This window comes from Eretmochelys imbricata, chromosome 7 (genome assembly GCF_965152235.1).
Source record: "Eretmochelys imbricata isolate rEreImb1 chromosome 7, rEreImb1.hap1, whole genome shotgun sequence".
Lineage (NCBI taxonomy): Eukaryota > Metazoa > Chordata > Testudines > Cheloniidae > Eretmochelys > Eretmochelys imbricata.
In genome coordinates, this window is record NC_135578.1 from 81,315,188 (window position 1) to 81,524,200 (window position 209,013).

The window sequence follows — 209,013 nt, forward strand, 5'->3', positions numbered from 1 at the left end:
GTTCAGAACTGATGCATGCACGTGCTGTTTTGCTGTGGTTGATCATATTTAAACGCCATCACATATTTAAATGCCATCACAGCAATGCCACTGAATCCTTAAAAAAAAAATAAAAAAAAATCAAGGGTTTGGAATAATATCTGTGTCTGAATGAAGACACCATGTTGTAAAGCCAATCTTTTACTTCAAATGACTCATCTATAAAAATTCACCTTTGTCCATCCTGTAGTAGATATTAAAGCTAAAATGTTCAAAAATGGGCTCTGATTTGGAGTTGTCTCCATTTCATGGTGACCAATTTGAAGCACCTCATCTTAACGTGTTTGAACTTGGCCACGCAAAAAAATGAGGCACTTAAAAAAAAAGGGGGCCCTTTTGAAAACTTTGGCTCTCCTATTTGTGGGGCTTTCATCAGATCCTACAGGCTTTCACAATTTTATATAACTTTCAAATAACCCTTTCCAGTCTGTTCATATCAGCAGGAGGGAACAGTCTCTGCTACAACCATTCAATCAGTGTTCTCTTTCAGACTTCTCTAATATACAAAGATATTTTCATTATTTTTACTTTCCAAAATCTTATGAAACATACACATTTTCTGACTGTTGTACAAAAAATGTTTAGGGAATAAAATAAAAACTTAGAACAATTATATTTTGTTTCTTATTTTTCTTTACAAACCTGAGAATGAGTTAAAGGCCAGCTCCTACAAAAAGCACTTCAGAACTCTGACTTGCAAGCTGCCCTGTCTTGAAGATGTCTCGGTTGTTAATTGAACTAATTCAATTTTTACCTGCTCTGGTGTCAACCTTAATTTTCATTCAGTTTCAATTTTGTATCCCTGGGAAGCTTCTCTCTGGTTCTGGCATGTTTCCCTGTCACTCACTGATGAACACTGAGACAAAGAAATTGTTTAGTTTCCCAGCAATATCTGCCTCATCTGTTGCTAAGCTTCCCTCACTATCCCTCATGGAGCACATGGTCTCCGTCTCAGTGACCTCTTGCTGTGTGGAGATTTGCAAAATCTGGTATTGCTTTTATTTGCAACTTCTAAAATTATCTTTTTAATTTTAGTCTTGACTTTATGTATGTTTTTCGGTTTATGCTCACCTACACGACAAAGAACTGTAACAAAGGATTTTCATGAGCACATTAAGTAAATCAGTTAAATTGCTTATTTTATGCACTATTGGTTCTCTCTATCGTCGTACATTCTTTTCTGTAGTTTAGCTTCTCCTATAGTAGTAACCATATTGATTTATGTCTCTTACTCTCTTTCAACTTTGTTTCCTTCCTATATGTCATTTCTGAGCTGTGCTCTTGCAGCAGTGCAGGTCAAGAAAGTTATGGAAGCAAAAGTGGATTTAAGCCACATATGTATCTTTTGAATTCTTGGCCTACCCAGGGACTTATTTTAAGTTATGGTGGCTTTGAATGGCCTTCTGTGGATGCTCTCATGACCCAGAATATACAGACACACCCACTCCCTGACCAACATGCTTCAGCTGACCATAGTCATTCCATCAGCACATCCCTGTGCCAGGGACTGTATAAAGCAAGCAGCATAGGCCTGTTCCACTAGTCCTATGCCATCCTGGGAATCAGAGTTATTCCCCAGAAGCCCCCTCAACAACTATGTGGTCCCTCTGTACGAGGTGAATGAACATAAAGGAGCCACAGTGGAGCCCAAAATGGGGACCACTGCATTTCTGCCCGCTTCCTCCTCAGAGTGTCTTCCATTTAATTCAATTATCAGTTAATTAAACCCACCATTTAATTTGATCAAACCTCGGAAATTAAATCCTTTGTATTAAAAATAATATAAACTACACACTTTATTTATTTTGATTAATTTTGGTCACTTTCGGCAGGTAGTACCAGACAATTCCACCATTCAAAGTAGTTGCTTTAAAAGTAAATTGACATTTAATTAACAAAGGCCAATGGTGGCCCAGGGAAAACCCATAAATGATGTCTAAAACAAAACATTGCAGCATTCAGACACTGTTATTGATGTTTTAAAGACACAATGCAACCTGTGATGTGCACTCTGAAGATCAAATGGATAAAATCAACCATTTAATTTTAATCAAGCTTACTGGAATGCAATGTATTCATTTCAAGAGGAAGTAGGGTGATGAGGTAGCAGGTGTGAAAAATCAGGACATGGCGAGGGGGCAATATCGGGACTGTCCTGATAATATTGGGACATCTGGTCACCCTATGAGGAAGACACACATTTTTTGTATTCCTTGCGGCACACCTTTGGGTTTTTCCTATTTTCCTTCTGTATCCTTTCCATTTGTTTCAATTCCTAAAACTCTGTTCAAATATATTTTGCTAATATTTGCTTTACCAAGGTTTAAACACATCTATGGTTCCCTTTCTGAGGGCTCACGCACACTTGTTCTAATTTCAATCCTAATAAAGGCCTCAGTCCTACAATGTGCTGAGGTCATTCAGCACCTCGACGACTGGGCACAAGGTTATGAGCACTGTTTCCAAAATGGCTATCCACTTTTACAGTTAACAAGACTTCTTCGCTATTTAAAGTGAACAAGGACACAGACTGTAAACAATTTGTTTTGGGGCAGTGCACATGAGAGAGAGAAGCCAGGCAGAATGTGGGCTAGAAAGAGTGCCTACTGAATTTGGCCTAAAGATCAATTTCCATTTTTTGCTGACCAAAAATCTGTAATGTATTAAACAATTCTTGGTGGTTAATTAGCATCGCCAAGTCAACAACATAATATTTCATGGAAAATAAGGTTTGTTGTTCAGAAAATATGTGCTCTTATTCTTGCCCTTCTCAGCAGCCTGGTTTGTTTCACATATGGTTGGTTGCATGTTTAATTAGTGACTTTCTGTAAGTGTCTGCAATTAGCACAGTGATGATTAATAAAATAACCCCTTTAAAGCTCCATTTAGCCAGCAGAACTGCACAATCAGGTATAATTAATTCATCATTAATAAATCATGGCTGATTAACTAATCTGTTGATTACAAACACATTACTGCACAGCGTCCCACCTGAGCTCTGGTGATTTTTCTACACTAAACAGAAATGGAGACTAAGAAGAAATAAACTACAAAAAATCTGCATTAAACAGCAAGTATATTGGTTTGGTCAGGAAGATTTAGATAGGAGACATATTAAAAAGTTACTGGGCTTTGTTGATTATTAGTCCCCTTGGGGAAGAAAACCGTACTATCTATTTGTTAAATCTGGACAGGTGAACAATAACTGCTTCTTTAATGCAGCTACATTCTTATGGAGTTTTTCTAACAGTATTTCATAGTTAGATTATGAGCCACATCCACTCCTGAGTAAGCCTGCCTAAAGTGGGGAGCATAACAGACAAGGCAAGGTATAACTACTGCTCCACCAGGGGGCCTTGAGCCAGCAGTGCACCCCAAAAGTGGACAAGTCCATTCCAGCAATAAGCAGGGCCAGCCTGGCTGTGAAACATGCTCTTTCAGCGTTGTCCCAGGGCTAGTTTTATTACCGTCCACTGGTTTGGGGTTCCAGTATTGATAATCCCAAATGTTCAAAATCATAAATCAGGCCCTAAAGAGTCATGAGATTGACTTAAGAATGACGAGATTTATTTTTTTAATTGGAGGTTCTTTATGTTTGTCTTCTGGCTTTTGAGCCTTTAGGGCACACTCTGTTCTCATTTTCAAGATTTTCTCTGCAAGCATGTGGACCAGAAATTTACTTTTTTAACCATAAAATGAGACTCTCTCATAATCACTTGTCTCCAACAGCTCTAGAGCTTTAAGTAAAACATCAGATATTGAGAGTCTTGTGATAAAATCAAAAGTGGAGTTTACCCTCCAACACAGCTAATCCGTATGAATTATAATCCGTGCAAATTGCTCTCATATGACCACCCATGTGACTTGGGACTGATGCCTTTGAATTACACCAGGTTTACCACAAGCTAAAGAGAAAAGGAAGGACTTAAAGCAAGGTTTAGAAAAAAATAAGTAACTTGTAAAAAGGAGGAGAGAGTTCTAGATAAATAGAGCAGCACAACTGATGAGCTGAAAGGAGACCAAGAATGGGTCAAAATAAAAACCCAGGTGAGTAATCTACATGAGGTAAGACAGAGTGTGGTCCATGGAGGACACTGCAGGGTGAACTTTTTAGCCAGTCTCTAAAACATTCAGTAAAAATAATTATAGTGTAGGCAAGAGTGTTTCTCGCAGGTATCAGCCAGATTTATCCAACATATCATTTTGCTAATCATTTTTTTAAGTCTTTCTCTAAAACTTTACTCAATTTTCAAATCAAGACTTAACATTATGGGCCTCTACAATACATTTTTGTAAAGCATAGTTCATAAAAAGAACCAAAAAATATTTAAATATCCATTTACAGATTTCAGATGCTAATAAGTTATTTAATGTTACAGGTATAATTTGCAGGTTACAGGTGTGGAATAGAAGGGGATAAAAGAAGAACAACTGTCACAGTTGAGAGAAAATGACTGAGCAAGGGGAGAAGAATTTGCTTATTTTATTAGAGACAGAGTTTTAAAAGACATCCAAGGCTTTTAAGATGGGATTTGAAAAAAAAAATTAAAAGATGGCATAAACTGGGAGCAGGAACAAAAAAAGGCTGTTCCTGGACAGTGCAAAAGAATGATCTACACCTGTGAAGAGGCAAGGAATGAGGACAAAGACATCTGCAGTTGGAGAAACACAGGGAATGAACTGCTCAGTTCAGAGAGAGAGAGTGAGGTGAAGAGAAAAAGTCTACACAGGATCTTGAAAACAGGGATTTCTGAAATAGACAGGAGAAAAGTGAGAGTTTCTTAAGATGGTGGTGATTTACCGTTTAAGACTAAGAGATAATTACACACAATTTGAACAAACTGAAGCTTGGAATGATGGAGCCATTAGTGCCGATTCTCTTCAGAATGTCAAATTTGCTATTAATACAATAACTATCTGACCACCACCATCAACCCTTCCATCATTCCGTAGTGAAATCTTCTCTTCTCCTCCACAGGGAGAAGACTAAAAAGCTAAAATGAAAACAAGAGTCCACAAATTAATATCTATATTTCCAATTTTCCATTATTTTAAAAATAAACTTAGTGTTCTTGAAAGGATCTGAAAACTACAGAACAGGTGCAACACCAGTACAAATATCGCCTCACCAATGAGCCTTACATGTGGAAAGACAGATCAAGTTCTGTTCCAGTTTAGCCCCTTTCTACTGAGACTGACAACAAGACAGCCAGTTAGTACAAATTATGAATAGTGGGTTTTGTGATGTAGCCGGTGAACAACAGAACTGAGACCACTAATTCTGAGGTTTTCAGGCCAAATGACAGATAAAACTAATTCCTAATGTCTTATCTAAGTAGGCCGCAACTTTATTAAGTAAAATATCTGGGATCTATGCACCAACAACTCATCCAGTGCAGATCTTCTCTCCTTTGTAATCTGGTAGAGGGCTGCCATCAACCTTCCACTCTGTTAACCTGGTCCCAGCACCATTACTGAGACCCTGTAGCCGTGCCTCAGTGGATTGGTCACAAATGAGGATGCCAAATTCAGGATGAACTACTGAGGAATAGCATATACACCCCAAGACTGGTGGCTAATCCCCCATAGGATATACCAAACCAGCAACAAAAGTAAACTTCTGTTTCACCACACTGGCTAACAAGAAGTCATAAAGGCAGTTTCCTTGGGCATTCCAGTCCTTGTATTACCACCGAAAACACTGGATTTAAAGGTGAGTGGTTCTTTACAACCAGTCTATCAAATAAACAGTTCTTCTGATCCCAAAGGACCAAACCACACACCCAGGTTAATACATAACTTAGATCTTACCCAAAAAATCATGCGGTTAGTATCTAAAATCTAAAGGTTTATTTATAAAAAGAAAGAAAGGAAGGTGAGAGTTAAAATTGGTTAAAGGAATCAAATACATAAATTGAAAAGTTCTTGGTTCAGGCTTGTAGCAGTGATGGGATAAACTGCTGGCTTAAATCATGTCTCTGGCTGCTTCCAAATCATTGGAAGGACCTCAGTTCATTGGTTAGAATGCTCCCATTAATATAAGTTTATAGTCCAGAGGCTGGAGCAGGATAGAAGTAAAATGGAAGAGTTTCCAGGGCCTTTTATAGTTTCTGCCATGTGGAGGGAATCCCATTGTTCTTACTGTGGAAAATTACAGCAACAAGATGGAGTTTGGAGTCACATGGGCAAATCACATGTCCATGCATTTAGCCTTGTCACAGCAGGAAATTCTATTGAGTGTAGACAGGTGTCTCCCATGGTCCATTGTCAGTTAAATGTTCTTTTGATGGGCCACTCAATGTAAATAGTCTCTCCAAGATGTGCTGGCTAATTACCTTGTGGGTGTTACCTGGATTTCAAATATTTGTTCCTGGGGTATAGAGCCAATACTTATAAACTTCAAATACAAAAATGATACATACATACCTATAGCATAATCAGAACCAGCAAATCATAACCTTTTCATAGACACCTCACTTGACAACCTTTGTATAAGATTTGCTGCAAATATATAACAGTGGTTGCAACAATTATCTATATGATCATATTTTAATCAGATAACATCACAGATCCCACCACCCTCTCCTTATATGAAGGGTAAGAAGACGGGGAAGAGGGATTGTCTCCACTTTCTACCAGACATTAGGAGCCCCAGCCTTATTCCCTACCTTCTTTGGGAGTTGCCTTCTCCTAAGCTACTTCCAATTCTAGTTTATCGGGGAACTGAACTGTCTATTGAATGATTATTCGCACTGTATACCTGCCAAGATTCCACAACATGGATTTTTACAATTTAACCTATTCACTGAGTCCCTAAGCTGCTGATAGAAAAAGGTGAAAAAAGCCCCCACAATGGTCAGGCTAATTCCTTCCTGCCTCCGAAAGGACACCTAGTATAATATCTACAGCCAAGTCCAAAAACCCTTGACAGACAGCCAGGAGGCGCAAGCTCCAGAGACAAAAGTTGCTGACACTCTCAGCAGAAAGCTCAGATCTAGGCACTCACAGTTCAAACACCACAGCAAACACTGAGTGCTATACTGGGACACGAGGAAGGAGGTGGTTTCTTTCAGATATATATAAACAACACAAGGAATGCATTTCAATACATTTATTAAATATACTATTAAGCTAAAATAACGGACAGGAGACACTAAACAGTGGGCAAACATACACAACGCAGAGTATGTAGCTGCATATTGTATCATAATTTGGACTATAATAAGGATAAGTTACTGAATAGATTAATAGCTGCACTACGTTACTAATCATAGAATATCAGGGTTGGAAGGGACCTCAGGAGGTCATCTAGTCCAATCCCCTGCTCAAAGCAGGACCAATCCCCAATTTTTGCACCAGATCTCTAAATTGCCCCCTCAAGGATTGAACTCACAACCCTGGGTTTAGCAGGCCAATGCTCAAACCACTGAGCTATCCCTCCCCACATTAAAATGATGAAAAAGATTCTGTGCAAATGAAACACCCATGGGTACCTGCCTCCCTTTACAATAATGGCTGGACCCCTCCCACTCAGAGAGCCATAGACACCCTCCCCCAACTGGGCACTCCACACAGCACAGGCAGAACATGGCCAGTTGCTCCCTACCTGAGGCACAGGGGCAGTGTGCCCCTGCTGGCTGGGGCTCCCACCAGAAGCCTCCTCGCTGCTTGGCCTCCTCCTGCAGATCATGCGCTGGCTGTTCAGCTCCAGGATCTGGGTGGTGATGCCCTTGACGTGCAGCAGGTCATCCAGTGAGTTGAAGCCCTTCAGCTCCTCTCTCTTGCGCACGATGACACGGCTGGGACTACTTTCATGAGTAAGACAAATAGGATGGGTCTTTTACTGTGATGGCTTGTATGCTGCTTAAATATCCATTTTTCAAAAGTGGATAATTTTGCAAGAGAATAGCTCTTCTTACCATGCATTTCTTTTCTCCTCAGCTGTTGTGACCAGTAGCTATGGGCAAACCCTTTTAAAAAAAAAATACACTATAACACTGCATTAAAGGCACCAATCACAGTTTAAAATATACACAAATAGTAAACATAAAAGATCTAGGCTTATTGTGTTTAGAGTCAAAGCATTTAAGAGTCTAGGGAGGAGTTAAACTAACACGGTTATTAGTTACAGCTTAATTATTATTAATAACAACAGTAAGATTTTTGGATCTAACCTAAGTCCTTTCTCAGGAAAAACTCCCTTTGGTTTCAACGGGAGCTTTGCCTAAGTAAGAACCTTCCAGATTAGCTACCACAGTAGTAATAAATAATATTTAAAAACCTTTGACCAAAGGTTTTAAAATAAATAAAACAAATAAAATATATCATAACAACAGAACAAAATATTAGATAGCCAAACAAACAAAATGATGTTGTTCAAGAGGAGTCATACACTATGATTAAGAAAAACATTTTTTGGAAATAGGCTTTTAGATGCGTTTTAAAAAGGACAAGCTGGACTGATGTGGATATCCAGTGGGGGAGAGAGGGTTTAATATCCTCAGAGCTGCAAAAACTTAACTGACTGCAAACCTTGGGCATGATGGCACTAAGGGTATGTCTACACTGCAATCAGAGGCGTGACTGCAGCATGTGAACACATACCCAAGGTAGCTTTGATATAGCTAGCTCAAACAACAATTGCAGTGAAGCTTCGGCAGCAAGGGCAGCAACATTGGCTAGCTGCTCAAGTACGAACCCAGGATCCTAGGTGGGCTCATACGCTCATGCTACTGCAGTGTCACTACAGTTCTGGTGGGTCACTGGATCATTACTGGCTCAGTGGGAAGAATACTACCTAGTAAGTCACTAAAACTATTTTCTACACCTCCTGGGTTTTACTGGGGATGTCATCAATTCAAGTACTGACCAAACTTGATCCTGTTCAGTTTGTAAGATCCAACAAGATCACAGCCCAACGTCATACAACTGTGGAATATAGGAGCGAAGGGTTTTTTTTTTATTTCCACGTGTTTTTCAAAGACAAGAATAAAAAAAGACCACTATGTGAGGGGAAGGTGGGTAAATCAACAAAGTTTATATGTTACTACAAGAACAGCATCACAGAAAGTGCACAGAGATAGACAAGGAATCATAGAACATAGAAGATTAGGTTTGGAAGAGACCTCAGGAGGTCATCTAGTCCAACCCCCTGCTCAAAGCAGGACCAACACCAACTAAATCATCCCAGCCAGGGCTTTGTCAAGCCGAGGCTTAAAAACCTCTAAGGATGGAGATTCCACCACCTCCTTAGGTAACGCATTCCAGTGCTTCACCACCCTCCTACTGAAATAGTGTTTCCTAATATCCAACCTAGACCTCCCCCACTGCAACTTGAGACCATAGCTCCTTGTTCTGGAGCTTCGTGTCAGGAGAATAGTGAATGTTTTGAATATTCTTATCATCTACGGCTTCCTGGTGAACAAACTGTTACATAAAACAAAAAGATTAGTTAAGGGTCATTACATTATATGATTTTTTTCTACCATTTTACTAAAGGTGAATTCACCTGCTAGCAGTGGACTTAGGCAAGGCCTTCATGCAACTCCAGCGTACATAAATGCAATGAAGGTGTAGGCAAAAGGCAGCTGCATTGAGGCCCTCAGCATCCAGATAGATGGAAGAACATAGGGGGTTATGCTACATGTCAGCATCGTACATGCCAGCATGGAAGGGAGCACTGGAATGTAACAAGATAAAGGATAATATCTGTTCTTACATGGATACAATGGATAGAAAGGTGACACAGAAAGGCTACTATTTCAGGAAGTAGAGCCGGAGTAGAAATCACAGAGGAACTGCTGCACAGAAAAGTCTACCACCAGATTGGAGGACAAAGTTTCTTGAACTCCTGAACTCAGATTTGTGCAGGAGAATTTCACCTTTAACATGTTACAATATTTATAGCCATTACAAAAGTGATTTGATATGTAGACTGAAATATTACCTTTACTAACTCGTCCGCTTCCTGAAACTCCTAGATTAAAAAAATTGTAAGCAATATATACATTTTTCTTGAAAGCAATTTATAAATATAATTTTGTCTGACTTGTGGGTAGGTTGAGTATGGGGTAAGTCCAAAACAATATTATCTTCTGCCTGTCTGGCCTTAATTTCCTACTCAGAGTTACAAAAGTGGGAGATGTATTCATGTTTTCTAGAGAAGGAACATTGCAACATTTTGTTGCATTTAATTCATTATCAAAAGCAAGAAGCTGAAGCAATAAGAAGAGAATCTGTGGATTATGTAAGTCACTTACTGGCATATTCAAATAGGTAGAGTTATTACATTTTCAGCAGAATATCTAAACTAGAGTTGTACTTTAAAAGATCTTGGGTCAAGTCAGACAGTGCTTCTTCAAGCAAAACTCACATGTTGCTAAAGTTAATGGGTATACCAGATATCAGTCAATGGGGCCCCAACCTGTGTAGGGATTTCCTCTTGGCCTAAGAGGGGAAATAACTGGAGAAACTCTCTCCCTTCAGTAGCTGCCCCAGTCCAGTTTCGCATGTTTGGCTCCCTTCACTAATGAGAGTAATGGGGGAGGTTATGGGTATCTGAATATGGACTTCAAGATTTGGTCCTATTTATAACAGACAGACAATAATTTAAGGTGCAGTTGTAGCCGGCTCAGTCCCAGGATATTAGAGAGATATGGTAGTGCTTTTATTGGACCAACTTCTGTTGGTGAGAGAGACAAGCTTTCGAACTACACAGAGCTCTACTTCAGGTCCACAAAAGGTACTCTTAGCAGCACAGCTAATGGAAGGTGGAACGCACTGTTTAGCATAAGTAATTAGCACATATTCTAAGGAACCATTCAAGGCAGCTGGTGGCTACCTGGTGGCTGAACTTTGTGACTTTGTCCTCATCCACAACTATTTCACCTTTGGGGACAATTTACACCTTCAAGTCAGTGGTACTGCTATGGGTACCTGCATGGCCCCACAGTATGCCCACATTTTTATGGCCGACTTAGAACGATGTTTCTTTAGCTCTTGTCCCCTAAAATCCCTACTCTACTTGTGCTACACTGATGACATCTTCAACATCTGAAAGAAAGAGATGTTTTCCCCATGGGAAAGAGGCCCTTGAGGAATTCCACCAGGATTTCAACAATTTCCACCCCACCATCAACCTCAGCCTGGACCAGTCCACACAAGAGATCCACTTCCTTGACACTAAAGTGCAAATAAGTGATGGTCACATAAACACCACCATATACCGGAAACCTACTGACCGCTATACTTACCTACATGCCTCCAGCTTTCATCACATAATCCATTGTCTACAACAGTGGCTCCCAAACTGGTTCTGCCATACTAGCCGCCGCTTCCAGCAGCTCCCATTGGCCTGGAGCAGTGAACCGCGACCACTGGGAGCCGCGATCGGCCGAAACTGCGGACGCGGCAGGTAAACAAACAGGCCCGGCCTGCCGGGGGCTTTTCCTGCGCAAGTGGCGGAACAACTGTATTTGCTCCCATCCCTCAGACAGAGGCAAACACCTACAGGATCTCTAACAAGCGTTCTTAAAACTACAATACCCACCTGCTGAAGTGAAGAAACAGATTGACAGAGCCAGAAGAGTACCCAGAAGTCACCTACTACAGGACAGGCCCAACAAAGAAAGTAACAGAACACCACTAGTCATCACCTTCAGCCCCCAACTAAAACCTCTCCAGTGCATCATCAAGAATCTACAACCTATCCTAAAGGACGATCCCTCACTCTCACAGATCTTGGGAGATAGGACAGTCCTCACTTACAGACAGCCCCCCACCTGAAGCAAATACTCACCAGCAACTACACACCATACAACAAAAACACTAACCCAGGAACCAATGCCTGCAACAAACCCCGTTGCCAACTCTGTCCACATATCTGTTCAAGGGACACCATCATAGGACCTAACCACATCAGCCGCACCATCAGGGGCTCATTCACCTGCACTTCTACCAATGTGATATATGGCATCATGTGCCAGCAATGCCCCTCTGCCACATACATTGGCCAAACCGGACAGTCTCTAAGCAAAAGAATACATGGATACAAATCAAGTCAAGAATTATAACATTCAAAAACCAGTCAGAAAACACTTCAATCTCCCTGGACACTCAATAACAGACTTAAAAGTGGCATTTCTTCAACAAAAGAAATCTTCAAAAACAGACTCCAACGAGAAACTGCAGAACTGGAATTAATTTGCAAACTGGACACCATCAAATTAGGCCTGAATAAAGAATGGGAGTGGATGGGTCACTACAAAAAATAATTTCCTCCTACTGTTACTCACACCTTCTTGTCAACCGTTTGAAATGGGCCACCCTGATTACATTAGTCTCATTACCACTACAAAAGTGATTTTTCCTCCCTTGGCATTCTACTGTTGAGACTAGCTCACTTCCACTTTAATTGAATTGTCTCGTTAGCACTGACACCACCCCCCCCCACACACACGGTAAGGCAACTCCCTTTTCATGTACTCTGTATACTGCCTACTATATTTTCCAGTCCATGCATCTGATAAGTGGGTTTTAGCCCATGAAAGCTTATGCCCAAAGAAATGTGTTAGTCTCTAAGGTGCCACAAATACTCCTTGTTGTTTTTGCATTCAAAACTGTGTGGTTGAGAGCAGGGTGAGATGGAGTTTAGCTATGTCAGGACTGTAGACAGACAGTCATCCAAGTCTTTTATTTAATAAAAGCAAAAAACAAACAAACCTACTTAAGTGAGACTGATGATGGATGATCCCAGGAAGCAAACTAAAGCAGAGCAGAATTGGAACCCAGCTACAAGTCATCCCTGCTGTGGTAATATTTTGTTCCTGCAGATGGAACTGTGTGGTTGAGAGCAGGGTGAGATGGAGTTTAGCTATGACAGGACTGTAGACAGACAAGCAGGTCATTATGCAGGAAGCCTGTTTGGATGGTGCCCTTAGTAGAAAAATACCACCATAGGGCTCATATTGGGAAAGACAGTTACACTATGTCCCTTCCTCCCCCAAACAGCAATACTGTATCCCCACAAACAGTGGTAATATCTTCTCCCAAGTACCTTTGTGCTCCAAGTTTTTCTTAACTGCCAGCAAAGAGAAGTGGGATGTAGCATGCCACTCCATATGTGAGCACAGAAGGGTCCCAAAATACTGCAGAATACAGTAAAGTTACTATAATTTATTTATTTTTGAGGGGGAGGCCTTATTACTATAGAATACTGTACTATTCTTGTATCAGTTGTGACAGGGTTGGGCCAGATGGCTACAGGAGAGTAATAGAAGGCAGATATATTAGCCCCAGGTTAAGTAGGTCCCTTTTCCCTGGATAAGGTAACAGGGAAGGTTCCAGAACAACCAGGAACCTTCTGGAGACAATTAAGATAAACAGGCTGATTAGAACACCTGCAGCCAATCAAGAAGCTGCTAGAATCAATTAAGGCAGGTTAATCAGGGCACCTGGGTTTAAAAAGGAGCTCACTTCAGTTTGTGGTGTGCGTGTAGAAGCTGGGAGCAAGAGGCACTAGAAGCTCAGAGTGAGAACGCGGACTGTTGGAGGACTGAGGCGTATAAGCATTATCAAACACCAGGAGGAAGGTCCTATGGTGATAATAAAGAAGATGTTGGGAGGAGGCCATGGGGAAGCAGCCCAGGGAATTGTAGCTGTCACACAGCTGTCCCAGAAGGCACTCTAGACAGCTGCATTCCACAGGCCCTAGGCTGGAACCCGGAGTAGAGGGCAGGCCTGAGTTTCCCCCAAACCTCCCAACTCCTGGTCAGACACAGGAGTTCACCTGGACTATAGGTTCAGAAAAAAAAAGTCAAGCTGAGGGCTGCCTGAAGCTCAAAGGCAAGCAAATCTGCCAATACGCACAAGACCCACCAAGGTAGAGGAAGAACTTTGTCACACAGTGCTCCACGAATGGGATTGACTACAGCTGTTCCTCCTCCAAAAACACATCCTGTTGTCCAAGAACCCTCATGGGTGGGCTCCATGTTTCTGGAGGTAGACGTGGTCTACATAAAGTTCAGATCTGTGGTATACTATTGACCCTCCGCCCAACACACACAGCGTACTGTCTTGCTCTCAGCTGCAACCCCAGTGCCTGTAAACCATCTTCAGGACCTATCACCATTCTTCAGACCATTTAATTGTGATCCACTCTTGGTAATGTCATCAGAGTCACCAACTGAGGCTCTGACCCACTATCTATTAAAGTAAATTTAATTATATAATATTAACTTGTATTTATCATACATTTAAAGGATATGCAAAATCTAAATCTGGAGGGCTTCTGATTTTTGGTTTTAACCGATAAACACAGATTTAAAAAACCTGATACAATTTGTGTTAAACAATAAGTGCTGGAAAAACACACTAAAAATAGTTACTTGTATCTAAGGGCTTGTCTATACGGAGCAATGTTGTCGTCTACAGTGGTGTGATTTCTGAAGTGTACTGAAGCACTGTGCATTAATTGGTCCACCCTGCTTAAAGATTCCCCAATGCACTTTAACATAGTGCTGTTTGAAAAAGAACCACATTAAAGCGCACCAGGGAACATTACAAAGTGATTACTCATTACAGTATATACAAAGAGAAACCAGTAGAAAAAACAAACTTCAATTTGTGAACATCTACATAAAACTCAAAAATGCCTAAAAATAATTCCTCACAAATGAAATTAATAAACAGATAAAAACAGAAGTCCTAAATATATAAAATACACTTAATGAATCTACTTTGACACTTGATGGCAGTATTATAACCCACTTAGTACTAGGATATATGTGGATATGAGATAATGGGATATAATACAATCAGACATTGCAGTTCAACTGGAGGCAAACAGTCATGATCTACTGAACAACCATGTTCTATTCCTAGATCTGTCACTGACTCACATTGAGCCTTGTGCAAGTAATAACTTCTCTATGCGTCTGTTTCTCTACTTGTGTAATAAGAATAATTACACTTTCCTCCTACCTATCAGGATGAAGATTTATTAATCTTTGCACAATGCCTTAAGGATATGTGTTTGCTATATATTTTATATACTATGTATAAAGTGCTAAATATTACGTTACCTAGGTTGCTAGTTAGTATATTGTCTTTATGTAATTCACCTAAAACACAACAGATCAACAAAGAGTGAATTCAACTTCTTTAAAAATCTATGTACAGGACACTTTTTCCTCTTTCAAATATATGACACCGTCACATCTCCAAGATTTTTGCTTTATTGTCTTACAGGCTCATAAATTTGAACCCTTAAAATATGGAGAAAGAAATTCTCCTTGTTATGCGGCAAGTAATTTTGTTAGGAAAACATAGATTTACTTTTGGTAAACTCATCTGTAGAGTGCAGTTTCCAAGAGGTTCATTTCTGTTGCAATTTTTTGGTGTGAATCTTCATGCAATTCTTAAAATTGAAACAATGAAAAAAATTCAATAGGAGGCCAGCAAATACAGCATCAGACTTTTCAGTAATTTAACTAAACCATCTCATTTTCTGTTATAATAAAGATAAAGTGATTTGTCTATTTACTAGAAAAGATGCTATTATTATGCTTTATATATTTTTTCTTTTGCACAATGAGTGATAAATAGCTGTCTGTCTCATTATCTTACCTATCTATTGATTAAGGAGGAGAAAATGGGATCATTCAAAAATGTACCACCCTAAAACTCAATCCCATTCATGAATGCAAGCCTTTCTGAAGGCTGGGATTATAGTTCAGACAGGCTCTATTCAAATATCATGTGTAATTCCTAGGGCACCTTTTACTGGAGGCAACCACCGAAATGGAAGAAATCTGAAAAGAGTGACACCTGGTACCAATCAGAGAGACTGCCAGACCTGCCCGACCTTTCAACAGGCTGCTCTAACTTTCACTGGGGGTCCAAGCCAGTGCAAATTGACCCCAGGATATGGGAGTTGTAAAGGTAGTTTAAAGCCACATTCACGCATTTCCAGTGTCGGTCCCACAGTGTTACAAGGGTCACACCTTGACCAGACTGGAGGATCTGGTCTTTAAAGTACTGGGACTTCAGTAAATCAGTGAATCTTCCAAAACTCACTCATTGTTACTGCTGATGGATTGAAGTTTGCCAATCTGCTAACTCCAATTATCTTCCTCGATTACTTGCAGCCAGTGATCCCAAATTACAAACGTAAAATAATGATTGCTTAATAACATATCGTTCTTGAACAACTGATCCTCCGTAACTTACAACATGCTAACTTTTTATAGTAACTTAGCTCTTTATTTCTCCAGAGGAACAGTTCTGAATCTTAACCCTTATAAATACAATGAAACAAAATGAAGGTCTGCTAAAAATATCAGGGGGGTTTTAATCAGAGTTTATCAGTAATGTTTTGAAACACTGCCATCTTGTGGCAGTTTTGAAACATAACATGATCTACTTTCCCATTTTTGTGTAAGTGATCAACACTTTTTGAAATACATCAGCTGATGTAAGGATTGAAAATAACCATTAAGTATTGCCAACTCTCAGGAGTTCTCACAATATTTGGTGGTTTTTTTAAAGCCCCATATCTTGCAGTCAGATAATTACAAGAAAATCTATGCTTTCATTTTTTAAAGTAAATTTCTAGACCTCATTGTAGAGATCTTGAAAATGTGAACCTAACAGCACCCAAAGCAGAAGGCAAATAAAAATAAACTTTTTTAAAACTAAAAACCTCAAGATTTTTAGCCAATCATTTTGGGAAGCTTGACTCATAATTTTTTAACAGGTAGGACTGGCAATCCTAATGGTGTCCAGAGACACTGCAGGTTCCACAACAGGTTTTTCCTGAATAGGTAGATTAAATCGTGGCCAGAGCCAGTGATAGGCATTATAGGCACATGCCTAGAATTTCAGGGTTTAGTTTCTAGCCATCGTGATTACAAAGAAAAGATTGGGAATGTGATTTGAATGTTACAGATTCAGCAACATCTAAGCCTACAGACATGGTTCGGGGTGGGGGGGGGGGAGGAACAATCACATGCACCTCAATGGGATTTTAAATTACAATACCCACTGCTCCAGGGGGCCCCAGCAGAGGACTGTGTGACAGGAGCGAAAAGAGTGCTGTAAGCATAACACATCCACATAAGTAGCTACACCACGCCTACTGAGCTAAATACTGAGGAGACCTGTACTGCCATTCCTGATGTTCCTATGAGGAGTGACAGCGCTGCTATTCCTGAAGGAGTTACAAACTGGCCCCCTGCCACTACTCCTGGCTCTCTGTGAGGGGAAGGGAACCTCTTTCCACCACCACTCCAAATGGGAGTTGGGGCATGCTTCAAGCTTATTTAATCCAGTCCTGGGTTAAGTAGGGATGGTTCTAGGATTTCTTTTGGAAGGGGAGAGGGAGTGTAAGGATTTCCTTCTGTTCTCTTGAAACTGCATCAATGTTGATGAGTATGGCTATGTTTTAAAATGTTTAATGTAAGAAAGACAGTTTAGATAAATTAGACTAGACAGAGGCAATGTGAGCATCCACGGACAGCTCTACCAATATTCCTCAAACATTATCTTGTGAAACCACCTCTTGTAATGAAAGGGTAGTGAATTCTGCATCCCAGTTTAATACTTTGCCTCTCTGGTGAGACTGACAGAGTGCCAGTTGGTACCAAGTTTTTAGTGATATGGACAATTCCACTGGGAATTGGACTGAATCTACCACAATCATCAAGTAGCACAAATTTTTATTCTCTACTAAAGTGAGCTAAAGTTGAACCAACCACACAGAGGTGAAAGGCTCTTTATCTCATTAACAATTCCCCAAGCTTTCTATTCCTCCTGTTCTTCCCTGTTGGAAAAAAAATCATCCCACTTCATTAAAAAGAAAACACAAGTTTCGGAAATTGTAGGAATTACTCTGGTCTTTATTCCCCAGGTCATTTTGACTCCCTGCTCAGTTTCCTTTCAGCATACAATCAAGAGCCATTCTATTGCAACTGCTTGCCAGACCAGATTTCAATAAATTTGTTTTCCTGCTCTGTTGCTCTAATGCTTTTCAAAAATTCAAATAATCTGGAACAAAATTAGTTTATTCCTAAAACACATATCAACCTCAAAAAATGTGCTTCTTAAAAAAAATTTAAACATTTTTCTTTTGAAAAAAAAGAATTTAGCATTCATAATAGTTGATGTTAACAACACTGATTTGAAGCTCTCTCTACCAGCAGAATATCAGATACTAAAGTCTTATACAAGTAAAAAATGAACGGAAGTGGAGTCTGTGTAAGGTCAGGCCCAGTTTAAGTATAGCACAGGTAATAACATTTTAATTGCTTTTAAAATTTTTTTTTTTTTTTAAAGCTTACATCTTCAAGGAGACAAACTGCTGTAAGATTTCCACAAAATGATTGACATATAAACACATCGACTGTGAAGAAAGAAATCTGCATTCTTCCCATCTTTACAAAGTTGCTTTTAAAAGTTCTGTCAAAGAGCAGACTAAACTAACCTTTCTCCAAGCACTAGCACAAATCTCAAAGTTAATGTTTCAGTAGGTGTGCAGAAAGACTTGATAATTTGTATGGTAGTAAGTCTCTCATGACACCCCTACACCTAAGACATACTTTTAGCCCAATTTCATGAGGCACCAAGCTTTTTGTGCTTCCAGAATACCAGGCCCAGTTTTAACTATTTAAAATTTGTTTTTAATCTTTCCATTTATATTTTTTTATATAGTTGTATAGCCACTGATATTACTGGGTCCTTAATATAATCTAGCCCAGAGGAGGGCACCGGTTAGGGGAGGCTGTGCCTCCCCAAACAGCCAGGCATGCCCTGGCCCCCGCCCCCTATCCAACCCCCACACTTCTCACCCCCTGATAGCCTCCCCGGGACCCCTGCCTCATCCAACTCCCCCTGTTCCCCGACAGCCCCCCGCAGACCCCTGCCCTATCCACACACACACCCTGCTCCCCGTCCCCTGACTGCCCCTGGACCCCCCGCCCCTAACTGCCCCCCACCGCCCCATCCAACCCCCCCTCCTTCCTGACTGCCCCCCTGGGAGTGGTTTTCCCAGGGATTGAAATTAGCGGGGGGTGTTTGAATTTCGGGGGGGGGGGGGAGGGAGTCAGGGCCGATGAAGGGTCAGACTGTGAGGTGAAGGTAGGCTGTACGGCACCATAGTAAAAACTGAAAAATGTTTCATGACCAATTTTATTAGATTTAAACTCATGTTTTAAAATCATCACACAAATTAAAAGTTGGCTACTCAAGCCTTCTATGAAGCACTAAGTCTACATCTTCCTTGGCTTTTTGTTATAATTTTGCACAACTCTGTTAAGGAACTTCTTGAATACAATGCGTTCATCTTTGGTGGCTTCTCGTGTGTCCGGTACTTCCATTCCTTCAATTGATATGCTCATTAGTTCATTCACATGATCAGGCAGAAAAGGCAACTTCTTTCAGAATACAAAGTTCTATTTAATGATGAAAAAGAATGCTCAACTGTAGCAGTTGTGACTGGGAGTAGCAAGAGATGAATTCCTACTTCTTTCATCCCAGGAAACATAGCACAAAGATCGGGTCGAACCACTAGCAATGATAAAAAAAGAAGTTGAAGTCAAATCTTCATTCATTCATCATATGATATTCCGCTCTGTGTTCAAAGTCTCTATTTTGTCCTGATCACATAGCAGCCCCATTGCTGGTCATGCCTCACTCCACTCAACTTAATAGGACAGGCATCTGTAAAAGCTACGTAGAGGTTGAGTAGAATCCAGAAGTTGCTGTTGTAGATTTTTAAGAATCAAATCTGTGTACTTTTTCAGTTGTCTTAACAAAACACTTCTTTCCCTCTTCACTTAAGGATTCAATATAAATGCCTTCATTAGTCAACTTCTGGACTGAAGTCTTTGCTTCTTCCAGTACTTTTTCAATGAATAGCTCTCTGATTGATCCAAATGTAGCTTCTATTGCTGGACAAAGATCTACTACTGTTGTAATAGATTCCTGGATGGCATTGTTTAAAATGACCCAAGTGGTTTCAACAGTAGACTTACAAGAGAGAGAATGGCAATAGTCTTCTCTGAACGTAGTAGCAAAAATAATCCACCAGCCTCACTACTTAGATCCATCCCATCTTGGTAGATACTTTCCAAAGTCAGTAATAACAGCTAGAGTAATTTTAAGACAACAGCCAAGGACTGCTCATGAGAAAGCCAGAGGGTTTTCCCGGGTTGGACGGATAGGATCTTCTATATTTTCCAAGATATTCAGTCTTTTTGAACTCTTGCTGAAAAAATATAATGAAGACATTAAATTTATAGCTTTTTTCATGTCTTTTGAAGATTCTGCAGCTCATACTAGTGCTAGTTGCAGTAGATGGCCTTTGCAGTGTGTATAGGAGAGATTAGGGTTACACTTTTCTCTGAGCAAAGCTTGTATTCCACCATGTCTTCCAGAGAAGTTTGCAGCTCCATCAAATGCACAAGCAGCCATCTGTTTGGGGTCCAATTGACAAGCATTTAACTCTAAGATGTGGGTTGTCAGAGATGCAGCCGATGTGTCTTCTATAACTTGAACATCTAGAAATGCATCTACTGGCCTATCACTGACATCAAGATAACGTACACAATGACTTAATACTTGATGCCCATTTGCATCGGTGCATTCATCAGCCATGTATGCAATTTTTTTGAATGTGGTGAGAGAGTTTTTCACTTTTTCAACTGTTGAGTCTTTCACCATTGCACCGCATACTTGTAGTCAGTTAGTTAAGTTTCTTGCAGAAAGATAGTGAGCATTTGCTGGTCTTGTTTGGAACTAGTGTTCAATTACAGGATGAACAAGTGACAATGCACTTAACATTGGCCTCCAGTTTGTAGTGTGTGGTATCTCTTGCTTAAATAGAAAGTAGAATGCCACAGCCATGTTTGTTCGCATGAACTGTGTTGTGTCTCCAGCATTCTTAACAGCCTCATTAAGTACTTCTAAAATTGGCTTTGAAAGTGGGCTTATAAGGCTTTCTGAACGTTGATGCAGTCCAGAGGCCTGGTGTTTTGCTACCTTTTCATGTAGTTTGTCAGCATTGGCTTTGCTAATCAGTCTGACAAACCAAGCTCCTCCACTTTTACCAATTATAGCATTGGAAAGCTTTCCTTCTTCCTAAGGCTTTTTTTCTTTTCTTTTTTTTTTTTGTACAAGAGGTGCACCAGTAGCCATCTTTTGTAACTTCAATAAATGGGAACACTTTGACCAACAAACATCGGGAACTGCCTTTACGTTTTGGAGACACAGTTTCTTCAGTAGGTAGCTGTATTTGTGCTTCGGGCTGGTCAGATATAGATACACCACTTGAACCTTCAGATGACATGTTGATATATTCTTGGTTCTTCGTGTGTTCTTCACCTTAGTTAGTTTTTGAGGCCTTTGAGTGGAAAAATTGTTGTATTGTTTTTTGTCTTTTCATTTTCACTTTCACCTGCAACATATAAAAGAGATATGAATAAATTAAATGTTTTGTTAGGATAATGCAAATTTAACATGAGGATAATGCAAAATACACCAAAACACATAACAGGTCTAGATTTCTAAAAAAAAAAAAAAAATAATAATTTTTTTTAAAAATGTATTTAATTTAAATTGACTTTTGAAAAGTAAGCCATCATGGGATAAGAGGAAAGTCCTCTCATGGATCAGTAACTGGTTAAAAGATAGGAAACAAATTACCAGTTTTCAGAATAGAGAGAGATAAATAGTGGTATCCCTGAGGGGTCGGTACTGGGACCATTACTGTTCAACATATTCATAAATGATCTAGAAAAATGGGTAAACAGTGAGGTGGCAAAATTTGCAGATGATGCAAAACTATTCAAGATAGTCTGCTTTGGACTTAACTAAGAGTTACACAGGGATTTCACAAAACTGGGTGACTGGGCAACAAAATGGCAGATGAAATTCAATGTTGATAAATGCAAAGTAATGCACGTTGGAAAACAATCTCAACTATATATACAAAATGATGGGGTCTAAATTAGCTGTTAACACTCAAGAAAGAGAGGTTGGAGTCATTGTAGATGGTTCTCTGAAAATATCCACTCAATGTACAGCAGCAGTCAACAAAGCAAACAGACTGTTGGGAATCATTATGAAAGGATTAGATAATAAGACAGAAAATATCATTTTGCCTCTATATAAATCCATGGTACATGCACACCTTGAATACTGTGTGCAGATCTGGTCACCCCATCCCAAAAAAAGATATATATGAATTGGAAGAGGTACAGAGATGGGCAACTAAAATGATTAGGGGTATGAAACAGAAGGAGAGATTAAAATGAGTGGGAATTTTCATCTTAGAAAAAAAGAGACAACGAAGGGGGGATATGATAGAGGTCTATAAAATCTTGACTGGTGTGAAGAAAGTGAATAAGGAAATGTTTTTTAATCCTTCACATAACACAAGAACTAACAGTCACCCAATGAAATTAATAGGTAGCAGGTTTTAAAAAAAACAAAAGGAAGTACTTCTCCACACAACATAAAGTCAACCCGTGGAACTCTTTACCAGGGGATGCCATGAAGACCAAAATTATAACAGGATTAAAAAAAAGAACTAGATCCGTTCCTGGAGAATAGGTTCATCAATGGCTACTAGCCAGGACGGGGAGGGATGCAACACCATGCTCTGAATGTCCCTAGTCTGTTTGCCAGAAGCTGGGAATGGGTGACAGGGGATGGATCACTTGATGATTACCTGTTCCGTTCATTCTCTCTGAAGCACCTGGCCTTGACCACTGTCAGAAGACAGGATACTGGGCTATATGGACCATTGGTCTGACCCAGTATGACCATTCTTATATAAAAATTAATTATAATAATGTTTAGTACAGATACTCCCCAACATAATGACCTCTCAAGTTAGCAATGATGTGAGATAACAACCTTGGAAAATAATGCATTTTAAAAATCTTGGCCTACTAGGCAACATATGTATATAAGTTTCCATCCCCGGTCACAAATCTAGCATTCTGGAGCAAAGTCACTAAAATATAGTCTAACAAACGTTTATTTAACGTCCCCTCACTTTTCCCTCCATCGCACCCCACTCACCGGTGTTGTCCTTGGTCAGTGGAGACTCAGAGTTGGGGGACAAGAAGGCACCTTGCTCGTTCCTCCAGCTGCTCACTGTTTGCTCTGTCCAGTTGTTCGTTGTACTACCATTCACTCCACTGCTCTCTTGCAAAGGGCCCTGCACAGTGGCCCTTCTGCTACAACCGTGACCTCTGCAAGTTCATCTCTTGAGGTTCTACTGGCTCTCAGTGATTTCAGCTGAGATCTCAATGGGGGAACCTCTCTGCTAATACAGGCTGGGCCGTCTCTTCCACAGAAACACTGTCCCATAGCAGGTCTAAGCACTTAGCCTGATTATCAGTGATTTCAGCTGTAGTCGTCACTTAACAGAACAAAAGACTCTCTATGGAGTCTAATCAGCTCTGTCTTTAAACAGTGGAGAGGGGCAGGTCAAATCATACTTGTGACTCAGACAGACCATCAAGCAAAACACCTGTCCCCGCCCTCTCTCTTGATGCCCTCAATCAACGCAGGCTAAGTACAGTTCTACTGCCCTTTACTCATACAATAAGAACAACAACATTTCATTACCCCCCTCCCCCGCATTCAAATGATTTGTAACCCAACCTTAGCCAAAATCTATCACGTGGGCAACACAGCTCTGTTTGCTAGATACCTAGGTAGATTAGGTATAAATGTAAATACAGTCTGGTCCTGAAGCCTTTCCCCCCAGCTCATCACTAGCTGTCAGGGAGAGCTTATTTAGACTTTGCTTACAAATCATAATTTGAAATTATTAGGTTGGCCAACATCACCGAAATGAATGTACTGATATTGTCATAAAAATCAACAGCTGTATAAGTAAGCTAGTCTATGTTCATACTTTTCAAATCTATTATACTTTTTCAGATACATTTATTTTATGCTATACTTTTAAAGTGTGTATTAATGTTTCAATTTCAATTCAAATTTCCAGTCACTAAATTGGCATGTAACTAGTTCACAAAACTGGGGTGTGGGGAAATTCAGGGGGGTGTAGGTGTGAAAGTAGAATGAATTATATTGAAATTATAATTCATTAAAGAAATGCTACTTGAAGGGTTTGTTGAAATATAATTGTCAGAAAGAGAAACATTAAGGAGTGTGAGACAATGGGTCCTCAAACTAATTAACTTAGAGCTCCTACTGAGCTAGGAGATTGGTAAACGTTAGTATGCAAATAAGATATGTATGTATATTTGTCAGTTTCTGCTTCCTTTTGTCTCTTATGTTAAATTGGCTTTGGCTTATTTGTATAAATAAGTTAGCTTGAGCCTCAGAGAGGGGCTCACATATCTGGGTGCATCGGCAAAGCGCTTTGTTAATAAACAGAGTGGTCTGACAAATTATGTGAGTCCTGAATCTGACTTTGACATAGGGAAATCACTGCCCAGGACCCCTGCCCCATCCAACCACCCCTTCTCCCTAACCGCCCCCCCCACTGGGACCCCTGCCCCATCCACACCACCTGCTCCCTGTCCCCTGACTGCCTGCTACCGCCCTGACCAACCTTTCCTCTCCTTCCTGACTGCCCCCCCCGGGACCTCTGCCCCCATTCAATCCCTGTTCCCCACCCTCTGACTGCCCTGACCACCCCTAATGGTGGAATCTCCATCCTTAAAGGTTTTTAAGGCCCAACTTGACAAAGCCCTGGCTGTGATGATTTAGTTCAGGGGTGGCCAACCCATGGCTCCGGATCCAACCTTCAGAGGTTAATATGCAGCTCTTGGCATAGGTGCTGACTCCGGGGCTGGAGCTACAAATGCTAAGTTTCCAATGTGCTGTGGGGTGCTCACTGCTCAATCCCCTACTCTGCCCCAGGCCCTGCCCCCACTCCACCCCTTTTCCGATGGTCCCTGCTCCTTCCCTGGAGCCTACAATTCCCTCATGCCTCCCACCCTCAGAGCTTACTGCGCACAAGAAACAGCTGATCGCGGGAGGCATGGGGAAAGAGTGGGAGACGCTGATTGGTGGGCCTGCCGGCAGGTGCTAGGCACTGGATGGGGGAGCTGCTGACATATTACTGTGGCTCTTTGGCAATGTATATTGCTAAATTCTGGCTCCTACTCAGGCTCAGGTTGACCACCCCTGATTTAGTTGGGGATTGGTCCTGCTTTGAGCAGGGGGTTGGACTAGATCACCTCCTGAGGCCTCTTCCAACCCTGATCTTCTATGATTCTATGACTTTTATTGAGTTGCTCCAGACCTGACAGGGGAGAATACAGTTTTAGGACTATGTTAAAGTGAAGGAAAGAGAAAAGAATTACAGCTTTGGCTTGACTAGGCTCTCTGGTGGAGTATAAGCCTGGCCACTGCTCTCAGCCTACTCCTTAATAATAAAAAGAAAAGGAGTCCGTGTGGCACCTTAGAGACTAACCAATTTATTTGAGCATGAGCTTTCGTGAGCTACAGCTCACTTCATCAGATGCATACCGTGGAAACTGCAGCAGACTTTATATATACACAGAGAATATGAAACAATACCTCCTCCCACCCCACTGTCCTGCTGGTAATAGCTTATCTAAAGTAATCGTCAGGTTAGGCCATTTCCAGCACAAATCCAGGTTTTCTCACCCTCCACCCCCCCACACAAATTCACTCTCCTGCTGGTGATAGCCCATCCAAAGTGACCACTCTTTACACAATGTGCATGATAATGAAGTTAGGCCATTTCCTGCACAAATCCAGGTTCTCTCACTCCCTCACCCCCCTCCAAAAACCCACCCCCATACACACACAGACTCACTCTCCTGCTGGTAATAGCTCATGGTGAGGGAGTGAGAGAACCTGGATTTGTGCAGGAAATGGCCTAACTTGATTATCATGCACATTGTGTAAAGAGTTGTCACTTTGGATGGGCTATCACCAGCAGGAGAGTGAATTTGTGTGGGGGGGTGGAGGGTGAGAAAACCTGGATTTGTGCTGGAAATGGCCTAACCTGACGATTACTTTAGATAAGCTATTACCAGCAGGACAGTGGGGTGGGAGGAGGTATTGTTTCATATTCTCTGTGTGTATATAAAGTCTGCTGCAGTTTCCACGGTATGCATCTGATGAAGTGAGCTGTAGCTCACGAAAGCTCATGCTCAAATAAATTGGTTAGTCTCTAAGGTGCCACACGGACTCCTTTTCTTTTTGCGAATACAGACTAACACGGCTGTTACTCTGAAACCTCCTTAATAATGCTACTGAAGCAGAGCATGTGAGTGGTTGAGGGTGATGTTTGTGGCCAGCTGGAAAAGCCCCAAGCTGCACTACAATTACAAAGGTCTCAAGACTTTCTGTCTCCCCACCCGCCCACAAGGCAAACGGCTAGAAAACGCGCTCCCCTTCTTTATCCTGAATGTGCACGGACATGACCATCGATCGTCCCCAAGGCAAACACCCCAAACCACCCCCGTTCTCCTGCGCGCGCAGTGTATGCCGTGGCTACAATAACCACTGCGCATAGCCGGGCTCGCCTCCCCCCGGGCAGAGGTCACTTGAACGACAGATCGCGGACTGCGAGGTGGGGAGCCAGCCCGTGAACGGGTAGGCAGCAGGCGGAGGGGGAAAGGTGCTGGCCTGCGCGGTGGGAAGGGGGGGCGGTCACGGCGTCCCAGGTGAGAGGGAAGCTGCCGCCTGTGGGGCGGGAACACGGGATTTCGCGCCCCAGGGCGGAGCTGTCTAGTTCCGTTACAAAGGCACAATAGACCTCCCTACCGCTACCCTCTACCCAACAACTACGCATGCGCCTCCGCCGCCACCCTTTCCCTCTGTTCTGGAATCTAGCGGGATGTCTAAGCAGCACCTTGGCGTTGCCTGTGCGCTATTAAGGACACATGCTATTGGTATTATAACGAATACCTTACGCATGCGCGCTTACGCCCACTGTTTTGTAACGCATGCGCCCTTGCACCTACTAGGCACTCGGGAGTTATTGTCGAGCGGTATCTTTTATTCGTGCATGCGCTTTTCTTCATCTTGACTTAGGTGCGCATGCGCCGTTCCCAGTACCTTGGACGTAAGCAGAGCTGGGGTTCTGTGCGCAGCGTGGCTATCGCGATACTTGTGTGCCCGCGACGCCATCCTACCTGCTTGTTTCTGCCTTCGCTGCGTAGTTTGCCGAGCAAGCAACGCGCCCGCCGGTGAGAAGAGAGGAGGCGGAGGTTTCTTCGCCCTCCCGACCCCCACCATAGAGCCTACCGTCGCTGCACATCGAGGAGAGTGTGAGGATCTCCCGGTGAGTACGGGGAGAAGGGCCCGAGCTCGCCGCAGCCCAGCCCGCCCGGTGTGCCCGGAGGAGGTGGCTGCCGCAGTTCGGGCCCTGGGGGCGGACAGACATCTCCGCCCCCGAGCAGGGGGGCGGGTAGGGGTGTTGAGGGCGCTGAAGGCCGCGAGAACCCTCTCGGTAGGGGACGTGCGGCGGCGACTCTTCGCGGGGCCTAGCTCGGGCGCGGCCGCCATTTTGAGTGGTGGCGTTGAACGCGGCAGTGGCTGCGGGAGCCCGGTTGCACGGCGGAGCAGCCTTTGAGCGGGTGTGGATGGAGGCTGCGAGGTCCCTGGGGAGATGGGAGTAGGCGCCTGAGGGATCCCCTGTGGGGGGGGGATAGGAGTTCGGGAGGTGGGGGTGGCTAAGGAGCTGCGGTAAATGGCGCCTGAGAGCGGGCGGGAGAGGCGCGCACTTGGCGGTAGTTAGTATTGCGGCCTGGCTGAGCGGCAGCGGCGACCACAAAGGCGGGCGGCAACGGCGAGAGACGTTTCGGCCTTGCTGATGAAGAGGCGGGGCCGCGGTGTAACGCGTGCGGGCTCTCGCCATTGTCATCCCCGTGCCCAGCCTCGCGGCCTATTGTGAGACCCCCATGGGATTAGTGCGATCCGAGGCGCGGATTGACTGAGTCTCCCGCTCTGTGGAGGGATCTGCCTCATGCACAGTGGATTAGTCGTCCCCCTTCCCCGGGTTCCTGCAGCTTGCTCCCCAAAGACTTCCTCTGTCGGGATAATATTTTCTGCCTCACAAGGGTGTTGTGGGAATTAATCCATTAACAGATACACTGCGCTTGGAAGACAAAATTGATTTATGTAAGTGCTAATATTAGTAGTTATAGTATAATAGTAATAAAAAAATCGTGTCTTTTGTTGGCACAGTAGCATATATTTGCTTTAAAACTAAATATCGTGTTTTGATGCTTAATTCATACAAAAGTCTCTCTAGTTTATAAACAGATGTTTTTGATGCGTTCTGGTAGTAACAGTAATAATCTCGTTTGTCAAATTTGAATCATTATCTTGGTCAAATTTGAATCATAGAATAATATTAATGAGATGAAAAAAGTGCCATAACCGGGGACCCAAGTTACAACTCAGCTTTAACTTGTATTCTTGTTCCATAGCTACCCCTGACTCTCAGATAGTCCTTGTTTTCTATATTCCTTTTTAATTGTCTCTTCAGTTTTTTAACGTAAAGCATTCTGATCTTTAGTAAAGTTATTCTCATATCTTCAAAAAGGCCCATACAGCAGGCCAAGTTAAAAATGGGACATTATTCTTAATTTGTCAAGAGTTAAGGGGTATTTTTTTGTAGAATCTCAAACCACCGCCCCCTACAAGTGAAGATGTGAGTGCATGTGAGAGACACTGTCAGACTGTAGAGGGATTGTGTACTGAGTTTTGTCTGCTTTGTTCAACTAAATCTGAGGCAGTACAGTACTCTGTGTCATATTTGATACCCTTCTGGATGTATCTTGCATATTATAGTACAATTCCAGAACGTAACATTAATGGAGTGTATGATGCATCATATTAGCTTGTAACTGAGGTAAAATTAAATGTGTATGGAGTAGGGTTTTGGGAGGGAGGGGGTAGCAGTACCTTATGATTCTAAAACACTGACTTTTTCTCCTTTGTTTTTTGTAGTGTGTTGATTTAAGTAGCAAGATGGACTGGACTGGGAAACACAATGGTCCAAATGATACATCTAGTGATGGAACAGTACGACTTCGTGGACTGCCTTTTGGTTGTAGCAAAGAGGAGATTGTTCAGTTCTTTCAAGGTATCTCTAGTATAGTCAAAATACAGTGACTTTGTTTTTACGTTTCTCTCACATCAGTGTTTCACATAGTTTAACTTTTAATACCCACTTTTTTGGGTGGGAGGGGGAGTCTTTGTTTTAAACTTAGATTGTTTTTCCAAACTGTGAATTATGCTCTTCTAATTAAAGTACAAATAAATTTAGATTCAGTAAAGACTAGAATATGTCTAACTTTTAGTCAGGGTAGTAAATGTATCATGCATATTGAAATAACTTACTCTGTTTGTTAGAATTTGGAGCACAGTTAAAATATTTGACTGGTAGTTATGATATCTTCATATAATGTGGGCGGACTTATTCCTGTATAGCATAAACAAAAACACTACTAGAACAAATATGGCTAAACCATTAATTTTTAATGAAAAATCATTGGCTTGTCTTGTTGGGTGACGGGGGAAAACTAAGCTATTTTTTTGTTGTTTAGATTTGCTTTAAGTATTTGCTACAGTTGGGAATGTTTCAGCCTTTAACACTGTTCCCCTTGATGGGGTTATTTGTCCTTGGGTTAAAGGGTTGGAAATCGTGCCAAATGGGATAACATTGACGCTGGACTACCAGGGGAGAAGCACAGGGGAGGCCTTCGTGCAGTTTGCTTCAAAGGAGATAGCAGAAAATGCTCTGGGGAAACACAAGGAAAGAATAGGGCACAGGTGGGGATGGAGAGTTTGGGATGGTGTTAAATCTTTTTTTTGGGGGTTGTGGGTCAGTAATGCTTTTTTGGGGGGTGGGGACCATAATATTTTAACTGGCTATTTTAAAGAATTTATAATTATGATCCTAAGTTTAACTTGGAAAATACAATAGATTTGGGGGGTGGGGGAAGATAGTAATACTATGTAGTTTGCTAAAATCAGAATTTTGTCTTTTTGTATAGGGTATTCTATGATAAATCTATAGTCAGCCATTTTTCAGCTGTATTATTTCATATTGGGGGAACAAGTTTCAGAGACTTTTGAATTTAATTTTTACAGTTAGAATTTTCAAGTAGTAAATTTTACCAATGTAAAGTTTTCTTTTGATACACTTAAGAATCTTAAGGCTTTAGGTGAAACTTAAGTTGTATGGTATCTCTAGTCACTTTTTTTATTGGATTTTGCATTTAGTTATAGAAATGACTGTACAAAATTATTTAAATATCTGTTGTAACTTTCAAAGAGCTTATGCATGTATTCTTATTTGTGCCTTGAAAATCCTCTCTTACTTAGGTACATTGAAATCTTCAAAAGTAGTAAGAGTGAAATCAGAGGATTCTATGACCCACCAAGAAGAATGATGGGACAACAACGACCTGGACCATATGATAGACCATTAGGAGGAAGAGGGGGTTATTATGGAGCTGGGCGTGGAAGTATGTATGACAGAATGCGTCGAGGAGGTGGTGGATATGACGGTGGTATGTGTATCTAATGAGCAAAGGTTCTGTTGTCAGTTTCTTCATGTTTCTGACATTTTAGTCAAGAAATAGAGAAATGGCAGTAATTTCAGTACCTACTAGGTTTGGAGAGTCTTTTTGAAATCTGGATTGTTATCTATGGTGTCATTACCAAATGGGACTTGTTGAAAATGGTGACATGTGTTTATAAAGGTAAAGGAATGGTATGAGAACACATCAGGAAATTATTATTTTTAATTGATGCAGGAAATTTTTCATTTACACTTGATGCTGAGAAATCCTACTATCATCAGTACATAACAGAAGTTACCAAAAGGTTGCAAAAATGTTGTTCATATATTTATAGTTTTGTAATTATAGCACATTCACACACTTTTTTTCTTAAATTGTACAGGATATGGTGGCTTTGATGATTATGGTGGCTATAATAACTATGGCTATGGAAATGATGGCTATGATGACAGAATGAGAGATGGGAGAGGTAAAATCAAGAATTAAAAATTTTATACATAATGTGCTCTTCTAAAGGGTATTCTCAAAGAACAGATATTGGTCTTCATATGAGAAGTAACCACCAGATTGTCAATTAAAGTAAAAATATCTGGCATGTATGAGTGTTGGGGTTAAAATGTTTTTGTTACCAAGGTTTGGGTTATGGGTGTACTTTGTCCCAGTCAAGAGTGGCAGTTACATGATGTGTATACTTTGAAAATAGCAACCAATGGTAGTAATTGAGTCTTTCCAGCCTTTCATGAGGTACTCAAGTGTACTGTTTTACAGGTATGGGAGGACATGGCTATGGTGGAGCTGGAGATGCAAGTTCAGGTTTCCATGGTGGTCATTTTGTTCATATGAGAGGATTGCCTTTTCGAGCTACAGAAAATGATATTGCTAATGTAAGTATGATAAGAAAATTTCTCCTACTGTTGTGCTGTAGCTTTTCATGTTGCTGTCTCTCCAAGACATAGCTATTCTTCATGGTTCTCCATGTTTTTGTTCTAAGAGTTAACAATTAATCCCGTTGACTCTATTGTAGCTTCTCTTGCAGCGGAAACAATTGCTTGTATCTGCAGCAACACAACACTAAACTCACAATTTAAGGTTGGGCTTTTCAGAGGTATTGGAGATAAGCACCCATCACTCACTTTTAGTGAAAGTTGGGTGCCTAACTCCCTTAAATGCTTTTTAAATTCCCATCCTAACATACACAGTTGTTCTTTTGACTAGAAGTCTGAGAAAATTACCAGGTTTATGGCTTAGCCCTGTGTTTCCAGTCCCATTGGTTGAGATTTAGTTGTAGAAAGTGTTCTTGGTATGAGAGCTGATTTAAATATAACTTTTCAAAATTATTAGAATGTTACTAGCACACTGTGAAACAGCAGAAATAATTAAAACTGAACAGTTCTTAAAAATTGGGGGGGGGCTTTGTGATATTTCTGATGTCAGATTTCCAAACCAGCAGGTGGGTAGTTACTAAACTTTTTTGGACATAAATGAAAACTATTTAGGTTCTACTTCAGCTTAAGTGGTGCCACTCTCTGATTACCCTCTGGCTTTTCTCCATACTAGACTTGTTATCCAACAGCAGTTATCTCTCAAATAGATGGAGCTAATAGCTTCAAGCCTTTCAAAAGGTGGGATTTCAAGCCTGTATTTAGATGATGCAAAGCAGTTTTTTTCTAGCAGGTGATGTTAGCTTGTCAAATTTGGAAATAATTGCAGTTCTAAGGCTAGAGGCAGCCATCATCTATAAGATGATCTCTTGCATAACTGCCCTAGAGTAATTCCTGTATCAAGCCCAATAACTTGTGGTTTGAAATACAAAATATTTTTTCAAAAGATATGCAAGCTTGATTTAAAGACTCCAAGTGACTGATCATTACATCCATTGTTAAATTGTTCCAATCCTGATTTGGGGGGGAAAAACATGTCTCAAAAATTTCAAAATGAAAACATAATTTCAGCTTCCTGTCATTGGATCTTTTTATGGTAAAGAACTTGACTACAAAGCTTTGGTGCAGAGCACACTTATGTAGGACTGGTAGTTTGCTTGATGTGTGATCCTAAAATTATTACTGAACCCATGGACTAGTGGTTTTGCTGAGGTGGGAGTGCCACTGGTCCAAAACACCTTTCATTACTTATTCGGTACTTTGGCTTTCATGTGGCAGAGGCAACAACCATGATTCGGCTTACCGTATTTCTCAATTTCCCAGGTACGCACCTTACCCAGGTATCTCGTTATGCCCCAGTTCTGCAAACACATGCTTAAGTGTTTGCAGGTTAGGAGCTTTAACAGTACACTACCATTTTAACAAGTTATCTATGTGCTACTTAAAAGCTTTCGATTCTGAAAGCATTTACCTAATTGAAGCTTTTGTTTTCTCTCAAATGTTGTTCTCCTGTGGATGGAATGCCATTGTCTTATCAGACCTACTCAGACTGACCATGTTGCTCTTTAGGTTTATATTCTCTGTAAGCAGCAGATAAAGAGGTCACAATTCTACCAATTCACACGTTCAAGTACCCTTTAGCTTATTAAATTTGATTCAGCTACTGTTCTACAATATTTAACTTCAAAGTATTGTTATACTAGTTATACCAGTTGTGGGAAATGTCAAGTGCAAAGGACAAGATCCATGAGTCCAGAGTTCTATTTTTGGCTCTATTGGCTTGTTTTGTTTCCTTTTACAAATCACTTACCTTTCTGTATCTAGTCTACCTGTTTGACAAATGGGATAATACTTAAGAATTTACCTGTAAAACAGCTAAATTTTGTAAAGTGAGATCCTTGGATAAATCTTACTATTATAAGATGGGGTAGTATTCATAGAGAATATAGTCATGTCTAGAAAGAGAATTAATCTGTTCATACTCTAGGAATAAGAAACATTGGACTGACTGAGCAAATTAGAACCAAAAATATTGGGTAATTCCAAACATTTTCTTTTTAAATTGTCACTTATCATGATGAGCTCTTTAAAATCGTAATTTAAATGTTGGTTCTAAAGCTGTTTAATACAATGCTTGAATATTTTGATATTTGTGAATGAACATTGTTAATTTGTAAATCTTTTAGTTTTTTTCACCACTGAATCCTATAAGAGTTCACATTGATATTGGGGCAGATGGAAGAGCAACAGGAGAAGCAGATGTGGAGTTTGTAACACATGAAGATGCAGTGGCTGCCATGTCTAAGGATAAAAATAACATGCGTAAGTATTACCAATGTGAACTTGAACCATTCAGTGACCAGCCCTAATTAGATTCCTAGGTCTTTTGTGCATCTACTAGATGAGAGCTGTCAATGGGTGTCGTAAAAACTTAAGATGAAACTGACAGCATGCTCTCAGCTCACTTCTTTCTTCCGCCTGCCTTCTGCTTTCTCTATGAAATACATATTTTATTGGCAGTAGGAAGGAGAAGCAGTTCTTAAGGTGCTATGAACGTGAATAGAGCCAACTAGCCTGAGGAATAGTGGAAGTAGAGAGTGGCGGCAGGCTCTTGCCTTTAGACACTCCACATCTGCAGATCCTGAAACTTCCTTTAAATATCTGAGCTTGCACCTACGCTGCATTGCGGTGTGGCTTGATTTTCCTGTTTATTTTTTTAATGGCTTGATTTCATCTTAATAGCTTGTGGAAAAATAACATTGAAAGTCTGAAACCTGTTTACCCACAGAGCATGTGCAACATATGCTGCCCTGTCTGTATATCTCAGCTCTGGCATGGGATGACCACATGCAGAGTAAGAGGTTTCATTGTCCATTTAAGTCATTGTCTTTTTGAGACTACCAATAAGGGTGCAAATTGTGACAGTAGTCATAATGAATATGGACAGTTATCTATTAGGAACTAATCTAACACCGACTCTCTGACCTAAAATACTGAGTAGGTTTTTTTTTTATTATTAAAGAACATCGATATATTGAACTGTTTCTGAATTCAACTGCTGGAGGAGGCTCTGGAATGGGAGGCTATGGCAGAGATGGAATGGGTATGTATGGCTTCAAATTTTAGTTCATTAGCAAATAGAAACTTGATCTCATTATAACATTGCATGTTTTACCTTCCAGATCAAGGAGGTTATGGTTCTGTTGGCAGAATGGGAATGGGTAGCAATTACAGCGGAGGATATGGTACTCCTGATGGCTTGGGTGGATATGGTAAGTAGTGGTTTTGTTTTTAATTACGTGAATTAGCTACAAGAGTTCTACTGTTAATTTGAAAGTTTTTGTGCAGTTTTAAAGTGAGAACTTGAAATTTTAGAATTGAAACATTTTTAAAACTTGAATTTTTTTAAATTTTTTTTTTTTTTTTTTTTTTTTTTTTTACCACCAGAGGTAATGTCTTTATTATAGACCACCTTTGCTCCCACTGGTAAATGAATCAAATTTTTCTGGCAGCTGTGGCAATTGTTTTCATACAGAAAGAAATATTGGGGAAAAGGAACATTTTCAGCTGCTTTTCAATGTAATTTAACAGTTTAAAAACAAGGGGTCCATATCCTCTGACTAAGCAGGTCTCAGTGGATCAAATGGAGAACTACTTCTGAAACTGATAACTGTTTAATCACTTACTTTGTAGGTCGTGGCAGTGGAAATAGTGGTGGATACTATGGGCAAGGCAGTATGGGTGGAGGTGGATGGCGTGGAATGTATTGAAGAGTGACCTGGCTTCTACAAAATACCCTGGAAGAAACAGTATCTGGTCTACTAGACTTTCTTACAAAATTTAATTTCTTTTGTATTTTAAGAACTTTATAATGACTGAAGGAATGTGTTTTCACAATATTATTTGGTAAGCAACAGATTGTGATGGGAAAATCTGTTTTCTGTAGGTTTTATTTGTTGCATACTCTGACTTTAAATAAATTTTTATATTCAAACCACTGATGTTGATACTTTTTATACTAGCTACTCCTAAGGATGTATTGCATATTCAAGAATGCATTTGGTTTAAGATGTACTATTGGTTTATTAAAGGTGGTTGTACTGTAACTTCTCTGAACACTGATTCAGTTCTCTGTAAACATGGTATAATTGAATCTTAGATTAAAGAGACACTTGTTAAAAGGAATAAGATAGAAAAGTAGATTAGTTTGGTTTTGGTTACAACTTATTCTAAATTGACTTTCCAGTATATACTACAAAAAAAATCCCACAACAAAATATTAAGTTATAGGTATGGAGGCTAAAAGTTTCAAATTTGGCTTCCTTGTTTTTCATGTCAAAAGCACTATCTTCAAATGCACAACTGCATAGGTTGGTTGGTGTCTGATCTGTATGGCCATAAGAATGGGCAACTCAACTCCTCATTTTGCTGATCCTTGCACTAATATCTAGCAAGTTTCACATTTCCTGATAAATCTTCATGTCTGTATACTTACAAACCAATTTGTCTTGTTAGTTAAATTACCTTCAAACATTACTAAAGTTTCCTTTTCCATATGGACAGGACACCCAAATAATGGGGCAGAGTACTATTACGTTAAATTATGTCTGATTTTAATATATTTCATACCCAAAACATGTCAGAATATTAAAAGGCATTAAGTCAAATTGCATATGGGTCTCATTTTCCTGAGTCTGTTCAGAAAAGAAAATACACGTAGTTTTGCTGCTGACTAGCAGGTAATAGCCTACATCTATTCAAAATTTGGCAGTTTCTTTTCCACTGAAGAAACCATTCATCATTTTAGGGAGTTATTTGGCATCCAAATACCCCTTCAAATGAAAGCAAACATATAAGACCAATACTTGTCAAAGTACTTTCACACAACTCAACCACAGCTTGATAATGTTTTTGTGCATTTGTGACATGTAAGATGTTTGGAACCATATTGTTTGAAGACACTAACATACATGATGTATAATGAAGAAAAAGGTATTTCATAATTCTCAGCCACCATGCTCTTCCAAATTTTAACTGCTTGTCCTTAAATGCCTCCCTCTAATTTGTCAAATGTGCTCTTGGTTATTGAAAGTTTGTCACCTGTTTTTGCTAGTAATGTGTTTGTAATAAATGTGTTATTGTGGGAGACAATAGAATGGAGTTTATTTTGCTAGGAAGTGTGTGTGTGTCAAATTAGCTTAAGAGGTCTACAAAACAGCTGAGAGAATTAAAATGGCAGTTTCTTGTTCAGTGGAGCTACACCTGCAATAGTATTAACCTTTTCCCCTCCTCCCCTCAAGTTTTTCTTTATCATAGAGCAGGCCCTATGATATGAAAAACCACAGCTCAATCTGTCTCTCTTAGCTATGAAGGGACAGCAGACTGCTTGAGTCACAACCCATCTGAGACTTGTGCGCTAGACGTTTTGAGGGTATGGTGGGGTCAAACCTTAAGTGCTGAGTGGTTGCAACCAAAGTGGTCTGGGTGACGAAAAGGTATGCTAGTTAGATACTGGAAAAAGGGAAACGTGCTTTGTTTGATCCTGAATATTCTAGACTAGCAGTTCTCAAACTGGGTCGTAACCCCATTTTAATGGGGTCGCCAAGGCTGGTTTAGACTTGCTGGGGCCCGGGGCCAGAACTGAAGCCTGAGCCCCACTGCTAGGGGCTGAAGTTCAAGCCTGAGGGCTTCAGCCCTGGGCAGCAAGGCTCAGGCCCCCTGCCTGGAACGGAAGCCCTTTGGCTTTGGCCTCCTTGGCCAGGGCAGTGGGGTTGAGGCTCCTCTCCCCCCCCCCCCCCCCCCCCGGGTGGTGGGGCTTGGGCAGGCTAAGTCTTCAGTCTGCACTCCTGGGGCTGGGTAATCATTTTTGTTGCCAGAAGGGGGGTCATAGTGCAATGTAGTTTGAGAACCCCTGTTTTAGACTGAAGTGAACTTCATTTGTTGACACAATGCCTTACTCATACTTAAAGTAGTAGTAGCATAGTACTGAACTAAACTGCACCACTCCATTAGATGGGCTTTCTGGTATCTTTTTATTGAGGGGGAGAGGCATTTAGGATAAAGCTAAGTAAGCTTTCCTCAATCATAAGTAGAAAAGTTAGATGTGTCTAGTTCTGGGTTTGGATAAATTAAGGCCCTCTGTAATCATATGGGAATCGTGAAAATATTCCCCCCAACTATCCCAATTTAATATTTGTTCCTCAAAACTGATTAAATTTACTAGTAAAATTCCTTCAGTGCAAATTCAGTACCTTACCCTTTAGTCATGAATGTGATTTTAAAAAAAACCTTGATTTACACAGGGCCCTAGCTATAACTATTGAACATGCAGTGACAGAGACCTGTTGAAAATTAGGTGCTTACATGTAAAATAGCTGAAATTGTGCATCTCCTTGCCTCATTCCTAACTTCTGCTTTTGAAACATGGTGGATAGCTCTTACAGAAATCTACTTAAAGAGCTTTTTCATACAACTTGTTGCACTGTGACCTAACTTAGTTAAAAGTTAGTGCTGAGGTTACCAACTGCCAAAGGTAAGTGCATTCTGTTACATTGTGGTAGCAAATGGTGTCTTGTGATGGAATGGAGTGAGATCAACTCATTGCCATCTACCTGGCCTATTTTCAGTCAGTGGGTCGCTACCATCTGATACTGAACTAGAACTGCTTATTTGAAGTTTAATTATCTGAAAATATATTTATTTGTACTCACTTTAATAACTTAAGACAAGGTGGGTGAGCTAGTATTTTTTTTTATTGGGCCATTATCTGTTGGTGACAGACAAGCTTTCAGGCCACACACACAGCTCTTCCTCAGGTCTGGGAAATGACTTACAAGCCTTTATAGTAGCAACACTTTCACATTATGCTGATAGCTTCAATGTTAAATATGAAATAACTACATACTGGAGGCTGATGTGAAGTAATCAGATTTCTCTCAGAAGTAGACCTGGCCACTGTTGTAGATTTGGTGGAGGTCCTTTACGTTCCTCAGATGAGGAAGCAGAGCCAACTGCTGACACAGGAAAGCTGGCCATTAAAGTGCTCCTAATTGGCTTCTTTCCTGGGGATTTTTCCCCATGCTTTTACAATATCCTTTCTAAAAGGGATAAGTGGGGGTAGACAGCTTAACATACAAGCTTGGCATTGAACTGTTGAAATAGTACCAACTCTTATGCATAGTTAAAAGATGGCCAAACCTGACGAGTTAGGGGGGGAAAGACTGATGCAAAACAGCACCTCATGTTCTTATTGCAGCTTTATAGTTATGTTTCTCCCAGGCCTACAGGAACAAGGAAGTTTAGAAGAGCTGGAGTGGACTCAGGGAGTGGCTATGTTCCCCTTTTTAATCCGGAAGCGTACTGTGAGGGGAAGTCCGTACCTGTGATTACAGTCCCATCATCAGGTGTGCACTCCCAAGATCAGATGCTCTGTCCCTCTAAGGCAGGGGTCTCACACTCAGTTTACCTTAGGGCCAGTGCCAGTCCTCAAATCCTCCTAGTGGTCCAATGATGTCACTCATGCTGCCCAGAACCTGCCCCCCCCAAAACTCTGGGAGGGAGTTTGAGTGAGGGAGGGGGTCTGAGGTGCAGGCTCTGGGAAGGAGTTTGGGAGGGGGTGCAGGGGTATGGGGAGCAGGTGCAGGGGTGTGGTGCCCCCAGGCACTGCCCCCGCAGCATCCCATTGGCCATAGGGGCACAGCCCTACCCCACAGCACAGGGAGGGGCCAGCAGCCACAGCTCAGCTCTGCTGCACTGGCAGGGGAGCACCTGGGGGCAGCAGGTGGGTCCAAAAGAACCAGCCCCAAAACAGATGGAGCCCTGCAGGCCACATTGGGGAAGTTTGTGGGCTGTGAGTTTGAGACTCCTGCTCTAAGGGATTGCAAATAGAAAAGCTATACCACCTCTTCCATGATGTTAAGCCTCACAGCAGAAGCTAATCTATGAAGTTAGTAAACCAGGTAAGATCAAATAGAAAGGCTGATCGCTGGCAAGTAACCTGATTGCACACAAGTACAGATGGCTATAAACATGGACAGCAGCTCTCCAGCCTTAGCTAGTTTTAGTTGGTAGTAAAATGTTTAGTAAAAGGGAGAAGGAAAAAGTTATTCTATAACTTTTTGGTCAAAAGCCCCTAGCCGTGGGGTTACACAGAGGCAAAAATATCTTGCAGAACCAGTTACTTTACAAGGTAAGTAATTGCTCTTTATTCAAAGCCAGCTGGAAAAGAGCATCACAAAAATGTAGGGCTGGAAGGGAATCTCAAGAAGTCATCAAGTGCAGCCCCCTGCCCTCAAGTAGGACCAAATAAGCCTATTAAGTTGGATTTCTAATGTTGGAGATGGTGTTATCCACATGCTGTTTTAGCATAGTCCAAAATCAGGGCAGGATGGGTTCAGCAACAAAGAGGGCAGTGGTTAAGAAAAGAGTGTCTTTACACCTGGGTATAGTGGTTGGGTTATCCACAAATACAAAGTTTGTTTTTAAAGTCAGAAGATACACATAGTGCATAATCAGCAATAACCCAAATTGAGGTGAATGAATTTAAGATTACGGTTTAGATATCTAGCATCTATGCATTTCAGTAATAACTCATGGAAAAAAAAGTTATACAGAGTTGGTGGTGGAAAGCAAAATATATCAATGAGTGAAGATTGTCCCTCAGTAATTGAGAATTTAGCATAGGTTGTCCATTTAGAGAAAAAGACAGTCCATGAGGAAAGTATTTGTTACTTTCCTGATTGCTTCTCATCAGCACTTCAGCTCTCCCTCCTGGTATTGCCGCTGTCTGGTGATGTGTTTTATGTAGATGTCCCTTGACCACTTGATGGTGTCCGAACCCATGAGTTGCCACATCAGCTGAGCATAGTGTTGACGGACCACATTCTCTCAGCACTGGCTCGTTCCTAGGGTCCCATGTGCCCAGGGCTCTGATGATCAGCACATGAATTTGGAGGTCGTAGGCCCTAGCTCTCATAGTGTCAGCTAAAGGAGTGTATTTCTCCAGCTTTCAAGATCTGATGTCATGGAAAGCTGGGGTACTACTAAACCAGTGCAAATACATACTAGGCCAGATCCTGCTCACTTTATTCACACAGTCCCACTGCTGGGTAGTACATCAGGAATAAAGTGAGCAGCATTTAGCCCATTTTGTGAGGCAATATTAAGACAAAGTATTTTAATAGTGGAAACTGTCAAGTGTTCAAAACACATAAATAATAGTTTAGGTGCAGTTTGGTTACATCACATTTTATTTTTTCAAACAAATTACATGTTTACAAACATTTGCATTATTTTAATTTACAAAAATCTCAATTTTTAAAAAAAAATCTTTACAAAAGCACTTACAATTAAATTCTTGGTATCATCAGTAGAACATTAATTGCATGACTACTCTCAAAGGCTACAGCTAAGCATTTTATGTGCAAGAATGATTTATGAAGCTGAGTTAAAAAATGGAATTGTTTCAAAACCATCTTGGCTCCTATAATAGGAGCAATCCAAATCTGTGGATAAAGGAAATAATTGGGCTGATAACTATTCGGGTTTTCCATTGGCCAGTGCAGATTTGGGAGAAATAAGGACAAAATTAGAACTAGAATAAACTCCTGGGTCAAATGGAAAGAGATAGGAAGTTACCAGTAAACTTAAAAGAGAAGTCTATACAATAGTGGTTCATTGTTTTAATGTATGACACTTGAGTGTTGAGCAACAGCTCTGTTCCACATAAATGCAAATCTGAGATGGATGAGTGGTGTAAGCAAGAAAGACCTGGTGAGGAATGTGTTGTTAGAGACATGTTCACAGTAACACTGATAGATTTAAAAAAATGAGGGCATGCAGGCTCAGATGGCTTGGCCATGTACAATGCAGTCCTCACAACTATGTGAGTCCAACAGATCAAGGGAAAAAGAGAGGCTGACCCAAGAAGTGGTGGGAGGTCATAAAAGAAGACATGCGAGCATGTGGTGTGATAAAGGAGATGACACTGAACTGAGCCCTTTGGAGAGAGAGGACTTGGAGAATAGACCCTATTTGATAGGATTAACACAAGAGACGTGCAGATTTAGGAGTAAATTCTGCAGTTGGAGCCCAATCCCATAATGAATTTAGTGTGCAATGCTTATTGGAGGATTGAGGCATTCATGTGGAAGAAGGAAGTTTTATTCTGGCAGAGTGGGTTTTCTTTTTCAAACAGTGGACAAAAGTTTGGACTGTTAGTAGTCCCAGTAGTAATGGGGTACGGAGCATTGTTCAGGTGAGGTGTATGCTAAATGCAATTTATAGAGATCATTTGGCACCTTGGAGACTAAAATTTATTTGAGCATAAGCTTTCGTGAGCTACTGCTCACTTCATCGGATGCATTTAGTGGAAAATACAGTGGGGAGATTTATATACATAGAGAACACGAAACAATGGGTGTTATCATACACACTGTAAGGAGAGTGATCACTTAAGGTAAGCTATTACGGGGGGCGGGGGGGACGACACGACACGGGACGTGTAGGACGACCTTTTGTAGTGATAATCAAGGTGGGCCATTTCCAGCAGTTGATAAAAACGTCTGATGAACGGGGGGGGGTGGGAAATAAACACGGGGAAATAAAAAAAACTTCAAAAACAGACTCCAAGGAGAGACTGCTGAATTGGAATTAATTTGCAAACTGGATACAATTAACTTAGGCTTGAATAGAGACTGGGAGTGGATGGGTCATTACACAAAGTAAAACTATTTCCCCATGTTTATTCCCCCCCCCACCCCCCACTGTTCCTCAGATGTTCTTGTTAACTGCTGGAAATGGCCCACCTTGATTATCACTACAAAAGTCCTCTCCTCCCCCCGCTTTGCTGGTAATACCTCACCTTAAGTGATCACTCTCCTTACAGTGTGTATGGTAACACCCATTGTTTCATGTTCTCTGTGTATATAAATCTCCCCACTGTATTTTCTACTGAATGCATCCGATGAAGTGAGCTGTAGCTCACGAAAGCTTATGCTCAAATAAATTTATTAGTCTCTAAGGTGCCACAAGTCCTCCTTTTCTTTTTGCAAATACAGACTAACATGGCTGCTACTCTGAAACTTATAGAGATGTTATCACATGTAATAATTGCTGGGTGTATTGTTATCTAACTGACATCAAACACTACAGGAATAGGTACACGTGTTCTAGCAGCAGACACAGTTGCCATGCAATATCCATTTTTAAAAGGGGCAGGATTTATCACGTCATGTCATACTGACTCAAACCCTCTCACTCACAAAGCCCAGGTTCTGCAGGTTTGCAAGGTGATAGGAAGGGAGAATCTTCCCCTTTCACCAAGGAGCAGAACAGCTTTGTGGCCCCATGTAGTTCATGACTTTGCCATACAATTACACATCTTTAATAAATATTCTAACACTTACAGTTGCGAAGAACTTGAAAATGCAGCACAAGTGTAACTGATGTAGTGATATCTGCCTGCTTTTGCACAGCCTGAAACAACTTTGAGATGTGAACTTTCCTATTCATTTACATGGCTCTGAAACCTAGAGATGACAAATATTTCACACTGTTGACATTTAAATTGCTGATCACTGAGAAGAAACATTTGCAAATGTTCTTTGAACAATCTCAGACAGTCTCCCACACCCACCCAGGTGCTAAAAGGCCCAAGTGTTTCTTAAGTAGCTGGCAAAATCTCCAGCTTTGCTCTGGACAACATCTACAATACAGTTATGTGGTCAGTGCAAAAATATTTTGGCATATCAATAACTCAAAGTGAAGGGAAACTTAAGAAATAATTTTAAAATAAACAGGCTACTGGTTATACTGTTCATTTTCATATTTAAATAAAAACCTCAATTTTTTACTTTTAAGACACCTACCACAAAATTTCCTCTACCACAACAAAGTGTCACTGAATACAGGAATTTTTCTACAGAATTTAGCTTACTGCAGAGCACAAATAGCTTTTGCTAGAACCGCCTGCAGGCTGCTGTAAGCACAGTAATTGTTGCATCTCTCTTTACTGGGACCTAGCCAATAGTTCAGTGCAGTCGCAATCACTTGCCTCAACACCACACTGTCGGACTTCCTCTCATTCCTAACCCTCATTGATTCTTCTCCCCCTCCACGTGCAGTGGAGCCACTTAGAGTGCTCTATACACCCACAGGTGCAGAATCTGCACCTAAACAAGTCCATTTTGTCTCTTTGGTACTGTACATCACTGAGACATGAAGAGTTTATCTGTGCATGTGGCATCCAAAGTGTTTGCAGTTAGGATTGATGTAAACAACCCATTAAGGCATTAACAGAAGTTCATAACTCTCCTGGGGGAGGTTTCAGTAGGAGTTCATATCAGGTACTAGAGCCAGATTCTCAGCTATGCCTAATAGATGACAGACAAAGCTAAGGAGCGGTGTCAGCAAGAACTATTAAGAGCTCCCTGATCCCAGTGCTAGATCTGTGTTTGATGTAGTATACCCTTCACCTTGGTGTAGGTGAGAGCAAAGCCCATGGGCTGTTCAGGCAGCCAGTGAATGACAGAGTTAAGGTGCTTTGGTCACACTCCCTAGGTTGAGGACTGTCATATAGCTCATTATACTGGCTGTATGTTTTTTTTGACCCTTGGCATTGGTAGACTGATGCAAAAGGCTATAACGTGCTGGAGAATTTGGCCTATTGACTGTAAAGACTCTCTTTGTAACAAAGAGAGACCAATTTTTTAAAAGAAATATTCTGATGAATATCAATAAATCCACAGTTTAGGGCTGCTCCTCTTAATACCAAAACAATACTCCTCTAAGAATTTCCACTGTACAAATACTTTACTATCAGTGCAAATGTACTAATCCAAACCTGGACAATGCAGTACATTTTTCTGTCTAGAAATGGGTCTTGTAAATTTAAAAATGTTGACACAGTTCAGATCTCACCTCTTTATTTTGCTCCCAGAATGGACTCTGTTTTCACAGAACTCAAGATATCCACTCTACCTTAAGTAAGATCAGAGCAGAAACTTCTCTATTAGATTCAAAGAAGTTTCTAATGATCAAATTTGAAGTTCTGAAAAATCAAGGGAAGGGTCTTAGTGCTCAGCCACAAAGCATAGAAAAAAGCATTAAGGTCCCATGGTTAAGCACTCAAACAAATATCAGGATATGACAAAGTTAAGGGTTCACATTCAACCCTAATTCTCCCCTTTGTTTGTATGCATTGACACAGACTAATTACATACCATTTTTACGGAGCTACTTGTCTAAGTAGAACTGCAGCGTAAGGAGTCTTGTGCACGTAGTCCAGGTCAGCTTGCCTAAACAAAACACTGGTCAAACCCCTCAGGGGGAACAGAAGCCCTCTCTTCTGCACCCTATTAACACTGCAGCTACACAAAGCTCTGGGCTGGTGAAGTTCTTAAGCTCCTCAGGAGCACAGCATCTCATCAGCCAGAGCCTTCCCCCAATGGAGAATGCCTAAGTCTAAAGGAAGGGGTTAGTGATTTTTCAAACACTCATTTGGTCAAATCAAACCCATTTTGCTCCAGAACAATCTTGTGCACAGCTTCAGTGATGACTATTTCCTTTCCATATTTCACCTTTCTCACCTGAAAAAACCTTGCAATTTTTCTTCTAAATTGAAAAAATATTTCCCCACCTCCACTATCCTCATAGTGAAAACAGGCCAAACTGTTTCTGCTCAAAAAGTTTCCATAACAAAATTCATTTTAAGCAGATATCAAGTCTGGAAAATTTTAATGCAAAAGGTGAGTATGGAAAAGTTACAACCAGTGAAAACAGGGAGTTAGAACAGATGTTTTGCAACCTAATTATAGTCGTCACTGCCAGATGGCAGCTAAAACAACAGTTGATCAACCTATTAACACAAGGCACATCCTACTTAGTATTAGGCTATGTCTACACTACTGCAGTAAGTCGTCTAGGTTACGCTATTCCAGCTACGTGAATAACGTAGCTAGAGTCGACGTTGCCTAGGTCGACTTACTGCAGTGTCTACACCGCATGTGTCGACAGGAGATGCACTCCCGTCGACTTATCTTACTCCTCTTGTTCCCGGTGGAGTACCAGAGTCGACCAGAGAGCACTCTGCCGTTGATTTAGCAGGTCTCCACTAGATGAACTAAATAGCCCCCTGGTGCATCGATCACAGCACCGTCAATCCCACAGTAGTGTAGACATAGACTTACAACTCTATTCTCTCTCATTTATTTAGATAGGCTTCTTTTAAACAAGTAGTAATACTGGGTTTTAAAACCTTTAATATAAAAGAGTTATAGCTTCATAATTCAGTTGCTCCTTCATTTAATATTTTTAAACTAAATGGAATCACTCCTGGAGGTTGATTGGCTAAAACATTTTCCTAACTCACTATTGAAATTTGCAGTTAGACCAGGATTAGTGTATATTTAATTGAAATATTTAGCTTTTAAAGCATTTTATCTTGATGTACACATATTCTGCAGTTGGTAGCAAGAACAGAAGGATGTTTATGCACTAACTCAATATTAAGCCTCTAAATAAAGTATTATAATGTAAACTAGGGGATGAAATGTTAAAAAGCAGATTGAATACTGCTAAAAAAAATTGGATTTTTCCTTTTTTCGCCACTGAATAATTAAAAGTAAATAAAACAAACATTCTTATATTCTGTAAACATTATGAAAAGAAAAAATTTAGTGTAGTGCCTCAGTTGGAATATGACCTAAAAAAAGCACAAAACATATTTAATTTACATTTATGGAATCATTTCCGTCTAAAGATGGTTTTTCAATGTAATTAACATATTCCCACTTATCTCAGAAATCTGAAGATCAAAAGTATTAAAAAACAGGCACTAAAATGAAACAGTGTTTTGAGTGTGAAGCAGTGATTTTTCTCTAAAGTAATATGGTAAATACATAACATACAGTTATGAGTTATCTAAATTTAAAGTTTTATCCTCAGATATGCATGTGGAACTTCTGTTGACATCAATGGAAGTTGTTTGCATATATCTGAGAGTAATTTCGGCTATTATAAGAGTGTATTTTCTCCTAAAATAACAGACCAGTTTTTAAAAAATAAGTAGATAACTAAAAATAAGGGAAATGTTAACTGTGTAAATACTTATGCTTAATTAAACAAGATTGATTTAATATATTTTACAAAATTGCTTAATTTGTAATGTATTATTTTGAATTACCCTGCACATCTATTCGAATTCCCACGGTCTGTGTTTGGGTAGAAAAGGAAATAGGTTCCTGTCAAACTTTTGTTCAATGTCCTTTAAATACCATTACATGAACTCTGTTGAAGAAAAACTTGAATATGAAATACTCTCTCCATTAAAACTATATAAAACCTTTAATTCCTTTGCTGCCTGTTGGGTGTAACAAACAGAATCAAATATTAAAGGCTGGGATCTGTAAAGGAGCGCCAGGGTGCTAGACACCTGTTTCTCATTAAGTTTCAATGGGAGCTGGATACCTAACTCCCTTAGGCCACATCTACACAACAAACCAGAGCAGTCAGTGTTGAGGATTATGGGACAGCTGCTGGAGGACTGTTCAAGTTGACATGGGCAACGCAGCATCTTCACTCATGATGCATCGACCATGGCTCAACGCTGCTTGGGAAGGTAGTGTTACTATGTCAGCATAACAGGCCGCTTACATCAGTAGAAGACTAAGCATCGACACATGCACAACTAGGAAAACACAAGGTGGCTTACATCAACCTAACTGTAGTGTAGACCAGGCCTTAGTATATTTTGAAAATCCAAATCTACACTGCTTACTTGTATTCCAGGAATATACATGTTAATACTTTACATTATATCTTTTTATGTACTATGTTAAATAGCAACAGTTCATAAATATTTTGGAGAGGAATCTTATGGCATGTTAGAAGAGCATCTCTGTATAAGAAACGCATGGCAGGAATCACAGACCCGTACAGGCTTTGGCGAGGATGGTAAAGGCAGTTCATTGTCAGAACAGGCGTTGCAGAAAATTTCACCACAGTTTCTACAATGATGCTAAATAAAGATGGAGAAACAAAAGGATATTTTAAATTGCACACAAAGTTTGTTATACATTTGATAATCAGCTGTTATAATAAATATGGAAACAGAACTCTTTGAAATTAAACTTTTAAGTTCTAGGTAAGAAGTGTGATGGCTGTTTTTTAAAGATGACAGGACAACACATGAAAAGCCCCAATCTGTAATGCTTTTCTAGACAAGCTACCAATCTATGAACCTCCTATTTCTGACCTAAGTAAAGTATAACTGAAATTACCAAAATCAAATGAAAATGCACTATAAATAATGTTACCACTAACTGGGGCTTGATTTTGCTTTTCAAGACCTATGCATGCAGCATCATGTACGCTGTAAAATAACATGCTAAAAATGTCTTGAATTACATTTGTAGAAGTCAATATGGGTTTGATTTGACAATGAAATGATCTGTCCAGAATCTCTAGTAGCTAAAGGGATTAAAATAAAAAATTAAAATTGGTTGAGATAATTTAATTTCAGAAGCAGTTAAAGCACATGCACAAATACAACCTTCTACAAGCTGTTTTAAAACTCAGGATATTAATTCATATTTTCTTAGTCTCTTGTATAAATATGCATTGCAAACACTTTTTAAATACAATATCATCAACTGTAATAATTTACTTGAGACAGTAACAGATCTCAGTGCACTTCAAAAGTTACTTAAGGGTCTGATCCTACAAGGTGCACTGTATGGACAAACCCCTGAGGTCATGAGTGGGGCTCTGTGCAGGCATAGGGGTCTGCCCACATGGAGCACCTTGTGGAATCAGGGCCCATGTGTGTATGTACACAACAAACACAGATGGAGAAGTTCAAATATAAGCATTTTAGGAAATGTCCCTAAAATAACTGTATTAATTCATGTGTGAGAGTCTCTGCTGTACCTCTAAGAGTAATAAATTGAATGTTCTTTATATATGACATTTAAAGATTGGGAATTGATCTAGATCTCTACCCAATCTTACCTTTCTTTTGGAAAGAGAAAATTCCTTTTCACATAACTTGCAGTGTGTAGCTTCTTTGTCTTTCAGCCAAACCTGTCCCTGGAGGGGAGGGGAGGAGAGGAAAAGTTTTTTCAGAGAACACAAAATATTTGTGACACATCCAACCTTTGGGGCTCTTGGGGACAGGAGTGCTCAACAGAAGCACTATTCTTTGTTTATATTACAGTAACATCTGGAGTTGTACCATCATTGTGCCAACTGAGATCAGTGTTCCAGTGCGTGAGGCACTGTATAAACAGATGAGAGACATAAGAGATGGATCCTGCCCCAAAAGAACTTGCATAGGCTGTGACAGTCTGTACCCAATGTTACCCTTTTTACAAAACTACGATAAATTTTGTACAAAATATGCCTTGTGAGGTATCATTTAAAAACTCAATCTGCTGATCATTATTGTAAAATATGTGTGGTAACGTTGTATGTAAAGTTGTAAGAGTTTACTGTGTAACATTGTTCTGACATGTTCCAAGGTTAGAAAAGCTGGTGATGACACAGATACCCCAACCAGGTATCAGCATAATCAAATGGATTATCATAAACTATCACCTAGTTAAGTGGCCATTCTTCAGCATGAAGAAGGGTGTAAGCAAGAACTTTACATATCGACAGCAGGGGTCAACTGTGGTTCCTGTATAAACAGACTGTCACCTAAACCCCAGCTGGAAATAATCCTCAAGGAGGGGAGAATGATATAAGAACAGAGGACACACACAACACAAATTATCTCTCCCCTCATCTCTACTCATGACATCAACAATGTTTGAAAAACAAAGGAAGAATCATTGAATGGGGGGAGGTCCTGGCTGAAGCAATCCAGCCAGATTGCTGTAAGCATATGGTGAGAAAACCCTTTTTGCTTTTAAAACACACTTAACTTGTTAAGTTCGGTATTAGTTTGCATTTTACCTTTTCTTTTTTGTAACCAGTTCTGACTTTTATGCCTCATTACTTGCAATAACTTAAAATCTATCTTTCTGTAGTTAATAAACTTGTTTTATCTAAACCAGTGTGTGTTTGTATTGAAGTGTTGGGAACCTCCACTTGAGATAATAGCACTGACCTTATATGAGCTTGCATTGTCCAGTAGAGAGCTGGGAAATACAAGACGCACGTTTCTGGGGGAAGGTCTGGGACTGGGAAGTTGGTGGTGTTGCCCTGTATGTAATTCATGAGTGAGTGGCCAAAGTATTTGTATAATTCAACTGGGAGCAATTTTACATGTTAGAGGGTGTGAGAGAGCAGGACCACGAGTGGTTGCTGTTACAGCGAAGCATTGTAAAAGGCACCCCAACTTGGAAATTTGAGGGAACCCAGCTGTTCAACAGTCCGGATTGTACGCAGGGTAATGTCACACAGGCTAAATAAACAAGAGGAATAAAGAGTGGAAGGAGGAGGACAGGTTACTCACCTTGTGCAGTAACTGGAGTTCTTTGAGATGTGTGTCCCTGTGGGTGATCCACTTTAGGTGCGTATGCACCCATGCCTTCGATCAGAGATGTTTGATAGCAGTGCCTATGTGGCCCACACATGCACCATACACATCCTCATGCCCCATACTGAAGCTATGTAGGGCTGCGCAGGTGAACTGCCCTCAGTTCCTTCTCTACTGCAAAACCCACAGAGGCAACTCTGAAGCAAAGGGGAGTGCACACACAGGGGGACACATCTCAAAGAACTCTAGTTATTGCACACAGTGAATAACCTCTGCTCCTTCTTTGAGTAGCATCCCTGTTGGTGCATCGCTTTAGATGACTCCCTAGCAGTAACCCTTTAAGGAGGTGGGAGTTTCAGAACAGAGTCCACCACTGAAGAAATAATTGTGTTACCTACTGACACATCTGATCTTGCAGCATGAATTAGGGCACAGTGGTCAGAAAATGTGTGCACCAAGGACATTGTTGCAGTCCTGCAAATTTTAGCAACAGGAATATCTTTGAGTATGGCTACAGTTGTAGATTGTGATCTAGTAGAGTGTACAATCACTCTTAGGGGAAGTGTATTTTGAGTAAAATCATAACAGGCAATAATACATTCAGAGATCCATTTAAAAAATCCCTGAGTGGAAACAGGCACTTCCTTAGATCAATCTGAAACAAAAACAAAAGGAATCTAAGGGGTCTTCCTGACTGGCCTAGACCTGTTCAAAGAAAAGGCTTACACCCTCAAAGTCCAGTGTTGAAAGACAGACTACTTTGTAAGCTGATGCAACTTCAGAAAAAAACCTGGAGGGTGAGTAGCTTGGTTGATATGAAACCCAGAGGACACCTTATATAAGAACTTTGGATGAGGTTGTATAGATACATTCTCCTTGGAAAAGACAGTAAAAGAAGGATCTGCCATTAGAATCCCCATCTCCCCAACGTCTGAGCAGAGGTAATGGCCACCAAGAAGGCAGTCTTCAAAGAGAGATGTAGCAGCAAGCACAAAGGGTTGTTTCATGAGGCAGTTAAGAACCAGGTTGAGATCCCACAAGCGGCATAGGGGCTCTAATCTGAGAAAAAAATTGATAAGCCCTTTTAGGAATCTTGTTGTGGTCAGATGAGTGAATAATGAGAAACCTACCACATGTAAAGCTGTCACTGCCACTGAATGAAGCTTGATAAAAAAAATTCAGGCCTTTCCATGAGTTGTAACTCCAGGATTGAAGAAAGAGGAGTGGGTCGGAGGAAAATGGTGCCAGTTACACCACAGATAGTATCTTCTCCATTTCTGAAGGACAGTGTGTCTAGTAGATTCCTTTCTGCTATTTAATGGTATCTTTGTTTTCCAATGGACATGTGATCTCTTGTTCTGAAAACTACTGAGGAACCAAGCTTGCAGTTGAGGGATGTTCAGATTAGGGCGAAGCATCTGACCTGGATCCTGAGACAACCATCAAGATATGATCAGGAGCTGCCACAGAGGGCAAGAGATGAGTTTGATGAGGTAGGGGAATCAAACTTGGCTTGGCCAAGTTTGTGCAGCAGAATGACTTTGGCTTGGTCCTGACTTGATAAGGTCTTGATAAGGATCTTGATAAGGATCCTTAAGAGCAATGGAGTTGGATACGCATAAAAAAGATCTTTGGTCCATGTAACAAGGAAAGAGTCCCCTTGAGATTGGGGACTGAAACCTCCTCTGGAATAGAATTCCTTGCTCTTTGTTTTGGCTGCTGTGGTAAAAAAGTCAACCTCTGGAAATCCCCAAGCTAGGAATATTTTGCTGAGGACTCCAGAGTCCAACTCCCCTTCAAAATTTAGGGCGAAACATCTGCTCAGTTCGTCCACCATGGTATTTTGTATCCTCAGGAGGTAAGAAGTCAAGATGACTATCCAACTGGTGATGCACCAGTTCCAAAGCTTTATCGCTTTGGCACAGAGTGAGGGGGAAAATGCTCTGACTTGATGATTGATACAGTTCATGCATGCTATGCTGTCTGTCAAGATCTCTTGATGGACTTGTTTCTGAGCAGGGAAAAAATCGGAGGTAAGCATTTCTGATCACCCTTAATTCAAGCAGGTGGATGTGCAAGTGCTGTTCCTTTTGTGGCCATTTGCCTTGGACTGCGTGAGGACCCAAATGTGCTCCCCATCCCAAGAGGGAAGCATCCAATGTTAATATAACTGTAAGGTGTTTCTGACTGAACAGGATTTCTGCACAAACTTTGGAAGGATTCAGCCACCAGGTGAGTGACTGTAGGATCTATGTAGGTACAGATACCTGCTTCTTCAAACCATGTTTGCGGGGTACAGAAACAGTCCTGAGCTATCCCTGGAGACACTGAAGATATAACCTAGCGTTTTATGTCACAAAATGCAAGCCACCAGGTGTCCCAGCAGTTGCACACATGTCCTTACTGGAACTTGAGAGCTGAGCTGCACTCTTTGTATAAGATTCCTTAGAGCAAGAAACCAGGTGAGAGGGAGATAAGATCTGCACATTATTAAATCTGGAAGTTCTCTTATGAAGAGAAATTACTGAGAAAATTAATTTCTCGAAATTTATCTGCAGGCCTAGACTTCAGAATACTGAAATTGTTGTTTGCACTGCTGACCATATCTCTGGATACGACTAACCTTTGAGGAGCCAGTTGCTGAGGTAGAATAACAGTTCTTCCTAGACAAGAGAGGTAGGCATCTACAACTGCCATAATTTTTGAGAATTCCCTAGAGGCTGAAGACAGACCGAAGGGTAGGAGTTGGTATTGGTAACAATTATGACTGAAAGTGAATTGTAGAACTCTTTTGTGGGAAAGATGAATTATTACATGGAAGTATGCACCTCTGAAGTCGAGGGTCGCAAACCAGTCCCAATTCCAGGGAGGGAATTACATCTGCTAGGGACACCATCTTGAATTTTAAGTGTCTGACATCCTTGTCCAGTTGTCTGAGATCCATTTTTCTTGGGTATCAAAAAGTATCTTGAATAGAACCCTTTTCCCTTGTGAGACTGGTTCTATGTCTCCTAGATTTAGAAGTGATGACATTTCCTGTGTAAGAATTAATCATAATGGGTTAAGTGGTTGAAGGGGCAGGGTGGAGGTAAATTGGATTGTAGAACCCAAAGTAATCGCCTCCAATACCCATTTGTCCAATGTTATAGCCTCCCAGGCTTGACGAAATATAGAGAGACGGTGTCCAAATTGAGGAAGGGGCGTATGTGTAATGCAGATGATAAAATCTGGTCATTGGGTGGTCTGGACTCTAGACTAAACCATCAAAAATGATGTTTGGACAATGCCAAAGGCTCAGCTGATGCAGTCAAGGTAGTTACAAGGCCTTTTCTTTGAAAACCTATACCTCTTAGCTGTTGGTTCCAGTGTTCTGCGGGAGATAGAAAACTGAACAGGGTGGGATCTTTGAGACATGCTACATTCTCTCTTATCAGCAGATGCATATACTCCTAAATACCTAAGCGTTGTCCTAGAGTCTTTTAGGGTGTGAAGTGAGTTGTCTGTGGAATCTATGAAAAGCTTCTGGCCACTGAAAAGTAAATCCTTCATGGTTGATTGTACCTCCTGTGGAAACCCAGACAACTGAACCCAGGAAGTTAGCCTTGTCACAATGGCGATGGAAACAGACCCGGCTGCAGTGTCAGCCACATCTATGAAGCCTGCAGTGAGGTCTTTTACAAAAGCCTGATCCTCCTTTATTATGGCACAGAACTGTCCTCAATGTTCCTGTAGTAAATGGTCAATAAAATCCTTAAACTTCGCATTGTCCAGGTAGTCATATTTTGACATCAGCACCTGGTGATGAGCTATCCTTAACTGAAGTGTTGCTGATGAATAGCTCTTACAAACAAATAGACATATCTGGTATCAAATATTATAAGGAGTGGCCTTTTGGGTACACCATCTGCCCCTTTCATTGACTACATCCATGACCAGAGAGTTTGGTGCTGGGTGAAAGAATAAAAAACTGGGATGTAGTATTTTTTTTTTTTATCATTTAAAGTCTATAATTAATTTCCCTGTCTTTACAGGATATTCCCTTAAAGGACAAGCAGATTTTACACTTGCTAGGAATATGCGAGTTTCCCAAACTATGAATGCAGTAGGAGTGCCCATGACTAACAAGGACTGCTTCTCTATGCGAGAGGCACATTTTAAAGCCCAAGTAGCCCAGATTCCCAAAAGAAGAAAATAAGTTACTCAAACCCCTCATTGGGGGGAAAAGAAAAGAAAAAAGGGGACAAACAGTCCAACTGTAAGGTACTGAACCTACTCTACTAACTTTACCGCTAAATACTAATAAAGGAGGCAAACAAGCGCTAAGCAAACAGGCATACGCTAAACTCTGTTTCAGGCCAATGTTGGCTGAGAAGGAACTGAGGGGGGTTCACCTGCACAGCTTTGTATAGCCTCAGCATGGGGCATGAGGATGTGTAGGGGCATGCGCGGGTCGAATGGGCATTGCTGCCACAAATCTCCAAAGGTGCAGGGATGCATGCACATCTGAAGTGGAGCTCCCGCAGGGACACTACTCAGAAACCGAAAGAGACATACAAAGGGACAGAGTGATTCACCCAATGTCCCACAGCTAGCCAGTAAGAGAACATAAGTTCTCAGAGACCAAATCCAATGCCCCATCCACTGGACCATGGTGCCTCTCAGATGGCAACAATCTAATGCTTCAGACTGGGGAAACGGATAGCAGCATTGTGAACTGTTAAGTTCTTTTTGGCCAAACCAACAATCAATAAATCACAACTTTGCCTGAGGTGTAGATGAGTGCACATAAGAAATTATTTCAAACAACAGTTACGTGAAAATAATTTTATCATTAATTTGATACAATATATTTGAACTGTAGTAGGGCTTAGGAGCCCCACGTCATGGACCAACACCCCATTGTGCTAAGCACTGTAAAAACAAGTAACAAGAAGATGGTCTCTGCCCCAAAGAGCTTCATAAGCATTCAGGATAGCACCCAACATCCAGAAACTAAAGAGCTCCAAGGACATTTCACCAGGCTCTCTTATACAAATTTATATTCAGTAATAATTCAGTTCCTTAGGACTAAATAACCAAGCTGGAATTTAACTTCACCAAGGAGATATTCGCTTATTTCATATAATAATATAGTTTTTTTAAACTAAAAGATTAAGGTATTTTGATAGCAAATTCAAAACAAAAACCAAGGTCCCATCACAACATTCCAAACAAAATTAAGTAGGTCCAAAGCAGTCAAACTGTTCCATTAAGTGCTTCAGAGAATGCCTACTTATCTCATCCTGGAGCATGAGACCAGAAAAATGAAAATCTATCCTAAATGCTTACCTTTGGAGAAAATCTTCTCTCATGTTTAAAAATTTCCAAGAAAATAACTGAAAGAAAAAGCCTCCCTCCTTTTCCCTCCAAATCTTACTAACCTGTAATGCTTTGTTTGCTTCTTTTATATCTTCTATTTTAAGCTTTGATCTAAACATAGAAGATTATACATAGTTTAGACATTTATTGAGAGTATTTAGTTACCACATATGGTTAAAATACTTTAGAAGTTACAATTCTTTTAAAAGTCAAAGGCAAATTATTATGAACTTCTGGCTGACATATTGTTAAAAATATTTATATGAACAGTAGCACCTAGAGGCCCCAATTCATGGTATGCTCAGTGCTGTACAAACACAAAGGAAGACATAATCTCTTCTCCAAAGAGTTCGCAATCCTATGAATGGTGGCATATGTTTAGAGCTTGTATAGACTTGGGAAATTTATGCCAGTGTAACTAAATCCTTAATGCTGACACACTGCATTGGTGCAAAATGGGATCTGAAACTCACTAGGTTAAATTTCACTAGTGCAAGCAATTTTATTCCATTGCAGAGCATCTACCCTGGGTCCAACTACACCAGTGCAAAACAAAGCAGTATAAACAGGGCTTTAAGCTATAAGCTACATGATACTACTCTTTTAGACACAGGATGTAAAACCCGGCATTAGTCATGGCATAACTATTTACAAGAGAAAAATAGCCTTAAAGAGGAGAAAGCATTCCTCAAAAATACCAAGGAGGAAAGCGTTAAAGGACACTGAACTGTGTTCAGAGCCCACTGCTGATAAATGGTCTAATGACATGAACGGTCTTTGGAGTTGCATTTTATACCCTGGAATCCTAGCACGTATGCAGAGGCTTGAACATGCGCATGCATCTAATGATCACTACTTGCTAAAAGCTTCTGAGCTCGTATGCCAGGGATGTGCATTGCCTAAGAGTAGGGAATGGGATCCATGTGGACAATCATCTCAAATTATAATGAATCTTCCTGTTGTGGAACCCACAGTTATTGATTCCTAACAGAATTAGTCTTTAGTGAAATGGAGTTCACACAAATGCTCAAACTTTATCCAACAACGTCTTGAATGCATTTATTAAGAGACAGGAAGATCTTCATAAGATAAGTCTGAGGAATCTGTTAGATTGCCCAAAACATTTTTAATTAGGACTGATTTTTCTGAGATGAACATAATTAAGTCCATTATATGATTGCTAGAGGCTACCCACCACCCTAATGTGAAGGTAACTCTGTTCAAGATGCAGACCCAGGCCATTTGTACACAGCTTTCTTTTCTGAAAAATTGTCAGATAATTTCCTCCTACTGAACTAAATAAATTTCATTTGAAGCCAGTAATCCTCCCTAATTTCCATGGTCTCAATTTACATGGTAGTTGCACAGTTATTTTCAGTAGCTTTATCTTGAATTTTACATTGCAAAAATCATCAAGAAAAATAAGTTACTCGCTAAGCTTGCAGGCCAGTTCTTGGAGAGCTTCTTCTTGGTCATGACATATCTTTTTCAACTGCCTATTTTTGTCCTGTAGTTTAAGGAATTCCTTTAAAAAAAATAAAAGGTGGCGTTTTTTAAAGTAAGAAGAAATAACATAGTACACACTTATTACTTAGAAAGTTACTCGTGTTAGAACTTTACATGTTAACCAATATTGTATGTCAAGTCAGAAGGTTATAGGAAGGGGCAATAGTCACTAATAATATTTGGGTAATATCAAAAGGATAAATAGCAACCCCATAAACAAAGTTGTGTGATGGTTGAGGGAGGGAAGATTTGTCCACATAATTACCACCAGTGGTTTTGCCTGTGTTCCACATCCAGTAATGTTATGTGATTTCCACTTCCTCCTGTACTATTCAAACTTTTCTGCTGTAGGTTCCGGAATCAAAGCCCAGTGAAGTCAATGGAAAGACTGCTACTGATTTTGATGGGCTTTGGATCAGGCACTGAGAAATACTAAGGGAAACCCCATTCTTGTACTATTTCCCTAAAAGGAAAGGTAGGATTGGTGGGATTAAGGCAGACCCAAAAAAGGTTAAGAATATGTATGTGGATAAATGCGCTTTACCCTTTTAAATGTGTTTCACGTTCTCCTAAGAAATTAATCTCTGGCATAGTCCTAGCAGATCTGCAGGAGCATGAAGCACTGAGACTCTCATAGCCTAGTATCATCCCCAGTATGCCACTGCCCCAGCATCCTTCCTTGGACACAATTCTTGTGCCTATTAGTCACTAAAAATATTGCGTGGGTATCTGAGAAATAAGTTTAGCAGGTGGAAAGGTATAACAAACATATGCTTAGAAAGGATATTCTGCTGCTATTTAATCTACATTTACTTTATATTTAAATTTTATGCTCACTTAACCTCAGAGCCTTGAGGTTCTTACAAGACTGTGGCAGACAAACAGTTGGCTTTCAAACCCTGCTGCTGAAAAAGTATTCATGCATCTATGAGTACAATTCATCTAACATTCACTTTTTTCCTATCTTTCTGGCATCTTCACCTTCCCATTTTCCTTGCAACAGCAGAGATTGCAAACACCTCAAGTAGCTGGAGGTCCTTTTTTTGCCCTCTTTAGGTGGTTGTGATCTTAACTGTTTCAGGAAAAACATATTACTTGGAATGTATGAGTCAGGGATTCTTTTTCTGATAAGAAGTAATGGGTTCACATTTTTCTTTCTACTATATACAGATGGGTATTTCATCTTACAATGTAATTATGTCAGATGACAGTTTTCTAAAGGAACACTCACACCCTATTTAAAAAAATAACTGCTATGATTCTCTGGTTTTGAAACAGCTAAGAGGCGATGACTAATTAATACAATATCTATAGAATAATTATTTTCTGTAGATCAGTTACAAGTGGTAATTTGAAACAAGACAATTAAAATTGGCTTCTTTACTATAGATCTTGAAAACTTTCTAAATCTGCAATATTTTGGACAATATTTCTCTCTCTTTTCATAGTCAGTTTTTTAAAAATTAAGCATGTCTGCTCTTCCTTTTGATTTATTCTTCCTTTTAAAACCAGACCTCATCCTAAAATGCAAATCAAGACTTAATTCCTCTTCAAAAACCAGCAATGCTATATTTTGAATATACAACAACTAAGCACTGTGATGCAAAAATTAACATGGGATGGGACAAGAGCAGCTATATAAATGAGCATTCAATGTGCTGTCTCAGCAGGAAAGGGGACATTGCATGGGGAAGATATGAAGCTGCATATACACCTGTTGAATTCAGCAAATAGCCTATCTAGAGAATATGGCTAACATTAAATATTATATCCAATAGTAGATGTGCAGAAAGAGAGAGAAATAAAATCACCTGAAAATATTTAAAGATACTTAAAAATTAAAGATACTAAAACTAGTTTAAAGACAGATCTTGATAAATTTATGAACGGGATCCTATGGACAGGGTTGCCTGTGATAGCAGGGGACTGGATTTGATTACTTGAGTCCCTTCTAATTGTATGCCCTGTCAAAAAGTTACGTAGTCTGGGTACTAATACAGAGGCAATGGCATATCTAGAAGAGGAAAGGGACGCTCATATATTATGACGACAGTATAAAACCCTGAAAAAAATACACAGGAGAGCTCTCACTCCTTTCCTTCAGGTTTCAGAGTAGCAGCCGTGTTAGTCTGTATTCGCAAAAAGAAAGGAGTACTTGTGGCACCTTAGAGACTAACCAATTTATTTGAGCATAAGCTTTTGTGAGCTACAGCTCACTTCATCGGATGCATAAAGTGGAAAATGCAGTGAGGATGTTTTATACACACAGACCATGACAAAATGGGTGTTTATCACTTCAAAAGGTTTTCTCTCCCCCCACCCCACTCTCCTGCTGGTAATACATAAAAGAATAAATGGACACAAATCAGATGTCAAGAATTATAACATTCATAAACCAGTCGGAGAACACTTCAATCTCTCTGGTCACGTGATTACAGACATGAAAGTTGCGATATTACAACAGAAAAACTTCAAAACCAGACTCCAGCGAGAGACTGCTGAATTGGAACTCATTTGCGAACTGGATACAATTAACTTAGGCTTGAATAGAGACTGGGAGTGGTTAAGTCATTATGCAAGGTAACCTATTTCCCCTTGTTTTTTCCTCCCCCTCTCCCTCTCACTGTTCCTCAGATGTTCTTGTTAAACCCTGGATTTGTGCTAGAAATGGCCCACCTTGATTATCATACACATTGTAAGGAGAGTGATCACTTTAGATAAGCTATTACCAGCAGGAGAGTGGGGTGGGGGGAGAGAAAACCTTTCGAAGTGATAAACACCCATTTTTTCATGGTCTGTGTGTATAAAACATCCTCATTGCATTTTCCATTTTATGCATCCGATGAAGTGAGCTGTAGCTCACAAAAGCTTATGCTCAAATAAATTGGTTAGTCTCTAAGGTGCCACAAGTCCTCCTTTTCCTTTCCTTCAATGGCTCTCAGCATAAACCAAGAAGTCCGAGATAAGACATGACACAAAGGAAGAGTAGAGGAAAGTAGACTAACAAAGAGAGCAGAGAATCACTGATGGACTTATCCTCTAGACACGGTGATACTAAGAGACAGAGAGAGAGATGATACAAGCAGACAAGATTTAACAATACAAGCATTTTTAGATCTGCCTCTAGAACAAAGTTTTCACCTACATTAAATGAAAGTCAGTGTAACTTCAGACCTTCATATGTTTTATATCCACTTACTTCTGAGCTGGTTTCCTTTGGTTCCTTGACTGCCTAATAAAATTTTCTTTTAAGATTTCTCTCCCTTTTTCTTTAACCGTTATTTACATTAATTGGTTCCTCAGGACGAGAAATATCAACTGCTGATATCTGGTGAGGGGCAGAGGGGCAAAGTATACCGGACACTGGGCGCTCAAGTCCAAGACATAGGTCAGAAAACTGGTCATCCTCAAAAATTTCTCCCAAGGTGCTAGCTAGCTGCAGTCAGTAAGGGATCTGGGAAAAATCTGATACCACGCCTGACAGGACATAACCCTTTTTTTTTTTTTTAATGAAGATTCAGAATCTAATTAAAATTCTTATTTAAAGATTTGTAAACACCCATTCACTTTAGTATCTGAGCTCTTCACACACAAAAAAAGCCCAAACACTGAACTGCACAAAAAGGGACCATAAAAATCCCAGCACTTCTTACTACCTGAAAACGTCTACCAACAAATTGCTGCCTCATTGTCAAACAGACAAGAACAATTAGCCAAAGGCCCACTCCAAGTGTGCCTTACCTCTTGCTAATGATACCACCAATCACAGGCTATGACAGGCCATCTGAGAGGGCTACACCAACAGAAAAGGGTACACAGCTCTGATACCAGTCCTGGAGAGTTCAGCAGCAATATGCATGAACACATGTCAATTTGTTGATAAGTGCCTCAATGGGCAAAATTCAGGATCAAATTCTCTTAAATTAGACACTAATGTCCTCACATTTATTAACTGGGTTTTACTAGTTAAGCTAGCTGCTCTAAATAGAAAATATGCTTTACATTACTTGCTCCTGAAAAACTAAAGAAACTGAAACAAATAATTTAAATCTATAGTTTATGTCTCTAGAATATATTTTAGTTCTATTGGCTCGAGTAATAAAATCCTGAAAAACCATAACATCTATGGGTGGATTTTTTCCAACTACTTGAAAACAACAGTAGGTTCCTGAAATCCTATCACACTGAGTGTGTCAAATAGGTATACAATAAATACTCATTCCATTCAGGAATATCCTTCTGTGAATATACTGCTGTAACTCTTTTTAGTGTTTTATTTGGGAGTCTGCTAATACACAAAAATGAAATCCCTGCTCTCCTGTCTCAGATCATACATTATCCCCCTGACTGTTCACTAATCTATTGCTTCCTCTATTTTTGACTGTGTAATTTCCTTCAGCCTGGAATATTTTGTTTTAAACTTAAAATGACATTTTGAATCCATGCAGTTTTTTGTATATTTATCCATGGTACAGTCCGTTAATTTCTATATATTCAGGTAAAGTTTAAGGTTAGTGAGACACTTCTCAAGAACTCTCTCTTACCCATAGTAGTTTGTTAGTTAGACCTATTCTCTATTATCAGTGCCTCCCAGCATTGGACTCTGGGCAGACTCCATTTTCCACATGGTTTTTAGCCTCCTGAATTTCTCTCAAAAGAATTTACTCTAACTTGAATCCCAGCAGTGATTTCTGATTATTTTGTTCTGCTTGTGGTTGATCATTCTGTCTAAGTAACTCCTCTGGAAAAGAAACGGAATCTAGGTGTGCCAGAAGGATTTCAGGAACTCCTAACAGATCCTCTAACATCAGCCTTTCCAGTACCAAACTGTGAACATTGGGAGTCTGGCTGGGACACAAAAAATACCTATTTCTATTAAAATCTCAGATCTAATTCTAACAGCAACAGTAGCAACTCACAAATTAATTTAATTTCAGTTTGATGCTAAATGACTGACACTCCACACACTTGCTTCTTTTCAATCACTTCCAAGGTAAAGAAATGTAAAGATACTATAGAAATTAGTGATACGAGATTTTTAAGTAGCAAGATAGACAGGGCTTGATGGATTAGAACATTAACCCTCACTGGCCCATCACAAGATTATAGTGAAATATCCTTCAGTATGATTCAGAAAGGAGAATGTGGATTTCACTATTCCTTATGGAAAACACAGAATCCTGAACTTAAGACTACAGGGGTGAGAGAGGACGGATTTAAAAAAAAAAATTAAAAATATATTTGTATTTTTAAGCCTAAACATTTGTTCTATTAAGGATTTCAGATCTGGGAGAGTTAACATTTATATTTTAAAAGCCTGGCAAGTTCACTTTTAAATTACTGCTAAAGTGAAATTGAAAAGTTTTCCTCCAGCATTTTACTTTTTTAAGACAAATTATTTGTTGGGTCTCTACTCTCAGATGAGATAAAGTTTCTTTTTCCTTTTGCAGATCATCTTCCAAGGTTTGTCTCCATTCCTTTTCTATCTTCAAATCTGTTTCCAGTTGAACACTAGAATTTCAAACAAAAGACCATCATGGTGCATTTCGGTATAATCTTTTTAAAAAAATAAACCCTTTTCTATTTTCTAGTTTCACTATCAGTCCAGCCCAACAAACAACAGTAGTTTACTATTTCAATTTGTTTACAAGTTCATTATTTTTATTTTAAATTTATCTGCAATTTCCTAAGAAGATTTTGTATACAAGTGTAATAAGTTATAAGAAAATAGAGGGCTTCCATTGAGAGAGGCTGTGAGGGTGTCAAACAATTCTGAAGAACTGGCTTTTGCAATGATTTAAATTTGCTGTCCTAGTAACTATTCTTTGGCAACTGAAACATAAATATTAGAGACCTTTCCTGTTTGTCTTAAGCTTTTCCTGTCATATAGTTTTTTTATAATACAGATCTCCTATGTGAGAGAAGATGAGTGGTTACGTGAATTTCTAGTGCTCATAAAAGGTGTTGTAGTAGTAAGACTTTAAATTGAAAGCCTCTATTTTTTATTTCAGAGTGGAGATGAAAGGGACAGAATTAAGAATATATAACTTCTAAGGGATCTTGAATACAGTGTAAAGTATTTTGAGCTGCTGGATATTATTGAAATTCCTATACAACAGATGATATAAAGGAGGCTCTGCTTTATATGAATCACAGCTACTGGATTACAATTAAAGGAACTGGGGCCAATCTGTCGGTGGATCCACTGTTGCAATTCTGTCATCAATTTAAATGGACAAAGAATGATTCTTATAACCGCATAGAAAACACAAACTAATGGCAGATGAGAGTAAACTCCTGGAGTGAAATCCTACTACCTAATGAAGGAGGAAAGATCTGACTGTAGTTATGAAAGTTTTTCAAGAGGAACTCATGTCCGTATTGATTTTATAACAGGATAGCTAAGTCATTTTTTAAAGGAAAAACTTACTTTTTGGGACACTACCTCAGCATCTTGTTTGTTGGAAAAGATCAGAAGTGAACATGACCTTGAGCTTTCAGAATTGCGGAATTCTAAGGTTGAGGTTTGAACTGCTCTTTTGCCAAAATCTGTGAAGATGACTGGTGGTAAAGTGAACATTTGTCATGATGGTTGAACAAGTATTGATACTTAAATTAGTAAGAGAGGCAATGTGGTCTGAACACAAGATTGGAAACTTTGAACTCCCAAGTACTAATCCTTGCTGTAATCTTAGGTCATTCACTCTCTCTCTCTCTCTCTCTCTCTCTCTCACTAAAATAGGGGGGAAATACCACCCAACCTCACATGGATATTTCAGGGATGTTCATAAAGTGCACTGAAAGCACAGTCTAAGTGCTAATTACTGCTATTCCTGACTGTTTCATCAGTACTCGTAGCTGCATTGATTCTCTGAGCCAAATACCTGTCTATGGAATTCCACAGGTGTAAAAGCAGAATGTGGCTTTTATTTCTTGATTTAATATTTCAGTTTTTAGCAGACTCAAGGATTTCATGAGTGCCTTTCAGCTACGAACACTTTGAAGGATTCTGGCTTCTTTTTCAAGCCTGAATAGTTTAATTGTTCTATGCAGTTTCTGTAAATTTATGCTGTTTAAATTATGCAAGATTTACAATAATAAAATGTGGATTAATCTAGTTTATTATAAATTTAAAATTTTTGTTCCTGTTAACAACTTTTTCCCTAGTGAATTAAAACTATCTTCAGCCAAAAAACATACCTGTTCTTCCCCCTCTTCTGGCTGGACAGCTATTTAAAAAAAAATCAATTGTAGCTTGATTTACTTGGAATGACAGATTTTCTTCCACCCTGCCCTTGCCTAATATACGCCTTCCTAGACGCATCTTTATCCAATTAAAAATCATCAGTAATGTGCTGCCTATATTATGTAATGTATCTTACATTTTTAGTTAATAGAATGTTTTAAAGTAAACATAAAAGAAATAAAGATTTTAAGTGCCTTATACGTTTTCCAAAAGGGAAGTATACTTACAGCTGCTTCCCCTTTCGGGAGATTTCTTTCTGCAGGTTTTCAGATTTACTCATACATTCTTGTTTGAATTTCTTGTCCTCATTCTCAGCTTCCATTTGAGACTTCTCCGCTTGCTGCAATCTGGTGTAATTCAAATCAACTTTGGGTAAAACTGAGGCTAGAACTAGGGTGTAAAGGGTGAAGAAGACAAATAAAAGAAAAATGGGGAAATAGAAACATTTCTAAATAAAAACAAAGATTGGGGGAAACTCACAAACTCAAACAAGAGAGCCACACAATGCCTAGAAATCTAGTTTCTGGTTTTCTCAACACAAAGAAAAGCAGATTAAGTCTTCCAATTTGTTTTTATTTTACGTTCACCATTAATAGATGCCATTAAAGCATAACCATACAGATTTTATAATTCATCTATATCACTTACTGCTCTAACTTTGAGCGTACATACATGTGTTATTGTGGGAGGAATTTTTACAAGAACTGTAGAAGTACAGTAACTACTTTGTCTATACTAATCAATCAATAAGACAGTGTGTGTTGTGCTGGAATGGCTTGAAGCAATTCAGACATGAGCCTGAATACAGAACACTGGAATCAGATAGCAAGAACACAGCTGTAGTAAGACAGCAGAACACACCCTGGAGCGTCTCACTACACTTACAGAATAACCACTAATAAAAAACATTATTAAATATATTTAAATAATGTGTATTAAAAATCATGGTTAAAAATAGCTCCATATGATAAACAAAACAAATAAAACTGAATAAATAACAGAAGTCAGGCTTTCATTTAAGCTCTTTTCTTTTGATTTTCAAGGGATTTTGCATTCCTGTTTTGAATAGCCCTCTCCCCTCACTTATACCTCACCAATGCATCAAGATTTATCTCTGTTTGACCCTCTCTCCGCCCAAAAAAGATGTGGCTTAAATTTAATTGAAATCAAATATTAAAATCAAAATCAAAAATCAAAAATTGTATGTTACTCCATATTCAACTGTCTTACTGGGATATACAAGGGAGATTAGAGTAGCCAGTAAAACATCATTCAGAGCCTCATCCCAGTTGAGGTGTCTCATTTTACAATTGCCTCTTTTGTCCCTTCTCAGACCTGCTCTACACCTAAAACTTAGGTTGACCTAGCTACATTGCACTGAGGGGTGTGAAAAAAAATCACACCCCCAAAAGACATTGTTAAACCAACCTACGCCCCAGTCTAGACACCACTAGGTCAACAGAAGAAGAACACCGCCTCTCACGGAGGTGGATTAATTACAGTGATGGAAAACCCCTTCTGTAGCTGTAGCAAGTGTCTACACTATGGCACTGTTGCAGCACCATAGCTGTGCTGCTGTAGCATCTGTAGTGTACACAAGCCCGCAAAATGTTGAGAGAAAACCGAGTGGTTCTTCTCTCAAGGCTTGGCTTGAATCATCACTTCCCAGTCAGCTGAATGTAGAGTAACACACAACTCCCAGTTTATCACTGTTAAATGTAAAATTAAATTAAAGCTTTCTTACTGGCCCTGTCTACACTACAACCACAATCATGTTAGGGAGCCTGGCTACTAATGTTTTATAATGTAATATGCATCTACACTGGCCATGTTTGGGAAACTGCCTACCATTGCTGTGCTACCAGTCAACTAATGAGAGGGCTCATGCAGACAGTGCACCAGCATTACTAGACATCTCAGCAGAATTAGATATCATGTTAATAAAAGCTCTAGTTCCCCACCTACGCTCATGCTACCAACGGTGAAGCTGCACAGGTGGGGCAGTTACCAAAAACTGCCAGTTCAGAAATGACAACACACTGGACTTGAACCATGTTATTTTAAAGCATCTGAATTTAGCCCAGGTAGGAAAAACTGTTAGGGTCTACTCTACACTACAATATGTTATAATGAAGTTCCTTGATGTGTTTGTAATTGTAATACAAATAGGGCCAAAGAGGATGGATAGGAGAAGGGAGAATATTGGTGCACAGCAAGGCTAATTCTTGCTGCTACGCCAGAAGGCAGAGAAGGGTGAAAGACTAAATGAAACAGGAAAACTAAACACACCACTAAGACCCTCTCTGAACTACAGCTGAAACTGCATTAGCACAATTTCCAAGACTAATATGGACAAGGACTTTTTTTTCTGAGAACCGGGCTAGCATCTATAGAATCTTTATCTACACTAGCAGCTTGCAAATTCTATAGCTGTAATTCAAATCCAGTGCAGCTCCACCAGGGTAGCAACTCAGATAAGAGCAGATCCTCAGCTTACAATTTATATACCATCTGAGGATCTACCCGTAAATGTCTGAGTCCTGCCTATGCTACACTTTCTACCAGTGCTACCCCTGGGGGAATTACAGCTACGAAGATTTCTACGTAGATAAGACCTTCCTGCTTTATAGTCTTTAGTTCTAGTCATATCTTGATTGTATCCATGATACAGTAGCTCTGTAAAAACATCTTACATTCTGCTCTATGCTAGCAGACTGAACTGTATTTTAACTGTGTATAAGAGAGTCCTACAAATACAGAAGTTATTTGGGTTTTGTTTTTGTAAAGTACAGACAGAACCTATGGCACATTTTTATAAGCTGTTTTAGCCAGTTCTCAGGAAAAATACTTCTGTCTACGCTACTCAAGAAAGTGATGCTATCAGCAACCACATTAAAAGACTTGACAGCATGTTTTCTGGTATAGAGAAGCCCTGAAAGTGCAACAACAATAAAAATGTGGGTTTTTTATTAACTGAAAGGGAGGTTCTTTATTTATTTAAGTGCTATAAATAAGGGGTGAGGGAAAACCCTATAACTGGAGGTAAGTGTCAGGGCAATGAGAAATCAAAAATGTAAAGGCAGCTAACATTTTTAAATAAACTTTGTATTTAACATTAAAAAAAGTAAAATGATTAAATAGCATTAGAAAATTCTAGTTTCTGATTGGTCAATAATATTACAGTGATTTTTTTATTCTTTGGGAGGGGAGGAGAGGAGAGGAGAGAAAGGGGTGGAGAGGATTTTATTTCTGAAAACAAAGTCGTTCCAAGCTGTAACATTGTGTCAAAATCACTAGTACTTACTGACCAATTATAATACAGGATTTCCCAATACCATTTAAGATAATAACCATATTTTTTTTAAACCAACTCATACAAATTTTATTCTATCAATAGCCAAGTAGCTTTCAAAATGATATATCTTTGACAAGTTTGTATTGGTGCTGTGCTTCATTGCTGGCACATTTCACAAATGACATTGCAATAGTCCTAGTTTGAGTTAACAGATCTTTGTCACTTCACGTATGTAATGGACAAAATCAAAGACAGATAAAGGTAGTAAAGTTCAAAATGTAAAAATTGGGATAAAGGAAAAAAAGAAAGAAAAAAGAGGAAAAAGGATGTCAATAAAAGAATATTCATGTCACTAAATCTTTTAATATATAATTATGTTTTTAATAAGTAGCTTTAAAAGAAAACAATGGTAAGACACGTCAACACCAACATGACAGGGCTATGGATATGTTACATTTTACAATTAAAAATATTAACGATGCATATAGTCTATTCCATTTAAATAACCGATGCACACAAGTCACATCTTTATATTATGTAACAAATATATAGTAATCACAATATAAACTTACACACTGATATTATATCATTTCATTTTACTAATTCGTGATGTAATACTTATGTGTACATCTTTACACTAAGGGAGTTTCCAAAGCAATTAATGTAAGCTTTGGAATCTTGGCCAGCCAGGGTCCTGATTCAAAACACTTAGCACAGGCTTAACTTTAAGCACGTGAGCAGTCTTGCTTAAAGTTAACCGTGTGCTTTGGTGGATCAAAGCCTTATTGAATAGCATTAAAATATAACACAGAGATAATAATGAATCAGAATTCTGAAGTGGCCATCACTGAGCCCGGTAGCTGAAAGAACAAACTTGGATGCAGGCACAGAATGTCAGCTCCAGTGAATGGTGAAAGAGAATTAAGATAAAAAGGCTTGGTTTATGGCTGTATTTTTCCACTCTTATAGTACATAAGAGCGGCCATACTGGGTCTGACCAAAGGTCCATTTAGTCCAGTATCCTGTCTTCCAAAAGCGGCCAATGCCAGCTGCCCCAAAGGGAATGAACAGAACAGGGAATCATCAAGTGAACCATCCCAGCTTTTGGCAAACAGAGGCTAGGGACACCATCCCTGTCCGTCCTGGCTAATAGCCATTGATGGACCTATCCTCCATGAACTTATCTAGTTCTTTTTTGAACCCTGTTATAGTCTTGGCCTTCACAACATCAAAAAATAAATCTACCTGTTTGAAGATCAATGGTAAAACACCAGTTGCAGATGATACTTCTTTAAAACTTCCTACTGAGAGTTACGTTTCAGTGGTAGCTATGTGGGAACGCAGTAAGGGAGGAGGAATGAATGTGGAAAAATAAGTAAAATAGAGATGGATGCTGTACCTTTGTTCCAATTGTTTCATAGTTGCAGTAATTTGATTGGTCTTATCCTCTAGTCGACTAACTATTTCATTCTTTTCTTTCATGGCATCGTCAGAAACCTATATTAAACAGATTAATACTGAAGCAGGTTTTATATTAAACTGTATTTTTGATGCTTTTGTTCATTCTCTTAAGGAAAATATTTGTAATATGGCTTTGTAATTTGTTTGCGTATGTTTTTTAAACATTCCCATCTAAAAAAAAATAAAGCAACATTCAAGAAAAACATCTAATCTAATCTATAGAATTTCAATTTTCATTTTATTGGCATTTTACAAGTGTACACTCTATTTAATAATATATATTTTTCAGTTTATTTCTTTTAAATATCTTTTTATGTGTGTCTACTAAAATTCAGTGCTAATTTTTTTTAAATAGCTCATTATATCCATAGCAACAACACCTATAAGCATTAGTTTTAGTTCATGCTGCGGTCTTCTTGGGCCCAATCCTGCAAGGTGGTAGGCACCGATAAGGCCTTAGGTCTGTACCAGAACAACAGCTAAAATTACTTACTATAGTTGAGTACTTTAAATATTCTAACCTTATTTTAACCTTACTTTAACCAGCCTCTGACAACTGTGAACATCCATGCTTCAAGGTCTAAATATAGGTACAGTATTGTCATTAAATCCAGTTAATATCACCACACAAAAGTTTCAAAACACAGATTAAAACAGAAAAACTACAGATCTGACAGACATGCTGCATAAACACCAACAATAATACTGAAGAGCCTATACTGTCTCAGTTTATTTTACTAAAGACAAATCTTTATTCCTGTTCTGCTTTCTACACAAAACATTTAGACGTGGACAGCAGCATCTTGGTCCACACATCTACTCTTTGCATCGTATAATGTCATTTCTCTGTGCACTTTTTCAAGTGGCCATGACTAACTTCTATTCCTGCCTTTGACAACTTGTTCCACACATGTTAAAATTATCACAAAGTACTTTCTCTTGAATTTCCTTGGTGTTTGATCATTTCTTACCTGCAGTTTATCCTAGTTGATCTTCACAGTTATAACTCTCAAAGCCCATTTAACCACTTCACTATCCTCCTTTACTTTTTATAATTCCTTCACTGTTCTTTCCAATATGATCCCCCAAATGGAGCACAAAACTTCAGGTATATCATTCTCCCTATGTACAGTACCATGATGATCACCTGTGCTTCAGTCCTCTATACATCGCAACGATACTTTAAAATGATTTCCATAAAACCTGTGTTATGTGAATGCAGTTAACTTATATAGTTGGATCTATTTATTCTGAAAGAGGAAGAGAGTAGAAGCAGAAAGCTGAGCTAAAAAAGCAGCGACAATGAGCAAAACTAAGAAAACAAGAGTTTAACATATGGATGAAAGACTATCAGCTTTCTGAAGCAAATACTCTTCTATTGCTATACTGTTTCAAATGTCATGAGCAGCATGCACTATTTCAAAAGTCACACACATCTTACATTTATACTTCAAAGAGGTTTCAACAATTTAAGAATGATCTCTTTTACCTGCAGCTTTTGGTACATTTCTATGTTAATTGCTTTAACTTCATCTAGCTGTTGTCGAAGGCCTATGAGGGTGTCTTGTTTCTCATGAATGTCTTTCTCCAACAACTTCATTGCAAGTTCTATCTCATGTTTCATACTGACTTGGACCATTAGCTCATTCTCTATGTCCTACAATTTGCACAAAAACAATTATACTCTGTTAGGGTTGCCAAGTAATTGCACAAACCCAAACACCCTTGTCCCACCTCCTGCCCTGTGGCCCCGCCCCTTCTCCAAGGTCCCACCCCCCCGCTCACTCCATCCTCCTTCCATCTCTCCCATCCTCACTCACTTTCACCAGGCTGGGGTAGGGGGTTCAGGTGTGGGAGGGGATGCGGGTTCTGGGCTGGGGCCGATGGGTTCAGAGTGCGGGAGGCAGCTCAGGGGAGGGGTTGGGGTGCAGGAGGGGGTGTGGACTCCAGCTGGACAGCACTTACCTCCGGCGTCTCCTGGAAGCGGCGGCATGTCCCTGCGGCCTCTAGGCGCAGGCAGGGGCAGCCAGGCAGCTCTGCCCCTGCCTTCAGACACCGCCCCCACAGCTCCCATTGGCTGCTGTTCATGACCAAAGATCCCTCGGCCGTCCTTGCCTGCGCCTAGGGGCCGCAGGGACATGCTGCCACTTCCAGGAGCTGCGCCAAGCCAGGGCCGGTAAGGAGCCTGCCTTAGCCCTGCTGTGCTGCCCCCGCCAACCAGACTTTTGGCCTATTAAAATCTCCCGGATTGTTTTCAGTAGCAACCGGGAGATTGAGGCTGATTCCTGGAGACTCCTGGCAAATCCGGGCAGGTTGGCAACCCTATACTCTGTCAACACCGATTTTGTAAATAGCTATGCAACGTTTTATCTAGTATTTCTGATGCAAAATTGAGATATGGCACTGCAGGTCCTGCAGTGCTGGATCTTTCACCTTCACAAATCTCTACCTTCTGTGAAACTTGGCAAAACAGATATTGTAAATATGATGTAAACACTGCACTCAGTCATGCATTTGATGACTTGTGTTCATTTGTTTGTACCTTAATAAAAGCCACCTCATTTTATGAAATATCATTAGCCTAATTTCTTATAAGTGAAATAATATTTTAAGAATAAGAGAGTCAATTTTCTATTTACAATATTAAAAGGTCAAAAAAATAAGTATTTCTACTTTTGGAAAAAACATTTAATGCATGTATTTAGGAAACCTATTCAAAATACTGATGTAGCTAAATATTTGAAATTAACATAGCTGCTAAAATCCAACACATTATTCATACAAAAATCAGTGTTCTTCCTAACTATGCTTAGAGACACGACTGTTAAAGAAATACTAATATAATGGCTCCAAGTTTTCAAAAACTTGAAACAACATTTTCATGAGGTTAGAGAAACAGTGTGGTAGATTACTAGCAGCACACATCCCCTGGAAAAAAATGTAAAGCTAGAAATAGTAAAGGAATGTATTAAAGAGACAGTAAATGTTAATCTTGTCAAGGTTTACATAGCACATTTTAAATACACTCACTTGTCGTAATTGTGATTCTTCTCGAAGTTGTCTGCGTGCTTCATTGTACATTTCATCCAGACCCTGTCTGGAGTGTCTGTATGTTTGAAGCTCTGCCTCAACATCCACTTTGGTTACCTATGCAGAAATTACAGATGTATCTGGTTTTCATTACAAATATAACAATTGTTATAATTAAATGTAACAAATTTGTGGAGAGAAAAGTTGCTTAAATTCACAATGGACTACGTAAGCACAATACACCCACTAAACCAATAGGATCCAAGATTGTCTACATTATGGATTAATCACTTTTAAATTGAGAATTACATTTTAGCTTAAAAATGTAAACCTTGCAAAATGAAATGAACTTCTTGCAGACGTGTGATTCAGCAAGTTACTTATGCACATGCCTAATCTTTAAGCATGTGAGTAACCCCATTAACCGGAAGGAGACAACTCACATGCTGAAAATTAGGCATGTGCTTAAATATGTTGCTGAATTAAGGCCTGGAAGAGTAATTTTTGGTACACTATTTCACCGGGTCGCTGAGTAACTCCAGAGGCATTTAATTCACCCAGTTATTTAAATATCACTGATATTGGGTTCTCCAGGTTATCCAGAAATATTTTTCAATAACTGAATCTAAAATTATTCATAATGACTGTTCAGAGTAGTATAGGATGTACAATATCCCAGTCCAACACACAAATTATTTTCTGACAAGGTTTACAGCAAAATATTACATTAACCACTGCAAACAGAAAGTTGTATAATCTCAAAGATCATTGCAAAATGTAAGAAAAAAACCTCAAAATTTGTTTAGAATAATAATCTAGATTGATTCCTACAATATTTAGATAAGCTTTATCATAAGTCATAAATGTAACAAATCACACAGGCCTATTCCTCACATAAAATTGTTTTATGGCAGTCCAACTATTTGCTGAGATACAGTTGCCAACATAAAACATTCAAATGACAAGAAGCCAGGTAACATTTAATTATATTGAATTCACATACCTCTAGGTGATGCTGTGTTTTCATTAAAATCAGTGTGTTTTCACTTCTTAACTGATGATTTTCTTCCTGAAGTTTAATTATATTGTTTTTTGCTATTGCTAACTAAAAGAGAAAAAAGAGAGAAAGTGTATGACTATTTTTGCGAACACTAAAAAACAAAACAAAATTATTCTAATGTATACATAGCTAACATTACTGCATACGTTAGTCTCAGTGTGCTGAATAAGATATCTATTTTGTGCGCGTGCACAACTACCATTTATAGTAGGAGTTACATACTGAGGTGAGAATAAATCTAAATTAGGACCATCTTTTTTATTCTACATCTCTTGTACAGAGGAATAGCTTTTCAGTGATACTCTATTCTAGCTACAGCATACATACTCCCTTTTTTCCCCTTGTTAAAGTTCTTATATATACACTTCAATTTAAATGGATATATTTTCTGTTTTAAAGCATTTTCTCAACATGAATCTCCAGGTATACTGTATGCAGCACTATGTAGCATCTTACAGAAGCAAATTTCCTGGGTAAGGAAGGATAAATCTGGGACACTGAGGACTAGGAAAGTCCTACAGTGTGACAGAATAAAGAAAGGCCTCAGCAGAGTATTTCAGGGCCCTTTAACTTAATCCTGGGAGTTAGGCAGAAGGCTTGTCAGAAGGCGTAGACTATGGTGAGAGAAGAGGATTTGTAAGGGATTGTGCGAAACATGGGGCGGGGTGAGGGGCAGTATACATGCTGTTCATTGTCTGGATTTGTTCACATCCAGAATAAACTAACAGCCCCCTCAACTGCTAAATGTAGAAATATCATTTTTCCCCCCATTTCTCTTTCAGGGCAGGTAAAAAATAAGGGGAAAAACTGATTTCCTCCTCCTAATCCCAAATATGTTGTTATCTACTTCAAGTATTAAGACATTGGAAAGTACAGGATGTTTTTAAAAAAACCCAACAATCCAAACAACCTGGCACAGAGAGGCAGACAAACCTATACCTGCATATTGTGAATGAGCTTTTAGAAAGAGCCCTTTGGCTTGAGGTGAGACAATTATACATTGTCCGCTCAACTAGATCTAGTTAGCCTGTGGATTGGCAGTCTGAAGGAATGCCTTGACTCAGTGGTCTCCACAAAATGGAACTGACAGCAACTCCCAGCACATTTAAGATAGGGTTCTTCTGTACACTCTTAAACCCTGCTGTGAAATTGCAATGTTTTACAGCATTTTGCTAATCCAATAGTCAACTGGGATAAAGCTGAACACAGGTCCCAGCAACCTTTCTGTTATTTCTTCAGACTGAGTCAAATGTAGCTGAATATATTAGGCAGTGTTTCAACACAGTTAATTAGACTGTACTTGTAGAGGGAGGAAAAAAGGAAACATGTTCACCACTGGTTAAAAAAATAGTATTACACATTACTAAGAAACAATACCTCTTCAATTAGTTTAGTGTTTGACTTCTCTAATGAATCAACTCTTGCATGAAGGCTGCTGACTGTGCTACTGAAAGTAATAAAGAAATCAATATTCAGTGTTACACCAAAACTCATACAAACAAACACAAAAAGTTTTATACCAAGCACTAAGTTTATTGGCAACAGCCAACAGAACTGCAGTTGGAAATTATTTCTAAAAATGTTACAGATTATCTTCCTTTAATGAATATTTATGTGACACACACTCCTCCCTGCAACTTCAGTCGCTGTTGACAACACCGTCATTATCCCTGCCACCCAAGCCCATGATTTGGGTGTCATCTTTGACTCCTGCTCCCTCATCCTTCGCAACCACACAGCGTCCAAATTTTGTTGCTTTGTTCTCAATAAGTTTTCCAAAGCTCTGTTTTTACTTTTTTTCCCATACAATTAAAACTCTTGTCCAGATTCTCAGCACTTCCCCATCTTAACTACTGCATACTGCTCCTCCCTGGACTCCGTTCGCCCTTAAGGTCCATTCAAAACACAGCTACTAAAATCATTTTCCTTCTCCATCATTCTATTCATTTCATTTCCCCTTTGAAATCCCTCCTCTAACCCTCCTTTTCCCACCACATTATTTTCAAGCTTTTTCGTTCTTATCTTTAAGACCCTTCGCAGTTGTGTGCCTTCCTACTTATCTGCTCATCTCTTACATAGCTTCTCCCTCCCACCAAGCCTCCTTCACTGTCTGACTGCCAATTTCTCGCACAAGCATCTTCCATGCTGACTTTTATGCATTGAACAATTCCAAACGTAGTCTGTAAAGACATGTGCTCTTTCCTCCAAACCTACTTTTACTATGATGCCTATAGAAGGCTCCCGACTGATAATCAATGGCTAGATGGAGGGGATTAATGTGATTGATTGTTATTTATGTGTGCGTGGGAACAGCTAGTTTGTGGGGTGTTCAGTACAGAAAGGGACATGTGCATGTATGTATACTTTTTTATCTAGCTATCCATCCACTTGATCTTATTGCAGCAATTCTACTCACTCCCCCTCCTCCACTTTCATTTGTTACATCCCATTTGTTGTCTCATACCTCCTATTAGAGAATTCATCGGTGTCTCTATAGTGTTTAGTAGACTGGGGCCCCAATATTAATTGGGGCATCTTGTTGGGGAGGCAAACAGATGGCTGAGAAGGAATTTTCCCTTACTGCCAGATTGGTCTAGGCGAGGTGGGTTTTTCACCTTCTCCACAGCAAGCTGGGGATCTACTGGGGTAATAAAGGGGGGTTAGGCCTTAAAGTTGCAACTCGTTCTGGAACCTTGTGGTAGATGTCGGGAATGGATATGGATCTGATAAAAAATGGATGGGTAAAGGATTTAAAGGAGGCATGCTTTAAAGGTGAGTGGGACAGGGGGGGAATGGGGCTCCTACAACTCGCATGGTAGAGAGTCAAATCCCCCCTTCTTTACAGCCCCCTTAACACTCATCTAGAGGGGGCAGTGGCAGGGTCCCAGCAGTGGGATGGCAAAGAGGGAGGGATGGCGATAGCCCCCGAGTATAAGGAAATGATCATGGAATTACCTGCACTGTATAATTGTATCTGCAGGGTAGTCCCAGATATTTTAAGAATAAAGTTAAAGCCTAATTAAACCCAAATCCTGTGTCTCCTGTCGTTCCGGCATAGCTGGACAATGAAAGTCCTAAGCTTTACATAGCAACACTCTGCTGGGGGATTTCAGCAGTGGAAGAATGGTATTTCCCAAAATCAAAACAGAGGCTCGTCTCAAGTCCCAGTAGGTTCTGCTCTTAAAAGTAAAGATTTAATAAAAGTAGTTATTGATAGTACATTATATGTGATATGGATATTTCACATCAAATGTTGATGAAAATAAAATATAATCTGAAATTCTTTTACCCTCCTTTGATTTTGTATGGTAAAATGCTAAAGCTGCTACCAGCAGAAATGATCCTTAATCCCTTTTTTTCCACTTATCAAAAAAATATTACTTTCCATCATATTCCGTACTTTAGCCTCTGCTGTACCTAATACTGGAAACCTGAACTCGTCAATCATGTGGGAATCAGTTCCTGAGAAAGTTGCTCTCTCTGTTTTACCACATGCTTCATTCACTACTTAAATTCCATCTACTTTTCCTAAAAAGAGGCAGCATATTCACAGGCCTTCAAATCAGGTTCTGTCCAAATATCAATTTTATGTGCATTAAAAAAAGCTATCACCTTGGTACTAAGTACCACTTACACTGGCTACTTGTTGGGAAACTCTCTTTCTAGATCTCCAGTGTACACAGTTATGGTCAGGGTCCATCAAACCATTCATAGAATCATAGGAGTGGAAGGGACCTCGAGAGGTCATCTAGTCCAGTCCCCTGGACTCATGGCAGGACTAAGTATTACCTAGACCATTCCTGACAGGTGTTTGTCTAACCTCCTCTTAAAAAATCTCCAATGACGGAGATTACAGAACATCCCTAGGCAATTTATTCCAGTGCTTAACCACTCTGACAGTTAAGACGTTTTTTTCTAATGTCCAACCTAAACCTCCCTAGCAGCAATTTAAGCCCATTGCTTCTTGTCCTATCCTCAGACTTTAAGAACAACAATTTTTCTTCCTCCTCCTTGTAACAACCTTTTACATACTTGAAAACTGTTATCATGTCCCCTCTCAGTCTTCTCTTTTCCAGACTAAACAAACCCAATTTTTTCAATCTTCCCTCATAGGTCATGTTTTCTAGACCTTTAATCATTTTTGTTGCTCTTCTTCTATTCAGACTTGATCCTCAACATTACAGCCACAACCACAGTGCCATGGAGTTTGGTGTGAGAAATAGCTTATGGCAGAGGTTCTCAAACTGTCGTCTGCAAGCTCCATTCAGGTGGTCCATGGATAGTTCCCTCTAAGGTGTGGGCCTGGGCAGTGCCTGGAGAGACCCCCCCCGCTCCTTTCCAGCCCCAGTTCGGGGGCTGCCGCAGCGAGGGAGAGAGGGCACATCCATCGAATTAGAAAGGTAAGACTATTGATATTAAAATATGAGTGGTGTGCTTTTATTTGTAGAACAAAAAACAATTCTTATTAAGGTTTTTTTATATAACGCTTTTATCCAAAGTGCTTTACAATAGTTAGCTAACGGTACAAACAACATTTGGAAAGATCATTAAGTGGTCCGCCGAGACCCTCAGCAATTTTCAAGTGGTCCGCGAAAAAAAAAATTAGAGAACCACTGGTTAATGGAATCCTTGAGGAATCATAATTTGCTCATGTTGCTAGGGTGGAATGTTGATGTGGTCACACATCGTATGCTGTAAGGCCAAAGATCTTCTGGAGAGGCACAGTCGACAAACTGACATTTGACTCCTCTCCTCCAGTCTCCCCAGGAGAGAATATATGTCTGGCAATTCCTCTCCATCCTCAGACTAAGTAGAAAGAATTTTCAATCTTTTCCCCTGAACTTTACTCCTGCCAAGGTTATGATATAGGAGCAGAGGGAGAAAGATGTGTTTTAACCTGGAGGAAGTCTGGACTGACACACATACCCCAAGAAATACTTACTTTAGTTGTCTGTTCAGTTCCTCTACATAATTCTTTTGATCCAAAATTGCAGCAATCTGGACATTTCTAAAGAGAGAAGGCAATTAATTTTTAGCAAGCGATTTGTCTATACATTCTAAAACAAAGATCCATCTTCTATAAGCATATGAAAATATACATATTAAAAATTCTATGAAAATACATGGAAGTGGCTTAATTTTATTACAAAAAAACAAAACAATCTCTACAATCATATCATGTAGTAATAAGTACCATGTGACAAAAACTGATACTGCATTATTGCAAATAAATGTAAATTTATATTTAAAATTTGTGAGCAAGTGTAAACTTAAAGAAAATAGCCCATTTTAAAATCAACTAATTGGTTGAAGGAACATGGTCCAGTGGATTAGACACAAAACTATTATGCACAAAATTGCAGAAAACTGCATTTTAGAAATCTAAACAAATAAAATAAATATACTAAATATTAAAGATGTTCAACAAATAATTTAACTTCATATGTAAAATCCAAGGTGTTTTGACAGAACATACCTTTCTTTACTCCCAATATCATCTTCATTCTTTAAATACATAGAGAAATCAATCACACCAACCTAGAATGAATAATGGTGGAATAAAAAAATGTGTCGTTATTCATGCCTTTATACGTATTTAACTACCAAAACCTCGTGGTTAGTCCAACTTCTCTAAGAGTGATCCAGCCTTGACACACTTTCTTGGAGTATGCAAATATGAATGTTAACATTTTTTGCAGTTGATCTTTATTTTAAGAAATTATTTGAAAAACAAAAAAGTCTTAAATTTTCTGTTTTAACAGATACAATCAGTTTAGGATCATATAAGCTTAGGAGCATAATGAAAACATGCAATAAATCCTTTTTGGTTCTTGGAGAAACAAGCTTATTATATTTGAGTGGGTTCATCCAAGGAGTAGTAGGAAAAAAATTATTTTTATCTCTTTATTGGAACTCTGTTAAATAAATGGCAATCCTACTCATTCTAAGTAAATAGATTTTAACACTTCTTCCACTACACTTTTGTTCTCCCTTTATTCAGTTCCACAGTATTTCTTGCCAAACTGCATGACTGTCCATCCTCATTGATTCCCATAACCACAATTCCAACCTGCTTATACACAACCTTTACCTTCCTTTAAGACCCCATCATATCCTGCTCCCAATCAGCACAAGATTCTGCCAAGTTTTTCAAAAAGAAAACATACAAGATCTATGGCTTCCCTTCCACTCTTTCCCCACCTCTTTGCACAACTTTTCCTCCTCCAACACTGTCACAAATGCCTAGCTTTCTGTCGATAACTCTTCAAACCTGTCCTGTTGGATACTATCCGATCCTGACTACTGACCTCCCTTACCTTCACTCTCATGCTCTCTGACTGCCTGTTTACAGCACAATGCATGGATGATCTGATCTTCACCATCCTTGCAAAACAAACAACTTTTGTCCCACTTGCCTAACTACTGCTTCATCTCCCTTATTCCCTTCACCTCAAAAGGCTGGGTTATTCATCTTGTAGTAAAACTAGAGTTCTTCGAGATATGTTGTCCCTATATGTAGCGCACATCAGGTTGAGCATGCGCTCCACACACCCAGGACCACAGACTTCTCCCTTGAAGTGTCCATCTGGTCTGTACATGTGCCCTCACTCTCCTCATGCTCTGCACCGAGGGAATAAAGAGGGCTTCCAGGCCACAGTCATCTTAATTCCTTTTCTACCACCAGTTCCCAGTAAGAGACCAGGTAGCAGGGAAGGAGGGCAGGTGGTGCACTATACATAGGTATAACACATCTCAAAGAACTCAAGTTACTACAAGGTAACCCATTCTTCTGTCCCTGTGTAGTGCACTTCAGGTGATTCACAAGCAGTGCCTGAAGTCCTGTAATACAACAAACTACAGAACTACCCTGCCCAAAAGAAACATCAGAGGCGGCTGCTTGCATCAGCAGCTAATGTCTAGCAAAAGAGCGTACAGAACTCAAAAGTTGCTTCTCTCCAGATGGGTGTAAGAGGGATGTCGCTCTCAGGGAAGCTACCAGTGTTGCCTCAGCTCTCACTGAATGTGCTCTCACAGTGCCTTCAGGGGGCTTACTGTTCATCTCATAGTAGAGTAGGATGAATCCCAAGATCCATTTTGACAGCCCCTGGGAGGAAATGGTCCCTTCTCCTTTCCTTCATTCCACAAATTATACGAAGAGCCTAGGAGACACTCAAAATGATTTTGTCCTTTGCAGGTAAAAGGCAAGAGTCCTACACACATCCAGGGAGTGCCATGCCACTTCTCTGTTAGAGAAAGGCTTAGGCTAGAATACCGGTAAACGGAAGCTTTGATTAATGCCTTCTGGGTGAACTTTGGATGCAGTGTCGTGGATACCATATTCTTAATTGTACTGAGAGGTCCTGCCATGAGCACCCCTAACTCCAACTCTTCTGGCCAATGTGATAGTGACCAAAAACACTACCTTCATAGAGATATGTATCAGAGAGCAAGATGCTAGAGGCTTCAACAGTGATTTAGTGAGTGATTTAGTGATTTAGTTGATAAAACAAAGTTCATGTCCCAGTTTAGCCACCAAAGGGAAGGTTCTAGTCATACCCTTCAAGAAGTGGGAAAAGACTAGGTGCGGGGGGAAAAAGAATATTTGATGACTGGTGAATTAAATGCATTGATGGCTGCCAAGGTAGCCCAATGGAACTAATAGACCGCCCCGTGGATTTTAAGGGTAGAAGGTAGTATATCATGTCCAGAATCTGTGCTCATAAAGAGGAAATTCCTCATTGGTCACACCAAAACATAAATCTTTTCCACTTGCTTCATAATGTAGCCAATAGAGATAGCTTAGCCTTTTATTTAGCAGCAATGCAAGGAACCTACAGGCTTGCATACTGTAAGACATTGGCTTAAACAGGTTAGCATAAGTGAAGCAGGCCTACGACCCTTAGCATAGATAACATGGCCTAGATTTTGGGGAACTGGTAATAGTTTGCTTACAAGGAGAGTTGGTACATAATGTTACCAGGCAAACACAGGAATACTGAACTGATATTAGGCTTGGTTATTTTTGAATAAAATCATTGGCAGATGTTTATCCACAATAGTTGATGTATATGGTAACGAGCTAAAAGGCATTATTATGGTAACCTACAGGATAAAGGCATCCCAATATTATTAGGTGAGGAAGTTAGATATGGATATGGGAGGCTGGGTATCCAAATGAATATTCATGATAGACCCCAGACCCCGTAATAGGCAACACTACCATGTAACGGGGGCTAGCTTTCCATCATTTACCCTTCACTCTTCACCGTTATTATCACCGACCTTTGGGCATTAGGGGTCTGGACCATCGGACTCATTTGGCATGCCAGGGACAGAGCTGGTTCTTTGTCTATAACCACCAGATCCCCAAAGAAGGGTAAGTATACGAGCATATGCAAGGAATGATACCAAAGATATCTCTAATGCTATAATACTGCTATTTGTTTATGTGGTTTGGAGCTTTCTTGTCTTTACTGATTGTGTTAATAAAAGTGGCTAAGGCTTTGCTTTGCCTTCAGTGTGTCTTTGCCATATACTCTGGGGTTCCCCACAAGATATTGAACTTCTTAGTTTTAATTCTGTTGTTTCTGATTCTGGGATAGAACCCTTTTACCCCCAGTTCATTAAATTATTATCAATTGGCAACCAATGCAATTATTAATTTTTAAAGAATCAGGCACAATAACAATTCCTGGTAGAGTCCTTTCTACTTCTGCTCAGGATGGTCTGGACATAAACTGAGTATGCATTTTCTATTTCTGACATCCATCCAAATACCATGCCCTCAGAGAAGCGTAACTGGGTTGGGGAGGTAAGTCCTTACCTTGTGTTATTCATAGATTCTAAGGTCAGAAGGGACCATTGTGATCATCCAGTCTGACCTTCTGTCTAGCACAGGCCATTGAACTTCCCAAAATAATTCCTACAGCATCTCTTTTAGAAATCTTGATTTAAAAATTGTCAGTGCTGGAGAATCCACCACAACCCTTGGTAAATTGTTCCACTGGTTAATTACTCTCACTGCTAAAAATGTATTCCTTATTTCCCACCTGAATTCACCTAGCTTCAACTTCCAGCCATTGGACTGTGTTATACCTTGCTCTGCTAGACTGAAGTGCTCCTTATTAACTATTTGTTCCGCACATATATATTTACAAACTATAAGTAAGTCACAATTTTCTCTTTGTTAAGCTAAACAGACAGCGCTCCTTGGATCTGTCACTATAAGGTATGTTTTTCTAATCCTTTAACGATTCTTGTGACTGTTCTCTGAACCCTCTCCCATGTATTAACACCCTTCTTGAATTGTGGGCACCACAACTGGATACAATATTCCAGCAGTGGTTGCACCAGTTCCAAATTCAGAGGTAAAATAACAACATCTCTACTCCTACTTGAGATTCCCCTATTTATGCATCCCAGGATCACAGTAGCTCTTTCAGCCACAGCATCACACTGGGAGCTTGTGTTCAGCTGATTATTCACCACCACCCTCAAACCTTTTTCAGGGTCACTGCTTCCCAGGATAAAGTCCCCCATCCTATAAGTATAGCCTACATTCTCTTCTCAGATGTATACATTTACATGTAGCCATATTAAAACACACGGCTTACTCAAGCCCAGTTTACCAAGCGATCTAGACTGCTCTGAATCAGTGACTTGTCCTCTTCAATACTTAACACTCCCAATTTTTGGGTCATCTGAAAACTTTATCAGTGGTGATTTTATGTTTTCTTCCAGGCACTGATAAAGATGTTAAATAGCGCAGGGCCAAAAACCAAACCATGCGGAACCCCACTGGAAACAGACCCACTCAATGACAATTCTCTATTTACAATTACATTTTGAGACCTATCAGTTAGCTTGTTTTAATCCATTCAATGTATGCCATGTTAATTTTATATCATTCTAATTTTTTAATCAAAATGAGGCTGTTCTAGATTTGATTTTGACAAATAGGGAGGAACTGATTGAGAATCTGAAAGTGGAAGGCAGCTTGGGTTAAAGTGATTGTAGCAGGGCCCCCTTTGCTCTGCTTCTGCTGCATTCACAAATCACTCGGACCCTAGGACTTAGCAATCACCGGTGCAGCTTATTTACAGCATGCACTCCCACCACCTTCTCACCACATACAGCTTGGGTTTTCAGCCTTAAGGACTTCTCAGCTTCTGTACCCAGGAGGGAAGAGCCACAGCTCTCCTTCCACTCTTTGGCTTCCCCCTTACTTACTTCTTCTGGGCCTATATGTAGTCCCAGACTAATTAGACTGGCAACTCTTTACCATTCACTAATCAGGTGCAGGTTTCCCTAGCCAGCTCCAATTTACCTCCCTAAATGAAACTCAAAGAAGAGTCCTACAAAAAGCGGAAATTAGGTCAAATTACAAAGGATGAATATAAACAAATAACAAAAGTATGTAGGGACAAAATTAGAAAGGCCAAGGCACAAACGAGAGTAAACTAACTACATACATAAAGGGCCACAAGAAAACATTCTACAAATACATCAGAAGCAAGAGGAAGACCAAGGACAGGCTTGGCCCATTACTCAAATGATAAGGGGGGAGGGGAAGAGTACCAGAAAATGTGGAAATGGCAGAAGTGCTAAATGACTTTTTTGTTGCAGTTTTCACCAAAAAGGTTAGTGGCGATTGGACATCTAACATAGTGAATGCCAGTGAAAATGAGGTAGGATCAGAGGCCAAAATAAGGAAAGAACAAATTAAAAATTACTTGGACAAGTTAGATGTCTTCAAATCACCAGGGCCTGATGAAATACAAATTAGAATACTCAAGGAGCTGACTGAGGAGATATCTGAACCATTAGCAATTATCTCTGAAAAGTCATGAAAGACAGGAGAGATTCCAGAGGACTGGAAAAGGGCAAATATCGTGTCCACGTATAAAAAGAGGAATAAAGACAACCTGGCGAATTACAGACCAGTCAGCTTAACTTCTGTACCTGGAAGATAATGGAGCACATAATTAAGCAATCAATTTGCAGACCCCTAGAAGATAATATGATAAGTAACAATCAGCATGGATTTGTCAAGAACAAATTGTGTCAAACCAACCCAATAGCTTTCTCTGGTAACAAGACTTGAGGATGGGGAGAAGCGGTAGATGTGGTAGAATAGATCTTGACTTCAGTAAGTCTTTTAATGCTGTTTTGCATGACCATCTCATAAACAAACTAGGAAAAATACAACCTAGATGGAGCTACTATAAGGTGGGTGCATAACTGTCTGGAACACCATTCCCAGAGAGTAGTTATCAGTGGTTCACAGTCCAGCTGGAGGGGCATATCAAGTGGGGTCCCACAGGGATAGGTTCTGGGTCCAGTTCTGTTCAATATCTTCATCAATGATTTAGATAATGGCTAATACATCCCAGAATGTTTGCTTCTTTTTTGCCACAGTATTACACTGTTGAGTCATATTTAGCTTGTTTTGATCCACTATAATCTCCAGATCCCTTTCTACAGTACTCCTTCCTAGGTAGTCATTTCCCATTTTGTATGCATACAACTGATTATTCTTTCTTAAGTGGAGTATTTTGCATTTATCCTTATTGAATTTCATCCTATTTACTTCAGACCATTTCTCCAGTTTGTCCAGATCATTTTTAATTTTAATCCCATCCTCCAAAGCACTTGCAAACTCTCCCAGCTTGGTATCCTCAGCAAACTTTATAAGCATACTCTCTCTGCCATTATCTAAATCATTAATTACAGATGCATAAACACCCAGCAAATGAAGCGTGGCTCAAGAGTCTTTCAGCAAGTGGAGAGACTCACCAGTTTTCACACTGAACAGTTTTTACCACTCAAACAGATGGTCTTCTGCCATACTTTCAACCTCCTACTGGACTCCCGAGGAGGAAAGCCACAACAAGTGAGTGTCTCATTAATACCACAGCAGTCACCATGGACCTTGTCACCGCATCTGCCACATCTAAGGCTGGAGGGCCAATCTCATCATCAGCTTTCCCTCACCAGTCAAAGCCTCGAATTCATTTTGAATGTCCTTAACGGCAAAGCCAACTAGTTTGCCATAGATGGTAAAATCATACTTGGCCATCAACGCTCAGCAGTTTGAGACTTGAAAGACCAAGGAATACACTTTTTTCCCAATGAGATCAAGTCTCTTCACTTCTTTCTCATGTGGCCCTACCAAATTTACAGCCATGAAAAATGCATCGCGGACCGTGAAATCTGGTTTCCCCCATGAAATCTGGTCTTTTGTGTGCTTTTATCCTATATTATACCAATTTTTTGGGAGAGAGACCACAGTTTCTCAAATTGGAGTCCTGACCCAAAAGGGAGTTGCAGGGGGTGAGGAGTCACAAGGTTATTGGGGGAGGGGGGGTCTCCACAGTATTGCCACCCTTACTTTTGCGCTGCCTTCAGAACTGGATGGCTGGAGAGTGGTGGCTGACGGCCAGGCGCCCAGCTCTGAAGGCAGCACCCCGCCAGCAGCAGCACAGACATAAGGGTGGCAATACCATCCCATATGCCACCCTTACTTTCTTCATTGCTGCCTTCAGAGCAGGGCAGCCGGAGAGTGGTGGCTTCTGACGGAGGGCCCAGTTCTGCAGGCAGCAGCACAGAAGTAAGAGTGGCAATATCATACCATGCCATCCTTATTGCTGCGCTGCTCCTGATGGCAGCTCTGCCTTCAGAGCTGGGCTCCTGGCCAGCAGCCACCACTCTCTGGCCACCCATCTCTGAAAGCAGCGCAGAAGTAAGGGTAGCAATACCACAACGTACACACACACACCCCAACTCCTTTTTGGGTCAGGATCCCTCGAATTACAACACCATGAAATTTCAAAATGAAATAGCTGAATTAATGAAATTTACTATTTTTAAAATCCTATGACTGTGAAACTGACCAAAATGGACCATGAATTTGGAAGGGCCCTAAGTATTGGTTACAACTTACAGATACTGCACCTGGAAGGGATGTGGGTTTCTCCCTGGCAGTACAGAGAGGTGTCATGGTAATCTGTAACCAGGAGGGCTTGTGGCATTTGATGCAGCTTTTAAATCTGGGGATTCTTGTCATACTCTCCTGAAACCATAGGAAGACCAAGGCTGGAGGAAGGGAGGGAGGGAGGGAACGTCTGTGTCAGTTACAGAGATCGCTTCCAACCCAGGGGAGAAATCGCGAACTATGGAAATATTTTTTTGTATAGTTAGGGAACCAAACCCCTAAAAACTAACTAATTATAAGAAACTTTTTAAAACTATTTGGAGAGAACCTGAAGAAACCAGCACAAATACCATACCTCCATTTTAAAGCACAAACAGTAAGAAGAAACTAAAACGGTAGTGGTCTGACTGCCCTATTTATCTCCTTGGTGCGAAGCACAAGGAATGCGAGGGCATATGCGCAGACCAGTGGACATTGCTAGGGAAGAAACGTCTCTGGTCTGGATGCAAGGAGCACATGCACAATCTGAAGTGCACCACAAATAGGGACAATCCGAAAAAAAAGAAATAATTGAACAGGCAATTTACAATTGTTCCCTTGAGTTCCTCTCCCTTGACTCCATCCTTAATTCCCTCCACCAAGACTTCTTCCCTCCTCTCTTCACCAAGGTCTCTAGCAACCTCTTCATGGCCATATCTCAGGGCCCCTAGTCCACCTTCATCCTCTGATCTCTCTGCTACTTTTGAAACTGAGAATAAATGATTTCTTGAAATCTTGCCCTCCTCTGGCGTTCACAACACTGTTCTCTCTTAGGGTATGTCTACACTATGAAATTAGGTTGAATTTATAGAAGTCGATTTTTTAGAAAGCGATTTTATACAATCGATTGTGTGTGTCCCCACTAAGCGCATTAAGTCGGCAGAGTGCGTCCACAGTACCGAGGCTAGCATCAACTTTAGGAGCATTGCACTGTGGGTAGCTATCCCACAGTTCTCGCAGTCTCCGCTGCCCATTGGAATTCTGGGTTAAGCTCCCAATGCCTGGTGGGGAAAAAACATTGCCACAGGTGGTTTTGGGTACATGTCATCAGTCGCCCCTCCCTCCATGAAAGCAAGGGCAGAGAATTGCTTCGCGCATTTTTTCCATGCAGGCGCCATACTGCTTTCAGCAGACAGTGCAGTAAGACTGCTAACCGTCGTCATCGAATGACCACTTCCGCTGCCACTCTGCTCTCCTGATACTATGAATCAACCTCACAGGTCCTCTATATGACCGTCATCATCCACCACTTCCGGTGCCACTCTGCTCTCCTGATGGTCTCGCAGGGCCGCTTCTGCTGCAACTCAGCTCGGCTGCTCTTGTCTCGTCATAACACGGCAAGTGTGCAGCCTGCTCAGCTGTTGGGTCCTGGCAGCAGGTCTGCAAAACTGGTCATCCAACCACCGCTTCCCCTGCAACTCTGCTCTCCTGCAGATGCCATACCATGGCAAGCATGGAGCCCGCTCAGATCACCGCAGCAGTTACGAGCATTGTAAACACCTTGCACATTATCATGCAGTATATGCAGAACCAGAACCTGCAAAAGCGGGCGAGGAGGTGATGGCAGTGCGGTGACGGCAGTGCGGTGACGACAGTGATGAGGACATGGACACAGACGTCTCTCAAAGCATGGGCCTCGGCAATTTGGTCCTCCTGGTGCCAATGGGGCAGGCTCCATATGCCATGGAATGCCAATTTTGGGCTTGGGGAAACAAGCACAGACTGGCGCATAGTGTTGCAGGTCTGGGATGGAACTTTGTGATTTGCTTTCCCCTCCGCAAGAATACCAAGATGAGAACAGCCCTCACAGTTCACAAACGAGTGACAATAGCCCTCTGGAAGCTTGCAATGCCAAACAGCTACTAGTCAGTCAGGAATCAATTTGGAGTGGGCAAATCTACTGTGATCCAAGTAGCCAACACAAGCTCTGAGCTGCTACTATCAAGGGTAGTGACTTTGGGAAATGTGCAAGTCATAGTGGATGCCTTTGCTACAATGGGATTCCCTAACTGTAGTGGGGCTATAGACGGAACGCATATCCCTATCTTGGCACCGGAGCACCAAGGCAGCCAGTACATAAGCCGCAAGGGATAATTTTCAGTGGCGCTGCAAGCACTGGTAGGTCACAAGGAACTTTTCACCAACATCAATGTGGGATGGCCGGGAAAGGTACATGATGCTCACATCTTAAGGAACTCTGGCCTGTATGAACAGCTGAAGCAAGGGACTTACTTTCCAGACCAGAAAATAACCGTTGGGGATGTTGAAATGCCTACAGTTATCTGTGGGGACCCAGTCTACCCCTTAATGCCATGGCTCATGAAGCCATACACAGGCAGCCTGGACAGTAGTCAGGAGCTGTTCAACTATAGGGTGAGCAAGTGCAGAATGGTGGCAGAATGTACATTTGGACATTTAAAAGCACGCTGGCGCAGTTCACTGACTTGGTTAGACCTCAGTGAAACCAATATTCCCATTGTTATTACTGCTTGCTGTGTGCTACACAATATCTGTGAAAGTAAGGGGGAGACATTTATGGCAGGGTGGGAAGTTGAGGCAAATCGCCTGGCTGCTGATTGCGCGCAGCCAGACACCAGGGCGGTTAGAAGAGCACAGCAGGGCGCACTGCGCATCAGAGAAGCTTTGAAAACCAGTTTCATGGCTAACCAGGCTACGGTGTGACAGTTCTATTTGTTTCTCCTTGATGAAAACCTGCCCCCTTGGTTCACTCTACTTCCCTGTAAGCCAACCAACCTCCCCTCCCACCTTCGATCACCGCTTGCAGAGGCAATAAAGTCATTTTTTCAAATTCATGCATTCTTTATTAATTCGTCACACTAATAGAGGGATAACTGTCAAGGTAGCCCGGGAGGGGTGAGGGAGGAGGAAAGCACTGAGTGGGGTGGGGGAGGAGGAGAGGAGGGAAGGACAAGGCCACACTGCACTTCAAAACTTATTGAATGCCAGCCTTCTGTTGCTTGGGCAGTCCTCTGGGTGGAGTGGTTGGGTGCCCGGAGCCCCAGAGTTCTTGGGCGTCTGGGTGAGGAGGCTATGGAACTTGAGGAGGAGGGCAGCTGGTTACACAGGGGCTGCAGTGGCGGTCTCTGCCTTTCCTGCACCTCAAGCATACACTGGAGCATATCAGTTTGATCCTCCAGTAGCCTCAGCATTGCATCCTGCCTCCTTTCATCATGCTGCCGCCACCTTTCCTCTTGATCCCGGCACCTCTCCTGTTGCTCCTGCCACCTGTCCTCACGTTCATTTTTTGCTTTCCTGGACTCTGCCATTGTCTGCCTCCACGCATTCTGCTGGGCTCTTTCAGTTTGGGTGGACTGCATGAGCTCAAAGAACATTTCATCGCAAGTGCGTTTTTTTCGCCCTCTTATCTCCTGTAGCCTCTGGGAAGGAGATGCTAGTCACAGCATTGAAACATTTGCAGCTGCAGGAGGAAAAAAGGGAGATTAAAATTGAAAAAGACACATTGGCCATTTAAAAAGAGGAGCTGATGTTTTCAGGTTAACTAACCCCCCCACCCATCCAATTCTCTGGGACGATCGCTTCACCCCTCCCCGCACTGCGTGGCTAACAGCAGGGATGATTTCTTTTCAGCCACAGGCAAACAGTCCAGCAGGAACGGCCACCTCTGAATGTCCCCTTAATTAAATTCCCCTATTTCAACCAGGTGACCATGAATGATATCACTCTCCTGAGGATAACACAGAGAGATAAAGAACGGATGTTGCTTGAATGCCAGCAAACACCGGGACCACACACTGCCATGCTTTCTTATGCAATGATTCCAGACTATGTGCAACTGGTCTGCCACGGTAATGTGTCCTATCACGGAGAACACAATAAGGCTGCCCACCCCAGAAACCTTTTGCAAAGGCTTTGGGAGTACCTCCAGGACAGCTTCATTGAGATGTCCCTGGAGGATTTCCACTCCATCCCCAGACATGTTAACAGACTTTTCCAGTAGCTGTACTGGCCGCGAATGCATCCCAAGTCTTCAGGGAAAATTAATCATTAAACACTCTTGCTTTTAAACCGTGTATTATATCTACAAAGGTACACTCACCAGAGGTGCCTTCTCTGCCTTCAAGGTCCGGGAGCCCAGGTTGGGAGGGTGCTGTCTCCAGGATGATAAACAGTTCCTGGCTGTCGAGGAGAACGGTTTCTCCGCTTGCCTAGTGTGCGCTATTTTCAGCCTCCCCCTCCTCATCATCTTCCTCGTCCCCAAAATCCTCATCCCTGTTACGTGAGACACCCTTGCAGGAGTCCACATACAGGTGTGGGGTAGTTGTAGGGGCACCCCCTAGAATTGCATGCAGCTCATCATAGAAGTGGCATGTCTGGGGCTCTGACCCACAGCAGGCGTTTGCCTCTTGGGTTTTTTGGTAGGCTTGCCTGAGCTCCTTAAGTGTCACGCGGCACTGCTGCAGGTCCCTGTGATAGCCTCTGTCCTTCATGCCCTTGGAGATTTTTTCAAATGTTTTGGCATTTCATCTTTTGGAACGGAGTTCTGATAGCACGGATTTGTCTCCCCTGCGATCAGATCCAGTACCTCCCATTCGGTCCATGCTGGAGCTCTTTTGCGATTCTGGGACTCCATGGTCACCTGTGCTGATGAGATCTGCACGGTCACCTGTGCTGATCAGCTGGCCATGCTGGCCAAACAAGAAATGAAATTCAAAAGTTCACGGGGCTTTTCCTGTCTACCTGGCCAGTGCATCTGAGTTGAGAGTGCTGTCCAGAGCGGTCATAATGGAGCACTGTGGGATAGTTCCCAGAGGCTAATACCGTCAAATTGCGTCCACACTAAGCCAAATTCAACCCAGCGATGTCGATTTCAGCGCTAATCCCCTCGTCGGAGAGGGGATTACGGAAATACATTTTAAGAGCCCATTAAGTTGACAAAAATGGCTTCATTGTGTGGATGGGTGCAGGGTTAAATTGATCTAACGGTGCTAAATTCAACCTAAACTCATAGTGTAGATCAGGACTCAGTTCTCCTCATGCTCTTTTAATTGCTCCTTCAATGTTTCTTTTGACATGTCCCCCCTCTTCCTGTCTACTCACACTTTTCACGGACTCTGTCCTTTGTTGCACCCCACCACACACACTTCTCTCTCACATAGTTTCAGTCTTTACCCTCTTGACTGACATATCTATCTTTTCATTCTGGATTTGTCTCCCATGATCCAGACTCTTGTCTAAGACTGCCTCCCAGATGTCTTGCTGTCAGCTTAAACTTCACTTGGTCAAAACTGAATTCTCTATCTTCCACCATCTCGACACACTTCTATTTTTCATCACTGCTGATATCACTATCATCCTCCCTACTCCTCTTCTTTTCCCCATATCCAGGTTGTGCCCAAATCCAGGTTTTGTCCATACAGCTAAAACTCTTGTTCATGCCCTCATTTTTCATAACTTCACTACTCCAACTACTTGCTTAATGTGGCCTGACATCCATACCACCCTATTCCAATCTATACCAAAAATAAATGCTGAGATCATCTTCCCTTGCCTATTATTCTGACCATATTAAGTCCTCTTCCCACTAGCTATTTCTTTTCCTTTTTCCTATTTGCTTTTACATCAGTAGAGACCTGCGCAGATACAAAACTTGTATCTGCATCCAATCCGTGATCTGCAAAAATGGTCTGCAGATATAAAGCAGATATCCACAGATTTGCAGGGCTCTACACACCAAGTTCAAGCTTCTTGTATTAATTTTCCGAGGCCCTTCGTAACTGTCACTCTCTGCTTATCCTATCTTGCCTCTGACAGCATCACCTCCAGCCTTCTTCACCGTCAATGATGCCCTATTTGTCAGCTTCTCCTACATCAACCTTTACACACAGAATGCCCCTCAAACTCATTTGTACAGCCACTATCTTCTCCTTCAAAACACTCTTTAAGACTCATTTCTACCGTCTCCTATAAAAATTAGCAAACTAACCAAGACTGGGTAGAGAAGTATTTGGGGATACCCGATTTTATGTAATTTTTTAAAATGTAGAAAATATACATGCATTTCTTTATTGGCAGCTGTATGTTGCTTGTAATCTTAGATTATAATTTTTCAAGGCACAGACTATGTCTTCCAATAAGTGCCTAGCACACTGCAGGCAGTACAATAATACAAGTAAACAACAGCAACAACTGTAGACAACTTACCCCTATGATTCAATAGTGAACTGATATTTAGTAAGAGGCAGTTCTACTTAACTATGGCATTTTGGAATTCAGGAATTATCACTAAAAGTGTTTAAGTTCAAATAATTTTGTAAAGAAAATTCATTGTCATGGATGAACAGATTGGATGGATGAACATATTTATAAGCAACTATGCATCTGCCTCTATAAAAGCACTGGCCATTTTCTTGAAAAGTTCCTTTCAGAAGAAGTTTATAATTCACTTACTTGTGAATCCAAGTCTTCTCCCTTTACACACAGGTTAGCATCTATCACATTTAACCCAACCAAGAGCCCAACAATAACTGCTCCTTCTTCTTCCATCATCAGTGCATGATATTCATAAAATTCACTGTAAAGTAATAAAACATCTTGTATCAGAATAATTATTTATTTCCTACAACATTTTAACATATTGAGATTTAGTAAGTCACTGGTAAATGGGGTGTGTGTATCTGAGTTGTTCCTGTAACTTTAGTCTTACTCTGATGTTCTTAAAGATTAATCAGATCTGTACATACTGTGACTTCATCACTGATCTTTAACTAAGAGGAAAGCAGTGACACTAGAAAATCCAGGAAAAGTGGTAATTATGGGAAATCGCGCCACATGTTTTGTAAAAATATTAAAGAAAATCTTGCCATATTTGTGAAATGTTCTGGAGATTCTTCTAATATAGCATATTTGATTTTTTTTTTTAAGAGAATTGGGTTTGAAATCAAAGGAGTAAGAAATCAGGCAAGAGATTGGCTGGAGGAGGAAAAAGGCAGGAAGAATTTCCTAAAGCTGTAGTAGTCTTTAAAGAAATGTATGCTCTGCTAACAAAGTTACATGCCCAACAGACACAGTGTCAAAAATCTTACCTCCTCTTCCCACCTCTCTGAATTTATTTTTGTTAAAAACAAAGTTTTGTGATGTCTGAAACAGAAACACTGTTAACCCTTTAGTTTTAAATATTTTTGGATGTTTACTACATTTTCAAATATATTAATTTCAATTACAACACAGAATACAAAGTGTACAGTGCTTACTTTATATTTATTTTTATTACAAATATTTGAACTGTAAAAAAAAACATTGTATTTTTCAGTTCACCTCATACTGAAAATTGTATTGTACTGTAGTGCAATCTCTATCATGAAAACTGAACTTACAAACGTAGAATTATGTACAAAAAACCCTACATTCAAACATAAAACAATGTAAAACTTTAGAGCCTACAAGTCCACTCAGTCCTACTTCTTGGTCAGCCAGTCACTCAGACAAACAAGGTTGGTTACAATTTGCAGGAGATAATGCTGCCTGCTTCTTATTTACAATGTCACCTGAAAGTGAGAACAGGCGTTCGCATGACACTGTTGTAGCTGGCATTGCAAGATATTTACGTGCCAGATGCGCTGAAGATTCATATGTCCCTTTATGCTTCAACCACCATTCCAGAGGACATGCTGACGATGGGTTCTGCTTGATAAGGAGTGCGGACTGGTGCATGTTCATTCTCATCATCTGAGTCAGATGCCACCTGCAGAAAGTTGATTTTCTTTTCTGGTGGTTTGGGTTCTGTAGATTCTGCATCAGAGTGTTGTTTTTTTAAGACTTCTGAAAGTATGCTCCACACCTCGTGCCTCTCAGATTTTGGAAGGCACTTCAGATTCTTAAACCTTGGGTCGAATGCTGTAGCTATTTTTAGAAACCTCACATTGGTAACTTTTTTGCGTTTTGTTAAATCATCTGTGCAAGTGTTCTTAAAACAAACACGTGCTGGGTCATGAGACCGCTATAACATGAAATATATGGCAGAATGCGGGTAAAACAGAGTAGGAGACATACAATTCTCCCCCCAAGGAAAACAGTCACAAATTTAATTGGCGCATTTTTTTTTAACAAGCATCATCAGCATGCAAGCATGTCCTCTGGAATGGTGGCCAAAGCATGGAAGGGACATACGAACGTTTAGCATATCTGACATGTAAATACCTTGCCACGCTGGCTACAAAAGTGCCATGCAAACGCCTGTTCTCACTTTCAGGTGACACTGTAAATAAGAAGCAGGCAGCAGTATTTCCCATCAATGTAAACAAACTTGTTTGTCTTAGCAATTGGCAGAATAAGAAGTAAGACTGAGTGGACTTGTAGGCTCTAAAGTTTTACACTGTTTTGTTTTTGAGTGGAGTTATGTAAACAAAAAAAATATATGCATTTGTAAGTTACACTTTCACGATAAAGAGATTGCACTACAGTATTTTTATGAGATGAACTGAAAAACACTATTTCTTTTATCATTTTTATAGCGCATATATTTGTAATCAAAAATAATAATATAAAGTGAGCACTGTGCACTTTGTATTCTGTGTTGTACTTTAAATCAATATTGAAAATGTAGAAAAAAAATCCCAAAATATTTAATAAATGTCAATCGGTATTCTATTGTTATAAGTGCGATTAATTGCAATTAATTTTTTTGAGCTAATCATATGGGTTAACTGGAATTAATTGACAGCCCTAAGGATAACTAATTTTTTCCCATGGGGGCGAAGGGGGGAGAAGAGACCCTTACAGGCTGAATCGTGCCTGGAGCTTATAATGGAAATTCATATATATTTCAACTGCAGTTTCACAAACAAGAAGTTATAATGTAATTAAATTTTATGATATGGTAAAGTGCCAAATATAACACTAGACTTGATTTCCTAAACAAATTTTGTTAAAAACTTAAAAAGATAAAATTTCAGCAAAATCACTAACCTAAGGAGATCTCTTTGAATGATTAAACAGCGTAGATAATCAGCCATTTTTTTTTGCATTAATGCCAATCGTAACCAAGCCCGGGCACGGCCCAATGGTGTTCTGAAAAGAAGAAAAATTAGTGAGGATAGAGCTGCACATCAATTAGTCTTATTGCCTTCATGAATCAGTTTGTTAATACACAAATTCAGATTTTAAAGGTATTTTAAGTTATTATTTGAATAACACTCAATTGGTCAATTAAAAGACAATTATCTATTTTTCTAAAGCAAAAAAACAAAAACAAACACACACACACACTCTCTCTCATTGGCTAGTATAACATGCTGATTTGCAACCAATTATAAGCTTTATATTACTTTTGGTACTTTTAAGCTAAGAAGGAGAATATACTATATTTACATATAAATATTACCATACATTTACTCATTCTTAATATTTACATTCTTATGTTAGAAAATGCTGAAGTACATTTCTTATTTACGAGATGATAATCTTTTACCCAGGATTTGTGTCAAGTTGCATTTGGATGAAAACTGGAATTCAATTAAAAATGTACAAAACAAGCATTTTACATTTTTATTAGTTAAATAAATCTACCTTCAATGTTCCAGAATACACAAGAAAAAAAAAAGTCTACCTAAACATGTTTCATTTAAAACTAATGGATTTATTAAATAAAGGGATCAATAACTCAAGCCATGTATGTCATTACAGATTTTTCATAGGATTAGTGGTATTAGTGGCATGGGTGGGAAGGTATATGTGAGGTGATCCATCCAGGGTAGCAGCAGGGTGTTGTCCTTCAAGCTGTGGCCCAGAGCTGCCCTAGAGCAGTACAGAGATAGTTTCTTGTTCTCCTGAGAGCCAAAGAGATCCCAAGACAGTGTTCCTCATTGGGTGAACATCTCATTCAGAACAGAATCACGGAACTCCCATTCATGATCTGTGGGAAAATGTCTGATGAGACTGGCTGCTGGGGAGTTCTGTGCACCTGGTGGGTATACTGTGAACAGGGTTATATGGTTTCTGATACACCAATTCCAAAAACAACTGCATGAGTGGACCAATGGACACTGCCAACTAAAAAAAAAAAAAAAAAATCTACAGATTCTGGCACATATACCCACGTGCAGAAGAACTATCACTTGAAGAAGCAGCATATCTTGCCTCAAGAAAAGCCTGCTTTTCACCTTTTCTGATGACCAGTCCCTAGACACAAACTTTAAGAATGTAATTTACAGTGTACATACATAAGTCCTTCCACACTATCTATGCATACATGTCACAATATTGACAACAAATGTGACACTGGCTTTCATTTGAGTCCTCACATGACACACTTTGGTGAACTGGAACATATAGGTCAGATCCACAAGATCCCTATAACCTCTCTACATCCCCTTGCCAGCTGGCATTAAGAGGTTCTTGGGTCACTCCACGTCCTTTAAGTTTTCACAATTACTAGATCTCATCTTCTCCCAACTTGTTTATCTCCCCATGGATTGGAAGACAAAAAACAAGCTTTCCTGCTTTTTCAACTCCCAGTCCGTTTCTCAATTTTGAATAAGCTTGTCCAAATGAGAAAAAAAAAAGTCTGCACCTGCTAACTAAAACCGCAAGTAATTAAGGCAAAAGCTTTTCTACATAACAAGCTGAAAGTACTTACATTTAGAAACATGTAAATACCAGCATTCACTCCATTGTAAAGACTGAAAATAATACAGATACTTAATGAAGTACACAACTTTGTGATATATTCAAAAAGCTTAAGTTAACCTCAAAAGTTAAATATGTTTTCCTCCTGATTCTGTATATACTTAAAAATGTACCAATCCTTTTTAACTCATTACAACCTGAGGAGGGCTCATTGACATAGCTTTTTATAATTTACCTTAGTAGACTACAGTAATTTTAGGCCTTAACATAGGTTGTCATAATAAATTTAATTTTCAACATTTTTTCCAAAATACAAATGTATTTAATTTAAATAAAAAATCCAATTTAAAACAAAAAAATATATTATTGATTTTATCCATCTTGTAACTAGAAATCATAGAATCATAGAATATCAGGATTGGAAGGGACTTCAGGAGATCATCTAGTCCAACTCCCTGCTCAAAGCAGGACCAATCCCCATTTTTTGCCCCAGATCCCTAAATGGCCCCCTCAAGGATTGAACTCACAACCCTGGGTTTAGCAGGCCAATGCTCAAACCACTGAGCTATCCCTCGCCCCATAATGTTTTCATGAATTTATTTTTGAAAATATTTGAAGTAAAACAGTTTTTGTTTGGATGCCAACATTTTCCAGCAGTGTTTGCAACCCAAACAGTGCAGTACTATGCTACCGCATGAGAATCAGAGAGTGAAAACAACCACTCTATTTTAATTGTCCAAGCAAAGCACTGTGTAGAAAGTAAAAACAACATAAAGGGTAAAATATAATTTTTTTTTTATTGGTTAAGGTACTAATACCAACACAGGGAAGAAAAATAAATGATTCTTAATCTGACAGTGTCCTTTTAAAAATGTTTACAATAAAAGTTCAAAAAAATTATTTTTTTTAGAAAAAGTTTGGAGAATATCTTGTAAACAGGCCCATCAAGAGAAATTTGGAGCCCAGGTACATCAAGTTTGCTGGGGACCCACCCCCTTCCATTTCACTCAGTTACAGAAGTTTGGGGGGCCCCAAAGTTTAGGGCCTCAGTACAATTGTCAACCTTTGTCCCCAATATTTTCAGCCCTGCTTTCAAATACTCACAAAGTCAGGAGGGTTTAAGAGAGAAGCATGTGGACGTCCACTACCAAACTGTGCAGGAATCCTATAAAGTTTGCACAGCTCTATCTTTAGACCTTATCTTTTTTCAAGATAATTTTACTAACATAAATTTTAATTTTATTATTTTAATTTTATAAATTTTTATAAATTTTAATAACATAAATTTTAAACATAAAGCAACATAATTTTAATAACATAAACACTGAACAAAACGCAAAGAGGATGAATATATAACTGACTGGGAAACTCTGTTAGAAGCTATATATTTCCTAGCATATTAAGCAAACTAAATTTTATCACTGAGAATCACTGCAATGGTCTAATGACTCTGCTGTTTGCCACAATATGAGGATTAGAGTTACATCCTCCAGCTGATGCCATGGGAACATCATGTACTTGAAATAAGGCTAGCGGTAAACAAGTAAACTTGACGATTCCAAAAGACACCAGCACACCAAAAAGAATAAAACATTTACAAGACTGCCTCAATCACCTTATTTTTTCCCCAATAATTAGATACCAGCAACACTGGCTGATAACAAAGACATTATATTTGATGCTGAAAATAGAGAAGATTTCATTTAATGTCTGATCAAGCTAAGAATGGGAAGGCAGGCGGATTACTCTTCGCTAGTTAACCGGTAAGACAGTCTTTGTTATATTATTTTTATGCAACATTTGGAAAATTAGTACAACTGAGACATAAGGGTATCACCTTTGTGGGGAGCATGGGCTGTTATAGCAGAGATAAAGAAGGGACAAGACAGAACTGGGGAGGGGAGCAAATCAAATCAGTATCTTAGATGTCTGTATACTAATGTGAGAAGTATGGGAAATAAGCAGGGGAAAACTTTAAATGCTAATAAATAAACACAACTATGACATAGTTGGCATCACAAAGACATGGTAGGATAATACGCATGACTGGAATATTGGTATAGAAGGGTATTGCTCAGGAAGGACAGGCAGGAAAAAGGGGAGGAGATGTTAACTTATATATTAAAAATGTATACACTTGGACTGAAGTTGAGATGGAAATAGAAGACAGACCTGTTGAAAGTCTCTGGGTAAGGATAAAAGGGGTAAAAAACAAGGGTGGTGTCCTGGTAGGGGTCTACTGCAGACCACCTAACCAGGAAGAAGAGGTGGATGAGGCTTTTTTTAAACAACTTTAACAAAACTTTAAAAAAATCATCCAAAGCACAGGACTTGGTGGTGATGGGGGACTTCAACTACTCAGATGTCTCTGGGGAAAATAACACAGCAGCGCACAGATCATCCAATAAGTTCTTGGAATGTATTAGAGACAATTTTTTATTTCAGAAGGTAGAGAAAGCTACTAGGGGAGAGACTATTCTACATTTGATTTTAACAAATAGGTAGGAACTGGTTGGGAATTTGAAAGCGAAAGGCAGCTTGGGTGAAAGTGATCATGAAATGATAGAGTTCATGATTCTAAGGAATGGTGGAAGGGAGAACAGCAAAATAAAGACAGTGGATTCCAGGAAGGCAGACTTTAACAAACTCAAGGAGTTGGCAGGTACGATCCCATGGGAAGCAAGTCTAAGGGAAAAAACAATTGGCAGTTTTTCAAAGAGACATTATTAAGGGCACAAGAGCAAACTATCCCACTGTGTAGGAAAGATAAGAAGTATGGCAAGAGAACACCCTGCTTTAACCAGGAGATCTTCAATTTCCAAAAAAAAAAAAAAAAAAAAAGAGTCCTACAAAAAGTGGAAACTAAGTCAAATTACAAAAAGAATGAATATAAACAAACAACACAAGTATGTAGGGACAAAATTAGAAAGGCCAAGGCACAAAACGAGATCAAACTAACTAGAGACATTAGGGTAACAAGAACACATTCTACAAGTACATTAGAAGCAAGAGGAAGACCAAGGACAGATCCATTACTTCAATAATCCATTACTTCGGGGGGGGGGGGGGAGGAATAATAATAGAAAATGTGGAAATGGCAGAGGTGCTTAATGACTTCTTTGATTCACTTTTCACGTTTAACATAGTGAATGCCAGTGAAAATGAGATAGGATCAGAAGAGGCTAAAATAGGGAAAGAACAAGTTAAAAATTACTTAGACAAATTGGATGTCTTCAAGTCACCATGGCCTGATGAAATACATCCTAGACTACTCAAGGAGCTGACTGAGGAGATATCTGAGCAATCAGCGATTATCTTTGAAAAGTCATGGAAGACAGGAGAGACTCCAAAAGACTAGAAAAGGGCAAATATAGTGCCAATCTATAAAAAGGAAAATAAGGACAACCCAGGGAATTACAGACCAGTCAATTTTACTTTTCTATCCAGAAAGATAATGGAGCAAATAATTAAGCAATCAATTTGCAAACATCTAGAAGATAATAAGGTGATAAGTAACAGTCAGCATGGATTTGTCAAGAACAAATCATGTCAAACCAACCTGATAGCTTTCTTTGACAGGGTAACAAGCTTTGTGGATGGGGGGGAAGTATTAGATGTGGTTCTGTTCAATATCTTCATCAACGATTTAGATAATAGCATAGAGAGTACACAGATAAAGTTTGTGGCTGATACCAAGCTGGGATGGGTTGCAAGTGCTTTGGAGGATAAGATTAAAATTCAAAATTATCTGGACAAACTGGAGAAATGGTCTGAAATAAATAGGATGAAACTCAAGAAGGACAAATGCAAAGTACTCCATTTAGGAAGGAACAATCAGTTGCACACATACAAAATGGGAAATGACTGCCTAGGAAGGAATACAGCAGAAAGGGATCTGGCTGTCATAGTGGACCAGAAGCGAAATATGAGTCAACAGTATAATGCTGTTACAAAAAAAGCAAACATAATTCTGGGATGTATTAGCCAGAGTATTGTAAGCAAGACACAGGAAGTAATTCTTCCGCTCTACTCTGCACTGATTGGGCCTCAACTGGAATATTGTGTCCAGTTCTGGACGCCAGATTTGAGGAAGAATGTGGACAAATTGGAGTGTCCAGAGAAGAGCAACAAAAATTACTAAAGGTCTAGAAAACATGACCTATGAGGAAAGATTGAAAAAAAACTGGGTTTGTTTAGTCTGGAAAAGAGAAGACTGAGGGGGGACATGATAACAGTTTTCAAGTACATAAAAGGTTGTTACAAGGAAGAGGGAGAAAAATTGTTTTTCTTAACCTCTGAGGATAGGACAAGAAACAATGGGCTTAAATTGCAGCAAGAAAGAGTTAGGTTTTTCCTAATGTCCAACCTAAACGTCAAGGTGGTTAAGCACTGGAATAAATTGCCTAGGGAGGTTGTGGAATCTCCATTACTGGAGATTTTTAAGAGCAGGTTAGACAAACACCTGTCTGGAATGATAATACTTAGTCCTACCATGAGTGCAGGAGACTGGACTAGATGACCTCTCAAGGTCCCTTCCAGTGCTTTTCTTCTATGATTCTACCAATACAATAAAAGGCATTTCATTTTTAAAGTATTTAGCTTCTTCAATGTGAGAAAGGTTCTTCTTCTAAATTCTCTCAACACAGTATCTTAAAATCCAAGTACTACTTTTGCCACAATATGTTTTGCTCTTTAAGGGTCTGAGCTCTTCCACTGACTCTAATGGGCACTGGATCAGGCCCCAAACCTTTATTGCAGCAAATGTTATGTTTTACCAACATTACTCACTTGAGGCCAGGTAAATCTCTGACGCTAGCTGCTATCTCCTCAGCTTCTGGGTACAACTTCTCCACAAGTTCCAGTGGGCCCCAGATTGTTTTATTGTAACTCAGAAAAGATTTTCTTACTAAGAAAAGGAAAACATGATTTCGTTGACAAATTAAGTTACTTAGCTTACTCTCTCACATACAGTTTACAACAGCATATCTGGGTTAGAAATTGTATACATACATTCTTTTAAAATACTGTACTGTGAATATAGGTATTTATATGACAAACTTTAATTAACCTTTAAAAATAAGTCACAGTGGTTTGGGAATTTCTGAAAAGAATCTTATAAAGTAGCAATTCTGTTTCATGTTTCAAACAGATCTGCTGAAGCATAACCATGCCAATGTAAGAGTAACAGTGACATGAAATCAAGATATAAGTAACATGCATTTGATCCTGGTAACTGATAAAGCATATATAGTCACTTAGGGGTATCTTAGAAAGAAGAAAAAAGTGTAAGTGTGTAAAAAAATGTTTGTTATGGTTATCAATATTTCATAAGATGGCCATACTGGGTCAACCAAAGGTCCATCTAGCCCAGTATCCTATCTTTTGACAGTGGCCAAAGTCAGGTGCTCCAGAAGGAATGAACAGAAGAGGTAATCATCAAGTGATCCATTCCCTGTCGCTCATTCCCAGCTTCTGGCAAACAGAGGCTAGGGACACCATCCCTGCCCATCCTGGCTAATAGCCACTGATGGAACTATCCTCCATGAATTTATCTAGTTCTTTTTTGAACCCTGTTATAGTCTTGGCCTTCACAACATCCTCTGGCAAGGAGTTCCACAGGTTGACTGTGCGCTGTATGAAGAAATACTTCCTTTTGTTTGTTTTAAACCTGCTGTCTATTAATTTCATTTGGTGACCCCTAGTTCTTGTGTTACGAGAAGGAGTAAAAACATTTCCTTATTCGCTTTCTCAACACCAGTCATTATTTTATAGACTTCTATCATACCTCCCATGAGTCATCTCTCTTCCAAGCTGAAAAGTCCCAGTCTTATTAACCTCTCCTCATATGGCAGCCGTTCTATACCCCTAATCATTTCTGTTGCCCTTTTCTGAACCTTTTCCAATTCCAATATATCTTTTTTGAGATGGGGCAACCACAACTGCATGCAGTATTCAAGATGTGGACATAACATGGATTTATATAGAGGCAATATGATATTTTCTGTCTTATTGTCTATCCCTTTCTTAATGATTCCCAACATTCTGTTTGCTTTTTTGACTGCTGCTGCACATTGAGTGGATGTTTTCAGAGAACTATCCAAGACTCCAAGATCTCTTTTTTGAGTGGTAACAGCTTCAGACTTCTTATAGAGTGCTGTACAAATTCAAACTGCTGTACAAAGAGGATAATGCATCACATTCTAGAAACAAAATTTCAAAATGGTTTGGGACAGGAAAAACATGAATAAAGTGATTACTGCACCTTTAAGACCATGTTTAAGGCAGTGCTCCATAACGACAAAGAACTGTTGCAAAGGTGGATAGTCAGAATCCAGAGTACGGCCAAAGCTCAAAGCTGATTCAATCAATCCTTTGATACTCAATTTAGCCATGTTCAGCAAATTTGCTCTTTCTACAGCTGTTGGGTCTTTTACAGCTAAAACAATCGAAAAATAAGCATATTTCAATTAGGAAAGCAAAAGAAATTCACTAAATGCTTTCCTGTTCAAAGCACTTTGATCCCAATCTGTATTTAATCAAAGGAATAAAATCCATTAACTGCTGTATAGTCACAGTGCTATAAAACAGCATTCACTCCAAAACAAACATGCTTACACAAACATAAGATGTGTAATATGTAAATACATATGAAGTAGGCTCTTATTGCCTTCCATTCTTCCATGCACTATATGGGATGTCATAATTTGAGGCACACTTATTGTCTCAATTCATTTCAGTACTGGTCAGGACCAGAAGGGCAACCTAGCTTGGCTTGTAAGACAAAGTGAAAGCAGCACTGACAATGAATATGGAAAAAGCAATGGAAAAAAAATCAGCTGGTTAACAGGGCTCAGAGACTCTCTTCTATGATACCAAAGCTGCAGTCACATAAGTACAAGACATGTGTTTCATTAATATAGTATATCCAGAAACATTATTTGAATCCAAGTTATATATCCAGCATAGAAACAGATGTCAGTTTTCTCCTTTACATATAAACGGTTTGTATTGTGGCCCTGATTCCACAAAGACTTAGGCCTGCATTTAACTTTACACACTGTAAAGTCCCTCTGACTACATTCTATGAGTAGAACATGGTTAAGCACATGCATAAGCATTTGTAAGATCCAGACATAGTTCCTCACCCACTAGCATAATACTGTAGTTTTGATTTACAGTTCTACACAGGGAAGTTTAAAGTGGACACACAAAACCAAGTTTCTTTTCTGTATTTTTTTTAAAACTCATTAAAACATTTCTACCTATAATACATAAAACTTTCCAAAACAATCTAAATTGGGGCCTCAAACTAGTTGGCCACTTTAAGAGGATGCATTATATGTTTCTGATAAAATGGGAAATGACTAAAGGAATATGTTATGAGGGTTATATAATTATTATACGGCCATGATACTTAATCCAGTACTGTCAAATCTCATAATTTTATCAGGAGCCTCATTCTATTTGTTTCTCTTAAAATCACAATTGCTGGAATCAAAGAGATCACATGAGAATCTCAGTTTTCTTGCTTTCTTTTAAGTTTCCAGCCCTTACTGTTTTAAATAAAAGTTTGAAAAGGGAGAGAGAGCTGGGGGGAATCCTCTCTCCCTGCTATAGCCCTGGGGCAGCCTGCACCCCAAACCCTCATCCCCAGCCCCACCCCAGAGCCCACACCTCCAGCCGGAGCCCTCACCCCCCAAACCTCTGCCCCAGCCCTGAGCTCCCTCCCATACTCCAAACCCCTCGGCCCCATCAATTTTGTTATGTGCACCAATATGGAGGTGATGTGTATGGTGATGTATCACACATCACCTCCATATTGGTGCACATAACAAAATTCATTCCGCACATCCATGGAAAAAATTAGTGTGAACATCATTCCAAAGTGCGCCCATTGTGAGTTCAGGCACTTCGTAACTGGACTAAGATGGGCCGTTCAGTTGAACCCTTTTATGATTTAAGTATTTTTTTTAATTGAACCGTTTCGCTATAAATCCGGAAGACAACCTGCACATGCCCACACTTTAACACAATCACTCCACTTCACTTTACAAGGAGTGGCACCATGCCCAAGATACGCAAAGGCACCCCAAACAATTCATGTTTATTTTTCTTTCCCAAAAAAGAACCAGTTCCCTCCCGGTGCAGACACAAGGGCTAAGGCTCTCCCATTGCTCCGCCCTCCCTAGTCCCCACAAAGCACCTGGGGGGCTGCTCCCCGGGAGGCGGCCGCCACCCCCGCGGCCAGACAGCACCTCGCCCAGCAGCCGGCCGCTAGCGGCTGTCTGACCCGGGGGGGGGCAGGCGCCCGCTCCGCATCCCACACGCCGGCGACAAGCATCGTTCTCGGGGGCTCAGCTCCTTTGTCACCGCGCTGCCCGGTGTTGCTCGGACCCGTTACCCGCAGGGAGCCACGGCCTGGAGCCTGCTTACCGCCCGGCCGCCCCGCCTCCCCCGGGAGCAGGCGGCCCCCGCACACCGCCCGCCTCGGGCGCGCAGAGGCGGCCGGAGCCACCCCAAGTTCTGCCGCGAGGCGGCCGGGCCACGCACCGACCAGCCGCCACCGCCGCCTCGGGCTGCCGCTCCGCGCCCGTTGGGAAGCGCCGCCTCACCCCGTTACCTCCCCACCGGGAACCGACAGCTGCCCCCGGGGAGCCCGAGCGGGGCCTGCCACCGCCCCGACTCGCTGCCCCCCGCCAGCGGGGAACAGAGGCACCCTCACCCATGGCCACAGAGCAGCCGCCAGCTGGTCGCGGGCGGGCTGGGCTCCCCTGCACGGCTCCTGCTCCAGCCCTTCGCAGGCTCCTTCCCCTCCACTCCCCGGTCACAAGCCGCACTGCGCCCCCGGCGGCAGGAGGACCTGCCCCTCTCTGCCCACCCTAGAGCGCAACCAGCAAGGAGTGGCTGCTACTCCCCCGTGCTCCAGCCACACACAATAGCCGCTGACGCCGCAAAATTGGGGTCTAGAGCCAGCCTTGCCCCACACCTGAGGAACAGGCGGCAACTTATGGGGCGAAGTCTCACCCTGCTCTTTCATAAGTAGCCCAAACTACACAGGGCTCAGCTACCACCAGCGTCCTACACAGGCTTGCAGCAATAGCTCCAGAGGAGGCTCACAACCATAACAGAGAAAACGTTAGCCTCTTTCACTCCTGAGTGCACGCATTCAAGTACCATTTCTGACCTAATGCGTGATTTCCTTTTGTATTGACAAATGGGCGTATTTTGCGTTGCGCAGTCCATCGCATTGGTGTAGCTTTAGATTGTAAACCCTTCAGGAAAGGGATTCTGTCTTCTATAATTGTACAAGCACCCAGCCTTTGGGCCCTACCATAGTATAAATGTTTATAATACAGTGTTCCCTCTTTAGGTAAATTTTGTTTATGCATCAATAAGCCTATTCTCCCATGCCCCTTGTCAAAAGTAATCGAAGAAGAGAAGTCCAAGACTGAGTTTGCTGCAGCTTCTAGGTTCTTGGGATAAATACAAAAGGTGCCCTCCACCTACAGCATAAATTAAGTGAAAAGGAGTACTTGTGGCACCTTAGAGACTAACCAATTTATTTAAGCATAAGCTTCTGTGAGCTACAGCTCACTTCGTCGGATGCATTCAGTGGAAAATACAGTGGGGAGATTAATATACACAGAGAACATGAAACAAAGAGTGTTACTATACACACTGTAAGGAGAGCAATCAGGTAAGATGAGCTATTACCAGGAGGAGGGAGGGGATGGGGACAGGATGACCTTTTGTAGTGATAATCAAGGTGGGTCATTTCCAGTAGTTGACAAGAACATCTGAGAAACAGTGGTGGGGGTGGGGAATAAACCTGTGGAAATAGTTTTACTTTGTGTAACGACCCATCCACTCTCAGTCTTTAGTCAAGCCTAATGTAATGGTGTCCAGTTTGCAAATTAATTCCAATTCAGCAGTCTCTCCTTGGACTCTGATTTTGAAGTTTTTTTGTTGAAGAATTGCCACTTTTAGGTCTGTAATCGAGTGCCCAAAGAGATTGAAGTGTTCTCCAACTGGCTTTTGAATGTTCTAGTTCTTGACGTCCAATTTGTGTCCATTTATTCTTTTACGTAGAGACTGTCCAGTTTGGCCAATGAACATGGCAGAGGGGCATTGCTGGCACATTATCACACTGGTAGATGTGCAGGTGAACGAGCCTCTGATAGTGTGGCTGATGTGATTAGGCCCTCTGATAGTGGCCCCTGAATAGATATGTGGACACAGTTGGCAACGGGCTTTGTTGCAAGGATAGGTTCCTGAGTTAGTAGTTCTGTTGTGTGGTTGCTGGTATTTGCTTCAGGTTGGGGGGCTGTCTTTAAAGCAAGGACAGGCTTGTTGCCCAAGATCTGTGAGAGTGATGGGTCATCTTTCAAAATAGGTTGTAGATCGCTGATGATGTGTTGGAGAGATTTTAGTCAGGGGCTGTGATTGATGCACATATTTCTGCTACAGGTGCTGCATGTAAAAGAAAATAGCCATGCCTTCCACAAGGGACCCTTTGGGAGCTGGGGTTGTTATGGCTATTGGGGGGAAAAAAAAGGGCAAGGCTCTTGCACTGAAGCACTGACAGATATGCTGCAGCTCAAACATCCTGCTTCAATATGGTAAAAAAAAATCTGACATTTATCCCCATTTTATAAAGTACATGTAACAAAATCCTTGCTCCCGCAGACTAATTAGCTTAGCATTACCCTTGGAAGGTAGAGAATAGGAAAAGGAAGTAGAGGCACGGTTACAGTTCATCAGCTGCTCAGCTATGATCAGCAACTAGGATAGAGTATCAAGGGGCAAAGGTGTCTTATAAAGAGAAGTTAAGGAAAGGGCTGATCAGGTTTTATGAGGGAGTTTTGCCCACATATATAGGAACATGCAAAAGCCTTCAGAGAATGTAAGGCACAAACTGATTAACAAGCAAGAACAGTTAGAAATGTTGGTAAAGCGAAGACATGATCAGGCTCATGAAAGGTTAGTAGATAAGCTAGATGAGGGAGTAAATAACGAAGGGGTTGAAATGTAAAAAGTTTGTATTCAGGAGTGCACTACCCTAGCACTTACAAACCCTACTCACACACCAGGATCCCACTTTTCTAGGCACACTAAAACGAGATGAAAGTAGTACTAACTATAATATAGGAACCAAGAAATTGATACAGGTAAGTGAGTACAAGGACACAATGAGACAATATTGGTTAGCATGACGGAGTACTGGTACACGGAGATCATGGTCTAACTGTGCCTACAAAAAACTGACCATTACAGAAAAGGAATTTTAGAAAGGTGGGTCACAAGAGGAGAATGAGGTAACATTACAGCTGGGTACAGTAAGCTGTAAGGGCACCATAGGAGAAAGCACAAAGGTATTTGTTTGAAAATTTAACAAGTGAATGATAGAAACTGCCATCATGACAGAGAGGAACTGGAAGTTGACACGTGGATAATGAATGAAACAGGATGATAGGGTGGGGAATTGCAATGGAAGGCATTGAAAGTGAAGACAAGCAACATGTTTGTTACAACAGGGGAGGAGGAACCACTAGAAAATCAAAGAGAGGAATGATATGCTCAGAGCAACTGGTAAGAATCATCTGTAAAGCTGTATTCTGAATGGATATGATTGGGTAAGATTACATTTTTCAAGGGCAGAGAAAAAGATGTTACCGTAATCAAGATGAGAGCTTGGCCAAGAGTTGTCCAAGTGGATGGATAGAAAGGTCATATCTTAGCGATATTATGCAGAAAGAATAGGCAAGATTTAGACAGCCTGCAATTGAGGACTTAAAGAGGTCCATAAAGATGACACCCAGCTAACAGGCCTGACTGAAGAGCACAAAATAGTGATGCTATCTACATTGATTGAGAAAGGAGGTAGCAAAGAGGGCCTAGAGGGGGCAGGGAGAGATTAAGTGCTGTTTCAGCAATGTTGAACTTGAACTGACAGCAAGACATTCACAAGATTCTAGAAAGGCTGAGAAGACGACATGTCTGGAGGAAAACCGAAGAGCGGGGGCAGGTGAGAGAAAGTAGTAGAGGTGCTCAGAGAGGGGGTTGACATGATCGGAGCATTGAACCAAGATTTTAGCAAGAGCATTCGGAATAGAATTGGGAAAAACAAGGGTATAATATTCAAGGCCAGCAAAGAGGTACCCGACGCAGTCAAGACATGAAATGATGAGGATTGAAATTTCGTCTCTGTGGATAGAAAGAAAAAGCTGGAATTTAGATTTTAGGTAAGTATTAATAGGCTATTTCTAAATCTTGCTGAACACACAGATCCAGCCAGAGGGCCAAGTTAAAAAAATTACTCATTTAAAAATATTAAATGAGTAGGAGGATAGCAGTGATGTCCACAGTGGCAGACAGAGAGGGCTTGGGGAGGAAAGATCAAGAGCTGAGCTTCACCCACACTGAGCTTAAGGTGACTGGAAATTCGTGAAGAGATATCAGGAAGTGATTATAAAGTACAGATGAGAAGCAACAGAAAACTGCCTATAGGCCAGCAGTGATACAGTCATGCTGAATGAAATAGTTAGCACTAGCCTTTATTTGTATGTGTTAGCCTAAAATAAGTTTGGGATCAAACAACTTTTGTGTTTATTCTTATGAACTGTAGTGTTTAAGAAAGTGAGAAAACCCATTTATAAATGGTTCTCTAAAAATGTTTGCTTTTCTACAGCCTTTATCCATTCTGTCATTTGTTCTTATATAAATTTACAAGACCTGAAAATTTGTATATATTAGAAAGCTGTACCTTAAAGTATACCTTCTGTCCTATAAATTTTGTTTGTTTCAGATATTTAGGAGCAAGTTGGTCATTAGGTTTGACATCTTCTCATGATTACTTAGAGGTATTGGCATTTCCATGAATAAATTATGGCTAGCCACTTGCCTGAGTCAGAGGGGTGAGCTAATTAGTCACCAGCAGGCATAGTACAGAGGACATTAGTGCTTTACTTCAAAATAGGGATTAGACAGAATCTGACTATGGACACTGAGTATCCAAAGACCTTCTTAAAGGCCTCCTGGGTGTTTGTCAGATCCATGCACCAAGATCCAACCCTGCACAGTTGGAAACATTACTAAAAAGAACCCTAAATTAATGTAGGTAGAAAAGAGATAATGGAAAACTAAAGTAGCTTTTTGTTAGTCTAATCCAAACAGCCACAAAACTACAAACTTCATCTCACACACACTCCCAAGTTTAACTTCCTGCAGCCAGATCCCCATGAAAGAGCAGAGGCGAGGAATGGAAGAAGCAGTTCAAGGAAGAAGTGAGAGTTTTAAAATGGTCCTTTCACCGGATATTCAGCTCCACTTTAGTCAGCTGACAGCTTTTTCACTAAGATCTCACTTTTACGAAGACTAAATTAAGACCTGTTTAACAGTCCTGGTTTAGGCTATATATCTGGTATCTGATGTTGGAGATTCCTGCATTTCTGTACCAATGGATATTACTCTAGGATCAGGGCCTTAGTTTCTACATCAGAAAGTGAGCTGAATTTAGCACACTTTAGCTGTGTATCCTTACACACTGATGCCACCCAAAACTGGATATTAAGATTTTTTAAAAATTATATCTTAAATTGTCATTCTAGCACCAAGACACTCCTGTATTATTAGGTTCTAAATGAATCCCGTATTTTCCTTTGTCAGTATATTTTCTCCATTTCTATCTATTCCAGCTCAGTGCAGTTTTATCTGTAGGTATTTCTTAGTTTCAGCTAAACTCCACTCCCTGAAGAGGGCACATTTTAACTACTGGGGGAAGAGGGAGATGGCAGACTTACTCTTTTGCCTGATTTTCATGTAGTGTAAGTGAGATTTTACGAAATTTTCATTTAAGTTAATCAAAATCAGTATTATGTTATCAATAATAGGGTCAGATCCTCTGTTGGTATAAATCAGTGTATGTCAACATATACGAGCTGAGGACTTGGCTTATAATATTAAATATCTCAAACTTCAGAACACTTATAAGCAATTACTGACAAGTCAAAACTAAAGGAAAAATTCTGTGGAAAGAGATACCAGATTGCTCCAGCAAGCTTACTGAAGTATTGAAAGATTTTATATATTTTACGTGTTTTAAAACTTTCCCACCTTTAAATAGTTGTTTGTTGCCTATCATAGGCGGCAGGTTGCTAAGGCTCAAAGGGGCTCAGCCATACCTCCTCTATTTTCTGAGCCTGCCCACCGGCAACCCAGCTTGACCGATAAAGGCTGGTTTCCAGCATCTCCAGGGCCAAGAAGGGAATAAGGTAGGTATTGCAGGGGAGGAGGAACCACCTGTGTGCGGACAGACACATCAAGTGACACAGTGGTGCACTTCTCTGAATCCGTGAGCAGCGAGACCCAACAGGCCAGAATGGGTAGCCAAGCCAAACCTGCTCAACAGGAGCTGCCTCTGCAGAGTGAATGGCGGTGGGCTCAGCCCCTTCAAAGGATATTTTCACCAGCTGCCTACTTTGCTATTGAAAAAACAGTAACATACATGAGAAGTTCAGTTACACAGTAAGTCATTGTGTCTTTAAGCATTTCAACTGAAAATACTGATATTTTGTTTGATTCAAGCAGTGCCATAACTAGCCCAATAGTAACAATTGAGCAAATTTTTATTACATTACAAATATTACAAAAATTAGTGAATTTTAAAACCAAAAATGCCCTTACCTAATGTATAAAGTTATGAACAACCCTTAGGACACAACTTTGACATTAAAGGAAAGAAATGTGAAAAAATACAACGAACAGCATTTGTGTCTTTTTGTAGAGTCAAAAGTTAAAATCTACAAATTAATGTTGAGTTAATAGCATAAACTAAAGTGTTAGGCATGAGGTAGTTCTATTTGAGCTCTCTTATACTGTGTCAAGTAAAGGGAAATTTGCATCATTTAAGGAAACAACCTGGCATGTAAGTTTATTAACATTAAGTTGCAATTCTGTCTCCAACCCAACAACTCCCAAAGGAAAGCCAATACTACATAAAAAATCCTGGCTCCATTGAAGTCCAAGAGTCTTGGCATTGACTTCAAGGTTGGCCAGGATTTCACCCGATGAAAGTTTTTTTTTTTTTAAAAAAAAAACTTTAATTCTTAAAGGTGAATATGTATATCATATTTCTCAAAACTTATCCAAAAGCTAGTGGAGGACAGAGATACGTTATCAAGTTGTGTCAGTGTGAGAAGTCTGGAATTCAATTATGTATGTTCTTACATGTAGGACAGACTTTAAAGAGAAAGCAACAGAACGGGCATTGGAAATAGAAAGGGAACTCATTTTCTAACAGACACAAAAACACAGTCTTAAAGTTTTACATAGAAATTCCCTTCTTTCTTGCAAAAAACTACATTTTAAAATCTGCAAAACCAGAATGATCCCAAATTTCTTGTCACTCAAAGCAGTGTATTATTTGTACCGAGTGGCCAATAAGAAATTTCTTATCACCCACAAGAAATATATATATCCAAAGGAAAATGGAATATGAGAGTGGCTATCTAGTACCTCTAAAAGTGCAGACTTTTGTGTTACTGATATGGTAGTGTCACACTGGTATTAAAATTACCTGTTTTCTTTAAAATAATTTGTGCAATATGGTGAAAAGAAACTTTTACAGTTTGAGAAACCAGACTGAAATCAAATCCATTCAGGCTACATGGTGCACTCAGCACCCATAGTCTACTAAACCATTATTTGCATTCAGCAGCACATATAGAAAATGAACAAGATGACTTTTCCCCCCTCAAATTCTTCATCTTTACAATCATAGGAGGTTACACGGATAGACTCGTTCATGTGCCCCTGATGGAAGATTGAAAATGTAATAAAAGTTAAGGAAAATAAACTTCAAATACTTGGATAATATTTTGTTCTTGCAAAAGAGTTTCTAAGCGTAAGGGTCTGTCTTGTGTCAAAAGTAGTTTTGGGGCATATCACAATGCCATCTTCCAACCTTTCCACTTCACATGCTCTTTCAGAAGTTATAGGTTTCTCTAATTACTCTGAGAAGGGATGAAGTCTAACTAAAAGACTCAATTAACAAGAGAGATTATGCACATAAAGATAGCATTTTTGCAGTTCTAGGCACCTTATTAATTATTACACTATCAATACAATTCATTTTAAATACATGTCCTCTTCTTCCACAAGTTTGAGAAAATAAGAAGTTTACACGCTAACCACATCTAGCAGACTATAAAATGCATCGGTAGAAAAACAGGGTTAAATAGGAGGCTTGTTTTGATGTAGCTTTAGTTTAAAATTTTAAACAGCGTAGCCTCAGTGTTTCCCAAACAGTATGTCTGGATCACAGGAAGGTTCTAGATGGGGTGCCATGTCCAGGGGCACATTAGCCCATCACTGAGCCTAGGCAAACACACTTCTCCCAGCCTCGTATGCAGAGGGTTGATAAGTGAATTCTCCCTGCACTCACCCTGCAGCAGCAGCTTCTATCCCATGAGGCTAGGCCCAGCTCTCCACTCTGAGTTTTGCAACCTGGTGCATAGGGTCACATCACCAGTCTCTCAGATTTGGCCCAGCCAAATTTTAGAGCACCTCACCAGGTTCTAATGCAAGGCAGTTAGAGTGCTTTGCAAGTCACACCCCTTTAGAGACCCTTGCCACATTGTGTAAACAAACCTTTAATTGAAGCTGATTTGCAAATTGTGGAAGAGAATTACAAAGTTTGGACTCACTTATTAGCTGGACCCAAAGCATACCCCTTTAATAGGTTTAGTTGGTAATTTTTTCCACTGTACTACAGGTTGACTATATAGTACAGGCCACAATTTGCGCATCTTGAAGAGTCTGAAACATTCACCCCAAATCTTGCTACAGCTCAGTTACAGATACAACTCCTGCCACTCGACACACAAGACCCAACATTCAAGGAAATGGCATTTGAGTAGCCTCCTTTGGCTGCTGGTGTTGATCACAAATCATGAGAGAAAACAGAATATGTATCATGGCAGCAATAGCCAATGGGGAAGACCATACTGAAAAACAGGACTTGTAATTCAATAGACTGTTACAACTTTTCAAGATGAAGAAACAACATCTTCAAGGTGTTCCTTGTTCTTTTTGAGATGCTGCCTATTCAACTGCTAAATTACTGAATAAATGGGCTAGCTCAGGGGTTCTTAAACTGGGTGTCGGGACTTCTCAGGGGGTCGCGAGCTTATTACATGGGGCTCATGAGCTGCCAGCCTCCATCTCAAACCCTGCTTTGCAGGGAGCCATAATGGTGTTAAATATACAAAAAAAAGGTTTTTTTAATTTATAGGGGGGGGCGGGTGGTCACACTTAGAGGCTTGCTGTGTGAAAGGGGTCACCAGTACAAAAGTTTGAAAACCACTGAGCTAGCTGCAAACATGGAATTCTACAGCACTGAGATAGGGACCACTGCACAAAAGTATTTTACTTAAATTGTTTCATAGTTTAAAGTTCAAAGAGGACTTTCACCATAACATCCACTACTAAATGGAAAGCTGTTGGCAAAAATGTAAGTTACAAATATGGGCAAATATTAAGTTGGTCTATTCTAAGAATAATGTATATTTACTGTAAATATACAAATTGAAAATGCAGTTCTCATGCTACAGAGCTTAAGCGCCCCAGTCTAGCAGCACTTTTTCCTTCCCTTGAAAGCACTCTCTGTAGTATATATGCTTCTCAGCATATAATTCCAGCCTGTTTCAATAAAAAAAAAGTGTGCAGTTTCAACTGTTGTAATTTATCACATTTTAAAATATTAAAACTAAGAAGAACATATTTATCCAACACCAGTAGTAAGAGTATCAGGATATACAGAAGTGCACAGGAAAAGGATATCATGGCTTCAGAGTTTAAATGGCAGAGTAACTTCTCTAAAGGAGGATAGAGGCACAGTGATGAAACACAACCCAGCATGATTAATTTGTGCTTCGCTCTTGTAATAGCAACGTTAAGACGCCTCCAGTCCATCAGAAGTGTTCCAAGCTGTTGAAATGAATATAATTATTTTCTCTCTTAAATTCCTACTTTTTAAAAGAATGAAAAAAGTGTAGAAGTACAACCCATCTTCAAATTTTTAAATCTCAAGGAATTTGCATATATTTCTTAAAAAGGAACACATGTCAAATCTGGTTCCAAATTATGTTTCTATAAAATGCATTAAAAAATTTAGTCAACATAAATTATCCAATTATTTTAATTCTAATATGACATTCTTAACCACTCTTAAGTTTTTCCAACCCAAACTTTAACACAATGTGCTAGTGGAGGAGAAAAAAAATGAAAAGTGGTTAGAAACACTATATACAAAAGTGAAACCCATTAATCCATTTTCATTGTCCACGTGTAAGAAACAAAGCCAAACAGTATGAATGAACTAAATTTGAATTTAAAATATTTCATTTTAAAACAAGCATCGTATCAAAGTGTTGAGCAAATTGTTGACACTATACAAATAATTAAAAATAGCATTTTAACAAAAATGTCCTTAATACGTCTGATTACTTTGTAAATGCCAACTAGCCACTCAATTTTCCCAATGTATGTGCAATTGTTATAGATGTAATTATGACTAAAATACATTCATGCATGTTCAGTAAAAAGTATTAATGTCTTATTTTAAGGATTTCCATTATGGCAGTCAAAATTTGTGAAATGTCTTTGAATAATTTAGTCAAATATGATCCACTCACATTTCCGTCATTATTATTCCTAACAAAAGATACTATTATGATACTTTTGTCTCTTCCTTGGTATTTGTCCACAGTATTTACTTCCACTGTATCGATACATGAGTTTGTCATCAAGTCAGTGATTATCTTTAACTGATGTCTGTATGGAGATATGATACCAATATCTGAAGCTTTACAGCCAGCCTTAACAGAAAGAAAAAGCAAAATAGTGATTTGAAAACATGACAGTGTGGTTAGTTTGGGGTATGTTCTACACCAGGAGTGGGCAAACTTTTTTGCCCTAGGGCCACATTGAGGTTGCGAAACGGTATGGAGGGCCGGGTTGCAAAGGCTGTGCCTCCCCAAACAGCCTGGCCCCCGCCCCCTCCCCACCTCCTAACTGCCCCCCTCACCCATCTAACCTCCCCTGCTCCCTGTCCCCTGATTGCCCCAACCCCTATCCACACCCCTGACAGGCCCCCTGGAACCCCCAAACCATCCAACCCCCCCCTTGTTCCCTGACCGCCCCCTCCTGGGACCCCCATCCCTAACTGCCTCCCCAGGACCCCACCCCCTATCCAACCCCCTCTGCTCCCTGTCCCCCTGTCCCCGAACCCCCCCGCCACCCCAGGACCCCATCCCCTATCCAACCCCCTCTGCTCCCTGTCTCCTGACCGCCCTGCCTCGAACCTCCACCCCATCCAACCACTCCCTGTCTCCTGACTGCCTCCCGGGACCTCTTGCCCCTTATCCAACCCCCTCCCCCTTACAAGGCCACTCAGAGCGGCAGGACAGGCTTATTGGAAAGCCTGGGAGGTGGGTGGGTGCTACCCGCACAGCAGCATCACTGCAGGGGAGGGGAAACAGCAGGGGAAGGGCTGGGGGCTAGCCTCCCCAGCCGGGAGCTCAGCAGTCGGGTACGACAGTCCCGCAGGCCGGATTTGACCCGCAGGCCACAGTTTGCCCACTTCTGTTCTACACCCAAGAGACCCTCTAGGAACTCCCAATGCTACAGAATATGACTAATCATTTATCAAAAAGAAGTCTAAGCAGTTATTAGTTAAAATCAGGCCCCAAGCTTTGGCCTTCCCTGGCACTTTAGGAGGGAGAGGTCCTCAAAGTCCTCATTTTTCTCTCTCTCTCTCTCTCTCTACTTCATACTTGAAAAAAATCCCATGTAGCTGATTGTCCTTCAGAAGGCTGAACATAGCTCTCACCAGAGTATGTCAGTCAATGCCACTCCAAGTTCGCTCTAGAAGTCCCTGAAGAGGAAGAAGCATTTCCCCATTCCTTCAAGGACCAAACATGCTGCCTCAAATGCACTCTAGGCCCAGCCAGGCTGGGGGCAGAAGACAAAATGAGATCCTGAATTCTAACCCATGCATCAGACTGCCATTCAACCAGCCTTCAGTTTACTCTTGAGGTTCCAGTTCATTCCTGAACATGCAGGTTTGCATTCTGCAGTGGTTTTATACCATTGTTAAAAGTACAATTATTTTGCCCTCCCTCCAGACATCATATTAAAAGAAAGATACCTTAATAAAGAAGGAGGTGAGGAAGAGTACTAGTTTGGCTTCTGTCATGTTACTTACACCACCTTTTTCTGCCTGTTCTGGTGCTGGAACCTGTATAAAAAAGTCAAATGACTATTCTATGCAACAAGTTATTTTTTTCACTAGTTCAGTGAAATTGTATTACACTTGCTCATGTAAAACTGCTTATATTCAAATCTCACATTTCATCCTAAAAATCACAAAGCAATTTACCCAGGTGGCTCTATCCCTGTTTTACAACAGGGAAACTGAAGCACAAAGTGGCTTGTCCAAATGTCACAGAAAATGAAAATTCTGTCTTATCTGACTTTTCTTTCTAGGAACTTCCATGTTAATCTTTACAGTGGGGATTCTGTCTCCCTGGTAACTGGAGGCAGACCATTTTTGTTTCTAAACTGAACCTGGTCTTAGGATCACCCCTCAGGAAGAACTCTCCAGAATAATTGTATTTTTCAGCTTTAGAAATAAAATTTGTAAGTACTCTTCAACTGAAGCCACTTGCAACACAGTTTTGACAATGAAAAGTTTCTTATTTATTTCCTTTCTTCTAGCAATATCTCACACAATTCTGTGATACCTGGGCTGTACCCTTACTCTCTACAGTTTTGGAAATTGTTCAGCCCATGCTGGTCATGCCCCCCTTCTCCAGCTGCCGCCCAAAAGAGTCATTCCAAAGCTGTGTAGAAATTCTTAGCACATAATCAACAATAACCTTAATGCCAAGCAGTGAACTATCTACAGTAGGCTACCTGGTTCACAAACTAGACAAAATAAATGTTGCCTCTTGGCTATAGAAGTCATATTAGCAACGGCAAAATTGGAAGAGATGCTGCTAGCAAAAAGATAATTAGGTAAGGAATTTTATTTCATAGCCAAGCATCTCCCACAATTTTGTGATGCTTGGAAAGTAAGTAGTAAGGGAGAGACAAAGAAACAGACAAATATAGAAGTCTCCCCTTGAAAGTAAAATGGCAAGTTATGTTTGGATCACTACATACAGCACCTTCCTGCCAAAGAAGGCCTCTGAAGAGGCTAGAAAGTCCATCTTATAGTGTTTGATAAAGGTGTTGATAAAACACCATGTTGCTGTCCTGCAAGTTTCCTCAGTTGAGGCACATATCATTCTGCTCAAGATGTTGCTAGAGATCCCAAAAGAATTAAAACCCACCTCTTCAAGAACAGGTTTACCTGGTGCCTTTTGTGTCACTACAATGCATAACAATTTAATCCATCTGGCCAGGAATAGTTTGGATGCCTGAAGGCCTTGGAACTCCAGGTGAAAGAACATGAACAAGGAGCCTGATCTTCTCAATGATTCAGTGCACCTGAGGGTAGATCTTTGGTGTTCTAAGTATATCTAGATTATACCACACCTTTTCTGTTTTGGACAAAAATGATGAGAAGCTCATTTCCTGGGACATCTAGAATTAAAAGAGGAATTCACCTTTGGTAAGAAAAATTCTGGAGTCCTTACAACCACCTTGTTATCATGGGGGACACAGTATGGTTCCTGAGCTGCCAAATCCAAGACACATCTAGCAGACATGCTAGCAACCAAGAAGCAAGGTTTCTTAAACTAGAAAGGCCAAACAGTTCAAATGGATAGGTGGTTAGGGATTTTAGCACCAGTGGTAAAATCCCACCTAGGTAGCTTGGTCTGTCTGCAGGTGTAGCCAGTTTGGCTACTCTGAGAAATCTTGCAGCCTGCAAACTTTCAGCTGAGGAGCCCAAGGACACAGTGTGTTAAGACTCTGCTTAAATCTGACAACTAACATTCTCCAGTGTTGGGCAACAGTCCCTTGCCCATACTGTTCTGAAGGAAATCTAGAATAGGTGAAATTCCAGGGTCCTTGGGATTTCTGTCTGCTTGGCACCATGAGCTAAACCATGCCCAGATGGAGGAGTAGCCCTTTAGCAAGGAAGTCCACGTGGAAGCCAGTACAGTCCTGCTTCATCTTGGAGGATAAACAGCGTGCACTTAATGCTTTCCTCTCAATAGCTCCGTTGTCACTTGGAGGCAACTTGTATTTGAATAGAGACTAGAACCTTGGTGAAGGATTTGTGGACTCACTGGTTGATACTGCAGGGTTAGGTTCCAATGCCAAGTCTCCAAATCTGAAAACTATTACCTGCTTGGCAAGTGTGGCGGTAGAACGATCAACTTTGCTTCCTTTCATTTTATCTTCTCAATCACCCTTTCTGCAAGCAGAAGTTGTGGGAACGCATAAAGAAAGCGCTTCAGCCACTTGTGTGAAAGAGCATCTGTACCTACTAATCTATAAATTGTTTCTCTTGCAAAATACTGTGTCAAGCTTTCTGTTCCTGGTGAACAGATCCACAGATGGGAGGCCAAGTGTCTGTAAGATCATGTGCAAGACTTCTGGATTTGTTTGGAGTGGCCATCTGCTATCCAAGTGCATAAAAACGGACCGGGTTGCTGATCTGGATGCCATGTCCCTGGCTGAGAACCTCATTGTGTTCTCTGAGCCATCTGCAACTAGCACTTACCAAGGACAGTCTCTTAAGGATAGTCCTGAAGTCAGGATGATCCTGGTCATCCAGGGCCTTTAGGTAGTTTAGTCAGGCTACTGCAGCTCTTGCTAAACAGAAAGCATCCATGGATGCTAAGAACAGCTGAGAAAACCAAAAACTCCTAAGGGTAGTCTCTACCTTTGGTATTTCTGATCAATACTGTAAAAAATGCTAAGTGCATGTTTTGCTTGTATGCTTTCCCTTATCAAGATGTTCCCATTAATCCCTGATTACATCTTCAAAAGGAAGGGTGCATGGGAATTTGCTTTCTGAGGTGGGGATTTCCCTGGCAGGTATTCACTCTTTGAATTCTCATCTGGTTGGAGCTGTACAGCAGATGCCATTTTCCTGCACACAGTAGCAAATTCAGCTTGGAGAAAAAACCTTGGCTGTTTTTTCTCCTTGTTCTGCTCAAAGCCTGAATCAGAAAATTCTCCCTTAATAGAGGAGGAGGAGTGCCAGAGGATGAAATTTAGATTTTTTTTTTTCCTTTTTATGCTTCCTTTGTTTTTGGCTCTTTTTGCCTGTTCTGCTGGGTTTCCTGCATTGTTGTGGCTGGGGTAAGGTCTCTTGCGGCCCTTTTTATCAAGAGCCTGGAATCCTCTAGATGTATCTCTGTGTCCTCCCTTTTGGGTCTCTAGTCCCTTTGCATGGGGGATGGGGTCTGTTCATAGGAATCCCCAGATCCGTCTTGGGAGGAGCTGTGGACCCCCTTCAGGATCTTGGGCTAAGGAAAGAGACTTCAAGGATTCTAAAAGGGCTTTTCCTTCTGGGTCTTTTGCAGAATTTACCCCCAAGAGCTAGGCAGACAGCACCAACCTTGTCCTTAGATTCTCTCCCCAAAATGCTCAGAAGCTCCTGATCAGGCTTTTCTGCATTGAAGTTGCAGCTCCTCCGGGTCAAATGGCTACAAATAGGAGTGGAATAATTTGCTCTCCGAAGAGACTGTAAATGCTGTCTCAATATAGAGGTCTGCTTTTATTTAGCCTTATGTTTCTAGGACAGCTCTCCTATTGCCTGAGGGGCAGCAGGTTGTGTCAGAAGGAAGGTGCTTTGCAGGCAGATCCAGGTAGCTGAGGCCACCATGCTGCCAATTACCTGATCCAGGAAAGGAGAAGTTTACTACTCCTGAAAACATACTAAGAATCAAAGTTAGCAAAGGAATTGGTCAGCAGCAAAGCAAACCACTGCTAACAGCTGCCACAGAAACAGGAGTTCTGGAGGCACGGACAACACAGGCTACACTGTGATGCTGAACTATCTCCAGAACTGTAGAAGGTAGGGTAACAGCCCAGATTTCACAGAATTGTGGGAGACACTAGGCTGCATAAATGAAATTTAGGAATTTCCTGGAGGAAAACCTTCTTTCTTTCAAACTACTTGAGAAGCAAGCAACAGTCAGGAAAAAACAACCCTGGGTAGAAAGCAGTAAACTACCACTGGGGGGAGGATTCAATATACTCATGTACAATTAAAAAGGAACTCAACCATCTTAGCATGGAGACTGACCACATGCCATCTTGAAGCAGAGTTCCAGCAGCCTTCAGAAATGGCATAGAAGAGGGAAGGAGAGGTGCTGTACCTTCACACTCTCCTCAGAAAGCCAAACAAAAAATATTCTTTAACAGTTAATAAAATCCTTAAAGCCAATGAAGAAATTGAGATACAATTAGTTAAATCTTTCTGGCAGGCAGCCAGCCAGAGAAGGGGACATGGACAAGATCCTGTGAAAGTGCTACGAAGGGAGATCTGGAGTCTGCTGTCTGTGCTGCTTGGAGGCTGGAAATTCTGGAGAGTTCTTTGAGGGGTAGTCGACCAAGCCCTGGCTCAGAGGAAAGATCTGTACTTCCTTCAATTGCCATGGAGACTGGCAAAGCCATTGTAGAGTGATATGGAAGGGACTAAAATCATTTCTAGAGATGAGAAACTCTAAAGTCCTCAACTCCCAATAACCTGCTCTAACCACTACACCCTCCTGCCTCCGTTACAGGGCTTAGGCTATACCTACATTGCACTTTCGTCAGTAAAACTTTTGTCAGTTGGGGTGTGGGGAAAACAAAAACAAAACAAAACCACACACCACACGCTGACCGACAAAAGTTTTACCAATGAAAAGTGCTGGTGTCAACAATGCTTTGTCGGGCTGGGGAGAGCTCTCCAACCAACAAAGCTACCACCCTTCATTGGGGGTCATTTTATTTTGCAGTGTAGACATAGCCTTAGGCAGTGTGGCATAATGGATAGAGCACAAAGTTCTCTGCCCACAACACTCATCCTCGTCGTCCCACAACCACTGAAGTGCTCCATTCCAGCTGCCTTCCTTCCCTGGAGATCATTCCATCTCCAGTCCCCCTGAATGATCATCACACATTCCAAAAGTAATTCACTCCGTCCTGCAAGTTAGCTTCCAGCCCAGGGTCAGGTACAGAACAGCAAGGCAGATTATGTAGAGGGTACAATCCAAAGAGAAAGATTTTGTGAAGAATTTCCTAAAACCAGAGTGTCACAATCTGCCTTGCTGCTGGAAACATTCATCCTCCTGCACTAAGCAACTCATATCTGCCCCATGGAAAACCTTCAGAAACAATTTGCTAAGGGTTAGAAAGGGATACTATTTGGTTACACATTCACAACTTCCAGTAATGTCACTGATGTTGCATTCTTGTAACAAAGTGCAGGATTTAGCTCAATATTAATGAAGTTAGTACAGTTCAAGAAACAAAAACACAAAGATTTTTCATAATGTTAAAGATGCTGGATGCTAAACATTTCGAGATAGCCTATGATCAGACTTCTGAACTGACTTTTTGCCTGTATACCATGAAGTGTGGTGCTTATAGCAGTAGCTGTACAGTGTAAGCAAACAACAAGGATGAGAATGTCTTTTGGCTACATTTCAGTTAATGCAGCACTTGAAGTTCGGAACACTTTGCATACAGTTGGAAGAGCCCTTTTCAAGACTACATACCATTGCCTATACTCTAAGTTATACAAGGTTGATAAGGAAAAGCCATAAGAATTTTAACTTTAAACAATTTAACTATATTGCAAATATGGGCTACAAACATCAAAATAAAAATAACAGTATTTTGAAGGCAGGATAGCATGACGATAAAGGGAAGTATGCAAGCAAAGTTTACCTTCTCTGTGTTAAGAAAACACACAGGATTGTTTGGCTCAAATGTTTCTTTCAACCATGTTTCTGAAGAATCTGCAAATAATTCCAGCTCCAACTTCAAGTTTTTTAAGTTTGGCAGGATAACAGTGGCTTTTGACACTTTCTCCGAGCCACATTCCAGTTTGCCTTCATACACCAACTTGTTACTTAATGACATAATTTTACTATGGAGTTTAAAAACAAAAAGCAGTTTCATGTCTTATAGATTTTTTTTTAATGTAAATTTCAATCACTAGTAACTGACATAAATAGTTGTAAATACCTATTCATTCTGTACTGCACAGTTAACTGGACAACAGCATTCTTGTTTTGTTCCAGTCTCTTAAACAAACTTTCACTCATGCCAAGATCTCTGTTACAAAATCAGATGTGCAAGTCAGTGCCTTGAAAGTCCACTTGTTGTCCTAACACCACACACATTTTATGTTTTTCCAGTAGCATTTTATCTTACCTTGCTTCTGTGTGGTGTACAAGTGGAGGTAGCTGTTGATGGTCCCCTACCAGCACAAACCTATGTGAATAGAAGAGTGGCCCCAGGCAGATTGGCTGGCTTATTTGAGAAGCCTCATCCACTATGCAGAAGTCAAACAGTTTCCGAGCAAAAATTGGATGGTTTACTCCCATGCACGTTGTTGCAACTACTGGCTGAAAATTTGGACATATCTTACAGATAAAAAGGCATTTTCTTCCCCGTTCCCATTTCATATTTTAAATACAATTTCTACATTAATAAGTCTGTGACCTCTAATCAAATAAAGCTACATTTTTTTTTTTAAAAAGTAAAATATAATCCAAAAACTTTATATTCCAGAACTAAAGCAGCATATTGTAGAGACTAGCATACAGTTCATGATTCATTCCTGCCAAGTGTTTAGGATGCTATTTTTAAAGTTAAATTTAATTAACAAATATGGAGCTTAGACTATACCTAGTGCTGGACTGACTGCCCTGGAGACTGGTGTCTGTGACAGAGATCACTTGGTGTTAACTGGCAGGAGGTACAGGGGTGCATAGGTTGTACAGGGATCCCCCGAGTCAGATATCTGCATAATAGTTGACCAAAAGGTGGCATCGGAGATCTTTTGTTGAGCAAGTTGGTGGTCACAATCATTGACAAAATATATGTATGGCTAATATTTAAGAAGTTTGATATCTATCCTGAAAACAATGCTCTTAAAGTTGTAGAGCTAAGGCAGGTCACCAGGCAATGACTACCTCAGAGATATTCCCTTCAGGCAGAAGGCAAAAGACATCTATCTCACTGTCTGGCCACTTGACTATTATATACCTACAGTACACTGTATGCCTATTTGCATATTGAGAAAGAGGCGCATTGAGATATTGTGAATTTTACAAGAGGAAATCTACAGGAAGAAAAACAGTAATGGGGCATCCTGCTTATGAATCAAGACAAAAGATTGATCCTGTATAAGTTGGAGTGCAACCCAAGACACTGAATCTTTCATCTATGAGGCAAACTTATAGCAGGATTGTCTCATGAAACAAGGGTCACAGCCAGCTGGCTATGTAACGCTGCAAGGATTTTGGGTGAGCGATAGTCTCATGTCTAGTAGAGTATCTTGTTAATCAAGTCTAGGCTCAGAATGTATGTTATTTTTTGTATGTAACCATTTGTTTCCAAAATTTCTGCTTCGTATTACTTTAATTGCTATGCTTTGTGAAATAAACAGATTTATTTACCATTAAATCAAACGTAAGTGCTGTTAGTTAAGCAGAGCAATAATCTGAGGTAGAACTGGTAAATTGGGGTGTACTGTTTCTTTGGAATATGCTGCAAGTGTCCAATGGACCAGGGGCCGAACATTCTAAGGACACACTCGGAGGGCTTGATAGTGGGGCCTCAAGGGGAGTGTTTCTGTTGCCAGTGGCTTGGGGGGAAGGGAGTGCTGATCCATGGCAGGCACAAACAAGACTTCTTCACACTAAGGGCAGGTGGTAGCAAAGTGCATCAACTCTGGGTACCTCCAGGAAGTGTCAGTATCCCTGTTCTCTAGATTATATACAGACATGGTGATGGCAGTGCAATCTTCCTCACCCCAACTCACGTGCCTTAACTGAATGCTGACTGAAGTGATCAAAGATAAAAACGTAAGCCACTTCCCATATCAATTCAGTCCTCTGCTTCCTTGCGGAGCCTACCAACAAGACAACTAATGGAGTTTTTTGTGATGTAAACACTTCCTGTAAGCTCTCTGGGGCAATGACAGTCCTAGTGGTACGTAAGTGTATATATATTTATTGTATTAGTCTAACACAATGGGGTCGCAGTCAAAGATCTTCAGGCACTACTATTCTACAAATAGGACATCAAATAGAAGCAAACCATGACTAACCAGCTCATTTCATTTCACACGAGCAAGAGAAATGCCCCCCTTTTCACACACACTCCCCAAAAAAAACCCCACTCAGATGGTAACCTGATTCACAATAGACAATGGCCAAACTTGAATTAGTGACAGAAATTGAGGATCTCATTTCTGATCACTGAGCCACGCAGACACTTCTGAGGTAAGTTTGGTCTCTGTACAGCATTTGTACATTTAAAGGGTACAAATTATATTTGTATACACTCATTTATATTACCCTGAATATGTTGCAGGACTACTGAACATTATTCTTCTTACTTGATTGTTATAGAGTTCCTCCAAATGAGTTATAGATTTAATTGATTTGGATCTGCAAATTTCTTCCTCTGTAAACTTCCGTATGTCTGGATGAACCTTCTGAGCTCGCCCCAAGCGCAAAAATCCTACTTTAAACCTGGCTAACTTCAGCAGGATGTTGTCAACAGCAGTGTGTGTAAAACTTGTCAGCAGAACGCTGAAGCCACAGGCATAAAGAATTCTTACCTAAAATAGGAGTAGTAGCAAGGAGAGAAAAAAGAAAAAACCCAGATATTATCATGAACATAGGAATCAGTAATTCCTTTCTAAAAAGGATAAATTAGTCTACATTTTTCTAAATTGGTGTTGGACCTAGGAAGCCAAAAAGTCAGATGAGGGGACAAAGATTCCCAAGCAGGTCCTTGTCTACACTGGAATTTTACCCATCAGCGTAAACTCTCTGTCTCTAACCAGTGCAGCACAATTTGTACGGGATAAGCTTCACCAGTGTAAATCAGGCCAACATTAGGAGTTTGCACTAATACAGGTACGCCAGCACTTAATATCCCAGTGCAGACAAACCTTGGGTCCCACACCAGAACTACTGCTAATGAAGTGCTTGTTTCCAAACCTCAGATCTGCTTCAAAATTGGAAGATTTTATTGTAGTCTGGTGCCAAAGTATTTTAACACCATTAAAACATTGTAAAGTGATCAATGTCATCACCCACCTCCAGGGGTAATGAAAAAAACCACATACACACACCCCCACGCCCCACTGGACCTGAAGGATACATTTTGTCATTCTACTAATGCTAATGTTCTTTATCATAAAGCTGGCTCCATATTTATTTCAATGTAAATGACACAGACAGCAGTCCTGTATAAACCTTAATTGTGAAGAGGACACCTCATATACAGCTTATTTGATGTTTGCCCTCCAAGCTTTTAAATTAACAATTTACTTCTAACATTAGGTCACATTATGGTCTTACTAGAGCACATATTGTAGTAGTTTTTCCTGTTCCAGGCATACCCACAATGAGCGTGTAATCTTTTGAAAGTAGCACTTGTTTCATTGCCTGTTTCTGAGGCTTATTCAGACCTTTAATTAGAAAAAGAAAAAAAGTTAAATACTTGTAGTTAATCCTATATGCAACCTGAACTAGATAAAAATTTTCAGATAAAAATATTTCTAGATAAAAAGATGCAGGCCAGAGCATCTTGCTATTTAAGTGAGACATTAGAACAGGGTTCACTTTCCCAGTAGAGAACAGATGCAAGCTCCCCAGCCTAAGTTAAAACTCAGGCTTTGCCTACACTGGAACTTGATCAGCAAAACTTTTGTTGTTCAGGGGCGTTAAACAAAAAAACAAACCCCCAAATGACAAAAGTTTTACCAACGAAAAGTGCCAGTGTGAACAGCGCTTTGTCAGCAGGAGCGCTCTCCTGCTGTCGCTCATCCGGGGAAAGGGGAGTGGGGGGGTCCAAGTTGTTTGTTTTTTTTTCCCCAGCAAGAGAGCTTTCTCCTTCTACAAACAGCTACACTGCACACCTTTTAGCGGCACAGCTGTAGTGGCACAGCCCTGTCTCTAAAAGCACGGTAGTGTAGACAAAGCCTCAGTTGAAAGAGATAAGCAGGAAGAAATGTTTAAACTAATAGGTACATGTTACAAGTGCACTTTCTACTAGAAGTCATGATCTTCAACCTTGATCAGTGTGTTTTGCAGTCTTAGAGTCACTTTTTACTCATTACTACTTCTGAATTCTCAAGTACACACAGCTCTTCTTCCTTCTGTTCCCCCTACCCCTTTTGCCGTCAGCCAGGAGGCTGTACCCATTCCTATCTGATGCAGACCTTACACAACAATTTTTTTAGCCTCTAGACTAGATTACTACAAGGTACTGCATCTAGGGCAACGCCTGAAAAACACCTGGACACTACAGATAATGGAGGGAGGGGAGCGCGGGCGGACAGACTGCTATAAGTACATAACACTACCTCAGTGTTTCACAGTGGCTACATAATTTGCTTCCAGTGCTGGTTACGATCTAGAACAGGGGCGGGCAAACTTTTTGGCCTGAAGGCCACATTGGGTTTCCAAGACATGTGGAGGGCTGGTTAAGGGAGGCTGTGTCTCCCCAAACAGCCAGGCATGGCCTGGCCCCCACCTCCTATCTGATACCGCCCCTCCCCACCCCCTGATGGCCCCCCCCCAGAACTCCTACTCCATCCACCACCCCCTGCTCCCTGACTACCCCCCCGGGATTCCTACCCCATCCACCACCCCCTGCTCCCTGTCCTCTGACCACCCCCACCCCAACTTCCCTCCCGCCACCCCATCCAACCCCCCCCTCCCCCCCCCATTCCTGACCAGCCCCCTGGGAACCCTGTCCCATCCAACCACCGCTTCTCCCTGTCCCGACTGCCCCCACCCCCGGACCCCTGCCTCATCCAACCCTCCTGTTCCCCACCCTCTGACCGCCCCGACCCCTATCCACCCTCCCGCCCCCTGACCACCACCCCCAACTCCCCTGCCCCCTTACCATGCTGCCTGGAGCGCCGGTGGCTGACGGCACTACAGTCACGCTGCCCAGAGCACCGGGTCAGGCCACGGCTCTGCAACTGCATTGCCCGGCCGCCCAGTGCATTGCGCCAGCAGTGCGCTGAGGCTGTGGGGGCGGGGAGACACTGGGGTAGGTGCCGGGGGCTAGCCTCCTGGGCCAGGAGCTCAGGGGCTGGGCAGGAGGGTCCTGCGGGCCAGACGTGACCCACGAGCCATAGTTTGCCCACCTCTGCGCTAGAAAGCCTGAGATGATTCTCTCTCTCTCTCTGCCGCCCCCTATAGAAATTAGAATCTACAGGGTCATTTTTAAAAAGAAAAGGAGTACTTGTGGCACCTTAGAGACTAATCAATTTATTTAAGCATAAGCTTTCGTGAGCTACAGTGAACTGTACAGTGAAGGTGCCACAAGTACTTCTTTTCTTTTTGTGAATACAGACTAACACGGCTGCTACTCTGAAGGGTCATTTTTGTTGTTTGTTCTCACAGTTAACACCCTTTTACCAACCCATAGAATGTTTTAGTGAAAGGTAAATCTCTCTTGAACCTGCTCCCTCCAATAGTCAGTAAGAGGAAGAAACTAAAGAGCTTAAATGCACAAGAAATGCATACCTTTTTACTGGTTTAGGACTAATTTAATAGTAGAAATAAGGGCAAGTTGGAGTTGCTCAGATCTGAACCTTAAAGTGGAAAGGCTCACATTTTATTGATGTAAGGTGCCAGGTGCTTTGCAATTGAGGTGTATATTTCTAAACAGATTAATTATATCAGTCAATGCATATAAGAATTCCCACAAAAAATAAAGAATAATTTAAGCTGCTATGAGTTAAATATAATTTGTACCCTTTAAAATGTTTGCAACAGTTTCCTTTGCTTCAGGAGGAAGAACAGAGCTCAAGTGCTGGATGAACTGTGGTTTGTGGAAGTCAATTATTAAGTTACGAAGCTTTTCACTAGGGAGAAAAAAAGGAATTAGACCACATTACGATCAGTGAGAACATTTATACAATCACTAAACAAGATCTGAAAACAATTCAATTCTACAAACCTGGCAGAAGAATTCTCCATCAGCTTAGAAAGATTTCTTAAGGGGGCATCAATACCAGAAATTCCTTCTTCATGATCTAACCTAAATATAGTGTCCTTAGGGAGTTTAGATAAGTTCCTGAAAGACATAATAAGAATAATAAGCAGGAATACAATTGCCTTTGCTTCCACATCTGCTTATTAACATCCTACAGCATTGTTGTTAGTAACATTGCCTGATGTATGCAGGCAGCCTGAAACAATAGCTCCAAGAAGGAATAAAACTACCCCTGTTCATGTCAGCAAGGTGAGAACTCTGAAGCCTGATCATTTAAATCAGCAGTAGTACCCATTTCACTGGTGATGAAAGCATTCAAGCAAGGGTGCTGGAACTAGGAGTACTGGAGGTGTGGCAGCACCTTCTGGCTTGAAGTGGTTTCCATCATATATAGAGTCTATAGTTTCGTTCAATGGCTTTCAGCATTCCCACTATAAAAATTATTCCAACACCACTGCATTCAAGGAAGAAAGGATGATAATAATATAAAGATCCACAGAGTCTATGAATAGCATTTCATTTTGCTGTCATAAATAGACGGAGCTTGGAAACATGCTGTAATATTTTGCTTATTAGCTAACAGCCTAGGTAATTGGTGGACAACTCCCTGGGAAAAACACAACGCACACATGTTCTCAGGCCTAGCCCAAGTTTTGCAATTTGAATTTAGTATGGGGCTTTTGTTTTTTTATGATGGTGGACATTAACAAAGTGTGCTTAATTTTATATTGTAAAAAAAGCGCACACACACTTCCTTTCGAACAGCCATATTTTTCTGTTTGTATTACCTGTCCAATAAACAGGAAATACTTGTCACGTTGACCTCTTTAACATAGCCAGCAGACAAGCCAAGTAATGTCTTCTCTCCACTCACAACAACTCTATCTCCTACCAACAGGTTTGTTCCAGGCATGGTACCATTTTTACGCTGGAAATAATGTAGATATTGTCCATCAGAAACTTCCTGCACATGTTCAACTCTGATCACATTTCCAATGCAGTCTCCAGCCTTTTCTCTATGAACACATTAAAAGTAAAAGTGTAAGCTGCCTTGAGTAATTTTCTAGAAGTAGCTTTCTATCAGTTTAAGATTTAATAGTAATTCATTTTAGGTCTTAGAGTAGTTTTTTTTCCACTATATTGGCTGTCTTTTTCTTCCCAAGATAAATGTACTAGCTACATTCCAAAGCCCTGATCAATTCAAGACTGGATATCTTTCTAAAATATATATTCTATCACAACCATAAGTTATGGGATCGAAGCAGGAATTAATTGGTGAAATTCTATGGTGTGTGTTATGCAGGTCAGTCTAGATGATAATGGTCTCTTCTAGCCTTAAAAAGAAATCTATGAATACTATACATTTCTATCCTACCCTATCAGATGTTGTTTCCCAAAAGGGAATGCGATAAAACTGGAAGCAAGCATATGTGGGCTTCAAAACAAAAGTACATTGCTTGTTTTGTGAAACTCCCAGATAAGTGGTCTACAGATTCTCAACACAGTGGAGATTACTCAAGATAAGTCAAAGTATTAAATTCTGAAACATAAAAGGTTGAATTGCACTATAATGTAAGTTTGGCTTTTAGCGCTTCAGTAGTACAACGTAAATCTTACTGCCCATGCTTCACTGAAACAATCTCTTACTGCATTTCACCAATAAAGTTATGCATGGCTCCTAGTGAGATTTTAATAGGAAATGATGCACTACCATGAACCCTCAGTCCACTTTCAGCCACCTATGGAGCAGCCTGTACTAGCAATATGGCACAGAACAGAATACAGCCTGTCAAGAGCCTTGATTCAGAGAGGCAGCGCAAGGCGCTGGGATGGCAGACAACATCCAGCTGCACACATAAGGGAGGTGAGGCTAGTAAAAGTATTGTGATCTTATTTTATAAGAATGAAGATAAGGCACAATTTATCATCATCTTCCAGGGTCCTTTTATGGTTCCCCTCCTTCCCCCAAGAAGGTACCTAACCGGTTGGTGATACCATACCACCAGATGTACTAGCCCAATGCTTTTGATAGACACCCCCACACACACGAACTAGCACTTCCTGCTATCTCAAGTAACTGTATAATCAGAATATTTACCCAAGGATTGAAAGAAAGATCTTGTCTCTTGCAGGAGACACAATGAGTTACAAGAAACCAAGCAGGTAAGAGCTGTCCACAGACAATGCCCTCACTTCCATCTTACCTTTCTGAAGCAGGCATCAGCCATATATTTTTACGTCCTTTTTTGCCCTCTCCACACTGTGACTCCAAGGTTAACATCAGATACCACAGGCTGAAATACTGTAAGTGAGACAGTTTCAGATGCTGGGTCTCTTTTTCAATAATGGGTACCACAGCAAGAGGAATAAGGACATTGTCCATCTGTTGCTCTACAGCTCTAAAAATAGACACAAGCATCAAGTTAAAAAAAGGAAAAGTCATCTTCTTTTAAGACTACATATGCTTACTAAATTCCATAAGGTAAAATACAAAAGCTAAATGAAAATATCTATTTGAACAAATCAAACCTAGGGGAAAAGCATCCTATTCCAAATCTTTACATGTGAGCATGAAATTCCAAATACAGAACCTGTTCCTACACCCCTTATTTACATTAGTACTTTCATATTAGTGACTGGATGTCCCCGGTAATAATTTGGAGTGTCCACCGATGAAAAGTTGACTTTTTTTTTGTTTTTTTTCCAAATAATTCAAGCATAATATTCTCTGTCCTCTACATAAAGAACGCTATCTCTATTTACAAAATGAGCCACGGCTGTGTAAAGATTCTGAAGACTATATTTATCAATATAGCATCATTTTGTCTTATGAATGCGAAATCCCCTTATCTTATTTAATGTACATATATAATTACATAGCATACATAATGGACTCACCCCAACAACTGTTTCAAGTGCAATACCTGTAGACTTTTTGGTATAGTGTCATGTATGAAAACAACACTTCTGAAAGGAAACAATTTTTAACCTAACTAAAAACTTCAGGCAGCTTTAAGATGGTCTTTATTGGAGGATACTACAAGACGGACTTTAAAAAGGAAAATATCACAGGGGCACAGGTGATTTAAATTTAGAAAACAGTATGTAGGCAAGTGGGCCCAGATCTCCCCACCATATAATTTTAGGCATACAATTTTGGCCACTATGTTTAGGGGTACTCTCTTACACCCAACACTTATAAATAATGTAAATAATCTGAATTTTTTAAATATGATATACAAATGAATTACTGTATTATAATTAATAAAAGTTAATTTATTGAAAACCCATTTAATATCTTTGAGACTGCCTTTAATTGTATTCTTTTATCATGATAAAACAAAAATATAAAGTTCAATATCGTTGGACCGGCAAAAGAAAAATCAAAGTTTGTTATTAAAAATTCAACTTTTAAAACTAAGTGCAGAAAAATTTCAGAAGTTGGATGCACTAAACAGTAACTAAGGGTCTGTCTATGTGGTAAATTTTTCGAGCATAGCTCTAGCAGAATAATTATATCAGTATAGTTATGGCAGCATAACTCTCTGTGTGGATGCCATTCTGGTGTAATTATTCCTCTTATAGCTATGATAGTCAATTCCCTGTGTAGGCAAGCCTTAAGAGAATCACAAATTTAGACCCCAACCCTGCAAAGGTTTGGGTATATGACTTCAGTGGGACTACTCACAGAGTGTAAAGATAAATAGTTGGGTAAGCCTCTGTAGGAACAGGTTCTTAAATTGTCAAGGCTGGGGAGGAATCAATGGAACAATGCTTATCTTTGGAGAAAGTCATTGCATACCAAGGGCAAGTGTTAATCAACACTGTGAAATCACCACAGAAAATCCAAAACCATTTAGTTTTTTTTTTTTAAAAAAAAACAAATTAAGTGTTTACTATCCAAAGTCTGAAAGTTTCTTTTACCTGCTATAAAGAAAGCAGTTGTGCATTTGTGAGCAATATTTACAGGCCCGACTATCATCAATTACAGGAGGCAAAGAGGCAAGTTGTGTTTGCTTATTTCCCAGGGCAGATTTACACATACTGTGGAATAAGTAAGAGGCCAGTTGATTTCTTAGCTTTAGTAATTCTGTAAAGGAAAAAAAGAAAAGAAATGTGAACTAGTCTTTCAGAGTTAGAAACAGGAAAAAAAGTGAATATTTATTAATTGATTTGGGGCTCCAAGCAATGGGCACGTACACAGCACAAACAGTATTCATCATAAAGATATTTTTGGTGTTGTGTACATTTTTTTATATCCAAAATTATTCCAGGAAGATTAAGCATTCTTGTCAAAACAAAGAACTTATCTCAACACTGTTTACTAGTTCCTGGAAGTGGTACATCAACCAGTATAAATATTTTCAAGAGAGAACAATGTAGTAACTGTTAATGTGGAAAAAACCTCTTAGAATTTACGATAGTTAAGCACTGTTTCTGGGAAAAACCACCTCTCCTATCCATTCGATTGCCAGACACAGGATACATATTGCCAGTTTTAAGGTAAAGAAGAAATCCAGCTTCAGGATCCGCTCTTCGTTCTTGGTTCAACAAGGTGTACAGAATAACCTGAAGACATTTAAAAAATGTATTAAAGTGTATTTTGATATTTACCTAAATTGCATAAGTCATGTGAATATGTTAAGGTTGTACAGATAAGCAGCTTTATCATTGCCAACAAGATTACAAAGAATAAATGCTTGTAATCTAATTGATGTTTTTCCATTAAAGATTTCTTCCATAAGAAAAATCTCTAAAAAAGTTGAAATTTGAGAATTGCTTATTTAGTTGGTGATGCAGGAAGTAAATACCCATAACTCAGTCACCTCTACAATATTATACCTCCCCATCTCTGGACCCTGAAGAGGCCTCTCTGAGGTATTAGCTACGGAGGAATGAATAGTTACCCATCCAGCCCTGCAGAAATCTCTTGAAAGATAACACAATTTCAAGCTAATATTCTCTCTTCCCTAGAGCCTTTGTGGGAGGTTTTGCAGGTCAAAGATACAATCTCCACACAACGATCCTGGTTTCTTCCCTTGGGGCTACTCATTGAGATTACCTCCTCGCTCCCTTATGGAAATCTGAACCTTTGCTTGAAGGTGGTAGTTTGTAAACACTTCCACATTCCTCAATTCCTCATTCATAAATACAGGTTTGAGATCATGATAAGCCATCCATAATACCTAATTATATTACATATAAACTGGTTCAGCCATCATTTATTAGATGAAGTGCAAACAAGTATATGACAATTGTGTATGCTGAACATTTAAACATTTCTACCTGACTTCTGTGTTCTATGGAGTTAGATTCCTTGCCAGTTTTAAGCTCCAATGGCATTATCTTATATTGCGTTCCAGACTTGCGATGTATTTTCACACCAACTGTAACATCAATCTTGCCCTTTAATCCAAACCTGGGAGACCAGATATTCTCTTCAATATCCAGGAACTCTGCAACTTCAATATTACAAGATAAATCTTCTATTTTTCCATCACTTGGTCTACAAGGAAAGCAAAACAAAACAAATAACTTTATCACCTGAAGAGTTACAAGACTACTTTAGAAACAGATATAAGCTGCTGCATTTCTCTAAACAGGTACCCATGAGAATTCCAAAGATTTAGATCTTCACAGGGAACTTCTATTAGTGTGCATGCACTGCAGTGGCAAAAAGATCTATGTGTGTAATATTAGCCATTAATTTAAGATAGTTAGAGTGTTACGGCCCACTCAAGCAAACTTTCTATATATGGATCAGGCCTCAACTCAAAAGGCTACCTTAAACTGTACACTGATATGGTAATTTCTCAGTCTGAAGAAGTTATATTTTTAAAAATTATATTTAAATGTTTGTTACAGATGTGCAAAAACTTAATTGAAAGTGTCATGAATTCCTTCTGAAGAACATGCCTTATTTGATCTTCAAAATATTTAACCTTTTTAAAAGTTACCTTGAAGTTAATACTATTTAAAAAGCACTTTTATTCCTCAACCGTGCCAATTTAACTATGAAGGAAATAGAGGACCAGGTGACTGGCCTTTACATCCATGGGAGCAGGCAGCTAAATGGCAGAGAAGCATGGACAGGAAGAAAACTTTGCAATGAGCAAGTATGATGAAAGCCAGATTTTTAATCTTAACTATATATATTTTTATAGCTTAGTCAATTGATTAAATAAGCTAGTTCTTCCAGTGCCAAAATTTCTACTCTGTGAATTGACCAACACTGACTACTGTGACTAGAATCTTTTTAAGAACAAAAGGTGTTATTTCTACAAGATCCATTCTCCATCACCATGGACACCTGTAATATTGTTTCCCAATCAATGCAGCTGCAGCTAAACAAGTAGCTCACTGTAGACCAAGTCATTCTTTGCTTAACAAGGCCAACTTTCTAGGCAGCAAGGCCATGAGTCAGCTCCGCATCGATAAATGCAGAAAGGAATAAAAGGTTTTTGCTTTAAAATTCAGATGAACAAATTAATGAGACAAAGTAAAGTAATTTCACTAGTGACATCTTTGCTAGGTAACAATAAAACAGGTTTTTAATGTGCAAGTAATGGTTTCTTACAGTTTTATCTGCATTTTGTTGTGGTTAGCTTGACTAGGTTTGTGCATGAAGTCTTCTGCCCATTTAGAAATTGATGGAAGATATTCTTCTATCTCTTGCATGATTTCTTCTTGTTTCAGATTTAAGTAGTACCTGTACAAGTGAACCCATACTCGTTAAGTACTACATAGAAAATAAGGAATAATATAGGGTGAAGGAGAATAGACTCAAAACTGAATATGCAATCTAGTTTACTGGGGCCTCCATCCTTCAAAGACTTACACAAGTGTTTAAACTTTCTGCATTGTGGGATTGCTCACTATGTGACGTTAAGAGTGTGCAACAATGGAGCATCTGAGACAATTAGTTATAAACCGCTATAAAAAGAAAAATTACTTAAGTCTCTGCTGAAAGATTTACACACAAATATTTGTGCACTCTGAAGTAGTTTACTAAATATTAGCCTCAGTTAAAAACAAAAGAAAAGGCTTCAAAGGGGACTATGAACATTTATGTGAACACAGGCACAGGATACTCCCCTATAATGTTAGGCAGCACCAACTAAGGACTAGATTAGTTGTATTCTGTATTATCAGGTCTAGATTTCAAACCTGACAGCCATCATCCTTAAGTTTATTTATGCATTAGAATTACTTAAATTGAATTACATGGTCTCAATTTTAATTCAAGCTCAGAGCAATAGGAGTGGCATTTTAGTTTATTTTAAAGAGATGACAAATTTAGACACTAAAAGAACTGAAGGAAAATACAAAAAAAATTAACAATCAAGAAACCTGCCACAATAGCTGCCAACAGAGCAAGTAGAAAACAAAAAATACCTTCAGATAAAATGAAATATTGCTGCTATGGTTAACTCGCATGGGAGAATAAGGCCCCAATCTGAGAATTGGGACAAATATATTTCTTATCAGTTCAGTACATTTGAACTTCTAACTGTCCATGGACAAGTGACCATTAAAATTTTTCCTGCAGCCTGTGATTTACAAAGTACTTTCTGCACAACTCAAGTTCATAATTAGGGCTATGTTTTAGTCACAGGTATTTTTAAGAAAAGTCATGGATAGGTCATGGGCAGTAAATAAAAATTCACAGGCCTGTAACCTGTGTGAAAGTAGAATGAATTATATTGAAATTATAATTCATTAAAGAAATGCTGCTTGAAGAGTTGTTGAAATATAGTTGTCAGGAAGAGAAACATTAAGGAGTGTGAGACAATGGGTCCTCAAACTAATTAACTTAGAGCTCCTACTGAGCTAGGAGATTAGTAAATGTTAGTATGCAAATAAGATATGTATGTATATTTGTCAGTTTCTGCTTCCTTTTGTCTCCTATGTTAAATTGGCTTTGGCTTCTGTATAAATAAGTTAAATTGAGCTTTTGCAGGGGGCTCATTTATATCTGGGTGCATTGGCAAAGCGCTTTGCTAATAAACAGAGTGGTCTGACAAATTATGTGAGTCCTGAATCTGACTTTGACACCTGTCCATGACTTTTACTAAATACCCTGACTAAAACTGGGGGAAAGGGGGTTTGGTGGGTGCCACACATGCTGGGGAGGAGCCACAGGTGCTGGGGGCGCAGGTGGTCGGGGGGTGCTGCAGGTGCTAGGGGGGTTGGTGGGGCTGGGGCAGGCTCTTTACCCAGCTCCAAGGAAGCAGCGGCCCCAGCTCTCTAGAGCTCCATGTGCTGCCTCCACTCCACCCCAAACCCCAGTTCTGCAGCTCCCATTGGCTCGGAACCGCAGGGCGGCGCGCAGAGACCGCTCAAGCAGCAGCTGGTGCGACTGACCCGGGGGACTGCCCAAGCTGCTCAGGCAGCTCCTGGGCCCGACGCACAGGGCTGCTGCAGAAGTCACAGAAAGTCACAGAATCCATGACTTCCATGACCTCTGTAACAAACACAGAGCCTTATTCATAATTGACGGACTTTGTAGCAAAGTTAATCAAAGTCTTGAGATTAGCATCATCACAAATCTGATGGCCTTCAGATCAAAATGTAGAGTCTTCTGTCGCTTTTGGCCACAAATACAAAATGGGAGTTTGGGAATTGAAGAGACAGATTTCTGTAACTGTTAGTGTTTCTAGTTAGAATCTAAGATTAGTGGTATAAAATAATTATATTAGTACTCTAAAAAAATTAGAGACCTCACTGCTTTGTCAGGTGAGAATTTTCTAGGGATCAGCACAGTATTTTTTTTAATTATTTGTGTCACGTTTAGCACAGATTTGCAAAACTTGTGACAATCTAATAGCCCAGGCCAAAAAAATCCACTTGCCCACCCTGCCAAAAGAATAATTTTCCTCACCTCTCCCGTGAGTGGCTATGGTTTTGTACATCTTATTCAGTTGCTGAATTCAATTTAAATGAAATATTTTACTCTCAGACCAGGAAGTGTCTTTATAAAAGCCATGAATACTTTCTACAAACACAAAGATTATTTTGGTGGAATATTCTTGAATTAATAATCCTGCTTCTGAATATCCTGCACTTTAAAAGAGTTACTGCACCACAGACACTTCACCTGGAAGACAGAATTATTATCTTCTTCCATCCTTCAAATCTAGACACAGATATCTGCAATGTCACTTACATTTCTTTTAGATACTTTGGTCCATGGACAATTCTGAAGGCAAGTTCTTGTAGTTTTTCTTGTGCAAAGTTATTTGTTACTCCTTGCTGGAAAGTTTCATGAAGGATTGTACCAATCAGCATCTGCCGCGAACTGGACTCACAACTCTACAAGGGGAAAATAAATAAAAAAAATCACAACAAGCACACCGCTCCCCCACGCAGGAAGCAGCGGGCTCATTCCAGCACCACGCTCATTCCAGCATGCATCGAATGCTGCTGCCAGCAGTAGGGACCAGCCTCTCCTCAGTCCACTGGAATGGGACCTTGAATTCTCCCCACCTCTCTGCATTCAAATCAGGCTGCTTCCTCACCCATGCTGCCTAGGAGGCAATAGGGAGAGAACAGGAAGATTCTCCCTGCTTTTAGTTCCCGCGCCTGGATCCAACCCTGGCTTGCAGCAGCCCAAAGCTGCAATTACAGGTAAAGTCCTGCTCAGCCCTATACTCAGTACACAAGGAATTTTCCAGTGAACTTGGTTGCAAAGCTCCACAAAGTCTCCGATAACATGCAAACTAAGATTTTTTCCAAAGGCTTATAACTTGGCCAAATTTCAGTAGATTTTCACATGGATGGCAAAAGGCACAACCCAGACAAATGCCACTATCTGCCAATTTTCATGTCCCTGCTCCAAAGCATGGACTTTTTTTTAGTGATTTGTCACCAGTTTTAGGATGTTTTATATTCCATGGTTTCCGTACTCACCCTGAACTTTTCACTCAGTACTGCTTTTCTCATACATCGAATACTATTTGATACTGTAGTGCCAGAAAGCAGCAAATCTGGGTACAGAATTAGATATCCAGAGTCCCTATTTATTATCCAGGTACCAGAATGACAATCTCCTTCTAAGTGAATGATGTCTCCTGGAACTACTGGAACAGAATACCTATAAAGTAATTACAAATTGCAATAACCATTTGCAAGACATAAGGATATATTAGAAATGAAGTTCATATTCCAAAATCAGAGTAAACCATCCAATTTTTCAAAAAGTCAGCCTGGAAAAAACACTGAAAACAAATTAAATAAAAAGCAATTTACACTAGTAAAACAAGCATGATTTTCACTGACTGTTACAGAAACAGTATCTTTTAATATTTGAGAGAAAGCGTATTTCAAAAAAAAAAAAAATTGCACAAATTTCTGTTACAGACAACACACATGTACTCAAATAATTCAAACCCCACCAAAAGCAGTCTCACAAACTAATCCAGTATGTTTTGCACTCAGATCTTGTACATGATCATGGACTTTGTACAGAACTGACTTTCTACTCATTTACAGTAACGTCAAATAGAATTCTGCAAGATTTTTATCAGTTCTATATAGCCTCATTTGTAAGCAGAATCTAAGATAAATTTTTAAGAAGAACTGCAGTAGTGACTTCAGAATAGAACAGAATCAGGAAGACATTCTACCAGATTGTCCAATATAATACAACAACTGAGAACAATTACTTGCCAGTGCCCCTTATAAAAGCAATCACACTCTGAAAGTGTCCCATCCCAACCAAGACTTTAATTCTCTACCACAAGTTATCCTCTTCTTGAAAGCCTGTCTTTAACTTATTTTAAGTGATTGCTTTTTGGCATTGCCCTATCTTCATATAACTGAAGTTTGCCAACTTTAGCATCTGGAGTAGAGTTCCCAAAAACTGAGCCCATGAAATCCAGGGGATAGGGATTCTGCATTAAACTAGTTCCGCTGTATTTTCCCCTAAACAGCTCCTCTCAAATTTAGTGATCTGAAATGAAACTCACTTTATGACACCGTTATTCTTACTGAGACAGTATATCTTGAGAAACGTGCAACCTACATTCTTTACAGAATCAGTGTTCCTGGAGGCCATGTCATCAGTTCAATTAGCACAAACTGCTGCAATTAGCACATAAAACTGCACATTTACAGTTTCACCATTTTGCATATTTGTTAGAGTATTAAGCCATGACAAAATGATGTGAAGACTAGAAGACAATATAATTGACATTTGATACCAGCTGCTCTCAAGATTAATAAAAGACACTAACATGTTGATACCATATTAAGTCATATATTGAGTTGATATTATATAATTGTATTAAGATAATATATTCTGAATTTTGTTTTCATCTTTAAGATAGTAAAAAACTAGGGCTGTCGATTAATCGCTGTTAAGTCACGTGATTAACAAAAAATTGCTGTTAATCGCCATTTTAATTGCGCTATTAAATAGAATACCGATTGAAATTGATTAAATATTTTTGGAAGTTTTTGTACATTTTCAAGTATATTCATTTCAATCACAATACTGAATACAAAGTGTACAGTGCTCACTTTACGGTGAAAATATTTGTAATAAAAACATAAAAATGGTAAAATAGTATTTTGTAATTCACCTTATACTGCACTGTAGTGCAATCTCTTTATCATGAAAGATGAACTTACAAATTTAGAATTATGTACAAAAAATAACTGCATTCAAAAATAAAACAATGTAAAACTTTAGCGCCTACAAGTCCACACAGTCCTACTTCTTGTTCAGCCAATTGCTCAGACAAACAAGTTTGTTTACATTTGCAGGAGATAATACTGCCTGCTTCTTGCTTACAATGTCATCTGAAAGTGAGAACATGTGTTCGCATGGCACTGTTGTAGCTGGCGTCGCAAGATATTTTCGTGCCAGATGCGCTAAAGATTCACAGGTTCTGTTCGATAACCATCCAAAGCAGTATGGACCAACGCATGTTTATTTTCATCATCGGAGTCAGATGTCACCAGCAGGTTAATTTTCTTCTTTGGTGGTTCAGGTTCCGTAGTTTCCGCTTCGGAGCGTGGCTCTTTTAAGATTTCTGTAAGTATGTGCCACACCTCATCCCTCAAATTTTGGAAGGCACTTCAGAGTCTTAATCCTTGGGTTGAATACTCTACCTATTTTTAGAAATCTCACACTGGTACCCGCTTTGTGTTTTGTCAAATCTGCAGTGACAGCGTTCTTAAAATGACCAACATGTGCTGGGTCCGAGACTCCTATAACATGAAATATTGGCAAAAGACAGGTAAAACAGAGCAGGAGACATACAATTCTCCCCCAAGGAATTAACGCATTATATTTTTAACGAGTGTCATCAGCATGGAAGCAAGTCCTCTGGATTGGTGGCCGAAGCATGAAGGGGTATATGCATATTTAGCATATCTGGCATGTAAATACTTTGAAATGCCGGCTACAAAAGTGGCACGCGAAAGCCCATTCTCACTTTCAGATGACATTGTAAGCAAGAAGCGGGCAGCATTATCTCCTACAAATGTAAACAAACTTGTTTGTCTGAGCAATTGGCTGAACAAGAAGTAGGACTGCGAAGGCACTAAAGTTTTACATTTATTTTTCAATGCAGTTATTTTTTGTACATAATTTTACATTTCTAAGTTCATCTTTCATGATAAAGAGATTGCACTACAGTATTCATAGAATATCAGGGTTGGAAGGGACCTCAGGAGGTCATCTAGTCCAATCCCCAGCTCAAAGCAGGACCAATCCCCAGCCAGGGCTTTGTCAAGCCTGACCTTCAAAACTTCTAAAGAAGGGGATTCCACCACCTCCCTAGGTACGCATTCCAGTGTTTCACCACCCTCCTAGTGAAAAAGTTTTTTCTAATATCCACCCTAAACCTCCCCCACTGCAACTTGAGACCATTACTCCTTGTTCTGTCATCAGCTACCACTGACAACAGTCTAGATCCATCCTCTTTGGAACCCCCTTTCAGGTAGTTGAAAGCAGCTATCAAATCCTCCCTCATTCTTCTCTTCCGCAGACTATACAATCCCAGTTCCCTCAGCCTCTCCTCATAAGTCATGTGTTCCAGACCCCTAATCATTTTTGTTGCCCTTCGCTGGACTCTCTCCAATTTATCCACATCCTTCTTGTAGTGTGGGGCCCAAAACCGGACACAGTACTCCAGATGAGGCCTCACCGATGTTGAATAGAGGGGAACAATCATATCCCTCAATCTGCTAACAATGCCCCTACTTATACACCCCATAATGCCATTAGCCTTCTTGGCAACAAGGGCACACTGTTGACTAATATCCAGTTTCTCGTCCACTAGGTCCTTTTCTGCAGGACAGCTGCCTAGCCATTCGGTCCCTAGCCTGTAGCGGTGCATGGGATTCTTCCGTCCTAAGTGCAAGACTCTGCACTTGTCCTTGTTGAACCTCATCAGATTTCTTTTGGCCCAATCCTCCAATTTGTCTAGGGCCCTCTGTATCCTCTCCCTACCCTCCAGCATATCTACCTTTCCTCCCAGTTTAGTGTCATCTGCAAACTTGCTGAGGGTATAGTCCACACCATCCTCCAGATCATTAATGAAGATATTGAACAAAACCGGCCCGAGGACCGAACCTTGGGGCACTCCGCTTGATACCAGCTGCCAACTAGACATGGAGCCATTGATCACTACCCGTTGAGCCCGATAATCTAGCCAGCTTTCTACCCACCTTATCGTCCATTCATCCAGCCCATACTTCTTTGACTTGCTGACAAGAACACTGTGGGAGACAGTGTCAAAAGCTTTGCTAAAGACAGGGAAGAACACGTTCACTGCTTTCCCCTCATCCACAGAGCCAGTTATCTCATCATAGAAGGCAATTAGATTCGTCAGGCATGACTTGCCCTTGGTGAATCCATGCTGACTCTTCCCTCTCCTCTAAGTGCATCAGAATTGATTCCTTGAGGACCTGCTCCATGATTCTTCCAGGGACTGAGGTGAGGCTGACTGGCCTGTAGTTCCCTGGATCCTCCTCTTTCCCTTTTTAAAGATGGGCACTACATTAGCCTTTTTCCAGTTGTCTGGGACCTCCCCCGATCGCCATGGGTTTTCAAAGATAATGGCCAATGGCTCTGCAATCACATCCGCCAACTCCTTTGGCACTCTCGGATGCAGCGCATCCAGCCCCATGGACTTGTGCTCGTCCAGCTTTTCTAAATAGTCCCAAACCACTTCTTTCTCCACGGAGGGCTGGTCACCTCCTCCCCATGCTGTGCTGCCCCATGCAGTAGTCTGGGAGCTGACCTTGTTCGTGAAGACAGAGGCAAACAAAGCATTGAGTATATTAGCTTTTTCCACATCCTCTGTCACTAGGTTGCCTCCCTCATTCAGTAAGGGGCCCACACGTTCCTTGACTTTCTTCTTGTTGCTAACATACCTGAAAAAACCCTTCTTGTTACTCTTAACATCTCTTGCTAGCTGCAACTCCAGATATGATTTGGCCTTCCTGATTTCACTCCTGCATGCCTGAGCAATATTTTTATACTCTTCCCTGGTCATTTGTTCAATCTTCCACTTCTTCTAAGCTTCTTTTTTGTGTTTAAGATCAGCAAGAATTTCACTGTTAAGCCAAGCTGTCACCTGCCATATTTACTGTTCTTTCTACATATCAGGATGATTTGTTCCTGTAACCTCAATAAGGATTCTTTAAAATACAGCCAGCTCGCCTGGACTCCTTTTCCCCTCATGTTATTCTCCCAGGGGATCCTGCCAATCAGATCCCTGAGGTTGTCAAAGTCTGCTTTTCTGAAGTCCAGGGTCGTATTCTGCTGTTCTCCTTTCTTCCGTGTGTCAGATCCTGAACTCGACCATCTTATCGTCACTGCCTCCCAGGTTCCCCTCCACTTTTGCTTCCCCTGCTAATTCTTCCCAGTTTGTGAGCAGGAGGTCAAGAAGAGCTCTGCCCCTAGTTGGTTCCTCCAGCACTTGCACCAGGAAATTGTCCCCTACACTTTCCAAAAACTTCTTGGATTCTCTGTGAACTGCTGTATTGCTCTCCCAGCAGATAACAGGGTGATTGAAGTCTCCCATGAGAACCAGGGCGTGCGAGCAAGAAACGTCCATTTTTGCTGGAAGAAAGCCACGTCTACCTCATCCCCCTGGTCTGGTGGTCTATATCAGACTCCCACCATGACATCACCCTTGTTGCTCAAACCTCTAAACTTAATCCAGAGACTCTCACGTTTTTCTGCAGTTTCATACCGGAGCTTGAGCAGTCATACTGCTCTCTTACATACAATGCAACTCCCCCACCTTTTCTGCCCTGCCTGTCCTTCCTGAACAGTTTATATCCATCCATGACAGTACTCCAGTCAGCTGAGTTATCCCACCAAGTCTCTGATATTCCAAATCACATCATATTGTATTGTATGAGGTGAACTGAAAAATACTATTTCTTTTGCTGTTTTACAGTGCAGAAAATTGTAATAAAAATAAATATAAAATTAGCACTATACACTTTGTATTCTGTGCTGTAACTGAAATATATTTGAAAAATGTAGAAAACATCCAAAAATATTTAAATAAATGGTATTCTATTATTGTATAATCGTGCAATTAATTTTTTGATCACTTGACAGCCCTATAAAAACCCCACCCAGAAGAGAGCATGCAGAGAACTTAGTTCATAATAGAACACCATATCCCCTCACAGAAAATATTTATGTTTACATATCAGTTACCAGTCATTCCTTAGAATACACAGTTCTGTATCTTCAAGTGATTGAGAAGCCGTAATTGTTAGGTGTTTCTCAGGATCATCGTCATTTTTCTGTACTACATTGATTCTTAAGATACGGTATCTGTTGTTCAAACCTTTGCTGAGTGTTGTGTCACTTAAGTCAACTGCTCTCTTCTGAAAACTTAAGAAACAGTTACATTAATGCAACCAAATACACAGTGGTGTTTGGAGGTCACAGCCACTCCATATTTAAGTCTGAAGCAAGCTTCCTAACGTAAAACAAGTTTTCATTCCTCTGCCATGTGTCATCCCAAGGTAGAGTTTTTCCGGGAAATCTGGTTGAAAATAGCGAAGGAGCTCTGGAGCCTACATCAACAATGAACTGCTCTAGAACAGCAGTTCTCAAACTATGGGTTGTGTACAGTCACAAACCCATTTTAATGGGGTCACCAGGGCTGGTTTAGACTCGCCAGGCTGGGCCTGGACCTGAAGCCAGAGCCTGAGGGCTTCAGCATTAGGCAGCGGCAGGGCTCACTTTACAAGCCCTCTACCTGAAGCTAAAGCCCTTGGGCTTCAGCTTTGGACCCCCCCCCCCACTCAGAGCAGTTCAGGCTTTGCCCCCTCCTGCCCCCCCAGGTGGTTGGCTCCAACTTTGGTCCCCCCCTCCTGGGTCATGTAGTAATTTTTGTCCTCAGAAAGGGGGTCACAGTGCAATGAAGTTTGAGAACCGCTGGTCTAGAAACTCCAAATTCAATTTGTTCCAAGGACGTTGTTGTTTTGTTTGAAAGAGACGCCTTCCCACCCACCCCAAAGACAGACCGGGGAGCTCTGCCCTGTGGCTCGCAGCCACCCTTCTCCTCAGTACAGAGACGCAGCCTGGAAGCTGGTTCCGGGACACAATGCGCCCGAGTTCCTACCAGAGAACTGCCTGTTGGCCACCAGCCACAGTGAAACACCTCGGGCTACAATCGCCGCTGCTTTCCGAGCCGTTCCCCGGGCTCGGACTGACAGCCCCCGGCGCGGGGCCGGCCCCCCGGGGCAGAGGAACTGGGCACAGGGCGCCGGGATCCCCCGAAGCGAGGGGCCGGCAAGGGGGGCTCGGGCCCCGCAGCGAGAGTGCGGAGCGGGCCGGGGAGGCTGAGAAGGCGGCTGGCCCTGAGCCCCGTTCCTACTTCGAACAACGCGCGCTGTGGCGGATCCCTCCCCCGGGCGGTACCTCTCCGCCGGGGCCAGCGCCTCACAGGCGCTTTTCTCCATCAGCTCCGCCAGCACCCGCTGCTCTTCCCGCCCCAGCTCCATGACGATGGTGGAAGCCGAGAGACCCGATACCGGGCGGAGAGGGCGGTGACGGAGGCGCTACCGCCTAGGAATTAAAGTCCCGCCAGCCTGGAAGAGTCGCGCAGGTTCTGTAACGCCGCGCTCAGCTCAGGGGCGGGACAGAAGTACCTGCCCGCGTGGTGCAGGCTGGTGGGGGGACGGCGGGCGCGAGCGGCGCTCAGCCAATGGAAGGCCGGCCAGCGCAGCGAGCGGCTCGCGCAGGGCACGTTGGGGGGAGGGGGCGTCGCTGCCAGGTAGCAGGCTGTGGCTCTTTGTCCCGAGTGCGTCGGACGGGGGGGGGGGGGGAGGGTACAGTGTTATTCCCGGGCCGGCCTGCCGGGCTTCCGTAGAACGAGCAGCCGCCCGGCGAACGTTTTTGAAAGTGCCATGTGACTTTCAAGGGCCACTGCGCCGTGCCGGAGACAATCCAGACCGGCATTACAGCGCATCTGCTCTGTCCCCGCCCAGCCTCACGCTGCTGCCGCCAGCTCGTCTGAAGTGCGGCTGGGCTCGTGGCACTGTCACCGCTCCTTGCTGCTGGTGTTACAGAGGAGAGCAGTTTGAATGGGTGGAGTTGATAACAGGCTGGGGGGTGTGGTTTGTTTTTCAGGTTATTTGTGCATAGTCCGCCCACAGCAAAAGGGGAGAGAAAAATACATTTGAAAAGCAGACACAGAACAGCGGGGTGAAGCCATAAAATATGTCAGGGACTCAGTGTAGTATCTCAAACTACATTCAAATACTTTTTTTTTAACTGACTAGATTTCATATTGTTTAGGGAAGCTCTAGAAAACTCTGCCTACGAAATAAAAGCATGTCTTACAAACACCAAACCTGTAAGAAAGGACTTCAGACATAAAAATGGCCATACTGGGTCAGACCCGTGGTCCATCTAGCCCAGTAGCCTGTTTTCTCATAGTGGCCAATGCCAGGTGCTTCAGAGGGAATGAATAGAACAGATAATCAAGTGATCCATTCCATCGCCCATTCCCAGTCTCTGGCAAACGGGTTAGGAACACTTCAGAGCATGGTTTTGCATCCCTGCCCATCCTGGCTAATAGCCATTGATGGACCTATCCTCCATGAACTTAGCTAGTTCTTTTTTTAACCCTGTTATAGTCTTGGCCTTCACAAAATCTTGTGGCAAAGGGTTTCACAGGTTGAGTGTGCCTTGTGTGAAGAAATACTTCATTTTGTTTATTTTATATCTGCTGCCTGTTAATTCCATTTGGTGACCCCTAGTTCTTCTGTTATGTGAAGGCGTAAATAACACTTCCTTATTTACTTTCTCCACACGTGTCATGATTTTATAGACGTCTATCATATTCCCCCTTAGTCGTCTCTTTTCCAAGCTGAAAAGTCCCAGTCTTATTAATCTCTCCTCATATGGAAGCCGTTCTATACCCCTAACCATTTTTGTTGCCCTTTTATGTACCTTTTCCAATTCCAATATATATTTTTTGAAATGGAGAGACCAGATCAGCACACAGTATTCAAGATGTGGGCGTACCATGGATTTATATAGAGGCAATATATTTCCTGTCTTATCTATCCCTTTCCTAATGATTCCCAAAATTGTTAGTTTTTTTGCCTCCCACTTCATAATCTTCTTCCCAGCATAAGTAGTTAAGAAAAGTCCCCTTCTAGGCTAAGGATCTCTCTAGCTGTCCTTGCTTCGAAACCTTGAGTGTTGATTTCAGGGAAGCAGTCTCAAACATCTTACACTGCATGATAATGGAAAGTGTCCCCTTTATTTCTGTGGCAAATGAGGGAGAAAAGGAAATTTTTTTATGAACATCATGTGTACCTCAGTTCATATGCTTGATACCCTGCCTGGTTACAAGGAGTCAAATCAAAGAAGGCTGTAAGAGGAGAAACAGCAGCAAAGATAAGGTACCGTATTGTCAGAGAAAGTATCAGAGATACCCAAGGAAACAATGGGGAAACTATTAACTGGGGAATACTCACCTGCCTAGCTCCAGCTGGGCTAGCCAGGTTTATTCTCACCAGGTCCAAATCCAAGAGCCTATTAAACCAAGTCCCCAGCCCAGGAAGGAAGGAGGCCTTAAGTAGATTGCAGCAGGTGGAGATCAGTCTCTGAGGGAAAAAGAGCATGTTAGAGGGGCTGTCTGTCACTCCAGGACAAGCGATGTCTGAGCAGAGTGCAATTTACCCAACACTTCCAAGGGCAAAATAGCGTGGGCAAGAACCAGCCTTTCCTTGTTTTATCCATTTTCCCTGTTTGCTATGTACCTGTAGGTGAATAAACAATATGTTTGTTTTGATAAAATTGTGTTATGTCACTTTAGTCAGCCACTGGTCACATACTACCAGAAAGAAATTTTCTTGCTAGTGTTAAGTACAATTGGGCCTGTCATGGTTACACGGTTGGGAAACAGGGGGGCTGCAACCCAGAGATCAGTCCAAAAGTGGTTGGATCGCAGTATTACACTCCTGAGAGAGGTAAAGAGAGCCAAGCCTGTCACCTGAAGGGTGCACTCAGAAGGACTAAATGGGCTCTAAAGTACAACTCATCCTGCAACAGTGATCATTTCCGTCTGGCAGAATCTAACAATGACCTAACAATCTATGTCCCATTATCCCCCTGCCTTTTTCTACCTTTTACTTTCTCTAATGTAATACATGGCAGATGGTTGCAAATAGAACATTGGACTTATTTTCAAAACAGATTGAAAAAAGTTAAGCTGTGTGAGCTCCTTTAAGTTACACACGATAGCTGCCTCAAGCCCCACAGAAAAGAGATATGGACAACTGCTGTTGGATTAATTTTAATTCACTATTTTGAAAAGAGTGAATAACTTAAGTATCAAATATCAATGGAAAAATCTACTGTTGTATGTTTGTATGTTTCTTATTGTACAATATGAGAACTGGTTATTATGGCATGGGATAGGCTATATTTTTACATATTTTTAGTGTGTGCATGGTTTACTTGGTATTGTGATTTAAGCTCTGTTTGACAAACATGGAGTAGGGATACTCTGACCAAAAAAATAAAATAAAAAAATCCAAGATTTATATGCAAACCGAATGCATACTGGAAGCATGAATTAGTCTGATCTGTACATGAAATATGGCTATGACTTTGATAAAAAGCTATATGAAAACAATACTAAACCCAGAGCACCCAAGTATTCATCATAAATTTAAAGAAAAGTGTGAAACGGAGTTTGCTGTTAAAAAAAATAACACCCTACAAAATAGGGCAATCGATTAATCGTAGTTAACTCACGTGATTAATTTTTTTGAGTTAATTGTGATTAATCGCACAGTTAAACAATAAAATACCAATTAAAATGTATTAAATATTTTTGGATGTTTTTCTACATTTTCAAATATATTGATTTCAATTACAACACAATATACAAAGTGTACAGTGCTCACTTTATATTATTTTTTATTACAAATATTTGCACTGTAAAAATGATCAAATAGTATTTTTTAATTCATCTCATACAAGTACTGTGGTGCAGTCTCTATCGTGAAAGTGCAACTTACAAATGTAGATTGTTTTTGTTACATAACTTCCCTCAAAAACAAAACAATATAAAACTTTAGAGCCTACAAGCCCACTCAGTCCTACTTCTTGTTCATCCAATTGCTAAGACAAACAAGTTTACTTACTTTTATGGATGATAATGCCGCCTGCTTCTTATTTACAATGTCACTAGAAAATGAGAACAAGCATTCGCATGGCACTTTTGTAGCTGGCATTGCAAAGTATTTAACATGCCAGACAGGCTAAGCATTCATATGGCCCTTCATGCCATTCCACAGTACATGCTTCCATGCTGATGATGTTCGTTTAAAAATGAGTTAATTAAATTTGTGTCTGAACTCCTTGGGGGAGAACTGTATCTCTCTTGCTCTGTTTTACCTGCATTGTGCCACATATTTAATGTTACAGCAGTCTCGGATGATGACCCACTACACATTGTTCGTTTTAAGAGCATTTTGACTGCAGATTTGACAAAACACATAGAAGGTACCAATGTGAGATTTCTAAAGATAGCCACAGCACTAGACCCAAGGTTTAAAAATTGAAAATGTAGAAAACAACCAACAGTATTTAAATAAATGGTATATTAACAGTGTGCTTAATCGTGATTAATTTTTTAATCACACGATTAATCACGATTATTTTTTTTAATCTCCTGAAAGCCCTACTAGAAAATCAAACTTTCCACCACATCTTCCTTTACTGAGCATGTAAAGAGAAAAATATGAGAAACATGGAAGCAAGTGGCTGATTGACTAAGGTAGTGATGAGACCTTGGCTGGAGCCAACTGATCTGCTCTTGGACTCTCTTTGTCTGAGACTGAAGCCCAGACCACAGAGTGATACAGGGGTTGAGGAGAGGAAGGAAGACAAAGAACAGGAATTTAGGGAAAAGAGGGACTCAACTCTCCTAAAGAAAAATAGAAATATCTTTTCAGGGCAGGGGATGATGGGGAATGGACTCAATTCTCTTTCAAGCTTAAGTTTGTGTAATTTTCCTCCTCCTGCTCTTGCTCTCTCACTGGTTTAGCGTTCATGACTGACTCCTTATTTTAGCTGCATAAGGGAGACTAACCTATTCAGAAAAAGGGGGTAAAGAGTTGAAAGAGATAAACCCAGGCACTTAGAAGAGAAATTCAAATCTCCCCCAACCTATCCTCTAGGGCATGAAACAATACATTTCCTTAAAAAATTGGGATTATTGGGTTAGCAAGACAAACCAGTTTTTGAATACATTTTGTTTTAAACTATAAATACACTTTAAAAGTGTATTTTTATTCTGAAAAGTGAAACCAAAAATGGCACCATCTTACTAGGTAGATCTGTTCTTTATATTCATTCAGAGTCAGAGCTGCTTGTTTTAGTAACAGTTTTTACCGCTTTTTACACCTGTTAATCCTGCATAGCCAAGACAGCTAAATTAGATGTAAAAAAGCAGCAGGTGCAAAACCAGAGATGAGTATCAAGGCATCTCTTCACAGGAGCCAAGCAGCATTCCTTCCCTTCCTCTAGTGAAAGGGCTGGAATTGAACCAATCTGAATGCACCACTGGGATCTGTAATTTTGCTAACCTTTAACAACAAACTGAGTGAGATGCAGTAAAGGGATGGGGGAAGTGGTGTGTTAAAGTCCAGTGGACTTTCACACTGGAAGGTGAGGAAACTGAGGCAAAGGACTACTGCCATACTGTGGGGTGGGTGTTTTAATTATTTAAATACTTTTAAGTCAATGTTGCTGTGCTGTGTTCCCTCTGCCCTTAATAAATGTTTTCTTTGTTTTATACACAGACTTCGTGCTTGCCAGTGGGAAAGTACTGCTTATTAAAGGCACCATGAGGAAGTATTTAGTTTTCCCAGATTTCTGGGTGCGGGCTCAGGTCAGTTTTGTTTTGTAATTTTAAAAGGAAACCCTAGACACTGAACATGGCCCTTGTTGCTGCTGACAATACCAGCCAGTAAGGTTATATTTTTGTGTTGGATTCTATTCCATCTTGTGCAGCAAAACGATTGTTTAAATTCTAATCATACCTGTGCAAACCCACAGAAGACAATGGGACTTCACATGTTTTATTAAACACAGAATTTAGTCTACAAAACCTTTATTACTGCAATGATACTAAAATGGAAAAAGAACTAAGCTTGAATCCTAGAGCCCCACTGACAGAGCTTGCAAGACAAAAACAAAATCAACAAAACAGAATCTCACAATGCTGTTTTTACAGAGTTGTTCTTCAGACTACAACTGCAATTTAAGTCTACACATATGCTTAGTGATTTGCAGGGTGGATAAAAATCAATTATTTTTTTTTTAAATCAAAAACTGATTTTATTTAAATCTGATTTTTTTTTATAAAATGCTTTTTGAGGAAAAAACTTACCTAGTTTTAATTAGGATAAATTATAGCTCAAAGACATCTCATCATGGAACAGGGATTATAAATTCTAATTCTGTAGTGTGAGACAATATATTCATGTAATGTTTAAGAAAAGTTTTGTAAATGAGTTCTAATTGTTCATGGATTAGGGACCCAATCGTATGGGGTTCCACAGGCTTCTGTATAGATTATTTAGGTTAATCTTTCTATCTACCCAATGGGACGCAGTGCTCAGTCTAGAAGATACAATCAGAGATGCTTAGTTTTGCAGTTCTTAAATTATGGATTTGTGTCTCCAGAAGTAACATGCTTGTTAACAGCAAAAATGTTTTTAAATAAATAAATATATAGAGGTGAGAAATAACAGACCTCAACTCTATTGCCCATCTGCAAATTTGTGTGCACAGAGTCAATCCCTTACCTCTCTCTAAAAGTGCAAAGTTTCAAAATGTTCAATGAATAGAAGATTTTTGGGGGCAGAATAGATCTGGACAAGGAGAAGAAGTCTGGAGATAAATGTGAGAAGCGAGGGACATATGCTTGTTTTGTTAAAATATTATATGTTTGCTGTTGAAGAAAAAAATCCAGAATACTTAACGTTGTTGTTTTAGTTAAATAAAACCATTTAAATGTTTGTCTGGTGATGTTCTCCTCCTAATACAGCATGGCAAGAAAATCCTCCAGATATTAATGATTAACCTGTTGAATTGGAGATATTTATGAAATCATTGGGAAGTGAACTATCTGCTTCAATTACCTTTGGTAAATGAAATAACTAAACAATCATTCATTTTCTGATATAGCTGTAAAACTCATCTGAAAAGTTTTCAAAATAAATCACTGTTTAAAAATATATAGTGTGTACCTTCTAAAAACAAAACCTACATCTATCTCTAAGTTGTGAAGAATATGTATTAAGGTTATAACAACCAACAAGAATGCACTTTTATGTACAAAACCATGATGAAATCGAGTCTTCCTGAGGAGTGATTTAAATCAATTTAAATCCTGGTGATTTGTAATCTTGAAGAGTTGCTTCTAACACAATTAATTCTCCTTTAAATAAAACTAAAAGTCAGACCAAAATCTTAATTGTAGTCTCTTTTAATCAAGCATGACAACTTTGTTTATGTTTATTTACAAGGGGCAATATAGTATAATTCCAGAAACATGCATTTCTATTGTCTGCAATATTTACAAATCATATAAAGATATTTTATTGTTATTCAAGGTTTTTTAATAAAATAAATTCAAATACATCTCATTCTTTGCCAATAACACTGGTAAATATCAAAGAAATATATATTTTAAAAAAATGAAAAAAATTCCAACCACAAAAGTTATTCTTGATGTATAAACTCAAATTCTAGGTTGTGGCCTTGTTGTCAAAAATAAGTGATATTGATTATGAAATCACTATTTTAGTTAATATATCCATTACCAGGACATCACTCAAAATATTTACAAATCAATAAATAAACTTGCATTACTTAACAGTAAATGACTGAAAGAATAGTTATTCTAGTTTTACAGTTTCTTCAGCTAAGAAGAAGTTCTTTAAATTGAAATTGTACCAGTGTAAATCATGTATGAGCAGATCTGTTAAGTTATTTCCTAGCTCAAGAAGAGCAGCAACTGTAGCAGAAAAAAAAAATCAGAGTAATAGTATACTGTATACTATACTGCACAGCCAGAATAGCACACATCCCCATTGTATATATTCATACTATTACTGTCCACTGTTGTAAACAAACTCCAGTACAGCCTTTATTTTCCCCTTCCCCAAAAGGTATGCACATGGTCCAGGTAGGTAAATGCTGCAGCATACACAGTCTTGTCTCTACTTTCTCCTCCGTCACTACACAAAGACAAATATGTTTTTCGGGGCTAATGTGACAAGGTGTAGAGTGACCTCAACTTCCAAAAAATTGACTTGAAGGCATTCAACACCTTACAAAATGGTATGCAATATCTTGCAGGATTGGGCCCAGAGACCTCCGTTTTACATTTGTTATTGTAATGTAGGAATTTTCATTTATCAGATCCTATTTTAAGTTAATAGCATACTTAGTAATAGCATTGTTTTTAAAAGATAACAAGCAAAGTTACTGACTTCCAAATCATAAGATTCTGTTTTTAAATTAATCTCATTATTAGTATTTATTGAAACAGTTGAAGAGTTTCATATTTCTTGAAATGTTTATCCATCAGAAGATACTGAACATTACTTTATTTAATTGTACACAAACAATTCATATGCAATAAAATAAAGCAACCCTTAAATTGTGGGCTACCAAGTTCTACTTTTACAAAATCTCACAAGCAAGTGAAAATTAGGTTCATTTTATTCAAGTTAATTTATTTAGTAAAGAAAATTAGACATTTAACTTCTGGGTTAACAAGCAATACAATGATAAATAATATTAAAGTCCTGGAATGACATCATAAAGCTAAACAGCAAACAGTTTGAAACCCGTATCAAAATCTGGTTCCTTTCATTGTAACTGTGATGGTTGTAAATTATATAATTTATTTGTATTAACCAAATGGAGCCTACAGGTACAAGTGCAAAGAGTTGGTTATAGCTAGTTAATGTCCATGTTAGGCAATTTCCTGTTCTGACTCCAAAGGGTTCTATTACTCCATGCTTTTTTTTTTTTTTTGGCAAATAAAATTAAGTACTAAAATTCCAACAGTTCACAGTGACAGATTAAATTTCCCATTTCAAGTAATTTACTCACAAACATAACATGAAGACTGATAACTGTAGTTTTTCAGTGAAGTTTAAGGAAAAAAATTTAGTTGAGGTGCAACAACTGTCTCATAAACTCATATGTGGTAAAAGCCACAGCCTGGGAAGGTATACAACGAATATAATTCAGAGATAAACCGCGGTATAATCCTCTTCGTATTCCATGGTGTCTATATACATACTTCAGTGTCTGCACCATTGTACTGAAAAGATAAAAAGAATCCAAGCCCTTATGCAATACATAGATTTATTTAATATTGAAAATCATTTTCTTAAATACAAGGCATTTCATGTTACTTTTTGATTTTATGGGATAGCTAATGAAAGTCATGTGACCACTCGAGCTATCTGACCTCCTCAAAGGTTTCTCTGTTATCCTCTCAGTGCCACTCTGAGGTATGTACGTGTTAACCTATTTTACAAATGAGGAACTTTAAGGCAGAGAAAAATTAAAGGCTTGTCTACATTGGTGCATCTCAAAGCGCACTACAGAACTTTGTGCATGCTAACAAGGTCCACATGGCCAGTTAATGCATGGCAAGCGAGTGTGTTGCAGATTTTCGCCTAGCTTCCTGCATGCTAACTCTCCATGCAAACAAGCCCTAACTGTTGTCACACAGGAAATCTGTAACAGAGACTTGATTAGAACGCAGATCTCAGCCTCAGTCCAGTGCCTTAGTGTGTGTTTGTGGTGTGCTTGCTGCTTGACTGAAATATACCCTGTGGTCTGTTTGTTTGGGGACCTATATGCTGAGCCTAGCGGCCTGCTAAGCAAGGCTGAGAGCTTCTTAACAAGGCTTTTATCCCTAAGCGCTTTAGCATCCATCGACAGTTAACCAGGGGCCAGGGCTACTCAGAAAGACAAGGGCTTTAAAAAACCTGCCCGTAAGAGACTAGAGGAGCTAGTGAACAGGAGTGGCTAAAAGGGGAGTTTTGCGAGGGAGTTTAGAGTGGGAATATGAGGGGGGGCTAGATACATTTAACATTCCTTAAACTTAAAGCCAAAAATACCCCGATAAAAACAAAACATCAACAAAGGAACAAGCTGCAAGAGTAAAAAGAGAATGCAGGCAGAAGTCCAGCAACAGAGTCGGGGCTATCCAGTTTATTGCACCCAATGCAGCATGTATGATTACCTGCCTTAGGGGCAGGTGGCATATGTATGCATTCGATGCAAGGAGCTCTTGGCCCTCAGAGACTGTGTACGGGCTTTGGAGACCAGTGGCTGAACTGAAAGAGCTAAGGGGGAGAGAGAGGTACATAGATGAGACTTTCCGGGACAGAGTAGAACAGTCCCACCCTGGGTCTGACAGCCTCTGTGCTGTTGAGGAGGATGAAAGTCTCAGGGAAGAGAACATCCAACTGAAGCAAAGGGAAACAATCCCATAGCTGGGACCCCCCTTCCAGATGATGTCATTGTACCCTCTCACAGTGAGGCAACCTCTCTGGGGGTTGGGGGGGCGGGGCAATGACTCCAGTTATGGGGAAAAGCCAGGTAATAATTATGGGGGATTCAATCATTAAAAACACAGATAGCTCGGTTTGCAATGACCAGGAGAACCTACTAGAATTCTTTGGGGGTCAATAAGCATGTGGACAAGGGGAATCCGGTGGATCTGGTGTACTTGTATTTCCAGAAAGCCTTTGACAAGGTCCCTCACCAAAGGCTCTTAAGCAAAGTAAACTGTTATAAAATAAGAGGGAAGGTCCTCTCATGGATTGGTAACTGGTTAAAAGGGTAGGAATAAATGGTCAGTTTTCAGAATGGAGAGAGGTAAATAGTGGTGTCCCCAGGGATCTGTACTGGGACCAGACCTATTCAACATATTCATAAATAATCTGGAAAAAGGGGTAAAAAGTGAGGTGGCAAAATTTGCAGACTATACAAAACTACTCATGATAGTTAAGTCCCAAGCAGACTGCAAAGAGCTACAAAAGGATCTCTCAGAACTGGGTGACTAGGCAACAAACTTGCAGATGAAATTCAATGTTGATAAATGCAAAGTAATGCACATCGGAAAACATAATCCCAACTACACATATAAAATGATGGGGTCTAAAGTAGCTGTTACCACCCAAGAAAGAGATCTTAGAGTCACTGTGGATAATTCTCTGAAAACATCCACTCAATGTGCAGTTGCAGTCCAAATAGCGAACAGAATATTGGGAATCATTAAGAAAGGGATAGATAAGACAGAAAACATCACATTGCTTCTATATAAATCCACGGTATGTCCACATCTTGAATACTGCGTGCAAATCTAGTGGCCCCATCTCAAAAAAGATATACTGGAATTGGAAAAGGTTCAGAAAAGGGCAACAAAAATGATTAGGAGTATGAAACGGCTTCCATGAGGAGAGATTAATAGGACTGGGACTTTTCAGCTTGGAAAAGAGATGACTAAGAGGGGATATGATAGAGGTCTATAAAATCATGACTGGTGTGAAGAAAGTAAATAAGGAAGTGTTATGTACTTCTTCTCATAACACACGAACTAGGGGTCACCAAATGAAATGAATAGGCAGCAGGTTTAAAACGAACAAAAGGAAGTATTTTTTCCACACAACCTACAGTCAACCTGTGGAACTCCTTGCCAGTGGATGTTGTGAAAGCCAAGACTATAAAAGGGTTCAAAAAAGAACTAGATAAATTCATGGATCGTAGTTATGGTTATTAGCCCGGATGGGTAGCAATGGTGTCCCTAGCCTCTGTTTGCCAGAAGCTGGGAATGGGCGACAGGGAATGGATCACTTGATGATTACCTGTTCTGTTCATTCCTTCTGGGGCACCTGGCATTGGCCACTGTCAGAAGACAAGATACTGATCTAGATGGACATTTTGTCTGACCTAGTATGGCCGTTCTTATGCTAACCATAAGACTACCCCCTTTTCTTTAAGGCTAAAGATTTGGAACACATTCTGTATTTCAGACTCTGCACTAAGATGAATTTCCAAACATTATCTCTGAAAAGAGTACTAGCTGCACAATTTTTATAAATAGCCTGTTTTAACTGATAAGTGAAGTAGTATATGCATTAGATCTGCAGATAACTGTTTTTCCTCTTTCTGAACTTACAGAAGAGAAGAAACTAGTAACCATCAACAAATAGATGCTAAAATATAGCGACCAAAAAAGGTAAATATTGTCAGAGATCTGAAAGATGGCTCAGCATTCACGGGCTACCAAATAAATTATTCCCTGAACACATCCCCCATAATCCTCCAAACTTGAGGACTTTTACTTTCTCTATTTCCCCATGCTCAAATACCAACATAATGACCATTGTCCATCCATCCTTGGAGCTAGAGATATGGATTCCTCCAAAATACCAACTTAATAGGGATACTGAGTGGAAGACCTAGTGTCTTTATAATGGTTAGTTCCTGCAAGCCCAAGAAGCAAGAGATCACCAAAACCAGTAATCAGACCTATATTACATATATATATATATATAAAAACAAACTGTAATGAGCTAAAAAGATTGATGTTTATATAACTGAATAGAAAAATAATGGATTTCAACTTCCATTTGCCCCATGCAAATTAATACCAGCTCTTGGTAAAAGTGTGAATTTAATCGGATTTGAACAATGTCTTATTATGGAGTTTTCACTTAGTGTTACCAAAGTGCACTATGCAAGAGCCTGAGATATTTGATCTTAGACTGTCTACACAGCAACATAAGCCTAGGGTTCATGAAACTCAAGTTAGCTGACCTGTGTCAGAGAACCCTGGACTTAAGCATCTTCACTGCATTTTAACCCTAGGTTAAGAATTTTCTGACCTGACCAATGCTCAAACCTAGGGTTCTGGCGTCCATACTGCAATTGCACAGACTTGAGTCAAAGTAAACATATCCCAAAATGCCAAGTGCCCCTCTCCCCTCAATGTCAACACTCTAACCCTAGAACATAGTGCACTGTGGGAAATCTTTACTGCTTCCCATTTCCTGACTGTGGAGGTGCTATTGATGTGACTCAGGAGCCCATAAGGGGCACACAAATACATAAACTGCATAATTAGCTCCTTTGGTGGCTGTTTCAGTAGAAAGAATGCAGTTTGAGACAGCTTTATACTAAACTACGATCCAATCTGAAAACTGTGCTCTCCACCTTTAGGCTGATTCACACTGGCAGGAAAAGGTTCTGAGAATAACTAGAACATCAGTCTCTAGTGTTGTCAAACTACTGAAATAAAACTTTGCAATTCTTAATTTTTAGAATAGAATGGTCAATGAAGAGTATTTTTGTTTGCTTTTTTTTTGTTTTGTTTTTTTGTCCAGTTTTGATGTTTGACATAAAATGTAGGTTTCAGAGGAAAAAAACACGCACGCTCACCCCAGCCTGGGGGCTGCTGGCTGCAGAACAGTGAAGTGCATCCCCAGGCCTTGGGGTGCAATCTGCTGCAGCACCCCTGGGGGATCCCTTATCATTTTATAGGGCCAAATACTGAAGTCCTGGTTTCAGTCCTTGCCCAGATACAAGTCTTATTTCCTTCAACAGGAATACCCACATGAATAAGAAGCAGGATTTGATCCTATGTAGTATCTTTATAAGGTTGGAACCATCTCTGATAAGTTTCAGAGTAACAGCCGTGTTAGTCTGTATTCGCAAAAAGAAAAGGAGTACTTGTGGCACCTTAGAGACTAACCAATTTATTTGAGCATGAGCTTTCGTGAGCTACAGCTCACTTCATCGGATGCATACCGTGGAAACTGCAGCAGACTTTATATACACACAGAGAATATGAAAAAATACCTCCTCCCACCCCACTGTCCTGCTGGTAATAGCTTATCTAAAGTGATCATCAAGTTGGGCCATTTCCAGCACAAATCCAGGTTTTCTCACCCTCCACCCCCCCACACAAATTCACTCTCCTGCTGGTGATAGTCCATCCAAAGTGACAACTCTCTACACAGTGTGCATGATAATCAAGTTGGGCCATTTCCTGCACAGATCCAGGTTCTCTCACCCCCTCACCCCCCTCCCAAAAACCACACACACAAACTCACTATCCTGCTGGTAATAGCTCATCCAAAGTGACCACTCTCCCTACAATGTGCATGATAATCAAGGTGGGCCATTTCCAGCACAAATCCAGGTTTTCTCACCCCCCCACCCCCATACACACACAAACTCACTCTCCTGCTGGTAATAGCTCATCCAAACTGACCACTCTCCACGTTTAAATCCAAGTTAAACCAGAACATCTGGTGGGGGCGGGGGGTAGGAAAAAACAAGGGGAAATAGGCTACCTTGCATAATGACTTAGCCACTCCCAGTCTCTATTTAAGCCTAAATTAATAGTATCCAATTTGCAAATGAATTCCAATTCAGCAGTTTCTCGCTGGAGTCTGGATGTGAAGTGTTTTTGTTTTAAGATAGCGACCTTCATGTCTGTGATTGCGTGACCAGAGAGCTGAAATTGTGGAAAAGCAGCATCACTTGCCCCATAACCATGCACATTGTAGGGAGAGTGGTCACTTTGGATGAGCTATTACCAGCAGGATAGTGAGTTTGTGTGTGTGGTTTTTGGGAGAGGGGTGAGAGAACCTGGATCTGTGCAGGAAATGGCCCAACTTGATTATCATGCACACTGTGTAGAGAGTTGTCACTTTAGATGGGCTATCACCAGCAGGAGAGTGAATTTGTGTGGGGGGGTGGAGGGTGAGAAAACCTGGATTTGTGCTGGAAATGGCCCAACTTGATGATCACTTTAGATAAGCTATTACCAGCAGGACAGTGGGGTGGGAGGAGGTATTTTTTCATATTCTCTGTGTGTATATAAAGTCTGCTGCAGTTTCCACAGTATGCATCCGATGAAGTGAGCTGTAGCTCACGAAAGCTCATGCTCAAATAAATTGGTTAGTCTCTAAGGTGCCACAAGTACTCCTTTTCTTTTTGCATCTCTGATAACTCACTCTCCTAGGCCAAAGAAAATCTTGCATTTCTCTAAATAGTATTCTTTACTTTACTTTTTGCCGTCCAACTGTCTTACTTCTTATAACTTGGCCAAAGTGTTTGGTGGCAGGGAGAGGGTTGATTCAAATGTATTAAATAAAAATTTAGCATGGATATAAAAGCTGGTGGTGGTGTTGTTTTTTCTTTAATACAGTATCAAAGCCTCAATGACTCCACTGGGAATGGAAAAGTTCATAGAATCATAGAATAACAGAGTTGGAAGGCCTCTGGAGGCCATCTAGTCCAACCCCCTGCCCAGAGCAGGACCAATCCCAACTAAATCATCCCAGCCAGGGCTTTGTCAAGCCTGACCTTCAAAACTTCTAAGGAAGGGGATTCCACCACCTCCCTAGGTAACGCATTCCAGTGTTTCACCACCCTCCTAGTGAAAAAGTTTTTCCTAATATCCACCCTAAATCTCCCCCACTGCAACTTGAGACCATTACTCCTTGTCCTGTCATCTGCTATCACTGAGAATAGTCTAGATCCATCCTCTTTGGATCCACCTTTCAGGTAGTTAAAAGCAGCTATCAAATCCCCCCTCATTCTTCTCTTCCGTAGACTAAACAATCCCAGTTCCCTCAGCCTCTCCTCATAAGTCATGTGTTCCAGACCCCTTATCATTTTTGTTGCCCTTCGCTGGACTCTCTCCAATTTCTCCACATCCTTCTTGTAGTGTGAGGCCCCAAACTGGACACAGTACTCCAGATGAGGCCTCACCAATGTCGAATACAGAGGAACGATCATGTCTCTCGATCTGCTGGCTATGCCCCTACTTATACACCCCAAAATGCCATTGGCCTTCTTGGCAACAAGGGCACACTGTTGACTCATATCCAGCTTCTCGTCCACTGTCACCCCTAGGTCCTTCTCTGCAGAACTGCTGCCTAGCCATTCGGTCTCTAGTCTGTAGCTGTGCATTGGATTCTTCCATCCTAAGTGCAGGACTCTGCACTTGTCCTTGTTGAACCTCATCAGATTTCTTTTGTCCCAATCCTCCAATTTGTCTAGGTCCCTCTGTATCCTATCCCTACCCTCCAGCATATCGACCACTGCTCCCAGTTTAGTGTCATCCGCAAACTTGCTGAGGGTGCAATCCACACCATCCTCCAGATCATTTATGAAGATATTGAACAGAACCGGCCCCAGAACCGACCCTTGGGGCACTCCGATAGATACCGGCTGCCAACTAGACATGGAGCCATTGACCACTATCCATTGAGCCCAACAATCTAGCCAACTTTCTACCCACCTTGTAGTACATCCATCCAGCCCATACTTCTTTAACTTGCTGACAAGAATACTGTGGGAGACCGTGTCAAAAGCTTTGCTAAAGTCGAGGAATAACACGTCCACTGCTTTCCCTTCATCCACAGAACCAGTTATCTCATCATAGAAGGCAATTATATTAGTCAGGCATGACTTTCCCTTGGTGAATCCATGCTGACTGCTCCTGATCACTTTCCTCTCATCTAAGTGCTTCAGAATTGATTCCTTGAGGACATGCTCCATGATTTTTCTGGGGACTGAGGTGAGGCGGACTGGCCTGTAGTTCCCAGGATCCTCCTTCTTCCCTTTTTTAAAGATTGGCACTACATTAGCCTTTTCCCAGTCTCCCGGGACTTCCCCCGATCGCCATGAGTTTTCAAAGATAATGGCCAGTTATATAACTGAATCACTCGCCCCACTTCCTAGTCCTCCTCCTTTCTGCTTCACAAGTGCCAAAAATCCCAGCTCTGTGTGGACTATGGCAACTATATTTTAAACCTGAAAATTAATCCATCTCAGAGCAGAATTAGCTGCCAATGAAGCATCAGAATGCCAACTGGATGTTGCTACACACCTGGCACAATGCCATCATGTTTTTAATTCCTTTTTCTCATTTCAGATGTATTCCTTTTTTCCTTCAGTCAAGGGCAATATGTCCTGAGGATCCCTTATCACTGTCCCTCATGCACCTGGAGAGGCAGGGATAAGGGATTCTTGGGAGGCTGCCGTGAAGTTTTGGGGCTGACTCCCACTGGCTACCTTTACAGAGCACGTTGCCCATGTGCCATTGAACATGTAACAGCAGGGAGAGCGGGGGAGCCCAAGAGCAAGGGCCAGAGTGTGGAGCAGGGACCAAGTGGCTGCCTTGAAGGGAGGCAGAGAGGCAAAGCTCTTGGCTCAGCATGGCTGGGGGAGGAACGACCCCCAACATGCTGGTGGCCCGTAGCCACCTCCTGCCTGGTGGCTTTGCTCCCTGCTCCAGGAAAGCTCTACACAGCAGCGAGGAAGAGCCGGAACCATGGCAGCGAAAGCAGCAGGAACAGAAAGCATACTCCCAGGTAGTAATGGTGCTTCCGGCCACCGTGCTGACTACATGCAGCACTGTGCTCTCTAGGATGCATCCGGAGGACTTCTGGGACTTGAGTCAAGTCAGGGCCTCATGCACACATGAAAGCAATAGAGTCTAGGTCACAGTTTAACATGGTTAAACAAGGTTAGCACATTTGCAGTGTGAATGCAAGGGGGGGTTTGGCTTGAGCCCAGGCTCAGCCCCAGGCCTAAACTGCTGTGTAGATATACTCTCAGTGTCTACAACTGTACTGTCAATCAGTACTGTGGTTACAAGAAAGTGATAGTAAACAAGAAAAAAATAATCATTCACATTGGGGCCAGATCCTACACCATTCAAGACAACAGAAGTTGGTGACACAACCATCCCCTGCACTCCTGCCTTGAGGACCTCTTGAGGTCCCTTCTAGTCCTACGATTCTATGTCTATGGCTACACTACCGCGGTAAGTTGACCTATGCTACGCATCTCCAGCTACGTGAATAATGTAGCTGGAGTCGACGTACCTTAGCTCGAGTTACCGCAGGGGTTAACGGGAGAAAAATCTCCCGTCAACTGACCTTACTCTTCTCGTAGGGGGCAGAGTACAGGGGTCGACTGGAGAGCGATCTTTAGTAGACCCGCTAAATCAACCACCAGTGGATCGATCTCAGAGCATCGATCCAGGCTGTAGTGTAGACCTGCCCCGAGATTCAACAGAATCAGGATTGGGCCCTTGGAGCTTATTTATGCCAAGTGAAGCTGTAGTAAATTGAAGCCTAACACAAAAGAACTTCAACAATAAAGATCTCATATTCGCAGAATTCATTTCTGTGATTTTTAAAAGAGATCACAATAAAGAAAAAAACAGTTTCCCTCTCAGTTAAGAGCACAGAAACCTATTACCCTCTCCACTAGTGGAAAATATGAAGGAATCTATAGCACAGTTAATCATGTATCAGTTTTAAACAAAGAGGTTTACTTATACATTTAGGAATTCACTTACTACAGTTGAAAAGGATGGTATAATAAAATGCTTACAGGCACTTGTCAGCATCTGGAAGAGCTGATCCTAACTGCATTCGCCTACGAGTTACATCAAGTGGATATCTAAAGAAGAGAGTTGTTTGTTTGTTTGTTAAAAAAGAAAGCATTTTAACTACTTGAACGGCAAAAATATGAATACAGTGTTTGTGTGTATATATATACACACATGAATATAAATAAAGGAAGTTCCCTGTGAAACTTCCAAGTTCCTTTTACAGTGAGTCAAGGATCAAACTCAGTGCCCAACACAGCTGAAAGTTCTCCAAAAACCGAGATTTCCGCCAGCACAATTAAAAACAGTGAATCAGAATCTTAATATATTCCATTAGGGAGAAGTAAAGAAGATACATGAAGATCAGACAGAGCATAAACCAGTTTGTGTAAAACAGAATTTAGGGAGGAGACAGAAATGCATGTGTGACATTTGTAATTAACTAGTTTAGAAAAAAATAAATGCCAAAAAAATAAATCCAATCAATTCACCTGTTTCTGGGCCATGGAGAAAATCTGACAAAGGCAGAGAGTAGAGAAGGAGGGAGAAATAAAAATAAACTATGCCAAATATAGTAACTTAAATATATATTTGTAGCTATGATTTTGTTTTAAAATGAACTGATGTAAAACAACTCCAACTCTAGGTAAGATTCTAATTTACCTTGGTGGAAATTTGTCAGAATAAAGACAGCAGGATTTGGTCTGATACATATACTTTTAAAGATCTTCAAAATTAAAACACATTCAGAAAGTGAAGCACCATGAAGTAAGTGCACTCTAGTTTCTGACCTATCAGGTAAAAAAAGGCTTAACTCTGAAATATTACATTTAAGAAAAATTCTTAATCCAAGATAGCATATAATTTCTTCAATAAGTGCAGCTAAAAACCCCAAAACAAACAAACCCATATCCCACCAAAACTTACGATATTGTCTGTGCTATTGCTCCAGCCAAGCCACCACACAGCAAGCTTACATGTGTTTTCAAAACTAAGACTTCAGGATTATCTAAGGAAGGCCTTCCAAGCAGGCTAGGTGCTTGGGCAAGTCCAATGCTCTTTAAGGTACTAAAGGTAAAAAATGAAAAACCTGAAAGAGAAAAATGTAATTTTATGTAGACTTTAGGAAACCACAAGTTTCTTACTGATACACATAGAGTCTTTGTAACATAAGAGAGTAATCACACACTGAATTATTTAATTCCTGATTCTTTACGAGGTTTTTATTAAATATTGTGAAAGAGAGAAAAGTTACATACATTACATAAATCAATACAAATATTACATATTTATCCAATGTGACAGGGTCGAGCCAGATGGCTACAGGAGAGTAACAGAAGGCAGATATATTAGCCCAGGCTAAGTAGGTCCCTTTTCCCTCGGTAAGGTAACAGGGAAGATTTTTTTTTTTTTTGGAAACAGAAAAGAAGTTTATTGGTAACACTTACAAGAATTACCAAAGGAAACAAAACAACTATGCAACAAAACAACACAAACAGAAGGTATAACACAGCAGCCTTCAGGAGGGAGAAGTGTTCAGGCTAGCGTGGGCCCAGAGCGGGGGGGCTTCCTCGACACTCGTGGTTTTCCACCCTCCTGAGTTACCTGGTGGCCTAGAGCGGGGGGCTTCCTCGACACTCATGGTCTTCCACCCCCTCGAGTTACCTAGTGCCGCGCCCAGTGTCACCGATCCTCCCTCTCCTGAGAGTGCCCGGCAAGATGGGCACAGCTGCGGGGTGGGCGGTTTAGGGGTGGGGGGGTAGACACCCATGTATTATTGGACCCCTCCTAGATGACGGTAATGATGGTATCCACAGCGGCAACGGCTGGGGCTGGCGTCTCTCGCTCTTCCCCTCAATCAAAGGGTCAGACAGAGGGAACCGGACGGGGTCACCGAGCAGAGAACCGCTCCTCGAAGGCGTCAAGGGAGTCGGTGGACGCTGCCCAGAGGAACTCCGCCCGGATACGTGAATGTACTGAGGACCGGAAAAAAGCCCTACAATCACAGGACGTTTCATGGGCCAACCTCCTCTCTCTGGTTTTATAAATGGCTGTTCTAGCCAAGGCTAGGAGGAGGTTGACCAGGAGATCCCACAATTTTGTGGGGCCACGGATGGGAAGTGTATAGATAAAAAGGTGAGGGGAGAAATGAAGCCAAAAGTGCAATAGAATATTTGTGAGGAGCCGGAAAAGGGGCTGCAATCTGGCACACTCTAAATATACGTGCGCCAGGGTTTCCCTCACATTACAAAAAGGGCAAGTATCCGGGATGGGGTAAACCGTGTCAGAAACACGCCCGTGCTCACAGCTCCATGAAGGAGCCGCCAACTGATGTCCCCGACGGGCCTCGAGACCAAGGTGGAATACAGGCTGGCCCATCGAGGTTGCTCACCCTCCAAAGGTGGCAGGAGGTCCCGTCACTTTGTATCGGGGCGGGACACCAGGGTGTGGGCGTGAAGGGTGTGAAGCGTGAGTGTGTATAAATATTTCCGTGGTGCAATTTGAAAACTGACCGGCTGCAGTTCATGCAGCCAGCTTGCAGTGAAAGGGTGAGGGGTTTGTTGGGATCGGCAGGGTAGGGGCCCAATGGAAAGGTCCGGCGGGCTTGGGGTAGAAGATGGGCGGGGTGCGCCCTCGCGCAAGGCTCGGTTGACATAAGCCCGAGCAGCGGGGGTCAAGGCGGCCTTCACCTCCCGAAGTACGCACCGGGGGGTACGAGGGCTGGAGAGCCCCACGTGCCGAGCGAGCGTCAGGGGATCCAGCCAGTCTCTCCGGTCGTAGTCCAGGAGGTCTCCGACCCTCGTGACTTCCGCCAGGACCAACCTCTGGCGCACCGGGCGGGACTCCGCCACCTGCACACGGAGTTGGGGATTGTGCAGCAGGGGCTCCATGAGGAGATCTGCTCCCACGGTGGCCGCCACGGACCTGGTCGTTAGAAACAGTTTCCAGGTCCGGAGGAGGTCCTGGTAGAAGACCGGCAGCCTGGAGAGGTCTCGCGGAAAACCTCTCGGACAAAGATAAAAGAGCTGCCGGTCGTAACGGAGCCCTTGGAAGCGGTGCAGGAAGGCGTGCGCCAGTATGCTCCATGCCGAACTACTTGCACTATAAAAGAGCCTCTGCAGGGCCTGGAGGCGGAAAACACGGACCTGAGTGTACAGACACTTCAGGCCCTGCCCTCCTTCCTTCAGGGGTAAATGAAGAACTCCAACAGGGGCCCAGTGCATTCCTGACCAGAAGAACACTAGGATCAATCTCCGGAGGTGGGTCAGGAAACCCGGGGCTGGGGCCAGGGTGTTGAGCCGGTACCAGAGCGTGGACAGGACTAGTTGGTTAAGCACCAGTGCTCTCCCTCGGAGGGAGAGACATCGGAGTAGCCTCGTCCATTTCCGGATCCGCTCTATCACCCCACCCTCTAAATTTTCCAGTTCTCCGGCGGGGAAGGGTGCGTGGCGGAAAGGTAAATGCCAAGATAGAGCAGTAGACCCGCACTCCACCGGATGGTCTGAAGCGCGGGTGGGAGGGAGCTTACCTGCCGCCAGTCCCCCACCGCCAAGCCAGAGCTCTTGACCCAGTTGACTCAGGCGGAGGAGGCTGCCGAATAGATGGCCTGGCATGCCTCCACTTGCGCCAAGTCGCCCAGGTCCTGGACCACGAGGAGTACGTCATCGGCATAAGCCGACAGGACCAGCCGCAGCTCCGGCTCCCGCAGCACCAACCCTGTCATCCTCCTGCGGAGGAGACAGAGGAAAGGCTCGATCGCCAGAGCGTACAACTGGCCCGAGAGGAGGCAACCCTGCCGCACTCCTCGCCCGAAGCTGACCGGTTCAGTCAGGGTCCAGTTGAGCCTAACCAAACACTCCGCGGAGGCATACAGCACCCGGAGAAAACTCACAAACTGAGGTCTGAATCCAAACGCCTGCAGCGTGCTCAGGAGGTACCCATGGTCTACTCTATCGAACGCCTTCTCCTGATCAAGAGACAGGAGGGCGAACGACAGACCATCTCTCCGCCTGAGTTCCAAAAGGTCTCGGACTAGAAATAGGTTGTCAAAAATGCTGCGACCCGGGACAGTATAGGTCTGGTCTGGGTGGACCACGTCCGCCATCACGGACCCTAGCCACAGCGAGATTGCTTTCGCTATGATTTTGTAATCCGTGCTAAGGAGTGAGACGGGACACCAGTTTCGTAAATCGCGGAGGTCCCCCTTCTTCGGCAGCAAGGCGAGCACCGCTCGCCTGCACGACAGAGGGAGGACCCCGCTCTGCAAGGACTCAGCCCAAACAGTGACTAGGTCTGGGCCGAGGATGTCCCAGAACGCGCGGTAAAACTCCACGGTCAGCCCGTCCATGCCCAGAGATTTATTGGTGGGCATGCGACGGAGGGCTTCCGAGAACTCGGCCAGGGTGAGAGGCAGCTCTAGTCAGTCTCGGTCACCCACGCTGACCGTAGGGAGTTCCTCCCAGAGCACCCCGCAAGCGCCAGGATTGGTCGGATCTGGGGAAAGGCTTGTGTAGAAGTCACGGGCCCTCCCACACATCTCCTCCGGATCCGTGAGGGGGGTGCCGTCTTCCGCAAGAAGGCAGGGGACGTGTTTCTTGGCCCCCCTCGTTTTCTCTAGGGCTTAGAAAAAGCGGGAGCCGCGGTCCATCTCCCGAAGGAGGCGGATGCGGGACCGAACGAAGGCACCTCAGGCCCGGTGGTCCTCGAGGGCCTGGAGCTCCTCCCGCTTCTCCCAGCACGCTCCGCAGAGGGACGGGTCCTTGGGGTTGGCAGCCAGGCGCCTCTCCATCTCTAAGACCTCCCGTTCCAACTGCTCTATTGCCGCATTTCGCCGTCGGCTGGTGCCCCGAGTGTAGTCACGGCAGAAGAGCTTGGCGGGCACCTTCCCGAGATCCCACCATCGCCGCACCAAGGAAAGGCACGCCACTGCTCTCGCCAGGCCAGCCAAAACTCCTGGAAGGACGTCACGAAGCTCTTGTCCTCCAACAGGCTGTTGTTAAAGTGCCAATAGGCCGGCCCCGGTCTCTCTGCACGGAGGGAGACCGTTATGGTGACTAAATGATGGTCGGAGAATGGGGCCGGCCGAATGGCGGAGGAGTGGGCCTGTGAAAGATGGAAATGGGATAAGTAAATACGGTCCAACCGAGAATGGTGTGACCGATGGGCCTCCACCCAGACAAAAGTGAACGTGGAAGTGTCATCTGGGTGATGGTCACGCCAGACGTCCGCTAGGGAGTGATGTTCAACTATCCCTCAGAGAATATTCGCAGCAGCCGGGCTCGGCTCGGCCCCTGAACGGTCCCGTTCCTCGAGGGTGGTGTTAAAGTCCCCTCCCAGGACCAGGCCCTCCTGCGAATCTAGGGTGCCGAGAAAGTCGGACACCCACTGATGGAATTGTGGCCGCCTTGAGCTCATTTGCGGGGCATAGATGTTAACAAGATTGACCACGAGCCCCTCCATACGGACTTGAAGGTGCAGCAGGTGGCCCGGCACGGCCTCAGTGACCCCTAGCACCTCGGGCCGTAGTTTGGGGGAGAACAGGGTCGCCACTCCAGCTTGTCAAGTCGTGAAGTGGCTAAAATATACCCCGTCTCCCCATTCCAGCCGCCACCTGTCCTCGGCGGTCAGGTCCGTATGGGTCTCCTGCAGGAAAACTACAGAGTACCCCCCTTCCCGAAGGTAAGAGAGCACCTGGGACCTGTGGAGAGCCATCCTACAGCCCCTGGTATTCAGGGTCGCAATAAGAAGAGGCGTCATGCGGAGGGCTGGGGGGGGGGGGGGGTTCTTGTTGGTGGGGGTGTTCAGGGCCCCCGGCGGGTTGCGCAGCAACCCGTGACCCATCCCGTGGATGAGTAGATCGTTTCAGAAGCCGCGGCACCGCGCCTTCCTTGCCCCCTGCCCTCCTGTATAAGGGCCCTTGTGGCCTGGAGGATTTGGTCAAAGTCCCCCCATAGCTGAAGAGCCAGCTGTACCCTATTGCGGGCGCCATGGGTGTGTTCTAGGAACTTCCATAGTGCATGCCGCAGCTCATGGGGGGGTGGGGTTACAATTTCTGGGGTATTCCCTGGTGGGGCTCTTAATACAGCCTTGTGGTCCGCTAAGGCGGGCAGACAGGGTGCGGACCACCGACAGAGCGTCTGACAGGCTGGGGTTATTAAATTCATTTCATGCCTTGGGGTGGAGGGGGATGGGAGGGAAAAAATTGCAACTCCTAATGGGTCACGACTAGAAAGTGCAAAGACTGCTCCCTGGGGGAATCTGCGAAAGGCGGGAAGGAAATAACCCCAGGGGCGGCATTAGCATTGCAGGAGGAGGGGACTTGGGCAGGGACGGGGTGGGGGCAGGGGCAAGGCTCTGGGGTTCAGGAGGCAAGCAGCTAAAGGAAAGTGCTTCCTGAGCAGAGTCAAGGGTTAAGGAGGGGGCTCCCAGTAATGCTAGGCGCTGGCTCCGTGGTGGTCTTGGCGGCCATGGCATCAGGTGGTGGACCACCTTCTGCAGGGTGCTCGCCCGGGAAGGCAATTAGGGGGAGGGAGCATGGGGAAAGGGGGGCTGGGGTAAGGTTGCCCAGCTCGAGGCCAGCCGGCAGTAGATCATCCTCTCCCTGGGTGACCGGGGTCAAATCTAGGGCCTCAATCTCCGCATACACGGAGGAGAGGCCAGCTCCTGCTACCCCGGGAGCCTCTCCTCTAGGGCCCGCCTCAACCGTCGCCTCGGGGTCTGCGGGGGGTTCGGGTGGTATGCAGGCAGAAGAGGCGTCCTCAGGAGTCTCGGAGGGGAGTGTCTCCCGTGGAGGGGGGATTCTGCCCTCCAATGCCAGTCCGTCTTCCCCTCCCAACACCAGCGGATGGATCTCACTCGTGGCCGTAGCGGGAGGCTCAATATCGGTGCCTCCTTTCCTCGTCTTCTGGGGGGCTTCCGCGCCGGATGGATGCAGCGGAGCTCGAGCCTTCCGCTTGCCTCGCTTCCCCTGGACTAGGGTCCAGCCCTCCATAGCGTCGTCTGGGGGTTGGTTAGCAGGGGTCTTGTCGGGGGGCGGAGGCGATGGTTCAGGGGTTCGGGCAGGTAGCGGTGAGGCAGCATGGGGGCTTGCCATACCCTCCTCCATAGGCTCTGCTGGATTGGTAATAGCAAGGGTGGAACTCCCTTGCTCGCCCGGGTGTTGTAGGGAAGGTATCTCTTGGGCCCGGACGGGAGCAGCGATGGGTCGAGTAGGAGGAGGGTTGGTTTCAGGTGCCGGGCAGCCAGGGGCATCGGCAGCGACGGGGCCGATGTCCTGCCGGGTCTCGGGTGCCCCTCCCCCCCGGGCCAAAGGGCAGTCTCTGCGGACATGCCCCACTGAGTGGCAGAGGTAGCACCGGGCCTCTCCGGTGGAGTAAAAGACCCGATAGCGGGCTCCCTGGTAGGGGACTAGGAAAGACCCCTCGAGCGCCTCTCCATCACACGCCCCCGCCGGTGGTAGAAGCTGCACTTGCCAGCAGAACGAAAGGACGTGACGGAGGGGGGGTCCTTGCAGCCCAACGGGAGAGGGCTGATGACAGAGAAGTTTCCCCAGTGTGGAGAGAGCGGGTAACAGGGCAACATTGGGTAAGAAGGGAGGAACGGAGGTGAGGACGAGGCGAACGCCCAGATCTTCTAGCGGCTCTAGGGGGACAAACACTCCCCCCACCGCCAGGCCCCTCTCCACCGCCTCCTGGACGGCAGCCTCCGAAGCTAAGAAAAAAACGACCTTCCCATACACCTTGGAGGCCGCCACAATAGCCGTGGGTCCTACCACCTTCGCCAACGCCTGCACGCATGTCTCCACGTGGGGTGAGCCGGGCAGCAGGAGGCAACGGACACCGTGCCTCCTGGTCAAGGTGGGGAAAGGGCCCTGGCCGCTGGTGATGGTAGCGGAGGTGGGGGGGGGGGGACGAGATGACGAGGCGGCAGGCAGGGGGGAGCCCGTCACCACCCGGGCATACATCCTGGGGGCCGGGGGAGGGACAATTGCAGAGCTGGTGGAGGGAAAGGCAGGGAGGGGTGCCACGGTCGATGACGAGGCCACAGCGGTGGGGACAGCCCCTGCCATGGAGGGCCTAGCGGTTTTAGCGGGGCCCTTTCCTTTCTTCCCACCCTGGCCCTTCCGGCCAGCTGGGGGAGGGGGGGGGTTCCTAGAATCTGGGGGGCGGTGGGCACAGCAGCAGCAGTAATCACCCCGGTGCCTCCTGCTGCCGGTGCCCCAGCAGGGGGGGGATGGCAAGTATCTTAACAATAGTGGGGGGGGGGGAATCTTGGGGGTCGGGCAGGGGGGGAGGTGGGGGAGGGACAACTGATTTTGTTAGAGGGGCCTTGCCCCTCTCATTCCCCGCCATTGTGAGCAGGGAGAGACGGGGAGACACCAGAAGGAGGAGGAGGGAGGGGGAAGCAGAGTAACTGCTCCTCCCTGCTGGGCTGCAGGCGGGGGGGTGGGGGAATGCCAAAGGGGTTGGACTGGGAGGTGGGGGGGGGAAACAGATCGGGGTCCGATAATAGGGGCAAGCTGTGGGATAAGCAATCCGGGGGGGGGGGGGGTGGTGCAGATCCACGCACGTTTGTCCAAAGAGTCTCGGTTGGTCGGCAGTTATGTCCGGTCCGAAAGGTAAAGTTCAAAGCAAACAGCTGGATCCGAAGGTAGATGGCAGGTTGCCAGCAGGGACGGACGGCGGAGGGGGGCCGTAACAGTTGTAGTGATGGTGGGGGGGTGGGCACCGATGGATCAGGGGGGGCTCCGCGCCACACCCCCTGTGCCGCCACAAACGCAAGTAAACCACAGTCAAACTCCCCCCCACGAGAGTATAATTCAGAAGATTACTCAGTCTTACGGCCCCCTTCACGATGATTTGTAGCTTCCCTGGGTTATTTCTCCTGTCTTCTGAAATCTTCTTCTCCAGCTGTTTTGGCTGTGTTCCAAGGCTTCCGGCATGCTGAGAATGTTGTAAAGATAAGAAGTAAAATCCGACCTGCCAGCAAAACGGCTGGGTCTGGGGGTTTCCACTCCCCCCTCCAGATAGCAAAATCGGCAATCTTCCCCCCCCTCCTCCGGGAGGCTCAGCTGACGCAAATAGCTGCTCCCAAAAGCAGGCGTGGGGGGGGGGGGGGGCTGCTGGCGGCAAGCTGGAGGCCGACCAGCACGTAAACGGCAAGAAGAAAAAAATAACAAAAAATCAAACCAAAACAAAAAGCGTCTGGCCCGGTCGGAGGGGGGAACTAAGGCAGGTTCAAAAAGTAAGAAAAATCCAGGCCAGGGGGCTTTAGAAAAGAATAGAAAGCAGACAGCTGAGGAGCAAGCAAAGGACATTCTGTTTCCCAACAGGGAAGGTGTCAGAACAATCACTAACCTTCTGGAGGCAATTAAGACAGGCTGATTAGAACACCTGCAGCCAATCAAGAAGCTGCTAGAATCAATTAAGGCAGGCTAATCAGGGCACCTGGGTTTTAAAAAGGAGCTCACATCAGTTGATGTGTGTGTGTGAGGAGTTGGTGTGTGTGTGAGGAGCCGGGAGCAAGAGGCACTCGGAGCTGAGAGTGAGAACGCAGATTGTTGGAGGACTGAGGTGTACAAGAATTATCAGACACCAGGAGAAAGGTCCTATGGTGAGGATAAAGAAGGTGTTGGGAGGAGGCCATGGGGAAGTAGCCCAGGGAGTTGTAGCTGTCGCATAGCTGTTCCAGGAGGCACTCTAGACAGCTGCATTCCACAGGGCCCTGGGCTGAAACCTGAAGTAGAGGGTGGGCCCGGTTTCCCCCCAAATCCTCCCAACTCCTGGTCAGACACAGGAGGAGTCAACCTGGACTGTGAATTCAGAAGAACGGCCAAGCTGAGGGCTGCCGTAAGCTCCAGAGCGAGCAAATCCGCCAATAAGCGCGAGACCCACCAAGGTAGAGCAGGAACTTTGTCACATCAATAGCAATCTTAAGTGTGGTCTAGGATTCAGCTTGTTGTAATTTGCCAAGTGTTGAGAAGGCACTTTGGAAAAAAGTGTGCCTTAGGCATTAATTTTAAGAATTGGTTTTTGTACTACACATGCAATGGAAGCGTACATACAATAATACTTTGCGCATCTGTCTTGTAACTTCTAACCAAGGATCTTAAAACACTTTGAAAAAAGTGATTTTTAATTTAACATGTTATAGTTACAAGTAACACCTAAGATTAGTATAATTGAAAGAAATTAGAAAAAAATCTCATATCTTTTCAGTTTATTTACTTCATTCGAGAGCATTTTCCATAGTCAGTTTCATTGTTTCCCCTTTATAGTCAGTCTATTTCCCTTAGTTTGTGTGGGCCTTTCACACAGCAACTACAGCCAGATTGGCCAGGTTTAGGAACAGGTCCTGCACCTTTTTCCATCGGAGAAGCTTTAGGGGTGGGGAGCGAGAGGAGAACTCAGTCACTGACCCCTCACATCTCAGAAAGGTCACTTAGGGATTTTCACCAGTGGTATAAGTTACAGCAGCTATTCTAACTTGCACTGATCAACATCATAAGCTGATCTACCATCAGATCAGGAAGCTACAAATGACTCCCTGCAGTTTGCCCTTTCCATTCTGTCCAAGCAGAAATTTAGCCCTTCAGTTTAACAGAAGCAAATACAAATTTTGCAAATACAACTGTGAGACACATATACAATGCTAGCAACAACATTTTTAACTTACCTGCATAAGGAGCCATTCCTACAACTGTTGGCATCAGTCCTCTGTAAAATCCAATGTAACCTCCTTCCTTTTGAAGGAAAAATAAAAATACAAACAATTCATGGCAAACAGAAGTAGAAATAGTTAGATTATTATGGAACTGATTGTACTGACAAGTCATTTGTATGACAGTGCTAGCCACGCAATGAGGTATTAATATTAACCTCATCTTCCTCTTCCTCAGCGGCTGAGAGGAGGGACTATAAATTGGCTGCTTAGGAGACAGAGAGGAGAAAATGCTTAGGAGAAGGCAGGTCTACCTACACCCAGAATCACAAAGTAGGGAGATGATTTCCAATACACACAATTAAGTATGTTACTTTCCAACCCCTGTTATAAATATTATTCTCAGAGGCAAAAACCTCAGGAGTATATACCACTGTTATTTCCAATTTGTTGTCCTCTGCCATTTCCACCAGCTTGAGCCACCCTCCACCAGCATGAGTAAAAGGGGAGCATCCAGACCCTCTTGTAAAACGAGAGTGTGCTACACACACAGTCAAAGCCAAATTCACATTTGTTTCCCTCAGGTCATTAAATAGTGGTGCACAGCATTAAAAAAATACAACCACCGCATTTTTCTTTAACAAGTATGGAAGGAGAAAATGAAATACCTTTGAATAAATGGTCTTGAATGCATGAATAATTCCTGTGTACTTGTGCTCCCCTTTCACTTGGAATGCCAGACGTGCTCTAACCATATCAAGAGGGTAAGTACAAATGACTGCTGTTATACCTATTTAAAAAAAAGACCACCACCACATACCTTAATTGTTCTTAGATAGTTTTAAGCAACAAAAGATCCTTTCAAGGCAAATAATTAACATAAGAATGTATACTCAACAACAACTTTTAAAAAGTCAAATTTAAAAGTCTACCTTTAATCAAAGGCTAAGAGAACTAAACTCAGCCATGCATTGAGTATCACATTTGTATCCATCAGCATTAATAGGAGCTATGCAACTAAACCTCAATCCTGCAATGACTTATGTTACTAACTGGACTCATATGAATAACCCCATTGGAGTCAGTGGGACTACTCACTTGCATGTGTAGTGAGTAAATCTTTGTAGGATCAGGGACAAAGGACCTAATCCTGACATATTTAAATATTCAAACATTAAATGAGAGAACACCACAGACTTATACATTTAATTTCCAAAAAGTGATGTTAGCAAAAAGTCTAACAATACAATTACTGTATATTTGTAAGTGTATATTTAAATGGTATCTGAACACACTGAAGTTATTCTAAATGAAAACTTAAAATAAGGCTAACAATAATAGTTTTGATTTATGTTGATATTTAATTGGGTTTTTTAATCATTCTATTTACTCTTAGCTGAATGACAATAAATTAGTTAATGCCACATTGTTTACAGAGCCAGATTCTGTGGTCCTTAATTATGCATGCCGCACTTAATTGTGGAAGTAGCCCATTTGAAGTCAGTGTTGTGTGATTAAATGCTACGTCCATGATTAAGGGTTGTAAATCTGACCAAGTGTTATTGCAGCACCACTGACATGCCCTGTAGTTAACTTTATATCATCACTTCCATTATAAAACTCTATAGCTGTATTTTTCTTTGGTTAGACTTCATAAGATGATATTTACTTGGACAACAGAAATCTGAAGATCTACCATCATGCTGCTCCAAATTTGCATAGAGGCTTAGATGTTGCCATTTTAGGGGCAGTTCACAAACAGAACATAGATTAAAACAATGACAGTCCTCACTAACACCATCATTTGAATAATTAGTCTCTCTCTACCACTAGGCTATGAGGTAGATAGTAACCCATGAATTGTTTACAAGCAACATGGAGGGAAAACTAAAATCACTTACAAATATCTGAAATTGCTGTAGTTGCCCCCTCCTACCACCCTTCCCCATTTTACAGTTATAACCCAGGAAGCAAAGAAGATTCAATTAAGGTAAGAGTATGTAATATAATTTTAATATTCTCTCCACCACCCACCTACACACAATCAAAAAATTTTTAGAGTATAAAAGAAAAAAAAAAAATGTAAGGGACAAAGATGGTAGTAAAGTGGGAGAAGAGGAAGATAAAACAAACAATTACAAGGTATGAAATTCTTTCTTGTTACAAAAAGAAAAGGAGTACTTGTGGCACCTTAGAGACTAACCAATTTATTTGAGCATAAGCTTTCGTGAGCTACAGCTCACTTCATCGGATGCTATAGCTCACGAAAGCTTATGCTCAAATAAACTGGTTAGTCTCTAAAGGTGCCACAAGTACTCCTTTTCTTTTTGCGAATACAGACTAACAAGGCTGTTACTCTGAAACCTGTCTTGTTACACTTCTCTTCTACTCCATCCTACAACTACTGTCTAGTATACAGGGCAGACAGAGCAACCAGCATCCAAAAAAGAGGTAGGCTCATCATACTGCAGTTTTTAAACTCAGACACAAACCTGCAGAACAGAACCTTGTTAGAAAGCAAAATGAGACTATCCTGACACATTGCAGACATCAAGGGACCATGTTTCAGCCCCCTCAGACTAAGCAGAGAGAAGTCTAATGGAGTATCCTCAACTTGTTCTGGAAAGGAGTAAGGGCAGCAAGCCAAATATTTTGCCATAATGGATGTGAAGGTTCTCATGGAGGCTTGAAAACAAGATGAGCGCATACTAATTAGGTGTTCTAAATTCCTTAGTCCAGACCTAACAAAATTCAAGGACACATTTGCCATCCAGTGAGTAAAACTTCTTTTTTCAAAGTAGGATTCAGTTACAACAAAAACCACTGTGAGATAAGTGAAATACCTGCAGTCTTATTCAGGGTCTCAGAGGAACTATAAAATCCAGGCAATCTTGGAATCTCCTCTTCAGACCATTAAAAATATATATATTTAAATCTTTATTTTCAGTTGGGAAAGGTAGAAAGCACATTCAGATATATTATTGGCAGAGTCAGAGTTATTACAATAAGTATTTAATTTTACAGAAGGCCTCTGCTTAGCATCTTAGGAGAATAGGTGTTGATCTTGAGATTAAAATGCTCAAAGAAAGGGCATTTTCTTGTTGCAACTTAGTGCCCAAGTTTTATGAAATCTTCAGATTACAAAGGACAGTGGTTAAGCTTCCACTCCCCAACCCATGAAGGAACTGAACCATCAGAAGCAAAACTTGGGTGTTCATCTCTGGTGCCATCACAGTGACAAAATCAGTAATTATTTGCTTTCAGGGGAAAAAAAACAAACACAAATTCAAATGGTTTTCTGCAGGAACCACTCACTCCTGTTAAAATCAACATTTAAATTGACTTGCCATAGCAGATAGATAAGTCCTGAAGAAGGGATATGTTGAAGAGGGGGAGCACACTTCTACACAGTGGCAGAAGATTGGCTTCCTCTTGGAACTGTATACTTGTAGTGATATCATGATTATACAGGCACCATCATCTTTCTATACATTACCAGAACAAGGTGACTTCTCCAGAGAAGTTTCTTCAAATTGTAGTAAGCCAAATGAGACTTTCCAATTGAGCTTGGAAAGAACCCACAGACTAGCTCTCCATCCCAGAAAGCTAACATTGGTCATTATGCAATCTAAGGGTATGTCTACACTACAAAATTAGGTTGATTTTACAGAAGTCCATTTTTAGAAATCAATTTTATACAGTCAATTGCGTATGTCCCCACTAAGTACATTAAGTTGGTGGAGTGCATCCTCATGACCATGGCTAGCATAGACTTACAGAGCAGTACACTGTGGGTAGCTATCCCACAGTCTCCGCTGCCCACTGGAATTCTGGGTTAAGCACCCAATGCCTGATGGGGCAAAAATATTGTTGCGGGTGGTTTCGGGTACATGTCATCAGTTGCCCCTCCCTCCGTGAAAGCAATGGCAGACAATCGTTTCGCGCCCTTTTTCCTGGGTCACCCATGCAGCCGCTATACTACGTCAAGCATGAAGCCCACTCAGCTCACCATCACCACTGCTGTTGTGATCATTGTAAACCTTGCGCATTATCCTGGACTATATGCGGAACCAGGTTAAGAGACGCCAGCACGAGGAGGATATTGATCAGGACAGAGACACAGACATTCCTGAAAGCACGGGCTGTGGCAATTGGGACATCATGGCAGCAGTGGGGCTGGTTGACAAAATGGAATGCTAATTCTGGGCCAGACAAACAAGCACAGATTGCTAGGACTGCATAGTGTTGCAGGTATGGGATGATTCACAGTGGCTGCGAAACTTTCACGTGCGTAAGACCACTTTCCTGGAACTCTGTGAGTTGCTTTCCCCCACCCTGAAGCGCAGGAATAGCCAGATGAGAGCTGCTCTGACAGTTGTGAAGCGAGTGGCGATAGCCCTGTGGAACGCCTTGCAACGCCCGACTGCTACCCGTCAGTCAGGAATCAATTTGGAGTGGGCAAGTTTACTGTGATTCAAGTAGCCAATGCAATGCAATCATTGACATTCTGTTATCAAGGGTAGTGACTCTGGGAAACATGCAGGTCATAGTGGATGGCTTTGCTGCAATAGGGTTCCCTAACTGTGGTGGGGCGATAGGCGGAACTCATATTCCCATCTTGGCACCGGACCACCTTGCCAACCAGTACATAAACTGCAAGGGGTACTTCTCAATGGTGCTGCAAGCACTGGTGGATCACAAGGGACGTTTCACTGACATCAGTGTGGGATGGCCAGGAAAGGTGCAGGACACCCGCATATTTAGGAACTCCAGGCTGTTCGCACAGCTGCAAGAAGGGACTTACTTCCTAGACCAGAAAATTACCATTGGGGATGTTGAAATGCCAATAGTTACCCTTGGGGACCCAGCTTACCCCTTGCTCCCATGGCTCATGAAGCCTTTTGCAGGCAGCCTGGACATTAGCAAGGAGCAGTTCAACTATACGCTGAGCAAGTGCAGAACAGTGGTAGAATGTGCCTTTGAACGTTTAAAAGCTCACTGGCGCTGTTTGCTGACTAGGTCAGACCTCAGGGCAACCAACATTCCCATTGTTATTGCTGCTTGCTGTGTGCTCCATAATATCTGTGAGAGTAAGGGGGAGATGTTTATGGCGGGGTGGGAAGTTGAGGCAAATCGCCTGGCGTCCGATTTTGAGCAGCCAGACACCACCGCGATTAGAAGAGCACAGCTAGGCACACTGTGCATTAGAGAGGCTTTGAAAACCAGTTTCGTGACTGGCCAGGCTACAGTGTGACAGTTGTGTGTGTTTCTCCTTGATGCAAACCCGCCCCTTTGTTGATTTTAATTCCCTGTAAGGGAATTACCCTCCCCTCCCCTCTTCAAAATAAAGTAACTATATTTTTGAAAGCGTGCTTTTTTTTTTTTTTTAATTAATAAAGAAAGAGATAAGGGACAAGGTAGCCCGAAAGCGGTGGGAGGGAAAGCAAGCAATGGGTTGGGTTTCACATTTAAAAGGAGGGGCTGCAATTTTCGGGTGGATGTGCAGCACACACCTCCCCCAAAGCCTTCGCGTGGCTACTCTCCGGGATGATTCCCTTCTCCTTCTTCTTCTCCCCCTCCCACCCGCCGCGTGACTATTCTCCAGGATGATCCCTTCTCCCCTCCCCCGCACCATGTGACTATTCTCTGGGATGATCCCTTTTAGCCAAGTGCAAACAGCCCAGCATGAACATGGTTCTTTTACTGTTCCCTTACAAAAATTCCCCTATTTCAACCAGGAGACATTGAATGATATCACTCTACTGAGGCTAACACAGAAAGATATAGACCAAATGTTGCTTTAATGGGACCAAAACTCAGGACCATTTGCTGCCATGCTTTGTGCTGCAATGATTCTAGAATACTTGCTATTGGCTTAGCGTGGTAAAGTGTCTTACCATGGAGGACAAAATAAGGCAGCCCTCCCCAGAAACCCTCTGCAAAGGCTTTCAGAGTACCTCCAGGAGAGCTTCATGGAGATGTCCCTGGAGGATTCCCGCTCCATCCCCAGACATGTGAACAGACTTGTCCAGTAGCTGTACTGGCCGTGAATTGATCCCAATTCTTCAGGGCAAATCAAACATTAAACACTATTGCTTTTAAACCCTGTACTGTAGTTACAAATGTGCACTCACCGGAGGTGCCTTCTCCGGCTTCAGGGTCGGGGATCCTGCCTTGGGAGGGTATTGGCTCCAGGGTGATGAAAAGATCCTGGCTGCCAGGGAGAACAATTCACCGTTTGCCTGCTGCACATTCTCCTCCTCTTCATCATCCACAAAATCCTCCTCCCTGTTGCGTGAAACTCCCCCCTTGCAGGTGTCCACGGATAGTGGTGGGATAGTGGTAGGGTCCCCCCTAGAATGCCATGCAGCTGATCATAGAAAAGGCATGTATGGGTCCCTGATCTGGAGAGACCATTTGCCTCCTTTGTCTTTTGGTAGGCTTGCCTGAGCTCCTTAACTTTCACGCGGCACTGCTGTGTGTCCCTGTTGTAGCCTCTCTCCAACATGCCCTGTGAGATTTTGGCATATATATTTGCATTTCTTCGTTTTGATCGGAGTTCGGCCTGCACAGGTGCTTCTCCCCGTATAGCAATCAGATCCAGTGTCTCCCTTTCGATCCATGCTGGAGCTCGTTTGCGATTCTGGGGGGACTGTATGCTCACCTGTGCTGCTGAGTTCGCCACGCTGACCAAACAGGAAATTAAATTCAAACGTTCCCAGAGCTTTTCCTGTATACCTGGCTAGTGCATCGGAGTTCAAAGTGCTGTCCAGAGCGGTCACAATGGAATACTCTGGGATAGCTCCCGGAGGCCAATACCGTTGATTTGCATCCGCACTACCCCAAATTCGACCCAGCAAGGTTGATTTTAGCGCTTCTCCCCTTGTCGGGGAAGAGTACAGAAGTCAATTTTAAGAGCCCTTTAGGTAGACTGAACGGGGTTGGTTGTGTGGACGCAGTCATTTTTAAGTAGACCTAACGCGGCTAAGTTCGACCTAACCCCATAGTGTAGACCAGAGCTAAGCTTCTTAAGTCAGAGAACCAAAGGTTCTTGCCCCCTGGATTATCCTCCCAATAACCAATAACACACTTGCTGCAGAAGAGTAAGATACATTTCAGACAGTGTGCAGTGTTTTTCTGACAAAACAGCAGGCATCTGCATGATGAGTGTCTCTGGGGTAGTGTCACCCAAGGTTCAATTGATGTAAATTGCAAAGTCCCAACTGACCTGCACAACCAAAGCAAGCCCCAACAGACTACAGTCCATCTGGCAACATCTGGACTTTCCCTAATGGAGTGTCTAACACTATTTCAAGGTGGAGTAACTAGAGTCCTATCCAGATGAGATTTCACAGTTCACAAAAAAGCAGTTATATTTGAGGAAATGGACTATCTAATCCCTGCCCTGATCAGGTAGTATTCCAAGTAAAGCTGGATGCATATTCCTCAGACAAAGACTGGCCAACAGAACCTCCAGGAGTTTGTTGCACACAACAAGTGGCCAAACCTAAATCCAAATAGCATCTGAATCTGGAAAACTCTGAATGGAGGAGTGCAAAAAACTGCATGTGAAAAGGCCTTAACAAGACCCATATTTTACATGTTTTTGATTAAGTCCTCTAGCCTCAAAGTTTGATGAAGGGAGTACACTCTGAAAAGTCCTAATGACTCAACAAATCCAGTGTGGGCCACAATCTCCATGTTTTCTTTGGAACCAATGGTAACTAGTGGGAGAAAGACACTTATCCCTGTTCCTCTAGGCCAGCAATTCTCAACCAGGGGATCAGGGCCTCCTGGGGGGCTGCAAGCAGGTTTCAGGGATCTGCCAAAGTAAACCAGAGAACAAGGCCATGTTAGATTCGCTGGGGCCCAAGGCTGAAAGCCAAAGCCTGAGCAACTTAGCTTCTCAGGGCCCCCTGTCAGGGTGGGGCCCTGGGTAATCGCTCTGCTTGCTACCCCCTAACACTGGCCCTAGCTTTTAATCTACTGGATATGCAGAAACACAGTTGTGGCACAGCTAGGCTGTGGCATTTTTGCAGCATGCTGGGATGGGGCTCAGAAAGAAAAAGGTTTAAAACCCATCCTGTAGGCAGAAATACAGCAGGGGGTATCAATATTTATTTTTTGATTTAGAATTTCCACATTGATTTAGAATAGCGACTACTTCTTCTGCAAGATTCAAGGGCCAAACTGTGACAATGAATGCAAAAGGCAAAAGACCCAGCATAAATTGTAGAGTTTAATCTCATCTCTACTGCCTAAATATTAGACAGTAGAGATGTCGGAGCTCAGCTCACATCACACAATTTGACAGCTGATCAAATTATCTAGAATTATCTGGTGCTGGGCTAACATCTTTTCCACAGCTTCTTCTTTTACGTGATGGGATTAGAAATAATAAGATATTTCCTGGATAAGAGGCAGGAACTGAGATTTACAGACAGAGCACAGCATTGGCCTGCAAGAATACAACAATTTGTTCCCTCTTTGCTGAAAGAAACCACTTCTTCAAAAAGATCATAAAGCCATGAAACACAACAGGGATTACTTCAAACTCTCTGTTTTGTTTCCCCAATGGTGTCTGGATCTGGGAGCTGTTATTGAGATCAGCTGTACAAGCATTCACCTCCAGTTCTCTTCAGGATTTCCTACCATTATTTCACCTTCTTACTCTTCCTTCTTTGTCAAATGGAAGTTTAAAGACGAAAAAAAGAAAGCATCTCTCTAGAGCAAAGAGAGAAAGGCTGAAGGAGAATTGTGCCTATTAAATGTATGTATTGCATATACACCAGCCTTGATTAAAAATCATTTTTTCCTTCTTCCTTGGAAGTGGAAAACTACTATTCTCTATTGTTCCATCATTCTATAGGGAGACAAACGGCAGAATCCTCTTTTTTTAAAAAATACATACATTGAAAAAATTCTTTTGGATGCCTCAAATACAGGACTTCTAATGACAAGTTTAACTTGAAGACCAAAGGGAGTCCTGTCTGGCTATATTGTCAGCGAATGTTCAAAAGGAACCTGAACTACAGAAATAGCACAAGGTACAGTCTTACACTAGTGTAGGGGAATGGACTAAGTTACCCAGGCTGAATGTATTTTTAAACCATGAATGGAACGCCATGACTACAGCACAAGGAATTCTTTTTCCACTGCAGCAACAGCACATATGAGAAAATAGATGAAGTCTAGCAGACCTGTCAGGTAGGTCAAGGAGCTTCCCTAGCTCAGGAAAGTTACAGGAAATTCTACAGTTCCTAGACCCAGGGCCACCCTTACCTATACCCAAACTACGCAGCGGCGTGGGGCACCAAATTGCCCCAAATTTCCTGGTGCCCTACGCAGCTGTGTGCTGCTCCAGCGGTCAGCCTGATCCCTTGGCCGGGTGAGGCGGCCAGAAAAGCTGCCCCCACCCTTGCTCCCCTTACCTCTTCCCCAAAGCCCCCACCCCTGCTCCACCCCATCCCCACTCCCACTCCACCCCTTCCCCTGAGCTATGTCCCAGGGAACTCCAGCAGGGGTCGGGCGTGCCCTGCACTCACTAGGAGGCAGGAAGTGGAGCAACCCAGCCCCAGCCCACTCTGCTCCGCCGGCTCCCAGCCATGCCGCCGGTGAGTGCTGGGGTGCGATTCCCCTCTGCGTCCCAAGGCTGGAAGCCCGGGAGGCAGAGCAGAGCAGGCTGGGGCCAGGTCACTCCACTTCCCACCGCCCCATGAGTGTGGGGTCTGGCCCGCCCTGCAATCACTGGGCAGCAGGAACTGGAACGACCCAGACCCAACCCACTCCACCCCCCAGCACGAGCCGACGGAGCGGTTTCCCACCTGCCCCCCCAAGCCTACTTTTGCCCCCCACAGACCTTGGGCACAGCCCCCCCTGCAGAGGGCTGCAGACACCCCCTCCCCGCCCCCCGGGGGGCTGCGTAGGGCACCAAAATGTCTAGGGACGGTCCTGCCTAGACCTGTAAAATATAATTAAATTGCTTACATCTCAAGGAGTTAGCTGAATGATTCCTTTTGTATTGTACCTTCATCCTAGTATGATAACAAAGATAAGGATGTTGTAGTTAATACTGAAATGGTACTTTCATTCTAAACCTTTATTTTCAGTCACTTTCTGTAAATTAGCTGATGGGCTAAAGTTCCTTATACTTACTCTTATACCACATGAATAATTCTGAAAACAACTGTACTGAAGCACAAGAAACATGTGTTTCTCTCTACTTTTGATGAACAGCCAAAACTAGTTTATCAAAAGTAGGGGGAAACACATGTTTCTTGTGCTTCAGTATAGTTGTTTTTACATTTGGAGAACTCAAATGGCTTTGTTTTCAAAATCCTTACTTTTAGAGAGTTTGTTTTGTTTTTTAATCTTTAAACAATTCTCTAATATCTACCATTTTTTCTTTCCTCTCAGCCAATTCTCTTTCCTTAAAGGAAATGATAAAGCAATTATCTGTTAATTAAGTGTTATGGTTGAAATTTGAATCACAAAAGAGTCAGGAAATTCAGAGTTAAAGTCTCCACAGTAACTTTAACCAGGCCTCCTTGAATATATACATTACAATGGTTTTTTTCATTGCAGTCACTCATACTTCCCCCATCCCCACTACTTTTCTCCTGATTGCAGAGGGATACCTTTGACCTGCGTACATTAGGAAATATGTTTGTTTCCCACCATTGCTAACAGTGATTCAGTTCCATTTACATTAGCAATGTTGTGAAGAACCCTGGCTAGACAGGACTACCACATCTCCAGTGTTTAAAAACACAACTTAACAGAAGCAGCTGTGAAACATACAGCTGCATCAAAAGGGAGAAGAGGCGCAGGCAGAATCACCCTCTTCTGTGACACAGTTCTGAGTCCAAGGATGCTAGAGAAAACCCCTTCTCCAAAGGTACCATGGCACGTGAAGTGCTATGCTTCCCCAAGAGCCAACTAGAGACTCAAGCCTTCAGGACTAAATGGGTTGCACCTGGCACTGTTGGACACTAATGTTATCAGATTCTTTGCTCAGTTTTTTCTCTCCTCTGTGGGAGTAAATGGCCATTTACTCCAACTCCCTTCCAGACCTTCATTCACAGTCTCTTCACTTCAGCCTTACTCCACTGCCTTCCATGATCACATCCTTCGTCTTTCCCTTCTCCTACAACACTTTCCCACCTTCGCTCCAATCCTTACCCCTTCCTTTCCCTCTGCATGTGTGTTATGTTCCTTCCCACTCCTCATTTAGTCTATTACAGTGGTTCTCAACCTTTCCAGACAACCGTACCCCTTTCAGGAGTCTGATTTGTCTTGCGTGCCCCCAACTTTTACCTCACTTAAACTACTTGCTTACAAAATCAGACATAAAAATACAAGTGTCACAGCACACTATTACTGAAAAAAATTATTACTTTCTCATTTTGCTTGTATGAAATTTTGCACTGTACTGACTTTGCTAGTGCTTTTTATAAAACTAGCCAAATATCTAGACGAGTTAATGTACCTACCCCCTGGAAGACTTCTGCATATTGCCAGTTGAGAATCACTGATCTATCTGATCTACTGAGATTTTAGGCTGTTTGTGGCAGGGACTGTCTCTTATGCTAGTATTTGTACAATACTTAGCACAATAGTTGGTTGGTCTCAAGGTGCTACTGTAATACAAATAAAAGAGTTAATGTAGTCTAACCAAGTCTTGACCACGTCTTGCCAAATGGATTTTGTTAGCTTTTAGGATTTTATGGATTGTTTCTTTTCATTCTCTCTTCTTTTGTTTGGTTGTTTGTTCAATATGAGGGGCAAGGGGGGAGGGATCTTTATTTCATGAGGTTCTTTTCTGCTTAATTGAAGGCAATAGTGTCAGTAGTCCACTGTTAGTCAATTTTTTTAAAAACAAAAGCTACCTATTTAATACCATTTAATGACTATGTGGAAAATGCCAATCAATGTTAAGTCCTCTTCATATAAAGGTAGTAATAAGAATTAGTTTTTACCTCCCCACTGTGTTCCTTAGCTGTTTTGGGTTGAGTGGGAAAATAAAAATGCATGCCTCATATTTTACACTCACAGCTTGCTAACTGTTATTTCTTCTAATACCATAATAATTGTTAGAACTCAGATTTAAAAAAAAAAAAGAAGACTGTAGAAGACTGCTCAGAAGAGTTCCATGACAATATTCCAAAGCATCCTATAAGGCCAGGGATCATACGAAGGTCCAAAGAATCCACCCATTTCAGAGTCATAGAGTTTAAGACCAGAAGGGACCACCACATCATCTACTCTGATCTCCTGCACATCACAGGCCTCTAAACTGCACCCAGTTTCTCCAATATTGAGCCCATAACCTGGTTTAGATTGAAGTATTACAGCCCTCAAGAAACAAACTATACTGTGACACAGACAGAGGATAGGAGGGGCCAAGGTGCACAGTGCCCATGGTCCCTGCAATGGCAGAGCAATGATCTAGCAAACAACCTGCACGCCATGCTACAGAGGAAGGGGGGGGAAAAAAACCCACCAAGTTGCCAGTCAATCTGACCTGAAGGAAAATTCCTTTCGGACTTCCTAAACCCTGACCATTAGCACATGAGCAAGACTCACCAGCCAGGCATCTAAAACAAAGGATTCTTTATACCATCTCAGAGCACCAGCCCCACCATGTCCCACCTCCAGCTATTGCCATCTTTGATGCTTTACAGGAAAGGGAAAAAACAAAAACTAACAAATTGGGAGGACAAAATTTTCATCTGACCCTTCCAAGTGAAGCTGAAATCCTGAGGTATGTGATTTAAGAACATTAGAGATAGGATCAGAAGGGACACTCCCTGACCCACTAAGCCCAGCCTCTCACCCCCATCTCAGCACACAACCCCATCATACAAAATCCTACTCAAATTTATCTAGCTCTATCTTAAAATTAATTAGGTGTCTGTCCCCACTAATATTATTAGGAGGCTGTTCCAGAACCTTACAGCTCTAGTAGTTAGAAACCTTCTTCTAATTTCCAGCCTAAGTTTATCTGTTGCCAGTTTAAACTCATTTGTTCTTGTGCCAACATTTTTCTTTAACTTAAATAGTTCTCCCTCTTAGGTTTATGCCCCCTGATGTCTTTACAGAGAACAATCATATTCCTTCTCAGCCTTCTTTTTGCTAGACTAACTAAGCCAAGCTCTTTTAGTCTCCTCTTGTAAGATAGGATCTCCATTTCATGTTGGTTTCCAACATCTTTCTACACCCATACTAGAACTAGAATCTGTTACCCAATCTGGGAAGCCAATTCTGCACTTATTAAAAAATCCTGTTTCTCACTATTTTTCCTTTATATGACTCTCAGCTTGGAAATGATAAACAGTTGTTTTCACTTTCATGCTCTGAGTACCGTTTATTTGATTAAAAACAGATGCTTGCAGTTTAATTATAAAAATATTTGGGGACGCGTTTTTAATAGTCTTGGGTTTTTAAATATATGGTTTTAACAAGATTTAACACAAACAAAATTTAAGTTGCTATATTCTTTAAAGTTTTATTTTCATTAAACACAATTTTTCCAAAGGAAATATTCATCCTATCAAGTCTTTTGGTAGACCTCTTGTTGTATACAGACTTACAGTGGCATTTTATTTCAAGAAACACTACTTAAGCCCCTAAATCAATATTTACCTTTGAAAATAGGTGGTGTTTGAAAGTGAAAATAAAGCTGTACCTGCCATGGATCCAGCCATTAAGTTGTGCACATGCCCAGAAATCCCAAGCTTCTTCTTTATTAGCTACAAAGTATAAAAGTTTTACAAAAGTAATAAGTCACATGATATATGATAAAGAAGCATATCAGAGAGTTTACTGTAAATATATTAACTGTTTCAAGGTGTGTATTAGCAACTGACATTACAAATGAAAAACAGAATGCTGAATTTCTGTTAAGTGGTAGCACTTCTCAGTAATCTTTTTACATTCCTCATTTGTTATCTATACCACTGTACTGAAAATATTTTTATAATCAGCAAATGTAGATTGATAAGACTGACAAAAATGGGACTTTTTCCAGTAGAGGTGAGACACAATACAAGTATAAAAATTATATACAAAGAATGCAGACTGGGCCTTCTATTCACCCTCATAACACAGAGCAAAGGGACTTTCAGTGAAGTTGAAAAGGAACACATTTAAAATTGAGAAATGGAAATAGTTCTCCCACACACCACAAACTTAGCCTGTGAAATTCACTGTCATAACAGTTCATTGAAGCCAAATGCTTAGCAAGATTCAAAAAAGGGTTGGAAATTTATATAGGCAAAAACATCCTATGTTATATTAATACTGGTTAAAAGAAACAATAAGAGTCTTGGAAGGGATATAAAATCCTCATGTGTTTGGGCATAAGCCAAGTAACTGATGAGGGTTAAAAAGAAACTTCCCTCAGAGGCAGATTACTTCATATCTCCCTAACACAGGGTTTCTTGCACCTTCCTCTGAAACATCTGTTAATATGCACTGACAGAGACAGAATACTAAACTAGATGGACTACAGGTATAGTCTAGTATTGTATGACAGTTATATTCCTAATAAGAAATTCACTGTTACTCAGATCTGTGTCCTGCACCAAGTGGAATTTTCAGATTCTGAGACTAAGTTTAGGGTCTACCTCAAGTCTACACTCCATTTTCAAATCAGTATAAATCAGTGGGAATTTATCTGAGTAAGAATTTAACAAAAAAGGAGGAAAGACCTCATGATTTGGGCTCTGGTGTCTCTGGGATTCCTAAGCCCTTTTGCTATGAACTATGGCATGTATTCTTGTATATAGCACAACATAAAATACAAAGATTTTTAAAATGTTTTGGACTCAGAAGATTGGACTCTCAAAATTCTCCTGAACTACTCACAGCTACCAGAGAGAGCTAAAATATGCAGTTCCAATGGAAAAAAAAATATTTAAACATCTGAAACTGGCTACAGGTAGTTCCTCCCCTTTCCCCCAAAATATCTGCCATCTGGAATTTGCTCCTTTGAGAAGGAAGCCCTCACAGCCACGTTCAGGGGCCAACACAACTCACACTGAAATCAACTGGAGTCCTTCCACTGGCTTCAATGGAAGTTGGATCTGACCCTTGAAGTTTTACATTCCAATAGTAAAGGCATAATTTTGACTGAGTATAAGCAATGCTCAAGTAGACACTTATATCAATATCTAAGCTCCAATATTATAGGAGCAGTAAATGCACTACACTAGAAGAGAATTAACAGATCCTGAAATACTGCATTTTATCCTGCAAAGCCAATTTTTTTCTTGTGATGACGGTGCAGGTCAAATATAGACTTCACCAACCCTGACAGACTGTCTTTCAAATTTAAATGAACAATTTGATTTAAAAAGTAATAAACCTTCCTATACAGTATTAAAAAGAACAAAGAGATGTTACATTGAGCCGCTACATTCTTTACAATCAAAGGGGCCACTTTTTTAGCACGATGGCCAGTAGCAGGTTCAAGAGTGCTTTATCTTCAAAAGCATTTCAGTTTGTTCATAGTGAGACTAACAGTAAACTAAAATTTTGAACTGCTTTTCTTACAGCAAAAGTGGAAATATTCTCACTTTTGCCCCCACTTTTTTAAATGAATAGAGTAATACATAATTAGGCCCATGTGAAAAAAGAGGGAGCTAGTTAATGACACGCTTTTAATGTTATTTTATCATTTTAAAACTATATTCACTCTAGCCATAAAAGGAAACAAAATAAATCAAACTACCTTTTTATACTGGTCAAATGCCATAAACTGAATTGCACCATATGGAAATATTCTAATCATCATTGCCCCGTTTCCTTTATACAACCCAAGGTAACCCTCCTTTTTTGGGACAGCACACAATGTAGAAAACACTCCTGTCATCAATACAAAAAAAGATATTTAACAGAGTTACAATGAAAAAAATATTTCAGCAAGTATTACTGACAATAGGGCAGTAAGCATATAACTAAGGCCAGATCATGTTGTTCTTATGTAAGTGTGGAGAGCAGAAAACTAGCTTTCACTGCCCAATTGTGGTCAAAGGAAGGGAGATTTGGGCCTATTTCCACCAGCCTTCTCATCACCCAGGTTCTACGGAAACTCCTTATGAATCTATGCATTTGATGACCTATGAATTGGGGAAATGTGACCTAGCAGGAGGGAGATCTATTCCATGTGATGTGATATCCCCTCAGAGAAATACTGTAAAACTGGACTTTAACAGTACAGAAGTTAAAAAGGACATCAATAACTTTAAATCTAGTCAATTACAAAGTGACTAATTTACTACACCTGCCTCTGAGTCCGTCAGTATTTACAGTTTTACAATCATTTTCCTATTTTTAAAAATGTATTTTTCTCCATCACTGCTGTGTAAAACACAAACAGGGAATAAACAACTGCCTATAAAGGTGAAATAGGAAAATAAACTACGCACAGACTTTACTGCAACATCACCACCATGGTATGTAAGCACCTAACACACATTGATGTATTATCCCAGAGGGGTACTGTGAAAATTAAGCATTATCATCCCCATTTTAAGGATGGGGAACTGAATTACAGAGAGATCATTTGCCCAAGATCATATGGGAAATCTGTGGCAGAGCCAGGAACTAAACCAAGCACTCCCAAGTCACAGTGAAGGGCCTTAACTACAAACCCTCCTCTCTAGACTATACACAGTTGCTATCAAATGCAAGAATTAAACAAATTTTAAAAACCAGAAATATTTTCTCATATCTCTTTCAGTTAATTGTAAACATTATTTGCAATATGTAAACATTTTTCATATTCAGATGTAATTTTTAATACTGACTGACAAATATTTACTCATTGAACTGAAGTTTCTTATCTTTGTTCTCTGCCCAAAAGTGATCTTTTAAAATTCTGATTAGTTATCCAAACAAAAAGGATGGCATTTTTCACACATCAAGAGAATTGTTCTTCACATTCACAAGGTTTAGTTTTAGAATTTCATACTTGCTACAACTTCAGTGAGAACAAATATTTTTGACAGGGTTAGAATTTCCCTCCTCCCCCTCAAAAAATAACCATTTATTGAAAACTTCTTTTATTTTAAAAGATACATGTCATGTGGTCCATGTATCTTTAACTCCACACATTAAGACACGGTATAAATATTTAACATGGGTTTTGGCTAACTGAACCTATGTAACATATTCTTCTCTATATCTATTTTTCACCTATTCTCCCTTCCCCATCTTTTTTTTTTTTCCTCTGCTGAATGTTTAATTAGAATGTGCATTCAATTCAAATCAAAGTCATTCCTGGTACTCCAGTATCAAATCACACATCCACGGTATGGTGAAATTTGATTTGAACATATAAACTGATGATTGCATATTCTAAAAAAAAAATCTGGGGATAAGAAGAATATTAGAGTCAACAATGCAACTATTTCAGCTTATGATTGTTAGATTACATATTCAGACTCTGCATGAGCAGTCGAGTGCCCCTGCCATTCCCTTCTTCTTTGTACATCAAACTGAATACAAGCATAATCATTTCAATGTTGTATTATAACTCAGTATTTCTCCTCCCCAAATGTTCTTTTTAAACAAAATTTCTTGGATTTCTAAGTGAACATGACTTATAATCAGTATTTTACATGTACAAGTCATCCAATTCAAGGCTGTGCTTTACTGTGTATCTGTAACTCAATGAAGTTGTGCAAGAATATCCAGGCATCATCCAGGCAATGATTCTAATCATGTACCGAAGGGGGCAGTGTTACAGTTGTTCTGGGAATAATTTTGAATTACAGTAGTTAATCTGGAGTTTACACAAAGTCATTTAAGAAAAAAAAAATAAATGAAGTGCCAAATCCTGCACTCCTTAATTGCACAAGTAGCTCCACTTTCTTAGACTTATTACACATATGGGAAAGGTTTGCAGGATCTCACTGTTTATAAACACATATTTTGAATTAACATTGGTCTTGGATAAACAATCTCATAGCATTAATTACAGTCCCCTGAGTGCAGACCTACCAAATCCAGCAAGCAGACTATGAAATTGTGCTCATAAAAAGCAACTGCCTATCAAATCATTGCATTTGTTTACAGCAATCATATTGGTAAGTAGAGTGACACTACTTTCCTAAATAGTATAAAATTTACACTTTTTTAAATGTACAGTAGCCATCTTACCTAGATGTTTGTAATGTTGATTATGAGCTTGCAGCAAAATCTTTACTCGATCCAATGGTGCAATGGTTGTTTTGGCACAACATCCTGCAACACCTTACCAACAACAACAACAGTGGAAGTTTGAGTTATTCATGTCAACAGCTAAATCAAGTATTTCTCCACTGTATTTTCTTTTTAAATGGAACAATGTTTTTCCCCCCAGGAACTAAAGTATTAAAAAAGTAAATAAGCTTTCATTTTCAGGAAAAATGTAATTTATTAAAAAATCCTAAAAATCTTAGTGAAATGAGTAAAATCGATCTTTACATTTTTTTTTAAAAGACCATTCTTGTTAGCTGTTGAATGCTCCCAACAACATCATTCAGTTATTCAGCAAGTTATTTTAAGTTTCCCATCCTCTTTAGGTCTACAGAGTTCAAGTTCTCTGTCATCCTGTCTGCTTTCTCTCCATGGTCAAGCTCCACGCTGGTTCAACAGTAACATTTGGTACATATAACAATTAAAAACTAAGATTCATGGTGATGAGTGCAGAACGAGAAACGTAAGTAGACAGATCTTCACAACACTTTACAAACAGTGATGAGAGATGAGGATCTATATGTGCGGGGAATAACTCTGTGTTTTCTCCATAGAGCATTTTCTAATATTTCCCCCCTTTTCTTTCTTTTTTTAAAATAGCCCTATTTTTCAGAAGTCACGACTACAGTCACAATATATTTCATTCACATGAAAAAGAGAGACTTTCCTAAATGTGATAATGAGGTTGCTTGAGCATTCAGCATCTGGTTAGAAGTTAGGTAATGATCTTTTCTGATTCTGAAAAGCATACAAATAGGAGTATGTGCATGAACGAAACAAGCTGTATTAAGCAGAAACAATGCTACATACAGGTAACTCTCCCCTCACAAGCCACCACTTATTTATAATATCCTAAGGAATATTAATATAAAAAATTGTCTACTAGTTAATTCTGTTGACTCCTGACAATGTCTTTAGAAAGATCCAGTTTTCAAGGGGAAAGGGCTGTAAAGAGACAAACTAAAGCAATGCTGTCTTTGAAATTTCTTTTCTTCACATTTTTATGTTTAGCACCAACAGGTCTCCAAAACCCTGAGTCTCAAAAACACTTAAGAGACTCCATCCCTCTTTAACAATCTAATTATTTAGATAATGCTAAAACATGTCAAAGAATCCTACTTAACATTTAGGTCTCAATCCTGCAATTTCGTGCACACTGATTGCCTTGCAGGATCAAGACTTTGGGGACCATTTCTTTTTTCTAAAATCTTGTGTACCATGAGAAAGGTTTTTGTGGAATAACTTTAGTTTTTGGGGGGATAAACTGCCTTGCATCCGCACACAAAAATTGGTGGGTTTTTTTTTTTTTCAAATTATCTGGCATTTTACTGCATATTAATTTAATCCACTTTGGAAGTGAAATAACTATACTGTAATGATTTGGGGGAGAGGGAGACTATAAGATTCATGGCCATGCTTCTCAACATCCTTTCACAATCCTTACGAACACTAATCATCCTACAGAAGGAATTAAAAGGCAGTTTGTCTCATTTTCTTGAGTTGATAGTAGTTATGAAAGAGACCTATTAGAACATATTCCTCTGCCACCCCCAACAGAAGCCATACCAGATGTTGCTAACAACATTACAGTAACCTACATACAATGTATTATCTATTTCCATGGCAGGTACCATTTTTTGATAGTCCTTTGAAGGCTAGATGATCATTGGGTTGAGTATAAAATGGAGCATGGCCTACGGAAGGGGTTCTCAAACTGTGGGTCAGGACCCCAAAGTGGGTCACAACCCCATTTTAATGGGGGTCACCCAGACTGGTGTTGGCCCTGGGCCCCAGCAAGTCTCAAGCCCAATCCCCACAGCCCAGGGCTAAGATTACAAGCCTCCCGTAGGGCAGAAGCTTTGCCCCCCCACCCCCAGGGCAGTGGGGCTCGGGCAGGCTCCATCTTTGGTCTCCCCTCCTGGGTTCATGCAGTAATTTTTGTTGGCAGAAGAGGGTCATGATGCAATGAAGTTTGAGAACCACTGGCCTAGGATTTACAGCTAGCTCTGCCACGTGACCTTGAACAAGTCATTTAATCTCCTGGCACTCAAGTTTTCCCTATCGGTGACAGGGTCAGAAGGGCACAACGTGAGGTGGTTCAAATGAAAGCCGCTTATCTCTGTCCCCGGACAACAAACACCATGCCGCTCCTGTGCCAAAGGTGTTCACATCCCCCACTGTGCGGGCCCCCTGGTCCATACGCTCCCGCGCCCATGCCCGGCGGGCCCCTGGGGCACAGCACGCAGACAGTGGGTTCATCTCCCTTTTTACCATGGGCTTGATGGCAAGACCAAAGGGGAGGGCAAAGCCTGGTGCCGCAGAGCCCCAGCCGCGTCTCCCGCGGCGGCAGGGCGGGTGCCCAGCTGCAGCAGGGGTCTCAGCCCGGCCTCGGCCGGCAGAGAGCAGGGGGAGCGGGGCGTTTACCTCCCGCTACGAAGGAGCGGAGCCAGTAGAAGTCTCTGCGCGCGGCGGCGCTGGGCCCCGCCGGCCCCTGCGTGTCCATTGGGACAGCTGGGGCGCGGCGGGCTCCGCGGAGGAAGGTTCACTGAGGTAGCCCCCGGCGCTTCCAGCACATGGTGCCGGCCCGGGCCCGCGCCCCAGCACGAGCCAGAGAGGGAGCGGAGCAGCCAGCCACGATCACTGCGCCGGAGCCACCGGGAAGGTGTCTGGGCCGCCGCTCTCCTGCCTGTGCATGGCCTGGGCCGCGGCCTCGGCTCAGGAGCACTGGGAGTAGTTCAGCCGGGCGAGCGGCGCCGGCTGATCGCGTCAGCGGCAGGGCGGGCCCGGCGCGGGCGCTGTATCCTCCCCTCGCCGGCGGCGCAGCTCTAGAGCGGTTCGTGTGCGCACCACGAGAGCTCCGGGCCAGCCCGCCGGCTCAGACCCCGCCGCCCGCACCTGTCCAGACCCCCAAGCGTCTGCCACACTTCTCTGTAGCCTCTGGCTCCGGGCCCTGGGGCAGGCTGGCGTCTGCCTGCGTCTGCCGGGATCCCAGTTCCCGCCTGGGCCCTTGGGGGGTGTTCCTTTAAGCCGCCAACAGCACACTCCACAGTTGTGCACCGGGTGCTCAGCCTGTTGTTGAACCGCTCCTTGTTGCTGTCAAGGCTCCCAGTGTAGGGTTTCAGAAGCCATGGCATTTAAGGGTAAGCAGGGTGTCCAAGGATCACAATGAGCATTTCAACTTCCCCTATGGTGATCGTCTGGTCTGGGAAGAAAGTCCCGGTTAGCAGCTTCCTGAACAGGCCTGTGTTTATATTTAAGGGGGGGAGGGATAGCTCAGTGGTTTGAGCATTGGCCTGCTAAACCCAGGGTTGTGAGTTCAATCCTTGAGGAGGCCATTTGGGATCCGGGCCAAAAATTGGGGATTGGTCCTGCTTTGAGCAGGGGGTTGGACTAGATGACCTTCTGAGGTCCCTTCCAACCCTGGTATTCTATGATTATATGTTCTGAAAGATGCATGCGTCATGCACCTTTCCAGACCAGCCTGTGTAAATGTCTGTGAAATGCCCACAGTGATCCACAAGCTCCTGGAGAACCATAGAAAAATACCCCTTCTGATTTATGTACTCAGAGGCTAGGTGGTCTGGTGCCAGAATTGGAAGATACGACCCATCTATCGCCCCTCCCCAGTTAGGGAAACCCATTTGTGCAAAGCCAGCCACAATGTCACGCACATTGCCCAGACTCACTGTTCTTCTGAGCAGGATGTGATTAATGGCCCTGCAAACTTGCATCAATACGATTCCAACGGTCAGCTTTCCCACTCCAAACTGGTTAGCGACCGATAGGTAGCTGTCTGGAGTTGCCAGCTTCCAGATTGCAATAGCCACCCACTTCTCCACTCTCAATCTCATGTCCTTGCACAACAGGGTGGGGGTGAGCTCAGCACACAGTCCCATGAAAGTGGCTTTCCTCATGCAAAAGTTCTGCAGCCACTGCTCATCATCCCAGACTTGCATGATGATGTGATCCCACCACTCAGTGCTTGTTTCCCAAGCCCAAAAGTGGCGTTCCACTGTGGTGAGCATGTCCGTGACTGCCACAAGCAATCTCGTGTCGTATGTATTATGCGAGTCGACATCATCCTTGGACTCCTCGCTGTCACTTTGTAGCTTTAGGAGTAACTCCACTGCAATTCGTGATGTGCTGGCGAGACCCATCACCATATTCCTCACAAGTTCAGGATCCATTCCCGCATACCAAAAGGGAAGACAAAGCATGCAGTACAAAAAATGTTGAAAGATGGCGCCAAATGTGGACAGAAGCACAGGGATTGCTGGCATTCAAAGCGATGTATCACAGGGCATTGGGACAGGACCCAGAATGCCCCGCACCCTGCTGTCCCCTTCCCACAAGCCACAGCACCACAATGGGAAGAGGTGCTCTGTGGGATAGCTGCCCATAATGCTCCGCTCCCAATGCCGCTGGAAGTGCTGCAAATGTGGCCACGCCACTGCACTTGCAGCTGACAATGTGAAGACACAGCAGCACTTTCCCTGCTGCTGCGGTCTCCAAGGGCTGGTTTAAGTCACAGCGCTATACATCTGCAAGTGTAGCCATGCCCTAAGTCCCAGTGTTAGGCTGCACTGCAAGCCACAAAACCCCTGCTCAGCTGCTTCCCAAGGCCAGCTCTACAGTTTTTGCTGCCCCAAGCAGTGAAAAAAACTGCCACCACGGACGGCAAACGAAGAAGCTGCTGCCGATTTGCCTCCACGGCAGGCGGAACAGAGAAGCTGCTGCTGAGTTGCTGCCGTGGCTGGAGGAACTGCTGCCCCTTTCTAACTGCCACCCTAAGCACCTGCTTGGAACGCTGGTGCCTGGAGCCGGCCCTGCTGCCGCCAAACCCTGTGTTGTAGGTGCTGAAATTAGCTAAGTAAGTACCCCAATTTGTTGGGCAAAATTTCCCTAAGTGCCTACATTTCTGCCTATGAGCATACGCATTGTTGTCCCAACTAAGCTCCTCAGTACAATCCACAGACTAGGGGAAAATAGGGGCGGAGTGCCTGCCTATTTTGCCTGTGGGGCCTGAACCAGTATCTGTGCTGGATCAGGTCCCATTCAAAAATCTGGCTGAAGGAGGAAGAGGTTACAGTTTTTATCCCAGTGGTTAGAACATTCACCCAGGCTATGGAAGACCTGGGTGCAATTCCTCTGCCTGAGGGGGGAGAAAATATTTTGAACAGAGACCTTCCATATCTCTCAGTAGGGGGCCCTGACCACTGGGCTATGAGATATTCTAAAGTGGAGTATCCTCAGTCTCTCCTGTTGAAACTAGTTCAATTTGTATAAATAATTAAAGAGTTTTGGGACCAGAGGTACAAAGAGAGCACACTATAGTTTGATGGTTCAGGAAGCCAACTGGAAGGTCAGAGACCCAGGATCTAGTCTCCCACATTTGGGCCAAGCTGCTTCAATAACCTTTTAAACTGTATGCAAACCCTATTGTTTTAAATGCATTTTTATATAAAAGTTCAAAATATTTAAGGTTTTAATGGCAGGAAGGAGTATGTACAAATCACTCCTTTTTAAAGCATTGGACAGAGTCAAGACTCAAGATTTCTCTTCCACACTCTACTGCTGACTTGGACTCTGAACCTGCAATAAGAGCCATCTGAACAGACCCCTGCCTCCATACACAATGCCATTCAAGTAAATGGGGCTCTGCATAGGGACAAAGGTCTGCTTGTATGGATTAGTTTAGAAAATTGGAGCCTCATTCTGTACTTTTAACCCCTTGTACCTGTTTTTATCCAGTTATAAGATGGGTATAATAGTACTTAGCTACCTCCCAGAGGTACTGTAAGTCATAAATTGAAAAGTGCTTTGAGTCCCTCAGATGAAAAGTACATTATAAATGGCACACTTTCACATTTTCTAGCGGTGTCTATGAAGCTGGCAAAGAACTACAACATCATAGAATTGCTGCTGCCAAACAATTCCCGAACCTCAAGATCCCTACTCATTTCTTCAGAGTCAGTGCATTTCTTTGCTACAGAACACATTGCCCCTTCCAAGAGAAACACAAATGAACAACATTCCAGTACATATTGCAAGAAGTATGAATAAACTAGAGATTTAAGACAATTAGCTCATCTGTTTAGGTGTGTTCCCTCTCTTCAGTTAGCAGTATTAACAATATTAATACTTAGAATTTTTCATGTTCAAAATGCTCTCCAAACTTTAACTAATTAATAGTTAATACCTTGTGAGGTGGGTAAATATTAATATCCAGAAACAAGAGAATTTAAGTTATTTCCTCATCTCAGAAAGTAATTGTCAAAGCCAGGGTTAGAACTCAAGAGTTCTAGCAACCAGTGATGTGGTCAGGCCATTGAACCAAACTTCTGTAATACAAGACTTCACTCTTTCTAATACCTCTCTTAACTCTTTTTAAAAATTATTTACGTTAGTTCCACTGCTCCTTATGTACATTTGCTGCCCAGGTATACTTGGGTGTATGTTATTCCTTTCATTAAAATAATATTGTCAGTTTAAAAATAAGTTTATTTACTTAGTGCTGTTCACAAAATCATAGAGAAATATTATAAATTAGAGACACACAAAATTATCTCTCTGCTACTGTACATTTCTTCCCTATGATATGTCTATATTGTGAGTGAAACAAGATTTTATGTTTATGTTCAAGTTTTCTCTTATATGTATAATTTATAATAATTTCAATCTCCCATTGCCCCATGTTCAGACAGCAGCTGATCCTCTCCTTCACTTCTCCTTCCTCCAATATATTCTGAACCTTCAATTTCTCCACTCACGCATAAGGATCTCTTATGAAAGCTCCTCATCACTTGTTTTGTTTCCCTCGGGAGTAGTTTGTGGCCTTCCTGACCACGAACTACTTCTTTCTCAAAAAAAACCTTGCTTCCTTCTCCAGAAAATGCATATTACCTTGCTTCTACAAATTGTTCCCAACTCACCTAAAAAACTATATTATAAACCCAAATTTACCTCTTACCCAGCATACCTCCATCTCCTGCAGTCCCCCCCTCACCACTTACCTCCAAGTCATTCAACTTTTATTCTACCTAATCTTCAAGACCCTAAGAAACTTTCACTTCATTCCCATTTTATCCCAATAAATATCCTCTGATCTCATGCCCCCATTCCATAATCCCAGCATTCTTCTACATATTTATACTGTGCTCATCCAAGAACCTCTTGACTCCTTCCCCCAGGGTATCTTGAGTAGGGCCCTAACAAATTCGCAGTCCATTTTGGTCAATTTCACAGTCATAGGAATTTTAAAATAGTAAATTTTATTATTTCAGCTATTCAAATCTGAAGTGTCACAGTGTTGTAATTGTAGGGGTCCTGACCCAAAAAGGGGTTGTGCAGGGAGGGGGTTGCGCAGGGAGGGGGTTGCAAAGTTGTTGTAGGGGAGGTTGCAGTATTGCTACCCTTACTTCTGTGCTGCTGCAGGCAGCAGCATTGCCTTCAGAGCTGGGCAGCTGGAAAGCGGCAGCTTCTGGCCAGGAGCCCACCTTTGAAGGCAAAACCACCGCCAGCAGCACTGAAGAAGTAAGTATGGCATGGTATGATATTGCCACCCTTACTTCTGCGCTGCTCCCTGCAGAGCAGGGCCCTCAGTCACCAGCTGCCACTCTTGGGCCGCCCACCTCTGAAGGCAGCAGCGCAGAATTAAGGGTGGCATGGTATGGTATTGCCACGCTTGCTTGTGTGTAGCTGCTGGTGGGGCGCTGCCTTCAGAGCTGGGCACCTAGTCAACAGTCACTGGTCTCTGGCCACCTAGGTCTGAAGGCAGCACAGAAGTAAGGGTGGCAATACCACAATCCTCCTAAAATAACCTTGCAACTCCCTTTTGGGTCAGGACCCCCAACTCAAGAAACACTGGTCTCTCCCATGAAATCTGTAGTGTAGGGTAAAAGCACACAAAAGACCAGATTTCACAGTCCATGATGCATTTTTCATGGCCATGAATTTGGTAGGGCCCTAATCACATGGTAAGGTTGCAGATTTGTCACAGGATATTTTGATAAAAAAGTCACAGAGCAGTCACAGTAAATTTAGTACAAGTCACATGTTTTGTGATTCTGGATAAAAAATGTATGTGACAAATGGTGGTTGTGGGGCGGGAGCTGAAGAGCAAGCTTGCCCAGCACTCAACCTGTTGCAGCAACTCCTGTCCCATCAGGCAGAGCTCCTCACTCCCGGCATTGTGACCTGGTGCTTGGGGTCACAGCACAGTTCAGATTTGGCTGACCTGCCTCTCAGTCATCATGGGGAAGGTCTGATGGGACAAATCATAGTGAGTGGCCCTGCGACCTGGTGCACAAGGTCACAGTGAAACTCATTCAAATTTTCCCAACTGCCTCTCCAACCCCATGGGCCGAACCTGAGCAGCGCTGCAACCCCATGCACCAGGTCACAATACCCAGAGCAGGGAGCTAGGCTCAGGCCCAAAAGACAGGAACCACCAATGCAGGGTAAGTTATGGACACAAAGACAAGTCACAGACAAATGAGAAAATCACAGCATCTGTGACATTTTACCTACCTTGACACATCTGCAGCTCTAAGCATGAGCAATGCCATCTTCACCCTTAAATCATCTACCAGCTCTGAAGAGTATGTTTACACTGCAATGTAAGCCCAAACCCCACTTCCGTTCTCAGACAATTCCGTCTGACTTGGGCCTGGGCTCCAGCATAGACTCTGGCTTCTAATTTTCGCCGGGGGTGCTCAACTCCTGCTCAGACCCAGGCCCTGCCCCCACTCTACCCTTTCCCCAAAGCCCCACCCCTATCCCACCTTGTCCCCTGAGCATGCCCCATCCCCACTCCTCCCGCTCCCTCCCAGCACCTCCTGCACACCTCTGAACAGCTGTTCCATGGTATGCAGGAGGCACTGGGAGGGAGCGGGAGGAGCTGATCAGCAGGGGCTGGCAGCAGGTGGGAGTGGAGGGGAGTTTGGCTGCCAGTGGGTGCTAAGTACCCTCTAATTTTTCTCTATGGGTGCTCCATCCTTGGAGCACCCATGGAGTCCATGTCTATGGGCCCCAGTCCCTTGCAGGGTGGGTGGTTCAAGCCTGGGCCCTGTGTGGACTCAGGTCCAAACTCCATAATTCTGCTGTGTGGATGCAGCTTGGGCCCAGCCCCACAGACTTGAGTCTATTCCTGAGATCATCAGTGCAATCCCATGGGATGGTGTCCTTTCTATCCCAAGACTGGCCAATTGACTCCTCAGAACTGGAAGCCACACCTCTGGTTCAAGTACAGCTGCTCAGCATTTAACCCTTCCATTTTAATCTGATCGATGAGCTACAAGCAGAATGAATCTTTTCCTTTGTATGTAATGGTGATTGACAGAAAGAAGTCCTTTGCCATGTGGTTGCTTGCTGGTCACGGGAGCATAAACAGATTTTGGTTCATCTATAGTGTGAGGCAAGCAAACAGTTTGACTTTAGCATGAGTTCCAGGAAACAGCAAAGAAGCTAGCAGCATTGGGGATTCACTGGATCGGTGACCAGTGCAAGGAGCTAATTAAGCAGCTCAGGAACAACTATTGGAAAGCCAGGGATGAGAACTGCACCTTTGTGAACTAGCTATCATGCAGCCTCTTTTACAAGGAGTTTGACTAATGCTGGGAACTGTGCTCAGTCTTGTCCCTGAAGTGGCTTTGCCACCAGAGCAGCTACAGCACATTCTGGCTCCCTACTCAGAAGAGGATTTTGATGCCTCTGGGGAGGAGGAGCCCGCTGCAGAACTTGCAGCAGAAACACAAGGCAGAAAAAGCTACTCAGCCTGGTAAGTTTCTTACCCATGTTTGTTGTTATTAATATAGGGATGGGGAAGGATTTCCAGTTTGTGACCCAATGTAAAATTTATTACAAGCCACAGACAGCAGCATATAGCTACTTCTGGCAGATTGTACGCTAGCAGCTTGGTGTCATCCCACCACCACCACCATGTAGAATTCAAAATGTAGATCAGGAAGTTCAAACAGTGAAACAAGCATTTAAAATTAAATTTTTACTTGAAATTCACACATTCTTATAGAGATGTGCTGCGGTGTTAAAAATAAGAACCTTATATTGTCTTCCCTTTTAGTACGCTGCACCATACGAAGTGGGCATGCCACAACATTACAAGCCACCTGTAAATAGAAAACTGTCAAAGGTGGGAATGGGGGGATAGGTTAAATGTAGTCTATGAGTGACAAAATCAGTGTCTGAAGTATGGTCAGCTGGTTAGTGGTTCTATGCAGTCCAGAAATATGACAGGGGGTGGAGGAGATGGCTGTGTATTTCTTTGAGAGTCTGTGTGTGTTTGCATGTAGTCCCTGGTTAGATGCATTCAGCCTGTATCAGAAGCAGTAGGGAGGCAATCATCCACACGGACACTAAAGCACCATCCTCCTTCTTGGAGCAGCTAGTCCTGGAACCCACAAGGGGAGAGGCAGTTCTTGATTTAGTCCTAAGTGGAGCACAGGATCTGGTCCAAGAGGTGAATATAGCTGAATCACTTGGCAATAGCTACCATGATGTAATTAAATTTATCATCCTTGTTGGGGGAAAAATACCAAAGACGCTCATCACAGTTAATAGTGGCATTTAACTTCAAGAAGGGAACTACACAAAAATGAGGAAGCTAGTTAAATGGAAATTAAAAGCAACAGTCACCAAAGTGAAATGCCTGCAAGCTGCATGGAAACTTTAAAAAAAACACCATAATACGGGTTCAAATTAAACATATACCCCCACATTAAGAAAAACAACAGTAAGATGACCCCAAAAAATGCCATCATGGCTAACCAACAGAGTAAAAGAGGCAGTAAGAGGTAAAATTTTTTAAAGTACATCAGAAGCAGGAAGCCTGGCAATTAATTTTTCTGGCTACTGGATGATAGAGATGCTGAAGGAACACTCAAGGAAGAAAAAGCCTTTGCAGAGAAGCAAAATTAATTCTTTGCATCAGTCTTCACTGCAGAGGCTGTGAGGGAGATTCTCACACCTGAGTTATTCTTTTTAGGTGACAGATCTGAAGAACTGTCCTGGATTGACGTGTCAGTAGAGGAGGTTTTGGAACAAATGGATATATTAAGGAGTAATAAGTTACCAGGATCACGTGGTATTCACCCAAGAGTACTGCAATTTCATATTTGAGTTCCTTCAGAATTGCTAACTGTGGTACGTAATCTGTCACTTAAATCAGCTTCTGTACCAGGTAACTGAAGCTAATGTGATGCCAATTTTCAAAAAAGGCTCCAGAGGTGATCCTGGCAATTATAGGCTGGTAAGCATAACTTCAGTACCAAGGAAATTGGTTGAAAGTATAGTGAAGAAGAGAATAATCAGATACATAGATGAACATTATTTGTTGGGGAAGAATCAACACAGCTTTGCAAAGAGAAATCATGCCTCACCAATCTATTAGAATTCTTTGAGGGGGGTCAACAAACATGTGGACAAGGGTGATCCAGTGGCTATATTGTACATGGACTTTCAAAATCCTTTGACAAGGTCCCTCTCTAAAGGCTCTTAAGAATAGTTAGCAGTCATGGGAGAAGAGAGAAGGTCCTCTCATGGATCAGTTACTGGTTAAAAGATGGGAAGCAAAGGGTAGGAATGAATGTTCATGTAACCCCCAAGGAGATGCCCCAGGAATCTAGGTTTCTGTCTGCTGGCAGCTCAGGGAGAGGCACGCTGTCCCTGATAGGGAGGGGGAGCCAAGGCAAACTCAGAGGCTGCCCGGCAACCAATAGGGAGTGAGATGCCCCTCCCAGGGAGTTCAGGAAAGGGGAGAAGCCATTTTTGAGTAAGTCGGGAGCCAGCTAGGGCATGGGCAGGACTGGCTGTGTGGGGAGCTGGTAGGTCCCAGGCCTGCATGCAGGGTTCCCCCTGAGAACAGGCTTCTAGGACCTGAAAGCAAGATCCCTCAGTTGGGCTTTTCTTTCTCCACTGATGATTCCCAGTTTGTAGAGTTTTGCTGGGAAACTTCCCTAGCCAGTCTGAGTTAGCCTTCCAGCTCCCTAGGTGAGACCAGTCACCACATGGTTAGCTCTGCTCAGCCTGCTAGTTCAGGGCTGCTGCCTGTTCTGTGTGTGTCTGGACGCTGGGCTAAGAGTCTACAGTTTGGATTTTAGTACAGTTGTGTAATCTGCACCTTGAGCCCTGCACCCCTTTGTGGTGAGGGAAAATCCTGGGACTGAAGCAGCCTGATTCCTTCCTGAAGAGGATCCCTGCCAGGAGAGATCAGCCCCTCTGCAGTGACTGAGGAGTCCAGAGTCATCTCTGAACCTGAGAATCATTCATGGAGTTTGTGAGTGCACCATCTTTTAGTTAGGAAATTTGTTTTGGGGACCCCCTACTCTCTGAACTGTGTCCTCAAGCCAGGGAGTAAGGGTTTGGGGATTTTATAACCTGCTGCTTATTAAACCTGTGGAGGGATTTACCACCTTCTCACACTTGTGAGTCCTTTGGGCTCTACTGAACCGAGTCAGCCACACTGCTAAATCACTGCAGAGAAGAATTTTGTGGTCATAGGTCATCAAGGGCCCCAACAAAGTACGTGTACCAACGGGACACTAATCTTACATTTGGTACATCAAGTCACATGACTGGGGAAAGTCACATGTATTAGCAGCGTGGGCACCGGTGAACCTAAAAATAGTGTTTTACCCTGTTATGTTATATTTGTCTCCTGTTTAATATAATTATTGTGTTGAATATATTGTATGTGTTTGTGTTAGTTCTTGGAAGTCTCCAGCTATCTGGCAAGTAAGTGGGGATTACCCTGTGATTAGAATTTTCCTCCCAAGCTGCCCTGGTGACCCTGCCAGGAAGGAGCGAGGGGGGTGGAGGCACCGTCAAATAAATTAATAGGAAAAAATAAAGAAGCTACACCCTGCTGAGTGGGTGACGGGATCCAGAAGAACCCAGACCTATCCATCAAAGCCTGTAAGAAGATTGGAATTAAAGAAGGTAACCGCGTGGAGAGGGGGCACTACATTCAGTTTTTAGAATGTAGAGAGTTAAATAGTGATGTCCCCCGGGGATCTGTACTGCAACCAGTGCTGTTCAATTTATTTATAAATGATGTGGAAAAAAAGATAAACAGTGAGGTGTCAAAGTTTGGAGACAATACAAAATTACTCAAGATAGTTGAATCCAAAGCAGACTGCAAAAGAGTTACGAAGGGGGTCTGACAAAACTGGGCAACAAAATAGCAGATGAAATTCAGTGTTGATAAATGCAAAGTAATGCACGTTGGAAAACGTAATCCCACCTATCCATACAAAATGATAGGGTCTAAATTAACTTTTTCCACTCAAGAAAGAGATCTTGGAGACATTGTGAATTGTTCTCTGAAAACATCTGTTCAATACGCAGCAGCAGTCAAAAAAGCTAACAGAGTGTTAGGTAGTAAAATTTCAGGGAAGGGCATATTTCCCAGGCCCTCCTCTGTAAGTCACCATCCCATTCCATTCATAGATATGCTTCTCTGTCACCGTAAATTTGAAAACCTTTGTGGCATACACGTCAGTGCCAAGTCAGCTAGCTTGGAATAAAATCTCCCTTTGCCATTCTGGAACCCCTAGAATCATTATGTCCTTGAGAATGTGGAATGCCTGAAATACAGAGAATGCTTATGTAGTAAGCCACGGCGCTCCTCTCCATTCAAAGGTCTGCAGTTTTAAAACCAAAAGCAATACTAAATTGTCATTTGTAATACTAAATTGTAATTGTGTAGTCTTTTCACTGTGATTCACTGATTGGGGTCTATTCTGCTTCTGGGAGCTCAGGTGATCCTCTCAGAATATACTGAAGCTCAGTTTTACAAAATATAATTTTTTGGCCTTGAGATTCCATAAGGCACTTTTGCCTATAGATACCCTGAACCTGTTTTGAAGCACTGAAATCATAATGCACTGTTTGATTTCTACTTTTACTCCCTTCAACCTCTTCCAACTCGGCCGTGTAGGCCCACTGAAGCAGGTCCTTAGGATGCAGAATTGTCACAGACCAGTCCAGTCAGATGCTTTTTCAAAATGAATATATGGAGGACATTCTGGACAGGGCCAACAAGCAGGTGAAGTACCAGAGGGAGAAGGGTTCATGACAAGAGGGAAGGCACAACCAGGCAGCAGAGCAAGAGGAGAGAATTTCAGCACACAAGGAGAGACTTGCAGCTCAGTTTCTGGAGCAGGAACATTGGCTGAGGGAGGATGTTAGAATCCAGCAGAAAGACCTGTTCAAGAGGCTACTGACACGGCCACCAGAGTACAGGCTCCTGCTGCACCCAAACTACGTGCTGAGTCCCCTTCACAGTGCCATGTGCTGCAGACCTGGAATATTTTGGACAATTCCATGGTTGGGTGGACCAGACAAGCAGGACTCGATAGCAGCTGGACAAGGTAAATCTGCCCCATGCAGTCCTTCACCCCTACTGCATACCTCCACCCCTGTGCTGACCCCATACTCCCTACATGCTTTCACTCTTGTGCAGCTGGGTACCCCCAGGAATGCCTTCACCCCCCACCCCCTTCGCAACAGCACCAAGTGGGTGCTATAAATGTGGAAAGAAGGGAAAGGGGTGGTAGGAGACATGCAACAGTAGGGGCTTATTTGTTGGCACTGGTTTCACTGTTCAATGTTTGGTTTATGGACTTTATTCTATTACTGGTTTTGTTGTTAGTTTATTACTGGGGTTTTGGTACGCTAATGGCGGGCTTGCAACGGTTTTATTTTATTTTTTTTCAAATTCATCTTAAAATATAAAGACTTTTATTTTACTAAGAAATGTTATTACTATTAGTGCATCACATTATATAAAGTGTATTTCAAATAATAAAGATAAACACATGATAAGGGACAACTGGTAAGTTGAATCCAATCACTATTTCTTAATACTTTTATCTACCTCAAGCCACACGCCATACTGTAAATCCACAATTCTTGCCACACATCCCTCTCCCCATTGCATAAGCAGTCATCTCATTCACAAGTACAATGCAGGGGAATCAATCCCCATCACCCTCATTTCATAAGCAGTTATATTGTTCACAAGTACAGTGTATGGCAGTCAATCTCCCTCCCCCATTTTTATATGATGTGGCAGTGCCCCAGTTACTGGAAATATTGTACAAGCACATGTATAAACATACTATTCTCCCTTTTCCATTGGGCCATGCAAATCCATAATGGGGCTACACAGAGTGTCCCTGATCTGTATTGGCCCAGGTACCTCCTGTGCAGCTGTGATACGTGCACTTTCTGGTTAAGTGAACTGGTTCAGCAATCTGTTAGTGTCATAGGTCCATTCAGAGTCAAATGGCTCGCCATGGGCTTTGCAAAGATTGTTGGAGAAAACAGGAAGCCACAATAATGCAGACAGCATTGATGACACAGGAATCTAAATGGGTCTGCAGGCAGCACCAACAGGATTTCAATCAGCTGAACACATATATTCAGCCATCATTCTGCACAAGCTGAAAGTGTAATTAAACCTTTTTTTTGGCCAGGCAAAAGAGGGTACATGGGGTCCCCCAGACAGTAACTCCATTTAGGACAATGGCAGTTAGTGGCAATAGTGTCCCAGCCTGTCCATGAATGTAGACTTTTGATAATCAGATAACCCTGGCATCATTAACTCTTCCAGAGAGCCCACATTGACATCCATAAATCAGCAGTTACTTCAGGAATATTGTTTATGCCCACCACTTTTGGGTAAATCACCCAAATCGTCAAACAGTGGTAGCTATGATATCTCCGAAACCTCTGTGACCGCTTTACCCAAGTTGACTTTCCAACACTGAACTAGTTAGCAATGGATTTGTAGCAGTCTGGGATAGCCAGCTTCCAAACAATTATAGACTCGCTTCCTGACCTACATGGCAGCGGCTATTTGTGTGTCCTGACACTGGAGGATGGGGGTAAGCTGCTCACAAAGCTCCAGAAATGTGGCTTTCTTCATGCAAAAGTTCTGTACCTACTGGTAGTTATCTGAAGTCTGTATGACAATGTGATCCCACAAGTCTGTGCTTGTTGCCCTGCTCCAGAAAGGCTGGTCTACGTAGGGGCCAGCAGTGGCTATACCAAGAGTCACAAGGAGCATCGGCAAGTTCAAGTCTTCTATGTCTTATCCTCCTCCTCCTCCACCAGGAGTCTTTGATAGGTCAGAAAATGCCACCAGAATGTCCACCAGTGTCTCATGGATACTCTGCCTATTTGCTGAAACAGGAACAAAAACACAAGCAAGAAAAGATCTTCAAATGGTAACTCCTCCATGTTGCTGGCTGCGGTTGCTGAGACCATGTAGACCCAAAAGACAGATTGGCAGGAAGTGTTGGGAACTTTGTGGGTTGTGAAAACTTCCTGTAATGTACGGTTGTACAGTCAGGTTGTTCCACACCTCACCACAAACCAGGGGCTAGAGTGGCCACAGCTGGGAAGGCACTGGGAAGCTTGGGATATGGTGGTT

General features: G+C 41.7%; 4 protein-coding genes and 1 long non-coding RNA gene across 19 annotated transcripts; 1 reads left to right on the forward strand and 4 right to left on the reverse strand.

The window, feature by feature from the left end:
- Positions 1 to 7,651: 7,651 nt before the first annotated feature.
- LOC144267621 (uncharacterized) lies at positions 7,652 to 27,075 on the reverse strand. The gene is made up of 3 exons (XR_013346643.1): positions 27,021 to 27,075; positions 7,959 to 8,009; positions 7,652 to 7,847 (listed from the first exon to the last, which is right to left on the reverse strand). It is a non-coding gene; the product is annotated as an uncharacterized LOC144267621 (long non-coding RNA).
- A 69-nt stretch (positions 27,076 to 27,144) lies between these two features.
- HNRNPH3 (heterogeneous nuclear ribonucleoprotein H3) lies at positions 27,145 to 35,468 on the forward strand. Of its 6 annotated transcripts, XM_077821729.1 has the most exons (11): positions 27,145 to 27,340; positions 28,147 to 28,179; positions 29,014 to 29,149; positions 29,700 to 29,838; positions 30,394 to 30,581; positions 30,976 to 31,062; positions 31,362 to 31,477; positions 33,661 to 33,796; positions 34,497 to 34,577; positions 34,657 to 34,746; positions 35,168 to 35,468. In XM_077821729.1, exons 3-11 carry the CDS (start codon positions 29,035 to 29,037, stop codon positions 35,242 to 35,244), a joined length of 1,029 nt encoding a protein of 342 aa, XP_077677855.1. In that variant the 5' UTR covers positions 27,145 to 27,340; positions 28,147 to 28,179; positions 29,014 to 29,034; the 3' UTR covers positions 35,245 to 35,468. The 6 variants fall into 6 exon arrangements, with proteins under 6 accessions (XP_077677855.1, XP_077677851.1, XP_077677854.1 ...); XM_077821725.1 differs by lacking the exon at positions 28,147 to 28,179 and having other exon boundaries at positions 27,191 to 27,340; XM_077821728.1 differs by lacking the exon at positions 28,147 to 28,179 and having other exon boundaries at positions 27,191 to 27,340; positions 30,394 to 30,536.
- Positions 35,469 to 41,984: 6,516 nt separating this feature from the next.
- On the reverse strand, positions 41,985 to 105,276 carry RUFY2 (RUN and FYVE domain containing 2). Of its 6 annotated transcripts, none has more exons than XM_077821735.1 (18): positions 105,209 to 105,276; positions 102,749 to 102,922; positions 101,275 to 101,392; positions 94,828 to 94,929; positions 92,311 to 92,434; positions 78,385 to 78,446; positions 77,851 to 77,916; positions 74,286 to 74,355; positions 72,852 to 72,953; positions 71,849 to 71,965; positions 70,308 to 70,475; positions 68,757 to 68,854; positions 64,290 to 64,409; positions 62,198 to 62,327; positions 56,741 to 56,835; positions 55,373 to 55,421; positions 48,482 to 48,559; positions 41,985 to 47,489 (listed from the first exon to the last, which is right to left on the reverse strand). In XM_077821735.1, the coding sequence occupies exons 1-18, from the start codon at positions 105,210 to 105,212 to the stop codon at positions 47,346 to 47,348; spliced, it is 1,821 nt and encodes a 606-aa protein (XP_077677861.1). In that variant the 5' UTR covers positions 105,213 to 105,276; the 3' UTR covers positions 41,985 to 47,345. The 6 variants fall into 6 exon arrangements, with proteins under 6 accessions (XP_077677861.1, XP_077677866.1, XP_077677864.1 ...); XM_077821740.1 differs by having other exon boundaries at positions 105,107 to 105,212; XM_077821738.1 differs by lacking the exon at positions 105,209 to 105,276 and adding an exon at positions 104,690 to 104,819.
- A 5,801-nt stretch (positions 105,277 to 111,077) lies between these two features.
- DNA2 (DNA replication helicase/nuclease 2) lies at positions 111,078 to 145,697 on the reverse strand. The gene is made up of 21 exons (XM_077822618.1): positions 145,595 to 145,697; positions 144,380 to 144,559; positions 138,601 to 138,784; positions 137,858 to 138,003; positions 135,269 to 135,400; positions 133,978 to 134,197; positions 133,143 to 133,260; positions 132,616 to 132,781; positions 130,896 to 131,090; positions 129,480 to 129,707; positions 128,656 to 128,772; positions 128,451 to 128,560; positions 126,039 to 126,148; positions 125,066 to 125,290; positions 122,872 to 123,065; positions 122,683 to 122,772; positions 122,383 to 122,584; positions 116,693 to 116,782; positions 115,179 to 115,361; positions 114,325 to 114,471; positions 111,078 to 112,315 (listed from the first exon to the last, which is right to left on the reverse strand). The coding sequence occupies exons 1-21, from the start codon at positions 145,675 to 145,677 to the stop codon at positions 112,259 to 112,261; spliced, it is 3,177 nt and encodes a 1,058-aa protein (XP_077678744.1). The 5' UTR covers positions 145,678 to 145,697; the 3' UTR covers positions 111,078 to 112,258.
- Positions 145,698 to 153,916: 8,219 nt separating this feature from the next.
- Positions 153,917 to 195,303, reverse strand: SLC25A16 (solute carrier family 25 member 16). Of its 5 annotated transcripts, none has more exons than XM_077821753.1 (9): positions 194,985 to 195,303; positions 192,483 to 192,575; positions 188,005 to 188,068; positions 184,305 to 184,351; positions 174,986 to 175,107; positions 174,333 to 174,399; positions 164,586 to 164,748; positions 163,661 to 163,729; positions 153,917 to 154,544 (listed from the first exon to the last, which is right to left on the reverse strand). In XM_077821753.1, the coding sequence occupies exons 1-9, from the start codon at positions 195,061 to 195,063 to the stop codon at positions 154,388 to 154,390; spliced, it is 861 nt and encodes a 286-aa protein (XP_077677879.1). In that variant the 5' UTR covers positions 195,064 to 195,303; the 3' UTR covers positions 153,917 to 154,387. The 5 variants fall into 5 exon arrangements, with proteins under 5 accessions (XP_077677879.1, XP_077677878.1, XP_077677882.1 ...); XM_077821752.1 differs by lacking the exon at positions 184,305 to 184,351 and adding an exon at positions 190,051 to 190,184; XM_077821756.1 differs by lacking the exons at positions 192,483 to 192,575; positions 194,985 to 195,303 and adding an exon at positions 190,051 to 190,112.
- Positions 195,304 to 209,013: the final 13,710 nt, after the last annotated feature.

Coding starts and splice junctions, on each gene's coding strand:
- HNRNPH3 (XM_077821729.1), top strand. CDS start 29,035: ATGGACTGGACTGGGAAACACAATGGTCCAAATGATACATCTAGTGAT. Junction 29,839..30,393: donor AAGGAAAGAATAGGGCACAG/GTGGGGATGGAG, acceptor TCTCTTACTTAG/GTACATTGAAATCTTCAAAA. Junction 31,478..33,660: donor CAGAAAATGATATTGCTAAT/GTAAGTATGATA, acceptor TAAATCTTTTAG/TTTTTTTCACCACTGAATCC.
- RUFY2 (XM_077821740.1), bottom strand. CDS start 105,212: ATGGGTGAGGGTGCCTCTGTTCCCCGCTGGCGGGGGGCAGCGAGTCGG. Junction 94,930..101,274: donor AGAGATTTACCTGGCCTCAA/GTGAGTAATGTT, acceptor TCTTCTTTTCAG/AACACCATTGGGCCGTGCCC. Junction 55,422..56,740: donor CTGGCCTGCAAGCTTAGCGA/GTAACTTATTTT, acceptor TTCTATGTTTAG/ATCAAAGCTTAAAATAGAAG.
- DNA2 (XM_077822618.1), bottom strand. CDS start 145,677: ATGGAGCTGGGGCGGGAAGAGCAGCGGGTGCTGGCGGAGCTGATGGAG. Junction 138,785..144,379: donor TGTATTCTAAGGAATGACTG/GTAACTGATATG, acceptor ATTACTTTATAG/GTATTCTGTTCCAGTAGTTC. Junction 133,261..133,977: donor CCATAGAACACAGAAGTCAG/GTAGAAATGTTT, acceptor AAATGTCTTCAG/GTTATTCTGTACACCTTGTT.
- SLC25A16 (XM_077821752.1), bottom strand. CDS start 195,063: ATGGACACGCAGGGGCCGGCGGGGCCCAGCGCCGCCGCGCGCAGAGAC. Junction 164,749..174,332: donor AGGAATGGCTCCTTATGCAG/GTAAGTTAAAAA, acceptor TTTCTCTTTCAG/GTTTTTCATTTTTTACCTTT. Junction 154,545..163,660: donor CCAGATGCTGACAAGTGCCT/GTAAGCATTTTA, acceptor TTATCTTTTCAG/TACAATGGTGCAGACACTGA.